The sequence below is a fragment of the Pogoniulus pusillus genome, chromosome 33 (assembly GCF_015220805.1).
Source record: "Pogoniulus pusillus isolate bPogPus1 chromosome 33, bPogPus1.pri, whole genome shotgun sequence".
Lineage (NCBI taxonomy): Eukaryota > Metazoa > Chordata > Aves > Piciformes > Lybiidae > Pogoniulus > Pogoniulus pusillus.
In genome coordinates this window covers 1276967-1562806 of record NC_087296.1, presented here as the reverse complement: position 1 = coordinate 1562806, position 285840 = coordinate 1276967, and the positions used below count along the sequence as shown (strand labels likewise).

The window sequence follows — 285840 nt, the reverse complement described above, 5'->3', positions numbered from 1 at the left end:
GCTATCTCAGAACTAAATGTATATTGCTGCAGTGGAGATTGGGGCAATTCCTCTTCCTCATTGCAATTGCTGCAGTAAATCTAAAAGAGATGAGAGGCAGTTAGCAGCACAGCAAAGACATAAAACTGCCCTGCTAAAAGAGAGGCTAAACTCCAGCACTGGTAATTTCCCTGGTGCAAAACTAGAAGACACCAGAGATGGAGCACAAATAATTGAAGGTGATTTATTTTGAGATCAGAGCTGGGCTTTTTGGTTGGTGGTTTTTTGCTTCCCTCATGAGCTGCAGCTGTGGTTGGGCTTCACTGGACACTGTCACAGTCTTCTGCTTTTAGGACCCTTTTTCTCCTGCTCATTTACACTAAAGCCTTGTTCACCCACCCTGGAAATATGGAGGAAATATTGAAGTGGGGTAAAGTGCACTTTTATCTGGTTTGAGGTCCCTGTGCAGAGCAGCAACAACATAAAGAGAATTTAGTGTAAATAAAACTCCTCTCTGCCAGGGAAGGAGGATTGGAAAGTCCCATTCCATTCCCAAAGGCGAATGCCTTGACCTCTGTGAAATTAGCTTCTCTTTCAGGGAACAAACTTATTTCATCTCTGATTTCATGCCATGTTCTACCCTTGTGTTGTGTTCATTTCAGTTCCTTGTGAATGATTTCTCTTCTACTTCAGACCATTGCACTTAGCAGGGAAATATTTATTAATGTTCATTTTTTATTTTAACTATTTTACAGCAAAGGTCAGAAATTGAGGTCACAGAGGGAAGGGCCAGACTTGCAGTAGGTGCATTCTGAAACACCCATTTTAACCTGCTCCAGAAGAATTTTGACTTTCTAAATCATAGATCACTGTGAAAATGCAGAAAAGCCTTCAGAGCAACAGATTCAACCCCAAGCAGTGCTACAGGCTGGGGCCAGAGTGGCTGAGAGCAGTCAGGCAGAGAGGGAGCTCGGGGTGCTGGGAGAGAGGAGCTGAAGCTGAGGCAGCAGTGCCCAGGTGGGCAGCAGAGCCAATGGCATCCTGGGCTGGCTCAGGAGCAGTGTGGCCAGCAGGACAAGGGAGGTTCTTCTGCCCCTGTGCTCAGCACTGCTCAGGCCACACCTTCAGTGCTGTGTCCAGTTCTGGGCTCCTCCATTGCAGAGAGATGTTGAGGTGCTGGAAGGTGTCCACAGGAGGGCGCCAAAGCTGTGAGGGGCCTGGAGCACAGCCCTGGGAGGAGAGGCTGAGGGAGCTGGGGGTGTGCAGCCTGCAGCAGAGGAGGCTCAGGGCAGAGCTCATTGCTGTCTGCAGCTCCCTGCAGGGAGGCTGTAGCCAGGTGGGGTTGGGCTCTGCTGCCAGGCACCCAGCAACAGAAGAAGGGGACACAGTCTCAAGTTGTGCCAGGGCAGGTCCAGGCTGGATGTTAGGAGGAAGCTGTTGGCAGAGAGAGTGATTGGCATTGGAATGGGCTGCCCAGGGAGGTGGTGGAGTGGCTGTGGCTGGAGGTGTTGAAGCCAAGCCTGGCTGGGGCACTTAGTGCCATGGTCTGGTTGATTGGCCAGGGCTGGGTGCTAGGTTGGGCTGGACGAGCTTGGAGCTCTCTTCCAACCTGGCTGATTCTATGGTTCTGTTCTATGATTTACATTTATGACTCTTCTCTTTAGCAGTGAACACATAACCCAGGTTTGGGGTTTTGACTTCTGGCATCCCTCTGCCTGAGTTTCTGGCTGAGTGGGCCTGGTGGTGTTGGCCTGAGGGACTTGGTGATCTTAGAGGTCTTTTCCAACCTTAATGCTTCTCTGATTCCGTTTATGGTTTAGTGGCCATGGTGGTGTTGGGCTCACAGTCAGACTCAATGACCACAGAATTAGAGCATGGGATGGGTTAAAAGTGATCTCCAAAGCTCATCCTGTCCAACCCCCCTGCAGGGAGCATGGACATCCTGCGTTAGAGCAGGCTGCCCAGAGCCCTGCTGTGTCTGACCCTGGAAGTCTTTCCAGCTGAGATGATTTGATGATCCTATTCTATGAAAGAGACTGCAAGTGCTTGTGTGGATGTGGGAGTGTCATCTGCCAGGTAAATACGTGGGTGCCAGAGCCAAGCAGGCAGTAGTCCATCCTCCTGGCCAGTCAGCATTTCAGAGATCAAAGCTATTGACAGAAAAAAGAGATCTATGTCCTGTTTAAGCTTAGTGGCTACAGGAGTAGAGCTCTGATAGCAAAATTATTGCTCCAAAGTGGCTCAGGCTTGATCCCTTTAAATCACTGCTGCTCTCCAGATCCCTGTCAGGACTTCATAACTGTGGCTCATGTAGGCACATCCAAATGCCAGAGCCATAAATCAGAGCACTATCACTCTGGTAATGGGTCATTGACTATGTGCCCAGCCAACAAACACCTGCCCTGATTTACAGTGAGGCCCACGGAAGATAAACTCTCATTACAAGAGGCAAAATATATTCCTTTGGCTTTGGCTCGAAGGATGAAAGTTTCCAAGTGCTGAGAGGGGAAGAAATAACCAGGACAAAGAAGCCCTGGGACAGGGTTTGCTTCAGGGAAGTCTGTCTCTGAATGCTTTTGAGGATTGTGAATTGGGGCTGGGGGGGGTCTTGGCTATGAAAAGAGCTCCTGTTTTAAAATGAACTTCGGGCAGGAAAATCACTGTGAAGAAAGAGCATTGCTGAAGTAATTGTGATGGGCTGTGCGGCCAGGAAGCTGCAGGGCAAATGTGAGCTGTAGCAGAGAGGTGTAACTGCAGAGCCTCCAGCTGCATGGACACATTGCTGTGCCCTTTAGATCTCTTGCTCTTGGCTGGATTCCTTCTAAGAAACTGAGAAACAGACAGAAGCTGGGGGGGTACTGGAACAGCTCCAACAGCATCACCTTCTTTTGGTAAGTAGAAGACAGCTGCACTTGAACAAATTCAGTGCTTCAAATCAGTTCTCTTTATTTTTGTATTTCCTAATCAGGTCCATTCCTTTTCTTTTTCTCATTGAAGTGGTTGGAAAGAAACAAACAGGGGGGGAAAAAAAGAAGAAAAAAATATTTTAGAAGAAGAAAAAAAGGAAGAAAAGAAGACAAAAATTCAAACCAAGATGAAACAAAATAAGAAAAAAGGAGGGAAAGAAGGAAAAATAATGTAAATAAAAAGAACAAGGAAAGAGGAAGGAAGGAAGGAAGGAAGGAAGGAAGGAAGGAAGGAAGGAAGGAAGGAAGGAAGGAAGGAAGGAAGGAAGGAAGGAAGGAAGGAAGGAAGGAAAAGAAAGAAAGAAAGAAAGAGAGAAAGAGAGTAGGAAAGAAAGAAGGAAAGAAGGAAAGAAGGAAAGAAGGAAAGAAGGAAAGAGGAAGAAAGAAAAGAAAATAAAGAAAATATTTTAAAATAAAAAGAATAAAGAATAAAAAAGGAAATATAGCAAGAGGAAAAGGAACCCAAAAAAAGACAAATTAAGAAAAAAGAAGGGAAAAAAAGGCAAGAAAGAAAAATTATTTATAAATAAAAAGAACAAAGGAAAAAAATACAGCAAGAAAAAAAGGACAAATGAATTAAAAATAAGAGATAAAAAAGGAAAAAAAGAAGACAATAAGAAAAGAATTAAAGGTAAAAAAGAAGAAGAAAAAGGGAAAGGGAGAAAGATAACATAAAAACAGAAAGGAAAACTGAAGTAATGTTTCAAACCAGCAGCTTCTGCTCGCCCCACACTGCCCCAAAAAGGAAAGGGTTGAAGCTGCTTCTCTGCAGCCAGGCTCGGATGAATGCACTGCACAGCAGAGCTGTTACGGAGGCCGCTAAAGGTGTCCCTGAAAGCTCAGCCTGACAGCACAAGGGACAAACAGAGCTGCTCAGACCCGAGGCCGGGTGGGAAGGGTTAGTGTTTCATGTGTTTACCTGTAAAGATGCGTTTGTCACGGTGGGGGGAAAGGCGCTAACTGCAGAGCCCCAGCGTGCCCGTGGGGCTTGGGGCTTTCACACAGCACAAGCAGGGCTGTGCCAATGCTAAGACTGATCTGTTGGCTTCCTTTTGCAGGGTGAAGCTGAGCTCTGCTTTCTTGCAGGCAGGATCAGGGCAGATGGGCTGGAGAGGGCTTCCTCCCTGGAAGCTTTGCCCCTACTCTAGGGTGGCAAAGCCATTGTAGCTCCCCCTTAACCACATCGCCAGGCAGCCGAAGCAAAACCACTTCTGCCCCAAGCAGACACTGCTTCAAAGCTGTAAAAAAATGTATTGATTGATTGATTTGTTAATGAGAGAAGAAAGTTGCTATGTGGAAGTGTTGTTGAACTTGCACTAGAAGTAAATTGGAATGAGTTCAGCCACAGCTGAACAGAATGAAACAATCCACTAGTTCATCTCCCAGCACATAACACTGTCATTCAGATATGGCTGTGGCCACCCTTGGCACACTTGGAAGAAATGTGAATAAGAGCAGAGGCTAAATTGAGTCTGCTCAATTCCTGCTGCTGGAATCATGCTGAACTGGGCAAGGATTGCATTGCACTGTAGAAGGGTGCTTTGTTGCTCCCCTGAGTAGCAGAACTGTGTGCCCCCAGGCTGGTGGCTGTTTCTGACTACAGCACACACACACCAGGTAGAGTTTGATTTACCAGGCTGCCCAGAGCGTGGTGCTGGGCGTCACTGCCAGCCCCTGCTGCTGACAAATTTGGCTGGATTGATGTCCAGGCACTTGTCACAATGCAGCCCCCATTAGCTGCTGCTGCTGCAGATTGAATCTGGTTTCCATGAGTGACTGAAATGTCAGGCTAACGGCTCCTAAAGTGTCACAGAACTGTGCTAAGTGGCAAACGAGAGAAACCCTAATAACACAAACAGGCATATTAGTAGCCTTCATTTTTCACATGCCAGATCTTCTGGCCTTGCTCTCTCATTGTTTCATTACACTGGCAGCCATGATAGGATTACTTTTGTTTAGGTGTTGCCCATTAAGGAGCAATTTTCTATGGTAGTTTCATGCCGGATCTTAAAAGCAAGAGCCAGGAATATCCCCGACAGCTCAGTGCCAGGCAGGGCATGCAGAGGCAGACCCAAGGAAAGGAGAGCATTTGTCCAGAGGATCAGAGTCACAGAATCACCAAGGTTGGAAAAGACCTCTAAGACCAAGCCCAACTGCCAGCCTGACACAACCAAGTCCTGAAGTGCCATGTCCTCTTTCTTAACTAAATCTAAGCTAGAAGAGGGCAGATTTAGACTGGATATTGGGAATAAACTCTGTACAGTGAGGATGGGAAGACACTGAAACATGTTACCCAGAGAAACTCTGAATGCCCCCTCCCTGGAAGTGTTCAAGGCCAGGCTGGATGAGTCTGTGAGCAAGCTGGGCTAGAGGGAGGTGTCCCTGCCCCTGGCAGGGGGGTTGGAACTGGGTGATCTTTAAGGTCCCTTCCAGCCTAAACCATTCTATGATTCTATGCCACAAAGCTCAAAGTCCTTTCCTAAAGATGAAGAAATCTGAAAATGGCTTTAAAAGCTTTGAGAGAGGAAAAGCAAAACAAATCCACCACACTCTGCTCTTTACTGTGTCTGCTGGGATTTATATTCCACTTATACTTAAAGAAGCAAGTAGGAAAATGAACCTCAACACCTATAAAAGTATCTCAGAAAAGATGAAGAATGAGGAAACAAAAAAATGTTGCAAGGGCAACAAACACTCTCTAAGAGTCAGGAATACAGCTGAGAGAAGAGGCTGTGCAGTTAGCAATGAACAGACTAAGAGGAGTGGCTGAAGCACCCGTGGAGGCTGGTCACTGCTTTCATCTGGGCAGGTATAAGGCAGTTGCATCTGTGTTAATTAGTTTTCACTCGTCAGAGCTGATTCTAAAGCAGGGAGCTCTTTGTTTGTAAAGAAACAGCACCTAGGAGTAAACCAGGAGGTCACCCAGAATACTCTGCTGAACTCAGAGCTGGAGCAAAGTCAGTTTTGCAGCAGCTGCCACATTAGGGCCATCAATAAAGAAAGTAGCTGCTCACATTTGAGATAAAGGGCAACTGATGCTTACAGTCAGCCCATCCAAGAACGGCTGTGAGAGCAGAGCAAGCATCCAGCTCAGAAAGCTAGCTCCAGAAGTCGTTGGAAATGGTTAGAGCTCAGCTTTGAAACCCTGGCCAGAGCCCCAAGCTGCAGGGGTTGAGGGAAGCAGTCTGAGTGCTGGTGTCAGTTCTCAAAAGCAGAACAACCCCCACCCCCCTTGTCTTTGTGTGTGCATAGTATCACCAAGCACAAACTGCCTCAACTTCTCTCCACAGCATTTGTCTGCCACTATCATAAATAGCTTCTTACTGGTTCCTTCAGCAAACCCCAGGCTGCTGATCACCACCTTGACACTGTCCCAAGCCTGCAGCTTTGTGATCTCTTTTGCTCTGAGGAAGCAAACACTAATCACTGAGTAAAGGAATTGCAGCAAGAGAGCATTTCATGTTTCCCCAGTAAATAACAACCTGCATAGACTGCATCTTACGATGAAGTGCTTCAACATGAGGGTGTTGAGACTGGCACAGGCTGCCCAGGGAGGCTGTGCCTGCCTCCTCCCTGGGAGTGTTAAAGGCCAGGTTGGATGAGGCCTTGAGCAGCTGAGTCTAGCTGAGACGTGTCCCTGCCCATGGTGAGGAGGGTGGAGCAGATGAGCTCTGGGTGTCCTTCCAGCCTGAACCACTCATAGAATCATAGTATCATAGAATCAATCAGGTTGGAAGAGACCTCCAAGATCATCCAGTCCAACCTAGCACCCAGCCCTAGACAATCAACTAGACCATGGCACTAAGTGCCTCAGCCAGGCTTGGCTTCAACACCTCCAGCCACAGAGACTCCACCACCTCCCTGGGCAGCCCATTCCAATGCCAATCACTCTCTCTGCCAACAACTTCCTCCTCACATCCAGCCTGAATCTGCCCTGCCACAACTTGAGACTGAGTCCCCTTCTTCTGTTGCTGCTTGCCTGGCAGCAGAGCCCAACCCCACCTGGCTACAGACTCCCTTCAGGGAGCTGCAGACAGCAATGAGCTCTGCCCTGAGCCTCCTCTGCTGCAGGCTGCACACCCCCAGCTCCCTCAGCCTCTCCTCTCAGGGCTGTGCTCCAGACCACTCCCCAGCTTTGGCGCCCTCCTGTGGACACCTTCCAGCACCTCAACATCTCTCTTGACTTGAGGGGCACTCAAGGTGTGGCCTGAGCAGTGTTGAGTACAGGGGAAGAAGAACCTCTTCTATGATACAAGAGACAAAAGAGACTCCCTTGCCTCTTTATTCTTTTTAAGTCCTGTTTTGCCTGATTTTCCCAAGCACGAGGAGGTAACAGCATCACTTTTTCACACAGCAGTGAGTAACAAATGGCTCCAGAAGCAGTGGTTGGATATCCTCCCATGGTGATGTACTCGGTTCAAACAACCTGCTCCTGACCAGACACTTTGTAAATGGAGGAGATTTTAAAGTGTAATCAGATGGAAATTTTGTTTTGGTGTTCTGAAAGACTCCAGAACTTTGTGTATCATTCTGAAATGCAGATGCTGCCAAAGCTAAGTGAGTAAGAGAGCTCTTCAGCTTCTCAAATGCAGTGGCACTTCTTAATCTTTATTAGAGTAGGAACACTCTGGTCATGAAAAGGCCATATTCAGTCACTCATCCTACAGTCAGTAATTAGGTGGTTTATTTAGTACATGCACTCTGAATAAATCACTGTGAATGTGCTTTGGAGCTCGTGGAAGGTGGAGGTTTGTTTGCAACCTACTTGAGGAGGAGAATGTCAGGACATGCATGCACTTCACTTCCACACTGACTGTAGGTACACACTTGATTTTGCTGCAGGTTTTCCACAGAATCATAGGCTCATAGAATTGTTTTGGTTGGAAAACACCTCCAAGATCAATATCAGGGTGGTGAGACTCTGGAGCAGGCTGCCCAGGGAGGCTGTGGCTGGGGGTGTTCAAAGCCAGGCTGGATGAGGCCTTGAGCAGCTGAGCCCAATCCTCAACCCAAAACCACCATGGCCATTAAACCCTGTCCCCAGGTGCCATGGACACACGTTTCTTAACACCCTTAGGGATGGAGATTCCACCACCTCTCTGGGCAGCCTCTGCCCATCCCTGACCACTGCTGCAGCAAAGATGTCTTTCCTAACATCCAACCCAAACCTCCTCTAGCACAATTTGTCCTATGACTTCATCCTAGGGAGTTGTGAAGATCCAGAAAGTCTCTCCTCATCCTCCTCTTCTCCAGACTAAACAACCCCATGTCCCTCAGCTGCTCCTCACCAGTCTGTTCTCCAGAGCCTTCACCAGCTCCGATGCCCTTCTCTGGACACCTCCAGCCCCTCAATGCCCTTCTTCTGGTGAGGAGCCCAAAACTGAACCCAGCACTCAAGACATGGCCTTGCCAGTGCTGAATACAGCAGCACAATCCCTGCCCTGCTCCTGGTGGCCACACCATTGCTGATCCAAGCCAGGATGCTGTTGGCTATCCTGTTGGCTCATGTTCAGACCAGCACTCCTAGGTCCTTTTCCAGCCATTCTGCCCCAGGCCTGGAGCATTCAAAGGGTTGTTGTGACTCAAGTGGAGGGCCTGGCACTCGGACTTGATAAAAACCCTCCTACAACTGACCTCAGGCCACTGGCCCAGGCTGTCAGACCTCTCTGCAGAGCCTCCCTACCCTCAAGCACAGCAACACTCCTAGACTGTGAGTCTGCAGAAGCCTTTTACATCCAAGTCTTTCAGCAGGTATTTGTATGGATCTAAAATAACTGCTAGGAAGCAGAGCTGGCAGCAGTGCTGAATCACTGCACTTAGGCATGAAGGTGCTCTGGTGCCTTCATGCCTAAGGAAGGGTTTCCAAATAGTCAGATATCCCCAGATGTGAACTGAGCTGCAAACAGAGCCATACTGCACGAGGCACTTGTAACAGCCAAAAAGCACACACCTGCAAATCTGACACCTTAACCTCAGCCTGTGCTTTAAGAGGTGTCACAACCAGCCCAGATTTCTCCTGTGAAGCTCCTTCCCAAAGCTCCTGCAAATGAAAGACAGCCTCCTCTTGCTGCTGCTCATTTGAAATTGGCATTTCATGTGGCAGATGGTGACCTTATCCCTGTGCTTTAGCAAAAATGATTTTTATTAAGCCTAAACAAGTGTGAACAGTGCTAATTTCCTGCAGCAGGCAGGCTCTGAACGAGAGCACACAAGGATTGGAAGAGTCCTGCCTCACCATATGGAAAAGCATGCATGATGCCAACAGAGAGGATTAGTAACAGGGCAGCCCCTCACAATCACATCCAGCTTCCCATTTCCACACTAGTCATGAAGAACATCTTTATTTGAAGGTTTCTAGGAGCTGCTGAGGGCTGTTTGCAGCTAATGCCTACCCTAAAACCTAAACATGTACTAACAGGAGGCATTGGAAGGGTTACAGGAATTGTGAATTGTAGCTTAAGGTCAGCAGATGAGGAGAGCAACTGCTGGGTTCTACCAAGACATCAAGCCTGAACTCTTTGCTAGTTAGAAACACTTCACTCTCAATAAAGTACAGAAATGGTCTTGAAAGTGTAGGTTTGAGATCTACACCACCCAGCCATGGGAAATTTGGTGTTGTGGGTAATGATCTTAGAGTCTCAGAATCATTTCAGTTGGAAAAGATCACTAAGATCACTGGGTCCAGCCATCAACCCAACACCACCATTCCCACTAAACTCTGTCCTCAAGTGCCACAGCCACACATTTAACACCTCCAGGGATGGAGGCTCCACCTCCCCAGGCAGCCTGCTCCAGTCACTGACCATTGATCATTGATGTTACCATAGAGTCATAGAATGGTTTAGTTTGGAAGGGACCTCAAGGATCAGCCAGTTCCAACCTCCTGCCATAGGCAGGGACACCTCCCACTAGAGCAGGTTGCTCAAGGCCTCATCCAACCTGGCCTTGAACACCTCCAGGGAGGTCGTGGAGCACAGAATCACCCAGTGTGATCTTTGATCACATTCTGTGCTTCTGTGCTCCACGACCTCCCTGGGCAACCTGTGCCAATGTCTCACCACCCTCACTGTAAAGAACTTCTAACATCCAGTTTGAATCCGCCTCTGCCAGTTTAATCCCATTTCTCCTCCTCCTGTCATTACCAGACCTTGTCAATAGTCCCTCCCCAGCCTTCCTGTAGCCCACCTCAGATACTGGAAGGCCACTCCAAGGTCTCCTGGAAGCCTTCTCTTCTCCAGGCTGCAGAACCCAAGCTCTTGTAGCCTGTCCTCATAGCAGAGCTGCTGCAGCCCTCTGAGCACCCTTGTGGCCTCCTCTGGACTTCGATGTCCTGCTTGTGTCGGGACCTCCAGAACTGCACCCAGGACTGGACACATTGCTGCCTCTAACTAATCAAGAGGAAAGTCTGAGAAAGACAAGACCAGGATTTGGTTGAGCATGTCCCTGAGATTGGACCTTTGGAGGTCCCTTCCAGCTCAGACCATTCTCTGATTCTGTTATCTCCAGTGGTGGGAGGAGAAGCAGCAGACAGAAGTTGTAACAAGTGAAATTGAGCAGACTCTCAGTTGAGCAGTTAAAAAAAGTATTTCCTGGGAGAGATTTGCAAGCCCTGGGACAGGTTTTCCAGAAATGTTCTGAAACACCTGGAGATATTAAAAACTTGACTGGGCAAGGCCCCGGTCCAGCTGCTTCAGTTTGTCCTTGCCTTGAGATGGAGATTAGACCAAAAGACCTCCAGAGATTCCTTCCAGTCTAAATTATCCTGTGAGCCTGTAAGGGCAGGCATTGTCTTTTAAACATCATTAGTCTAGAAGCTGCATGGCTTCCCAGGAAATCACAGATTTCACCCAAGGCTTTCTGACTCTGGCTAATTAGAAGACCAATTAACTGATCTGAAGGGAGAAAAGCAATCACTGATGCTGTGAAAGTCTTCCATCTTCTGAGAGGTTTCCTTGCTGGTACTGTCCAGGACTTGTTTCATATCCCAGAATATCTGCTAGAAATGCAAATTGGATCTCTAAACATTAGAAACCCTAGCAGCAATGAGCTGAATCTATTAAAGAAGGAGGCCTTCTCTTTACTTGGGTAAACATCTGAACTCCCAAAGCCTAAAACTGGCCTTGTAAAGCTTGAGCTCCAATCATGAGTCCATTTTCCCACCTACTGGCAGGGAGGATAGGAGCTCCTCAGAGAGGACAGATAACCTGTCCCTATATCTTCACAGGGCAGGAGCACAGCAGGAAGAGAAGTCACTTGCACTGGAAGCTCAATCCCCTTTGCCCATCCCCTTTACAATCACATTGCCAGTGGGCTGGTTTCTTTCAGCTATTCAGTAGGCTGTGAGAGGTAAAGACAACCTTACAGACATGCTGATGCTTATTGCTGCCGGAACTCCATGCTGGCTGTCACCTCTAGAATCACAGAATCAGAGAATCAAGCAGGTTGGAAGAGACCTCCAAGATCATCCAGTCCAAAGTAGCACCCAGCCCTATCCAGTCAACTAGACCATGGCACTAAGTGCCCCAGCCAGGCTTGGCTTCAACACCTCCAGCCACAGCCACTCCACCACCTCCCTGGGCAGCCCATTCCAATGCCAATCACTCTCTCTGACAACAACTTCCTCCTAACATCCAGCCTAGACCTCCCCTGGCACAACTTGAGACTGAGTTCCCTTCTTCTGTTGCTGGTTGCTTGGGAGAAGAGCCCAACCCCACCTGGCTACAGCCTCCCTTCAAGTGGCTGCAGACAGCAATGAGCTCTGCCCTGAGCCTCCTCTTCTGCAGGCTAAACAACCCCAGCTCCCTCAGCCTCTCCTCATGGGGTTTGTGTTCCAGGCCCCTCCCCAGCTTTGTTGCCTCTAGGTGAGACCAAGGCACCTACTGTTTGATGAGGAACTCAAGAGCACTCTCGAGGGCACTGAAGAAACTTGCAGGCTGGGTAGGAAGCTACAAGTCAGCACCTGACTTTAAAATGTCAGTGAAGATGAAATGAACATTCCTGCAGGAAAAACAAAGCAAGCAGCAGGAGGGGAAGACAGAGCAGAGCTGGGCAAAGTCACCCAGGGGACCGTTCCCCCTCTATCACAGTTGTTACTACCTCGATGTGCCAAGACAGGAACAGAAATGTGTCCTCTTCAGCAGTGAGAAATCTATTGCAGCCCTACATTAGCCTCATGGTTGTGCTGCCTAAACACCTGACTGCAGGTGCCTGGGAGGAAGCTGCTGTTTAGTGAGGCATTATGGTGCAATGTGCCTCACAGGGCACTCATCTCCCACTTCTTTTAGGGGAAAGCTTGTGTGTGAGTCTGTCAGAGCTGTGGTTTGCACTTTGAGCAGAGGAGTAGATGTTGTCTGAATATTACTGGATGTTAGGAAAATCCACCTTGTGCTTTAGGAAGAGGCACACAAAATACGTGTGGGTGAGGTGCCAGAGTGGCCACAGGAGCATTAACCGCCCCACGGGTGAGGCTTCCTGCAACGAGCAGCAGCTGGTCATTCCTCAGCAACTCCTAAAGCCATTCCTATTCCTGAGACTCCTTTTCCAGCCTTTAATCAGTCTCCAGTTTACCTCAAGCCTTTTCTGAGTTATTTTATCCCCAGACTTGATGCCTGTTGTGCTCTTCATCTCATGTATTAAAATCCTCCTTGCTTGAAGCTGCTCTAAGTCTATACCAAAAGGGCAGGGGAAAGAGCATTTCTGAGAGCGCAAGAGACAGGCTTTGGTTGCTTGCAGGAGTCACTACAAAGAGTATTAAAAGTCAGTAGTAAAAGTCAACCTTTCCCCTGTGAGTTTGTACCTCTGGCATCAGGACAGAAGATGTTTACCTTGTGGAAGAACTCTGTGTATTCATCAAGCAAGCTGAGACACTTCCTGATGCCCCAAAAGGTTGGGCCTGGGGGAGGTAACAGCCACTAAAACAAAGATGTTCCACTGAGGATATTTAGGCTGTGGTTTATTGATTTGTGTTTGTGGTTTTTTTTTCCCCAACTTCCATTCTCTCATCAAGGTGAAACACATTTTGATGGAAGTGGCAAATGTCATGCTCTAGGAGGATATCAGATCCCTGTTTAAAAGCATCAGAAGGCAAGATGCATGCAAGGAGGAGAGGTCAGTGTGAAGCAGGACCATAATATCACCTGTGCCTTCCAACCTCTTTGGCTGAGTTGTCTAAAGCAAGAAGCAAAAAAGAACAAGGAAGAGGGTAAAAAAGGCAAAACAAGGGGGGAAAGGCAGGGTTCTGTCTCTTACAAAGGGAATGAGGTCTGGCTGGCTGTTAGGAGGTGGCTCTGATCTGTGCAGCATCTTCAGGTAGGGAAGACATTACCAGAGAAATCCTCTTACTCCTCTTTCCTCCTCCTTTCCTTGTAGGGCCTCTGTTGCTTTCCAGAGCTGTCTGCACCACCTTGGTGTCATCTTCATGGCACATAGTACCTACACTGCACAAGCATTCCTTGTTCTGGCTCTCCCAGGTGGATCATTTTTCTCAGCTCCTACAACTCTCCCTTAAAACTGCCCTGAGTTCATCCCACCAATCTGAGCAGAATCTTCTCTGAAGGTGTCCTAGATCTCATCTGAGCACAAAAGATAACACAGGACAAATCTTTGTTCCCTCTCTGAGTGCACTAAGCAGCTGATGGCTGTGCTGCTACCTCTACCTAACCTTCTTACACCTCCTCATCTTGAAGCAGACATTTTTCCTCAGCATACAATCCATCCAGCCAACAGCCTCTGGGGAGCAGAAGAGCCCTGCAGACCTTTCTTTTGTGCCAGCCTCAGTACAGTTACAGAATGGTTGGACTGGATGACCTTAAAGGGCTTTTGCCACCCAAACAGTCCTGTGATCCTATGACCCTCCTGCATGCTAAGCAGAGCAGCACAATTATGCTCCTCTCCAATCAGAGCTCCCAAGAGCAATGCAGCACACAGCTCCATTTACACATGGCTTTGCTTTTCCACAGCTGACTCCAGCTAAGCCTGTCAGCACAGGCTCAGGCAGACAGAAATGTTCTCTCTGACCAGAGAAAGCAGAACAAAACTCCCTCAAGTCATCACTGCAGGGGTCTATGCAAGAAGTGTTTGCAGAGTGGAAACAGCAGAGTGCCTCACATATCTCCACATCCCTTTGCCATGGCAGGCAGCATCTTTTAATATTCCTTTTCTCTGCTCAGCCTTTGCTGTAGCACATTAATGAAATCCAACCAGACAGCATTTCATCTTGGACAAAGCATTAACTAACAGAGAAAAGGATAGAAAGACATGAATCCTGTGCATGGAGTGCAACAGATGTGGCCGTGCAAGCTGGGTTCTAGTGCAGGTACCATTGGATGTTCAGGTTTCTTTATCCCTAGCAATGCATATTCACTGTGCCTGCAGCTTCTGCCTATCCCTAGATCAAGTGATACTCCAGTGCTGCAAAGACTGGTGAAGCTGTCTGTGGTACCAGTGGCATACAGTGTTCTGTCAGCACAGCCCCAGGACACCATGTGTTTGGATACTGGCTTATTTCCCACAGCCAGCTACAGAATTTGTTATTCCTTCAAACCAGAAATGAGCACTGAAAACTGGACAGCCACAGCAGCCAGACAGCAGGTTTAGAGGGGTGATTCTGCTCTGGTGAGACCTCACCTGAGCACTGTGTCCAGCCATGGGGCTCCTAACACCAGAGAGACATGGACCTGATGGAGAGGGCCCAGAGGAGGGACAGAAAGCTGATCAGAGGGCTGGAGCACCTCTGCTCTAAAGGCAGGCTGAGAGCTGGGGCTGTTCAGCCTGCAGGAGAGGAGGCTCTGGAGAGACCTCAGAGCTACATTTCAGTATCTGAAGGGGACCTACAGGAAGGCTGTGGGGGAGACTGTTGGACTGTTTAGAAGGGTTGGGAGTGACAGGACAAGAGGCAATAGTTTGAACCTGGAGCAGGGCAGATTTAGGTTGGCATGAGGAGGAAGCTTTGCATGATGAGAGTGGTGAAACTGAAACAGGTTGCCCAGGGATGTGGCTGAGGCCCCTGCAGACATTCTGGATCAGACTTGACTTGGCCCTCAGCATCCTGCTCTAGCTGGAGATGCCTCTGTTGCCTGCAGGGAGGTTGGACAAGATGACCTTGGAGGGTCCCTTCCAGCCCAGTGCAATCTGAGAGTCTGTCCAGATGCAGCTGGTCACAAATTCCAACCACAGGCACTCCCCTTTTACTTTGCCAGAGACAAAACCTCCATCAGGCACTCACAAAACACAGCAAGCTCACAACCCAATATTAGTGGGATAGTGCTAAACCCCCTCTCTTCGTGGTGCTGTAATGCTCAGTTCAGTCCTGAGCATCCACCTTGCTGCCTTCCAGAGCTAGGCAAACACCTGAAATGCTGTGCTATTTTTCCCTTCAGTTAAATACCTGATGCTGATCAATCTCCACAACATTTAAGCATTGACAGATCTTGTAGCAAGTTATTTGCTGGTTTGATCTACAAATAACATCAGTTCAAAAATCAAAGCTATCGACTGAACAAGCACCCGAATAGGCTGAGTCAATTTCATGTTGGATCATGAATCAGCCACAGCCACTTCTGCAGCACAAGTCCACAGCATTCCCAGCTGACTTCCCAAGTGCCACTCAGGCTTGAAAAATAAAAAATTAACAAAGAGAAATGAATTTTTTGACTGTCCAAGCTGGCTGGAGCTGCACCTAGGAACAATAAAGAACTTCAGTCTCCATGTCTGTTACTACGGCAACAGTAAATGCCCTTCAAATACACAGAAGCAGAGGACTGAAAGGGACCTCTCAAACCTTTTCCATCCAACCCTTGCCACAGAAATGTTGTCTGGTTTTATCTGAGTCTACCTTAAACACAAGTTGGTGTTTTGCTCAACTGTTCCCAGGGAAAAGTGAATTAAGAAACCCTAAGACAGGCTCCTGAGGTTCCAGGCTCAGCTCCGAGTTAGGGAACAGCCTTCCAGAAACTTAATCTGGGGAAGCACTTAGGCATCACAGGCTTAGCTTCTTCCCTCAGGAACATTTTGCAAGGCTAAGGCTATCCCAGTTTCCTCTTCTAAGGCTGGGTTTGACTCACTGACCCTCCCACTTCCTTTTCTTTGCACTGCTTTCCCAGTTTCTGTCTGTTTGGAATTAGGGTGACTAACAGCCTGTCTCCTCTCAGCACCTCCCCTGTACTCTGCCATTCCCTTCCTACGTCCCCTTATTTCCTCTTGACAGGCATTTCATGTCCTGTTACATCTAGAGGCATGCCCCAAATGCACCTTTTCAATTTCATCCCATTTCTACTTCAAGTATTTCAGCACCAAACTGTTTCCATCACATAAGAACATGCTCTTGTTTTTTTCTTTCTTAACTACTTGCATTTAATTTCCTTGTAAGAAAAAACATAATGAGCCAGAAACAACAACAGCAATTCCTAACCAGCAGAGCAGGGTTTATGCTTAAATCCTCTCATGTAGCAGTTTGCATCCTCTAGAAGCAAGCATCATTTTCAGTGTCCTTCATAAGCATCAAATGCCATTTGGTTGTTCTAGCTATGACTTTAAAGGCAGTCTCCACAGAGGATTGATTTGCCTTGCACAGGAAGCTGAACTGGCTGACAGCAGATTTATTCCCAATTTAGGAATGTAAGTAAAGAAATTCCTGTTTCACAGATTCACAGATTGTATCAGGCTGGAAGGGACCCTCCAAGGTCACCTTGTCCAACGTCCCCTTGCAGTCAGCAGTGAGATCAGGTTGCCCAGGGCCACATCCAGTCTGATCAGGAATGTCTACAGGGACGGGGCCTCAGCCACATCCCTGGGCAACATGTTCCAGGGTCTCATCATTGAATCATAGAATCAGCCAGGTTGGAAGAGACCTCCAAGGTCATCCAGTTCAACCTATCCCCCAGCCCTGGCCAATCATCCTCATCGTGAAGAACTTCCTCCTGACACCCAACCCACATCTGCCCTGTTCCGGTTTCAAACCCCTGCCCCATCCCTGAGTGCTGTGTAGGCACAGCATGTTATAAACTCCTGTGGCTGTTCTCATGCAGCTCACCTCAAGGCAATCTCTCAGTCTCACATCTATCTATTATTTAACTACTTCTGAGCTCCTTTCCCAGAAGAGGCAACTCTGGGGGCTGGTTTGTTTGCTCTGCCAGAGCAAAGAGTTTTTCAGCTGACTGTCAGTACTGGTTTGTATTCATCTTTTACTCCACACCTGAAATTAAATACACACTTCTCAAGACCACCTTCAGAAGATCAAACACCCAGGCTATAGGATAACTTGGATCCTGTCTAGACGTACAATATAGAGCTCCAGAGAAGCTGTCATGTGCTGCACTCATCCCTATAATCTCAGCCCAAGCGTCTGTGTGAAACTGAGCTACTATTTTGACACTTTCCAGCACAACAAATCCCTTAAATCATACTCTGGGATCTTTTGTGTCACACTGAGCTATGGTTGGTTTTTTTTTAGACCTTAACATAAGAAAAAAATCAGTTATGACTTGATGGCTTTATGCTTTAATAAGTCATTTCCTTACCAAAGGTCCTTTACTTGTCACCACAACCTTGGGCTTAGAGGCTTTTTCCCCTCTGGTTTTTAGTAGCTCTTTCTTGCATGGTTAACTTCTATAACACCTCTTTGGAAATGAAGTCCATCCCAGCAGCTGGAAACCTGCAGGCAGGTAACTAGGACCCTCAGCCACTTGGCACAGCGGGCAGAGACACTGACTGAAAGCCATGGGGTTTGGAGACAGAAGAAGAAAAGAGGATGAAAGGAATACAACAAATACAAGGGGGAAAAGGGGGTTGTGTGTTCCCCATGGCAGGGGTGGAGGGAACAAAAAAATACAACAAACCCCACACAGCTGAATCAGCCCCAAAATGAGCAATGCTGTTAAGAGCCTAAACACCATACAGAAAGCAGAGCACTGACAGCACAGCAGCAGGCCAGCACAGGCAGCATCTATCCTGCCCGCCCAGAACGCCGCTGCTGCTTCCCAGATAAGAGCCATGGCAGTGCATGGCTGCACAGTCTGTCTGTTCCAGAATGCCAGGGTGGACAAGGGGATCCTTTTCACATCACCAGTGATGGGATGTTTAGTGGAAATCAGCTGAACAAGAGAGGAAGGCCAGGCTTGGGCATTAACTACATACACAGACACTCAGAAGCACATCAGCACCAGCAGCAATCACCTCCCCAGCTTGCAGATGCCAGCAGTGTGCTGCTCCAGCTTCACACACTGCTTACAATTGCTGTGCAGTTACACAGAGAGGAAATTAAAGATTATATCTGAGAAGCAGTTGAAAAGATGAACATAATGTGAATGAAATGGAGCATCCATTAAAGATGCTGGGCAGGTTCTCCTCTGATTTACAGCAGTGCTGCTGTCATGCCTGCAATGACATTAGCCTGCTGCAATGAGGAGAGGACATGACCCAGCAAACCAGCATTCATTTTGGAGCTGAGATATAGCTAAGGGTTAGATCTACATAGGGATTGCAGAGCCTGGCCTCAGGGTAAAGTCCACATCTGATATCCCCAGTGGAAAAAACAAAACCCACTGACAACAAACCAGGAAAAAACACCAGGCACAACTTTTCCTCAGTCATTAATATGTGTGATTAATTAAACCAGTAATTTAATTCTGTTAAAGAGAGATAAAAGTAAAACTCTTCACTATCTAATTCCAGTCAGCAACCTTTTTCAGCCAGCATGCTGTGTGTGTGCTGTGAAGAGCTCTTGAAGGTCACCACAGGGGCAGTTGCCCTCAGCCCTTTCATGGAATGGTTTAGGTTGGAAGGGACCTCCAGGATCATCCAGCTCCAACCCCCTGCCAGCTCAGGTTGCTCACAGCCTCATCCAGCCTGGTCTTAAATACCTCCAGGAAGGAAGCATCCACAAACCTCCCTGGGCAACCTGTGCCAGTGTCTCACCACTCTCACTGTAAAGAATTTCTTACTAATCCATAAGGAATATCAACAGCAACAATAAAAAGAACATGAGACAAACAACAGCGAGGTGTGACGAGGGAAAGGGCTGTGCCACAGGAGAGTTTGAAGGGGGACTGAAGGGAGACCAACACAGGAACTCTGCTGGAAATGAAGGGCAGGAGAGAACGAACTCAAAATGCTCCTCAGCTGGGTGGTGCAAGCCAGCATGAGGTGCTGACTAGAGAGTGAGGACTGCACATCTGTGCCTGTGATGGGAATGAGGAGGGCACCACTGTGTGTGTGATGGGTACAAGGATTGCACATCTGTGTAATGGGTACGAGGATTGCACACCTGTCTGTGTGATGGGAATGAGGATGGCACACCTGTGTGTGTGATGGGCACAAGGATGGCACATCTGTGTGTGTGATGGGCACAAGGATGGCACATCTGTGTGTGTGATGGTACACATGGATGTCTGTGCACAGTTGTGCACAGGCTGCTGAAAGCACACAACCAAACTGCCATCCAGAATCTGACAGGAGAGAACACCAACGTGCTGAGGAACCACAAATAAAGTGTTCTGCCCCTGTGGGGCTCTGAGCAGCCTGATCTAGCTGGGGATGTCTCTGCTAAGTGAATGGGAGTCAGATGAGATGACCTTTCAAGAGCCCTTCCAACCCAGTGCATTCTAACACTCTGTGTGTGCTCAGAGGTCCCTGTTTGCAGCTGCATTTCATACAGGAGCACAGCATGGTAGGGGATGGAAGGCACCTCCAGAGATCACTGAGTCCAACCCTCCTGCCAGAGCAGGTCACGCAGGAGTGGGTTTCGAAAGTCTCCAGAGGAGGCAACTCCACAACCTTCTCCTTTAAAAGATCCTAAAGGTCTTTTCCAAGCAAAACAATGCTGTCATGTTTCCTTCTTTGGAACACTCCTTCTCCCAAACCCTTTGCCAGTTGAAGATGCTTTACCTCTGTGAATTCCACACTTGCCTCATGCCACCAATTGCCCATGCAGTTCACCCCTGAATGTATCAAAGAAGCCTTCCTGCATTAACCCAAGTTAACAGTGACTATCAATTTAGGCTCTGTGCCTGACAGTTCAAATACATTTTTGGGCATAAAACAGGTTTGCAAGTCTTAAATGGTTTCACATTTCTCTAAACCACACTAAGAGCATAACATGAATATTTTAAGCAGCTTAGCTTTGATTTAAATATATTTGCTCAGGATATGCTGGCAGCATCCCAAAATGCAGTGTAATACCCTTAAAGCTGACAATCCCAAACCCAATTTAAGAGAGCAGATAATATGGACTAGCAGCATTAAAGCAAATAAAGTCAATTAACAGGGTGGACTTTTTCCTTAATTTGTTTTCTCTAGCTTGAAATTGCAAAGCATGGGTGAAGCTGTGGGATTAATGAAGAAAGAAATTAATGGAAATGGAACATAAAACAAAAAAACAAAAACTGGAAGAGAGGCGTCCAGGCTCTGTTATTCATTAGTCAGCTCTGAATGCAGTCATATTCATTTCTTTAAAGTAGCCACAGTGCAGAAGGGAAATTCCCCCATTAGAGTCTGGTAGACACTCAGCAGCATGTTGTGAGAGAAGCTGATGTGAAGGATTCACGAAAGAATGGGAAATATACATCTATTTATGGAAAATAAAGTGTTTCTTGCAGGAAAAGCTTGCCAAGTTATCTGAGGCTTCCCTCATACAGAAAGGCTAATTCAATTCATTGTCAAGTGAGCTATGCAGGTTGCAGATGTTGGCACACTGAGACGTTGGCACTTAGGTGTTCCAAGATAAAGATGAGTGGGAAACAGCCAAAACCAGTCCCAGACAACTAACACAGTCTGCAATCAAAAAACCCTTTGCTTATATTATTTAGTTACTGCTTGGAAATATTTCCTATTTCAGCTGAAGAGCAGAAAAGCTCAGCCCTTGCTGTGTGATGCACAATGGAAACAGGAGCACCTCTGATAGGAGGGAGCTGGGAGTGGTCAGCCTGGAGGAGAGAAGATTCCAGGAGGGTCTTAGAGCTGCCTGCTGGTACCTGGAGGGATCCTATAGGAAGGCTGCAGAGAGACTTTTCCTGAGGGTGTCTAGAGACAGTACAAGGGGGAATGGTTGGAAGCTGAGGCAGAGCAGGGTCAGACTGGAGCTGAGGATGAAGTTCTTCAGGATGAGAGTAGTGAGCTTCTAGAACAGGCTGCCCAGGGAGGCTGTGGATGCCTCCTGCCTGAGGGTGTTCAAGGTCATTCTGGATGAGGAGCTGAGCAGATGAGTCTAGTCAAGAGGTGCTCCTGCCCGCGGCAGGGATGTTGGAGCAGATGATCTCTGAGGTCCTTTCCCACTTAAGCCATTCTATGACTCTATGCTTTTAAACTCCTATAAAACAACTTCCCAGCACTTCCTGATATTATATTTAAATCCAAAAGTTTTCTTTTTGAAATATCTCTTTTATTTCTCCTGATATCTAAGAAGTCAACAGAAGTGACTCCAGCAGCAGAGCATGGTGGATTTCCCAGCAATGATATGCCAGAGTTCAGAAGAGGTTCACTCTAAAGAACACTTTAGCATATGCATTCCCATATGCTTTGTTTCTGGATCCATCTGGTTTGATTTGATATATACCCTTCAAAATACCACTTATTTTCTGAAACAGCTACATTAAGTGAAGCAGAGTCCAGAATCCTCGCCCTGAACAACACAGAGGGGCATTAGGAGAAGCAGTTTTATTAGTTGAGTATTCCCCCATGAAATGGGCATGGCAATTCCAGGCTCTTTTCTGAAGCTGGCAGTTCCACAGAGCTTCTAAGGAAGTGAAGATGGAAAGCAAAAACATTAATAATATTGCTGTGAATATTTAACTTGGATGCTGCTGAAGGCATCCAGCACAGCCCTGCAAGCCTCAGTAGACAAATCCAACTGTCTGATGGAATCATGGAATGCTTTGAGTTGGAAGGGACCTCAGAGCTCAGCCAGCTCCAACCCCCTGCCATAGGCAGGGACACCTCTCACTAGAACAGGTCACTCAAGGCCTCATCTAACCTAGCACTGAACACCTCCAGGGAGGGAGCATCCACAGCCTCCCTGATCATGTCTCAAATGATGTCCAATTTCAGCCCCAGATCACACATGCTTTGCTTGCTTGTTAGAACTCCCTACCCTAGGTCTGGAATGGCTGCCTCATGGTTTTAAATCTACTGAACATGGACTTAGGTAAACCAATTGGTCTGCAGGATTTACAGACCCCAGTGCTAACCAGGACCTTCAACCCTCCCAGGAGGTGCTCCTAAACACAGCTCTGTAACAACTCTTCCTGTTGTGCACTAAACAAAACTGTCACAGTCTACCTGGTTAGCCTCTTTTAGGATAGTCTTGTTCCCCAGCAACAATGTCCCCCCAGCAGCTCTGCAGCCACACATAAGATGTTCATTTACAATTCTACATAACCTGCACTTCCACTCAAATGCTCCCCAAGAGACGAAGCAAAATCTGCACACTTGGATGTGTTGAAAGGGAGCATTGCTGTTAGGTTTCTCTCATGTCCACACTGTCACCTCTGGCTCTCTAATAATGACAAGTCACTGCTCCTCTTCCAGCAGCACAGCAATGAAAGAGCATTTGTGCAGACACCAAAGAAGCATCAACAAAGGCTGGGCAGAGACTGGCTTGAGAGCAGCCCTGAGAAGAAGGACTTGGGGGTGCTGGTGGATGAGAAGCTCAGTCTGAGCTGTCAGTGTGCCCTGGCAGCCCAGAGAGCAACCAGAGCCTGGGCTGCAGCAGGAGCAGTGTGGGCAGCAGGGAGAGGGAAGTGATCCTGCCCCTCTGCTCCACACTGCTGAGGCCACACCTGGAGTACTGCATCCAGTGCTGGAGCCCCTGGGACAAGAGGGATATGGAGGTGCTGGAAGGTGTCCAGAGAAGGGCCACGAGGATGAGCAGAGGGCTGGAGCTGCTCTGCTGTGAGGAGAGACTGAGGGAGTTGGAGCTGCTCAGTCTGGAGTGGAGAAGGCTCCAAGGTGACCTTATTGTGGCCTCTCAGTATCTTAAGGGGACTACAAGAAAGCTGGGGAGGGACTTTTTAGGCTGTCAGGGAGTGATAGGACTGGGGGGAATGGAACTGTGATGGTTTAGGCATTACCTGCCCCCTCCCTCTTACGAAATCACCCAGACTAGACTCAGCCAGCTGGAAGTTAAGGACTGAAGCTTTATATTCACAGCTTAGCACAAGATACAAGCAGACAGTTACAGTATCTGGGGGCTCCCAACCACCCTTCCACTTTCTTTCCACCCCTCTACATTACCCCAGAGAATTCCTTACATTCAAGGTGAGTTTGGAGGATCAGCAAAGGGGTCAGAAAGCAGAAGGATTAGTTACACAGAAGCAGCCCAGGGAGAAAGCACAGGCTCTGACAGACACACACACATTGTCTTAGCTGTACTTATGTTCTTGTTTTTATACATCTCAGCAAACCTATGAGTGCAGCAGACATTATCATTGTTTCCTTTTCACAGCCTAGAATCTCATTTTTCTCAGTAAAATATTCTAATTAGCCTGAAACCAGCACAGGAACACAGCTGGAAATGGGGAGATTCAGACTGGATGTTAGGAAGAAGTTGTTCAGCATGAGGGTGGTGACAGCCTGGAATGGGTTGCCCAGGGAGGTGGTGGAAGTCTCATCCCTAGAGGTGTTTAAGGCCAGGCTGGATGAGGCTGTGGGGAGCCTGATCTAGTGTGAGGTGTCCCTGGGCATTGGAACTGGCTGCTCCTTGTGGTCCCTTCCAACCCTGACTGATTCTGTGATTCTATGAACAAGTTCTGTAAGCAGATTGCAAGAAGAAAGCAGCAAAGTTTGGTTTTAGCAGGAAACAGACACCTCACCCATACTGACAGACCACTCAAAATGCTGACTCAAAACCCCTCGCAGCACTGCAGCTAACAAAGGAAATATTATTGCTTTGCTATGCATCAAACCCACAACCAAACACCCACTGCAGATTTCAACCTTACCTCCATTGAAAGCCCAAAGTTTCTAAAATTCCAAAGCCAAATCCCAGGATCACAGATTGCTAGGGGTTGGAAGGGACCTCCAGACATCAAGTCCAATCTCCCTTCCAGAGCAGGACCAGGGAGGTGGTGGAGTCACCAACCCTGGATGTGTTTGAGGGTCATTTGGATGTGGTGCTTAGGGATATGGTTTAAGGTGAATCTTGTAGAGTAGGGTTATAGGTTGGACTCGGTGATTCTGAGGGGCTTTGCCAACCTGGATGTTCCTGTGATAAACCAGTGCAGGGCACACAGGAACACATCCAGGTGGATCTTGAAAGGCTCCAGAGAAGGAGACTCCACCACCTCTCTGGGAAGCCTGTTCCAGTGCTCTGTGACCCTTACAGTAAAGAAGTTCTTCTTCGTGTTGAGGTGGAGGAAGAACTTCTTTTCAAATGTAAGGTCAGGAAACAAAACCTTCACTTACTGAACAGACTTCATTTTATTCAAAACATGGGTTTGCACCCAAGGAAAATGCTGTGTTCAGGCTATTTCAGAACCTCTAAAGATCCCTTCCAACTCAGAGCATGTTATGATTTTATGTCCACAATCTTCCCATGAATGGAGTGGAAAATGCTCTGTAAAAAACCAACCCACACTGTTCAGAGGAGATTATGGTGGAGTCTTTGCTTATCTGCCCCAACAAATGCAACAGTTAATGACCATTAACATCCACAGGCCGCTGCAAAGGCAGAGTTAAAAGTGAAGCCTCCAACAGCTAGACACAAAAGGTCACAGGCAGGGAGCACTGAAGATGCTGTTGCTGGCTAAGGTTGATTTGATCTCTGAATGTGATTTTTTCATTGTTTAGGTAGGGTTGAAAAGATGTTAGGAAATTGATTTAATGCATTTTTGGGCACATTATTCTTTAGCCATATCACAGTCACCCAGTAAGTTTCTGCAGGCATATTGAATGTCATGAATGATAGAGTCTGCCAAGATCTGAAGAGATAAGTCTTAATAACAGTCATCTTTTATAGTCTTCCTGTCTCAAGGACACCCAAACAAACCCAAGCAGCAGCTCTGAAAGGAAGTCACATGTATCTGCCACACATCCCCAGTTTCTTCCCTCAGCTGCCTACAGATCAGGCACACCCGGGGCTCACCACCTCCCCTGAGCTGGCCCCAGGTAGGTTTCCTTCCAGGCTAAGAAATGATCAAACCTGTGCAGAAACTGATGAAGTACAAACTGCATTCCTGCTCCTTGTGTAAGCCTGCTGGGTACTCAGTGTCCAACAACAAGCAAAAGCATTTAACTGAGCAAATTCTCAGCTCACAAGAACAAAGCCACACTTTCTTTGGGCTGTTACTGGATCATTTTGCCAAGCATCATCTCTGTGTTTGGTTTTGACTGAAGAGAAGAGGGAAATGTTGCTACTCTTTGCACAGTCCTGTACAGCTGTTGCAGGTAAACAGTGCTGGTTGGGGAGGGTTTCAGTAGCATCACTCAATTCCTCTTGGAGCATTTTGTTCATAGACTCATAGAACAATTTTGGCTGAAAGAGAGCTTAGAGATCATTAACCCAACCTCTCTGCCCTGGGCAGGGACACCTCTCAACTAGCCCAGGTTACTCAAGGCCCCATCCAACCTGGCCTTGAACACCTGCAAGGAGATGGCATCCACAACCTCTCTAGACAATCCTTCCCAGTCTTGCCACTCTCACAGCAAAGAATTTCTTCCTAAGATCCAATCTAAACCTATTCTCCTTCAATTTAAATGCAGTTTCTCTTGTCCTATGGGTAGAAACTCTTGGGAAAAGTCCTTCTGCAGCCTTCCTGTAGGATCCCTCCAGGTATTAGAAGGCAGATCTAAGGTCCCCCTGCAGTCATCTCCTCTCCAGGCTGAACAATCCCCGTTCCCTTAGCCTGTCTTCACAGCAGAGGAGTTCCAACCTCTGGATCACCGTTACTGAAGCCTTGAATTCATCTGCAGGGTTATTCTCAAACTCCCTCATTCCTACCTATCACCTTACTCCTTTCAATTCAAACAAACACAGGCAGTGTAGTCAGGGACCTGTGGCAGCACAACTACGGAGCTCAGTGTCTAAAATAAAGCAACAGCTCAAGGTAGGAAGAGAAGCAGCAAGAAAATGATAGCCACAAAAATAATTATATATATACACACAGACTGCTCTGAAAATGGACTGACTCGAAGCACAGCAGTTAAAAATGAGCACAACACACTCCCTCAGCCCTACTTAGAGCTTCTCTGGAGAGGAAGGCTTCCACACTTGGCATGGACTCAGCTGTGACCAGTCACTTGCCTTGCATTTCCATTCTGCACAGCAAGCTTCTCAAACACCAGCTCCAGCAGGGGAATGTTGAAAGCTCATTGCTGTATGAACTAGAGAGAAGTTCTGCTCATGGCTTGGATGGGTACTGCCTCACTAGAGAAAACTCTGCCTGCAGGTCCAGGTCCAAAGGAGCTTGGGGCAAGAAGTTCAGTCCAGTTGGTGGCTGGTGACAAGTGGTGCTCCCCAAGGCTCAGTACTGGGGCCAGATCTCTGACACCTTTGCCAGTAATGGGATCAAGGCACCCTCAGAAAATTTACAGATGACACCAAGCTGGGAGAGAGCACTGATCACTTTGAGGGCAGGAAGGCTCTGCAGAGAGACCCACCCAGGCTGGACTGATGGACCAAAGCCAACTGTATGAGATTCAACACTGAGACTTGCACTTGGGTCACAACAACCTCAAGCAATACTCCTGGCTTGGGGAAGAGTGGCTGGAAAGCTGCCTGATGGAGAAGGAGCAGGAGACCTTGGTCAATTGCCAGCTGAGCGTGAGCCAGCAGTGTGCCCAGGTGGCCAAGAAGGCCAAGAGCAACCTGGCCTGTGTGAGGAGGAGTGTGGCCAGCAGTGAACAGTGACCTGCTGAGGCAGGATTGAAATACCTGCTGGTGTCTTTAAAAGGAAAGGTGAAAGTCAGAAGTCTGACCATCCTGGCTACAAGATTCATTTTCCCTTGTGAGTGTTTCATGTTTACTGGTGTAATGATTTGTATTATGGACTGTTCAGCAAGTCCTGCCCTAATTGTGCAGCTTTTAACTAACAGCAGGAACAGGAGTTGCCTGCTACTGCCCGTATATGTGTAGCTCCTGAGCTGACTGAAATTGCTGGTGTATATTTAGCTCCTGGATAAAGACAAAAGCCCAAAAGGATGGCAAGTTCAATTACAACATAATCCACAATAAATTCACCCAGATTATTTCCTCTTAAGTGTGCAATATGCACATGAAAGAGCATTTCAGTGAGAGTGGCTTAAATTCAGTATCAGTTACAACATGACAAAAGCCACTCGCAACTCAACAGCTATTTTTGTCTTCAGAGGAATGTGAACTACTCTGCTGGAGGTACAGAAGGAGCTGGATGTGAAGATGGAGAGAATGACTGGCATTGGAATGGGCTGCCCAGGGAGGTGGTGGAGTCACCATCCCTGGAGGTGTTCGAGACAAGCCTGGATGGAGCCCTTAGTGCTATGGTCTGGTTGATTGGACAGGACTGGGTGCTAGGTTGGACTGGATGAGCTTGGAGGTCTCTTCCAATCTGGTTGATTCTATGATTCTATGGAGTGTTCTTGCAGAGGTGAAGCAGTTCTGAATCTTTGGAAGCAAGGCTGCTAAATTTCACAGAACCCTGGGCAGAGTTAGGAGAACAGTTGGGCTGAGTGATCCTTAAGGGCTCTTCAGACCAAAGCAATTCTCTCAGAAAGCAGAGGTTCAGCTGATTACCCCCAAGGCAAAGATTAAAAGATCCATAAATGAATTAACCTTCTGATGTGCTGATAGCAAAACATCATTATCTAAGGACAACCACTGTTATCTCAGCACTGGAGTGGGGCTGTGCTTCAACCCACCCCACCATAGCCAACAGGGAACCTGATTTTCCACAGCCCAGGCAGAAATGGAGAGATTGCAATATCTATTACCTAAAAATGTGCATTTCATTTGAAAGGCACAGCAAGCAAAGCTACTGGGGGTGTTGCTGGGTGAGTTACTCTGCTTCAGTGGCACTTTGGAAAGGCTGCACCAGAAAAAGGTTCAAGGGATGAAGAGGCTGACCCATGGCTGACCCAGATCGCTTGCAAATGTTCCTCCAGTGATCCTAAACGCTGCCATGAGAGTGGTCTTTGGCTCTCCATGTCCCAGTTCAGTGTGACAGCATCATGACAGGATGTTACCATATTGTTTAATCCATCTGCCAACACACATTACAGCAGGACACTCCAAGAAGCTTCTTCAGGAAACACTGATTTGCCTTGCAGATGGAGGAGTGTGGAAATGGGCACCTTCAAGCTTGTCCTTTGCATTATTGACAGACCCTCTAGTAATTGTTCCTCTGAAGAGATTAAAGAGGATGAAGGTTAAAAGAAGTAGACAAGGCAAATATATTAAATAGGGGACAAAGACCTGGTATTGTTTGCAATGGCTACACAAATATTTGTCTTACACACACACACAGAGGGAAGAGATTTTCTCTTGTAGAAAATACAGTAATAGTAATAAAATATTATTTGCAAGGGCTGTAAAACATTTGCCTTTCCCTCCCCACATGGAAGGGATTTCCTCTTGTAGAAAGTACAATAATGCTAACAACAAAAGTCTAATATTTGAGTTTAAAAAATCTCCTTTTCTCTGGTTTCTTATCTCTGGCGACAGAAACCATTTTCACTCAGCAACCACAGCGAAATGGGAGGCATTGCTTGAACTCTGCATCACTTCAAAAGACAAGTAGCAGCCAGTAAGAAGCCAGTTCCACTTCTCAGCACCCAGCCTCTCGGACCACTGCATGGAAATCATTTTACAAGGCTATTGGTGTTCCAAAGACAGCCTGAAAGGATCCGGGGATATTCCAGAGAGCCCACACTGGATGAAAAGCTTTCTTAACCTACATTAAATCTTGATAATGCAATAATGAGTCTTTTAAAAGGATCATTCTAATTCCCCTATCTAGTGCAATAAAGACTGTATACAGCTAATCTGCTTTGCCCTTTCAATTAAACTCGCCCAGGACGTTCTCTGTAGTCAGCACCCTGAATGAGTCATTAAAATTCTCCTTCTGTCAGAGCTGTGTGCAGCCCACCGTTGTTTTCAGAAATTCCATTAAATCCAAACGGTCTTTATCGCCCCATGACCACTGTGACTTCAATCAGCCGATTTAATTACCTTAGCCAATTGTCAGCAGAAGCAGCAAAGGGAAAGAGGAAGGGCTGTGACGTTATCAGGCTGAAATCTTCCTCTGTGCCTTTTCATCTGGAGCAGTCAATAACAACGCTCCTCACCTCCTCCTTGCTGCCTTCCTGAGGCTCTTAACCTTCCTCTTCTCTCAAAGATTTCTGATGCTGTTTGTAAGACTGATTTTGAACTCCTCTCGGTGAGGATGTTAGCACAGATTTGAAAGCTTCATGTCCTTGGCAGCAAAGTTTTCATTGGCTCTAAACACAGGACTTACAAAGGCAGAGAGCTCCGAGGGCTGCCACATCATCCTTTGCAGACTGCCATCGCACTCCTGATCTGCAGGCAGGGTGCCTTCCCCACTGAAACCACTTGCTCCTTTCTCTCTTTAACCCAGGTAGAAAGATCAGCTCCTTCCACCAAAAGGGGGGCAGCACAACACCCAAAGGAAAGAAAGTGCACCTCCAGCACAGGCCCAGTCTAGGAAAACTCAACATGAACCAGCAGTGGGCCCAGGTGGCCAAGAAGGCCGACAGCATCCTGGCCTGGATCCAAAACTGGATCAAAACCAGTAAGTCCAGAAGGAGTGTGATTCCATGGCTCTGTGAGTAGAGAAGTGATAGTGCCCTTGTACTCAGCCCTGGTGAGGCCACAGCTTGAGCACTGGGTTCAGTTCTGAAATTCACAGGGTAGGAAAGACATCAAGGTGGAGGAGGATCGTGTCCAGAGAAGAGCAAGGAAGCTGGGGAGGGGTTTGGAGGGCATCACATGAGGAGTGGCTGAGGGAACTGGGGGTGTTTAATCTGGAGAAGGATGAGGGGAGATCTTATTGCTCTCTACAACTACCTGAAAGGAGCTGGGAGTGAGGCTGGTGCTGGTCTCTTCTCCCAAGTAACCAGTGACAGCACAAGAGGAAATGGGTTTAAGTTGTGCTAGGGAGGCTTATCTTGGACATTAGAAACACTTCTTTACTCAGAGAGTGGCAGCTGTTGGAACAGACTGCTCAGGGAAGTGTTCAAGAAGCTGTCTATAGTTCAATGGTCATGGTAGCTGGGTCACAGGTGGATTCAATCTCAAAGGTCTTTTCCAACCTTACTCATTCTATGTCAGATGAAACCTATGCAAAATCTTCAGAGGAAGACTCCGGTGCAGAACAATCCATCCCTTGGGATCCCCCCACAGAACTGAGAAATGAAGTGGGGTTTTTCTTCAGCCTCAAAGACTACATGACCAAATACAGCTTCAGTTTGACTATTCTTACAACTCTGACAATGCTATAAAGGAGAACAGGAAAGTGCTAAGCTTTGTAAGAGCTTGGTGTGGGGCTTTTTAGAGAAGAAGTGGGGTAAAAAAAGAAAACCAGTGTTTCTGGCCCAAGTCCAATCCCTGGAAAGGCATTTCCAGCTCTCTCAGCTTTGCTTTTGCTTTCAAGCTGGAGCAAGACACCCTCTTCCCTTGTAGTGCATTGTAACACGTTCAGTTGATCTGCTTGAAGCCAGCAGCGCTCAGGACATGAGCCTTTCCTTGTCTCTGCCTTTCCCATGGAACATGTGAAACACAACACCAGCTTTCCACAAAGCCTGGAAACAATTCTCAGGCCAATGGCCTCTTGAGGTGAAGGTCTTTAGTCTTTGACCACCCTTCCAGGAGTAAGAGAGAGGGTGACAGAACACTATGGCTGTTACCTCCCAGTCACTTGTCCCTCTTCACACCTTTGCTACAGAACAAATTGCGGCAGCAGAGGAAAGGGCTGAAGCAGGGGATTTAAATAAAGGAAGAAGCGTGCTTGGAAGTGCTTCATTGTTCCAAGAGCTGAGCTTCAAGCCTCAGGAAAGCAGAAATAAGCACTGAAAGGTTTTAACAGCCTGGGCTCTTACTGCCTCGGGCAATGAGTCCCAGCAGCTTGCCCCGAGTCACCAAGCCCTGAAGAGCTGCTAACCATTACCTGAGGTGAGCAAGGTACCGATGGTTAACAGCTCTTCAGGGCTTGATAACTTCTCAGAGCGCTGGGATGCTCCCAGCAGGTGAAGGCTACTTTAAGTTGATGGCTGTGGATTTGCTGAGCCCCCGGGGCGCTGCTGCCCTGGCTCTGCTCTTCCACTGGAGCAGTGAATGGGGAAAGCTACGAACCGGGATCCACTGGCGGTCACGGACTGTGGCTTTTGCACGGTGCCAAGCGATAAGGAAAAGGTTTCCATCACACTTAGCACGGCAGAGAGACAAATACTTGGCTGCTGCTTTTCTGCCTCGTCAAGCTGGGACCTGTCCTTTTATCAGTGGCAATGGTTTGGGAACGCTCCCGAGGGTCTGAAAGCCTGGAGCAGCCTGGGCACACTCCTCACGTTCAACGTTTCCTGGGCTTTCTGTGGAAAGCTGTTCCAAAAGGATAAGGGAAGAAGCCTGGCCCATGTACCATGGAGCAAGACGTCATTTGGTGAGGTGCCCAAATGCTGTGCTGCCCTATTCCAGCAGCAGGCAGGAGTCCAGATGCCCGGGTGAGTGGCTCTGGGGAGGGACTGATCCACCCCACCAGCTTCTCCCAGCAAAATCCCCTCCCGCATTTGGCAGCCGAACCCGGGCGGCTCAGAATTCCCGAGGTGGCCGCTAAAAGGTAGCTTGAAAGGCAGGGATAGAGGACAGGCTGGCTAGTCCCAACAAGGAGAGGAGCCGTGGGAAGGACAATGCGAATCCATGGCGGTTCATTTGCACAGGAGGAATGAGGGGGCTGGAGCTCTGGCAGGCTCCAAGCTCTCCCCTGTTGCCATAGCGCTGCTGGCTGAGGAAGAGGAGCGGGGGCTGGCAGGCTGCCTTCTGGAGGGGATCTCCTCAGCTTTCGCTTTTTCTGGGGAAGGACTCCACGGGAAGGCATCGGCATCCCATCCTCCGGCCGCAAGGACATCCCAAAGGGACAGACACCCGAGCAGGGCGGGCAGAAGGAACTCCCCTCACAGAAATAGCCAAAGCTTTTCCACAGCTCTTTCCCTGCTCCTTCCCTCTTCCCAGCCATGTCCTAAGCCGAGGAAGGAACGTCAGGCTCTGGGAGTTCTATCATAGGCAGAGACAGTCAGCCCGCGGCTGGACCAGGCTAAACCCAGAATTCCTAAGGCAGGGATGTGCAACAGGCCCGGCTGAGCAGGGCAAAACCTCTCTCTTACGTCTAACATTTTCCACGTTAAAACTCAGCTGCTCCCTACCTGTTCCTAAGACCAGGGATGGGCTGAGGACAACTCTACCGAAAGGCCAGAGAAAGCATTAGGTGACTCAGAAGCGAACTCACACTTGGGTGCCACAAACAATGGAGTGCAAACTCGTCCACAGGCTGTGGGGATAGGAGGGAGCTGGGAAGTTAGCCTAGGAAAATCCACACCTGTGCAACTGTGTCACCGGGCACTGGAGTCCCTCCGCACCACCCTTCGGTCCCGGGATTATCATTCTAATCAAAACGCGGCTCTCCGGGGCCAGCTCCGAGGAGACACTGATCTGGGGGTGGACAGCCCTTCTCTCGCTGGTGCTGTGGCCAGGACGCATGTTTGTTTACACGGCCACGCTGGAGGGGAAGTCAGACTCCTGGAGAGCGACCCCGGCGCGAAGCCTGCTCCGCGGCAGAACCGCAGCCGGGCAGCGCCGGCTCACAGGCGCTCCCGTCACTAATCTCACGGCCATGCTCAGGGATCGGAGCGAACGCACAGCAAAGCCGGCAGTGATCGAGGGCCCCGCTGAGCTCGGTCCAGAGGAACGCGCATTCCTGAAGACGGTTGCTAAGAGCAACGTGCCTGAAGCACCACCTTTAGACCAGATGGAAGCAGCAGAGAAGCACCACTAGGAATGCAGCACACGACATCGGGAACAGCCTGGTGACTTTTTAATCATTACCCACCTTCCCCTCCAGATAACAGCGTGTGCGGGAGCGGAATTTAAACAAAACCTGACACAAATCAAGGCACAACTCCCAGGCGAGGACGGACGGGAGCTTGCCGAGCCTCACAGAGATGGACACAGCGGCTGCCACAGCGGCTCCTACGGCTCATCTCGGACAGCCGGAGGTCCGCTCTTGCTCCCTCCAGCCCTGCTGTGGTAGACAAGGAGGAGAAGGATGCTCTCGGGAAGCATCTTTCGGACCGCGGCCCCCACCCCTTCCCTGCTCCTCGCCAAGGCTCAACCGCGGGACCCGGCCGGGCAGGAGGCTGCGGGGCACTCGCTGTAGCTCTCCTCAGAGGGCATTCTCAGAGGACATTCCCTGTACCACTCGGACTCACAGCGAACTTTGGCTCCGACCTGCCCTTTCTCACCCCCAAACTTCCAGAGGGGATGCGGCCGCGGGTTTGCTTAAACACCCGCCCAGGCGGGCAGAGCTGCTCGGGTTCGTCCCACGGTCCTGCTGGGATAGTCCTTCAACTGCAGCCCCGCTCTGCTCTCCTGGAAATCCCACCCCAGTATGATCCATGATATTTTAATCTTATTGAGATTCCATTCTGATCTATGATTTTTTGGGTGTTTGGAGGTTTTTTTTTTTGGGGGGGGGGGTGTTTTAGTTTTAGTTGGGGCTTTGTTGATATTTTTTCCGGGGGGGGGGGGAGGGGGAACTCCCACAACTTTCCTGGCGTGAAAGAGCTGTGGTTTTGAAATGGACCTCAAAGGTTGTTCCCTCACCACCGTTCAGGACACGAACCATGTCTCTAACCCTAAACGCCGCTGAGGTGACAAGCAAACAGGCAGAGACTTCAAGGGAAACACCAGCCTAAAGGTCTCAAACCACAGCATTGCGTCCACACAGGATGGGGTCGAGTGGACTAGAAACTTAGCAACTAGTTGACAGGTTGTTAACTGATGAAGCACCAGTTTAGGCACGCTCTGAAGTGCTATGGAAACACAAAAGGTACATTAGGAAGAAGCCAAGCGAGGTGCGCAGAGCCCTTAGGCAAAGGCGGCTGCCTGTCATTTTCCTCTCTATTGTTATTATAATTATCATCATCATCATCACCAACAACAACATCGTGCCGTTACTACGGCTACAATGAGCCGCAGCGACAAGGCGGGGGGGGGGGGGGGGGGGGGGTGAGAAAAAAAAGGGGGGAAAAAAGGCAACCTACCACACAAAGATTCATCCCTCCGGATGCAAAATAAAGAAGGACTTCGGTGCTCGACTCCGGTAGCAGGTCCCAGCTCTCCCCACCGCCCCCCAGCAACCCTCTCCTTAGTCAATCCCACATATCTCACATTCAGGCTTCAATGCAGAATGGGGGAAAAAAAATCAAAGCTCGGGAAGTCTTACCAAATCTTAATACATGTGTGGTTCCTTGAGAATATCCAATCCACAGGAAGCAAAGGAGGACTCTAACTGTGCATCCGAAGACTGAATTAGTTAGAATAGGGGCAATAATCTTCATGATGTTCCGATGCACACACGCTGCCTTGCTTCCCCCTTCTAAGCCGTCAGGTTTCCCGGTAGGGTGAGAACGAGGATATGCAAACTGGTGGCCCCTAGACACGATCACGGCATGGTCACAGAGAGAGGAGAGTCTACGCTGCCCAAACCCATTAGCAATCCCTGCATGTTCTTCATTCACTGCGCCAAGGAGCAACCTTCAACTGCAAGGAATGGTGGGACATCCATGTTAGTCGGGGGGGAGAATCCTTGAGAAATCCAAACACACACAATGTCCAGCCGAGTAAAACCTGGGAGGCAAGAAAGGAAGAAAAAAAAAATCAATATGTAATCCAGCAGGAGAAGCCGCGGAGGGACCGGCGCGGAGCGGGGGAGTCACGGAGCAGCCGCCGCTCCCCGGCGAAGCTTGTGCCGTGCTCCCATTCTGCTGCACTGCCGCACAGCTCCTGACGCCAAGATTAAGTGAGAGAAATTGAGATGGCTCTTCTCTTCTTAAGGCTGCCTGCCAGACACAGCCTTCCCAATCGCTGTTATGCAACCGAGCCGATCGCCTCGCCTTATCGGAGGAGAAAGTAGCCCGGCTTTATTTACAGGCTTCGCCGTGCTGTTAGGATTTGGGTTGCTCCGAACGATAGCTATAAGGGGCTGGAGCGGGGAGGGACGGCTGGCGGGTTGGTGGGGGGGTAGGTGGGGGGATGGTTCGGGGTGTTACAGGGGAAAAGGTTGTGTAAAAATCAATTCATGCATTTTAATAGCTGTCTGCGCGGAAATCACTCAGCTCTGGAGTTGTGAAAGAGAAGGCTGACAATAAAGTCCTGCGGGTCAGCAGAGGAACGTTTCGGCTAAGGAAAAATAAATAAAAACAACCCACGGGGTTTGCATTGACTCGCGGTGATGCTTGGAATAACGGACTGCACGGGCTTGTACCTGCCTGTCCTTAGGAACTCGCTCCAGAGCCAGTGATCCCGGTCACCAGCCTGCTTTTGCAAGACCCAGAGGAATGACAGCGCTAGCAGAGCCTTGTTGAATGCACGGACCTGTTCCACTCAACTTGCTTGGAATTGCCAGCGCTGCTCACCAGGCAGTGACTCGGGGATGTACTGGTTCTATGTTTTGCACTTTATTCTGCCACTCTCTGGTTTTGCACTCTGGTTTCCCTTCACTCTAGTATTATGGAAATATTGCTGTTCCTCCTTGGACTCCCTGTAGTTTGTCATTTTGGAGCCCTCGGTGAGAACAATAGCACTTCCCAGTTTGGTAATGGGATGCTGAGTTTGTATCTGCAAATGCAGCCACAGACTTCTGTCTTTTGGCCAGGTGTTCTGAAGAAGATAAACTCATTCTGTGGACTACTGTGGATTACCCTTGGAAATACAATTAGTTGTGTGCCTGCATCCATTAAAATACATTGAACAAGGACTGTCAGACTTTGAAATCTAAGAGAAGCTTTTACCAAACCTCCTTAAGCTTTATGACAAACATTAAAAGGTAATTCCTTGATTCCCTACCGGGAAAATGAATTTGCTTTATGCTGCGTTCTGCCTACAGACATCTGACTCCCTCCCTGCTTTTTCCTTACCAAAGAAAATATCACTGAGAGACTTCCCCCACAGATACATCCAGATGAACACAGAATAAACCTGCTTTTACAGAAATAAACCCCAGTGATGCCAGGATAATGAGGACACAGAGTGGAATCCATCAGTAGAGCACGGCAGAGGTGAGTTACCTTTTTTCCTTTAACTAACCCCTGTGTATGGTAGGCATCCAAATAATTAAGAGCAGCACTGAAATTATAACCTGTAATGTTGGTACTCTCTGTCCCTAACTTTTTATCACGATGGCTCACTGGTCTCCCTCTGCACTCATTTACTTAAAACACTGTGAAATGCTGATGAGAAGAAGTGTACATTCTGCTGGGGGATTATTAAACATAATCGATTTCCACACACACGCAGCCCACCCCCTCTTAAGATGGAGGCATAACCGCAGTGTCAAAAATAAGTCTCATGAATGGCTAGTTCTGCAGTCTAGCAGGGAATTCAGGCAGCCGGTTTGACTAGCGGAGCACTTTAAAAAGAACACCTAGCGCCAAAAGCAAGGATATCTAGCGACTCCTTCAGTTCGCACTTAGAACATCTCTCCCGACAATGCAAAGAGAAGCTTCTTCCTGTATCTCCCGTTTCTTTTATCCTCTCTACTCAGTTGTGTTCTGTCTTAGTCCCAGGAGAAATAAAAATGAGCCACACGAATACCGCAAACTTTCAGCTTTCTTTGCTTCCCTCCTCTTTTCCTTGGTATTGCTGAAACAAAGACCATTGAGATACTTGTTTGGGTGAATCTTCAGATGTAGCTTCCTCTCTAAATGGCTTGGTTTTGTTGTTGAGGGATTTTTTTGTTGTTGTTTTTATTGTCTCTGTGTGTGCTTTGGCTTTTGGGGTTTGTTTGGGTTTGGTTTTAGGAAGGTTTTGTGTTGGGAGTTTTGTTGTTGTTTGGTTGCCAGGTTTTGTTTCTTTGTGGTTTGGGGTTGTTTTGTGTTTTGTTTGTTTAACTTTTGTTAAGCAGCTTTGAAAATATGATATTGGTGGTCAACTTCATCACATTAGACAAAGACTGTGTCAAGAAGAGCACCTGAGTCTAATTTCCTAAGGTCTTTCTGAAACAAAAAAGCACAGCTACCTGTGATCTCAGCCCAGCACAGCTCCTAACCCACCAAATCATCAAACTTGTGATTATTTCCTCTCACTATTCCACATTTCGCAGTGCTAAATACTATTACATATTTAGCAATATTTAGCCAGGTGCCATTCCAGTCGTGCCAACACACCCCGGAGCCACCTTCGGCCTCGGTACGGAGGACAGAGCCCAGCCCCGGTACTTCAGCACCACGGAGAGCGCTCGGCCCCAGCTCGCCGCCCGCGGCCACCAGCAGCCACCTCCAGTGGCCTGAGGCCGGGTTTATCCCTCCCGGTCCCTGAACAGCACAAAAAGGGAACTGGAATCTTTTATCGGCTGCCTTAAGGACACATATTCCACCCTCGGTTGCGGTAGCTGGCCAGCTGCTCTAGGGCGTATATGGGTTCAGCAGGAGCAGAGCTCTCCTCCTCATCTGCTATCAGGCATCTCCCAGTGCTTTGTGGTAACATCCCTCCCCTTGCCACCTCCCTTCTTCCACACCTGAGCTCCCACCTTGAAGGGAAATCATAGTTAATCCAGAATTATTTTCTGGAAGATATCAGTTCCTCATCAGAACCAAATCTTGTGAGACATCAGAGGTTTAGGATTCACTGAAGATCACAGACCATACAATTAACTACAGCCTAAGATTGCACCACCCTAGACTCCTTTTCTGTTAACTGGACTTTATCTTCATTTCTCCTTCGGGGGGAGGAAGAATAACCTTTTAAAAAGATACTTTTCTGCCCTCCAGAATTATTTCAATACGAAGCAGGTGAATGTTCTTAGCACCTTTCATAGTTCCTTCCCTGGGAGATGTACAGTTCAATAGGTTGGAAATGTCTAATAAAATGTTAAACTGGAGAAGCTGATCTTGCGCTTTGGAGGCTTCTCACCACTGCTACACAGCTCTTTTCAGAGAAGAGGCATTCTGAAATGACCCTCCACACTTCAGTGATCAGCAGCTGGGCAATCTACAGCTCTTTGGACACAGGTTTTGATTCGGGTTGGTCATCTGTTGCAGACATGGTGGTAACACATCTTTAATGTGCAAGGACAACGTTCAAGTGAAGCTGATATGAAAAACAGTACTCCAGCTGCAGACAGGGAAAGAAGAATAGACAACCTGAGGCCTTTAAATCTTCCCTGGGTAATAAAAGCCTCCCACACCTTCAGGTATGTGTCAAGTAGAAATGGTGAGCTTATGTACATGATGTTTCATTTGGAAAGGGGAGAGATGTGATTCTAATTACCTTCTTGTATCAGGTGCTTTTTCCCCCCAGATCTTATTTTTATGTGCTATTACCATAATAAAAGTTAACCCAGCTAGCTGCCACCTACTGGGAGGTAGTTCTGCCACACTGCTTTAAAAAGGGAACGACTTTCATTTTCAGGTCAGAGCTGTGTCTCCAAGAACTGATGATAAGATTTTTATATCACTTTACCTCCTGTTTTGTCCCCTTTCTACCATAGTTGATACAAACATACTGTGTATAGCAGTCCCCAAAGCTTCGCTTCTCAGACATTTTGGGGTGAATCCTGGCAAAGGTTCAGCTTCACATGCCACCACAGTCCTGCCGCTGTTGCAGTCTGCTGTGAGGGGAGCCGTAGCTCGCTGCCACACCTGACCAGCATCTCCAGCTCTCCAGAAACAAGCACTGCAGCTTTGCTGACCGGGCAGGAACAAGTCCTGCCCTGTGAACTCTTCGCCAAAACATTCCGATCGCTGTCGGTATTATCATTTAAAAGCCCACTGCGGCCGCTCGCACATCACTCCCCCCAGCTCTGCAAACCATAGGTTCTCCCTCTGCCTGCTAAGAGTTCAGGCCAAATTTACAACCCAGTTTCTGCTGTGTCGATGATTAATGACATTTTAAGATGGTAATTAATTTTTAGCTAATGGAAAGACGTGTCTTTTAATTAACGAGCTGAGAATGCAATAGCCTTACTCGTTCAGACACTTCCGAGCACCACAGCAGTGCACCTTCTCATCAGGTTACAAGCAGCAAGAGCAAACATTTATGGCATTATCTACAGAGCAGCCTTTCGCCCCTTCAGTTTGCTTCGGGGCTAGGGAAGCTGTGAAGGACCTGAGGAGGGGAAAGAGGATGTTTAATGATTTCCATACTCTACCCCTAAAAAGTTTCTAAGCAAAGTGTGAGGAGAGGTTTTCGTTATCATGTTTTCATTGCTTCCCAGGGCACACAGGGCTCTTGCCTCCGCTCCGCAGTCAGTGATGTCTCTTCCTCAGCACAGTGTCAGTGCCACAGGGCTGGAGGCTCTCCCAAAGAATGCTCGGCTTGTTCAGAAATAAAGGGCAGGAGCGCTGCCAAGCCGAAGTGGGGGCTGGCTGCGGCTGCTGGGTGCAGAAGACCACAGGGGAGTAGAGACCGTTGTGCATCTACAACTCCAGCGAAGTTCGAGACCGTTGCTCCCCCAGGAGAGCGAGAGGCACATCCCCAAGGCTGCCGGCCTAGGGGCAGCGCTTCGGCTGCCTAGGGCAGTTCGGGACTACCTCTAACGCCGGGAGGCTGGCATCGAGGGTGAGAAATGTTCGCTATCCTGGCCTCTCGCCCCTGCTTCCCACCCCTTCACCTGCAGCATGGAGACAGCGATGGCTCTGATGGTGCGGAGCAAGGTGGGAAAGAAGGCGACGGGTTTGCCAGCCCTCGGGAAGAGCAGAGCCGGGCGGCAGGAACCCTGGGACTCCGGGAGAAGGCAAATCGCCGTCTGCTGCTCTCGCCGAGGCGCGGGCACCGTGCATCCCCCCCGCTCCATTTCCCCCTCCCCGCCGCTATCTCCCGCAGCCCCTCACTTGCATGCAAACCCCTCCGGCCGTGCCGCCAGCCGGAGACCCCGGGACATCCTCCTACCTTGAGCTGCGGGCGGGGAAGCTGGGAGGGCGAGGAAGGCGGAGGGAGAGGAAGGCGGAGGCTGGGGGGGTGGGTGGGAGGGGGGAAGGAGAGGAAGGGCGGTGGCAGGACGCCGGGGACTGCCCTGGCTGCGCTGCAGCCGCCGTCCGGACACCACTGACAGCGGCGGCGGCTGAGCGAGGGAGGGAGGGAAGCGGGGTGGGATGGAGGAAGGGACGGAAGGAGGGGATGGAGGGAGGGATGGAGGGAAGGAGGGAGGGAGATCCGCCTCCCGTCGGGAGCGTTGCACAGCGTCCTTTAAAGGAGCCGAAACCCTCTTTCCACGCCGCCCGACCTCCTACTCGGGGTCTCCGAGCCCGTTTTGTGATGACGGACGGGAATTTGGGAGTGAAGGGCTTCCTGGATTCTTCCTCAGAATGGAGTCCTGGCCCCGCTCCTTCCCGGAACTTGCAGACAAGGAGCTCCAGCACTTCCCCCCCCCCCCCCCCCCCCCAAGCTAGAATGGGGTCCGGGAGGGAGAAGAACCCTCGTGTGAGGGCGAGCGAGGAGGAAAAGCCCGCTCCGTAGGAGCCGCGACCGCCTCTGTGTCCCCCCTCTCCGCTCCTAAGCAGCAGCACTGCGTGAGGGGGGCTCTGATCGTACAGCCAAGGCCTCCCATACGAGCCGGGGTGTGAAATGCAGCCTTCGCCTCTCTCCCATGCACAGGCATCCGCCTCTTCTCCCCTGCTCTCCATTTCGTTCGGCTCGGACTTGCTTAGTACCCGGGCAAGATTTCGCACCACCTCACTGCCGCCACCGCCTCCCCGAGGTCTCCTCCCCGAGCAGACAGGCTCTGCCGCTTTGCCCGGAGGATCCTCGTCCCTTCCCTTTTCCCTCCCGGCAATCTCCCGTTCCCGCACCCGCGGGGCAGCGCTACCCGCACCCCGCAAGGCGTGATCAGAGGATGTCCAGCCTGGGGAGCCCTGGTTACGGGAAGCTGGGGGCGGGAGGGAGCGGGGGCTGGAAGAGCTAGAGCTGGGAAGGGGCCGCGGGGGGGGGGCTGTTGTTGGTGACTGAGGAGCTGCTGTAATGAAGCGAACAGCGGAGTTGTTGTGCGGAGGCAATAAATAGTCAATGATGCCATTGTGGGGCCGAGCGCAGGCGGCACAGACCACGGCGGGCATGTCGCGATTGGGCTCGGCCCGCTGTGACTTGCAGCTTAATCGGCCCCTCAGAGCTCAGCCCTGATTCCCCGCAGCCCTCTGCCATGGCCGGCAGCGCATTCATTAGGCGGGTAACTGGCCCGCAGCTGGCACGGAGACAGCTCCGGGAATAGCCTAACGCCGGTAACGCCAAGCGCTCGGTGCCCACTTGAGGAGGCGGCAGGGGCTGGGGGGAAGGCACTGCACCGGCAGTACGCGGGGGGGCTGCTGGAAGACCGAGCAGAGGGCTGAGTGCAGGGAGAGGCGAGCTGCAGGAGGGGAGGGAATCGAGGGACTCGACACTGGGGTGACCAAGGGATCGCCACCATCCCCAGGAGGAGAAAAGGATTAACGCGGCGGGGAGGGACTGAGTGGGATGGGCAAATATTAGTGCAAGTGCACAAGCAGAGGTGTGTAAACAGGGCTCAGATGGGCAAACAGTTCTCAAGTGTGCAAGCAACTCACAAGCACAGGTATGCAACAAAAGTTGACAGGCACAAACGTGCAAAGTTGCCAAGTGTGCAAGCAGCTCCTCTCCTCACTGACAGATTGCCCGGGGAGGCTGTGGGTACCCTGGAGCTGTTGAAGGCCAGACTGGCTGGAGCCTTACCCAACCTGGTCTGGTGGAAGGTGTCCCTGTCCGTGGCAGGGGAGTTGGAACTGAATGATCTTTGCGGGCACCTTCCGACCCATTTCAGGATTCTGGGACAGTGTTTGGCTGCAGTGACAGCTCAGAGTTTTCTGTTCAGAGCACACAGAACAAGGTAAACACAATCTGTGGCTCCAGGGTGTCTTTCTAAGAGGAAACGAAAGAGGGTGGGGGGAGAGGTGGGGAGGGAGAGGAGGGAGGGGGCGGATTTTGGTCTCCAGCCTGGTTCTGTTACTGCAGATGGATTGTGTAGTAGTCTCATGTAATCATTCTACCCCCACTTTCCTTTTCCCCTCTTGCCTGGGCTACATTCCTGTCCAGTACTAGAACCCTCAACGCTTCCTCACTGAACGACAGTTTATACAGAATCAAGCCCTTCCCCTTCCTCAGGCAGGAAAGAGGTTCCCAGTGTCACCAGTGCTGTTATCAACAAGTATCACTTGCGACATTTAGGGACTTTGCATATGTCTCATTATTACTTGAAGAAGAAAGTTGGAGCAGGAAAGTTGGAAGATGCAAAAGATCACAGTGCAAGTCAGTGACACAAGTGGGAGGATGCTGTGGGATCCGCGTTTTCCAGTCAGGCAGAGAGGGAGGATGGGAGAGAGGGAGGAAGGGAGGGAGGGGGGAGGAGAAGAGGAAGAAATGGAGGGAGGGAGGAAAGGAAGAAGGAAAGAAGGGAGAGAGGAAGGGAGGGAGGAAGGGAGAGAGGGAGGGAGGGAAGAAGGAAGGAAGGAAGGAAGGAAGGAAGGAAGGAAGGAAGGAAGGAAGGAAGGAAGGAAGGAAGGAAGGAAGGAAGGAAGGAAGGAAGGAAGGAAGGAAGGAAGGAAGGAAGGAAGGAGACAGAATGACAGGGCCTGTGCAGTGCTTGAATCGATGTGAGGGTTCGGTAAGTGAACTCCCCCTACAGCAAGCCCACACTCCTCTACTCTGAAATGTTGCAGGCTAGACAAAGTGTATTTGGTCCATTTCAGGGGAGGCAAGGAAATTGCTCCACTACTCAAACCTAAGCATTTGACAGCTACGGAAAGACACTTCTAGTAAGTGAAAATAATCCCTGGGGCACATTCCTCTACGATGTGCATTTTATGTAGATAGGAAGTCACTCCCTCGGCATTATATCAGAAACTGGAGTAAGGATCTACTTTATCAGTGATAACCATAACTGGAACAATGGAGACACAAAGAGTATGCAAAAATGAACACCTTCATTACATAATTCACACCCTTAGTGATCCTCTACTTTTCACATTTGAAGCTTTTACAGGCACTTTTGCTTCCTTAGTTTCTTTGCTATTTCATTCATTTGCTGGCAAGGAGCAGGAAGTTTCACTTCAGTCTCAGTTTTGAGCAGAACAAAAGCCTTAGTTTCTGGGAGAGCAGCTTAATCACTGGAGTCAGCACAGCCTGGATGTATCTTAAATACGTTGTCAAATTAGGATCTGGCTTGGAGAGACCATTTAAAGCTGTCCAAGGACCTTCCTTCTCTGGAGAGTCTGTTTAGTACCCATACGTGGGCTAAGAAATGATGATGACATTTCAGTGATGAAGACTACTTAATGTCCCGGGTTTGGACAGCCCTGAAAATTATCTTGATAGCTTAACTGCAATACATTGTTGAAATCCATGGTCCATGAAAATCCTCTAGAAGTGAAGGGGACAAGGGAGGGCTTATTTTTCATTATCTGAGATTGCTGAAAATGGAATTTTAAAGTCATTGTGAGAATAAAGGCTGTTGGATATCCCATTGTGAGAGAAAGGGCAGGACGAGCGAGCGATGATGGAACCCGGGCTCTGAAGAGCAGAACTTTAACCTGAAACTGAAACAGAAACTGAGAATCAGGAAGGATGAGAGAAGCCAGAAAGTGTTCCTGAGTTGACAGGCCCCTTGCTGGCAGGAAAGGAGGACCTGAAGGTAAGTGTCAGAAAGGAAATAAAATATTTTATACTTATTGAAGTCGCTGGAAAGCTGAGAGGAGACCTTGCACCGGGACAGCTGCCAGGAGGAGGGAAGTCTTTCTGGGGGTGAAAAGGAGCACACAGGCTATTCCTGGGTAATCCAGAAGAGTTTGGTTTTCCTGATCACTATGCATAATGCAAAGCAACTTCAGGAAAGTATTTCAAACCTCACTGCCTGCAGCCTTCTCATTCGTTAGAGTATTACTCCTGGTTTGGCCTCTTTCTATGTCCATGAATGATGAGCATGGAGGCCTTGAGAACACAGAGGATCAGGTTTAGTCATTCTTTATCAAAACCAGGGTCCAGACTAAAAAGCAGCTGAGAATCTTTCCACGCTCCTAAGTTTACTGGAAAAAAGAAGACCAAACTAAACAGAGCAGTGTGTATTTCAGTGAGTATTCTCCTCTCCTAAAAGGTTAAAAGGCACTAACTGGTACCTCTTGATACTAAAGAGAGGAGATGTATCTCTTTCTCAAACTTAGCATTCCCTTTAAGAAGCCCTTCAAGAAGAATATCTAAATCAAATGGAAATTCTGACCTCAACAGGATGAATTTACAATGAGCAGTGAGAAGGAGGAGACAAGCCCATCAGATCAAGACTTAATTTGAAGTCAAATGCTTTGCTGTTTTTGTTTCTTCTTTCAGACTTGACAAGAAGCCAGGAAGGAAGGACTGGAATTGATGACATTCTCATTTTTCATGTTTTATTAACCAGGCTTCTACAACTGGCAAACAACAACCACCACCCAAAAAGAAAGGGGAAAAAAAAAGGACAGGGGAAATTCTACAAACTACTGGGGAGGGAATTGAGACAAAGCACACAGAAAATCAAGCAAACAAGCTCTGGCTAACAATAACCTCTTATACATGTGACTGCACCACACAGGATCAAGCCCTAGATTTCCACTTTTAAGCAGATATGGGAGCATTTTCATGAGTTATAAGAACATTTTCATGTAACTCCCTGCATTTTACAGTAGATAGCACTGTGAGTCAGATGATTAAATGAAACTCACAACTTGGAGCAGTAAGTTGGGTTTTTCAATCCCAGGTCTCACAGACATAAAGAGTGCAGCTAGTAATTCCAGATAGTCTACTCCATAGCAGGTAAAAGGTGTCTTGCACCTCTCTGATCAATTGGTTGTAACACCCACAGGAGCAGAACAGAATTGGATTAAATCACTGAGGTGATGCCCGAATTCTGAGGCATCTCTTGGCCACAGAGATGAAGTGTTAAAGAATCACAGAACCACAGAATCACTGCGGTTGGAAAAGACTTCTAAGATCCTCAAGTCCAACCTTCTACTCAACAGCTCCATGGCTACTAGAGAGTGCCACAGCTACTGATTCTCTGAACACCTTCAGGGATGGTGACTCCCCCACCTCCCTGGCAGCCTGTCCCACTGCTCCAGTGTTATTTTCAGTTCACTGGGAAAAAAAAAGTTAACTTCAGTAGCAAAAGCTAAACCCAGTCCTTCATTCCCACTATTTTTGCTCGTTTGCAGATTATTTTTGGTTCTTCTGCCATACACTTGATTGTTCAGGTCCATTTCCCTTTCTGTAAGTGGCCTTTCATATCTTAGTCCCCGGCTTTTAAATGCTAAAGATGCAGATTGTGAATAAATATTCCTGAGGGAACAGAGATAAATGCACACTAAACTAATGCTGTGTCTCCTTCCAAATTTATCCCTAAATCTCAGGAGATAAACAGCTCATATATTAGCCCACGAAGAGTTTGATTAAATGAAGGTTTCCTCTTCTTCTGTGAGATAGTAATAAGGAAGTAATAAGAAATAAGTAATAAATTTTAGTAATGTACCTGGGGCTGGGTTGTCAGCAAAGACAGATGAATAAGAGTTACTTGTTTTCCATAACCAGGGCTGTGAAACTTTGCATTTTATCTGTGGGCATGAAAATAAATGTCAGTGAAGAGATTTCTCTGACAGCCCCACAGCAGGTAAGAGGTTAGAAGGAGATGTTTTTCAGCGCAGCAGTATTTCAAAGAGGTGCACATCCACCATCTTCCTGATTTGCATTGCTGTTGAGCTTCTCATATTCAATACACTCAAAGAATTTTCAGCCACTTTGAGACTGGGAGAAGATAAAAAAAAATGCCAAGAGTCTAACCCAAAGCAAAATTCCTTACACCACTGATCAGAGTCATCCCTTCTTTGAGCCAGTGGAACACAAGCAGCACTTTCTAGATAGCCAGTGGAAGCACATCTCATCGGTGAACCTAACCCCCCCTCAAACTGCATCAGCAACAGCATGACCTAGCAGGACTAGAGGGGTGGTTGTCCCCCCGCAGTCAGCACTGCTGCAGCCACACCTTAACGGGTTCAGTTTTAGGGTCCTTACTCCAAGAAGGACATTGAGGTGTTGGATTGTGCCCAGAGCAGGGCAATGAAGCTGGGGAAGGGTCTGGAGAACAGGGCTGGTGAGGAGCAGCTGAGGGAGCTGGGGGTGTTCAGCCTGGAGAAGAGGAGACCTAATTGCTATCTACAGCTCCCTGGAAGGAGGTTGTAGAGAAGAGGGCGCTGGTCACACCTGACAGGCCAAGAGAAAACAATCTCAAGTTGCACCATGGGAGGTTTAAGTTAAACATTAGGAAAAAATGTCTATACCAAAAGGGTTCTCAAAGACTGGAGCAGGCTGCCCAGGGAAGTGGCTGAAGTCACTGGAGGTGTTTAAAAGCCATCCAGATTCGGTGCTCAAGGATATGGTGTAGCAGTGGCCTTGGTAGAGTGAGCTAATGGTTGAACTTGGTGATCTGAAAGGTCTTTCCCAACCATAGTGATCCTGTGATTCTGTGAAGTTTTCAGTGTTGAGCATCCAAAGTTAGGTGGATGAGTCCCAGGAACACAGCCTAACCTCCCTGAAGGTTTGTTGTGCACCAAGTCCTTAGATATTTTGGCTGTCAGTGTCTAACCCCCTTATTAAAATGCAAGCAGACTGCTGTACTTCAAAGCTGCAGAACTTGCTCATAGTTGAGTAATCCTGACAGTGACAGTAAGAGCCTTCATCACCATCATGCTGCCCACCACAGCCATGCTCCAACATGCACAGTCAAAACAGCCTCACCCTTTCACAGTGGTTAAGCTCTTGTAAATCACTTTGAACTGAACTTCTGGAACAAGACCTCTCCAGATTTAGACATCAGCACCCAAAATAGTTGTCTAGACTCCTCTACTGCCAGTCAAAAAAGAGCAGGCTTTCTTACAGTGAGCTGCATCCAACCCATTTACTCAGCTGCTGTAGGATGAGGCAACTGAAAATAGGTCTTCAAGTAGAGACTGACTGCAACAGAGAGTTCTGCTTTTTTGAATGATGAAGCAAGTGGGAGGCTTTAATGTGAAACTGAGATTCAAACCATGGAATGAGAGTTGGTTTGGGTTGGTTTTCTGATCATGCATCCTGTGGTTCCATGGTTTTGTAGTGCCATAAACATAAGTGAACACAATGTGTGCAAGAGAGGGTCTCCTTACTTCCTTCACACACTGGGAAGGGCAGTGTGTAATATGGGAATTCCACCCCAGCTGGATCCTGGAGCAGGGTACAGAAAAGAATCACTTTTTATATGAATCACTCACAATCATTCTGTACTATAGGTCATCTTCTCCTATTCCTTGTTTTCCTGGTACTGCCTTCCAAAGAACACCCTGGAGGTGCCCAAGGCCAGGCTGGATGAGGCCTTGAGCATCCTGGGCTAGTGGGAGGTGTCCCTGCCCTCAGCAGGGGGTTTGGAACTGGCTGACCTCTAAGGTCCCTTGCAACCTAAACCCTTCTATGAATCTGTACATACATAAAGCTCTCCTGGTTGATACTCATCACAACTGCTTAAGGTTGCCGTGGCAGTTAAACTGGAAAGTCTACTCTACAGGACACATGACAGCAAAACTTTGTTGTCACCCAGCTTTGTGCCACTGCAGGATTGGTTCTTGTCTTATGTTTGCAACATGCAGGCACAGGAGAAGAGCACCACAGCACTTCAGCTCACTGACAGAGCCTTTAGCCCAGTAATGGAGATGTCTAATGAGAAACCATCAGAATCAGAACTAATCAGGTTGGAAAAGACCTTCAAGATCATCAAGTCCAACCTACCATCTAACACCTTCTGATTAACTAAACCCTGGCACTAAGTGCCTCATCCAGCCTCCTCTTAAACACCTCCAGGGATGGGGACTCCACCACCTCCCTGGGCAGCCCATTCCAATGCCAATCACTCTTGATGGCAAGAAGTTCTTCCTAACATCCAGCCTGAATCTGCCCTGGCACAACTTGAGACTGTGTCTTCTTGTTCTGTCACTGGGTGCCTGGCAGCAGAGCCCAACCCCACCTGGCTACAGCCTCCCTTCAGGGAGCTGCAGACAGCAGTGAGCTCTGCCCTGAGCCTCTCTTCTGCAGGCTGCACACCCCCAGCTCCCTCAGCCTCTCCTCCCAGGGCTGTGCTCCAGGCCCTTCCCCAGCCTTGCTGCCCTTCTCTGGACACCTTCCAGCACCTCAACATCTCTCTTGAATTAAGGAGCTCAGAACTGGACACAGCACTCAAGGCATGGCCTGAGCAGTGCTGAGCACAGGGGAAGAACCTCCCTGGTCCTGCTGCCCACACTGTTCCTGAACAAGCTGAAAACAGAAAGTGGGCATCACTCTGAATTCCACAGAAGTTCCAGGTTCTGCTTTCTTCAGAATTTATTTTGGCACTTTGCAAGGGTGCTTGGGTTGTCTTAATGATGTTTGATTGATTGATTGACTGCAGAAATTACAGCTACAATAGCTTTATGAATGTAAACAGCTAGATACACTTTAGCTGAAGTGTCTGTCAAAGCTCCCTGCACAAGATAAATAACCTTACACCCAGCAATGTTAAAGGACTAGAGTGCAAAGTGCTGTGCTGAAATCACTTCATTTTATTTCTTTTGCAGACACTTTTCCTTCCAACAAGCAGTAATCCCCAGGTGAATCATTCTGGTCCATCAGACCTAACAGGTCTTTCAGATAGCCTCTCCCTGGAGGTGTTCAAGCCAGGTTGGATGAGGCCTTGAGCAACCTGCTCTAGTGGGAGATGTCCCTGCTCAGGGCAGGGGAGTTGGAACTGAATGACTTTGAAGGTCCCCTCCAGCCCAAAGTGTTCTATGAATCTGTGATTTTCTCCCAGAGGAGAAATCACTGCCAGGGAATCTGATCTCTTGTTGCTTCACTACCCCTCCAACAGCAACGGACACCTGTGCCTTCAAGTTTGACTGCACCTAGAGAAGCCATCTACAGCTGATACAAAGAGAATCTGCTTGACTGGAGTGGCACCTTGCTGGAACTTTCTCTCTTCAAGTGTTTTAAAGCTGTAACAGTCCAGGGGCTCCTCAGTGTTTGTGGCACTGACAAAGCCTTTTGGGAAATGGGTTCTCAGGTTCAAAGACTAAGTGACAAGATCATGTGCAGGCTGAACAAACTTCTTCTCATTTCATGGCATTTTTGGTTTCTTTTGCTTTTAAATAAGCCTTAAAACTTTGGCTGTAGCAGGGTAAGTGCTCTGTGGCAGTGCCACTTGTACTCCAGAGTCACCCTTGCATTGAACTGCCCCAGTCTGCACCCTGCTGCAGTACCTCAGCACTGGATGATTTATTATTATTTTTAATAATGTTCCAAACTGTTTTGTTGGGAGGATTTCCCAAGCTGCCCAGGATCTATACTGGATAATCAGGTAAATGATCCATGAAACTGTGAGGAGGTGGGAGGAAAGTGGACAGAATACTGATGACTTCTGCTCTCAGAAACATTTCATGGGTGATGCAAAGAGCTGAACCTCAGAGTGTCTGTGCTCACAGCTCATTTGTTGATTTTTTCCCCTTGCATTTAGTTTCTTTTTTTAACTAAACCCAACTTCTCCAACAGCATCTGCAAGCATGTCATGAATCAGTCTTGACACACAGAGAGAAACCTTTCACTGCTGTGCCAAACAGGACTGGCTGGCTAAAGAACTGTTGCAATTTCTCCCTAATAACAGTTAGGACAAAGCTGAGAAATCCCTAATAAACATAGAGATATAGACATAGATATGATATTGATATAGAGATAGTGACATAGATATGATAGAGATATAGATACATAGATACAGAGATAGAGATAGAGAGATAGGGATAGTGACCTAGAAATGATAAAGATACAGATACATAGATATAGAGATAGAAATAGAGATAGGGATAGTGACATAGATATGATAGAGATATAGATACACAGATATAGAGATAGGGATAGTGACATAGAAATGATAGAGATACAGATACATATAGATAGAGATAGAAATAGAGATAGGGATAGTGACATAGATATGATAGAGATATATAGGAGATACAGATACATAGAGATAGGGATAGTGACATAGATATGATAGAGATATAGATACACAGATATAGAGATAGGGATAGTGACATAGAAATGATAGAGATATAGATACATACATATAGAGATAGAAATAGAGATAGGGATAGTGACATAGATATGACAGAGATATAGATACATAGATATATAGAGACATAGATATGATATAAATATAGATACATAGATATATAGATAGAGCTAGAGATATGATATATAGATATATACAGATATAGAGACAGAGATATAGAGATAGATATGATATTGATATAGAGACATAGATATATAGATAGAGCTAGAGATATGATAATGATATAGATGATATACAGATAGCTACGATATAGATAAGATATAGATATATAGATACAAACAATTGTTTTTCAGTAAGCTCCAGGTGGACTTCAGGACTAAAACTGGAAGCCAAATCACCACCAAGTTAAAATCACAGCTACTGAGCTTTTAAACATTGCCATAAGTTAATCTACAGATTGGAATATGCTGTTGAACCACGAGAGACACCAGTATAAAAACAAGTGCTGATCTCCATTCATATTCCATTCTCAAATCATTTCAGTGCACACAGATGAGGTGAGAATACAGAAAAGATCCACAAAGCTTTCAATAATGCCAAGGAGGCATGAAAAAAAAATTCTAAATACCCTTTGAATATGAGACAAGAAATAGAGAACTGAAACAAAGGCAGGATTTAAAGGCAGGGAAAAAACCCAAGCAAGCTGAAATTGCTGCTCGGTAGAAAGCTGTGGATTTGGTTTCTCAAAGTGCAATACAGCTGGAATCAAAAAGAAAACAAAAGAGGGAGACAGAAGAAACTGAAGAAGGAGAAGGATGATCAACAACCCAGAAGTAGTTGTGCAGATTGATGTTTCACTCAAAAATGCTCTTACAGAGGAAGAATCACAAACACTCTTGGTAACACCCCAGAAGTCAATGGCAGAGCCTTGAGCAAGGTTCCTGCCAGGCCAAGGACAGGAGCCCCCCGAAGTGCATTCTCACAGCTCTAGTCCCAGCAGCCAGGTCTGGCAACACGCAGCTCTGTCAGAGCCAAGCTGACCTTCAATACAGACACCTCACTCTGGACTGAATATCAGGTACTAGACTGAGGCAAAAACTTGGACTTAAAATGAACTAAGAAGAGTTCAGGCTTTGATTCCTGTTTTTCAGACCTCCCAGGAAAGATGAAATGCTGGTACAGGTAAGAAAAACAAGCAGTTAGGATTAGTGAACCCAGAATGAATCATTGGTGTGGGAAGAACACAAATGGAAAGAAAAGGTTTCTAAAAATAGGTATTTTGGTAGCATGAAGGCCAGAAGGGAAGAATTTTCCTCACGATACCAAACAATAGGGGAAATCAAAGTCAAATGGTGAAAGCCTCTCCAGTGTTTTGAGTGAAATGCCACTGCAGACAGTCAAAGTATGCTCTGCTCCTTGCTGTCTGCTCTACTTTGTTGAGACACAGCTGAGAACAAAATGAGAGAAGATAAGTAGTGGGCACTGACTCAATCCTTTAGTCCAGTCTGTATCCAGAACAAAAGTGAAACAGCAAAATAAATCCAAAGGAAATATGGAAGGGAAGTTGTCCTGGTTGACTGAAGAGCAAACACACAGGGCTTCAAGATGGGCAAGCTGGAGCTGTGCAGAGCTATCTTCCTACTCATCCACTGCTGCTGGGAAGGCAGAGCCAAGGGCCAGGCAGCATACACTGAAAGACAGACTGACTTCAAGTAATTCTGAAGCCAAGACCAGACACAATTCCTGTCTACTACCACGTTGTGACTGGCCTGAGGTGTGGTTTCCACCCACCAGTCCTCTGAGAGCAAATTACTTGATGGACCACATCCTTGACAAGCCTGGTAGCTCCTCAGCCTGTCCTTGAAACACTTATCCAAATTCTAGTGCTATTTATCCAGACAGTATTACCTAATATTGTTTATCTAAACTCTGCTGTCATTCATCCAAATTCTAATAGTCTTTATCCAGATATTATCTAATATTGTTTACCCAAACTCTATTATTATTTATGCACATATTATTATCTAATATTATCTAAACTCTGCTGTCATTTATCCAAATTCTAATACTCTTTATCCAGATATTATTTAACATTATTTACCCACACCCTAATATTACTTACCCAGATATTATTATCTAATATTATTTATCTAAATTCTACCATTATTCAGTTACTTCTCCTGGACTCCAGAAGATAATTTTTCCCCTTGAGAACAGCTGAACGTTGGAATCATCTCCCAAGGGAAGCAGTGGAGTCCCCTACACTGGGCAGTCTGAAGATTCAGCATGATGGTGCTGGGCCAGCTCACTTCAACATCACCTAGAATGATAATCCTTGGGGTCCCCTGGGATTCTATGATTCCATGATTTTTTTGCCTTCTGCACAGTCCACCTGCAGGTGAGACTGAGTCCTTGTGAAAACCAGGAGCGGCACCAAGCCTCCAGCACGGCCGCAGTAAAGCAGCTGATGAGACACCCCAAGCTGAACAACAACAGAAATAAATCTGAAGGAGCAGCAGCCTGTGCATGTGGTGCAATTATGAACTATTCTCTTCTCATAATGGGCTCCAGCTGTGATTCTACATAAACTGGGAAGACAGGCAGCTAGTATAAGAGCACTACACACCCAGGTCAGCATGGCTTTGGTATTCAGTGTTCAGTGCTAATAAGCATGCAGGAGCCACAGTGGGAAAGCTAAGTAACTGGACAGTACTGAGGATATTGTGTTGTGAATGGAGAGGCATAGTAATTATGTAAGTTCAATTGATAAAGAATTAAAATTAATAGAAAAGAACAAGTAGTAGGTCCCTTTGGGCTTCCCATGTGAGAGAAAAGCTTTTGAGAAGTACCCCGGGTTCATTAGACGAGAGAAAGCAAGAGTGTGAGAGCCATATAGCCAGTGACAAGATATTAATTCTGAGATGATAATTACATTCAGAGTCAGTAGATCAAAGAGGAGCTGTGTAAACAAATCTGGTATGGCTCCCCTCTTTATAATAGCTCTGTCAAGATTAGTTATTGGCAAAATTCAGAGGTTTGAAAGTTCAGCAGGGAGATGCAGTGGAAATTTTAAAGGCTTGCCTGAACTTTACTTGCAAGCTTCAATGCAAAACCAAGGTGAATATTCTGGGAAGTGATCAGCCTTTTTTTCCATAGCCTGAGAGCCCAGAGAAGAGCCAAAGCTGCAGGAGTATTTTGTATCCAGCAGACACCAAGTGGTCACTGTCTACAGAAGCCTCTTCTTGACTTAATCTCCACATGGCTCTCACCCAGCTTCCCCTGGCATCGTTCCCACCAACAAACCCCACTTCTTCTATTAATGTTGTCTACTTTCTTGCCTTTCAAAAGGTTAAGATTTGTTATGATTTAGGAAATGCTGTTGGATGCAAACTTGAGCCTCAGCTCTCTGATCCAGTAAGTATTTTGATAGTCAAGGAAATAAGTTGTTCTGTTTGTTTAACATTTCCATTTCCCTGGCACAATTTCAGGCCATTTCCTCCCATTCTATCTCTTGATACTAGGGAGAAGAGACCAATCCCCATCTCACTACTACCTCCTTTCAGGGACTAGTGGATAGCAATGAGGTTTCCTCTCAGCCTCTTCTTCTCCAGCCTAAACAATGCTGGTTCCCTCAGCTGCTCCTCACCAGATCCTTCACCAGAACATCCTTAGGTTTAAACCAATAAAGAGATTGAAAGGAAAAACAGCAGACAAAAAGCACATCTGAAGGTATGGCTGGCATTGTAGATGAGCAACAAACTGTTTGATGCTTGGGGGCAATTAAAACTAATCAAGTCTGCTTGCTGGCAAAGCCTGCACTGAAGAAGGAAATGAATGATAATAGGAGCTAGGTATAGCACTCCTGAAATGTAACTCTCTCCCAGGCACACACATATTTCACTTTCACACTGATGCACTGCACCAGTAGCTCCCAGCAGCAAATGACAGAGTGCATCTCATACAAACCAACTCAACTCTTCAGCTGTTCCTTCCCAAGGAGAGCCTGTGTAAATATTCCACCACTGTAAATCCAACAGCTAGCAAGGCAGCACCAGATGTAGATTTATCCTAGAAGATTTGATGTGTTTTGCAGCAGTGTGCCTCATAAAAACTGCAATAAATATGCTAATTTTTAATGTCTTTATCCTTCAGTTTCACGTTTTATCAACTTTTAAAACAAAGATTAGATGCATAGGAATATGCTCCTCTTGGACATCACTTTCCAAAGGGTTCTAATGAGACCATTAAGATTTTCATAAACAATTATTTTCCATGGAGGATTTGGAATGGCTGAGCCTCTGGTCACTAGATGCTCTTATCAAGGGACATTAGTAGAATCAGTTTGATATCAGGGTGTCACCTTCACTTTAGAATCTTTTGGCAGTGGTGGTTATGGATCTTCCATAGGTAGGGTTGTATGAAGGCATTTGGCATTCAGGTTTGACGCTAAGAAATCCTGATTCAGAGGCAGGGGGCTAAAGAGTGACAGAACATTTAACAGGGGTGGCAGGGTGATGAGCAGAGGTGTTCTGTTTATCTTTCCAATTATCAGCTATCTAAGGAGATGAAGAGAACTTTGTTCTTGCAGGTGAACCAGGAGGCAAAGTATTAGAGGGATGCAATTAATAGAGGTGGCAGAGAATGTCTGGCATTACCTTCACAAATGTTACCTGTGAAGGCCAAACTTTGCTGCTGGGATGCCCACATGTTTGCAGCAGAAAGAGATGAAGTTTGATTTGCATATCTATTATGTATCACATTCAATAAGAAGTCAGTCTCAGGCTGCCTGCTTGCATGTCTCAAGCCTTGGCAAAGGAGTGGAAACTGTTGAATTTGATCACCAGTAACAAAATCAAGGACCAAACCATACTGGTACAGACAGCAGCAACAGGGAGGCTGTAGCCAGGTGGGGTTGGGCTCTGCTGCCAGGCAACCAGCAACACAACAAGGGGACACAGTCTCAAGTTGTGCCAGGGCAGGTCTAGGCTGGATGTTAGGAGGAAGTTCTTCACAGAGAGAGTGACTGGCATTGGAATGGGCTGCCCAGGGAGTTGCCATCCCTGGAGGAGTTCAAGCAAAGCCTGGATGGGGCACTTAGTGCCATGGTCTGGTTGACTGGATAGGGCTGGGTTGGACTGGATGAGCTTGGAGGTCTTTTCCAGCCTGTTTGATTCTGTGAGGCTTCCAGGCTTGTTTCACTTGTGTCAGCAGAGAAACAACCTGTGTGTTGTTCTCACCAAGGCTAGTGACAGGCACTGTGCCCTCAGGAGAGTCACCACCAGTCTGTGTGTGTCTCCTTTGCCCTCCTCTCTGCCAGATCCAACAACAAAGAACATTAAGAACAATTTTCAACTGCAATCAAATCTCCATTTCCAATAATTTACCACTGACAAGTACCAGCCAAGGAACCAGCTCCAAGGGTTCCACCAGCCCCTGTGACGTGTTTAACCAGCACACACCTCTGCCAGTGATTAGTCATGCAGAGAGCCAGTGCAGGCCCTGGGGTGCTGGTGGAACACATGGACCAATTTGGCTCCTCTGGGCCATGCACATCTTTTCAAATGAACTTCCTCCTGCTTTGTCCATGGCCATGGTTTTCACGTGCTTGGAGCACCTGTTCTAGCAGCTGACAGAACTCAGGGGCTTCCCAGGAAGCCCTATGGCAGGAGCCACAACATGATACCAACCTAAAGCTCAGCTCAGCTCTTCATACACAGCTTTTGGAAGAGACTTGCCCCTTCCATGCCTCTTGCAGACTAAGCCTGGAATCACACAGCCATTCACTCAGCACAGGGACGTTATGAATAGCTCTACCAACAACACCAGAGACTCTGCAGAGCTAGCACAGGTTTTGACAGCTTCACCTTGATAGATTACTTCACTATGGATGGACTCAGTGCAGAGTCAAGGCTCTAGGTGTGAGATGCAGGTATTGCCCAGGGGAGCAGTTCCAGCAGGACAAGCATGGCAGTGCCCATGACTTGCAGCAAACTGTCTGTCTGCTGAAGTGTTAACAAGGAAAGGTCAGCTGCATGGAGCCAAGCCTGTGCTTTAAAGCACACCTGAGTCCAATTCAGCAGCCAGCCCCTCTGAACCTTTAGCCACAAAAAGACAGAAATGAAAGATAACTCTTTCTTAAGAAAGGGCCCATGGCTAGGGCCAGGAAACATGTGCAAGGCAGGGCTGGAGCGAGAGGTGGCCAGCCCAGGCCACGAGCGGCACACTAAGGTGTTTGGTGTGCACAGGGCTGCACAGCCACTGAACCTGGCTCACCACCAGACAGGGGAACGTTTCAGCAACTCACAGCGAGGACAACGATCAGAAGCCTTCCAGTGGCTGCACTAAAGCTGCACGAACCACAGCAGGGACAGTGTGCTTACGGAACACTACGGGTGCCTGCCCTTGGCTCAGCAGATGATGCAGCCTGCCGGAGAAAGCCCTGCGAGGCATGTGTTAACATCTCCTGAGATGAGGCAGCTCCTGCCCCTCTGCTAATCACTCAACTCCACTTGAAAAACAAAAAAGCAACAGCCACACTCAAACAGCAACGGTACATGCTGGGAAAGTGCTTTACTGGAGCTGTAAAATTACCTTGGAGAGAGCCCAGGCTAAATGCAGAGAATAACAGAGCTGAGGATTTTCAAAGCATACTTTTATTTGGGAAAGCAGCTCTAAAAATGGCATCTTGTGGAGGTTTTCTGTTCATTACCTCAACCACTCCAACTTAGCTCTGCTTGAGTGTCAAGTGAAAAAGATGTTTTCCTCACAGTTCCGAGCTCTGTAAACTCACCCTTCTGCCTGCTTTGACAGCAAGTCAACCTGCGCTGCTCGCTGCTAACATATCAGTGCCAGCTCCACTGACCCAGTGGGAAAGCTGAATTATATCTAAGTGTAAATAGGCAGAGAAATTTATGAAGCATCTCTTGGTTTTAACTCTGTCGCTGGCCTCTGTCCAAAATCAATCTGGAGCCTAGATAAGAGGAGAAGGGAAGTGACAGGGAAGAGGCTGTCATCACCAGGCAGCACAAGGAGAAGTCATGAGAAGTGCTCAGTGAGAGATGTCAAAGTGGAGGGGGGATGCAGAGAAACCAGGGATGAGGCAGGGCCATATCTGAGCATGACAATGTCAGGCTGAAGCTGGATGAAGAAAGGCTGAAGAAGGCACAACAAAATCGCAGGACAAACAGGGTAAGATGAGAGGCAAGAAGAGGGACTTTTGGCAAGGGCTTGTTGTGGTAGGATGAGAGGGAGTGGATTTAAGCTTGGGAAGAAAGGTTTAGTCTAGAGATTAGGAAGAAATTCTTGACAGTGATAGTGGTGAGACACTGGAACAAGTTTCCCAGGGAGGCTGTGGATGTCCCATCCCTAGAGGTGTTCTTAGGAAGTAAGGGGAAGGGCCCTTGGAAAGATTTCTCTTTGATCCAAGACTGTGCAGAAGACAGAAGTGCTCCTCTTGTACCCAGAAATGGCCTCGAGTTCGCATTCATCTGTGTTTACACAGTGGAATGAAGGGCACAGAGAGATTAGAGAGGGAGTGGTTTGAAGCTGAGAGAGAGCAGGCTTAGACAGGAGCTGAGGAAGAAGTTCTTCAGTACAAGGGTGGTGAGACTCTGAACAGGCTGGCCAGAGAGGCTGTGACTGCCTCCTGCCTGGAGGTGTTCAAGGCTGGGCTGAGTGAGGAGTTGAGCAGCTGAGGCTAGCTGAAAGGTGTCCCTGCCCATGGTGGGGAGGTTGGAGCAGATGACCTGTCAGTTCCCTTCCAGTGTGGGCCATTCTGGGACTCTGTGAGCACACTCCCCAAAGCAGCCCCACAAATCCGCAAGGAAACAAACAAACAAACCCATAGCAAATCGAACCAACCAACCAAAAACCACCAAAGCAACTGCACCCACTCCCAGCCAACTGATGCACACCAGACACAGCATCCTCAGTGCTGCTTTACAGGCCAGGCTGTCTTCATATTGATTGCTTAGATCTTCATTTACCTTTTGTAAGCACTGAACCAAACCATCGATCCGACAAGAAAACAGCTCTGCACTCCTGATTTGCATGGGGTTTACTTCATGTAATTAGCAGTCACAACTATTTTCAAGGCATGTGGCAAAGAAAAAAAACCCAAACACAAAGGGGGCAAATGAAAATAAAGTCTTGCTGTGGCTTTTCTTTTCTTTTTTTCTGGTTTAATTAAGTGCTGAGTCCCGACCAACTCAACAACCTCACTTGGCAGCACATAGAATGAGCAGCTAAAAGCTTTTAATTAGACTCTTGCTCAGTGGGGATGAAGATGTAAAAGAGTCAGGACAAAAGCTGAGTTGTCAGTTTTGTATTTTAGCCCAAGAAGGCTACAATTAGGTTAAATTAGTTAACAATTTGTTCATTTGGAGGCACACTGACTCCATACTCTTGTTGGCAGCACAGTACATACACACCCAGGTCAAAATCACAGACTCACAGAATCACAGAACTGTCAGGGCTGGAAGGGACCCCAAGAGTCATCCAGTTTGAACAGCTCACACTAGATCAGGCTGCCCAGAGCCACATCCAGCCTGGCCTTAAAAACATCCAGGGATGAGGCTTCCACCACCTCCCTGGGCAACCTGTTCCAGTGCCTGGGCAACCTATGCCAGTGTCTCTCCACCCTTGTGGTAAAGACCTTCCTAACATCCAATCTGAATCTGCCCATTTCTAGTTTTGCTCCATTCACCCAAGTCCTATCACTACCCAACAGCCTAAGAAGTCCCTCAGCAGCTTTCTTGTAGCCCTCTTCAGACACTGGAAGGCTACAATAAGGTCTCCTCCTCTCCAGATTGAACAACCCCAGCTCCCTCAGTCTGTCCTGTGTTGTAGTGACAGGGTGAGAGGAATGGATTGGAGTTTGAGAAGGGCAGACTGAGACTGGAGAGGAGGAAGAAATTCTTCACAGTGAGGGTGGGGAGACATTGGCACAGGTTGCCCAGGGAGGCTGTGGATGCCTCCTGCCTGGAGGTGTTCAAGGCCAGGTTGGAAGAGGCCTTGAGTGGAATTTGTCCTTCATGGCAGGGGAGCTGGAACTGGATGCTCTTTATGGTGCCTTCCAAGCCAAACCATTCCATGATTCTATTGCTGAATCAGACTTCAGAACTGCAGAAAATCACTGCTCAGGCATCTCTGTGTCCTCCCAGGGCTGCTGGCAGAGGCAAGTTCTCACTCCCAGCGCAATTGTTAAGTGCTTAGGAAGTGTAAGGAGGACAGCTTCAGCCTGTGATAAAACCAAACAAAAGGGGAACAAATACACACTGCCAAGATATTTTGGAGGGGAAAAAAAAAAAAGAGAGAGATACCAAACCATTGAGCTGGGCTGTTTACACTGTGATGGCTCAGAGGAAAATTAAGAAGCTTTTTCCTTCCATCTCATCCAGAGGAAACATTCCTGAGTAGTGCAGAAAGAATTGCAAGATCTGGCTTGTGATAGGGCTAAGTTTTAAACTTTCTTTTTATGTGATCTCTCAGTTTACTTTCAATTGTCTAAGCTTTGGGTTTTTTTCCTCCTTTTCTTTTTGTAAGCATGAGAAGTGCAAAAGCTATCAGCATTCTGGAAAATGCACTGCATTCTGAAAGCACACAAATGGATTTAAGTAATGAATCCTGATGGTTGTGAGTCATGCCCTGCCCCCCCAGGTATTCACACTGAGGTGACAGCTGGTAGAAAGGAATAGGTATTTGGGGTAAAAATGTGGCAAGAGGAATTCTCTCTCCCTCATTTGAGAAGTGCCCCCAGACTGCTGCAGAGGGGCAGCTTTGGTCAGCAAAGCACACTGCGACACGGAATCCAGCAGACCAGGAATTAACAGCTCTTATTAGCTCACTTGCCAGCAGAACTAATTAAGAGAATCGAGCTCAGGGCACACGTGCAGTCCAAAAGCCTCCCTTCTGCGGCCAGCACACTCCAGCACAAGGCCATGCAGTGCAGAGGGAAGTGCTGAGCCTGGTCCAGTGAGCACAGCAAGAGCCAGCAGAGCGTGTGGACAATGCACTAGCTCTCAGCAGCCTCCAAGAGCCAGCGAACAACCACAGCTATCAGATGGTGAGGTGCTTGCCTAGATACTCAGTGATGTTGCCTCCCAGCATTCTGGGTCTATCTCTAGCATCCTAACTGGTTTATTAAGCAACTTCTACCTCCCTTATCCTGCCCAGGCTGCAACAAGTGTGGTGTATTTGTTCCCACAACATCGATTCCGACTAAAAAGAGAACTCCTTTCTGCTACACTTGCATCATGTTTATGATCATTTTCTGCACATATTCAAGCAATTGAATTTCCCTTGCATAAGTGCCAGGAGGATCTAATCAATTCCCATTAAAGCCAGTGATAGACTTGCAGCTGCCAGTCCCACATCAATATGAACTGAAATACACACCCTCGAGTAGCTGCCTTAGAAGTGGCGGAGTTGTGTGCCAAGGAGGACTGCCGAGTTAACAGAGGAGATGGAATTCCTCTGCAGCATCTAAGAGACACATTTGAGGAGATTAAAATTCCACACAGGTAAGGGGAAAAAAAGAATCTTTTTTCCAGCTATGTCCATATTTGTGCTTTTCAGTGTGTCGAGGGCATGAAGCTGCTTATATCAAAGACAAATTGCCAGATTCTACATCTCATACATCACAGAGTGGTAGAGGTTGGAAAAGACTTGGATATAAGCTGCAGCACAGGAGGTTCCAGCTCCACACAAAGGGCAACTTCTTGACTGGAAGGGTCCCAGAGCACTGGCACAGGCTGCCCAGAGAGGCTGTGGAGTCTCCTTCTCTGGAGCCTTTCCAGGCCTGTCTGGATGTGTTCCTGTGTGATTGAGCTAGATTGTACGCTCCTGCTCTGGCAGGGGGGTTGGACTGGATGATCTCTTTGGGTCCCTTCCAACCCCTGACATCCTGTGAGCCTGTGACCTCTGGAGATTATCGAGGCCAAATCCCCTGTAAAGCAGGATGACCTAGGGCAGGTCACACAGGAATGCATACAGACAGCTCTTGAAAGTTCCCAGAGAAGGAGACTCCACAACTTCTCTGATTCTCACTTTTATCACCCTGGGAGTGAGTGAGTAAATTGGTGGCTATGTGGGGCTGAATTGTTGACTGTGGTTAGTGGGGCTGAGCTGCTGGCTGAGGTTAAACCATGGCAGGCAGTGATAAAAGGAGAATTATGGACAAAAGAGAAGAGAGAAGCTTTCTTCTGCACAAAATATGTACAGAGTAGCTATACTATCTGCGAAGACATCTGCCTTTGCCCAGAGCACACTCTCTGCCTTGCTCAGGATCACCTTTTGCCAAACTGCTCATCATCCAGAAGCTGACTGCATTTATCCTTGGGCTTGGCCCTAAGATTGTGGCTCTCTCTCGTGAAGATGTCATCTGCTCTTTACTGACACAGTCAGTGCTCTGGCAGCCTCAGAGGCAGTGAGTTCAGAAAGCAGAGTGTTCAGCCCTGCAGCATGAGGCTTGGACAGGCAGACACCCATCAGGCAGCACCCGAGCAGGCACTGCCTTGTCTCCAGAGGCTGCCTTGCCTGTGCCTCACAGAGAGCTGGGGGTTCCTCTGCTGGGACACTGCTTCCACACAGCTCAGCAGCAGTTCTTTCTTCCCAACAATCTCTAATGAGGCAGAAAAAGCACATCTCTGAGGATGATGTCCTTGATGTACAAGGCAAGACAGCAGCTCTCATGTGAGGACAGCTTTATCAGGAAGATCAAAGACAACCTGTCAGGCAGGTGAAAATATTTGAAGGCATATTTTTTCTTCTGACTATATATATATATATATCTACTGCTTCTTGAAGTGCCATCAGGATTGTATTGACATCTCCCAGGATGATCACTAAAAATAGTCAAATGTTAAGAGGCTTTAGGGTTGTCTTCAGGGCTGTAAGCCATCGTCTGCAAGGCATCCATTGGACTCTATCTTCAAGATCATCTATTGAGCTCTGTCTTTTCTAGTCCAGGCTGTTCTGTGACTCTGTCTACAGTGGTTTACCTGCTGGAGGAGTCTCACATGAAATCATTTGAATTGATTTGTTTTGTCTGATCACAGGATTGTTTTGGTTGGAGAACACCTCCAAAATCACAGAGTCCAACCATCATCCCAACACCACCATGGCCATCAAACCACATGCCAGAGTGCCATGCCCAGCTCACATGAACACCTCTTGAACACCTCCAGCCTCACCATGTCACTCCCCAGGATTGTATATTTCATTACATGACAAACATGGATTTGCCATTGGAGTGGGAGGTGGTGGAGTCACCATTCCTGGAGGTGTTCAAGAAAAGATTGGGTGAGGCACTTAGTGCCATGGTCTGGTTGACTGGACAGGGCTGGGTGCTAGGTTGGACTGGCTGAGCTTGGAGGTCTCTTCCAACCTGGTTTATTCTATGATTCTGTGATATCACAGAACCACAGAACGCGAGGTTGGAAGAGGTCCCAAGGATCATCTGCTCCAAGCATTCTAGGCAACAGCAGAGTTGAACTGAGCTGGCCCAGCACCCTGGCAAGCTGAGGCTTCTCAATGCCCAATGGAGGGGTCTTACTGTATAAAAGAAAAGAGGGGTTTTGTTGCAGCAGTTCCTGCTAGTTCAGATGATCTCACTTACATTCCTGTGAGGAGAGACTGAGGGAGTTGGGGCTGCTCAGTCTGGAGAAGAGAAGGCTCCCAGGTGACCTTATTGTTGCTTTTCAGTATCTTAAGGGAGCTACAAGAAAGCTGAGGACTTTTTAGGCTGTCAAAGAGTGATAAGACTGGAGGACATGGAACAAAGCTGGAAATGGGTAGATTCAGACTGGATGTTAGGAAGTTGTTCAGCATGAGGGTGGTGAGAGCCTGGAATGGGTTGCCCAGGGAGGTAGTCAAGGCTCGGTCTCTGGAGGTGTTTGGCTGGATGAGGCTCTGGCCAGCCTGATCTAGTGTGAAGTGCCCCTGCTCATGGCAGGGGAGTTGCAATAGATGATCCTTGTGGTCCCTTCCAACCCTGGCTGCTTCTATGATTCCTTTAGGTTTTGCTCCCTGTCTAACTCACCACGGCACACAGGCACAAAAGGAGCAAGCGAAGGTCTCACAAACGCCATTTGTTTGTCAGCACAGGGCTCTGAGCATTCACAATGCTGCCTAAGCTTGGTCTCATTCTGGAGGTGCCTCACTGTTTCTATAGTGTTCTATAAAATCTGTCTGCCAGCTTTCCGAGGTGTGAGGATGCCATTCCCTGTGTCACAGAGACATGTGCTTACACCAGCCTTTGTAAGTGACATTGCAGAGTGATTCTGCACTTTTACTCTGCTCTCCTCAGACCCCATCTGGAGTCCTCTGCGCAGTTCTGGAGCCTCCAACACAAGCAGGACATGGAACTGGTGGAGCCAGTCCAGAGGAGGCCACCAAAATTAGGCTGGAGCAGCTTGGCTATAAGGACAGGCTTAGAGAGTTGAGGCTCTGCAGCCTGGAGAAGAGAAGGCTTTGAGGAGACCTTGGAGTGGCCTCCTGGTATCTGAAGTGGGCTACAGGAGGGCTGGGGAGGGACTATTGCCAAGGTCTTGTAATGACAGGATGAGGAGGAATGGTTTTAAACTGGCAGAGGGGAGATTGAAAGTGGATGTTAGGAAGAAGTTGTTTGCAGTGAGGGTGGTGAGACACTGGCACAGGTTGCCCAGGGAGGTTGTGGAGCACAGAAGCATAGAATGTGACCAAAGATCACATTGAGTGACTCTGTGCTCCAAAACCTCCCTGGAGGTGTTCAAGGCCAGGTTAGATGAGGTCTTGAGCAACCTGTTATAGTGGGAGGTGTCACTGCCTACAGCAGAGGGTTGGAACTGGCTGAGCTTTGATGTCCTTTCCAACCTAAACCATTCGATGATGCCACAAAAGCCAGTTCAGCCAAGCTGGCCACAGCGAAGGCATGGCTCTGGTTAGAGGAACAGCAACCCTCACGCTGAGCACTCAGCACACACAAGCTTTACAACTGCAGACTGCTCTTCTCTCAGACCCTGTGAAATTAAAGCCCTTCTACATTTCGGTATTTTTTCCACAGATTCAGAGTGGTTTGGGTTGGAAGGGACCTTAAAGATCATCCATTTTCAACCCCCTGCCATGGGCAGGGACACCTTCCACCAGCACAGGCTGCTCAAGGCCTCATCCAACCTGACCTTGAGTATCTCCAGGGAAGGGACATCCACAACCTCCCTGGGCAACCTGTGCCAGTGTCTCCCCACCCTCACTGGAAAGAATTTCTTCCTAATGCCCAGCCTAAATCTCCCTCCTCAAGCTTTTCTTGTCTATCTGCCTGGTTACTGTACTTAGCTGACCCTTTGATTTGCAGGTGTTAGCCTTTTGAGTGCTCAAAGAGCAGCAAGTGAGCGAGCAAGAGGAACAGCAGAAGTGTCTTCTGCAGCCAGGCTGCCTGGAGCTGTTTAGAGGACTTCCCCTGCGGCTGGTCCAGATGAATGAGCATAATTAACGTGAATCTCCAGTGGCACTGCAGATGACAAATGGATGATTATGCAGTGAAAAACTCTGCCTCTATGTTACCAAGATCTGCTGTTGTGATTGTTAATTTTCTCTCTTTCTCTCTCCCTTGCTCTGGGGTGTTTTTAAAATAACAAAAAGATTCTTGCTCACAAAATAGCAGCAAGTCAGTGAGGGCTGTATTAGGCTTATCATTAAATTCAGAGCCTTCATGAGTAAGGAGTTCTAGCTAATGAAATAGAAAGTGAAAGATCAATACCACTCAAGTAAATACAATAAAGGATCCAATCTACCACTGCTGAGGCTTTGATGGCAGGAATTCAAACCTTCCCCCTGCCTGCAGCAGTGGGATGGTAGCGAGCAGCCTAGATAAATGTTCTGTGAAACAAGGGCATGGCAATCCGGGTGGCTCCACCAGCAGCACTCACATTTTTCTTGTCACATACCTAATTAAAGCAGCAGCTGAGTCCAACTCCACTAATCAGAACCTGTGAAAGCCACATTTTTATCACCATCATTAGGTCCTGCTACAAGGACACGGCTCTGGACCACGGTGTGTAAGTTAACCCTTCTGTGCGAGGCACTCCGGTAGCAGAAGTGGTCCCTAAGCGTCTCTGTCAGCTCAGGAAGGCTGGGAAATGGAGTTTAGGAGAGGTACCAGCAGCAAGGCAGCTTCAGGAATCCAGGAAGAGCTGACAAAGACCCATCCTAGCCAAACTGTCCAGATTTGCCTCACATCATGTAGAGTGCAGAGTCCTGATCAATGCCAACTCTCCTGCCAAAGGGAGTATTTCAAGGAAGTATTTGCCCACGAGGTGGAAAGCAACTGAGACTACTCTGCTCTTGCTCAGGAGGCTGTGCTTTGGAGCTGGGAAACCAGCAGGACAGCACAGGCCAGGGGCTTGGCTCAGCCCCTCCAGAAGTATTGAGGTCTGCGCTCTGCATGGCTCATGTGAGCTTTGAAGGAAAGGTTTCCCAGGACTTCTCCACTTCTAAAGGTCACACAGGCTCACAGGATACTAGGAGCTGGAAGGGACCCAAGGAGATCATCGAGTCCAAGCCCTCTGCCAGAGCAGGACAATCCTATTTAACAGATAAACACATCCAGACAGGCCTTGAAAGGCTCCAGAGAAGGAGACTCCACGACCTCTCTGGGCAGCCTGTGCCAGTGCTCTGGGACCCTTCCAGCAAAGAATTTCCCCTTTGTGCTGAGGTGGAACCTCTTTTGGTGCAATTTATACTCAATGCTTCTTGTCCCTTCACAGGGAGCAGTGAGCAGAGCCTGTCCTCCTCCTCCTGGCAGCCTTCAGATACTTAGAAACATTTATCAAATCCCCTCTAAGTCTTCCTTTCTCCAGACTAAAAACCCCAGGGCCCTCAGCCTCTCCTCATCAGCCATGCCCTCCAGTCCCCTCGTCATCCTCCTAGCCCTCTGCTGGACCCTCTCCAGCAGATCCCTGTCCCTCTGAAACTGGGAAGCCCAAAACTGAACACAGTATTCAAGATGAGGTCTCAGCAGGACAGAGTAGAGGGGGAGGAGAACCTCCCTTGATCTGCTGGATGCATTCCTCCTAATACACCCCAGGATCCCACTGGCCTTCTTGGCCACCAGGGCACACTGCTGTGCCATCCTCCAAAATCCCTGCCAAGACTCTGCATGCTGCAGGAGCCTTTTTCCTAAAGCAGAGCCACGATGTGCTTGGACCACACCAGTGGCTGTTTTGGAAACACAGATTTTGATTTACAGGCCTGATGGTCTGCCTATAAATAATTTGATTCCAGACATCAGTTCCCCTCACTGCACCTAATTTCTCCTCTGAATAATGTAACTTTCATGTCTATGAAATCAAGCACAATGAAAGACTGCAGCATCTACTGTCCTAAGAAATGACAGCAACCACCTTCCTGCTTGGAGCAGCCATATGGCTGCAGCCAGAGCCCTTGACTGAATCACACAACTGTCAGGGCTGGATGGCACTTGAAGGATTGTCCAGTTCCAAACTCCCCAGAGACACCTTCCACTAGATCAGGTTGTCCAGAGCCTTAAAAACATCCAGGAATGGAGCTTCCACCACCTTCCTGGGCAGCCTGTTCCAGTGTCTCACCACCCTTGTGGTGAGGAACTTCTTCCTAACATCCAATTAAATCTGCCCTCCTCTAGCTTGCATCCATTCCCCCCAGGACTATCACTACCTGACACCCTAACAAGTCCCTCCCCAGCTTTCTTGCAGCCCACTTCAGATAATGGAAGGCCACAATTAGGTCTCCTTGCAGCCTTCTCTTCTCCAAATTAAATAGCCCAAACTATATCAGCCTGTCCTCACGGGAGAGGAGCTGCAGCCCTCTGATCACCCTTGTGGCCCTTCTCTGGACACCTTCCAGCACCTCCAGATCTTTCCATATCTCCTAACACAGGACAGGCTGCAGCAGCTGGAACTGTTAGAGGGCTCTTTCTCTTTGGAGCTTTATGCTCTCCTCACCCTTCTTTAGCTCAACAGTCAAGGAACATTCAGCCAAAAAAATCTGTGAGGATCTCTCCCAAGCTAATTCCCTCTGACCACTGCAGCTCCAATTAGGATATCCTCACTATGCATTTTTGACACTGCAAGCCCCAGTCATGGCCTGAGGGCCAACCACCCACAGATTTCACAAGGACTTTAATCTGTACACATGAATGCCTTTATGCATTCAACTAACCTAGAGCTAAGTTTTTACTCTCCTATCATTAGCACAGTCACAATCTTCTCCCAGCTGCTGCTACACAGGCTGAAAAAATACTGTCCCCAGCCCTAGGGGCAGCCATGGTGTCTCTGACCTGCCAGTGAGTATTCTCCAGGCCTTTTTGTTCACAACACATCAGGACTGCTTTAAAAAATAAATACATATAACACAGGCTCACAGAATCCTAACATGGTTTAGGTTGGAAGGGAGCTCTAAGCTCAGCCAGTTCCAACCCCCTGCCGTAAGTAAGGACACCTCCCACTGGAACAGGTCACTCAAGGTCTCTTCCAACCTGGCCTTGAACACCTCCAGGGAGGTTGTGGAGCACAGAATCACTCAATGTGATCTTTGATCTTTGATCGCATTGAGTGATTCTGTGCTCCACAACCTCCCTGGGCAACCTGTGCCAGTGTTTCACCACCCTCACTGCAAATAACTTCTTCCTAACATCCACTTTCAACCTCCCCTCTGCCAGTTCAAACCCATTCCTCCTCCTCCTCTCATTACAAGACCTTGTCAATAGTCCCTCCCCAGCCCTCCTGGAGCCCCCTTCAGATCCTGCAAGGCCACTCCAAGGGCTCTTCCAAGCCTTCTCTTATCCAGGCTGCACAGCCCCAACTCTCTCAGCCTGGCCTCACAGCAGAGCTGCTGCAGCCCTCTCAGCATCTTGGTGGCCTCCTCTGCACTGGCTCCAACACTTCCATGTCCTGCTTGTGCTGGGGGCTGCAGAACTGTGCAGAGGACTCCAGATGGGGTCTGAGGAGAGCAGAGCCAAGGGGCAGAATCTCCTCCCTTGCCCTGTGCCCACACTGCTCTTGCTGCAGCCTAGCACAAGGTTGCTGTCTGGGCTGCACTCACACCGCAGGCTCCTGTGGAGCTTTTCATCACCCCAGATCCCCAGGGCCTTGTCCTCAGGGCTGCTCTCACACATCGAAGTTCTTCACCATGAGAGTGGTGAGAGGCTGGAATGGGTTGCCCAGGGAGGTGGTTGAGGCCCCATGGCTGGAGGTTTTTAAGGCCAGGCTGGATGAGGCTCTGGCCAGCCTGCTCTAGGGTAGGGTGTCTCTGCCCATGGCAGGGGGTTGGAACTGGCTGATCCTTGTGGTCCCTTCCAACCCTGCTTGATTCCATGATTCTATGATTCTGTACCTCTGAAAGCATTGCAGGAAGCCACAAGGTTCTGGTTATGGAATGAAGATGCTGCTTTTTTTTGCTTCACCGTTTGCCACCCCACACACAGGCTGTGGGAGTCACAGAACTGCTGTTTCAGTTGGAATAGACCTCTAAGGTTGAGCCCAACTGTCAGCTCCATCCAGCAAAGCCTAAGATCCAGGTCAGGCATAGCTAAATTCAGCCCCTCCATCAGCCAGCAGTTGTGTGCTCCAAAATACAAGCTCCAAGGCACAGCACCTCACATGTCAGCTGTCCTACATCCCTCCCAGCCATCAGCTTCATGATAAACCTTCATCTTCTTATCCTCAGACAGTGATATCTGTGTTCTCCTGCCTGCTCCTCATTGTCTGGTGCTCTTTTCTCTGGAAAATGATCCCCACTTTTATGCTACTTGCCTGTAATTCTGTGAGCAAGAGCCCCAGTAATAGCTAGTAAATCTCTTGTTCATTCATCCTGAATTACCCAGAGTGGATACCACCAGTAAAGGAAGCCAGGAATAATTTAGCACCTATTTATCATGGAAATCGGAGTCCTTTATAAGCAGACCTTCAGAGATCAGAAGGATAATGATCTCAAAATAGGGCTTCCAAACATACCATTACTATGCATCTGGCTTCAGACATATCCATCATTAAACCATATTACAATAGCCAGTGTAAAAGTTTCATAGCATTGATCCAAGAGGCTTATCAATCATCATGACCACAAAGGGCTACTCAAGGATAGCTGAAGCAGAACAACTGCTGCCACCAAGGTGATGAATTCAGCAGGGAGGGAGAGTTTGAAGGGACCTGCATGAAGTTTCAGGTGTCCCTGAGCAGAAGGAGGCCTGAAGAGTGTCCCTTCATTCTCTCTTCTAGTGGACAGGTAATGAGTTAATCAGGCACGGTCAGCAGCTCCACAGCTGGTAGCACAGTTCTCATCTGGCAGCAGTTCAGTAAGGCTGTGGGGTTTCTAAGCAAGAAATTCAGTCTTAATCCTTCACACTTTCTGAAGTCACAATCTTGGTGAGCAAAGAATTGACTCTGATCTCTGAGAGCATCTGAACAGCTCACAGATTGCACTGGTTGGAAGAGACCCTCAGAGGGCATCTTGGCCAACCACCCTGCAGTCAGCAGGGACACCTCCAATTAGAGCAGGCTGCCCGGGGCCACATCCAGTCTGATCTTGAGTGTCTTCAGGCATGGGACCTCAAACACAGCCCTGGGCAGCCTGTGCCAGTGTCTCCCCACCCTTGTTGTGCAGAACTTCTTTCTGAAGCCCAACCCAAATCTGCCCTGCTCTAGTTTCAAACCATTGCCCCTCATCCTGTCACCACAGGCCCTTCTGCACAGTCCTTCCCAACCTTCCTGTAGGTGACCTTCAGATACTGAAATGCAGCTCTAAGGTGTCCCTGGAGCCTTCTCTTCTGCAGGCCAGACAGCCTCAATCCTTCAGTCTTTCTTCCTCTGAGCTCTTTCCCAAACAGCCAGACTCAGCCACCCTGTGGGGTGTGTTACATCCTCTTGTCTTGGCAAGGAGTAGAGCAGAAGTCTGCTGTGACCAGCTGAGAGGGCAAGCTTCTCCTTCCCATCAAGCAGGTTCAGAATGCACATGCTCGCTGTAGGGATCTAGGACTTGGCACCGCAGAAGAAATGCTTGGCTAAGACCAGGCTGTAGGCAACTGAGTCATTTACCTGATTTCTGTGAGGTAAGCCAAAAGGAGTAGTTCATTAAACACTCAGCTTGGGCTTAATGGAGAAGGTCAGAGGGACCCCCCGGACATAACCTCTCACAGCAGGTGCTTAGCAAGCCTCTGAGCATGCAGCTCACAGCATGAGTGTCTCTGAGGAAAGAGAATCCCTCTGCAGAGACAGGACCTCTCCAGAAATGCCCACTGGGGAGGAGCTGTCAGCTCCTGTGGACGAGGAGCAGCCCAAATGCCAGGCACGCATGTCCTGCTGACAGACTGCCAAGGCACACCACACAACGCTCAACTCTGGGCAGCCACTTCAGGTGGCTACATTAGGAGGCCCAGCCTGGCTGTGCTTCACAGCATGGGCAGTAGGGATTGCTCCGAGCTCACCATCACAGAATCAGAGGATGGTTTTGGTTGGAAGGGACCTTAAATATCATCTACTTCCACCCCCCCTGCCATGGGTGGAGACAGCCTCTACTGGAGAGTGTCCAACAGAAGCTACAAGGATGCTGAAGGAGTGGAACATCTGTTTGATGAGGCCTGGGTCTGTTTGGCCTGGAGAAGAGAAGGCTGAGAGGAGAACTTCTGAAGTTTGCAAGCCAGACTCTTTCCAGTGATGTCCCACGATAGGGCAAGAGGCAATGGGTAGAAACTGGAACCTAGGAAGTTCCACCTCAACATGAGGAGAAATTTTGGCGTGAGGGTGCTGAAGCCCTGGAGCAGGATGTCCAGAGAGGTTGTGGAGTCTCCTTCTGTGAAGACATTCAAGAGCTGTCTGGATGCATTCCTGGGTGACCCTGCTTTGGCAGGGGAGTCAGACCTGAAGATCTCCAGAGGTCCCTTCCAACCTCTAACATTCCATGATGAAATTAACTCTAACAGTGCTAATGTGAGCAGAATGCAGGGCAAGGCTGTTATCTCTCTCCTAATCCTGAGTCACAGAAGTGCAACAGAGCTGATGTGTTGAGCCAGCTGACTGTCTGGTGGCACAGGTATGAAGCCACCCATTTGCATGCTGCAAGAGGCTGGATGGTAAGAACAATGCACTTGCTCATCTTTGTTGGTAAAATACCAGCAGAAACAGGGAGCTTGGGAAAAAATATACACAAGCAGAGCACTACAGTAGATTCAGTGCTTAACAGATGGCTACTTCTGCAGAGATGCTTTACCAGATGGTTGGCATGAAGGTCTGGGGGGAAAAACGTCTCCGAGAGTTTGGAAGTTAGAAAGTTCCCAAACCAGTCTGCTCTGCTGCTCCCACGAAGCTAATGTGTATCGCTTGGTGCTGCCAGGAAATCCTACTCCTGGAGACCAAATGTAGTCCCTTCTGAAACCTGCTGCAGCAGAATGAATAAATAATGAATCACACAGGGGTTTGGGATGAAAGGGGCTTAAATATCTTCTAGATCCTTCTGCCACGGGCAGGGACACCTCTCGCTGGCCCTCATCCAGCCGTGCCCTGAACACCTCCGGGCAGGGAGCATCCACAACCTCCCTGGGCAACCTGTGCCAGTGTCTCACCACCCTCACTGCAAAGAATTCCTTCCTAATCTCCAGTCTAAATCTATTCTTTCATCTTCAGTCCATTCCCCTTCCTCCTATCACTACAAGCCCTTGTAAAAAGTCCCTCCCTTGGACTCCTGGAGCCTACCAGCGTAGGCTGCTCTGAGGTCTCCCTGGAGCCCTCCCCTCTCCAGGACTGAAGAGCCTCAACTCTCTCAGCCTGTGCCCAGAGGGAAAGTGCTCCAAGCCTCTGATCATCTTTGTGGCCTCCTCTGGACCCGCTCCAACACTCTGATGCCCTTCTTGCCTTTGCTCTGGCAGTGAACTAAAGCAATCCTACATTTGATTGTATTGTTTCCTTCAGGTTATATTTTTTTTGCCTCGAAGGTGCATTAGGCACAGGGAAAGAATTAACTCTTCTGTTTGGTTTTTCTGGTCAGATCCATGGGGACTTGATTTTAGGTTTAACTGTTGTTGATACTGTTCTGCCTTTGCAAACAGAGGCATAGCTCTTCAGCTTTCCACCTGCCAGGAAGGGATTTTCCCTAATAAGCCTTCACATCCATTATCCAGCACTGGCTGTTCCCTAGAGGGATACTGACAAAGTTTGGTCTTCTTTATTTAATTTCATCTATTTATTTGTAAACCAGACTGGAATACATCCATACAGGTGCAGAACACATTTGTAACAGCTCTGTCCAATGAGAGAGGTCTCCAGCAAAATTTCCTTCTCCTGTATTTCTCTTTCTTAGAATGCTAGAATGGTTTAGGTTGGAAGGGAGCTCAAGGATCAGCCAGTTCCAACCCCCTGCCATGGGTGGGGACAGCTTCTACTAGAACAGGTCACTCAAGGCCTCATCCAACCTGGCCTTGAACACCTCCAGGGAGGTTGTGGAGCACAGAATCACTCAATGTGATCAAAGATCACTGGGCAACCCTGTGCCAGTGTCTCACCACCCTCACTGCAAAGAGCCCTTTCCTAACATCCAGTTTCAATCTCCCCTCTGCCACTTTAAACCCATTCCTCCTCCTCCTCTCATTACAAGACCTTGTCAATAGTCCCTCCCCAGCCCTGCTGGAGCCCCCTTCAGATCCTGCAAGGCCACTCCAAGGGCTCTTCCAAGCCTTCTCTTATCCAGGCTGCACAGCCCCAACTCTCTCAGCCTGGCCTCACAGCAGAGCTGCTGCAGCCCTCTCAGCATCTTGGTGGCCTCCTCTCCACTGGCTCCAACACTTCCATGTCCTGCTTGTGCTAGGGGCTCCAGAATTGCACCGAGGACTGCAGGTGGGTCTGAGGAGAGCAGAGCCAAGGGGCAGAATCCCCTCCCTTGCCCTGCTGCCCACACTGCTCTTGCTGCAGCCCAGCACAAGGTTGTGTCTGGGCTGCACTCACACTGCAGGCTCCTGTGGAGCTTTTCATCACCCCAGACCTCCAGGGTCTGTTCCTCAGGGCTGCTCTCAGCCATTCCCCACCCAGCCTGGATTTGTTTGTCTGTTTGTTTTTTCCCCCTCCCGACTGAATTGAAATTACAATCAGAAAGATTTCAGGTTGGAAACACTGCCACAGAACTTCAGCAGTCCTTTGTTTTTTCTTCTCTCACCACTCCAGCTTTGCCCAATTTATCTTTCTGCTAATGAAGATCTCTTCCAGTAAGCAAGGGAGTGTATTACAGGAGCCCAGGGCTGTGTGCATCTCACAGTTCAGCTTGCAACACACAAAGCATTTGTCAAAAGTTCCACTGATTGCATTTGCCTATTTAAAAAATGGTCACTTTCTAACACTTTTCTCCATGGCAAAAGGACATCTTTTTGGAAGAGCTTCTCCAGAACTAACAAACTCCATGGAAATTGTTCACCTAGTCACAATTTTGTTCAAAAAACAGACTTCATAGAGTCACCGAATCAGTCAGGGTTGGAAGGGACCACAAGGATCAGCCAGTTACAAACCCCCTGCCATGCCCAGGGACACCCTTCTCTAGATCAGGCTGGCCAGAGCCTCATCCAGCCTGGCCTTAAACACCTCCCTGGGCAACCCATTCCAGGCTCTCACCACTCTCATGCTGAAGAACCTCTTGCTAACATCCAGTCTCAATCTCCCCATTTCCAGCTTTGCTCCATTCCCCCCAGCCCTATCACTATCTGACAGCCTAAAAAGTGCCTCCTCAGCTTTCTTGTAGCCCCCTTAAGATACTGAGAGGCCACAAGAAGATCACCTTGGAGCCTGCTCCTCTGCAGACTGAACAGCCCCAACTCCCTCACAGCAGAGCAGCTCCAGCCCTCTGCTCATCCTCGTGGCCCTTCTCTGGACACCTTCCAGCACCTCCACAGCCCTCCTGTCCCAGGGGCTCCAGAACTGGATGCAGTGCTCCAGGTGTGGTCTCAGCAGTGCTGAGCAGAGGGGCAGGATCACTTCCCTCACCATGCTGCCCACACACTTCAGTTGCCTATGTCTGATATAAATGTTTCTGGCCAAAGGAATAGCTGCTGTTTGACACAGAGGTGATTGGTCAGCTGCCAAGGGGTTAAACTACAAACCTGGTGTTTGTAGAACTGGCTGCACTTTGGTTGGCTTCTGGAAATGGCTCTCTACAGTATCATGGCTCATGGAATGCACTGGGTTGGAAGGGACTTTTAAAAGTCATCTAGTCCAGCCCCCCTGAAGTAAGCAAGGACATCCCCAACTCGATCAGATTGCTGAAAGCCCCACCAAGCCTGGCAGGGAATGTGTCAGTGCTGCTGAAAAGCCACAATCAGTAAATGGATGGGGGAAAGGAGTTGCTCCTACAACACTTGTGTTTTGTCTCTGGCCTTCTGAAGGGAGGGTGGAATTGAGAAAAGCAAGGCATTTTGACAAGAACTCTGCTGTGAGGCCCAGAGGATGCTGTGCAACATCCCCCAGCAAACAGCTTTAATATTTTGAAGCACCACTCATCAACCACATTTCAATTGCTCTGCAAGTGTTCATTACAAGCAGGATGCCGATGTAACAGCCTGGGAAATGTTCTCTCTGAGATGGCTGTCACAGGTGAGATGTGCATCACAAATAACCTCAGCATCTTGCAAGCTCTGCCACTTAAAAGGTAAATGGGGAATAACTTAAAACTGCATTTAACAAATGACTCTCCTCATGCCTTTTCCAAGCAACTTTCTTACCCACCAGCCCAGTTCAGCATCTGTCAGGACACTGACAGCCTGCTTAGCTCCAAGCCCAGAGCCACCAGCCCTATTCCACGTCCCTCAGGATGCTCACAGCCTGCTCAGCTCCAAGCCCAGAGCCACCAGCCCTATTCCATGTCCCTCAGGATGCTCACAGCCTGCTCAGCTCCAAGTCCAGAGCCAACAGCCCTATTCCATGTCCCTCAGGATGCTCACAGCCTGCTCAGCTCCAAGCCCAGACCCACCAGCCCTATTCCATGTCCCTCAGGATGCTCACAGCCTGCTCAGCTCCAAGCCCAGAGCCAACAGCCCTATTCCATGCCCTCAGGATGCTCACAGCCTGCTCAGCTCCAAGCCCAGACCCACCAGCCCTATTCCATGTCCCTCAGGATGCTCACAGCCTGCTCAGCTCCAAGTCCAGAGCTAACAGCCCTATTCCATGTCCCTCAGGATGCTAACAGCCTGCTCAGCTCCAAGTCCAGAGCCAACAGCCCTATTCCATGTCCCTCAGGATGCTAACAGCCTGCTCAGCTCCAAGCCCAGACCCACCAGCCCTATTCCATGTCCCTCAGGATGCTCACAGCCTGCTCAGCTCCAAGCCCAGAGCCACCAGCCCCATTCCATGCCCTCAGGATGCTCACAGCCTGCTCAGCTCCAAGCCCAGAGCCACCAGCAAGTAAATCCGCTCTACTTTTCAAAGGTACATGCCAGCTTGATTTTAGCATCTCCACAAAAGGCAGTGCAAGGCAATTGATGAGCAAGAAGTTTCTAGTAGGTTATTACACAATTAAAGATACCTGTTAGAATTTATCAGGTCCTGATTCCTTTGGGGCTCTTAAACTTCCACACAGACCTAAGAACCCCTTTGGAAAATCTCTCCTTTTGTGTTTTCCTGGCAAACATGGCAGAAGCTTTATTATTCCCTCAGTAACCCAGGAAGATTGTTAGATACTCATCTCATCGTTTGGAGCATCCAGTCTGTAAACCACGCAGACTAAAGGAGAAGCTTCTCAAGAAAGGGACCATATATATATATATATATATATGTATATATTAATGTTACTTTAGGCAAAGAAACACATTTGTAGTGCAAACTGGTAGAGAAGCAGCAATCTGGAGCTGTGGCAGAACATCAAGAATGACACTCTCCTTAATGCATCTCATTACATCCAGATGCTGAGGAGCACAGTGCTTAATATCATGCACACATCTCAGGCAATGAAGACTGAAAGCCTCAGCCTGTAATCCTTGAGGCAAAACTTTCCTTCTCTGAAAGACTGCAGACTCAAACCATAGCTTTCACTGACATTTCCTTCTGTAGCTCTGCTGTGGTTTGCTCCTTATATTGTGTTAAAACAGATCTTTATGTCCTGCATGCAGTTTTCCTACTCCAGTTGTTGTGCTGGGACTGTCAGGTCCTACACATAGCTGGGATTAGAGAGGGGCACTCTTTGCCTGCAAAACTCATTAATTGTTCTTCCTTAAAATGAAAGAAGGGGGGGAAAAAAACTAACATATCTACCTGCTGGGTCACAGAATCATCACGGCTGGAAAAGGCCTCTAAAACCATCAGTGATCAGAGCCTGCAGCACCTCCACTACGGGCACAGGCTGGGAGAGTGGGGGCTGCTCAGCCTGGAGAAGAGAAGGCTCCAGGGAGGCCTGAGCATAGCCTTCCAGTACCTGGAGGGGCTTCAGGAGAGCTGGGGAGGGGATTTTTATAAGTGGTAGAATGAGGAGGGAATGGCTTATGAGGAGAGGCTGAGGTACCTGGGGCTACTTAGTCTGGAGAAGACTGGGAGGGGATCTAATCAATGTCTGTAACTCTCTGAGGGCTGGGGATCAGGAGGGGGGGACAGGTTCTGCTCACTGCTCCCTCCCTGGGGTAGGACAAGGAGCAATGGATGGAAGCTGCATTGTGGAGTCTCCTTCTCTGGAGCCTTTCAGGCCTCTCTGGATGTGTTCCTGTGTGACTTGAGCTGGATTGTGTGGTCCTGCTGTGGCAGGGGGGTTGGACTGGATGATCTCTTTGGGTCCCTTCCAACCCCTGACATCCTGTGAGCTGTGACCCTGTGATCCAAGCACTGTCTGCCATTCCTAGGGCACTCTAATAATAGACTTTCTTTGCAGCTGGTCCTAACAGCAACTCACCTTCACCAGCTTCTCTTAAAGTGCCAACCACAGCTCACACTAACAGACCTGATCAGATACAAATAAAACACCAATTATCTTTTCATAATAATATTCAAACTGTGAGCAGAAGAATCCTGGCACAGCCTATATGCCAGTCAGAAGGAGAAGAGCAGGAACTAAAGCCAAGGGAAGCTGCAGACTGAAGTTTGAAGCAATCAGAAATGGCTTAAGAGCCAAGTGGAGATAGTACTGCGTGGAGAAAATTGTGCAGACTCCTTCACACAAACCTTTGCAGTGGGGACAACACCTGGAGGAGCACAGCTGGTTTAAGGGTAACTAGCAAGGACTCTGGCAGAGAGCTGCTGTGCTTATCTAGCCTGTGGGAGTTCTTTGAAGATATTGCTGCTGTAAGAGATAAGGGAAATTCAGTGGATGGAACACACTCAGGGTTTCAAAAGTGTTTGACAGGGTTCCAAGCTAGAGATTAGTGACTGAGGTACAGAGAGGCAGAATGGGCTGCTGGGTGAAAACACCCTGCATCAGGTGCAAAGGACAAAGTGCTGCTACAGAAGGCAACTCCAGCCACATGAGGAAGGGGCTGAGGTCAGCTGGGTTAACAGGCATGTGCACAAGTCCAGCAATACATGGTTCATGCCCAATGCCCTGTGAACTGAACTGCCAGACGTGCACAGCACCTCTGCCTGTGTGCAGAGCGAGCACTGACAAAGCTATCTCGGAAGCACCACAGGATGGCAACTGAAGTGAAAGGGGAAACCTTCACAGGCAAGGGAGAAAACAAGTTGAGGCATTTCAGTGAGGCTGCTGAAACACATGGGTTTGAGGGGTGCAGCACTGATGGATATAGAACTGGCTTCATGGCCACACCCAAAGAGCAGCTGTCAGTGGCTCCATGGCCAAGTGCAGGCCAGTGACAAGTGGAGTCCCTCAGGGATCAGTCCTGGGACCAGTCTTGTTCAGCATCTCTGTGGGTGCCATGGACAGAGGCACTGAGTGCAGCCTCAGCAAGTTTGCTGCCCACACCAAGCTGTGTGCTGCAGCAGCCAGGCTGGAGGGCAGGATCCATCCAGAGGGACCTGCACAGGCTGCAGAGGTGGGCACAAGCCAAGCTCAGGAAGTTCAACAAGATCAAGTGCAAGGTCCTGCATCTGGGTTAGGGCAATGCCAAGCACCAATGCAGGCTGGGCAGTGAGTGGCTGGAGAGCAGCCCTGAGGAGAGGGACTTGGGGGTGCTGGTGGAGGAGAAGCTCAACAAGAGCCAGCAGCGTGCACTTGCAGCTCAGAAAGCCAAGCAGAGCCTGGGCTGCAGCAGCAGAAGTGTGGCCAGCACTGTCAAGAATATCTGGCATGAAAAAAAAAGAGCAACAAAATTATTATTACAACAGATTTTTTTGGTAACTGAAACAGTAAATAACTGCAGAGATCATCCTACTGCCATGGAAGGCAGCAGGCAATAGTGCTGAATGCTCCTGGCTCTTGTTTCCTTACTCTTTAGCCTCTTGGCAGGGTGAAGGCACCTCCAGAAAACACTGACATCTGCTTCTGTGTGTCTTCAGCAGTGCTAAGAACAGCTGCTTGGACTAAAATTGGGGTTGTTCAGATACTACACTTTTATCCTCTGTGTGCTTTAGCAGGTTATCTGTAAGAACCCTCTTCACAGCAAGGGTAGGGAGACTGTGGAATAGGCTACTTAGGAAGGCTGTGGATACCTCCTGCCTGGGGGTGTTCAAGGCCAGGTTGGATAAAGCCTTGTGCAGCTGAGTCTCATGGAGAGCTGTCCCTGCCCATACTGGGGAGGTTGGACCAGATGAGCTCTGAGGTCCCTTCCAACCTGAGCCATTCTCTGATTCTATTAGATTTTAGAGCAGACAAACACCACAAAAACTCTTCAGTTTCTCCTTTGCGGCCTCAGCATTCATTCTATAACTGTAAAATCCTACTTTGTGCCACACATCATCACCTACCTCCTGCCTATGCAACCAGCCCAACGCTCCAGGAAGATTGCATCGATGAAGTTATTAATGCTCCATAAGGCCAGGAATTAAAACTATGCAGAAACAGTGAAATAAAGCAGCTCTTTCCCCTATTAGCATCAGTAGCTGCAGATTGCATATGGTTAACTTAACAGGCCTTGAATTTATTCTGCTCAATCTTTGCCTCTCTAATGAATGCAAATGTTGTTTCCCAACCCAAAACACAGAAATATGACCTATGATGTACTACCCAATGCATTCAGCTCTGTTTGTACAGAGGTGTTTTATAACCCAATCCACACATATTAAATCAAAGCAAACCATTTCCAAAGGCACTCAGAGGAGCAATGACATAAACAACATTGTAGGGCTCCTTATTTCTTTCATCTCCATAATTTCTGTACCCACCCTGTGCAGGGGAATGAACCAGGTTTTGTTCATTTTTAAACTGTCTGAAAAGCTTCTGATTGGTTATGAAGGCTGAGGGGAAAGAAAAAATCAAATCACATCACCACCTTCCAGACATTTATTTTCACATTTGCTGCTAATAGAGATGCAATTAGGATTTAGCCCCTGGTATTCACAGTATCACAGAACAGCTCAGGTTGGAAGAGCCCTCTAAGATCATGGAGTCCAAACAGCAACCTAAGAACACCACAGCCATTAAACCATGTCCCCAAGTGCCACGTCCACGTGGTTTAATGGCCACACTGGTACTGGGTTAATGGTTGGACTCCATGATCTGAGAGGACTTTTCCAACCCAAACAGTTCTGTGATTCTGTGATTCTATTGCTCCCTTCCTGAGCACTCAGACCCTCAGATATGGTCCACTACAATATCAATCCAGAATCTCCTTCCCAAATGCTCTCACTTCTGCTCCTCAAGGCTGTCTACATGTAGATTTGAAAGAGAGTAAGATAGGAGCACATTAGCAACCACACAGTCAAGTACTGTGGCATATATATGTCACCTGCACTTTGGAAAGTACCTTCAGCTCCTCTTAGAGTCTTGTATCTAGCATCAGTTCAGGCTTTGTCCTATCCTTATCATGACAGCAACTGAAATTTATGTTGAAAATTAAGCAACAGGACCAGCATCAACCAATTGGCTTCGAGTATTACCATCTTCCAAACTCAGACTGGGGGGGGGGGGGGAGAGAACAAAGACATGGAGGAGAACACCATTAAAAGTAGCATCCTAGAACCACGAACTTGGTTTGGCTGCAAAAGCCCTCCAAGACCACTAAGTCCAACCACTGACTGACTAACACCACCATGGGCACTGAACCACGGCCCAAAGTGCCATGTCCACAGGTGTTTTCAACACCTCCAGGGATAGTGACTCCACCTCCTCCCTGGGTAACCTATTTCAATCCCAAGTGGTATGTGCACTGCACTATCTCTACAGACAACTACTTTAAGACAACTGAAAAAAAAAAATAATTTAAAAAAAATAATAATAATTTAAAAAAAATAATAATGAATCACTAAAGCAACAACAGAACAAAGCTGCAAGAAGGGCACAGACACTATGGCCCAGAGATGCTGCAGCTGAAAGATCCCAGGCAAGGCACTTCACATCTTCACCTCTAGTGCCTTTCTACTACATCTCTATCATACTCATTTTTTATCTTCTTGACAGGAGCAACCACATACCACAGCCTTGGGTAACGAGCAGAAAAGAGATGCTGCAATTTAATCCTATGCTCTCACTAATCCTTTTGCTAAGAAGCAAAGAAAAACACACTTCCCTGAATTCTGTCCAAACTGTCTGCTACCATGGAAATAGAAATATCATCTTGGGAAGAACATGCTATGTTAGATCTATGGAGATTTCAGCCAGAGGACAACCTGGAGCAGCAGGGATTTTGGAAGAACTTCATCTCACAGACTGAGAGCTGCTCAGTCTATACTGAGAGGTAATTAAAGCTCTCCATTCCTGCTCACTGAAAGCCCAGAAGGAGCCTGACAAGTTTGCCACTGTAGAAGCAGCACTTAGCACCTTTGCATGGCTGGGTCTCACAGCAGTAGCTAAGAACCAAGCTCCTGTTCACTTCTTGTAGAAGTGCCTTGCATGCTGGGGACACAGGAGTTGTTTGTATGGATGAGAACAAAACAAAAGCTCAATCCAGTTCCAAAAATAGCCTCTTCATGGTTGCAGTCAAGAATGGATTACCTCTGGAAAATCTGGAATGAATTGCTGAAGCAATTTAATGAGCCATGAACTTGTGGGAGTTAAGTATCTTGGCATTTTTAAAGAGGAAGCTTTGCCTGGTCACTCAGTGGGAAGAGTTTGTGGGGGTTTGCATTTGTATTTCAGACCAGACAAACTCAGTTTGTCCACAACATCTAGGATGACCTCCTTTCCCCTCCCTTCCATGTAAGAAAATATATTGATCTGTCCAGTGGCAAAACCAGAAGAGACATCTGCTTCACATCACCCAACCCATGCAGGACACAGAATGATTGTGTCTGCATACAAACGACTAGAAGCAGACACAAGAGTTAAAGGTTCAGAAGAGTAGAAAGTCTGAAGCAAGAGTAACACAGCACCTGCAGAAGGCTGGCAAAGTGGAAAATAAACTCCCACACACACGTTTGCCCTGTTGTTTTAAGAGACAGAACTGTCAGGGCAACACATATCACAGACTCCTAGAATGGCTTAGGTTGGAAGGGACCTCATTGATGACCTACTCCAAGCTCCCCACCATGGGCAGGGACACCTCTCGACTAGACTCAGCTGTCCAACTCCTCACTCAGCCCAGCCTTGAACACCTCCAGGCAGGAGGCAGCCACAGCCTTCCTGGGCAGCCTGTTCAGAGCTACACCACCCTTGTCCTGAAGAACTTTTTCCTCAGATTCAGTCTAATCCTCCTCTCCCTCAGCTTCAAACCATCCCCCCTCTAATCTCTCTGTGCCCTTCGTTCCACTGTGTAAACACAGATAAATGTGAACTTGAGGCTGTTTCTGGGTATTCAGAGGAAGCACTTCTGTCTTCTGCAGTCTTGCATCAAAAAGAAATCTCTCCAAGGGGCCTTCCCTCTACAATTATTCCTATTTTAATGAGGCTAAACTGAAAACATTTGCAGTCTAACTTCTAAAAGCTGCAGGGTTTGTAAAGCCTCCAATATTTTACATTACCTCTCCTGCCTGTTTAGCAGCAGATGTAAAAATGTCCTCAAGTGTGCCTCATGTGCTGGTTCACTGCTACCTTGGAACAGGCAGATGTCAGAGGGAAGCAGGAGGGCAGAACTCATCTTGCTGACAGCAATGTTAACATTGTTCCAACAATTCAACAGGAGCCTAACTCTGGTCCTGCTATAGTCAGGCAGATTTAGGCTCTGGACTTGAGCTGATGCAGAAATGGAGCTCAGGAGAGGCCATGCAAACAGCTCCTGGAGAACTAGGACATTTCAGGGTTTGAAGGCCCCACTAGCTGCTGCTAGCAGTTTATCACACATTGTCTTTAATAGATGAGGATCTCCACTTACTTGCTGCTTTCCTATCCAGTGAGCTTACTACATGTCAGCGTTTCACAGCAGAGCCAGAACCAGTGCAGTTCTGCCTTCCTCCTACAGGTCCTCGCTGTGACAGCCATTCTCAGTTCCCACACCTCCTCTCTCCTTCAGCCACCTCTGATGTGAAGCAGACAGGCTTCCTCAGCAGCGTCAGTTAAGCACTGTTCAGTTCCTGATGCTATCTCAACTATGGAGAGCAACAAGTGTCGGGAGCAACCACGAAGAAGCAGGCACTTGGGAGAGGAACTGTAAGTGCTCACAGCTTGCTGCTCTGCAGGATGTGCTCTCTCAGCAAGGTGCATTGGAACAATAGCACCAAGGTGTCACCCTGAAGCATGACAAAATCAGAATATGGAAATGTACATCCATCACAGCTTGAGTCACTGATAAGGCTGAAAATGACAGCATGGATATATTTGTCACTGTGAGTCAGAGTGTTAAACACCCAAATGGCACCTGAGTTTCCTTCTAACTTGGCTCAGTTGCCTCCTTGCTGCTATTCCTTGCACAAATTGCCATTGTTTTCAGCTTTCCAAGATCCTGCTGAAAGCCATGTGCTGGTGAACTGCCCATGAATCAAACCCTAGGATTCTTTATACCATTTCATAGATTGCATAATGAACAACATCAAAAGAGAGCTCCAGATGGAGAATTAGAGAGAGAATGGGAAACAAAGTGGGATGGAGGTGTGGGGGGTGAGGCAGTTAAAGATATTAATAGCTGCATGAATATAAAAAATAGATATCCCTGGATCTAATGTTCTTTGTGTTTTCAGATAGTGATGTATGTGACTGCAAACTGATACCAAAGCAGCAGAGGAAATCCATCTAACAGGAGATCTGCAAAACTGACCTAGTAAAATACTACCAGCTCCTTACAGGCAAAGCCTTATGCAGCACCATGACCTGGGAGTCCTGGTGAACAACAGGATGACAGTGAGCCAGCAATGTGTGGTGCATTAATTAATCAGCAACATTCTGACTTTGCTGTCTTCATTTTTTTATGGAGGGCCTGCAGTACTGTGTCCAGTTCCTGTATCTCCAGCATAAGAGGGACATGGAGCTGCTGGAGCAGGTCCAGAGGAGGCCATGAACTTGATCAGAGGGATGGAGAACCTCTCCTAAGGGGACAGGCTGGGAGAATTGAGGCTGTTCTTCCTAGAGAAGACTCCAGGGAGACCTTAGAGCAGCCTTCAATTACCTGAAGGGGCTACAGGAGACCTGGAGAGGGAACTTTTACAAGTGACAGGATGAGAGTGGAATGGCTTTGAGCTGAGAGAGAGAAGACTGAGACTGGAGATTTACAGTGAGGTTGACGAGACACTGGCACAGGTTGCCCAAGGAGGTTGCCTGGAGGTGTTCAAGGCCAGGTTGGATGAGGCCTTGAGCAACCTGGGCTGTTGGAAGGTGTCCCTGCCTATATCAGGGCAGCTGGAATTGGATGATCTTTATAGTCCCTTCCAACCCAAACTACCCTGTGAGTCTGACATGCTCAAAAACACAGAGCAGCCTTTTCTTCATCACTGTGTTGTCAACTGTCCCCTGCTACATGCATTTATAGACCTGTGCGGAGCTTCAGCCAGTGTTAAAAAGGCCAGAAAAGAAAGCCAGACTACCTGTGATCCTGAGTCACAGAGCACATCTCCAGCTCTCACCTCATTGCCCAGTGACCTTAGTCTTTTATCGTTTTTCACTTTGATCATTAGAGGCCTCCCAGCAGGCTCAGGTACAGGTTCAGCCAGAGAGGAGCCAGAATTAGCTGCACTATGTGAGATAAGAGATTCTCATTATGCTCCAGCAAGGTTTATTGGATAACAGTGAGTGATTCTACTTTACCTAACTTTAGATACCTGTGCTAAGTCACATCACGAGATCAGGAGTTGTTTTTGCTGGGGAGTTTCAGAGATTCTCAGCAGACTGACAAGCACCAGCCCTGACATTTCATCCTGGTCTATATCCCTGAGGACACAATCCATCAAAATAAATGCCATCATCTCTAGGCTGCTTACATTAAGACTGGAAGAGATCCAAGACTTTGTAACGTGTTAGGAAGAGCTGCATTTGGCCCAGAGGAACTGGAGCATGAGGGTGGGGAAGATTGATCCCCCATTAAATGGGGACAAAACCCCTCTATTGATGCTAGCTTTACCATCCCAGTTGATTAGAAACAGTTACTGTCAATTAAACAAGCTGGAAGAGCAAAAAGGCCTTCAAATTCACCCAAGTAACCATAATCTGCTCTTCTTGTGGTGCCACCATGGTGTTCAACTGTTGTTGGCTACATGGCTCCTGAGAAATTAAAACTGGGAGAAGTGCTACACCATCATGCACCCAAACCAAACTGCTATTACAAAGCTTTCCAGTTTCAAAGGGGACAGCAATCACAGACGATTATGCTCACAATTTGTTCTGATCACTCCTGCCTCCCTTATATAGCCATTATATATCCATTTTTCTCTACACTTCCCCTTTGTCAAGTGATTTGAAATATATCAGCTGCTCCAATCACATTGTAATCACTTCTCTTCACAATGCAGCCCAGCATGATGTAAAGCAGCCTAAACAACTCTGCTCTGTGTGGCCACACAAAGAAGTTCTATAGTGTTTTTCTACAGTGGGGCTGCAAGACTCTCAGTGTATCCGTCTCTCTCTTTTGTTCCTTCTGCCAGGGCCATCCATCAGAGGGAGATCCTCCATGACATCAGGAGGAGAGGACAAGACACTCTTCTCCTGCCCCAAGCAGCTGTCACTTCCACATGAAGTAGTCCTGGTTCCACTGGACTGAATTAATTAGTGATCAAAATCTAAACCAAAGAGGTTCTATAGAGCTGGAAAAAAAACCCACCTGAGCTGAATGACAAAGGAATGTAAAAGCTGAATACATTAAGAACTGGCATCCCAGACACATCTCATCAAAGCAAAGCTGCATTCCTGGGAAAACAGCTACACTCACAATCAAGACAGATGTACAAGTCACGGGAAATAAGGCTGCCACTGGGCTGAATTATTTAGTTGTTTGCTAGAGACTTGATCAAATTCAGCCTCCGTGTAAACAGCCAGCTCTAAATGGGACACAGTTGGAGGTGCTCTGCATCCTGATCGACTGCGACCCTCTGCGTGTGCTGGATCTCTGGCAACGGCAGTGCCAGAGCAGTCCTTGGAGTGCCTGCACATCGGGGGGTGTGCCTCAGGTTAAATGGGCAAGACAACTTCACAGCATCATTCAGCAATTAAACCCATACAATAATCGATGATGGATGGATGAAGGGGCCTGGAATTCCAATGTGACCAGCCCCTGACAAGTCTGCCAAAGGCAGAGAGCTGAGTGCCACTGCTTTTCCAACAATGTGCTTCTTTCCTGGGAAAAGTGAAGTCTTTTAGTCATCAGATCTCCAGATCTGACCAACTTCCATCCTGCAGTGTGAACTGTTTAAACATGCTTCTCATCTCCTGCCTGCATTTGGATCTGTTCTTCCACTAGGTCATCCTGGATTTGAGACAAGTTTGCCTGTTCATGTTCATGCAAGCAACAGAAGAGACTGGAAAAAAACTGCTTTGAGAAGGAAGGAAGGAAGAAAGGGATGCTTGGAAAATGTAAACGTATTAGAGCTTCCCAAATACACTTAATTTATGCTGATATGATATTTAAGCTGTATGTGAACTGAGCCTTTTCACAGTGAGCCAGCACACTGCCTCTGCTGCAAATGAATGAATGGCTTACTGCTGTCAGCAGCCAATCTTCTCATATTTGTTGCAGCTTTTCATCCCTTTGTATTGACAACTGCACTTTCTGTACCATATAGCACATCATTTTATTTGCTCATGATAAGAGCAATGCCTTTTTACTCCCTTTTTATTACAGCTTTAATTTTCAGCCCCTCGTTAGCCAGAAGAGCATAAACTGCAAGGAAATCATAGAACCATAGAATCAACCAGGTTGGAAGAGACCTCCAAGCTCATCCAGTCCAACCTAGCACCTAACCCTATCCAGTCAACTAGACCAGGGCACCAAGTGCCTTATCCATTCTTTCCTTGAACACCTCCAGGGACGGTGCCTCCACCACCTCCCTGGGCAGCCCATTCCAATGCCAATCACTCTCTCTGTGAAGAACTTCCTCCTAACATCCAGCCTAGACTTCCTCTGGCACAACTTGAGACTGTGTCCCCTTCTTCTGTTGCTGGTTGCCTGGGAGAAGAGGCCACCCCCACTTGGCTACGATGTCCCTTCAGGTAGCTGCAGACAGCAATGAGCTCTGCCCTGAGCCTCCTCTGCAGGCTGCACCCCCCCAGCTCCCTCAGCCTCCTCACAGGGCTGTGCTCCAGACCACTCCCCAGCTTTGGCGCCCTCCTGTGGACACCTTCCTGTACTTCAACATCTCTCTTGAATTGAGGAGCCCAGAACTGGACACAGCACTCAAGGGATGGCCTGAGCAGTGCTGAGCACAGGGCAAGAATAACCTCCCTTGTCCTACTGGCCACACTGTTCCTGATGCAGGCCAGGATGTCATTGGCTGTCTTGGCCACCTGGGCACACTGCTGGCTCATCTTCAGCCTACTATCTATCAGTACCCCCAGGTCCCTTCCCTCCTGGCTGCTTTCCAGCCACTCTGTCCCCAGCCTGTAGTGCTGCTTGGGATTGCTGTGGCCAAAGTGCAGAACCCTGCACTTGGCCTTGTTAAATGTCATTCCGTTGGCCTCTGCCCACCTATCCAGCTGGAGACACCCAGGACTAACAGAGATCTTGGTTGGTAACAGCAAAAGCTTTAGATTTTTCTGTTCCACTGAAAGGGAAATTTTCAGCAGAAGGTTTGCATAGAAGCACCTTTGAGGAATTAGATCTTACACTCTTGACAGCTATCCCTTAGCTCACTCACCCTGGCAGAAAGACCACTATCAGCAGTCAAAGAATCGAGTGGCTGACCTTCTAAACTCCCAGTGTGGAACTGCACAGGTCTTTTATACCATTGTGGGAAGTGCTTTTAAAGAAAATCCATGAACATGCACTGAAGTCTGAGGTTTTCCAGAGTCCACTAAACAAAACAGAATCCATTTCATCACCTCCCTAAATTAACTTCACACAAACAGCGTGGGAGACACTGCAGGTGACTAAGTCACTAATGTAGCAGAAAGACACACACAGTGCTGGTTGTCATTTTTGCTCCCACCAGTGATTACCTGAAGCTGTACACAGTGAAAGAAATGTAGCTGCTCCTTATTGGCTGGGACTCAGCATCTCCACAGTCCTAAGAGTCTGTACAAACATTCCAGGTAAAGGGAATGCAATGCTTCAAAGCTGAGAAACACTTCCAGAGTGCCTATTTTCACACCATGTGGCAGACAAGTTAGAACATGCTCACAGTTGTTCTGGCACTCTAGACTGCCTCTGGGAGAAGAACATCTCAGCCATGAAGCTACTTACAGAAATATCTCAGAATCACAGCACTGACCAGCTTGGAAAAGACCTCCAGGATTATCCAGTCCAACCTAGCACCTAACCCTTCTAATTAACTAACCCATGGCACTAAGTGTCTCATCCAGTCTCCTCTTCAACACCTCCAGGGGTGGGGACTCCACCACTTCCCTGGGCAGCCCATTCCAATGTCAATCTCTCTTTCCATGTAGAACCTCCTCCTAACATCCATCCTGAACCTGCCCTGGCACAGCTTGAGACTGTGTCCCCTTGTTCTGCTGCTGCGTGCCTGGCAGCAGAGCCCAACCCCACCTGGCTACAGCCTCCCTGTAGGGAGCTGCACACAGCAATGAGCTCTGCCCTGAGCCTCCTCGGCTGCAGGCTGCACACCCCCAGCTCCCTCAGGGCTGTGCTCCAGGCCCCTCACAGCTTTGGCGCCCTCCTGTGGACACCTTCCTGTACTTCAACATCTCTCCTGAATTGAGGAGCCCAGAACTGGACACAGCACTCAAGGGGTGGCCTGAGCAGTGCTGAGTACAGGGGCAGAAGAACCTCCCTTGCCCTGCTGCCCACACTGCTCCTGAGCCAGCCCAGGATGCCATTGGCTCTGCTGCCCCCCTGGGCACTGCTGTCTTATCTTCAGCTCCTCTCTCCCAGCACCCCCAGCTCCCTCTCTGCCTGGCTGCTCTCAGCCACTCTGGCCCCAGCCTGTAGCACTGCTTGGGGTTGTGGTGGCCATAGTGTAGAAGCCTGCACTTGGCCTTGTTCAATCTCATCCCATTGGCCTCTGCCATCCAGCCTGGCCTCCATGCTGCACACCCCCAGCTCCTTCAGCCACTAACCGTAGGACAGTGCTCGAGGCCCCTCCCCAACCTTGGTGCCCTTCTCTGGGCACCTTGAAGCACCTAAAACCATCAACCATCTCCTCAAGGGCAAAATACCCCTGAATGTGTTAATTATTACTCACAGAATGGCTTAAGTTGGAAGAGACCTCAGAGATAACAGGATCAGAGGATGTCAGGGGTTGGAAGGGACCCAAAGAGATCACCCAGTCCAACCCCCCTGCCACAGAAGGACCATATAATCTAGCTCAGGGCACACAGGAACACATCCAGACAGGCCTGAAAAGGCTTCAGAGAAGAAGACTCCACAACCTCTCTGGGCAGCCTGTGCCAGTGCCCTAGGACTCTTCCAGGAAAAATGTTCCTCCTTATGTTGATCTGGAACCTCCTGTGCTGCAGCTTCCATCCATTGCTGCTTGTCCTATCCCAGGGAGCAGTGAGCAGAGCCTGTCCCCCCCTCCTGACCCCCAGCCCTCAGATAGTTATAGACATTTATTACATCCCCCTCAGTCTTCTCTCCTCCAGACTAAGCAGCCCCAGGGCCCTCAGCTTCTCCTCATCAGGCAGTGCTCCAGTCCCCTCATCATCCTCGTAGACCTCTGCTGGCCTTTCTCCAGTAGATCCCTGTCCCTCTTCAATTGGGGAGCCCAAAACTGAAGGCAGAAGTCAAGATCATCTATTCCAACCTCCCCAACAGAGGCAGGGACATATCTCAATCAGACTGGGCTGCTCAAGGCCTCATCCAACCTGGACTAGAACACTCCCAGGGAAGAGGCACCCACACCTCACTGCAGTCTCAGCACCCCGAGCAGCACCATGCTTTCACTAAGCTGTGTTTTCCACCTGCAGCTGGCCCCCCAGAATCCCCTTACCCTTCTATTGCCCTGGGGCTGCTCGTCTTCCAACCCACTTGATTCATTTCCTTCCCTGTCTTCTTTCCTTGCCTGAACAGTCCATTTTAAGTCCTGCACAACCACAAAATGTTTTTTTCCCCTGCACCCCATGACATGTCCCACACCCCTGTGCAGTGACCTCCTTGGTCTGAAAGGTGCTCTGGAGTCAGCCTGGCCCATGGCTGAGGCTCTCCTGGCAGGAGTCTGGGCAGGGTGTCCTCCAGGCTCCTAATTCCAGCAGCCCTGCCAGCCTCACTCTCCCTGGGTTCCTGTGTGTGTGTGCAGACAAGTTTTTTAGCACAGAAGCTAACAAAAACATGTGAGCAATGTGACCAGAAGAGCACCATCAAACTAAGTGTGAACATGTTAAACAAGACCACTCTGTCAAAGGGCCTTTCTGCTCAGCTCACACAATTGTCTCCAATACCAGTAATTGCTTCCCTGAATAGTCTTCAGAAGGGTGAAGGGGCAGGATGATTGCAGCAAATGGATAATCAGGCTTATCATGTGCATTAAAGGACACCTGGACAATTCTTCCGAATCCTTTATGAGGCACAAAGACATAATCTCAGCAGGGACATCTCAGCAGCTTTTTCAATAGAAGCACTTAAAAGAATCTTTTGAGTAAATAGGTGAAGAGCTGTGGTGTCCATAACAAAGACTTACTATTCACAACTGCCTTTATGCCAACTGCCTTAAGTCAGAAGTGAGCACAGCAGCTTCCTCAGTTTTGAAGATGGGATGTTTACTGAAAGAGTGGGTGGGCACCGGCACAGGCTGCCCAGGGAGGTGGTACAGTCACCAGCCCTGGAGGTGTTCAAGAAATGTGTAGATGTGGCACTTCAGGACATGGCCCATGGAGGGGCTGGGGACAAGGTTTGGCTTGATCTTAGAGGCCTTTTCCTACCTTAATGATTCTGGCATTCTCTATTACTCATCTCACACTGGGACAGCTCTGCCCTTTAGTGTCCTCGGGCAGCATCCTTCTGAGTGTCTCCTGGCTTCACTCTGCTTTTTCCTGCCACTGACAATTCCCTTTCCAAAGAGGGCAGAGGTTGGTGTCTCTGTCTGATCAGCTATGTTGGAGCATTAGTTTTAATAGTTTTTGAAATTATTTGCCTGGAGTCATTCCCCAAGTTAGTGACTAAGCAGGACTTAGAAAGCCCTAGCTAGAAATTGCTTTCTCTGGTCTCTGGTGCCTCTGCTTTGCTTTGGAAGAACAAGCTCCTCCTGCCTTGCAGTATACAAGACATCAAACCCAAGCACCACCCCAGCTTGTGTCAGTAGAGCTTTCAGTAACAACATGTGGATTTTCCTCAGATGCTCCACAGGCCTCTGAATAGAGCCCAAAGTATGTTTTAAAGAAAACCTTGTACAAAATTCTGAGTTTCTTTTTCTCTACTTGTCTAGATTCACAATGTCAGCAGATTGGGTAAGCAGGGCACCACTCAGAGGAGAGGGAAGTGCTGTTCTTTTCTGCCTGGGATTCAGTGATATGGTGCACAGGAACGGTTCAAAGTCATGCAGGGGACATTCAGACCAGGCATTAGGAAGCATTTCTATACCACGAATCACAGAATCATAGAATCAGTCAGGGTTGGAAGGGACCACAAGGATCATCTAGTTCAAACCCCCTGTCATGGGCAGGGACACCCTACCCTAGAGCAGCCTGACCAGAGCCTCATCCAGCCTGGCCTTAAACACCTCCAGGGACAGGACCTCAACCACTTCCCTGGGCAACCCATTCCAGCCTCTCACCACTCCCACGCTCAACAACTTCCTCCTCACCTTCAGCCTGAACCTACCCACCTCCAGCTCTGCTCCATGAGGGTGAGCAAGCACTGCAACAGACTTCCTAGAGAGGTGGTCAATGTCCCAAGCCTGCCAGTGTCAAGAGGCATTTGGACAGTGGCCTTAACAACGTGTTTTAACTTGGTCAGGCAATTGCCTTGATGCCTGTCATGGGTCCCTTCCAACTGAAATATTCCCTTCCCTTCAGTGGCCATCTGATGTCCAGCTAAGGTCAATCCACCACGGTGACTTTTAAACAAAGCCTCAGAAGGCACAGGACCAGGACTACTGTAAAGAGATACAGCTCAAGGGAACGCCAGCAGCCCCTGCACGCTGGCTGCTGCCAGCACTGCAGTTGTGACCATGCACAATGTGATTACTTTGTAATCAGGAGCAATAGAGATGTGGGGTGTTTGCTGAGGAAGCTGCATTATCCTCACATAATAACATTGATTTAGAATTCCTCTCCTGGTGCTGGCAATGGTGGCATCTGCAGCGAGCAGCTCAGCTCTGGATGCTTGATACTCCCCTCACAGCAGAGATCAACAGCGACTCGAGGACGCCTGTCAGGTTCAGCTCACAACTTCACCAGAGGCTAAGTTTGTTGCATCTTCTGAAGCACAGAGATTTCATCACTGCTCTGTTGTCAAAGTTAAGGCAAGGGCACTCTGACTGCTTGTCCGTTTCTTTGCTGAATCTGGAGCACACTTCAACTGCAACATTCGTGCTCCACACACCAGCATTGGGGGTTAGGTATTAAAAAGAAACCAAAAAGCCAATTTGATAGGCTAAAAATGATAATCTATTTGCAGACATCAGTTGCCCAGCTGCCAGTGCTAGCAGTGACCACAAACTAGGGATCAGTCTTGCGAGCTCCCATTGCTCTCCACGCGTAACCCCCTCCTTTCCCCCTGAAGGAACACATAAAGGAGGAAATGCAGCAGGCAGTTCACTGATGGCACCTGGCAAAGTTCAAACCAGGTGTCAGATCCCACACTTCTGCACCTACTCAGTTACTTTTCTATTTAGTTTTTCTAAAATTCCTTCAGTCAAAAACCAAACAAACAATCAAACAAAAAAGCCCAACAAACTCTCCCAGGGGGACTTATCCTGAAGGAAGACTTCATGATGCTGACACCCTGTAAGCCCCTTCCTGCATGCTCCTTGAAAGACACTGACAGATCCCTTAGGATCCAGGGGACCATTTGAAAGGTGACCATAACAAAGAGAAAGATAGATCCTGGTGGGGTTCCAGCTGCAGGATGACGGAGAGACTAGAGATAACCTGGACAGTTGGACTGGTAAAACACTAATTGGGCTGAGACTAAATTCTTAGTCTGACATACGGCAAGTTCTCTTTCACCCATGAACAAGACCTTCCTCTCATGGGATCTATGGGCAACACGACCTGGCAAAGCCAAGTTATTCCTTGCAAATGTGCTTTGGAACACCCCCAACTGCACACAGAGTACGTGCATGAGCTGAATCCTTGCTAGTGCAGAGCTGAAAGCAGTCCAGCAGCCTGACAGTGCCACTGCATGCTTCACAAGGCAGCACATGGGAAGACAACTGAGAATATAGAAATCAGAAATAATAACCTGGACACTAAGTTACCCAGCTGGAAGCCTCTTAGAATCTAGATTTGTTTCTTAGAATGACAGAACTCTCTTGGTTGGAAGACACCTTGAAGATCAAGTCCAATCACTATCTAACCCTGCCAAAGCGGGTGCTACATCATGTCCCTCAGCATATCCCTGCCTCTTGGAAACACCTCCAGGGATAGGGGGGAGATGTAACCACCTCCCTGGGCAGCCTGTGCCAGTCTTTGAGAGCCCGTCCAGGGGCTCCTCTAACGTCCATCCTAAACCTCCACAGGTGGAACTTGCAGCCCTTTCCACTTGTCCTGGCACTTGTTGCTTAGGCAGAAGAAACCAAGCCTCACCCGGCTCCAACCTCTTTTCAGGGAGCAATGAGGTCTCCCCTCTGCCTCCTCTAATCTTAACTCCCCTAGGTCCCTCAGCTACTCCTTACTAGCCCTGTTCTTCAAGCCTTTGACCAGCTTTGTCACCCATCTCTGGACCCGCTGCAGTCCCTCGGTGTCCTTCTCGGAGCTAGGAGTCAGGCTCAGCACCTCCGCGGGCACGGCCAGTAAGGAGCCCGGCGAGGAGCAGGAGGTGCAACGGGAGCAGCACTGCCACGGGCACGGCATTTGGCAGCCCAGCGAGGCACGGGAGCGGCAACGGCACCAGCACTGCCACGGGCACGGCACTTGGCAGCCCAGCGAGGCACGGGAGCGGCAGCAGCAGCAGTGCCACGGGCACGGGCACGGCACTTGGCAGCCCAGCGAGGCACGGGAGCGGCAGCAGCAGCAGTGCCACGGGCACGGGCACGGCACTTGGCAGCCCAGCGAGGCACGGGAGCGGCAGCAGCAGCAGTGCCACGGGCACGGACACGGCACTTGGCAGCCCAGCACGGGAGCAGCAGCAGCAGCAGTGCCACGGGCAGGGCACTCGGCAGCCCAGCACGGGAGCAGCGGCAGTGCCACGGGCAGGGCACTCGGCAGCCCAGCACGGGAGCAGCAGCAGTGCCACGGGCACGGCACTCGGCAGCCCAGCGAGGCACGGGAGCAGTAAGGGCACCGCCCGCGCCGCCCCTCGCCTGCTCCCGTCACGGCAGTGCTGCGCCGGCGCTGCGCGGCAGCGGGAGCGGGCGGGAGGCAGGGCTTCGCCGGTACCGGGGCCGTTGGCGGCGGACGAGCGGCCTCAGTGGCGCTCCGGTTAACGGGGAGAGAGCTCTTTCCTCCCCTCGGGGAGCAGTGGGACTGCCGGGTTGCAGCCGGCTCCCGCCGCTGTGCGGGCGTGGGTCCGTGCGCCTTGGCACCGCAGTTGCACAGTGCCCGCCGTGTTGGTGTGGTTCCAGGTGATTTCTGCCCAAGTGCGTATCACGCCCTCTAAGCCATCCTCGGTGAGGTGCAACGCGTGTTACTTGCTGTTAGCTCAAAGTTTGGAGTTTTTCCTTCCCTGGCTTCACTATTTTCAGCCTCCCTTTATTTCCCTATTTACCCTCCACACACCTCCTGCTTTTCTGGAGAGCAGTAAGATGACCTCGGTGGGGTCGTTCTGAACCTCTGTTGATGGAACAACCTCCACCCACGTTTTGTGTTTGATGCCTACTGCTGAAGTGAGCACATGGTACCATAAATCACAGAGTGGTTTGGGTTGGAAGGGACCTTCCAACTTCCAACCACCAGTTGACTGTCCAGTTCCATTTCCTCTGCCATGGCAGACACACCTCCCACTAGACCAGGCTGCTCAAGGCAATATTAATTACCTCGACCTGTTTCTAGGCTTTAATTCTGGGCCACTCAATTTAAGAAAGATGCTGAGGTGCTGGAAGGTGTCCAGAGAAGGGCAGCAAGGCTGCTGAGCATCCTGGAGCACAGCCCTGTGAGGAGAGGCTGAGGGAGCTGGGGGTGTGCAGCCTGCAGAAGAGGAGGCTCAGGGCTCAGGGAGGCTGTAGCCAGGTGGGGTTGGGCTCTGCTGCCAGGCAAGCAGCGACACAGGGGACACAGCCTCAAGTAGTGCCAGGGGAGGTCTAGGCTGGATGTTAGGAAGAAGTTGTTGGCAGAGAGAGTGATTGGCATTGGAATGGGCTGCCCAGGGAAGTGGTAGAGTCCCCATCCCTGGAGGCTGCATGAGGCACTTAGTGCCATGGATTAGTTAATCAGAAGAGTTAGGTGCTAGGTTGGACTTGCTGATCTTAGAGGTCTTTTCCAACCTGGTTAATTCTGTGATTCTGTGATGTCCTCTCTATCCCCTTCACAGCTAGAGATTTTATATTTCCATATTTTGTAGCTTCATCATTACAACAATCTGTCTCCCAAAATATCAGTGGTTGTGATTATTTTTCCCAAAAGAGCATCTTAATGTGGGGCGAGAAAACAAGAGACCCAACAAGTCAGTGACATTTCCCTGCCCGTGCCTGGAACACCACACCTGGGGTTGCTTTTGTGCTGCATTGCAAAGCTGGTAGCTAAAATCTGAGTGCAGACATTGAATGGAGAAAATGCTAAGGATAATTGGGTTAAAGCAGGGTGTTCTGTAATGTGTATGAATGTTGGCAAATAAAGTCATTTGATTAACTCTGCTTGAAGTTATTTAAATTCTAGCTGGCCAACGGTCTTCAGGCATGCTAAGAATGATGCAGATCGTTAGGTCTGTAATGATATCATTAATTGCTTAAAAAATAAGTCTCTTATCTGTCTGCTGCCATCAGAGACTGTAGCTGTTCTTTAGAGTTCATTGAACAATTCAGCTTGTGGCACCTTTTGGAATGAGACAACTTTGAGACAAGTTTCAGTAAAAGGCTTGGAAGTTCAGATGGAGAACAGCAGATCTGAGCCCCTTTCACAGTGGAACCAGGCTGCAGTCCTGGGGAGCCTCACGCTTCCAAAAGAAGCATCTTGGGACTACCTATTTTTCTTTATTCCTAGAAAATCCTATCTGCATAGAAAAAAAAACAAGCTGACATCCTGTAGTTCTGCAGCCAGCCTAGCCCTGCAAAACACTCTGCATCATGTTTCTCATTGCAGGATCACCCTCATTTGCTCTGCTGTGGAATTTCAGTCCAAATCCCAAATTGTTCAGCTAATTTCCACAGGGAAATAGAAGAACACTTCCTTCCAGAACACTAATTTGGACAAATAGGAAAAAACAATAACAAAACCAAACAAAAAGCTCCAAACCCAAGAACAAAAAATCAAGCCAATAAACTCCCAAAACACAAGAAAAGGAGGCAGGAAGTTTGGCCCTGAGTGCCAAATGTGATCACTTGAACAATACTCTGTCAGCCTATGCTAAGGAAGCGGCTATCCACATCCCAGATTTAAATGCGGACAAGATTAGGTGAGAGGATATCCAACTGGTTCTGCTTTGCTGGAGACAGGCAGAATTATAAGCACTTATTTACCCTCTTTTTTCTCTTCTCAGCCCTGTGATTAGCAGGAGAAGCCATGTGAAGGGCAGAAGGGCAGGAGGGCAAGTTTAGGTTTTAGACTGACTGCTTGAAATCAGAAGGTTGAATCAATGAGGTTTATTGCAAGCACTGTGATTGAATGCAAATTGTATAGGTTTTAACACTGAGAAATAAAACATTGCACCAAAGCCAAGCTAATATTAATATTAATGACATGGGTAGAGTGTCCCTCTCCTGGTGTAGGGTGATGAACCAGATGACCTTTTGTAGACCCTTCCAGCCCTACTCTCTATAAATATTAAATTAAACTAGAAATACATCAGGGCACTGACTCTCAGTATTGAATTGGTGCTAAATCAAATCAACCACCAATAATAATCAATCCTTATTTAGTCTAAGGAATCATCTGTCTCTCCAGTTATAAATCTCAGCTAAAGAATTCTAATTCAAAGACAATAAAAGATGGGGTTTGAACAGGGAAGTAAACTAAAGATGGGACTGCAGCACTTGGTGTCTAGAACACTCACGGCTAACTACCAAGTTTTCTTTTTCCACACTGATCAGTTTTCACGGGTACCTCTTTGCTTCTCTTTTGAAAGCAGAAGCTTAGAGTCTTCTCATCAGGAGAAGTCCTAAGTGATAATGATTAGATTTAAGGCATCAGCCAGTATCATTATGAAGTGATACTTAGAGCGAATTGCATCTGGGTGATTTTTTTTTTGTTTCCCTATTTGCACGACAAAGCAAAGGCAAACAAAGCAATCTAGAGGCAAACCCTGGCATTATTATAGATAACAACTTAATTCCTATTGATTCCTGCCATGATTTCAAAACATCTTTTCGATTCTTGGACATCAGCAGAAGATTATGCTCTGCAAAATGGAGAATGGATCAATTTTAGCTCCATAAAAAGTTCTCTTGTAGTTCTGCACACTCTAATTTACAGAGAGAGAATCGTCTGTAGGTTCTGCTATAATTTATAACTCATGCTTTAGGATCTGCTTCCTGCAGCAAAGCCAAGGCTGCACTTTACTGATGTGCCACTTATCCCAGGCAAGCTTGTCCTTATTTTCCCTCCTTCTGTTCATAGAATCATAGATTCATAGCATGGCTTAGGTTGGAAGGGACTTCAGAGAACATCTACTCCAACCTCTCCACCATGGGCAGGGACACCTCTCAACTACATTCATCTGCTCAAGGCCTATCTTTGAACACTCCCAGGGAGCAGGCATCCACATCTTGGGCAGCCTATTCCAGAGACCAAACACCTTATCACAGAATCATACAATCAATCAGGTTGGAAGAGACCTCCAAGCTCATCCAGTCCAACCTAGCACCCAGCCCTAGACAATCAACCAGACCATGGCACTAAGTGCCTCATCCAGGCTTGACTTCAACACCTCCAGAAGCAGCGACTCCACCACCTCCCTGGGCAGCCCATTCCAATGCCAATCACTCTCCCTGACAACAACTTCCTCCTAACATCCAGCCTAGACCTCCCCTGGCACAGCTTGAGACTGTGTCCCCTTGTTCTGTTGCTGCTTGCCTGGCAGCAGAGCCCAACCCCAGCTGGCTACAACCTCCCTTCAGGTAGTTGTAGACAGCAATGTGGTCACTTTCATACTGAGGAACTTCTTCCTAACCTGAAGAACTTCTTCCCAATTGTTATTAGAATTCTTTTTGCCTGCACATCTTTTGCACTAAGTCTGTGCATCAGCTGCAGCAGATGAGTTATGGTGCCATCCCGTTTCTATTTTTAGCAACCCAAAAAGTCACAGACATTTCTCAACTGTTTCCATAACAGTAATTAAATTGCCACTTCAATTTTGCAGCCCTGCTCTGAAATCAATTTTAGGAGTGGTGTTAATGAGCAGCTTCTATGTCAGCTGATGAACAATCGTCTGAGGGACAGTCATGGCATCATTCATTCCTTGAAGTCTTCCTTTATTCAAAGCCACTTTTCCAGGTAGGGCTACAATCTCATGTTGACATCAAGATCTGCTTTGGAAATGCACCTTGCAGACACCCCAGAGAGAAAATAGCCCAGCCTAGGGAAATGTTGTTCAGAGAGCGGAGGAGTTAGGAAATGAACCTCCTTCCTCAGGTAACCTGAAGTGAAGGCTCCAGGTCAGAGTAGCACAGCAGAGCCATCCCTCCTTTTCCTAGAAGCAGGTCTGGTTGGCAGCTCTGAGATCCGAGGTGTAGGAGAACACATGCTGTGTTTGTTTGAAGGCCCTGGGAGCTTACAGCTGCACAAAAAAACAGCTTCAAGGATGTGTCAAGACCGCTTGTAAGCGTGGAGGCCAGCAGGAAAACATCAAGGCCCCCAAATAACAGCGCACAGGCATAATGTCAGCACTGGGGACACTGGCTGGTGTCATTGATCTGCAGTGCCAAACCCAAACTGGTGAACTGTGTTTCCAGGGGCAATGACAAGAAGCTCAGTTGTTTGTTTGAAAGTTTCAGAAGAGACTGTCAGCCCCGGAAAATAAAAGGGCAGAGAACACAAACTGCTTGAGAAGAGATGTATAAAAGCAAAGCAGAATTCAAGGAAGCAGTGAGCAATGGAAGGCAGCTCCCAAAGCCAGAATTCCAAACATATCAGCGTCCTGGTGGAGCCCAGGGAGAAGCTGTGAGGCACTGGCAATTGATTTTACACTGGTGCTTCAAATGACCACAATTTTTGAGAGCTGGAGGACTTTTGTTCTGAGTCACACAAAGCATCTGATACAAAAGAAGATGTATCCAGCCAATATCATTTATTTAGGAGGAGACATTGAGCAATAATAGCATTTTACTCTGAATTGCAGCAAGAGCTCTCTTCCCGGTACAGTTCTTACAGGAATAGCTGACTGCAATTGCAGAGAAACTTCTGACAGGCACTGAAATATGGGACAGAGAGCTGGGGGGGAGCAGGGCACTTCTGGGGGGAGGGGGGTGTAGCTAATGAATGCTCTTCAAAAGCCCCCACTTATTTCACAGACATATCAGCCTGTGGCTTTATTTCAGTCACCATCTGTTCTATTAGGATGAAGTATTTGGGTTTGCTCCAATGTCCATGATTGAAAGGTGAAGCAAGATGCAAAGGGGGTTAAACAGGAATATGCTCATTAGTACCTTTCCCAAGTGTCTTTTTCAATCATGGATTCACAGAATGGTTTGTGTTGGAAGTGACCTTGAAGATTGTCCAGTTCCAACCCCCCTGCCATGGACAGGGACAGCCCAGATTGCTCAACACCTCATCCAACCTGGCGTTGAGCACCTCCAGGGAGGGAGCATCCACAGCCTCCCTGGGCAACCTGTTCCAGCGTCTCCCTACCCTCACTGTATAGAATTTCTTTTACATCTCTTCCCTCCACAGCTGTCCACAGCACAGACATCCTTGTGTCATGGTGATCAGGGACTGTAAAGAAAATAGTAAATGCCAGGTGGCAATGGTTGCACAGGAAATGCCAAGATTGTTGCTGTCAGGATGCTAACATCTGTGTAAAAAAGACATTTCCCTTTTTCCCTCCTCCTCCTCCTGTTCTTAAGACTTTATTTTGATAGCTTTTTCCCTATGTTTGTTCAGGATGAAATGACAAACCTGGTATCACTTCAGCATCCAAGCAGAATGGATGAGGACAGACTGAACTGGTGCAGTCACACCCAGAATGAATCAGAAATCTCTTCTCACACCTACAAAGAACCAGTGGATCTTCTGTCTTAACGAGGCCTTGGGTTTCAGTAAAGGGAAGAAGAAAAGTCAAACAGGGAACCTCTGTGTCTCATTAGAAACAAAACAGTGATTCCAGCACAGCTCATCAGTGTTCAAAAGCAATCATTTTGGTATCCTGCCAGCTCTGCCTTTTTCTTTTCATGCTGAACTGACAACTTTTGCTCCATCCACAAAGAGCCTGACAGGTGGAGCAGCAGCTGAGCAGCTGCAGGCATTTGGCTGCCTGTAGCCTGCTGCTGGTGGCCGAGAACTTCTCTTCACTCTGGTGTGCATCTCTCTGGAGAACTTGGGAAATCACAGCACAGAGCCAAGTCTTTGCTACTGTGACTGCAGCAGGAAGTCTAAAGGGTTAGGAGGATTTCAGTATTCTCAAAACACAGATATGCATGTCTCCCTCTTCAATCAGCCCAACTCTGCAGGGAAGACACTATTCCCTCTGAATGGCTTGACAAGAAAGGAAGCACGCTGAAAATCCTACCTCGAGCATGGGTTTCACGTGAAAATGTGATTACTTCTTAGCCTTCCCAACCCAGCAGACAACAGCACTTTGCCACTTCAGAGCAGCTCTTTTCAGAAGTGGAGAACCATGTTTTGTTCTCTAGCATGGTAACCTCACTATTCTCCCACCATCTCCACTTACTAGAGAGATAAAACATGAATCTCTGAAAGCAAGGAAGCAAAACTCTAGGGCAGAGCAGGTGCATGTGACACAGCCTAAATATACTGCAAGGAGCTGGTGCAAGATACACGGAGAGCACAGAGCAGAGACTTCATCTTTCATCTCGGCCACCTTCCATGCCTTTTCTGCTGCTCTGTTCCTAAGCTCTTACTCAAATCCTCCAGGACAGTTACCCATTCAATCATCTGTGACATATACATCTGCTCATTCTGCTTGCAAATGTGCAATCCAGACAGAAATAACTGCCTGTCACAATATTTACTTCCAAAATGAAATGAAAAAAGTGAATGCAAGAGCTGTGTGAAAACAGCACAATACATGGCTTCCTGTACCCCTGACCAGGAGAGAAATCCTCTGCTCCAGTCAGGGCAACATGCAGAGGGCTGGCAGCTGGGAGGGCCTCAGCTTCACTGCCCATTTCTGGCCTTATTTATGCTTTGTTGAGGGACAGATAAGAGTTTCATGGTGGCAGTTTTTCTTACTTCACACCAGTGCCCTGCCTAACTTACCCAATTTTTCGTGGAAGAATAGAATTTGATCTCCAAATGTTTTCTAACCTATCTGGAGATCCACAGTAAACAGGTATTGAGCATCTAACCCCTTCCAGGAGCCAGTTTTTACTGGATCTAGAGCCAGAAGGATCCAACCCAGCTGACTTCTGCCCCCGTTCTGCTATCCAGTGTCAGCAGAAATGAGAAATTGAATTCAGCTATGCTTTATAACATTTTTTAGTAAATTAGGACCATCTCCTTCTGGGGAGATTTATTTTTATTATTATCACTCTGAGATCTGAAACGAATGATTCTGCTAAGCAGGGCAAACATTTTAACCTCAGGCCTCACCCAGCCTGGCCTTGAACACCTCCAGGGAGGGGGCAGCCACAACCTCCCTGGGCAACCTGTGCCAGTGTCTCACCACCCTCACTCTAAAGAATTTCTTCCTAATCTCCAGTCCCAATCTGCCCTCCTCAAGCTTCAATCCATTTCCTCTCATCCTGTCACTACAAGTGCTTGTAAAAAAATCCTTTCCCGACTTTTTCATGTACCCTTCAGGTACCGTAAAGCTCCTCTAAGGTCTCCCCAGAGCCTTACTTCTCTTCTCCATGCTGAGCAGCCCCAACTCTCTCAGCCTGTCCCCACAGGGGAGGTTCTCCAGCCCAAATCTGAACATTTCTGAATAGATTCTCATTTATTTCCTGGTGCTGGCTGTGAAACTACAAATTGTGCAATTGTTTTAATACCCAAATACACTTTTTCATCTAACCTCCTAAACCTTTTGTTGCTTCTCAGGCAACAAAAGTGTTTTCACGTGATTTTAACTGCTGTGGTTTCTACAGATTACCTACTTAGAAGCTTCATTGTGTTTTCCTCACTTCAAAGCCAGCCTGCAAAGATAATCCTTTGAAAACAAGGGATATTCCTTAGATTCACTCAGCACTTCAGAAAGTTTTCCTTAATGCTCTGGCATAGTTGAGAGTCTTTGATCAAAAGAAACCTCAACCCCTAAGCTTGTAAAATATTCAAGCAAATCTTTGTTTTTGCATTCAAGAAATATCCTGCCAGCAGTGTTCACATTTTAGACTTCTAAGCATCCTGTTGATCAGTAGCTGAAGGAGGCTGCCAGGCCAGCTGACTTCTAATCAGACACCAAGCACTGGCTGCTGCTAGCAGACCTGCACACAGCATTTCCAATGCACGGTGACATAACACAGTAACAATCCCTACTCAGTTCCTTATTCCTAAGCAATCCTAGCAGAAATGACATCTCAATTACCACATTTCATTACAACTTAGACAATTTTTCTCTTCCTCCCCAACTGACTTCAAAACATGGCTTAAAGCACTCCTCATAAAGAAGGAAAAACTGTTTTTTTCCTCACAGTAGGATGGCTCCAGGGACAGTTTGAGATCCAGTTAAAGAGGGAAGTGGTTACTAATAACAAATGCTTTAATGAAGTGAAGTCTGTTCCCTTTGTTTCCTGGCTTCCACTGCTGTGTTCTTCAATATTCTGAACTGTTATTAGCAGGAGCAGGCCTCTCTAATCCTTGCAGATAAAACAAGGTCAGACCATGGCCAGTTGTAACATCTGCATGAGTTAGCACTCAGGGCTCTGGGATGTGTGAATTGCTTAATGGGTTGTTAACTCCAATGTGCATTGATAATAACTGAAAGATCAACTTGTCAACATTACTTATTTGGCCACTGATCAAAGCACTATAAGAGGATGAGGGAGATAATGTGAAGGTCAGAATAATTTTCTGTAAGGATTTCCTTTTGGCACATGAATATTATTACTCCCTGATAGGTTACTAAGGTAAAAAAAAATCCACCCAAACCAAAGCAGTTAAGAAACCTGGGGTGAGTCAATAGCACAGGATCAGTCATGGAACATCATTCCAAGCAGGGAAGCAGTCTGAACCCCTGCTGCATTCCAAGCTCACCAGTGAGCCCAAGGAGTCAAAACTCACAAGATAAAATCTTGTTCAGGGCTCGGAGGAGGTTCTCATTTTGGTGTCTGATATGTGTGAAAACTACTTTACAATTCCTAGGCTTTCCTTGAGTTCAAGACCTGCTCTCCTGGTAACACTCACTAGAGAAGTCTCTGTGGCTTAGTTATGCAAGGAACTCTGCAAGCAGAGAGTGAAAGAGTGGCTGCCCAGGAGAGTTTCATCTGATCTAGTATCTAATATTATCGAGAAAGCAGGTTTAGAGCAAAGAAGAAAAGGAGTTGCATTCAGTGTCAGTCTCCCAATTGCTACAGCCCACAGGTGCCCTGCTCTAGAAGGGCAGAGAAATCTAGTTTGTTATCCAGATTTATCTTAGCCTAAATTATCTAGGTCCTGTCTAATTCATCTGAGCATGGAGGTCAGACTTCCCACATGCAAAACACTTCCTCCACAGACAGGTTACTCACCTTCCAGCACTCAGGATGCCTTTCTTTTAAGGCTGCTACCCAGCCCTAAGGCATCACATTTTCTCTAGTCAGGCTCTACCCTTTGAACTCCTTGGTAGTTATGAAAGGTTTGAAAAATGCCAGGCTGGGCAGGGGGAGGAAAGGTGCGAAAGGAAACTGGACTTGTAGATGACCAAGTTCTCCAACAGAATACCTTGATATCTAAATCGTACTTTGAGGACTGTGACTAATGTCTTCCCTCCAAAACAGTGCTTGATGTAGTACAAACCTCTTAGAATGGATGGCTGGGATTTAATTTGGTGTGGATTCAGAAGTAAGAGTGCCACCTAGCGAGGCACCGACACCGTGGAATCACGGAATCATTCGGGTTCGGAAAGACCCTCGAGATCGTTAGGTCCAACCCTTAACCCTACTCTAACCAGTTCACCACTAAACCGTGTGGCTAAGTGCCACATCTAAACGCACCCAGGGATGGTGACCCACCCACTCCTGCCCCGCAGATCCTGCAAGTGAAGGGAAATCCTCTCTTTTTGACCTGGGGAGAGGGTGTTCGGGAGGTGTCTGCTGGGTTTTCCTTATGCAGCAGCATATAGCACAGGCAGAAGTTCAGAGCTTGATGTGGAAACCACCAGAGGACAATTCTGTAGGCAACCACAAACCGAATTTTCCCTTCCTATCACTACCCACCTTGCTCAAACCAGCTCTAGTAAGCCAATACCACTCTCACTCTTCTCCTAGAAATGGTCACTTGCATCTTCCCTGTGCTTGTGTGCGTTCATGCCTTTGCCATCCCTTTGGATCCGTTCCCAGAGCTGCTTTTCATCTGACAGCCATTGTTTTCTGTCATTTTTATGCCTTGTACTCCTGTTCATGGCAGGGCTGTTTAGCTCTGTTCTATGGCCAGCAGGGTCATTTGCAAAAGAAGACAAGTATCATCACCTCTGTTTAACAGCCAGTGAGACTCCAGGCACAGCGCCTGAGTGACTTACCCAGTAGAAGTCATTGGCAGAGCAGGAAGTCACAGAGTCACAGAATGGCAGGGACCTCTGGAGACCATCGAGTCCAACACCCCCACCAGAGCAGGATCACCTAGGGCAGGTCACACAGGAACATGTCCAGGAGGGTTTGGAATGCCTCCAGAGATGGAGACTCTCATCACCTCTCTGGGCAGCTTTCAATTAAAGAAGTTCCTTCTCATGTTTGGATGGAACTTCTGATGTTCAAGCTTGTGCCCATTATCCCTTGTCCTGTCACTGGACAGTGTCCTGTGGTCCTGGGCAGCCTGATCTAGCTAGAGGAGTCCCTGCTGACTGCAGGGGGGTTGGACTTCTGAGGGCCCCTTCCAACTCAAAGCAATCTGTGAATCTGTTTTCTTCCCTCTTTGAACACATTGCCTTCCAGACTGAAAAAACAAACCCCACTCTGAATGTAAAGGTACAGCTGAACTGATGAATCTCTCTGGTTCCAGCTCTGTCACACTATTCAGTAGCTCTTCACTTGTCAGGTGAAGCCATTGGTAACTCACTGTCATTAGTTTCAGCTCAGTGCTTGTAGCCTGTAGAGACCAAGGTACTGCACTGAACATCCATTTAAAAAGCAATTCCCTAACTTGGCAAATGCCACTGGTTTGTCATCACTGATTTTTGTAATTATTTCACATAAATTCATAATATTTCGGAAGAAAATCTGTCTAGAAGTTCACTTGGGAAAGAGCTACCTCACCCTGAAGCTGTTTTTTTCTAGCCCAAGATGGCTCTTTTATGTCTAATGTGTATTAAATGGCAGTGAGCAAAAACTCAGAGGCTAAACAACAACTAAAAAAAAAAAAGAAGGGGGGGCTGGAGTAAAGGCTACAAATCTCAAAGCAGTTCTAGCAGAGAATGAAAAATGACAACCACCTCTTCCTGCCTTAACCCACGCAGACTCTGCTAGCTGAGTGGACTATCTGCGGGTAGAAGTCCAGAACCACGGCCAGAAATTCACTGGTTTACAGTGCAAGTGCACCTTAAGCATAGTGCAAGGTCAAAAGAAAGCCAGACAGAGGATGTGCTGCTGGGCTGGAGGGGAGAGAAAAGGAAGAGGCATTTCAGCAGCTCCATGCCATGAGGGATGATAAACTGCAGTGCTGCCAGAGCTGTTTCAGGTAACAGCTGTGGTGTGGAAAGCAGTCACTGCACACAGCGTGGCTTTCACCAGAGGGGAGGGAGAGGGAAGACATGTGCATGCTCTGATGAAGTTGTCTAGGAAGGACCAAGTTCTCCACGTGGCACAGGTTTCTGTGCTGAATGGACAGCAGCTTCCTAAGTCTTCTGCTAGCAGCAGAGAAGAGTTTGCTGACCAAGGCCATGTACATTTAGATTAGACACTGGGAAGAAATTCTTGACAGTGAGCATAGGGAGACACTGGAACAGGTTGCCCAGGGAGGTTGTGGATGCCCCTTCTCAAGGCCAGGATGAATAAGGCCTTGAGCATCTTAGGCTAGCGGAAGGTGTCCCTGCCCATGGAGCCTAGATGATGTTCAAGGTCCTTTCCAACCCAACCCATTCTACGAATCTATGATTCTATGCAATGAGCAAGATTGAAGTAGCATATGAACAAGTAACAAAGGTAGGCACAGCATTTGTCTCGGGTGTTGAACCAGTAAGTTCACCATTTGCAAAGGAGTAAGGTCAGTTCCTCCCCATTCATGACTTTGGCTGAAGCAAGTTCTTAGAAAAACTAAAGCGGTCATAAACCACATGGACATAAAATCCTCTGAGCTGAAATAAACTTCCCAATAAAGACCAGAGCTGCAATTTAAATTTTGAATGAGTGAAAGTTATATAAGATGAAGCTGCCCTGATTAAATCCAAAAGCAACTGGGGGAGTGGCTTTTGTACTGGTTCCACCAGCTCCTTGCTCTTGAACATTACAAATCCAAACTCTGAGAACTCTCCAGCGATCAACTCTTCAGAGACTTCAGTTTGCATCTGCAGTGTTTCTGTGGACTGAAATGCAGAGCTGGGAGCATCTCTGGCCTCCATACTTAGCTTGCCTCTGGGCTGTATGGCTGCTGCAGGCATGAGCCACACAGTTCCTGAAGCACAATTCCACCATTCAATCAGAGCTGCTCATTAAGGCAGCTCTGCAAATCCTGACACCGCACTGGGTGTCAGCTCAGCTTCAGCAGAGGGACACGGAGGACACAGCAACATCAGTGATTCCACTCAAGCTGTCACAGAAATTGTCCACAGTAGCCCTGAGGACCCTGTTCAAATTCCAGAAAAAGATGAGATGGAGGAGCTGAGCCTCCCACCAGGCAGATGACCACCACCTCCTTTGACGGAAAATTGATCACTCATCCTAAAGCATGCAGGAGTTTGTCTGGGACTAAATAAATCTTTAGCAAACACCGAGAACTTCATCAGCTACTGCCAGCACCTAATCTTCTGTAAGCAAGCTCATCAAGAAACAAGCAGGCACTGTCTGCTGTCACCTGTCAGCACACAGCACAGACATCAGGAATGCTGCAGGCCAGAGGCAGCACAGCTTTGCTGGCTCCGCTCCTCCAGGGCAGAAGCAGAGGTGACCATTCAGGGTTCTTCTGCCTGGCAGAGTATCACCGAATCTGGAGCAAGTTTACTGCTACTCCAGGGGGATGCAGGAGTACATGGATGTGCCTCAGAACAACTGGAGAAATCCAAACTAACTGGATGAACTCAGTGGTTCTGGATAAACAACAATTTCATTGTTATTTTTGTGGTTCACTCTTCACCAAAAAGAGTAAATACGGAAAATTATTTCAGCACCTGTTACCTTGTGGGGGGAGGGCTGTTGCTGAGTGTCCAGAGAAGAGGCTTGATTAAAATTGCATCACTTGTCCACTTACACTCATCTGTGACCAGACTCCTTTCCCCAAGCACAAAAATGTTACTGCCTTAGTTAATAGTCTTATGACCATTGGACATCTGGAGGAAACTCTGCACAATGAAAGTAGTGAAATACTGGTACAGGTTGCCCAGGGATGTGATTGAGGCCCCATCCCTGCAGGCACTCAAGATCAGACTTGCTGTGGCCCTAGACAGCTTGATCTAGTTGGAGGTGTTCCTGCTGACTGCAAGGGGGTGGGAAAAGATGAGGTTTGAGGGTCCTTTCCAACCTGATGCAATCTGTGACTCAGTTCAGTTTTACATTTGCAAGAAGCTTTAATCTCTAGATACTCATTTTAATGTCTTGTATCTTACATCATCAATTCTACTCCCCTGGAAATGCAAAATCTCCACATACAGAGCCATGTGCCACCAGTCTTGTCTCTCCTGTGCTTGAAGTTGAGAGATTACTAGGGAGAGAACACTAATTCAAATCACTACTACAGGTATTTTGTTATTTAAATTTCACTGACACTAACTCCCCCATCCCTTCAGACCTGGGAGAGCTGGGATCAAGAGAGCAAGGGCAGGACGATACACGGATAATAAAACAGTCTGAGCAGAAGAATCACAGCTTAAGCTGATTGCTGTGTTTGCCTTGTAAGTGAAAATAGTAATCAAGCTGAAAAAAAGCCAAACCAAACCAGGATAAAAATAGTCCTTTCTCTCTGCTCTTTTCTCTTCTTTCTCCAGGAGAAGCTTTTGCTCCCTCAGCTGGAGCACACGTGCTCAGATACCTGATTTTGGTTTCCATGCATTTGAAGAGAAAGAAAATTCTTCTGGGAGATGTGGGGGGGAGGCAAAAAACAACAGGCAGTCAAAAAAGAGACACTTTCCACCAGCCCAGGTTGCTCAAGGCCTCATTCAACCTTGCCTTAAACATCTTCAGGGAGAGGGAATCCACAACCTCCCTGGGCAAACTGTGTCACTGTCCCCCGACCCTCACTCTCAAGAATTTCTTCCCAGTCTCCAGTCTCAGTCTCCTCCCTTCCAGCTCAAAGCCTAAGTCTGATCCTGATCCTGTCACTCCCAGCCCTTGTCAAAAGTCCCTCCTCAGGTCTCCTGGAGCCCCCTTCAGATACTGGAAGGCTGCTCAAAAGTCTCCCTGGAGCCTTCCCTTCTCCAGACTGGACAGGCTCAACCCTCCCAGCCTGTCCCCATAGGGGAGGTTCTCCAGCCCTCTGATCATCTTCCCCTGGACCCACTCCAGCAGTTCCAGGCCATTCTTGTGCCGGGGGCACCAGAGCTAGACACGGTGCTCCAGGTGGGGTCTCCTGAGAGCAGCGTATATGAGCAGGATCACCTCCCTCACCCTGCTGGGACAAGCACTGTCATCATGAAGATGGTGATAATACTTCCAGCGCTTCTGACTGACAATCAGCAGTGTGCAGAGAGGAGTTTTTTTACTTAGATGTCAGCAAGCGTTTGAAAGGAGATTGCTACACTGAGCTCTTGTCGTGCTGGAAAGGCTCTGCTGACAGCTTGGTTACTGTGCAGGGAGAGGCAGGTGGCAGAAACAAAGCAACAGCAATGAACATCTGTATCAGTCACACCACAAAGGCTCCTGATGAAGATCTGGGATTCTAATGATGACAATGCTGCTACTGAAGATGAAAATGTATCCAGCCATTTAATCCCCCTGACTACTGCAACAGGTAGAGACTCTGTGTCACTGAGTATCTCTGATGAACGTTAGCAGTGAAAATGAATGTAAGCTGTAGGGGGAAAAAAACAGATTCATGGACAGGAAAAGAAAAAAGAGAGAATGGAAAGTAACAACTGCTGAGCATTTCATATATCCACCAAAGACTGCTGAATGGCAAGGCAAAGTGACAAGCTTTGATTTGTGGGGTGTAGATAAACAAACCAGTTAAAACCTCCTAAAAGAATACTCAGAGACACTCAGAGAATGCTAAGGGTGGCATTGCCACTCGCCGACATTGTTCCTCAGCAAAAACTGCATGAGAATGGAATTCTTCCCTGAATAAAGCAAGTGGGGAAAGATTAGGTGCATAGAATCTGAACACATAATAAAACCAAAACTGAGACAGCTGCAGAACTGAAACAGAATGGAAATTCTGTGCTGACCTCTGTTAGGACAGGCTGAGGGAGCTGAGGGTGTTCAGCTCAGAGAAGAGGGCTCCACAGGGACCTCAGGGCTGCCTTCCACTACCTGAAGGGATCCTGCAGAGAGACTTTCCATGAAGGTGTCCAGAGACAGGACAAGGGGGAATGGTTTGAAGCTGAGGGAGAGCAGGGCTAGACTAGAGCTGAGGAAGAAGTTCTTCAGCCTGAGAGTGGTGAGACTGCAATAGGGAGGCTGTGGATGCCTCCTCCCTGGAGGTGTTCAAGGCCAGGCTGGGTGTCAAGAAGGGGCTAGTCTCTTTTTAGTGGTGAGCTGTGACAGGACAAAGGGCAATGGAAACAAAGTGGAACTCAGGATGTTCCACCTCAGCATGAGAGGGGCCTGGAGCCCTGGAGCAGGCTGCCCAAAGAGGTTATGGAGTCTCCTCAGGCAACTTTGAAGACCCATCTGGCTATGTTCCTGTGTGACCTGGCCTGCGTGACCCTGCTTTGACAGGGAGATTGGACTTGATCACCAAAGGTTCCTTCCAACCCCAACCATTCTGTGAGTCTAATGGTCAAACCCAACACCTTGACTGCACACAGATGCAAACCAGAGAAGAAGACTGTGAGACGTGTCTTCTGTGTTAAACAACAGTTGCTGTTTGGATGTCCTCATAACACCCCTACAATCACAGCCAACTGCCTTGCAGACATTTCAGGGTAATCTTCTCTTCAGATGATCTAAAATCACCATATACTGACTTCAGCCAAGTCATTAGGTAACAACACTGCATTTTATCTGTTTGCACAGAGCTAAACTTAATGAAGAGTTTTTAATGTTGCCATGGTGATATTAGACAACACACTCAAAAAACTCTTTTCACATTTTTGTTTGCTTGCTTGCTTTTGGCAGCAGAAAGCATTCCAAGACAAAAGGCAACAATCTCTGCATCGGCTGAGGAGCAACCCCTCTCCATTACACCTGCTCTTCCTATTGAAGAAGCAAACAGTGTAATTTACTTCAAAGTTAAACATTTTTAGACTCAGTCAAACAGAAGCTAAAGTGAAATACAAAAATCACAGGGAATAAAGGTCCTAATATTGAATGGTAACTAACTGGTGTGTAAGTTCTAGCACAAGATGTAGCTCTGTAGCCCAGACAATATACAGCTGCCGTGGCTCATAACACACCAGGGTTGACATGAAGTTAGTTACAGAAGCATCAGGATGCGTCAGGCTTTGTCTGGACTGGCCTTAGCCTGTCTGGAGATCTGTCTTAACATGGAAGAACTGCAAGATGTCCTTTTTTTTTTTTTAAGGGCTGCACAAGACCTCCAATACTTTTCCAAAGATAGGCTGGAGATTAGGAAGAAGTTCTTTACAGTGAGAGTGAGGAGAGACTGGCACAGGTCACCCAGTGTGCTAGTCTGAGCCTAGCTGGGACATTTTAGTGGGAAGAATTAGATTCTAGGCTGTGAAAAGGAAACAATGGTGCTGCCTGCTGCACTCATAGGCTTGCTGGGATGGATAAAAACAACACAAACATAGATAATAGAGTTGCTCTCTGGCTTGGCTGCCTCCCTTCTCTCCCTAAATCGCTGTGTGACTAATCCCTCTGCTTCCTACCCACCCTGGCTAATTCTCTAAACTCACCTTGAATGTAAGGCAAAGTGTGGGATAAGGTAGAGTGGAAGGGAGGTGGAAGGGTGGCTGGGAGCCTCTCCTGGGGACTCAGGTTTCCTGGAGGGCTGTTGTGTTTCTGTGTTACTTTTTAACTTGTATATTTCTGTCTGTAGCTGCAAATATTGTTAACTCTCTGCTTGTATCTCATGCTAAGCTGTGAATATAAAGCTTCATTCTACTTTCCAGTTTGGCTGAGTGTAGTCTGGGGGATTTTCACAAGAGTGGGGGTCAGGTAACACCCAAACCATTACATCTTTATTTTATGGCTGCTCCCTCCCTGGAGGTGTTCCAGGCCAGGCTGGATGAGGCCTTGAGCAACCTGTTTTAGTGGGAGGTATCCTTGCCCCTGGCATGGGGTGTGTGTGGAGTGTGTGGAACTAGTGAATCCTTAAGGTCCCTTCCAACCCACTCTCTGATTCTGGCATTCCTGACAATAACCTCTTTCTGATGATCTTCAGTCTTCTGGACCATGCTTGTAAGCACAATGATGTTTTTTTCATCATCTTCTTTTACCTCTTTTCACAGAATCAAGCAGGTTGGAAAAGACCTCTGAGATCATGGAGTCCAGCCTACCACCTAACCCTTCTAATTAGCTAACCCATGGCACTAAGTGCTCCATCCAGTCTTCTTTTGAACACCTCCAGGGATGGGGACTCTGCCACCTCCCCAGGCAGCCCATTCCAACGGGCAATCACTCTTGCTGTGAAGACTTTAATGCTAATGTCCAGCCTAAACCTGCCCTGGCACAGTCTGAGACTACTTTGTTCTCATGAAGTGAGCAACAACCACTGATGTGAGTGTTCTAATCAAACAAATAAACTCACCAGCTTTTAGGAACACCAGCTACAACAAATTTCTTCTGATCTCTGAGAAGTTCCAGTTCCTCTTGCTTACTGTCTCCAAGCAATTGAAAACTGCATTCTTTCCACATCTCTTGATCACAACATCCCAAGTTGGTGTTTGCACCAAATCTGCATTCATATTAAGTTTCCTCTTTTGTGTTAATAGCCTGGTAGCTGCTCCAGCTAATCTCCAGCTGAGAAGATGATCACCTTTTTCCTTGAGAGGTAAGCTGTGGTATTCATAAATCCAACCATCTCTTGGGATGAACGTCTGACAGACTGAAACCTTCCCTTTCATACCAGCCACGCAAGCGCTGGTCCCCTCTGGTATCTTCTGCCTTTTCAGTGCTACTAGAACTGACTCTAAGGAGGTTAGGAGGGCTTTCCTCTCCTGCCTCCCTTCAAGATAATTGAAGCTCCCTGAAGTGCACAGCTCCCACCTGAATGCCGTGACACTAATTTCGGTGTGCATCATCCCTTACCAGTTACCTCATAGGGATCTGGTGGGGTCTCTGCCTTAGCGTCTCTGTCTCTCTGAAACACCGCCAGGGACGGGGGGATCCAACCACCCCTCTGGCCAGCCTGCCCCAGTGTCCAACAACCCTGCCAGTGAAGAAGTTCTTTCTGATCTCCAACAGAAACACTCCCCGGTGTGACTCGTGGGCGCTGCCACTGCTCCAGTCACTTGCGGCTGAGGGAGACGAGGCCAAGCCCCGCCTGGGCCCAACCTCCTTCCTGGGAGTCGCGGAGAGCAGTGAGGTTTGCTTCCCTCGGCCTACGAAGTCCAGCTCCCTCAGCCGCTCCTCCCAGCCCTGTTCTCCGAGCCCTTCACCGGGTTTATTGCCCTTCTCTGGCCCTGCTGCAGCCTCTCGGTGTGTTCTCCAGGCGGGCGCGGGGCTGTTAGAGGCGCCGCTCGGAGCGGGCAGGGCTGGGACGCAGCGGCCCCGGCACAGGCCCAGGCCCGGGCACAGGCCCAGGGGCACCACGAGCGCTGCCGGCACGAGCGCTGCCGCCCCGCCCCGCCCCCCGGCCGCTCGCTTTACGGCAGTGTCGCGCGGCGCCGGCGCTGTGCGGCAGCGGGACCGGCAGGCAGGTGCGCGGCCGCGCTCGGGGGCGGGGGTCGGGCCGCGGCGGGCGGGGGCCGGGGCCGGGGCTTGCCGGGCTGCCGGGGGGCTGGCGGCGGCTGGCGGCCTCGGCGGCGCTCCGGTAGGTGGGGTAGTGCGCTTCTTTCTCGCGGCTGTGTCAGAGCTGCGGTCCGGTCCTCTCGGTGAGGAGTGGGACTGCTGAGCCCGAACTGCCTCCCGCCGGTGTGCGGGGCTGGGGGAGGGGGCGCGGATGGAGCGGCGCCGGGCTGCCGGCGGGGCTCGGCTGTTCCGAGGCAGCGAGGCCGCTGGCCGGTGCCAGGTCGCCCTTTGCCTTCCACGGGCTCACCGCAGGGCCCGAGTCCGGCGGGGGGACAGGGTACCCTGGGCCGGCACCGGGGCCCGAACTGGGCCCGAGCCCCAGCGCGCAGCTCGGTGGGTGGTACAGATCGTTAATAAAGACCTGGTCTCGTTCTTCTGTTTCTCATGTTGGCCTCAAGTGTGTCTATTGGAAAGGGACTCGGAGCACTGGCAGCTGTTGAAGGGGCCTGACCGCTTGTGGTGCTTGCTGTGGGTGAACGAAAAGGGCTGGAAATGGATGGAAACCAGCGTGAGGCCATGCAGGACTTCGGTCCGCCGCTTTGTAGCAAGCGTAGGAAACGGTTCTCAAAAGATAAAGCTGCTCTTGGTTGTAGGCTGAGCTCATGAGCCAAACAGTTTGTCTGCTGAAAGCAGCCGGGAGCTTCACTGGCTTCTGAGCTTTGGCTATGCCAACATTAAGCTTCTATCTGTTGGTATTTCAGTTAATTAAAGATAGTTTATTTTAAAGTGACTTTCTTAAGTCAGTGGAACTACCTCACAAGGGGAGTGGGGGAGCCTCTGGTACTGCACACCTAGGGTTCAGCTGAACAGGTGCTGGGCCAGCTTGTCTAGAGCATGCCTTTGCCAGGAGGGGTTGGAGCAGGTGATTCTTGAGGTCCCACCCTGGGATCGTGTCAGAGACTCTGGACGATTACTTGTCGTTGTGAGCTGGCTGAGGGTTAAACGTTTGACTCTGTCTGTGCAGAAGGTTGCTTTTCAAGCAGCTGACACACAGCAGAGAAATAAAGGTTGTTTTCTGCCCTTCCCATGAAAGCTTTTCTTAGGTGGTTTCTGCTACAGGAAGCCTGCTGTGCGTGCTGGTAACTGCACCTTTTCATCCACAGATAGGTACTGAGTTGCTTCTCCCTGGGGTAGTCTCATGTTTATTCCATTGAAGTTTTATTGTGGGTCTTTAGCAAGAGTTACAAACAATGATTTTGCCTCTTGAAGCCAAGCTGGAAAGGAGCTGGCAGTGCCATCTCCGTGGGCAGTAGTTAGGAGGTTTTGTCCTCCTCTGTGTTTGCTGTTGACTACAGCAGTGTGTAGTGGAGACTTTCTTACTGCCATCTGTAGAGGTCTGTGGCCTTACCACAGCAGTTACCCAGCTGCTTACCATGTTTGTGTGGTTCCAGGTGATTTCTGCCCAGGTGCATGTTGTGTCCTCTCGGCCATCTATGGTGAGGTGCAACATGTGTTACTTACTTGCTGTTAGCTTAAAGTTTGGAGGTTTGCCTTCCCTGATTTCACTGTTTTTCATTCTCCCTTTGTTTCCCTATTTACCCTTCATTCATCTCCTGCCTTTTCTTTAATGACAAACTGTTCTGGAAGGGAGTAAGATGAACCAGCTGAGGTTGTGTTGAACCTCTGTTGATGGAACTTTGAGAGGGAAAGGCATTGAGAGGCCCCTGATAAACTATAGCAAACTGAAAAGTTCAGTTCTGTAGATTTCACTGGGATACCATTGGGCTGTTGATGCTAAAGGGATAACTCTCTCTGACGAGAGGATGTTGCACCAGGGGAAGTTTAGCTTGGATATTACAAGAAAATTCTTCCCTGAATGGGATTCTCAAAGCCTGGCACAGGCTGCCCAGGGAGGTGGTTGAATCCCCGTTCCTGGAGGTGTTTCCAACAGGCAGAGATGTGGTGTTGAGGCCATGGTTTCGCACCAGCCCTGGCAGAGGCAGAGAATGGTTGGACCTGGTGGTCTTAGAGAGGTTTTACAGTTAGAGCAATTCTGATTCTGATTGCCACTTTGCCTCATCATTGATAAATTTCTTTAGGGAGAAGAACCTGTGAGTGAGCTCTGCATGTCACTGTGCCTTGCCTCTGCTGTGTGCCGGTCACCTCCCTTCTGCACGTTCTTCATTGTCAGCATGTTGAGAGAGATTTCTTTCAGCTTGTTTAGCTGAAGTGCCAGCCGAGTTCTGCCTACTCAAAAAGGTCTTTCAAGTTTGTGTTTCCAGCATTAACAAAGCCCTGTTCTTTGGTGTGTTCTCCTCTAGGTGTTGGACTGAGGTTTGGTTTCTCCTCCTATGGATGACTGAATGAGCAGCAAATGGCCTTGCCTCGCCTTACCGGTGCTCTGCGCTCCTTTGCAAATGTCACTAAGCATGAGGATTACAGTGAAGAATTGGCTGACTTAAAGGTTAAGAGCTTTTGGCTTTCCCAAAGCATCCTTGTCAAGCACTGGGGGGAGTCTAGTAGGGATTCCTTGCTCTCTGGCTTTGTTTTTTTGTAAGAGTAGGCAAGGAAGGCTGGGCAGGGACCTCTCAGACTCAGCTGCTCAAGGCCTCATCCAGCCTGGCCTTGAACCACCTCCAGGAGGGAGGCATTCACAGGCTCCCTGGGCAGCCTATTCCAGAGTCTCATCACTCTCGGATTGAAGAACTTCTTCCTCAGCTCCAGTCTGAGCCTGCTCTCCCTTAGCTTCCAACCATTCCCCCTTGGCCTGTCTCTGGATACCCTCAGGAAAAGTCCCTGTGCAGCCTTCCTGTAGCTCCCTTTAGGTACTGGAAGCAGCTCTGTGGTCCCCATGGAGTCTTTTTTCTCCAGTCTGAAAGGCCCCAGCTCCCTCAGCCTGTCCTCGTAGCAGAGGTGCTCCAGCCCCTGGATCATCTTTGTGGCCTCCTCTGGACTCACCCCGACAGAGAAGGGGCAATGAGCTCAATTTACTCTTGAGGAGACTCCAGCTGGACTCCACAAGAATGTATTTCCCCATGAGAACAGTTGGACATTGGAATCACATCCCAAGGGAAGCTGCTTGCAATTGCTACTTCATACTGGCTGAATGCAACTGGAAAGAGGGGGCTTATCTGATGCTCAGTTTTCAGAAAGCTTCCCTGTTATAGTAATTGGAAATTAAAACCCAAACAAATGTTTTGTGCTTTCAGACTAAAAGATCAAAACTCCATGAACAGCTGCTGAAGTCTGAGCTTACGTGGAGGAAGATAACAAAGTTTGTTGATGACCACCTGGACAAGAAAGAACACCAAGCTGTAAATGGAGATCTAAAAACTATATTACAAGCTGCAAAACAAATAGGTAGGTTTGCATTCTCTGGGAGTCTGACAAACCAGCACCACTGCCACTACCACCACTCACAGCATCCTGGCTGGGTTTGTTCAGTTTGTGCTTGATGACTCCTGCAGTTCCACTTTGGTTCATGGTGTGGTGGCTTTGTTTATGCTGGCTTGAAGTACCTTTTGTGAATGTTTGCATAAGACACATAGTTCTTTTTTCCCCTCTAATAATATATATTTTATTATCATGACTTGATATGTTGTTCTGGTAGCTGTAAATCTAAATTCATGCATTTATTTCCTTTCATTTCTTTGGGCACTTTTCGTAGCTAACATGAATCCTGCAGAAATTCTACTGGGAGTTGGTACAAGGATGTAGTAAATCCCAGCTGAGTTCTGTATGTTTAGTCTGTTATGCATATTCAGATGAGGCAGTGAATAAGCACTGAGACAAAGTGGAAATTTGTTACCTCTTAAAAAGCTCATAAATATCCTGTTGTGATTTGAAGACCTCAGGCAAGTTTTTCCTCTAACTCAGGAGAACGAGCAAGCATTGGTAATCCTTAATGTGAATTTCTAGTGAAAAGGATAATGAAGCAGGTGCTTTATTGCCAGGTACCTCTTGTAATCCAGTACCTTGCAACACTTACTGATTGTCGTTATGGTCTTCTTCTCATATCTCTGTTGAGGAGGCTCACAGCAAGAAACTGAATCTGGTTCCATTCTAGGCAAGGGAGGAGAAGGAGTTGGGAGTGTATGAAGTTACATTTGGCTTTGGTTTTGTTAACAGTTGGAGCTGAAAATGGACAAGAAGCAATTGAAAGTGGAGCTGTTTTTCTCTTTAAGACATTTCACAACAGAGAATGTGTTGGCCATGAGGAGACCAAGGCAATCAAGCAGATGTTTGGGCCCTTTCCATCATCGTCTGCTACCGCAGCTTGTAGTGCCACATGTCGGATTGCTTCTCACTTCACTGAGGAACAGCTTACAGCCCTCATACAGATGGCTGAAGAGCAAAATGGTGATGACAGAGTCTTCTTTGGTAAAAATATAGTGTTTTCATTTGACATGCATGATTTGGATCACTCTGAGGAGCTGCCTGTGAATGGTGAGGCTGACGCACAGAGGATTATAAGCTTAGATTATAACAAGTTTCTGAATAACCAGCTGAACCACTTACAGAGTTATGGTGATGAGAAGTCTGACCCCAAGTCCTTGGGGAAAGTGGATGATTCTTTTTTGTGGCATGAAGTTGGGAAGTATCTGAATGAATCTCAAGGGAGTACTCCTGGAGGGCCAACAACAGAAGACCTCTGCTGTACTTTGTACGAGATGCTGGCTTCTAGCAAAAGTGGTGATGAACTTCAAAATGAGGTACAGTAGAGTGTTAACCACACTGCATCTACCTGCGTGGTGCAGAAGCACAGCACTGTTTTGAGTTGCATCAGGCCAAAACACTTTACCCAGTTGTTCATGATTTTCTTTTCTTGTTCTTTCTCTTGAGAAAAATTCCATGGCAATGTCTCTGTTTACCAGGCATAACACTTCTGTGAATAGTTTCCTCTCCCCCATAAGAGGCAGGGGATTATTTTTTGGTTATTTGCTCAGCTTCTCCATGTTTTCTTTTTAAGCAGTATCCATTTTTAGCTGCCTTAGACAAGTGTGAGGACTTGCAAAGCCAAATCAAAGTTAAATTCTTTGGACAGGTTCCATCTCCAGTTGCAGAGCCTTCCTGTTACTGGGAGGAAAGTTGGAGGACTGGGCAGGTGGTGCTGCTGTAAAACTTTGTCAGATGGCTTCTGGTAGTTTTTTGTGGAGGAAGAGGTTGGGTTTAGTGCAAGAAAGACAGAGAAGACTGGAGGGAGAGAGAATAGCTGCTGGGAGGCTGGAGTTGTAGGCTAACAGAATGTTATGGAGCATGATTAAAGGCTGATAGAGCTTTCAGGGTGTGTGCAGGAGAGGTGAATTCTAGTCAGGAGAACTGATTTGGAAGGGATGGACTGGATGATCTCAGAGGTCTCTTCCAACTTGCTTGATTCTGTGATTTGCTGTGCACTTCTCTGTTCTATTTCCCTGACATTTCCTCACTTGCTGTGCCTGCCTTCCCTGAAAACATCCAATTCTTGAATTCACAAACTGCACTCTTCAGAAAGACTTCAGCTGTTGAAAATTTGCCAGGAGTACAACTGCTGGCAGGAGCAGACCATCCTGTGGCAGACAGGATCATGAAAATCTGTTGGATTTTTGCCATTACAGTTGCAGGTTTCATTCCTCTTAACAGAAACATTAAAGAGATGGGGAAGAGGACCTGAATATTTCACTTCAGGTTTTGGATAACTACATATTGAGGTCTGCATAATGGTAGAGTTGCTGAAGCTATATTCTTGTTTCATACAACTGTTCTTGGAGGCCTCTTCTGTATAGAAATATTTCTTTATAAACTTCTTTTGTCATCTTTTGGATTTGTAAGGACTCTTAGTAATAAGAAAAGTACTTTTTTCCTCCCCATTCTCCTTATTTTGACCCCCATGTTGCCTTTCCTTGCAGCAGCCTTATTAATTCCTTTCTTATTGCACAACTTGGGAGCTGAGGAGAGGGCAAAATGAATTGAACCTGATGACTTCCTGTTAAAGGTTAGCTGGCATTTGTGTTGTGCTCTCTAAGATGCCTCCTGACTTGAATATTTCTTTTGGGCTTTGGATTTTACCAGCACTTAGGGAGTTTCTTTTACTTCTTATTCTTTTTCAATTACAGCAGTCTGACTGGTGGCATCATTAAGAGCAGATGGTGCTTTTAAACCTGAAGAAAACCCATTCCTAGAACTAGGTCATAGAGCTGCCATATGAGATGGCATAACAAGTGTGTGATTGATTTTGCATACTGAAAACCTTGCATTAGCTGAGGTGCTGAAATCTGTCTGCTCTAGGAAATTCTTTTTTGTCTTCATAAAGCCAGAGGAAGAGAGCTATTGTTGTGAAAGGATAATTCTTTGTCAGTAAAAATCCGGAGTTGTAAAAACAGGTTTTCATGTTTTAAAAGGCTGTGTCTAGTCTCCTCTTGAGGAAGATGCTGCTACCTGCACATGCTGGTGGTGAGGGTATTTGCAAGTGGGCTTCTCTGGAACAGTTTAATTTGATCCTTAAGCAAAGTTTGTAAAGATTAAAATAGATGAAAACTGTAATTGGGTGAGGGAGAATGGATTGAAGCTAAAGGAGGGGAGATTTAGACTGGAAATTAGGATGAAATTCTTTTGAGTGAGGGTGGGGAAACATTGGAACAGGTTGCCCAAGGAGGCTGTGGATGTCCCCTCCCTGGAGGTGTTCAAGGCCAGGTTAGATGAGGTCTGGAGCAGCCTGGGCTGGTGGGAGCTGTCCCTGCCTATGGCAGTGGGGTTGGAGCTGGAGGATCTTTAAGGTCCCTTCCAACCCAAACCATTCCAGGATTCCAGACCCTGCTAAGCATGTGAGCATGTCTGGAGCCTTTCAGGAGTGCCATCCTGTCATCTTTGCAGTGCCTCCACAGGCCCACACATGTATGCTACTTAGGTTTTTATCTACTTAATGAACTCTGCAAGGAATTGAAATGAGCTTCTTCCTTCAGCACTCTCAACTTGTGTTTCAGTGGTTGGTGAGGTAAAAAAAAAACTTTGTTCTTTGCTTTCCCTGTTTAAGAGCATTGCAGGCTTCCTGGGGGACAGTTTGTTTATCTGGCACATCACTGGTGACTCTTAATTAGAGGAAAATTGATTCTTCTGCTTGGAGTGAGATGGGAGTTATGACTTAGTTTTGAAGTGTTCTGGACGTATGCTTTTCTTTGGGGACGTGGAGTCTAGGAAAGCTACATGACAGCTCCAGGAGCCTGCTCCTCGCTGCGTCGGGCTGGCTGCAGAGCACGAGGTGGCAGCGGTGTGGTAACGAGGGCAGTAGTTAAGGGCAGGAAGGAGAAGCTGCTGGCAAACAGTGACTTTTGCCCAAAAGCCATTGTGCTTTTCTATTGTTTTCTGTCACAACATAGTGCAGGTTGTTGAATGTAGGCTTAATGTGATGGGGACAAAAAAGAGGTCAGGAGTTGGGCAGCACCTACTGCTGTGTGAAGTGGATGGATCCATGACCTGTAGGGTCAGAAGGCTTACAGCTTCATTAGTGAAATTCAGTTCTTGGCCAGTTATTTCAGAGTGGAAGCTGACATAGATGGTTTGGATAGATGATTTGTCTGGTCAATTAGGATGTTGTTGTTTAATTAAATAGGTTGGGTTTTTTCAGTGTGGTGTTTGTGCATCTCTGATTGATTGATTGACAAAGCAGCAGGCTTTTAGACAGGCTTCTCCCCAGGCTCTGCTATCTGGAGCTCTGGTGGCTCCCAGGCTTCAGCCTGTAACTTCAGCTGCCTTTGTCACTGGTGCCAATACAGTGATTATTTTTATTTCCACTTGAGTTCACCTACATTATTTCTGTTGCCCTATCCTAATCCCACCACAGCTCTCTGCCAACATGCTTTGTTGGTTGAACCTGTAAATGCTCTTGGGATGGAGAACAAGGGGAGCTTCACTCACTTGTCAGTTCAACAAACTGGCAGGAGGCCCTTCTGAGTCTGCTGCCAGCTCTTCTGCAGGAGGAGTACAGAAAAGCAAAGGAAAAGAAAATCTATGCAGCCTGTAACAGAATCTGGAAAGGACCTCTTCTGCCAGGGGTGCAACAGCTCATGCTGAGGAAGATACAAGCATGTGGGAAAATCTGTCCCAGGTTCTCCCTTGAAGACCTCTCTGGAGCCTCGTTGCCAGCGTGGCTGAACTGAAGCCTTATTGCCTGCTTGCTTGGCTGTCTTTGGGGCTGAGTTTATGGTCACTTTCCCTGTGCTGCACCTGTCCTCAATCCAAGCATCAGAGGGCAGTGCTTGTAACTTCTCTTCCAGGCGATGCTACACCTTTCCAGCTCTGCCTTTTACTTTCCCTTCAGGCAGCTCCTCACCAACTTTGCATTCTTCTCTTAATGCTCATCCTCAGGAACTGAACAGCTCCTCGTGTGGAAAATCAGTGTTTTGAATGAAGTGCAGATGTGAGATGACTTCTGTTTATTTCCTAGATAAATGAAGTGTTAGCCCAAGCCACACATCATTGGTAGGTCCTTGCTGCCTGTAAGCCATTTTCTGGTTACCTTCATGTCTTTCTGATCACTATTTTTGCTTCCTAAACATCTCCTTTTAGCTCTTCCCCAATCATTTTCCTCTTTTTCTTAATCAGTGTCATTCCACTGGTACCTGTGTGCTCCCTGACCTACAGTTTCATGGGTCAGCTTTGAAAGGTTTATGAGAAATTACCTTACAGTCAAGCTGTGAGTTTTGTGTGTAGCTTCAGTGTGATAATTTTTATATCCAGATTGTTTTCTCTTTAATCACCTTGTCCCTGTATCTCAAAAGATTAGGTTTGGTTTTTCTTTAACCATAGGTAAATTTTCATTGTAACATTGAAGTGAACTAAAGGTCTGTGTTTAAAACTACAGTGTCCAGTCTAACCTCCGAGCACAGCTTAAACCCATTTCCTCTCCTGTAGCTGGTTTCCTGGGAGAAGAGACCAACACCAGCCTCACTCTGACCTCCTCTCAGGTAGCTGCAGAGACCAGTAAGATCTCCCTTCAGCCTTCTCCTCTCTAGACTAAACAGCTGCAGCTCCCTCAGTCCCTTCCTCATACAGCACCCTCCAAACCCCTCACCAGCCTCATTGCTCTGCCCTGGACATGCTCCAGGACCTCAGTGTCTTTCCTACATTGCTTTTGTGTAGCAGAGACCAAAGCTGAATGCAGCATTCCAGGAATATCCTGACAAGCACTCAGTAGAATGACTTCATGCTGGTGATGCCCTTGTGGCTGCAGCTCAACACCCTGCTGGCTTGCTTTGCTACAGCAGCAGTGTGCTCAGATGGAGCTTGTTGTCCACCAGCATCCCCATATCCCTTTCCACAGGGCTGCTGCCCAGTCAGGTAAATCCCAGCCTGTGCTGTGCTCCTTGATTATGCTTACCCAGGTGCAAGACCTTACACTTGTCCTTGTTTAACCTTTTGTGTAACTTAATGAGTTAGGGAATGCAGGAAATAAATAGTCCTTGTGTTGCAAGCAATCTTCCTTAGGTTTTAAAGTGACTTTGATTTCAGATGTGTTAGATTTGTCTGCTTAGGTATCTGTAAATAATGGGCATTTGTTTCTCAGATAGATAAATCATTTGTTTATTTTCCTGCATTAAAGAGGAATCTGTAATGGTCATTATTCTTTCAAGAGAAAACCCAAGCAGCCTTCATTTGCAGGGCTACATTTCCAATACCCTTTAAAAGCCTAACATTATTGATGTCAGCATTTAAATTCCTTCCTGTGTGCAAGCTCAGATGAATGTAACATTGTGGAGTGACATTGAAATACAGTTCAACAAGAGCATATTTTAGAGTTCATAATGCAAACCAGCTACAAAAGGATTTTTCAACTCCCACAGACTGCACACTCCAAGGAAATAAATGGAGGAGCATTGCACAAGATCACATTATTGCAGAATAAGGCTAAGCAAGCATGTGTAGATTGAGTTTCCTGCTGGTGACTTTGTGTGCTCTTTGTAAACAGCAAACTGTAGGCACTCTTCTTTCTGCTTGCTCCTTGCTTAGTGCTTTCACAAGCAGTCAGAACTGTAGTGCTGCATTGTGCAACTAAAACATCTCTATCCTAACTGGGCAAAAATGTGATGTCCTAAGAACCACTTAGCTGGCATTTCTGACCCTTTAATGCCAGTCTCTACTGAGTGATTCCCTGAGCACTCAGAAGGTGTAAATTATCTCCAGAGCTAGGAACTCTTGGCAGGTCACATTAGAAAACTGACTGCTGCATTGTTTCATTTTTGCAGCCTTGCATGGTGCTCAGGTGCTGGTTCTGAGATCATTCCTCTGGCACACTGTGCAGGATCCAGCAGAGATGCTTTAGAGAAACAGGCTTCATTAGCTGTGCACAGTGCAATTGGCTCTGGCTCAATATTTAACTAACACTTTTGCTTGGCTCAGAGGGCAAGTGGAGCTTGTTTGCATATGCCACAGCCATTCCCCTAGTTACCAGCTGACCTTCTCCTTCAGAAAAGTGCAGTGTGCAGGTGTGAAATTTGCTGTGTACTTGGCTTTCCATAGGCAAAATATGCTGTAAAGCATCAGCTTCTTGCTGCTCTGTAGGATGCTGAGTGCTGGGTTTCTCAGATGCTGTGCTTCCCCCAGATATCAGCCACGAGCGTTCTGCTCTTGGAAACTCTTTGTCACCAGCTCGGCACATCAGTCTGATTGCCTGTGCTGCTTTCCTCCCAGAAGCTTCAGTGTTCCCTGTCAAGGAAAAGGACAGGAGGTAATGAGTATGAACTTGAGCACAGCAAGTTCCATCTGAACACAGGAAGGAGCTTCTTTACTTTGAGAGTGGCGGAGCACTGGAACCAGCTGCCCTGAGGGGTGGTGGAGTCTCCATCTCTGGAGCCATTCAAAACCTGCTTGGGCATCTTCCTGTTTGTCCTGTAGGTGAACCTGCCCTGGCTGTGGGGTCGGGCTTGATCTCCAGAGATCCCTTCCAAGCCCGACCATTCTGTGGTGCTGTGGAAAGCTTGAGTTCTGTCTAAGCTGCTGCCCTTCAGGCTTAGGACTCTCAGCTGATGCTTTCGCAGTGCATCTAAAGCAGAACTAAAGGTGCTCTGATGGAATGGGTTTCCAAGACATCATCGTCTGTATGTGCCTGTCCTGTTATAGAGACCCTCAAGGCTCCTTGTAAGCACTGCCAGATACTTTGCATCCCAAGCACACTGCACAGTAGATCTTGAGTGCAGAATGTGTTTATGTAGAATGCCTGCTTCCAGGGAAAGCAGTTTCAGAAGGTGACTTTGTCATTCCTAGATATGGGAGGTGCTAAAAAATAACTGGAGAAGGGTTCCCAGGAGGTCCATGGTATAGGATGGATGATGTGAAATAAAGCATGGGAAACTGAGGAGAAGAAATATGGAGGAAGAATTGCCAGTCTGGATGGATGCAAGGATGGAGTAGTAAGTAGCAGTATAAACATATTCCGTGTGGGAGTAACACAGCAGCAGGCTGTGGCTTGCAGCAAAAGGCACTCGGAGAGAGGGAGGGGACAGCAGTGACTGGCAGCATCAAACAAAGGTCTGGGAGGTACTGGCTGTGCTTAGGGAAAATCCCACCAGCATTTCCAGCTGACTGTCAGGTTCCAGGTCCTATTAGATCTCCCTGCAGCCTTCTCCAGGCTGAACAACCTCCGCACCCTCGGGGGCTGTTCCAGCCCTCTAATCATCTTTGAGACCCTCCTCTGGACCCACTCTGCCAGGTCCATGTCCCGAGGGCTCCGGAGCTGGCTGCAGTGCTCCGGGGGAGGTCTCGGCAGAGCCGAGCCTGATCTTAGCTTTCAGCCGGGTGTGTGTGTGCACGTCCTGGCATCGGTTGTGCTGTCAAAGCAGCTTGTCTCAGAAACCATGTTGAGTTTCAAGAGGCCAAGTGGCTTTTCTCTTTGTTCAATAAAAGGACTTTCTAGCCCTAACAAATTAACATATCACAAAACTTATTCCCCATTACTTAGTTCCTAGAAGCAGTTCCCATTTTGGGAAGCAGAGGCATATGTGACTCACCCCTGTGGTGTTTTATCTTCTCATCCAAGCTTCTCCCTTGGCATGGGGCTGCCTTTTCAAGCTCATCTTCTCTTTGTATGATGTTTTTTTGCAATACAAGGCTCACATCTCATTATTCCTGGCCATGGAGCTCATCTGCTTCCCTCTCCTATGGAGGAAATCATTCTCTTATTTGTCAGACAGTTTTCTTTGGTGTTTTCCCTTGTGGCCTTTTTTAAACTCAGAAGTACACAGCTTTGTTGGTGTCCAGGGACTGTTGGAACCCCACGGGTGATAAAGCTTTGTCTTTTTGTGACAGCAGAGCCATGCTGCCTGCCTTCAGAGGAAGCCAAACCAAACAGCATTTGAGTGCTGCTTTTTGAGAGCACAACTTAGGTAACGATGAGAGAGCTGCAGTGAGAGTCAAGAGCTGCTGGGCTTGTTCCTGGTGCTAAGAGCTGGTTGCTCTCCTTCCTGTCAGTAACTTTTCCTCTTCCCTGTCAACTCCTTTACTTAGTTTTGCCATAGCTTTGAGGTGGTATAAGGCTTTATCTATCCATGGTAGCTTCTGAATGAGCTTCGATATATTATTGAACTTGAGATCTTCTAGAGCAAGCCACTCGGTGGCTGCTACAACTTTGCTGCTGGGAAGTTCTTTTCACATCCACCTAAGGAGCTACAAATTGGACAAAAAAAGCAGGCAGATGGCACCTTAAAGATGAAGAGTCAGCTCTGTCTGTTTGTTCACTGGGCTGGCAATAATTCCTGCTCTCTCTGACTTCTGAGAAAGCATTGGTTCTCCTGATTTAGCTGCTTAGCTTGTGGAGGAATGAATTTGCCACACAGTTGAGGTAAATGACTGTGGAGACAGACACATGAAATTTAGTGTTCAGACGAGTTGAATTTCAGATGAGACTCTCTAGGAGAAGCAGAGTTCCACTTATTAGATAGAACTCACAGACATTTTTGAAGGTTTCCTGAAAACTTGCTGTGATTCTGCCTGTTAGCAAGAGAGGATCAGGATAAATGCCAGCAGTGATACCTTTTGGGCTGAATTACTTGAAGTTCTTTAGTGTCTTCAAACTGATTGTCAGCCTAAGTGCTGTTGCCAGGGATAGAAACCTTGCACTCCTGCTCAGAGATTTCTGTTGAGTGATAACTTAGCACTTTGTTTTCTTTGTAGCTCTTTGAATTGCTGGGTCCTGAAGGTTTTGAACTCATAGAGAAACTTCTGCAGAACAGAGCTCTGATTCTGGAAAGATCTTTGACTTGTCCAAACGATAACAGGTTTCATGCTCTTCAAGGTAAGGAAGTACAGAATTGTTATCCCAAATCAAATGAAAAGCAGTGTTCTAACTGTTCCCACAGCAGTACTGGCACTGCCTGGTCAGAAACCCAGCCAGAAAGGTATGGGGTGAATGGAGAGAGACTGATATGGGCTTAAACAAAGATCTCCTGGTAAAGGGAAAGGAGTCCTTGTGGTTTTGTAGAGCAGGGTTTCTTTTCCCACTTGTTTAGGCATTAAAATGCCTGCAGTGAAAGCAAACTCACACTGTCATCTGGTAAACGTGGACTAATTGTTAGGGGGTTGCAAATCCAACCTGTTCAAACTGTCCTCACACCAGTGTCTTTTTGTAAGAGGAGACAGCAGTGGTGGTTTCTCTGTTGAGGTGATAAACAGAGCCCTTCCTTTTGCTGTTAGCCTACCCTCTTGCTTTGAGATGGAGAAGTTTTGTTGGCTTTATGATGTTGGCTTTAAACATCCAACCTTTGAAACAGGAGCTTTTAGATTTCTCGAGGCCAGCTGCTGCACAGTCCTCTGTGTAAAGCTAACCTGTCCTTAGACACATCCTCCCTCCCTTCCTTCCCTCCCCAATTACAAAACCAACCAACAATTCCACCTCAAAACCCAAACCTTTAGAAACAAATCAGGGAGAGCAGAGCTGGAATGCAGTAGTTCTGAAGATGCCTGCCTGTTGTCCTGCTGCAGAACAGTGCAAGAGGTTCCTAGGAGAAAATGCCAAGCCCAATTATGGTTGTCAGGTGACAATTCAGTCTGAACAAGAAAAGCTGCTGCTGAAGCAATACCGCCGGGAGGAGAAGAGAAATGCCAGGAAAGAGAAGCAAGCTGGAGAGGATGGAGAAGCTTCTGGAGAAGGATCAGTGAGCTTTGATCCCAAAGAGCTGCGGATGCAAAGGTAAGAAATGCCCCGAGTTGAGAAATGCTCCTGTTGTAATCCCTACTTCAGTGGTTTGTTTGCTTTAGCTTGCCTTGGTGCTGAGGTGATGCTGACTTCAAGTCCCCCTCTGTCACAAGAGTAGCATTTCTTGGCTTTGATATGAAAACCTAATTTTCAGGGGAAGCAGGCAATGACTTGCTTAATGAGAATCTTGTCGATCTCACCTCTGCAGGCTGGAGAGGCAGATGAGAGGGACAGGAGATCTTTCTTAGTTCCCATACACACACCACTTGCTTAAGATAGATTCAGTACAGACTTCATCAATCAGAGCTATCTTTTTTCCCTCTCAGGATTAATGGGTACTGGTTCCTATGCTGTCAGCTAAAAGTGGTGGGAGGAGTAGGGAAGGGAGAGGATAAGAAGCAAGTAAGCTCTTGTGTTTCCTGCTGAGGAAAACAGTGGGACTGACCTGCCTGTGGATGCTGATCTTGCTGTACTGTTTTCACAGAGGCTACACTGCAGCTAGGGAAGCCTTGCACTTAATGGGCTGCACTCTTGGTTGTTCTGCAGCAGTGGGTTGTGAGGACTTGGTTTAAGCGATGCCAGAGACTAGTGCTGTAAAATTCCTCTTTATTTTGTGCAATGTATTTTTCCTTTAAACTTCCACAACTCTTGCTCTGACTTCAGTAAACCACACTCAGCTTTTTGTGCTGGCTGCCTAAAATGGGCAGAATCATTGCAGCTGTCTGGTTCTTTTTGGCTCACAGGGAGCTGGCACTTCTGAATGCTCGAAGCATGCCTGTCCTGGCTAGACAGAGAGAGGTGGACTTGGAAAAAATCCATTATCCACATGTTTATGATTCCAGAGCTGAAGCCATGAAAACATCAGCATTCATTGGGGGTGCAAAGGTAGGTGGAACAGTACACCTCACCCAGGGAGCAACATGCAGCAGGGTTCCCTTGGAGGTGCTCCTCCTTATCCACATCCAGTGTTTGAAGCAGGACTTCTTTGCAGAGGGCTTTAAACACTTTCATTTATTCTGCTGTGGTTTTGACTCTAGAAGAAAGAATCTTCCTCGGCTAATCTGTTTGCTATTTCTAGGGTGGCTTAATGAAAACACTGTGGGTTTTTTTTCTCTTTCTATCTCTTGGAGCCACTGAATTTATTTGGACAAAATGAATGCTTTATGAAACTCTGAGCTTAATGGCTTTTGAAAATTGTTAAATGGAGTTGTCTTGTCGAGACTATTTTCTGAGTAGTAGTGGTTGTTTTCCACTTTAGGGGTTCACTGCTATCTGTAAAATGAATCTGTGAGAATTTGGGGTTTGTTTTGTTTGCAGGAAGGGTGCGAAACCACTGTTCAGAGTGGATGCTGCATCAGGGGTGTTTGTTTCCATACTCTGAATGAATTTTCCCTTAATCCTGTTCTAGGTGTTCTTACCAGAGGCAGTTCAGAGAGAAAACAACAAAATGTATGAAGAGGTCAAGATCCCTCACAGTGAACCAATGCCTATTGGTATTGAAGAGAAAATTGTTTACATTAAAGACTTAGATGAGGTGAGTAAAGGATTTCCAAGACATCAGATGAGTTTTTCAGTTGCATTCCAAGATTTGCCTGAAAAAGATTGCCCATAAATAGTTTGCTGTGTAAATGCTGAGCTTCCTCACTGCTGCTCTGGAGACTTTTTGTTGGGGGATGTAGCTCAGTGATCAAACCCTTTCACAATCACTCAGACTGTCCAGGCCTGCAACCCTGCTAAAGCACCCACAGCAGCGTGTCCAGGTGGGTCTGGAATCTCTCCAGAGGAGGAGACTCCACAACCTCTCTAAGCAGCCTGCTCCTGGGCTTCAGCACCCAGTAACAGATCCTCAAGGGCACTTGCATTGCTGGTGGGGCCTGGGGAAAGGAGTTGAAGAGGAAGCAAGCCCTCACAGGCCAAGCTGAAAAAGGGCTTGTGGTGGGGAAAAGTGGAGCTGCTGCAGTGTCTGGGCAGCTCTGGGGCTGAGGATGGGGACACTCTTGGCTGATACACCATAACTCAGTGTGCATCTACATCATGGCTAGCCAAGAAAGATGCAGAACTGTTTGCAGCGGGTCCGGAGGAGGCCACAACAGTGATAAGAGGACTAGAAGCTACCTGCTGTGAGGCCAGGCTGGAAGAGTTGGCATTGTTCAGCCTGGAGAACAGAAGGCCCCATGGAAATCTTCTAGTGGCCTTTCAGAACTTAGAGAGGCTGAGAATAAAGCTGGGGGCAGACTGCTGAGCAGGGTCTGTTGTGACAGGGCAAGAGATGATGGTTCAAACTCAGAAGGATTTTTTTTCTCCCTGAGGGTGGTGAGACCCTGGCCCAGGTTGCCAGAGATGCCTCATCCCTGGAACTATTCCATGTTAGGTTGTTTGCAGGTTTGAGCAGCCTGCTCTAACTGAAGGTGTCCCTGCTGACTGCAGCAGGGTTGGACCTCAACCCAAACCATCCTGTGACTCTGTGGAACCAAGCTAGGTTCAGTGCTATGGGTCATGGAATCATTCCAGTTGGAAAGATATCTTTAAATCAGGTTGAAGAAAGCTGAATTATCTTTCCCTTGGAATGTTTGGAAGTGTCAGCTGAGATTCCTTAGAACCTGGATTGTTTGAATAATAAGAATGTGAAGAATGGACTAAGCACAGGCTCAGATGTATTGGCTTTAGCTGCTTGACATTCTGTGTGAGCATTAGTGAAATATATCTGGTGTATGTCCAGTGCAGGTGGGGTTGTGCCAGCCTCTTTGCCAAATAAATGGACCTTCAAAGCCATAAACTCAGGTCAGGGAAAGTTCCTCTTCAAGTCTGTGGGAAGAGGTTTTATCTAACAAATTGATGCTGGTGAAAAATTGCTCCAGCTTTTTACCTCAAGTGGCTGTTCTGAGTAAGATTTATTTCTTTGCTTCTTGTTATTTTTATTTCCTCTTGCTAACACTACTTAATGATCCCAATGAGAAGGGCTTTTTGCCTCCCTCTGCACTGCATGAAGGAATGATTGCAAAATCAATAGTCTTTTTTTTTTCCTCTCCTGTAATGTTTGCTTGTTTCTTAGAACCACACAGGCTAAGGCTCCTGTACAGCAGCGTGGATGTGTTTGCCCAAGTGACACTTGCCACATCCAGAAGGTTGCACCATTTATCCCTCAGTTGAGCTCGGTGTGGATTGGGGTTGTGTATTTGCCCAATGGCAGTTCAAAGTTGGAGGGAATTGAACAGCTGGTAAAATATATTTTTAATTGTACTGAAATGTTGTCATGCAGCCAATGAAGTGTGCTAGGAAATTGCTCTGAGGAAGCTCTGCAAGGTCTGTAATGGTTAGTCCTAAGTTCAGGCAAGGAAAATAGGCCTGTGCAGGTCAAGGTAGCAATGCAAAACTTGCCATGAGCCGGCAATGGGTGCTTGTAGCTGCATCCACAGCAGTGAGAGCAGCAGGATGGGGATCTGCCCTTCTGCTCTGCTGAGACCCCATATGGAGCACTGAGTCAAGTTCTAGTGCCCCAGCACAAAAAAGACATGGAACTGTTGGAGGGGTGACAGAGGAGGCCGCAAAGTTGATCAGAGAACCTCCTCTCTGGCTGAGGGAGCTGGAGCTGTTCAGCCTGGAGAAAGCTCCAGGGAGATGTTAGAGCAACCTTCCAGTACCTGAAGAAGGCTACAGGAGAGCTGAGGAAGGACTTTTGGCAAGGGCTGGGGGTGATAGGATGAGGGGGAATGGATTGAAGCTTGAGGAGGGCAGGTTTGGTCTGGAGATTGAGAAGAAATTCTTGGCAGTGAGAGTGGTGAGACCCTGGTGCAGGTTGCCCAGGGAGGCTGTGGATGTCCCTCCCTGGAGATGCTGGAGGCCAAGCTGGATGAGTCCTTGAGCAACCTGGGCTGGCTGGTGGGAGATATCCCTGCCTGTGGCAGGGAGGTTGGAGCTGGCTGATCTTTAAGGTCACTTCCAACACAAACCATTCTGTGAATCCAAGCTAAAGTGTTCTCTGAAGGCAGCCAATGGTGGCCATGTCTGTGCTGGTGGCTGCAGAGAGCTTCGTGTGTTTTATTCTCTTCTTTCAGGGGCAAGGCTGTGCATGATGTACATAGCAGAAGCTGCTGAGAAATCTGAGTAGCTGCTGTCACAAAGTTGCATGTTCTTAGAGTTTATTTGGGATTTTGGTTGCTCCTTCTCATGCAGACAGTAAATAGGATTAGGGAAATGCACTTTGGGGCATTAACATGAGCTAAAATTGACTGCATCTGATTGGACTGAAACCTAAGCCTGATCCATTTTCCACACGGCTGCCAAGCATCTCTGTATTGTGCAGTGCTGCCTCTGGAATGGTTGAAAATCTGATGGGAATGCTTACAAAAGCAAACCAGCAAAGGGCACCAGCTGCTGAAGAGCACCTGCTGAGCCACTGTGGGGATAGCCACAGCTGCCTGGAGCTAGAAGTAATCTAACAAAGTACCTGCCTTTACCTGGTCGGGCTTTAATTTGTGTCAGGATGCAACCAGGGAAACTGATTCTGAATACGTAAAGAAGAGAGTAAAAAAAACCCTGAGTTGTTTGGTTTTTCCTTTGTACTGCTGAGCAGTGGGAGTCTGGGAAGGGTTCTCATTCTCCTGGCTAATCTGGGGGTTGTTTTCACAAACCAGCCAAAAGTCTCAGCTACTGTGCATGATCTTTTACTGGAGGCTGCAGGCAGCGTGGAGGAGGTGATGCTGCCAAAGAGCAGGCTTCCAGTCTTAGGAGAGTTTGAGAGAGGGATCTCAGGGGGGCTGTGAGAGTCTGGTTTGGTTTCCATTGCCGTGGGCAGTAAAGTACACACAGCAATGTGCTTTACAAGCAGGAGCCACAAAGCAACTGTAAATAGTTTTTAACCTCCTGCACTTTTTGTCTTTCGGTGCCTGAGTCTTTCTTGTTTCCCAGTGTTGCTGACCTTACCACACAGGTTCATCATCACCTCACTCTTCTTGTCCTAGCAGAGTAGGTATCATAGAATGACTCAGGTGGGAAGGGACCTCAGAGCTCATCTACTCCAACCTCCCTGCCAAGGGCAGGGACACCTCTCAGCTAGACTTAGCTGCTCAAGGCCTCATCCAGCCTGGCCTTCAGCACCCCCAGGGAGGAGGCATCTGCAGCCTGTTCCAGAGTCTCAGCACCCTCAAACCTGTTCAGTGGCTTTTATTTGTGCTTTAATTTTGGTGAAAGTAAAGCAAAGACCAATAAAAACCCCAGGAAGTATTTCAGGTAGAGATGCTGTGGCCCAGTGCAGCTGCAGGCAGCTCAGAGAAATCCAAGCTTTCTGGTTCACAGTTTTTCTCCTCTTGTACTTCATCACTGTAGTATTTGAAATCCAATTAGATCTGCCTGGTGGCTTTGCAGCTGTTGTGTTTGTTGACCTCATTAAATGATCATAGAAAGTGAAATATTGGAATTGAGGAAGCAGCTTCTTAAATGTTAATTTTTCACTCTTTGGGGAGGTAGATTTATGTCATTGACTGAACAGAGAGAGACTCTTTGGGTAGGAAGCACATGCAGAGATGGGTAAAGTTTTTAATGAGAAGAACTAAAAGTAGTTTGAGTCATTCTGATAATTAAGGCTGGAGCCTGAATAATGTGCTTCTGCTGCCTCCTGTTCAGGGCACAGCCATTTCTCAGGGGGATTTCGTGGTGTGAGTGTGGAAGGAGGCTGCAGTGTTCTGCTGTCCTTGGACAGACACCTAAAGGCAAGCTTTCCTGCGTAGGAGTGAGCAGCCTCGGTGCGAAGGGACACGCAGGGTAGTGCTGGAAATCACAGGAAAATCACACTGGAGGCCAGAAGTGGTTTTCATGTTTAAGAAATGGAAGCTCCAAGAGGGAATTACCAAAGCTGAGGGATGTCTCTGCTAGTTCTGGTGTGCTGCAACAGGGGAGGTGTTAGCTCTCACAGAAGTATTTCAGACAAATTAATTAGTACCACTGTCAGTGCTCTCTGTAAGACAGGGATCACAAAATGCCCAAGGTTGGAAGGCACCTCAGAGCTCATCTGCTCCAACCTCCCCACCATGGGCAGGGACAGCTCTCCATGAGACTCAACAGCTCAAGGCCTCATCCAGCCTGGCCTTGAACACCCTCAGGCAGGAGGCAGCCACAGCCTCCATGAGCAGCCTGTGCCAGAGTCTCAACACCCTCAGGCTGAAGAACTTCTTCCTCAGCTCCAGTCTAACCCTGCTCTGCCTCAGCTTCAAACCATTCCCCCTTGGCCTGTCTCTAGACACCCTCATGAGAAGTCTCTCTGCAGCCTCCTTGCAGGATTCCTTCAGGTACTGTCAGACAGCTCTGAGGTCCTCTTGGAGCCTTCTGCTCTCCAGGCTGCACCCCCCCCCCAGCTCCCACAGCCTGTCCTCACAGCAGAGCTGCTGCAGCTCCTGGATCATCTTTGTGGCCTTCTCTGGACTCTCTCCAACAGCCCTGTGTCCTGCTTCTGGGGACACCAGCAGTGGGGGCAGGATGAGAGGGGGGGGTGTGGAAAGAGCAGAGCTGGGTCTATGCTGCCTTTCCTGACTTGCCTCCAAGCTCCCTTTCTAGCACGTAACTGGTGAGGCACTGCTCTGTGCGTGGGGCACCCTTTGTACTTGCTTGTAGGAACGGGAAGCTGACTCTGGCCCAGAGCCAATCCTCAGCCCAGCTTGGGAGGCTGCTGTGATTCTCATAGCTTACTGTATGCTCCTTGTTCTTACAGAAATTGTCCCCCCAAGTCCAATGAAATCTCCCTGACAGGATTTGATGCTAAATGGAGCAGATCCAAACATCCTGCAGTTCTCCCTTTGCTTGCTGTAAGCCTTTGCTTAAAACATAGAGATGCGCTTGGAAAGACAGCCTTTGAGTCTGTGGGGTAGGCAGGAAATCATCTTCTGCAGTCCTACTCCTAAGATAACAGAAAAATTACTTAATGGTAGGTTGGCAGTCACAGACTCACAGAATGGCAGCTTTCACAGTGCCTCTTGCCCACGTAAACCTGGCACTGTCTGAGGCAGGAAAGTGTTTGTTGGGAATAGCACCCAGATTCTGTCCTGCTTAAACCCCCTCTGCTTCCTGTAGGGTCCTAGGGACAAATCAGCTGCTGAAGAGGAAGCTGAAGGGCATTGCACCTGAAAAATGAACTGATCTGGTGTCATGAGAGGGGGCATTCAAACTAGATGTTAGGAAAGGGCTCTATCCAGTGAGAGTGCTGAGGCACTGGAACAGGTTGCCCAGGAAGGATGTGTATGTGCCCTCCCTGAAGGTGTCTAAGGCCAGGTTGGTTGAGGCCTTGAGCAAGCTGTTCTTAGTGGGAGGTGTCCCTGCCGAGCAACTTGTTCTAGTGAGAGGTGTTCCTGCCTATGGCAGGAAGTTTGAACTGGATGATCCTTGAGGTCTCTTCCAACCTAAAACATTCTATGTGGAGTACATCAAGGGTGCCCACCAGGAGGATGGAGACTCCCCGTTTAACAAGGAGTCCCATGGCAAAGGGGTGATAGGGACAAGTTACTACTGGGAAGATTCCATTGGACTCCAGAAGGAAATGTTTCCCCATGAGAACAGTTGGACTTGGGAATCATCTCCCAAGGGGAGCAGTGGAATCCCCTGCACTGGGCAGTTTGAAGCCTTAGCTTGCCAGGCTGCTGGGTCAGCTCACTGCAATTGCACCATCCCCTAGAAAAGTTGGAGCAGGTGGTCCTTGGAGACCCTTCCAGCCTGGCACTCTGGGATTCGGTGGTTCATGTCTTGACTGACATTAGCATAGCAGAGGGGGGGAAAAAAAGTCTTTTCAGCTTTCAAAGAAGGTAGTTTGTGCAAATGGCAGATTAAAAAAAGCAAATTTTCTGGTCCATTTGTCAAACTGCTTTTGTTTAGGAACTGCTTCTTTAAAGAATATCCCTTTTGTGGGCAGCATTTTGTTAGTTCAGTTCTGCAATCAGCAGCCGTGTTGGGGAGCGTCGCTCCATAAAACCTTTATTGTAAGCCTTGTAAAGAGTATTTATCAGTGTGAACTTTGTCTGTCTCTAATAGCTTCTAAAAACCAATTAGTTGGAATGGGAGGGAAGGGGAAAAATAGAGCAATTTTCAAAGACCTGTCAAGAAATCTCAAAAATATGACAACCCAGGCAAATTGGGAGCCTAAAGTGACTAAGGAGGCCATAAAAAAGGCTGATTGAACCCAAGTGGGTTCAGCCTCTTCAGCCTGGAGAAGTGAAGGCTTCCAGGAGACCTTACAGTGGCCTTTCAGTATCTGAAGGGGGCCTACAGGAAGGTTGGGGAGGGACTATTAACATGGTTTTGTAATGACAGGACAGGGGGTAATGGGTTTAAACTGACAGAGGGGAGATTGAAACTGGATGTTAGGAAAGGGCTCTTTGCAATGAGGGTGGTGAGACTCTGGCACAGGTTGCCCAGGGAGGTTGTGGAGCACAGAATCAGAGATCACATTGGGCGATTCTGTGCTCCACAACCTCCCTGGAGGTGTTCAAGGCCAGGTTGCATGAGGCCTTGAGCAACCTGTTCTAGTGGGAGGTGTCCCTGCCTATGGCAGGGAGTTGGAACTGTCCCTTCCAACCTAAACCATTCTATAATAGCCCCTGGTGTAACCAGCAGGTCTTCAGGAAACCCTTTAGCTCTCAGTCTGAAGATGGAATGATCATTGAAGGTGATACACCAAGTAAACATGATGGAAACAAAATCTGTAATACAAACAAATCAGCTTTGTCCTTGCAATCTTGGAAGCAGAATAAACTGGGAAGGAACAGTAAGAGTGGCAGCTCCTGGTGAATCCTCCAATTCAGCCCCTTGAGGAATTGAAGAGAGTTCATGAAAAGTATGGGAAGTATTTGGGGCTGTTGTCAACACTGAATGACAGGATGCTAGGGGTTGGAAGGGACCTGCCAAGATCATCCAGTCCCACTCCTCACTGCCAGAGCAGGATCACCTAGGGCAGGTTTGAATGTCTCTAGAGAAGATTTCACAACCTCCCTGGGCAGCCTGTTCCAGTGTCTCACCACCCTCACTGTCGAGGTTTCCTTCTAATCTCCAGTCTCAACCTGCCCTCTGCATGCTTTCTGTTTTACCAGATTGGCCAGCTTGTTTTCAAAGGCATGAAAAGGCTGAACAGAATCCAGTCCATAGTCTTTGAGACTGCCTACAACACCAATGAGAACATGCTCATCTGTGCCCCCACTGGTGCTGGCAAGACCAACATCGCCATGCTGACAGTGCTGCACGAGATCCGCCAGCACGTCCAGCACGGTGTGATCAAAAAGGATGAGTTCAAGGTAGGCTTTTAATGACCCAACTTACAGCTTTTTTAGCTTGAAAGGTAAAAGCCATTAGGTGTTCCACACGGAATGTGCAATCAGGAACTTCTCAAGGCTCAGTGGAAGGGAAAGGCTAGTTTTGATTTACTTCATTGCTGTTAAAGCAATTCTTATTTGTGTTCTGAAAAATCTGATTCTGTGAGTGCAGAGCTATGAAACCAGGTTTAGCTTCCATGCAGAACCAATTTTCAACATGATGAGGCTGTGCAGAAAAAAAAGCCAAGTCCCCTGTCCTTTAACCAGCTGCACACTCAGCCACCAAAGGTAACGACTTTTCATACATCACTATTAAGATTTTTCACTGGAAGAGCCTGGCATCATATTTCACAATAGATTGTGATTTGTAATGGTTGCCATGGAACAAACGAGGTGCTGGAGTCTGCTCGTTTGTCAAGCAGGTGTCCTTTTGGTGCAGATTGTCTACGTTGCCCCCATGAAGGCTTTGGCAGCCGAAATGACAAATTACTTCAGCAAGCGCCTGGAGCCGCTCGGCATTACAGTGAAGGAGCTGACTGGTGACATGCAGCTGTCCAAAGGGGAGATTCTGAGGACCCAGGTATGTCTGACATCTTCACAGCCTGCTCTGGGGGTGGCTGCAGACCTCTTCAGAGGTACCACTGGTTTGTCGTTCAGACTCCTTGGGAAGGGATTGGTGAAGCAGCTGAATCGTAGAATGATGCACGCAGAGTGCATCGGGTTGGAGGGGACCAACCAGTACTGCACCAGTACTGCGTCCCAAACCATTCTATGGTGCTGTACAAGCCACACTTCTTTTGGACCTGTGTCTCATGCTTTGCCTTGAAGGCTGCCAGCCTGCCAGGAGCCTTGCTTGCTGCAGACAGATCTTGGTGTTCAGGGCAGATGATCACTGCTTTCTGTGTCGCTAAAATTGTCATAGTTGAAAACAAACATGGAGAAATTCTGAAAGCAGGCTGATTTCCCCAGCCTATAAACCTTTGTAGGTCTCTCTGCCTTCCTTCTCATCATCTTGGAGATGAAGGGATTCAGAGAGCCGTAGGAAACGTACTGTCTTTTAAATAAATATGATGGGGAAATGAGTCCCATATATTGCTGGAATAGTCCTGATTCTGCCACTTCAGACCTGTGGCAGCACCACTGTCAACCCACCACAGGCAGTTTTAGTTTAGGGTAAACAAAGTTACTGCTTTCATTGAAATTTTGGGTATTTTATACCTCAGGGAAAGTTTCTGTGAGTTTCTTGCAGCTGTTAGTAGCTGCTTATTTCTCCTTTCAACTGTAGCTAGCTATTTATGCTGGAAATAAAAGCAGTTTAGAACAAAGGGGCAACTCTTATTGAAGAGCATGAGTAATGCAGGAGGGGTTTTGAAAAGGCCAGGCCTGGGGATTGGAAAGAATTTGTGTAAGCTGCATCTGTAGTGGCAGCTACATTTGTCTGGTTGCTGAACAGAATGCTTGGCTGGAGGAGAGGAAATAGCCTGAAGGACCGAATGTGTTTTGGCATCTCGAAGATTAGCTGATTAATTGTACTTGTGATGGCAAAGCAGCGGTGAGGAGCGGAGCACAGACCAAACGCATCAGGGCTGCGGGGGGCAAGTAGCTGTGAGAATGGCAAATGGCATCAGGGCCTCTGAGCAATATGGATGAGCTCTCTGATAGATTCTGTCAGCTGATAGACTCTGATATTAAGTCACGAAGGCTTTATTCCCCGTTGGAATCTGACACTAATAAAATGGAATAATGCTGTTTTCTTAAGTTCTTATCTGCAATATAAAACTAATCAAGTCTGGAGCTACTGGAAGCAAAAGAAGAGCTATAAACTTTGAGGTGCCTCCTGTTTCATCTCCAACTTTCTTTTTCTGGTTCTCACTTCCTGCACTCTGATAAGGTATAGAGCTGCTTCTAGGGGGAGGCAAACAGTGAGCCTGATTCCTGCTGCTTTTCTTTTGCCATGGAAATACATGAATGTTGTTAATTCTTAGTGTGTTGTGTCCTGCTCTCTCTGTGCCTCTCATTTCACACGCCTGCAGTTTGTCAGGAGGACACCAGAAGAGAGGGATGTGCTTCCAAGAAAACTTCCAGAACCTTTCTCAGTAGTACAACTTTGCTGAAAGAAAATTCCTTTCCGAGTCAGGCACTGTTTTAAGATGAGTCTTTCTGCCTTTAAATGAGGCATGAAAACCTCTTTGTTGCTGGCACAGCTGTATTGCTTTCTCAGGCTGATGTTCTCAATCTGTGCCTTCAGTGTCGTGCTTCTTGATTTTGACATCAGCCTTCCAGTCCCAGGAGTGGAGCTCTTGGAAGCCCTTCTGATTTACTGCTCTCACGTTAATATATCTGCTTGTGACAGCTGAGATTCCACTGGGGGGAGAAGTACTTTTACACCCTCAGACAGCAATTGGAATTAAAGGAGAGTAGTTCTTCAGAAGGAGTTGGAGGTGTGCTACCTGAATTGATTTCTGGATTTATGGCAGAATCCATCGTGATTTTCATAGACTCAACCAGGTTGGAAGAGACCTCCAAGATCAGCCAGTCCAACCTATCCCCCAGCCCTAGCCAGTGAACCAGACCATGGCACCAAGTGCCTCAGTGAGTCTCTAAGACCTGCAGGGACAGTGCCTCCACCACCTCCCCAGGCAGCCCATGCCAATGCCAGTCACTCTCTGTGAAGAACCTCCTCCTAACATCCAGCCCATACTTTCCCCCAGAACTTAGAATGGCTTCTCAAAGACATGGATTTACCTTTTGCTTGGCATCCTTTCTCTTTCAGACAGACACAGCAGCATCTTCTGCTGCACGTTCGTTATTGCCTAAGCTCTAGAGACGTAGCACAGCCTTTGAGTAACCTCCTTAGTGATTCACAGAGTAGCTCAGTGTGGAAGGAACCTCAGAGCTTACCTACTCTATCCTCCTCACCTCTCAGCTAGACTTAGCTGCTGAAGATCTCACCCAGCGTGGCCTTGAGCACTCCCAGGCAGGACGCCGCCCTCCGGAGCAGAGCAGGGCGCCAGGGGCTCCTGCCGCAGAATCTATGCAGGCTGGGGGGCAGAACGCTAAGGCAGGCAGCCCAAGGCGGGCAGCCCGCCAGTGTTTGCACCCTTCCCAGACCAAGGGCAGAGTTGGCCCTGCCTGGGCGCGGAGAGCGCAGCCGCTCCCGGCGCGGGCACTCCCGCAGGCCCCCGCTGTGCCCTCACGCCGCGGGGCGGGGCGCAGGCCTGTTCGCGCCTTTCCCGCCGCGTTCAAACCCCGGAGGGAGAGGGCGTTAGGGGGATACAGGGCTCCGGGACATCTGGGACAGCCCTTGTGTGCAATTACAGGGCAAATAACTGTAGTGGCTGCAGCACGGGTCCGGATGGCAGCTGGCTGGCTGCAGAGGGGTGCCGCTGCTCTCTGGCCGCATGGCGAGGACCGAGAGTGTCACCTGCCGGTGAACCGAGGAGGGCTCTCCATGCTGCAGGGGCAAGTCTCAGCCGCTCGGGGTAAGCTGCTTGCCGGCCTTCAGGAGACCCAGTTCAGTGGCTTTGCAGTTAGCATCTGAAATCCGTGTTTCTGCTGCCTCTCGTGGAGGAACCATCTGCAGGTGTGCCTTTGCAGATACTTCTTGAGCGAGTGTTTGCTGGGGATGATTTGAAGCCATTCTTTAATGTGTCTGGAAGAGATTCATGGACAATCTTCTGCCTGTTTACTGCTTAAAGTTAAATTACACTGAAGATGTCTGGGGTTGATGAGATGACTTCTTTTTTTCCCTGAGCATCTTTTCGCAGGGGTGAAAGTCGTTGCTTACTGATGGTTTCCTTCACTTGGTTACAGCAGAGTGTTGCAGAAGTGGTTATGAAAAGCAAACCCAAGAAGGAAGCCTGCAGGAGGTGGCTGTTGTTGTTTGAGCATGAAGGGACAGGGGAGCCAGTGCCCAGGGGCTGATGTGAAGGGCAGTGAGGAAGGCTTCTCCAGCTCTGTGGAAAGGAAGCCTTGGGGAAACCACTGGTAAATGGGGCAGGGGACCTGACAACTGGGGAGGTGTAGAAGGCTGAGGTCTTAACACCTGCTTTTGCTCCAGCTTTTAGGCTGAATCTGGTTTCCAGCAATCCCAGCTGTCTCCTGAGGCAAATGGGAAAGCCCAAAGCAGGGAAATGCAGCACTTGGTGGGAGGAAGTCAGGTTAGGGACTGTGCAGAGCAGCTGAGCCTAGCACAAGTCAGTGCAGTCTGGCATTCACCCCAGCCCTCAGTTGTGAGGCTTTCTCAGTCACCGTGGGAAGGCCAAGGTGGTGATCCTCTGTCATGGGACAGGGTGCACCCTCAGCAAGGCTGCAGGGGGTACAGAGTGGGGCACAGGAGTGTCGGCAGCAGCTGGCAGGTGACCTGCTCTGCTCAGCCCCAGTGAGACACATCTGCAGTGCTGGGTCCAGTTCTGGGCTCCCTGTCAGGACAGCAATGGGCACATACCAGAGCCAGCCAGGCAAAGAGCTGGGAAGGTGATGGAGGAGCAGGACCATCTGACACATGAGGAGAGGCACAGCGAGCTGGGGCCAGTCAGCGCTGATATGAGAAGGCTCAGCCAGGTGTGATCAATGTGTCTGAACACATCCTGTGTGTGTGTGGAAGGGAGACTGAGCCAGGGGGTGGGCACCAACTGCACTACAGGAGATTCTCTCTAAACAGATGTTGTTGTCTTTTTTTCCTGTGAGAGTGGTCAGACACTGGAATTTTGTCCAGAAAAGCTGTGGAATCTTCACCTTAGAGATACTGAGAACCCAGCTGCACACCATCTTGGGCAGCCTCCTCTGGCTTGCCCAGTGGAATGAACTGGGAGGTCTCTAAAGGTGCCTTTTGACTTCCTTCATTCTGTGAGTCTGTGAAAATCCAGATCAGTCTGGCTTTGATCTGATATTTACTGCAGGTATCAATAAAAGATGAGCAAGGAACATTGTAGCCACCACTTTGTCTGGTGCAATGCTCCCATGTAATGATTAAAAGATGACATTTGGTCAGCTACATTTCAGATTTCCTTTTCCAGTGGTGCATGGTAATAAGCAGTGTGCTCTCCACATTTTCATCTTCAAACTTAAGGCCAAAAATGCATCAAATATTAAACTCTGAAGTACAATGAATCTTAAGACCCTTCAAACTACCAGAAGAAATAACCATAAAAAATTCCTCGATCAACGATCCTAAATTAATAACAAAGAACCTGAAATTGGAGCATTGGGTGCTATGAGCTAACTGCATCTGAGTAATTAAGGAGTTTATTAAACCCACCAAATATTATTGTAGAGGTTTATCTGAATGAGCTGGGATAGTTCAGCCTTGAGAAGAGGAGGCTCAGGGGAGACCTTACTGCTCTCTACAGCTACCTGAAAGGAGGTTGTAGCCAAGTGGAGTTGATCTCTTCTGCCAGCCAACCAGGAGCAGAACAAAAGGACACAGCCTCAAGCTGTGCCAGGGCAGTTTCAGGCTGGATGTTAGGAAGAAGCTTTTCACAGCAAGAGAGGTTAGCATAGGAATGGGCTGCCCAGGGAGGTGATGGAGTCCCCATGCCTGAAGGTGTTGAAGAGGAGGCTGGGTGAGCACTTAGTGCCATGGGTTAATTAATCAGAAGGGTTAGGTGACAGGTTGCACTCAGTGATCCTAGAGGTCTTTTCCAACCTGGTTAATTCTGTGATTAAGTAACTAAGGAATTTATTAAACCCACCACATAAAACATTGTTGTAGGGATTTGTCTCTGAGACTCTTTTTGGGAGGGGAGTACCGAGGATGGAATCCTTAGTAAAACTTGTAGGAATATAATTTTCCAGAGTATCTATTATCAGTATTTTTATCTCTGAAGAATTTGGGGGGGGAAATTATGTACTTTTGTTGGTTTTAATGCTCTTTCAGAGCTGAATAGGTTCTGTGCAAAAAGGAACCCACATGTCTGCAAAATTACTGAGCAACTGTTTGGTGCTTCTAAATCCCTTTCTGTTTTTTTCTTCCCTTTAAGCACAGTAAATTTTACAGGATAAAAAAGAAGCCTTTCATAGTTAATGCAAATGATGCATTAAGTTAGACTCTTCTCCCAGAGTACAATTTAAAGGTACTCAGAAGTCCAATTATCTTTGATTTAGATGTAAAAATTGCAGAATAACAGCTGTGCCTGCTGAGTGACTATTCCACAGCAAAGAGATAGCTTGTTCCAGTCAAGCCGAGGACAGGTTTGCCTCTGGTCTGCTTTTCCATATTTAACTGCTTCTGGTCAGTTGAAAATGCAAGCAAATTATAAACAACCCAAGAGCAATTTAGCATTTCTATCCTCCAAGCTGTTATTTTGCATGGTACAGAATATTTTTAGGTTATTCAGCATTTTATTGGGGCTGTTTGTGGAACAAGGGAAGTGTTCTGCTTCCATTTCACACTTAATATGGCAAATCAGCTTGCTATAGCTGCCTGCATGTCACAGTGCAGCTTCTGGTATGGAGCATTACAGAAACCTCTTCAACATTCTGGTGAGACACTGGAAGGAAGGTTGTGGGTGCCCCCTCCCTGGAGGTGTACAAGGCTAGGTTGGATGTGGTCTTCATCAGTCTGGGCTAGTGGGAGGTGTCCTTGCCCATGGCAGGGGGGTTGGAACTGGATGAGCTTCGAGGTCTCTTCCAACCCATTCAGTGAATCTTTTTAGTTTGAAGAAGAGGAGGCTGAGGGGAGACCTCATTGCTGTCTACAACCACCTGAAGGGATGTTGTGGAGAGGCTGCAGCTGGTCACAGGATCACAGGATGATAGGGGTTGGAAGGGACCAAGTTGATCATCAAGTTCAACCCTGGTCTCTTCTCACAGGTAATTGGAGACAGAACAAGGGAGAATGGCCTCAAGCTGAGCCTGGGGAGGTTTAGATTGGCCATTAGGAGAAAGTTCTGCATGGAGTGGTCAGGGACTGGAATGAGCTGCCCCGGGAGGTGGTGGAGTCACCCAGCCTTGGATGTGTTTCAGGGTGGTTGGGATGTGGTGCTTGGGGCTATGGTTTAAGGTGAATCTCATAGAATAGGGTTGTAGGTTGGACTTGGTGCTCCTGAACACCAGGACTTTGCCACCCTGCATGGTTCTGTGATTCTTTGATACTAAATAAGCATTTTGCATGTAAGAACTGGCTTGAAATCTACTCTAATTTACAACAGAATGCTATATATCAGTCTGAAGTGTTCTGCTAATAAAAGACTTCTATAATTACACTACTGAAGTGTATGGGAGTGTAGATTATAGCACACAGTGTTGGCAAAGTATATTACAGCACGTAGTATTAGCTGACTTCTTTTAGTAGCATGTGAAATGATTGCTGCAGAGCATAATTGGAAAATGTTATTTAGGATGCATGCTCTATGCATTTGTTTGGAACTGAAATGGGAAGGGTGTTTGTCAAGTGAAGCTTTGAGGACATTTGCCTTGATGTGAACTGTTGGAAAAGGCCTCTAAGATGATTGAGCTGCAACCCAGCACCACCATGGCCATTAAACCGCGTCCCACAGTGCTATGTCCACATGCTTCTTGAATGCAAATGAAGAGCATGGTGAAGCTAAGTTCAGTTCCATGTAATAAGCTTGTCTTAAAGCATGTGGATTCATCTGACTTGTTCTTCTGCAAAGAGATGTGGTAAATCTGTTCCACTGTTGATAAATATTGCTCTCATTTGACTTTACACCACCCTGATCATGGAGTTTCTAAGCTTCCTGGTGAATCTCCAGCTTCACTCTTAGAAAGTTATTTTTTTTAACCAAAAATCTACTTTTAGTATAAATTCTACCTAGTTTTTTAACTCCTTTCCTCCTCTGCATGTCTATCTTTACCCAGCCACTGCTGTTTGCTTTTTGAAGGCTCTCAGTTATCTCTGCTCACTCACATTTGTTTAGCCTAAGCATCAATTCATTTAAACTTCTCATAAAGGTCACACTTCATTTATGTTTGGTCATTCTCACTTTTCACTTCTGGACTCTCACTTGGTTTACACTCCTTGAATTAAGTTGCCCACAACATAATGGATTGCCCCAAGGTCATACTGCTGCTGGGCAGAGTGGGAGGTTTACTTAGCATGGCCAAATAACAGCATTTCTGTGCCAGGCTTTCATTCCATAGCACTGCTGCTTCATGTGCAGCCTGCTCTGGCTCTTTGTCCAGCGTCTGTCTCTCCAGTTGCTTTACATCCTCTGCTTGTTGAGATAATTGTTCTTAAGACTCAGATTTCTCAGCTCAGGCTTAGGCCATGCAGAAGTTAGGCAGTTAGCCTGAGCTGGTTGTACAGGCTTGAAAGGGGAGCACAACAGAGAAGAGACTTCTGAAGGTGGTTAGTGCTAAGGTGGCATGAACCTGGGCAGCTGGCTTAGGTGGGGAGGTTTGAAGTGAGCTGGTTAAGAGAGGCAAGGTGGATCTCACTCTTGGTGAGGTCTCTCTCTCCCCTTGCTCTGGTTGATCTCAGCAGATGACTAAGTGGTTATAGTTATGCCAGCAGAGGTTAGTTTGACCTTTTTACCATAACAGTCAGTGAGATTTGCATGCCCGTTGCAATCAGCCTGCAAAGTATGCCAGCATAAGTCCTTGGAAAAGCCAGCAGCTGAGGTAGTCTTTTTGTCTCTTGGAGATGTTCAACTCCTGTAGAAGGTAGGAGGAGTGACTGGGAAACCTTTTTCCTTGCTGCTTTGAGGGGGAAAGAGCAAACAAAGCAAGCCACAAAGAAGCCACTAACCAGGCAAGGATTTTTAGCCAGTGGGCAAACTCTCAGTTGTAGCCCAAATACTGCTCTGTGGTGGTGCTGAAAACCCACAAATGTGCTCTGTGCTGCTGCTTTGTCGTTGTTCTGCTGTGCGAATAACCGGGGCTGAGGGAGAGGGAAATGCAAACTGGCCTTGGGAAGCCCTGAGCAGAGCAGGCTGAATGCAGCCACTCAAGAGACCAGCGCTTGCTGCAAGTTGTCAGATCTGATTAAGGGAGCTGTTGGCATCAATCAGAGCTGACAGCAGCGCATCAGAGGTTAGGATAACTAATTAGAGAGCTGATTAAGAGTAGAGAGGAAGAGCGGCTAAGGTTTTGGATCCGGCTCCTTTGAAAGGCCTGGATCATTATCTAAACTCGAAGGCTGAGTGGCTCATTATGCGTTGGACAATAGGAGAGCCCAATCTGCCAGAGCCTGCAAGCTGTTCTTCCTCGCTGCAGTAAGGTTTGTGCTGCCTCCCAGCAGACTTCCTTTCTCGGAAAACATAGCAGAGAGCAGGTGCTCTGCCCTGAGCTCCTCACTGCAGCTACTCTGGTCCTCGGGAGCTTCTCCTCGCATTAAATGTGACTGCTCCACACAGGAAGCTTTCTGTTCTTTCACTAGGAAGTAAAACACTCGAATGCTTTCTCAGCAGCAAGGCAAAGGACTTGCCCCATCCAGCAGCCTGCCCTGGATTCCAGTTTCCTTTGCCCTTGTCAGAGTGGGGTACTGACACTTAAACGCAGCGTTGGACCTTAGAGGTGAAGTTTGTAGTCTCTGGGGCTTCCAGGTCTGTGCTGAAAGCATAAAACTCTCAATCTTAATGTCTGAACTTGAAACCTTGTGGAGGTATTCAAGGCCAGGTTGCATGAGGCCTTTGAGCAACCTGGGCTAGCAGAAGGTGTTCCCCTGCCTGTGGCAGGGGGGTTGCAACTGGTTGATCCTTAAGGCCCCTTCCAACCCAGACTGTTCTGCAAGTCTATGAACGCTGCTGAGATGCTTGTATGTGTCTGTCTGTCCATGTGGTCTTGTGTTGCAGGTGCATTACACCACCAGTGCATGTCAAGGCTTGCTCTACCACCAGCTGCTTGCCCCAAGAGGGTGCATTGCTTGCCTGCTTCCCTTGGTGTTGGAAGGAGCCTGCTTTACTGGAGGCACAGTTCTGTGGACCGGTGTGGCATTTGTCTCTGGTATCTGAAAACCAGACTGTCTGCATTCACTGCTAGTCACTACCTTCCTGCCTCAAATCCTCCTTTTGCATGGTTGCCCTCTGGTTTACTTTCTCCCTGCTTCCTGCACTGCCTGCTTGAGCTCCAGCTCACAGGAGAGTTTGTGATATGCTCAAATAAATCAGACAGAGGCAGGGTGCAATAAAAAGGGGAATAAACCCAGCATTATGCAAGTGGCTTGTTTTGATGAAGTGTTACCTCAGAGAGTGCCCAAGTGGTTAAGTGTCCCTCATGGGGTGTGTGACCAGGTAGCTAATATTGAAATTTGTGGGAAGCTCCAAAGCATCCCTGATTAGAAGGGGAATATTTCCAAACTGTACCATAGCAGCAGCAGCTTTCCCTGTAGGACTGCAGGATGTGCTGCTTGCCAGTGAGAGGCTGTCCTGGGTGGATGTCTGTAGCTGTGTGCAGCTTTCTGTCTCTGTTCCTGCACAAGCAAAGCTCTTAGAGTGAATTTGTGAGGACACTCAGCCATGAGGTGCCTGTGGAGTTGGTCCAGCTGTGGGGAGGTAGTTTGGGGTACTTGCCATACCAAACAAGCTTTGTTACTGTGATCAGTTCACAGCTGCAGCATTTTCCTGGTGCAGAGGTCTCTGGATTTGGTTATTATAATCTTGAGCTTATTCTGTCGCTTCTTTCTAGAGATATTTAAGAGCAACAAAGTTGGTGAGAAGGAGGCTTGTGAGGAGCAGCTGAGGGACCTGGGGTTCTTTAGTCTGGAGAAGAGCAGGCTGAGGCTTCTTGGAAGGAGCTTGGAGTGAGGTGTTGGGCTCTTCTCCCTGCTATCAGGTGATAGGAGAGAAAATAGCCTGAAATGGTGCCAGGGGAGGGTTAGGTTGGAGATGAGGGAAAATGTCCTTGCTGCAAGAGTGGTCAGGGATTGGCACAGGCTGCCCAGGGAGGTGGTAGAGTCAGCCCTGGAGGTCTTGAGGAAACCTGTGGCTATGGCACTTAGGGACGTGGATTAATGGCCATGGTGGTGCTCAGTTGGGGGTTGGACAGGATGATCTTAGAGGGCTTTTCCAGCTGAAACACTTTGGTGATATTAGTGCCCTGCACAGGCAGGAGTAGGGATTCAGCCTCAGAAGTGAAGTCTTTGGCAGTGTGTGTGCCTACCAGCCTGTGGATTTGCACACTTCTGACCTAACAAGCTGAAGATGAGTGAACTTTTTGGGAGGTGCAGCAGCTGCTCTGTTCTCCATCTGGAGGAGGCTTCCTCTCAGTGCTTTGTTCCCTGCAGCCCTTGTTTTGCTCCTTGAGAATTTTGTCCCTCTTTTGCCATCTTTGTCACTTCTCTGCCAGTTCAGCTTGCCCTCTGGAGCTGTGTTAGTGGCTAATTCTGGTGCCTGAAAGGCTGGCATTTTCTGATTTGCACTTCTGATCTGCCTCTAGCAGTGTGGCAGTTCCAGAGGAGCCTTTGCTGGTATTCATTTTGTTGGGATTCTTTTCCTGCACAGCCCCTGGCAGCAGGATCTGCTTTCTGAATGGGGCTGATTACAGCAGACGAGTTTTCAATCTTTGGTTCCCACTGTTTGTTGGAAATGCTTCATTTTTCTTCTCAGGAACCCCCATCAAATCTCTGCTGTAAGAAATCTAACACTGCCTTCCCTTTGTAATCATTTCATCAATTCACTCAGAAATCTTTTATTTAAGTAATAGCTGAATTCTTCTTTCCCCATGTGCCTCAGGAAGACAAACTCACAAAACTCTGTTGGAGGAGCAATTGCCAAAGGCATGTTTGGCCTTGTTTGACTTCACCACAATATGCAAACTGAAAGGAACCAACTGTCAGTCCCAACAGTTCGGTTGCTGTTGGGTCTAGTAAAGCAAAAAGCTCCAGTGAGGAGGTGTCTAAGATTTGCCATGTGTGCCTACTTGGCTGATGATGCCTCACCTTCCAGAAAGGCTTCAGCAGATGTGTAAGAGACCATTGTGAGCATCCACCTCTAAGATAATGGAGCAGGAAGAGTTTAATTTGCTAACCTGATGATTCACTACCAACTGCTCTGCTTTTCTGTAATCAGAATATGACCAAAACTGGAAGACCATTCCCTTTCTCCTGTCATCCTAGCTCATCTTCCAGTGCTGGTGCTCCCTGCACAATGACATGGAGCTGGTGGAGCAGGTCCAGAGGACCTTTAAAGCTCATCCAGTCCCAACTCCCCTGCCATAGGCAAGGACACCTCCCCCCAGCCCAGGTCACTCAAGGCCTCATCCAGCCTGGCCTTGAACAGCTCCAGGCAGGGAGCATCCACAACTTCTCTGGGCAGCCTGTGCCAGCATCTCCCCACCCTCACTAGAAAGAATTTCTTCCTCATTTCCAGTCTCTATCTGCCCTCCTCAAGCTTCAATCCATTCCTCTTGTCTTATCCCCACAAGCCCTCATGAAGAGTCCCTGCCCAGCTCTCCTGTAGCCGCCTGCAGGTTGTGGAAGGCTGCTCTGGAGCAGTGCCTCATCCAAAGCTCATTGTGAGCTGCATCATAATGCTGCTTTGTTTGTTATTTTAGCTGCAACCAAAACATGACCCTGTAGTATTGCTACCATTTGCTGTTGGTCAGCATTCTCTTTTCACTGATACTTTTAATGAGCACTGGATGCATTTGAATTAATGTCTTGGTTTGAGGCTGCAGAGATGCTTTGTTGGAGAGTTTTTTGGAAGGAAGTTGTTTTTTTCCCCCTCAACTGTAATTTCTGTCTGCAAAAACAAACCAGAGAACCCAATCATGTTTTCTGGCAAGGACATTCTCTGGGGGGGGTCTCTGATCTGCCTGAGACGCTATATCAAGCCTAGCTCTTAATTCAGGTCATTACTTGGAGTAACACTGCTGCTTTAAAGGAAGATGAAAGTGAAAGGCCATTAGGATTAATATTTAGTCGTCATTCAGAAAGAGAAAATTTAATGATACCATCTGAAATTGATCTCCTGATAACATGACTGGGATGTGTGTGGGGGGGGGGGAACCCAGCCTAAGCCTTGCAGTCTGCACATTGCCAGCTTAGATGGAGCAAAGGAGCTAAGTAGCTTGCACTTGTAGCATTTCACACCTTAAAGCCTTAACGTGCACTGCTAAAGAGATTTCCTCACTGTTTGCTAATTAATGTTCTGTGGAAGTACAGCTGCTAATATTTTTTTCCTCTTCTTTTTGGTGCTTGACAGGGCTCATTTTTGAGGTGCTAACAGTTGCATCTGTAGTAGTGTTACAATTCACTTCATAAATTATGGGCAGGCTTTTTTTTGCACCTACTGTTTTGCTACAAGCATTTGAAAATAAATCTGTATTTGCTAACAGAATGCACCCAGGGATAGTTTAGCAAAGCAGAGAGGCACTTCCCCCTTCCCAGCACCATAGCAGCAGTACAGGCAGGCTTTCATGTGTTGAAGGTTTAAACCTTTTAAACATCTTGGGCAGGGCAAGGGAGGGGATTCTGCCCCTTGGCTCTGCTCTCCTCACACCCCACCTGCAGTCCTGGGGGCAGTTCTGGAGCCCCCAACACAAGCAGGACATGAAAGTGTTGGAGCCAGTGCAGAGGAGGCCACCAAGCTGCTGAGAGGGCTGCAGCAGCTCTGCTATGAGGACAGGCTGAGAGAGTTGAGGCTCTGCAGCCTGGAGAAGAGAAGGCTTGAAGGAGACCTTGGAGTGGCTTTCCAGTACCTGAAGGGGGCTCCAGGAGGGCTGGGGAGGAACTACTGACAAGGTCTGGTAATGACAGGAGAAGGAGGAATGGGTTTGAAGTGGCAGAGGGGAGATTGAAACTGGATGTTAGGAAGAAGTTCTTTGTAGTGAGGGTGGTGAGAGTTGTGGCTGCTCCCTCCCTGGAGGTGTTCAGGACCAGGCTGGATGAGATCTTGAGCAACCTGTTCTAGTGGGAGGTGTCCCTGCCTATGGCAGGGGGTTGGAACTGGCTGAGCTTTGAAATCTCTTCCAACCCAAACCATTCTATGGTTTCAGGACTGGAACATCTCTTTCTGTGATCTCACCGAGGCTCTCCAGGAGTCATTAAAATCCTAGAATAGCTCAGGTTGGAAGGGACCTTCTGCTCCAACCTCCCCACCATGGGCAGAGGCACCTCAGCTAGACTCAGCTGCTCAAGGCCTCATCCAGCTCTTGACATGCTGATTGAGATCCAGCAGTTGAATCTTCTGCTGGGCAGAAATGCTCTGTCTCAAGCTTGGACTAGCAGTTCTCCTAAAGGCATTACAAGTCTCTGCTGCCTGCCTCTCTCCTCTTGGATAAGGAGGTGATTTTCCCTAGCTGCTTGACTGTTTTAATGGGACAAATGAACACAAATGATGCAGAGTGGCCTGGAGTTAGTAGCTGATCTTTCAAATGGTTTTCTGTGCTGGCTTCTGCTGCTGACCACCCAGCACGTGGAGGGGCAGCAAAATGCTTCTTATATAAAACAGGTAAGGCTTAAGAAGGCTTTGACTTGGCTGGATATTAAAATACTGGGGGTGTTTGCATTTGGATCTGGCCCTTTCTTTCTAAATGCTTAATATCTCTGTTGTTTTCTGCTCTGCTAGATGCTTGTGACTACTCCAGAGAAATGGGATGTAGTGACAAGAAAAAGTGTTGGTGATGTAGCCCTCTCTCAGCTGGTGAAACTCCTGATTCTGGATGAAGTTCATCTGCTGCATGAAGACAGAGGACCTGTACTTGAGAGTATAGTAGCAAGGACTTTACGTCAGGTAAGAGCCACAAAGTCCAGGCTGGAAGGGTTTGAGTGTAACAGGGGAGATGCTTGGGCAGTGAAAGGTGATCCAGGAGCTAGAGCAGCTCTGCTGTGAGGACAGGCTGAGGGTGCTCTGCCTGCAGAAGAGAAGACTCCAGGAGGACCTCAGAGCTGCCTGCCAATAGCTGAAGGGATCCTGCAGGAAGGCTGCAGAGAGATTTTTCATGAGTGTGTCCAGAGACAGGACAGGGAAGAATGGCTTGAAGCTGAGGGAGGAGGTAGTGGGGTTGGACTGGATGATCTCCAGAGGTCACTTCCAACCCCTACCACTGATTCTGTGACTGTCCTGGGGCACTCCAGCTCCATCCTGACCTGTATTTCAAGGTATTAGAGTTACTGTTGTAGTTTCCTGAGTCCCAGCCCTTGCTGTGAGCCTTGACCCTCTTCATTTCAACTTGTGGCATTTTTTAGGATGGGCTTTATTTAAACCTGGAAGGAGCCCTGGAACTGCTGACAGTTTGACTCCCAGCAGCACATTTGTGCATGTTTGCACTTTTCAAATTTCAGAGAATGGGTTTGCAAGAGATTTAAATTGACTTTGTTAAACGTTCTGGGGGGCAATGGCTTTGAGCTCTGTTACATGTTGTAGGTATAACATCAAACAACCTCTTTGAATCCCATTTCTGGCTTTGATGTTTCAAGTTTTGGTCTGGAGCATAATGCAGATGTAAAACTGAAATGCTTAAACTTTTTAATCAAACTTTTCACACTGCTGTAATGTCTACTAAGCTTATTAGCTTGAAAGAGGGAAGAGATGACTATTTTTAAAGGACACTGAATTACTTTGTCACAATTATTCAGTGATTTTGATGACTTCTTTGCTGCTTGCAGGTATTTTTTTCACAGAAGCACGCTGACTATTGAGGGATATCTGAGTTTTGTTACCTTCTCCCACCCAGGAGGTTCTATCTGAACAAAATGAAAAGCTCTTTGCCTTCAGAGTGCTGGAGCCCTGGAGCAGGCTGCCTGGGGATGTTGTGGAGTCTCCTCTAGAGAGGTTCCAACCCCCTCTGGGCATAATCATAGAATCAAGCAGGTTGGAAGAGAGTTCCAAGCTCATCCAGTCCAACCTAGCACCCAGCCCTAGACAATCAACCAGACCATGGCACTAAGTGCCCCAGCCAGTCTTTTCTTGAACACCTCCCAGGACAGCAACTCCACCTCCCTGGGCAGCCCATTCCAATGCCAATCACTCTCTCTGACAACAACTTCCTTCTAACATCCAGCCTGAACCTGCCCTGGCACAGCTTGAGGCTGTGTCCCCTTGTTCTGTTGCTGGGTGCCTGGCAGCAGAGCCCAACCCCACCTGGCTACAGCCTCCCTTTAGGCAGTTGTAGAGAGCAATGAGGCTGCTCTGAGCCTCCTCTTCTGCAGGCTGCACACCCCCAGCTCCCTCAGATCCTGTGCAGCTTGCTCTGGGTGACCCTGCTCTAGCAGAGAGGTTGGACTGGATGATCTCCAGAGGTCCTTTCCAACCCTCATCATGCTGGGACTAAGTCCTCAGAGAAACCTTGGTATGGCTGCTGCAGACCTCACTTGGTGCTGCCAGAATGTTTGCTGAGAACAGTGTTTGGGTTTGCAGCTGTGGCCTGGTTTAGGAGGAGCTAAGTGGAAAGGAATTCAGCTTGACTGAGCCCATCAAGCTGGATGTCTCTGTGTGGCAGGGGTGTTAATTCTGCCAGTCACCTGCTATTCTTGTTACTGGTTATGGTTTATTTACTGCCTATCAGGGACAGCATGAGGAGAGAGGCCTAGAAAGCAATTAGAGGCATCTCTTTTTAATTGCTGTTTTTCAATTATGCATTCTCTTTAAAATCTGTCACTTCATCAGCTTGTGATGAATCTGATCCTTGTTTGCTTGCTACTCTGGGCTGTTATTTTTAAGCAATATGTTGTGCAGCCATATGTCTGATGCCTTGGGGCTCAGGTTCAACTCCCTGCTATCAGGTAATAGGACAAGAGGAAATGGCCTGAAATTGTGCCAAGAGACCTCTGGAAATGATTATCGAGTCCAAGCCCTGCCAGAGCAGGAGCACCCAGGGCAGGTCACACAGGAACACATCCAGAGGAGGAGACTCCCCAGCCTCCCTGGGCAGCCTGCTCCAGGGCTCCAGCACCCTCATGGTGACACAGTTTCTCCTTATGTTCCCATGGCACCTCCTCTGCTCCAGCTGGCACCCAGTGCCCCTTGTCCTACTGGCATCCCTGAGCAGAGCCTGGCTGGCTACATCCTCCCCACACTGCCCTGCACATCTTTAGCAGAGCACTGAGGACAGCCCTCAGGCTCCTCTGCTCCAAGCTCCCAGCCCCAGCTCCCTCAGCCTGGCCTCACAGGAGATGTTCACTGCCTGCAGCAACTCTCTGGCTCTCTGCTGGATGCTTTCAAGCAGCTCCCTGAGGTCCTTCTTGAAGTGAGGAGCCCAGAACTGGACACAGCATTCCAGATGTGGCCTCAGCAGGGCAGAGTGGAAGGGGAGGAGAACGTCTGAAGGGGCAGGGCTGCAGGTGTGGTATTTAGCAGAGGGAAAAGCATATGGCTTCTGAGAGTGCATTCTGCGTGGAGCCTCGGGGGCTGTTCAGTGCCTCCAGGTTTCTAAACAGGCTGTAAATGCAGGGCTGGGATCAGAGCTTTCCAAGGTTGGTTGGGAGCCAGGAAAACTCATGTATAAAATTACTTAACTAGATGGTTGCCTGGTAACAAATGCTTCTGTGCAGGGTTTGAGTTGCAGATAAGGTCCTGTGCAGCATCTTCACTGCACTGCTGGTGACTGCATCTTGCCAGGGTGCTTTGGGTGCTTTGGGCTTTTCCTGAGGGGGTTCCAGTTTTTTGTTCCCAAGACTGGGAAATTCCCACTTGAGTGCCAGTTTTGTGATTCTTTCCTCAGACAGTCAGCAGGACTCACAGGCTCATTCATGGAATGGTTTAGGTTGGAAGGGACCTTTAAAGGTCATCTAATTCCAACCCTCTGCCATGGCAGACACCTCCCACCAGCCCAGGTTGATCAAGACCTCATCCACCTACAGAAAGGGCGACAGCCACAACCTCCCTGGGCAACCTGTGCCAGAGTCTCCCCACCCTCACTGGAAAGAATTTCTTCCTAATCTTCAGTCTCAATCTCCCCTCCTCAATCTTAAATCCATTCCTTCTTGTCCCATGTCTACAGCCCTTGTGAAAATCCCTCCCCAGCTTCCCTGGAGCCCCTTCAGGTACTGGAAGGTTGCTCTAATGTCTCCCTGGAGCCTTATCCTCTCCAGGATGAACAGCCCCAACTCTCCCTGCCTGTCCCATCTAAGAACTGTGCAGTACTGCATTGCTAGCCCTGCTGAGCAGGAAAATCATGAACCCAGATTAAGAATTCATTCTCTTCCACATCTAGACTGGAAAATACAAAGCCTTGTGTCTGGTTTTCTGTGTATCTTTGTGCCCAGGGATGGAGATGGGACCCTATCCCTGCAGACATTCCAGGTCAGACTTGATGAGGCCCTGAGTAACCTGACCTAGTTGGTGTCCCTGCTCACTGCAGGTGAGAGTTGAACAAGATGAGCTCTGAGGGTCCCTTTCAACCTGATGTAGTCTGTGAATGTGTGGCTGTGGCACTTTGGGACAAGGCTTAATGGTCATGGTGGTGTTAGGTCGAAGGTTGGACTCGATCTTAAAGCTCTCTTCTAACCAAAACACATCTGTGGCTCTGATCTCTTGCCTGCAGCATATGCACATGAAGGGCATACAGGCTGTAGAGGCTGTCTTGAAGTGACCCTGGGTTATCTGAGTGTGAGATTGCTTCCTAACCAGGGGACAGTTCTTCAAAGATCAGGATATGTGAACTCTGCTTCACTTAATGTAGTGCTGGAGCTGAACAATCAGGGATCTGCTTTCCAGCCTGATTTGTAATTCATTCTCTGAACCTGATATTTTAATGCATGGAAATGGGAAGGCTGCCAACATCACAAAGCTCAGGGAGAACTTCAGCAGGCAGAAGAGGAGTGGCTGTGTGCATGCTCTGTGTGCTCTCCAATGGCAGCTGCAGTGTCAGGAGGTGATGTGCCAGACTTAAAACAGGGTAGAAAGAAAATGCTCCTGCTGTGATCAGCTTATGAGCCAGGAAGGCACTTTCCATACCTGGTCAGAGCGTCACAGGAGGATAGAATGACTCAGGTTGGAAGGGACCTCAGAGCTCATCTACTCCAACCTCCCCACCATGGGCAGAGAGGCCTCTCCATGAGCTGCTCAAGGCCTCATCCAGCCTGACCTTGAACAACCCTATGGAGGAGGCAGCCACAGCCTGCCTGGGCAGCCTGTGCCAGAGTCTCACCACCCTCAGACTGAAGAACTTCTTCCTCAGCTCCAGTCTAATCCTGCTCTGCCTCAGCTTCAAACCCTTTTCCCTCTCCAGACACCCTCATAAAAAGTCCTTCGGCAGCCTTCCTGCAGGATCCCTTCAGGCACTGACAGGCAGCTCTGAGGTCCCTCTGGAGTCCTCTCTTCTCCAGGCCCTCACACCACCAGCTCCCTCAGCCTGTCCTCACTGCAGAGCTGCTCCAGCCCTGTGGCCTGCTCTGGACTCACTCCAGCAGCTTTGTGCCGTTCTTATGCTGGGCACAGCAGAACTGGATGCAGTATTCAGGGTGAGGTCTCTCTAGAGCAAAGGGGAAGATCCTTTCCCCGTGCCTGATCCTTTGCCATTACCTGTGTCAACACAGATGATGCTGGAGCGTGGAAATCCTGCTGGATGGCTCTCTCCTCTTTATTTTCCTGCATCCATGGAATTTCATGGTGTGTTAATTGTCTTCTGCAAACGTGGCTGGTGAACATGCTGTCAATTCTCCACATGCCATCGTGAGCGAGCCTGAATTAGATAGACTAATTAGATATGTCAATTAAACATAATTATGGCAATTTTAGTTCTGCAGTGTAACAGCAAATCAATAAAATGTAGCAAAGCCTTCAAAGAATGTGCTGTGCAAATACTGTGACAGCTCACTTTCCCCAAGAAAGCCTTTTATCTTCCACATGCTGCTTATATTTTTACTGAGATAATTAAACCCATCTGATGATGGAAGTGTTGGAGATGGTTTGGCAGTAGTGAAGGAAACTCTTTTAGCTGCCTGCCACCAGTGGAGAATGGAAGCAGAAACCTTTGTTGTCCAAAATGTCTGAATGAGTTGGGGCTCTTCAGCCTGCAGAAGAGAAGGCTCCAGGGAGACCTTAGAGCAGAATTCCACTACCTGAAGTGGGCTACAGGCTAGCTGGGAAGGGACTTTTGGCAAGAGCTGGGAGTGACAGGATGAGAGGCAATGGTTTTGAGATGGAAGAGGGCAGACTGAGACTGGAGATGAGGAACAAGTTCTTTCCAGGGAGGGTGAGGAGACACTGGCACAGGTTGCCTGTAAGGATGCATAAAGCTGCTTATGGAAATAGACTCTTCTCCAGGCTGAACAGCCCAGCTCTCAGCCTGCCCCTACAGGAGAGGTTGTCCAGCCCTCTGATCATCTTCATGGCCTCCTGTGGACCCACTCCAGTGGCCCCAGAACTGGCCACAGTTGATGCTTTTTAATCCTCATCTTTGAAACCTCTCAAATTCGTGTTTTGGTTACTTCCATGCCACTTCCCTTCCCTTTAACTCGAGCAGCTCAGCGATCCAGGATCTGATTTCTAAGTAGACTGTGTTGTATCAGCCAGGACTTGGCCAGGTAGGAGCTACCAGCCCTGCTCGTGGTGACACGTTCCTGCAGAACTTGGTAACCTTGGAAATGGCTTCAGTTTCAGCAGCTGAAAAGCCTTTTGATGAAGTTTTCTTCTAAGTAATTACGCCAGGCAGAAAGTTGTGAGGCAGCCTACACAGCTCTTCAGATTGCAGAAGGAAATGGGACACTTCTGAGGTGCTTTTCTCATTCAGGTCTTCATTCTGTTGGAAAATTACCTGCAAATACATAGAATATGGAGCAGAATATTTCTTTGGTGAACTTAATTAGCTTGAAAACCTCTTCCAACCTAAATGATTGTGTGATTTCTGTCCCTTGTCAAATAGGGAGGTATGTGTGACCTGCCCCGAGTGGTCCTGCTTTGCAGGGGAGTTGGACTCAGTCTCTGAAGGTCCCTTCCATGCTCCTAGCACTTTGTTATTCTGTGATGCAAATGAGGGGCATTTAATGAAATAGAAAGAAGGCAAAGAGATCTTAGAGGGAAGTGGAAGAGGCTGGATAAAAGACCTGTGAGAAGGTCTAGGCAAAAGCCAAGCCTGGGGAATGACACAAAGTGCATTCTTCTCTCTTTTCACAATGCTGGTGTGATTCAGGCTGAGGAAGAAATGACACCAAGTCATCTCTCCCACTTCTGTCTGCAAATTGGACTGTCCCCTCTCACAAAGCCAGCCCTCCTGCCATTGTTCTCCGTGGCAGTTAATGCCTGCCCACCTCTGGGAGGGCAACAGCAGGATGAAATGGAGAGATGAATAAAGCAGATTGGCTGGAATTGCAGAGCGTTCTGGTCTCTGCAGTGCAGGATAATCACTGGCATCTATTGTTCCCCTTTTGTAGGAGCTATTAACTGCTGCTGGCACAGGAGTGATTTTCAGGGGTGTTTTGAAGCTCTGGGCTCCATTTGTTGGCTTTTGACACTTGGATCATCCATCTATTTGTTGCCTTGCCACACTTGGGTCGTTTACCAGTTTTCTGCTTGCGTTTTTTCCTCCACAGGTTGAATCCACACAAAGCATGATTAGGATTTTGGGCCTCTCAGCTACCTTACCCAATTACCTTGATGTTGCCATGTTTCTCCACGTCAACCCCTACATTGGGCTCTTCTACTTCGATGGCCGCTTCCGACCCGTCCCGCTGGGGCAGACCTTCATAGGAGTTAAGACAACCAATAAGGTAAAACCCAGGATTGCTGTGTGCTTTGGCCATCCTCTAGCTGTGCATGTGTAGGGACTGCTGCTTTGTTATGGTGCAAAACACCTCTTCTTCTGGGCAAGGATGCAGCTGGCCAAAAGCTGCTGTAAGGCTCACGAGAGCCTCAGCTGCCAGTACCTGTAACTGGGCTTTGGAGTTTCCTGCAGTGCTTTCTCCCTTGACCTTGCCTCCACTCTGCTTGATGAAATCCTTGCCCTCAGCAGCAGTCACTTACTGCAGGAGATGATATTCTGCCTTTCTCACTCTGTTTGGCTAGAGACAGTGGTGCCTGTTGTTTACCTGTAAGGGTGCATGAAGCACCTTATCAGAAAATCCTCACAGAGTCGTAGACTCACAGAATAGTTTGGCTTGGAAGGAACTGGATGAGCTTTGGAGGTCCCTTCCAGCCCAAACCATTCTGTGATGTCAGATTTATTGGCTTGTTGCTTATGCTCTGACAGCTACTGCACTGAGGTAATGAGCATCAGTTTCCTGCTGCCCTGAGAAGAGGAAAATTAATTATTTTTCCCTAATTTGTGAGCTTAATCTTAGAACAATTTGGGTTAGAAGGGACCTTAAAGCTCGTCCAGTTCCAACCCTCCTGCCATGGGCAGGGACATCTCCCAGCAGCCTAGGTTGCTCGAGGCCTCATCCACGCTGGCCTTGAGCACCTCCAGGCATGGGGCATCCACAGCCTCCCTTGGAAGCCTGTGCCAGCGTCTGCCCCCCTCACTAGAAAGAAAACTAAATTCCACGAATCACTGAAGTGGTTCAACAAATCACTAATCAGTTCTGAGTTTTGGAGAAGCTTCTTGGATGAAGGATGTCAGAAAGCTGTGTCAGAGCATCCACCCGGAGTAACTGAGAGAGTTCTCTCTCCTTGCAGCTGATCAGTGTGGAGCGCTGGCTGCACTCGCTGATGTTCTGCAAGAGCTGCTTTGGGTTCTGGGGATTCTTCCATTGCTTTCCTCCTCTCATTTAGAACAGCAGCATATTGATAATGGCAATCATTTGGCAGCTTTAGTGTTAGCATTATCTTGAATAACATTCAGGGAGGTTGGAACTGGACCATCTTTAAGGTCCTTTCCAGCCTATGCCATTCTCTGATACTGATTTCTTTGTTCTGTTCATGAATGTAAGAACATCCAAAGGACATTGTTAGGAATGGGAATCAATATGTAGTAAATTTCAGTACATCACCACATTTTGCCTTCTTGGCTCACTGTAGCTTGCTTGATCTGTAGTAGAAAATCCCTGAGGACTGGAGATGCCTTTAAGTGGAAGTCTGTTTGGTTTTCAGGTGCAGCAGCTGAACCACATGGATGAAGTTTGCTATGAAAATGTGCTGAAGCAAATCATGGCTGGACACCAGGTATTTATTTTCTGCTTGGGTTTGCATTCAGGACACACACCAAGAAATTAGTTTTGATCATCATAATGATGTCCTAAGGATTGCTTTCTTATAATGAGTTATATTTTCTTTGGAGATGTGGCACTCCAGAGGTCATCTCCGACCTTGAAGACACTTTGTGGAAACAGCAGGCAGGAAAACCTGAACAGGCTAAAGAATGTTAGCTTCTAGCTGAGGTGAAAACTCCTGCTACTGTATCCATCTCCTAAAGTAATTAGTGTGTGTTTATGTCACTTCTTTTTAATGACAAGGCAAAGCAGGTCACTGCTTAGGGACATTGCATTTACTGATTCGAACAAGAGGAAAGGCAGAAAGGCAGCCCTCAGTTATTGTTCTTGGCCTTTCCCATGCCTTTCAAGTTCTAGTGTCCTCTGTCAGAGGTGAGGGACAAGGATTAACACAACAGTGGTGCACAGAAGCTCAGCATCTGTCACTTGATGTCCCCTAGGGTTTGTGCTCTGTTTTCTTTGGAAATGAAGTCATCCTTCACTTTGTTTTACAGTGAAGGTTTCTGCAGTGAGTCTTCAGGTCTGCTATCCTCCCCCTACTATGATAGTGTCCTTGAGTCATTTGAAGAGTTTATTACTCTGATATCATGGTGCTCACAAGTCACAGACTGTCAGGGGCTGGAAGGCATCTCCAAAGGTCATCCAGTTCAACTGCCCTGCCAGAGCAGATCCACCTAGGGGCAGGTCACACAGGAACACATCCAGGCAGATTTTGGAAGTGTCCAGAGAAGGAGACTCCCCAACCTCTCTGGGCAGCCTGCTCTAGGGCTCTGCCATGCTCACCATGACTTTCCCTCCTGTTCCCATGGCACCTCCAGCTTTCTCCCATTGCCCCTTGGCCATCTCTGGGCAGAGCCTGGCTGCGTCCTCCAAGTGCTGCCTTGCACATCCTTATCAGCATGAGTGAGGGCTGCTCTCAGGCTCAGATTCTTCAACCTGAATCTTTGGCATATCTCAATAAATTCAACTCAGCACTGTTCATCTGCTGTTCTGTTAAGTCAGTTTCAAAGACTTTGCCATGCCAGAACCAAGTCATTCACTCTGTGGAAGTCATGCTGGTGTGTCCCTGTCGCGCGGCAGGGTCTAGCATGAAGCTCGACTGAAGTTACCTCTTTCTGGCTCTTAATGATGTCTGCTGTGTCTCCATTTTCAAGACCAAGGCTGGTAGGAGGCAGTTGCATTCTACAGGCATTTGTTTTGACAGATGGAGAGAAGCTTTTTATGTTGATTTTTCAACAGTCATCCCCTGCAAGACTTCAAGCCCTCCCTGGCTACTGGGAAATTAAGAGTTGGTGATTCAGCCTTTAATTTCAATCCATCTGCTCAAACTAATGAGGTATCTCATTTGTAGGCTTCTCTTGGAGTTACCAAATGCAATTGAAACTACAACATTTGTCTTCTGGCACAGTTCTCCTCTTGTTTAACTTGAGGACAGGTGCAGTGGTAGCTGCCTTGCCCTGCTGAGTTTCCTGGGATTTTCTTACTGCAACTTCGTAGCATGACTGAAGAAGTAAGGCCAGAACATGTGCTCCAGGTTTCCAGGTGGTTTTTAGGTCAGGGTGCTCTTTTTGCAGGGTTCCTAACAGTGTGGATCTTCATTAGGAGGTTTTCTATCAGGTCCTGGAACCGGTTGCCCAGGGTGGTTGTGCATGTCCCCTCCCTAGAGGCATTCAGGGCCAGGTTGGATGAAGCCTTGAGCAACCTGGGCTGGTGGGAGGTGTCCCTGCCCGTGGCAGCAGATTGGAATTAGATGATCTTCAAGGTCCTTCCAACCCAGACTATTCTAGAGATCTCTCAGTGCACCTTCACTTGGCCATTTTTGCTGCCCATCACATTTTCCAGCCTTTTGCATTCTCCTCTCCTGAGACCTCTTTTCCTTTTTAAGACAATGGGTGTCTGTTTGTTGCCACTGCTCTTCAGAGTTTCCTGTCACATTGTCTGCTTTACCTTCTCCTCCACCAGCCCTGGTACTCAGGGAATATCCTTGTAAGTTCATTTTCTCACTGAGCTGGATATTTTCAGTTTCTAGCTGCTCAGTGGCAGTTGTGACATCTCTCTGTGGGTCTCGTTGCCCTTGGTCTGTGCAGGCACTGGGGCTCTAAGTGTCAGTATTTAAATGCTGAGGTGACATTGTGGCTTTACAGAAAGTAGTTTCAATATCACAGGATCACAGAATGATAGAATGACTCAGGTTGGAAGAGACCTCGGAGCTTATCTGCTCCAACCTCCCCACCATGGGCAGGGACAGCTCTCCATGAGACTCAGCAGCTCAAGGCCTCATCCAGCCTGGCCTCAAACACCCTCATGGAGCAGGCATCCACAGCCTCTCTGGGCAGCCTGTGCCAGAGTCTCACCACCTTCAGACTCTTTAGAGTTCGACTTTATCCTCTTCCTCAGCTCCAGTCTAACCCTGCTCTGCCTCAGCTTCAAACCATTCCCCCTTGTCCTGTCTCTGGACACTCATGAAAAGCCTCTCTGCAGCCTTGCAGCATCCTCTCCGGTAGTGGAAGGCAACTCTGAGGTCCACCTGGAGCCTTCTCTTCTCCAGGCTGCACACCCCCAGCTCCCCCAGCCTGTCTTCATGGCAGAGCTGCTCCAGGCCTCTTGGATCATCTTCATGGCCTCCTCTGGACTCACTCCACCTTGGGCTAATGTCAAAGTATCACCTTGCACAGAGTTTTTTTCCTATTTGCTTCTCTCAAATCTGGGGGTTTTGATGTCACAAATCAGACAGGAACAGATTCCAGCCCTGGGTTTCTCTCATCAGAACTGGCTCTGTGCTGTATATTGCACATAAAACATTCACTTTGTCTGTGATTGTTCTCTGTTTGCAATAATTGCCTTGAACTTTGCAGTACTAAGAAGTGTCATCTTGATTTCCTTGCTGTCTTACACCAAGGAAGAAACACTGAGCAGTTCTGTTAACTCCATTGTATTAAATTGTCAGGAGAGAGTTTGACAGATATTAATTTCATCTGTAAAAATGATGGATTAAATTTCTTTATTATCACTTTTCCAGCTGTTATTTAGTTGCAGGAGCTGTGTGCAGATAAAAGTTTAATAAGCTTAGTTACTGCAAGTGTTGACAATGCTTTTGTGGCTGAGCCAGAAGATAAGATTTAATAAAACTCTGTTTTCTTCATGGCTCTCTCAGCAACTTAGTACCTTGAGAATTAAACCTGCCCTGGTGTTTTTCCTGCCTGAAATGGTGTTCACAGCACACTTTGGCCAAAGCCAAGGCAAATCCTGGGCCACATGAAGTGCTCTGGGGGACATCATACAGTCTACTTCTCCAGCAGTATGTGGTTAACAGATTCAGAACTGTTGCTGCACTGCAGTTAAGTGGTGTTGAAACACTTTGCCCTTTCTACACCTGTCAGGGGGCTTGTTGCTATGATTCATCTGGAATGTGCCTTGCAGGGGATCTTGGTATCAGTTCAGACTGCTCCAGGTACAGATCTAAAAGAATAATGCATTCATTAAGCTTAGGAAAGACCTCTAAGATAATCAATTCCAACCTTCTGCCCATCCCTCCGTGATCACTTGACCGGGCCCCGGAGTGCCACATCTGCTCCTTTTGAACACCTCCAGGAATGGTGACTCCACCTCCCTGGGCAGCCTGTTCCAGTGCCTCAGTAGTAAATATCAGCCTCTCATTGCTGTCTCTTGCATCACGATGTGATGCCAGGTGACAGTGGGGCTGGCTTGCTGACCCCCAGCTGTATTTCCAACACCTGCTGCACTCAACTCTTAGTTGCTATTTTTGGGGCGATGTCCAAGGGTTTCTAAGGTGCCTTACTGAGTGGTAGCACATGGATTAACACCCAGAATCACTGAATGGGCTGGGCTGGAAGGGGCCTTGAAGATCATCCAGTCCCAACCCCCTGCCATGGGCAGGGACACCTCTCGCTAGCCCAGGCTGCTCAAGACCTCATCCAGCCTGGCCTCTAGCACCTCCAGGGTGTGGGCATATCCCTTAGCTTAAAACTCCCCTCCCCATGTGTGTTTTGCATTGGCTGGTGCTTGCTTTCCCTCTCCTCTCTGTTGCCCAGTGCTTTGTGACTGCAGCAGCCCCCTGAGGTTCTCTGCAGGCCGTTTTGCAACAGTCAAGTTGTACCATCAGGAAACTCAGCACCTCACTATTTGTTTTCCAGATCACTTAGGATGTGTCAAGTGACACAACTGTTGCCATCAGTGGTTATCTCCTTACTCTGTGAAAACTGTTATTTGTTGCCAGCAGCTGCTCCCTCTTTTGAAGGCTAAGGAATTACAAAAGAGAACCTTCTCAAAAGCTCCTTGAAAGTCTGAAGGCTGATGTGGGCAGGAGCAGGAGCACCCTTCAGCCTCCCTAGAGCCACAGGAGTTTCCATCAGTGGCAGCTACTAACTGCTTTTTTTCATGCCTACAGGGAATGTTTTGTAATTAAAGTGCTTTCATGCAGACTTGTGTGATTTCTCAGCAGCCCTCTCCCTTTCTGTCTCTCTGAAGGTGATGGTGTTTGTTCATGCTAGAAATGCCACGGTGAAAACAGCTATGAGCCTGCGGGAAAAGGCAAAAAACAATGGGCACATCTGTCACTTTCTGTCTCCCCAAGGATCAGAGTATGGACAGGCTGAAAAACAGGTAAGTGAATCCTTTCCATTGGCAGGCTTTACAATCCTTCAGTAGATGAGTCCAAGATGTGAGTAGATGTCTTGCTAGGAGCTACTGGCAGAAGCCTGCTGCTGCCAGGCCTTCTTTTTCACAGACTGAGTTGATTTGGTTGGGACCCTCAAAGCTCATCTTGTACCAGTGCGTAGGGGGTGGCTACCAAGAGGATGGAGACTCCCTTGTTACAAGGAGTCCCACGGAAAAGGCAAGGAGTGATGAGGACAAGTGACTCCTGGAAAGGTTCCCATTGGAGTGCAGAAGGAAATGTTTCCCTATTAAAGCAATCAAATGTTGGAATCATCTCCCAAAGGAAGTGATGGATTCCCCTCCATTGAGCACTTTGAAGACTCAGCTCAAAAGGGTGCTGGGCCAGCTCATTCCAACCTCACTGTCACCTAGAACACTTGGACTAGCTGCTCCTTGCCATCTCTTCCAGCCTGGCATTCTGGGATTCTGCTGTTCAGTGACTACTCCTCTAGACAGACTTTCAGTCTGACCTGACACAGCAGTTCTCATGCCTTACACTGTGAACCAGACACATCTTGTGCAGTAATTGAACAGTGACCTGAACCAGCACATGACCTGTAGGAGCTTTGCAAGGTTCTTTTGAAAATCATTCTCCAAACACAGCCTAAATTCTTCACTCCCAGCTACTCAGAGCTCAAGCTGTGGGTGAGCCCCAAGGCACTGTGGAACTGATCTGTCCCTGCATTCACTGTTCCTTCAGAGTGCTTCTGCTTTTCAGCCTGCACCTTTAATCATGAAATAGCCAAGGGTCAGGCTGGATCTCTGGAGAGCATCCTTAGGTGTTCTGTAGGTTAAAGTTTATAGATACACTTCCTTCCTTTGACCTTTGTTGCCTAATTTTAATCTCCTTATTAAGCACAACTCCTCTCCCATAGTGCTAAATTCCCAGTGCCATTGCACATAAATGACACTTCTGACAGAAGTCTCACTGCATTAGATGGATGCTGTGTGATGCAGAGTGATTAATTTAAGCTTCATAATGCAATATCGTATTTGTCTGACAAGAGCTGTCTCATATGAGGGGATGTTTACTGGCACAGTTCCCACAGTTATCAGACTGGAGGCCATTTGAGTCTTGCCATCTCTCCTGACAGGGAATTCAACAGTGCCTGGCAGAGAATAATCTTGATAATATAAACCAGTCACTGTTTTGTATTCTGTGTACAGTGTTTGCTGTGAGGGATGAAGGAGTTGTTTAGGAACATCAGAAATCCATTCTGTGGCTTAGAGAATCAGCAGAGTGTGGCTTAAGTTGGAAGGGACCTCAGAGATCATCTTCTCCCAACTCCCCTGCCATGGGCAGGGACACCTTCCACTGGACCATGGTGCTCAAGGCCTCATCCAACCTGGCCTTAAGCACCTGCTGGCAGGAGGCATCCATGAGCTCTCTGGGCAACCTTTTCTGCTGTCTCACCACCCTCATAGTGCAGAACTTCTTCCTCAGCTACAGCCTACTCCTGTTCTGTCTCAGCCTCAAACCATTCCTCCTTGTCCTGTCTCTAGACACCTTCAGGAAAAGTCTTTCTGCAGCCTTCATGCAGGATCCCTTCAGGTACTGGAAGCTCTGAGGTCCCCCTGGAGTCTTCTCTACTCCAGGTTACACACCCCCAGCTCCTGCAATTTGTCCTCACAGCAGAGCTGCTCCAGAAGCTAAGCAATGCCCAAATAAACAGGAAACAGTAATAGATAAATGAAGAATAAAATAAAACAGCATAAAGTAATCCAGAAATACAATAGAAATAAATGAAAGAATAAAAATACAGGAATAAGTAAAAGCCATTTGTGGCATAGAGCCATAGAATAGTTTAGGCTGGAAGGGGCCTTAAAGATCACCCAGTTCCAACCCCCTTGCCATGGGCAGGGACAGCTACCACTAGCCCAGGTTGCTCAAGGCCTCATCCAGCCTGGCCCTGAACACCTGCAGGGAGGTTGTGAGTCACAGAATGTGATTCTGCAGCCACATTCCAGTCTAGACACAGCAAGTGTAAGTAAAAGCTACTTGAGCACACAGGAGGAAATGAAAGCCAAGAGCAGTTACAAGTGTTGTGTTCTTGGCTGGCCTGCAAAACGTGAAAGCAGTTTTCTTGATCCTCTTCATTACCTGTCAGTTCTAGTAGTAGTAGTATTTTTTTTTAATGAATAGAAATTAATGTTTAGGGAACATTCATCAAATATTTGATGTGCAATCATTTGTTTGACGTTTAATTACTCCAGAGCAAATGCTCATTTGGGTTTTGTTTTGCTAATAACGCAGCCAGTGTTTGAGATGCCATTACAAACCCCATCACACTACAATGAGGCCATATATTCCAATGCATTAGGCTATATTAGATGTCAAACACAGAGTGAAGTTCCTCTGCTGCTTTGTAATTGCTGTATTACTGTTGTTGGTTTTTTTAGCTTCTGGAAAAGCTTTGCTAATTCTCTCTGGCAGAAGGGATTTGAAGCTCTCTAAACTTCTCCCCTGGGATATTTGCTTCAGGAGGTCCTGCTTTAAACTTCATGAGGCAATAGAATGGTTTAGGTTGGAAGGGACCTCGAAGATCATCTAGTTCCAAGTGCCTGCCATAGGCAGGATGATGTGGTCCAACCAGCTTAGAGTCATAGAATCAACCAGGTTGGAAGAGACCTCCAAGATCAAGCTGATAGAGGAGAGGAAGCCCTGTTCAGAAGCTGTGGAACTCAGTAGGAGGAGCTGTTTAAATGGGCATTTTGGTTTATTGACAGAGAAATATGTTGTGAAGCACAGAAACATGTTGTTTTCAGGGCTTTTAGCAGCATTCCCACCTATCAGAGTTAACTTCAGCCCAAACCGCAATCAGAAGCTGACAGAAGTAGTACACTTCTTGCTTTTGCTTTCCCTGACCTTTAAAAGGAAAAGGCATTTGAAGCTTGATGCATATTTCTGCTCCTACAATAGTTTCTTTTTAAAGCAGCACTCTGGAAATTGTCTGTGCACAGCTTTGGGAGCGTGGCTCTGTGGTGTGTGTAGTGTATGCTGCTGCACACAGCCTGCAGGCTGCTGGCAGGCTCTACCTTGCTATTATGAGCCAGAACATAAGAACTAGATGGTGTAGCTTGCATGCTGTTATCAAGTGTCCTTCTGAAAAGCACTCTCTGATCCAAGGACTTAGATTGGATGTGAGGAACAAGCTCTTTAGCACGAGGGTGGTGGAGCACAGGAACACACTGCCCGGGGGGGTGGTTGAGGCCCATCCTTGGAGCTGTTCCAGGTCAGGCTGGACAAGGCTCTGAGCAGCCTGCTCTAGTGGAAGAGGAGTGCTGGCTGCAGAGGGGTTGGACTGGGTGACCTTTGGAGGCCCCTTCCAGCCCAAAGCATCCTATGATTCTGTGGTCTGAGATTCGTTGGCTTGTCTCTCAGGCTCTGATAGAGCACTGAAGTGCTAGGAAACAGTCTGCTCTTAGCCTGGGAAAAAGGAAATTGACTTCCCCCCCCCGATTTATGGACTTGATCTTAGAGCCATAGAATGATTTGAATCATAGAACGTTTCTCTAAAATCATAGAATGGGTTGGGTTGGAAAAGACCTTGAAGTTCATTGATTGCCAACCCCCTGCCGTGGGCAGGGACTTCTCCCACCAGCCCAATTTTCTCAAGGCCTCATCCACCCTGGCCTTCAGCACCTCCAAAGAGCAGGCAGCGACAACCTGCCCTGGGCAACCTGTGCCTATGTCTCCCCACCCTCACTGGAAAGGATTTCTTGCCCATTTCCAGTCAATCTCTCCCCTCTGCCAGCTTCAGTCCATTCCCCTTGTCCCAGTCACGTTAAGGACTGAGGCTGTGAGGCAGTTTCCCGTACTGCAGTGGTGCTTTCTGTCACATCAGGTGTTTGTGAACATTTATTTTTCAATCATGCCAGGTCAAAACCTTGAATTTTACAAAACCCACAGTCTAAATATTTCCTGCCCATTTATTGGTTTACAATGTCAGCTCACACAAACCCTTAGGGAGCACAGGAAGCATGTTCAGAAGGAGAGACATCAAAAAGCACATCCATTTATTCAGCAAGGGAACTGAACTGCAGCTGTTGTCCTGGATTTTACTGCAGGAAAGGCACCTACAAAGGGGGTGCTGTGATGGCCTGCAGTGGCCAACCCCTTCAAGCCCCTCCCCATGATCTCCTTCATTTACAGCCCCAAAAGTACTACTTTGATTGTCAGGTTTTCTGTTTCCAAGCAGAGGTACAGAGGATGCTTTCAAGAACTGTCTTTACCTTAAGGTCTGAAGCGACTGAACGTAAATCTTGCACTGCCTTTGCAGCAGGCTGCAGGAGACTTCATTTAAGGCAAGAAACTTAATCATATTATAAAGATGACAAGAGTTCCAAGTGCTCTTACTAAGCACATTTAGTGTTTAATAGGAAACTTTGTCAGCAGTGAAAAGGGGATGCTATAAGCAATGTATTATCCTACAGTTTATCAGAGCATTTCCATGGAGGATTAGTAAGGGAAGGCATTAAATCTTACATTTACAGTGATGAAATCCATTACCAATTTTCCACTACCAATTTTAACCTGAATAACTCTGAAATTGATGAAAAGTTGTGTACAAAGGCAGAAAATGCCTCTTTGTAGCTCCTTGAACACAACTGTCAGCACTCCTGTCAGCTGTATTTGTAACCTCGGAGATCATTCTAGAAAGAAAGTCACAAAAAGGTTTGCTAACTCATTTCGCTTCTAGGAGTCCTCTTCCTGCTGCAGCACAGCTGCTGAAGTGGGACAGACATCCACGAGGCAGGTCTCCAGTGATAAACAGAACAAAACTATGCTCTTGTTGAATGTCTGTATTGGTGATCTGGAGCAGGGGATTGAGTCCAGCATCAGTAAGTTTGCAGATGACACCAAGCTAGGAGCAGCTGTGGAGCTGTTGGAGGGTAGGAGTGCCCTGCAGAGGGACCTGGCCAGGCTGGATGGGTGGGCAGAGGCCAAGGGGATGAGACTGAACAAGGCCAAGTGCAGGGTTATGCACTTTGGCCACAACAGCCCCAAGCAGCACTACAGGCTGGGGCCAGAGTGGATGAGAGCAGCCAGGCACAGAGGGAGCTGGGGTTGATGGTAGAGAGTAGCTGAAGCTGAGGCAGCAGTGTGCCCAGGTGGGCAGCAGAGCCAATGACATCCTGGGCTGGCTCAGGAGCAGTGTGGGCAGCAGGACACGGGAGGTTCTTCTGCCCCTGTGCTCAGCACTGCTGAGGCCACACCTTGAGTGCTGTGTCCAGTTCTGGGCTCCTCAATTCAAGAGAGATGTTGAATGTGTCCAGAGAAGGGCATCTTTGATCACATTCTGTGATCCACAACCTCCCTGCAGGTGTTCAAGGCCAGGCTGGATGAGTCCTTGAGCAACCTGGGGTTGTGGGAGGTGTCCCTGCCCCTGGCAGGGGGGTTGGAACTGGGTGATCTTCAAAGTCCCTTCCAACCTAAACCATTGTATGCCACAAAGCTCACAGTCCTTCCCTAAAGGTGAATAAATGTGGGAATGGCTTTAAAAGCTCTGACAGAGGAAAGGCAAAATGAAGCTACCACTCTCTGCTCTTTATTCTCTCTGCTGGGATTTATATTCCACTTACAATTAAAGAAGCAAGTGTGAAAATGAACCTCAACACCTATGAAGGTATCTCAGAAAAGATGAAAAATGAGGGAGGGGGAAAAGTTGCCTATGTCAGGGGGGTTGGAACTGGTTGATCTTTAAGATCCCTCCAGCCCAAACCATTCCATGATTAAACTGAGTGCAACTGAATAAATTCCCCCACCACATGGAATTTCTGTTCACTTTAGGGATAGCTTTCCTTTTGCTGACCCCAGGTTATAGCAAACATTCTCCTTCCCCCCAAGGTGCATTTGTATGTTTGCATCAGGTTTGGTTTGGGCTTTGTTTTTCATTTGGAAAATATAATTTTCCTAGCAGATGGAGCAGAACATTAAAGATTCTAAGAGAAACAGGGTGATATTTCTAGGAGGTTTGGACACCCAGTGTGTGGGGATGAACTGGGATGCACTTCAGGCAGTGGTTTTATTCAGCTGCAGACTTCTGTTGGGTAAAGTCTTGCCTAACATGAGAGGAAAATCAGTGAAAACAGCACCAGCCAAGCAGGCCAGATCCTGTTTGGACATAGTTGCAGATGAGGTGCATGTGGCCTGAAAACTTCTCCGAAATAAGAATTACCCAAGGCTTCCAGATTTGCAAGGGCTCAAAATGTCTGTTTCTTGGTTCAGCTCCTGTTTAAAACAGAGCTGTTGAAGAAAAGGCTGGGTGAGGCATTCAGTGCTATGGTCTGGTTGGCTGGATAGGGCTGGGTGCTAGGTTGGACTGGATGAGCTTGAAGGTCTCTTCCCACCTGGCTGATTCTATGATGTAAGGAAGTTCTAATTAGATGAGTAAAACTTTTCAGCATCATCCATCCTCTCTTTGTGGAAGAAGGTTTTGTTCTTTTGGTAAGCAGTAGTAGTGAGGAGCAGCAGAGGTGCTCCAGCCCCCTGGTCGTTTTTGTGGCCCTCCTCTGGACCCTGTCCATCAGGTCTGTGTCCTTCCCCTGTGGAGGGCTCCAGCGCTGGACGCAGCACAGCAGGTGAGGTCTCAGCAGAGCCTCTCTCCTTCTGCTGGCCACGCTGCTTTGGCTGCAGCCCAGGCTGCCCTTGGCCAAGCAGTAGGAAACTGAGTTTGTGTCTCACTCTTGTATAGAAATTTCAGACATCGAAGGAGGTCAGGTCTGGGGAGCAAATCTCTGAGTGTCACTTTGCTGTGACTGCAGGACAGCAGTGATGCTCCAGGCTGCCTCTGGCATACTCCCTCGGACCCTTGATGTGAGGGTTCACAATGTCGAGGAACAAAGCGAGTGGAGCTCGCCTCGGAGCGTTTGGCTGGTGTGCAGATGGGTGCTGGTGAGGAGCAGCGAGCGGATGCCCAGAGCCTGAAGCAGGCGCAGCGAGCGGAGCTGCCTTCCGAGCGCTCCTGTCCCCTTTCCACTGCGGGCCTTGGGCGCCACCCTGTGGCCTTGCTCTGTGATGCAGGCGCGTGGGGTGGATTTTAGGGAGGGCCCTTCCTTGCTCATTGTTTCCAATCAGAGCCTTTTGAAGGTAGAGAATGAAAAGTAGAGACATAAATGCACTCTGCTGCCAGACACCTAGCCCAGAGTGCAGCTCTCTTCTCCACCTGGGAGGTGACTTCTTTACACTCATACAACATTCCTGAGATTATATTTTCTTATTCTCTTGTTTTTCCTTTCCTCTTCTTGCACACATTAATGATAGTATGGACTGCAAGATGGGTAAATTACATCTGTAGCAAGGAGGCTCCACAACCTCTCTGAGCAGCCTGCTCCAGGGCTCTGTTTCTATCTGTCTTGGTAGTGAATGCAGTGGTAGTTCAAGAACTGTCTCACAAGGTGTTAGCTTTCACACTTAAAGCAGGGGGAAAAACTTCAGGTTTTCTATGTGTTTTACTTCAACTTCAGGGGGGTTTGTCACAGAATCACAGAATGTCAGGAGCTGGAAGGGACCTCAAAAGATCAGCCAGCCCAACCCCCCTGCCAGAGCAGAATCACCTGTACCAAAGGTCATTTCAAACACTATAAAGGTAGTCAGGCTTAAGACATCAATACTTCAAGGCAGGTGATGGCATGGTTTGATATTTGTCTTCCTCTATGATCATCAAGTCCAGCCTTCTACCCAACACCTCCTTGACTACTAGACCATCTCCTGGTGTTATAGAATCATAGGATCATTAAGGATGGAAAAGACCTGTAAGATGACATCAAGTCCAACCTACTATCCCACACCTCCCATGACCACCAGACCATCTCCTGACTTACAGAATCTATGATATATCTAAATGATAACTGTAATTATTAAGGTTGGAGAAGACCTCTAAGATCACCAAGTCCAACTTCTCCCCAGCACCTCCCAGACCAGCAGACCACCTCCTGACTTACAGAATCTATAATGAGGCTATAATCACTAAGGTTGGAAGAGCCCTCTAAGATCACCTAGCCCAACCACTCCACCAAAGGCATCCTTACAGATATGAGTTCAACTCTGAGGTAGAGAATTCTGCAAATCCTGTTGAGATTAAGCTGCTCTCGAGGGCAGAGTTGTGAGATGAAAATGCTTCTGAGGAGAGGAAATGCAGGAGGAAGGCTGCAAGCCTTTGAGCAGATATGATTATTAATTCTGCAGAGGACAGGCTGTTAATATAATTAAAAGATTAAAGCAAATGAAGCTCACAGTATGGCATCCAGCACTTTTGAGCAGTCATTAGCACTAATGCAGACATGGTAAGTACACAGAGTGTGAGAAATGGGAGTGAAGCAGGGGTGGAGAGGGCTGTGGAAGCAGCACAGAGCTCTGCTCTCACCTGCTTTGCGCTGCAGGAAGTGAGGAAGTAACAAGCTCCTGGCTTCTTCCCAGCCAGGTGGTCTCTTCTCTAGGGGGTGTTAGATGTGTGGGATCTTCTCTTACACTCCCTCTGAGAGCTGTCTGCACTGTGGGTTAGACACTTCAAGTTAGCTTGCCAAAGAAGCCACTTAGCCTGCTTTAAAGCAAGGGCACATGAATCACAGGGTGGCCTTTCAGTGTCTTAAGGGAGCCTACAAGAAATCTGGGGAGGGTCTTTTTAGGCTGTCGGGGGGTGATAGGCCTGGGGGGGAATGGAACAAAGCTGGGAATGGGGAGAGTCAGACTGGATGTTGGCAAGAAGTTCTTCAGCATGAGGGTGGTGAGAGCCTGGAGTGGGTTGCCCAGGGAGTGGTGGAAGCCTCATCCTTGGAGGTGTTTAAGGCCAGGCTGGATGAGGCTCTGGCCAACCTTATCTAGTGTGAGGTGTCCCTGCCACAGCAGAGGGCTTGGGACTGGATGATCCTTGTGGTCCCATCCAACCCTAACTCGTTCTATGATTCTACAACACCTGCACAGCAGCAAGCTCCTCAGTTATGACACATTCCCAAGCTGATTTACAAGCCCCAGACAAAGCAGGAGGCCACAAAGGTGCTGAGAGGGCTGAAGCAGCTCTGCTATGAGGACAGACTGAGAGAGTTGAGGCTCTGCGGCCTGGAGAAGAGAAGGCTTCCAGGAGACCTTGGAGTGGCCTTCCAGTATCTGAAGGGGGCTACAGGAAGGCTGAGAGGGACTAATGGCAAGGTCTGGTAATGACAGGAGGAGGAGGAATGGGTTTGAAGTGGCAGAGGGGAGATTGAAACTGGATCTCAGGAGAGGGTTCTTTTCAGGGAGGGTGGTGAGACACTGGCACAGGGAGGTTGTGGATGACAGAAGCACAGAATGTGATCAAAGATCAGATTCACAACCTCCCTGGAGGTGTTTAAGGCCAGGTTGGATGAGTCCTTGAGTGACCTGTTTTAGCGGGAGGTGTCCCTGCCTATGGCAGGGGGTTGGAACTGGCTGAGCTTTGAGCTCCCTTCCCACCTAAACCATTCTATGATTCCATGAACTAACATCAGTGCAATACTCTTTTTCCCCTCAAATCTCTGTGAGGATATTCCAGAGTTTGTTACAAGTTAGTTGCCCAGGAAAAGGACTCCTCCTTTGCTCCAAAGCCGTGCCCAGGGGAGGGCTGATGCCTCTGTGCTAGGTGCATGCCTAAGGATCTGTAGATGTAGAAGAACCTTTCAAAGCTGAGCTTAATTACACAAAATTGTCTTCATCTCTGTGATTTTTAAACTTTATAAAGCAATTATCTTGCAGGCTTCATGAAGTCTGAAACATCATGTTAGTGTGTGGAATAAAATATTGAGACTATAAAGGCTGGATTTGAGGGATGATAAAGCTTAAAACTAGATAGATAATGCTTAAAACTAGAAGGAATTTTACAACTTAGCATGGATTTGTTGGAAAATACCCTACATGAGACACTGGAGCAGGGAGGCTGTGGGTGCCCCCTCCCTGGAGGTGTTCAAGGCCAGCTTGGATGAGGCCTTGAGTGACCTGGGCTGGTGGGAGGTGTCCCTGCCCATGGCAGGGGTTTGGAACTGAGTGATCCTTTAAGGTCCCATCCACCCCAAACCATTCTAGGATTCTATTTGGACAGGATCCTGTTGTAAAACTGAGCTCTGGAGCTCTCTTGCGTTGTCTGCTTGCTTTTGGCACCTCTCTAAATTCCCAAGTCTGCTGGCCCAAATCTAACCATGAAGCTTCTTGTTTCATCAGCTATTAGGAGCTACATTTAGGTGCCTTTTTAGGTGTGTAAAGGACATAATCTGATCTTTAAACTGATTTTGAGCAGCCTTTAATAATCCCCAGGCTTCAGCCTTGTGCACCAAGGTAGCAGAACTTCAGGGAGCAGCCAGCTAGGGACTTGGCAGGGGTGCTGGGAATCATCAGCTGGCAGGGTTGGTAATCACTGTAAGGCTTAAAGAGGGCATTTCTGCAATCTGTGGTGGTGTCCTCAGGGTACAGTGGTAAAAATTCATTGAACAGTAAGGGAAGAAGATAACTCAGGAAGAGATAAGTTTATAGAGATCTGGGAGGTGGAGCACCTCTGCTGTGAGGACAGGCTGAGGGAGCTGGGGGTGTTCAGCCGGGAGAAGAGAAGGCTCCAGGGAGACCTTTAGAGCAGCCTGCCTGTGCCTGAAGGGGACTACAAGAAGGCTGCAGAGAGACTGTTTGCACAGCCCTGCAGAGTCAGGACCAGGGCACTGGTTTGAAATGAGAGCAGAGCAGATTGAGAGTGGATGTGAGGAGCAAGTTCTGCACCAGGAGGCTGCTGGAGCACTGCAACAGGTTGCCCAAGGAGTAACTGAGACCCCATCCTTGGAGATATTTGAGGTCAGATTTGGTAAGGTTCTGAGCAGTCTGATCTCCTGGGGGATGCCCCTGCTGACTGCAGGGAGGTTGGACTGGATGCCCTTTGGAGGTCCCTTCCAACCCAAACCATTCTATGACTTGAGTTGGACACAAGGAATAGAGACTCCAAGGGAAATGAGCTTTTCCTGCCCTCACCACTTAGAGCTCTGCTGGTTTCTGAAGAGATTTTTTTCTGTTAGTACTTTACAAGTTGAAGTATGTAATTATCTCTTGCCTTGTGAGATTTACATTTGGCAACAAGAGATTGCAGAGTCCAGCCTTTTACACAGCACCTCCAGACCATGTCACCTTCACTGGAGGTAGCTCTGCCCTGCAGAGAGGGGGGTGTGTGGGGGCAGAGCCAGGCTTAGTGCAGCAGTCTGCTAAGGACAGGCAGACTTCCATTCTAGACAAGCACTTGGAAATGACAGGTGGACAGGAGACAACCCTCAGCCAGTGGAAATCTGCATACAGACAGAGGAGGAGGTTCAGAAGAAAACCACCTAAAATACTAGGAAAGAGAGAATTCATCCTGAATTGTGTCCTCCTGATGATTGCACTCCCAGAATTGTTCTCTTCACACCACTGGAGGAAGATGTCTAAGCAAAGCAGGCACTCTGCTCTCCCTACTCAGCACTGCTCAGGCCACACCTTGAGTGCTGTGTCCAGTTCTGGGCTCCTCGATTCAAGAGAGATGTTGCAGTACAGGAAGGTGTCCACAGGAGGGCGCCAAAGCTGTGAGGGGCCTGGAGCACAGCCCTGAGAGGAGAGGCTGAGGGAGCTGGGGGTGTGCAGCCTGCAGCAGAGGAGGCTCAGGGCAGAGCTCATTGCTGTCTGCAGGGAGGCTGTAGCCAGGTGGGGTTGGGCTCTGCTGCCAGGCAAGCAGCAACAGAACAAGGGGACCCAGCCTCAAGTTGTGCCAGGGCAGGTCTAGGCTGGATGTTGTTAGGAAGTTGTTGTCAGAGAGAGTGATTGGCATTGGAATGGGCTGCCCAGGGAGGTGGTGGAGTCTCTGTGCCTGGAAGTGTTGAAGCCAATCCTGGCTGGGGCACTTAGTGCCGTGGTCTGGTTGATTGTCTAGGGCTGGGTGCTAGGTTGGGCTGGCTGAGCTTGGAGCTCTCTTCCAACATGCTTGATTCTATGTTTCTCTCCTTCCTTTCTCCTTCAGAGGGATTTTTAGAGCACTTTACAGAACTTACTGAGGTGATTTCAGTAAATTGATCAGATCAATAACTCATAGGTTTAAACAATTCTAACTTTAATACAGTGAACTTAAATCTCCAGAGGGAGACAATTAGATTATTGACTCTTCCAGGAGAAATTCAAACTGATTCACATTTGTTTGCTAGAATTACCTTCTTCAAATACAGTCTTGCCAGGTACCCACTAATTATAACTCAGCAAAAGAAAAAGTGTTAGACAGGGATATTACTGCAGGATAACTCTGTGAAGTTAAGAGCTACTTGCATTAACAGAGTGAAGATGCAAAGCATGAGCATGCATACTCATTACACAGGAGAGCTTACTGGCCAGCCTGCATCCTGCCAGAAGTGATCTGCCAGGACATGTAAGCCATCTGGGTTGAGGAGAGATCGATTGTCTTTGGATTCTTCCTAGGAACCGCCAGCAGGGAGATCAGTCAGTGAAGGTAGTGCTGCTGTTCCCAGGGAGGTGACGTGAGGGCGCAGGAGCACTGCCTGGGCCCGCTGTGTTGAGCTGTTGGGGGTCTCTGAGATGCAACTGATTGGCAGCTCTACAGGAGAGCTTCCAAACAAGTTTTGTAGGGGACCTGGTGCATTGCTGCATGCACACTGCTGCGTGTGCACTCTCCTGCTGCACTGCTGTGTGTGCACTGCCCTGCTGCTCTGCTGCGTGTGCAGTGACCTGGTGCATTGCTGCGTGCACACTGCTGTGTGTGCACTGCCCTGCTGCACTGTTGCATCTGCAGTGACCTGGTGCATTGCTGCACGCACACTGCTGCATGTGCCCTGCCCTGCTGCACGGCTGCGTGTGCCCTGCACTGCTGTGTGTGTACTGCCCTGCTGCACTGTTGCATCTGCAGTGACCTGGTGCATTGCTGCGTGCACACTGCTGTGTGTGCACTGCCCTGCTGCACTGTTGCATCTGCAGTGACCTGGTGCATTGCTGCGTGCACACTGCTGTGTGTGTACTGCCCTGCTGCACTGTTGCATCTGCAGTGACCTGGTGCATTGCTGCATGCACACTGCTGTGTGTGCACTGCCCTGCTGCACTGTTGCATCTGCAGTGACCTGGTGCATTGCTGCATGCACACTGCTGTGTGTGCACTGCCCTGCTGCACTGTTGCATCTGCAGTGACCTGGTGCATTGCTGCACGCACACTGCTGCGTGTGCCCTGCCCTGCTGCACGGCTGCGTGTGCCCTGCCCTGCTGTGTGTGCTGTGACCTGGTGCACCGCTATATGAGCAGCGAATACTAAGAGTTATCCATTTATAGGTGTATAGAATCATAGTATCCCACAAAAGTTTGGGTTGGAAGAGACCTCAAAGATCATCTAGTCCCAGCCCCTCTGCCATGGGCAGGAACACCTCTCACCAGCACAGGTTGCTCAAGGCCTCATCCATGCTGGCCTGGAACACCTCCAGGCAGGGAGCATCCACAGCCTCCCTGGGCAAGCTGTGCCAGTGTCTCCCCACCCTCCCCCTAAAGACTTCTGTTTCTTAAGCAGTGTGAAAGGTAATGCAAGCTAAGGAGCAGTTCTTTAAGAGCTATTCATCACAGCAATGCAGGCAGCTTTTAAATCCTACAGGGGACATTTCCTTCAGAGCTAATTCTTTGCTTCTGCAATAAAATAATAATTTAATCTTCCTACTCCCACGTACCTTGCTACTTCATCCCTGTCCTAGAAACAGCTGCTGATAGCTTAGTTGTTATGCAGAGAGTGCAAGCTGAATGATACAAATAAAAGTTCTAATTGATAAGAGCAGAGTCCTCAGTCAAAACCAGCACAGCTCAAACCTGTTCCTTTTTTCTCCCTTTAAGCTCCAATCTGTAATTCTTCACACTCTGTTTCTTTCACAATCTGCTGGTCAGTGAAACTGCTCATCTTTAAACTGAAGCAGGGCAGATTGAGGTAGGGCATCAGGAGGAAGTTCTGCACAATGAGAGTGGTGCAGTACTAGAACAGGTTGCCCAGGGATGTGGTTCTGGCCCCATGCCTAGTGACATCCAAAATCAGACTTGATGTGGCAGCCTGATCTAGTTGGAGGTGTCCCTGCTGCCTGCAGGGGGTTGGACAGGATGACCTTTGAGAGTCCCTTCCAGCCCAACTCAATCTGTGAATCTTCCTGGTTTGGGCTTCTCTCTAGGTCTCCTCTGTTTGTCCTTCCTGTGGTGAGGGCTCCAGAGCAGGTCTGTTATCAGTAAGTGTGGCAACCAGCGAGGCAAACGTTGATGTTTCGCTTACCAAGAAGCAATTTATTGGCAGCTGTCCCTCACGGTCAGGCTTTATTGTTGGGTTGGTTACTTGATAAGAAAGCCATAACCCTATTTAAAGTCTCTTTTTTTGCTTGCCACAGTATTGGTAGTTCAGCCAAGAGCAGCAGCTTGTGCTCTGTGACTGGAGACAGCTTTGTGAGAACAGCTGCAAGAGAAGGGCAAAGGAAGCTGTTAGAGTTGTGAAGTCTTTAGCTGAAATACCTTAATGCTTAATTAAATCTTTTCTGCTATGTAGGCCCTCACTTCTCATTAAAATTAAGCTTGACATTTTTCTGTGTCTAATTGTAACCTTTTTAATGTGTCTTCATCAAGGACTGCATGAGAGTCAAGACATTTGGAGGAGGAACATAGGTGGCAGCAAGTGAAAGCAGGGATTTAATACACACCAGTTTGGGTGCACACACAACTACAAGCAGAGGTCATCAATCTGCAGCTCCCCCTGAGCAATAGGGGAGGGAAAATCAATTCTGCTCAGGAGCCCAGGGCTGGACCTCAGAGTAACAACTTCTCTGCACACCTGAGGCAGAAACCTTTTGTATGTAGTCAAAGCCAAACCTTTCAGTCTGCAATAGAACAAAGAGAAGTTTTTACAGTTTCCCTTCCCTTATTCCTGAATTGTTGGGTTTGTGCCTCTGCATCCACTCCAGTCTAGACTTAGGGGGGCAGCTGTGCCATCCATTGCCACAACAGCAGAGGGTTGTTTGCAGATGCTTTGCCCTTAAAGGATGTGCTGTGAGCAGTCTTCCAGCACTGAGATGCGAGGGGACCTCAGAGCTGCCTTCCCGTGCCTGAAGGGATCCTAGAGGAAGGCTGCAGAGGATGTGTCCAGGATGGGACAAGGGGAAATGGTTTGAAGCTGAGAGAGGGCAAAAAGAAAATCTACTGAAAAAGAAGTGCTGCTTCTGGTGGTTCTGGCAGGTTTATTGGAGAGAAAAGCTAATTTCCCTTGTCAGATGCTCAGACCAAAAGCTAATTCCATTGTCAGGTGCTCAGACCACCTTCTGCGTGGGATCCAGATCAACCCAAATGTCTGTTACAGTTCTGCTCAGATGTGTGGCTGAGGGGAGTTCTCCACATGCCTCTCTTCCCTGGGATCTGCTGATAAACTCTAACTGCATTTGTGTCATCTATAAACAATTTGCCAGCTCATAAAGCTCCATGAGCTGCACTGCCACTTCCTCCCTTTCTCCTTCGGTCCTTTTTAAGCACTGCAGCAGTTAATTAAACTTGCCTAAATATCATCTGCAGTTAAAAGCTGAGTTTGATTTCCTTTAAACGAACAGTAAATAGTGACTGCCAAAGCAGGAGAGATCAGGTCTTGAGGAGCTGGGTAATTGTGAGGTAGAGAAATGTGGCTTTCCTGCCATGTTTTTCTTTCCATGTCCAGCTTTATATTTGCATTCCCATCTCCCTATTTATTCCTGTGTTTGCAGAGATTTATTGTTCATGTTTGGCAGCATGCCAGTGCTGTGAACCACAGTTTGCTTTGCTTTGCTCACTCTGTGCCCCTTAAATCAGCTTTCAGCACCAGTGTGGCAGGTAGTAGTAAATGTTGATGATAATAATAACAACGTTATATTTAATTATCTAGATTTATATTAATTCCCTTTATATTAATTAATTCTCTGTAGTGTGCAGAGATGAAAATGAAAGTACAGTGATACTCAGGGAAAAAAAAGTGTTTCTCTCTCTTGTAGTCTGTGGAGAAGTAAAGAATCTCTGCTAACAAAGCCAAAGGGCTGCGAGGACAGGCTGAGGGAGCCTGCAGATGAGAAGCACCCACGGGGACCTCACAGCTCTCGTAGCAAAGAAATTTTTCCCCATCTCCAACCTAACCCTCCCCTGGCGTAGTTTCAGGCTATTTCCTCTCATTCCATCACCTGATGCTAGGGAGAAGAGACCAATTCCCACCTGGCTCCAGCCTCCTTTCAGAGAGTTGTAGAGGGCAATGAGGTCTCCCTTCAGTCTCCTTTACTCCCTCAGCTGCTCCTCTCCAGCTCTGTTCTCCGGAGCCTTTGCCAGCTTCCTTGCCCTTCTGGCCACACTCCAGCCCCTCAGTGTCTCTCCTGTAACAAGAAGGAGCTGAGGTTTTGTGTGCTGCATTTAGAAGTGGAGCTGCATCGTTGTGCTTGTCCATTCCAGGTACAGAGATCCAGAAACAAGCAGCTGCGTGAGCTGTTCCCGGACGGATTCAGCATCCATCACGCAGGGATGCTGCGGCAGGACAGGAGTCTGGTGGAGACCCTGTTTTCTAATGGCCACATCAAAGTCCTGGTTTGCACAGCCACACTGGCCTGGGGGGTCAACCTTCCTGCTCACGCTGTCGTGATTAAGGTAAGAGCTTCCAGAACTCTGCGCTTGGCTTCCTCTCTTAAAAGGAAACCTGTGAAGAAGCCTCGCTAGCAAGGGCCTCGCTGTGGGGTTTGGGCCTGGAGGGGAAGTGCCTGAGTGACTTGAAATGTTATTTATATCTCATTAAACTGCTTCTCTCCTGTGGGAGCCTAGTTTGTATAGTAAAGATTTAAATATATCAAAGATTATGAAGGGATTAGTTAAAGTACACTTCTGAAATCATGCCGTATTTGCCTAATTTCAGTGTTGGGCTCATCAGGATTTATATTCCTGTGTGTTTATGGTAATTTTTATTAACTTTTCCCCAACCAGGGAACACAAATATATGCTGCAAAAAGAGGCTCCTTTGTTGACCTTGGAATTTTAGATGTCATGCAGATATTTGGTCGAGCTGGACGGCCTCAGTTTGACAAGTTTGGAGAAGGCATCATCATTACGACTCATGATAAACTCAGCCATTACCTGACTCTCCTCACGCAGCAGAACCCCATTGAAAGCCAGTTCCTGGAGAGCCTTGCTGACAACCTCAATGCAGAGGTAAGCTTGCAGTCAGTTAGAGAAGCTGGCAAGCTTTCATAGAATCAGCCAGGTTGGAAGAGACCTCCAAGCTCATCCAGTCCAACCTAGCACCCAGCCCTATCCAGTCAACCAGACCATGGCACTGAGTGCCTCATCCACTCTTTTCTTGAGCACCTCCAGGGACGGTGCCTCCACCACCTCCCTGGGCAGCCCATTCCAATGTCAGCCACTCTCTCTGTGAGGAACTTCCTCCTAACATCCAGCCTATGCTTCCCCCAGCACAACTTGAGACTGTGTCCCCTTGTTCTATTGCTGGTTGCCTGGCAGAAGAGGCCACCCCCCACCTGGCTACAATGTCCCTTCAGGTAGTTATAGACAGCAACTTTGAAGCATTGGGATGCCTTGCAACCAAAATACAGTGTGGTTACACTTGAAATGTCTACCCCAGGAACTGTACTGGCAGTCTGTGGGTAGATTCAGACTGATATTAGGGAGAAGTGGGGGAGAAGGTAGAGGGGTTGAGAAACTGCACAAAAGTGGAGCAGAAGTCCATGGGAAGGTAGCAGATGCAAAGGCAGTGCCTTTAGCTAAAGACTCTCAGATGCAGTAGTTTAAAACCTTCGGAGGAATCTGCATGGTGCCTGCTTCTCAGTGCTTCACCTCCTTCTGTTCCTCAGCACTTGTGTCTAACCTGGGAGGGTCCCAGGGCATCTGCAGAGTGGGAGAAGCTGAAATGCACCCAGCTCCACAGAGCTGGCACCAGAATTAAGGCACTCTAATCCACTAAGAATTCTCTCCTTGCAGATTTGGGTTTGAGGTTTGGACTGGGTTTTGTTGGTTCTTTTTTTCCTTCTATAAATGAGCAGAAGAGGGGTGAATGGTCAGTGGTGATCACCAGAGGCATGGAGCTGCCCTTTCCTGCTGAAGTTGTGCCTCTGGGCGTAATGGAATGTCAAAAAGGAATGAAGTCAGCTGCAGGTTATGGTGCCATAGTTGGGAGAAGTGAGCCCAGCATCAGTTGCCCAGGTGGCAAACAGGCAATACCTGTGGCTTTATTTTCTGGAAGTACAGGAAGCCAGCCAAGAACCAGGGGATGTGGGTTATCAGCCACATGAACTTCAGCTTCTCTGGCAGCTCTCAGCAATAGCTCGCACAGTGCAGGTCACCATTCCTTCCTAATTGCTTCCACCTGAGAGCCCTCCCTGACATCCACAGCTGGACCCCAGCTTGTTGCTGGGACAACTTTCCCCCCAAGAGCTTAGAAACTGGGAGGGTTTGTGGTGCTGGCCATGAGCTGCACCTTCCCCAGGGGGTTCTGCTCCCTTTGCCTTTACTTAGGAGTTTGTTATGAAGCCAGGAGGGTAAAAGGTGCTGACTGGTTCAGCCTGGACAAAGCTTATTTTGCCTTCCAAGAGTAGGCATCTGTTGTGGTTCCTGGAAGAGAACTCCTTCAAAGCCTTTCCAAAGCACTGTGGCTGAGCAGTTCATCTGGCTGAGGAGCAAAGTGCAGGCTGGGGGGAACTGAAGTGTTCTCCCTGGCTGAATAGAGCCCCTTGGGACCTGGCCTGACCTGCATGAGGCTACCAACCTCATCCCTTCTCCCGTCGCTTTCTTCTGCTGCATCCAGATGGTGGACAAGTCCTTTGGAGTTAACAGATGCTGACCCTCCTCTGGACCCTCTCCAGCAGGTCCATGTCCTTGCTGTGTTGGGAGCCCCACAGCTGGACACATCCCTGCAGGTGAGGCCTCCCCAGAGCAGACTGATACCAAGGGTTGCCCTGACCTAGCTGCGGGACCTTGCTCTTTGCTGTGCTGAACCTCGTGAGGTTCTCCTCAGCTCACCTCTGCATCCTGCCCAGGACCTTCTGGATGGCATCAGCTGTCTACAACTACCTGAAGGGACATTGTGGAGAGGCTGCTGCTGGGCTCTTCTCACAGGCAGTTGGAGACAGAACAAGGGGAAATGGCCTCAAGCTGACCATCCAGCCAAGCACCTAGCACAGAGCTGAGGAAGCACTGAGAAATGCAGAACTTCTCTTTTTGTGCACTATCTCCTTGTCTCTATTGACTTTTCTGACTATTACCTATCTTAGGGCTTAAGAGAGGTCCTCTCCTGGCTTTGCTAAGTCACTCACTCCAGAATTACTATTAACCAGCTACTTTCTGCCACTGATGCTGTTCCAGCACAGGTTGTACTTTCAGGCAGCCCAGCAGAAGGTTCTCGCGGCACTAGATGGCAGCAACGGTTTGGAAGTTGCCTGGCTGGGATTTTGCTTTATTCCTTGCGAAGGTTCATCACAGCTGAGCAGGAAGGAAAGCAGAGGCTTAGGCTGCAGGCACTGAGCTGAAACTGGAGCTCAGAACCACCTTTTGGGTTTTCTCCCCTCTTAGTTTTCCTTGGAACTTAGGACAATTAATTTGTGAGATAATCAGGTGTCTGAGGGCAACAAAATTTGGGGCTTTGTATTTTACTTCTAATTATTGAATTTCACCATCCTCAGCAATAAAAAAATTCTATTTTCAGGACTGGGAATATAAAAGTTGAGTTTGGGTTTTGTACTTTTAACTATCAGACTTCACTGTCTTCAGTAATGAGAATTTTAGGGTTTTATGCTTGTGGAAAACAATATTTGTTTGGGTTTTTTTTTCCTGTTAATGTTTGCACTTCACTGTCCTCACCATTTCATATCTTTCATGCTTGTGAATATTGGTTTTGCTCTTCTAATTATCAAAATTCATTGCCCTCAGCAATGAAAATTTTACATTTTCATGCTTGTGAAAGTAAATATTGGTTTGGTTGTGGTTTTTTTTCTTTTCTTTATTACATTTCACTCTCCTCAGCAATGAAAATTTTACATTTTCATGCTTGTGAAAGTAAATATTTGAGGCTTTTTTTTTTCCTTAGCAGAATTCCTTGGCCTCAGCAAGGAAAATTTTATATTTTCAAGATTGTGAAGATAATTGTTGGTTGGGTTTTCTTTTCTTGTAGTTATCAGACTTCACCATCCTGGGTAACAAACATTTCCTACTTTCATGGTTATGAAAGTAAATACTGCTTTAGGCTTTTCCCTTTCAGTTATCCCAGGTAATAGCAGTTTCCTCTTTGCATGCCTGTGAAAATGAACCTTCCTCTTCTTTTGTGTTTTTCCTTGCAATTATCAGACTTCAGTGTCCTCAGTAATGAAAATGTTGTGTTCCCTGTTCCTGCTGGACCACCTTGTTAGGACATTTCAAGTTTTCAAGTTGTGCACTCAGAGATGCTGGAAGGTGTGGCGAGGCAGCGAGTGCTGAGGTAGCAAATGGAGCAGTCAGAACCCCTGGGCTGCATTCCACATTTTCCCTGCAGCAGCAGCCTGTGAAGAGCTGAATGCTTCTCTAGCTGCTTCAGTGCATAAGTGTAGATATTCTTTTTAGAAATAACATAGAGATTTTCCCTTGAAATAACCTAAAATCATAGAATCACTTCAAAGCAAAATCTCTGCCTCATTTCAGAGGAAAATCTCTGCACTTCTGCTATTTCAAAGAAAAAAAACCTCTGAATTATTTCAAAGGAAAAAAAGAGCTCTACTTTTATGCTATTTCAAAGGAAAAAAATCTCCATTTGTGCTGTTTCAAAGCAAAATCTCTATTATTTCAAAGAAAAGTCTCAACATTTGTGCTATTTCAAAGCAACAATCTCCATTATTCTTCTTCTTCCCCAGCTGAATTCTTCTTTTTGCTCTAGCTGAATTCTTTTCCCCCAGCTGAATTCTGCTTTTTCCCCTGGCTGAATTTTTTTTTCCCCAGGTGAAATCTTTTTCCCCTAGCTGGATTCTTCTTTTTCCCCTAGCTGGATTCTTCTTTTCCCCTAGCTGGATTCTTCTTTTTCCCCCAGCTGAATTCTTTTTCCCTAGCTGAATTCTTCTTTTTCCTCAGGTGAATTCTTCTTTTGTTTTCATATCTGCTTCTCTTTACATTACCTTGAGCACATTTGCAAAAGAATTCCCTTGTGTCATCTGTGTTTTTTTAATAGCAGAACTGCTCTGTACCATCTTCTAGTGGCAAAAGCCATAAGTGGTGTAGGTGTCTCCAATCTTATGTCGCAGAACACAACCGCGCTGGTAGCTGTCTGTGAGTTGAAGCTGTGTGAGTGCTTCAAGTGAGTATATTCAGAGCTGGAAACATCTTGACACTTTCTTTGACCTAGTCTCAGTGCTCCAAATTCCAGATGTTTCCAACGAAATACTTGTGTTCAGCTGTACCTCAGACACTGAGTTTTGTCTCTCTTCCTCTTTGCAGATTGCTCTTGGCACAGTAACTAACGTGGAAGAAGCAGTAAAGTGGATAAGTTACACTTATCTCTACGTACGGATGAGAGCAAATCCATTAGTGTATGGCATCAGTCACAAAGCTTATCAGGTATAAAATGCATTTTAAAAAAAGGATCTGTAACCTGCTCGGGGTCTCTAATCCTTCCCTGATGTGAGGATAAATATTTGCTAGTTCTACTTAACCTGACATCAGCAATTCTTTTAAAGTGCTTGGAAAAAGGAAGGTATTTTTTTTCTGTGGCAGAGTATTTTTAACACTGAATTAAGAGGCCCCTTCTGTTCACAGAAAAACACATTTTAGCTGCCCAAGTTACCCTCCAGGCCCCTTCTGTTCACAGAAAAACACATTTTAACAGCCCAAGTTAGCCTCTAAAGACCAACGTTCGTTGCCAGGTGCTGCAGTCAGCGCTTCAGGTTTGTAGGCAGAGTGTCAAAGAGGAAAGAAAGCATCCTTGAGCTGCTTGCTTCCCCTCTGCCCCTAACAGGCTTTGCTTTGGCATGTTTCAGCATCAATTATTAATTGACATTTTGTCTGGTTTGGTTGGGGTTTTTTTTATTGTGATTTATTAATGATAAGAGCTTTTGGACTCATTTGGTTTGGGGTTTTCTGTACTTGGAAGTGTTCCTTGCCTCAGCCATGTTAAATCAGAGCACAGTTTCAGAAGTTTGTCATTGTCTGTGGTTGTAAGGAAGGTTTAATGATACAGAGAGATTATATATGTGTGTGTGTGTGTTTATATATGTAAAAATATATAACATTACATATAATAGGTATATATTATATATACATAACATAGAGATAAGATATATACATATATAATGTGTATATATTCTTATATTACATTGCATTATATTACATTATGATATGTTATATATTAATTAATTATATTGCTATCTTGATATAATAAAATGTTCACTCTATTTTATGCCTAATAATATCTACATTATAGATATAATAAAACATTCACTCTCTTTTATGCATAATGATATCTACATTATAGATATAATAATATATTCATTCTATTTTATGCCTAATAATATCTATATTATAGATATAATAAAATATTCACTCTATTTTATGCATAATGATATCTATATTATAGATACATTAATATATTCACTCTATTTTATGCCTAATAATATCTATATTATAGCTATAATAAAATATTCACTCTCTTTTATGCATAATGATATCTATATTATAGATATAATAATATATTCATTCTATTTTATGCCAATAATATCTATATTATAGCTATAATAAAATATTCACTCTCTTTTATGCATAATGATATCTATATTATAGATATAATAATATAGTCATTCTATTTTATGCCAATAATATCTATATTATAGCTATAATAAAATATTCACTCTCTTTTATGCATAATGATATCTATATTATAGATATAATAATATATTCATTCTATTTTATGCCCAATAATATCTATATTATAGATATAATAAAATATTCACTCTGTTTTATGCATAATTATATCTATATTATAGATATATTAATATATTCACTCTATTTTATGCCCAAAAATATCTATGTTACAGATATAATAAAATGTTCACTCTATTTTATGCATAATAATATCTATGGCTAACAGATCTCTATTACCTAAATGTTGTTACTTGTCTCTCTCTGCAGGTGTTTCTAAGCACTTGCTGTCACCAGCAGTTTGGACACAAATAAATGAGCCTAATGCAAGTGAAACTCCCCCCAGTGTGTGCTAACTGCAGCTTATTTCACACGTCCTGGAGCTATTTGGTCACTTTATCATTGGTCATAAGATTGTTTGGGTCGCTGGAAGAGGTAGACCTGAAAGTAGGAGGTGTTTTTTGTGTAGCTTTTGTGTCTGCTAGAGGAAGCTGCAGTGGAAGGAAGTAGGCTTTTGATGAAGGAGGCTTCTGCAGGCAGCTTTAGACCTCTGATCGTCTCAGATCTGTTCTAGAGGAAGCTTTCCAGGACATTTCCATGTGTTAGTGCAGCACTAACACAAATCACAAAGCAACAGAGGATTGAAAAGCCCAAAGTGCTTTGCTGCTGAGAGGGATGTTGTTGTCTCATCCTACAGATTCCTTTTTTCCTTTCTTTTTCATCAGATATTTTCAGTGTTGTTAACCATGTATGGGTTACAAGAAATGCAGCACTAAAGGTGGGGAAAAAAGTGACAAAACACTATCAGATTTTTTTCTATTTAATAAATCATGAACAAGAGTTGCTCCCCCTCCCCTTGGTTTTTTTATGGGGAGTGGGGGGAGATTTCTTCATCTGCAGAGAAGCAGAGGCTGCCAACACTTGTCTTTTCGTGCCACTGACCTTCTTTTTACTTCTGGTGTGGTGTGTGGATCATAGGCAAGCCTATTTTTGTGTTAAGGCAGTAACAAATGGTATCAATTTGAAGTGCAGGAGCCAAGGCAATGCCAGCCTCTTGTTTTCTAGATCAGCCAGTCTCACATTTCCAAGTCCTTTGTGTTACAGGCAGTGTAAGGATGGGATCGTGCGAGATGAGGGCACAATCACAGATTGTCTCACTTAGGCCATACTGTCCCTTCTGTTCTGGCTGTAGGTATCCAGTTTTCCTAATTGGTATCTCCCTGTTCCTTGGCAGGGTTGCAGTGTGCCAGTTTCTCTCTGTGTTTTGGCTGGCAGTCAGTGTTACCCATTCAGAATCCATCTCTCTGCAGAACTCTCACTGGTTGCTCTTCCCAGCTGCTCAGCACAGCTGAGAAGGTGCAAACTTATTCTGCTTTCCCTCTCCACGAGCACCCACCACATTCCAAAGTTATTTTAGGGTGCCAAAGGTCGAGCCTGTCGACACAGAAGAAGTCCTGTACAGCCCATTTGTGGTCATTAATGTCAATTTAACTGTTATTTAGTGAGACCTCAGCAAAGTCTTGACTTAATAACTTTACCTTGGTTGCATTTGATTTCCAGCTTGGTGTGGTTGCATTTCCTCAATAAAACAATTTAGTTAAGGCTTTTGTTTTTCTTTCTTTCCTACAAATGAATGTGTGCTTTGTGTGTGTCTAGATGGATCCAAGTCTAGAAAAGCACAGGGAGCAGCTGGTAATTGAAGTTGGCAGAAAGCTGGACAAAGCCCGCATGATTCGCTTTGAGGAGCGAACTGGCTTCTTCTCCTCTACAGACCTAGGCAGAACTGCCAGCCACTACTACATCAAATACAACACTATCGAGGTAAAAGAGCATCTCCTGCTTCTGGCATTGATTCTTTTTTCCTGCTCTTTGAGCCCAGCCCTAAAATAGCTCTAAGATATTACAGAATATGTAGCTGATTTGCTCAGTATCTCTTCAAATAGTAGTTGCCAGAATGGGAGGAGAGGAAATGGGGAAAAGAAATGATGCATAAAGCAATACTGAAAGCTCAGGCTTGGGGCGGGTGAGGCTGGAGATTTCTGTGCTTCTTTTAGGTGTGTTGTAAGGAGCATTTTGCTGTCAGCAGTGTGTGCAGCCACTGGTACATGTTAACTCCTTCAGCCACGCAGTCTGATAAGAGTTAAGTTCTCCAGTGCGAAAATCCTAACAGCTTGCCCACCTTAAACAGCTTTTGGCACTCTGGTCAGTGCTGTGGGGAGTGTTGGAAGCTTGATTTGATGCACACATTAATTAATCTTCAAACCTTCCTTCTGTAGGAAATACTGAATGGAAAGTGAGGACTCAACATTAAGAATTTTTGGCTGCTTACTATCGCTGTGTCTAATGAGTGACATTTATTCACTCAGATGTGTCCCAGGCTGGTTTTGAAAGGGCTGTGGACTGCATGGCTCTTGAGTTTGAGATGCTCAGGTTTGAGATGCTCAGGTTTGAGATGGAGATGCTCAGGTTTCCAAGAACTGATTTTCTGCAAGGCCTGAGAAGTCATTCTGGAAGTCATTGCTGTTTAAATTGCATCTCTCTGGTCTCGCAGCAGTTTAATTCCATTTGAACCTTATATGCCTTTTAAGATCCTGGTTGATGTTTCTTCCTTCTGTGCTGTTGCTATGTTTATGTTCTGTGTCAACTCGTTTTGTTTTTACCAGACCTTCAATGAATTGTTTGATGCCCATAAAACAGAAGGAGATATTTTTGCTATAGTATCAAAAGCCGAAGAGTTTGAGCAGATAAAGGTAAAGTTTTATCCTTCTGCACAAAGAATGTCTCAGAACTGAACACTTCTTTAGCACTCCATAAACAGTGATCACAGCCTCAGATTCTGCTAAACACAGAGCACTATTATGCAATGTTTCCTCAACAGCCTTAATTGCCCAGAGCTGTGATGTGCACTCCCTCACATTTATGTGCAGCTCAGCCTAAACCACAGCGCACGTTTCAGAACCACTTACGGATCTCTACGAGTTCCTTTTAAATGCTTTTAAGAACTTTCCAGCTCCTCAATTAGTCCCAGGTGAGGATGAGTGTCCCTTCGATTGGTGCAGCCAGGCATGCACCAGTTTCTTCCTGTTTGCAGATGAAACCATTATCAGCTGCCTCCCTGCGCAGTTTGCTTTATCCGCGCCGTGGCAGGACTCACTGCAGTGACTTCTGTGACACGCTCGATGCCAGGAGCAGAGTGGCACCAGCAGGAGGATAAATTCTCATCAGTTATTTTCAGCTTTGAAATCTGGAAGGATTAGCAGAAGGAGAAATTATTTCCAACTTTGAGATCTATCAAGATTAACAGAATGATAGAATCATAGAAGCAGAGAATTGTTTCAGTTCCAAAAGACCTCTAAGATCGCTGAGTCCAACTCTGAAATCAAATTCAGTTCTGATTTGATACCTTCTGATCAATTATTTTCAGCTTTGATATCTGGAAAGATGAGCAGGAGGAGAAATTGTCTTCAGCTTTGAACTATGGAAGGGTAAATTATTTTCAGCTTTGAAATGTAGAAGGATTAACAGAATGGTGGAATCATAGAACCAGAGAATTGGTTCTGTTCCAAAAGACCTCTAAGATCACTGAGTCCAACTGTGAAATTAATTTCAATTCTGATTTGATAAATTCTGATCAATTATTTTCAGCTTGGAAATCTGGAAGGATTAGCAGAAGGATAAATTATTTCCAACTTTGAGATTTAGGAAGATTAACAGAATTATAGAATCATAGAACCAGAGAATTGTTCTGTCTGCAAAAGACCTTTAAGACCATCAAATCCAGCCATCAAATTAAGTTAAATTCTGAGTTGATAAATTCTGATCAAATATTTTCAACTTGAAATATGGAAGGGTAAATTATTTTCAGCTTTGAAATGTGGAAGGATTAACAGAATGGTGGAATTGTAGAACCAGAGAATTGTTTCAGCTGGAAAAGACCTCTAAGATCACCAGGTCTAACTATTCAATTCAATTCTGATTTGATACATTCTGATCAACTGTTTTCAGCTTTGATATCTGGAAAGATGAGCAGGAGGAGAAATTATGTTCAGCTTTGAACTATGGAAGGGTAAATTATTTTCAGCTTTGAAATGTAGAAGGATTAACAGAATGGTGGAATCATAGAACCAGAGAATTGGTTCCGTTCCAAAAGACCCCTAAGACCACCGAGCCCAACCATTAAATTCAACTCAGTTCTGATCTGATAAATTCTAATCAATGATTTTCAGCTTGGAAATCTGGAAGGATTAGCAGAAGGAGAAGTTATTTCCACCTCTGAGGTCTAGGAAGATTAACAGAATGGCAGAATCATAGAACCAAACAATTGCTTCAGTTCCAAAAGACCTCTAAGATCACCGAGTCCAAATGTGCAATTAAATTCAATCCTGATTTGACAAATAATGCTCAGCTTTGAAATCTAGAAAGATTAGCAGAGTTATCAGTGCTGAGAAATTATTTTGAAGTTGGATATTCAGAAAGCTACAACAGATTTTCTCATGCAGGCTCAGAGATTCCTTTACTCTCATACTCGCTTCGATTCCAGCCTCCCGTGTGGGCAGGGCACACGACAGTGCCTGCACTGCAAGCCAGCAGGAGCTTGTTTGCCCAGGCTGCCACCTCACAGAGGTGTGAGCCAGGCTCCACGGGCTTTAGCAGCCTGGGTTTATTGCCACTTTAGCACAGTTACACAACTTCCAGAGCAGAGTTGGCTCTCGTTGCCCTGCCTCTGCCAGCTGGCAGTGTCGATCTCTGACCAGCTATGCACTGCCAGATTGGCTCACGCTGCCTGGGCATTTCCAGCTCTGGCTAATGCAGAAATCCTGGCTTGCTGGAATCTCTTGTTACAGGAGATAATAGGCAGTGAGGTTTCACACTGCTACAGGCAACATCTTCCAAGCTAGACTCTGCTATTGCTTTGCTAGGGCTAAATTTAGTGCAATGAAAGGCTTAAAAGGAAAGCACACAGAAAGTGCAATGGGATGTTTGTGCTTCTGCATGTGAAGTTAGTGCCGCTGCTGCTCCTCGACTGAAGCATAGCTCTAGCTTGCTTCCTCATATCCATCTGCCAGAGCATCAGTGCAGACTCATTTCTGCCTGTTTGTGATCCATTTGCTGCACAGCTCTGTCTATTCAAGATCAGTAACTGGTTTTCATGAGAACAATTCAGGATTTGCCTCTCTGTGATGCCAATTGCAAAGAGGAATTTCAGAAACCATAAATAGCAATCTACATCTTTTTAAATAGGAACCTAAACACAGTGAGTAGGAACCTCCAGGTTGTGAATATGAATCTGGAAATAGTGAATAGAAACCTCCAGGTTGTGAATATGAACCTGGAAATATTCAGTATGAACCTCCAGGTTGTGATTATGAACCTGGAAGTAGTAAATATGAATCTACAGGTTGTATGAACCTAAAAATATTCAATATGAACCTCCAGGTTGTGAATGTGAACCTAAAAATATTCAGTATGAACCACCAGTTTGTAAATATGAACCTCCAGGTTGTGAATGTGAACCTAAAAATATTCAGTATGAACCTCCAGTTTGTAAATATGAACCTCCAGGTTGTGAGTGTGAACCTAAAAATATGCAATATGGACCTCCAGGTTGTGAATATGAACATAAAATAATAAATATGAACCTAAAAATAGTAAATATGAACCTCCAGTTTGTAAATATGAATCTCCAGGTTGTATGAAGCTAAAAATGAACCTCCAGGTTGTGAATGTGACCCTAAAACTGGTAAATATGAATCTAGAGACTGCCAGTACGGAGTTACAAATCATAACTATGAATCCTGTCTCTATAATCTGTGTTTTGAGATAGCTGAGCCACAGCTGGACTCAATCTTCAAGGTCTTTTCCAGCCTTAATGATTCTTTGATTCTATTCTATGAGATCCAGATCTGCATTTGACCTCTTCTGTGCTATGCAAAGGGCAGAAAACGATATCGAAAACACTGCTGCAAGCTGACCAAAATGTTCCTCTGGAACTAGAGTTGTAGCCTTCATCATCCTCCTCCCTGCAGGAGCAGTAGCTGGAAAGTTGGGGCTTTTCCCCCAGCTGCCTTGGGGTCTCTTGTGTGTCAGGTAGTCAGCTCCAAAGGAAAATTCCTTTCGGCTGGCTCCCTGCAGGGACCAAACATTTACCCTCTTTAAATAAACTCTACACTTAGAGCCTCTCAGTCAGTGCAAGAGTATGCAGATGTATGCCGGTTTGCCACGTGAGGGTCAGCAGTTAGGATGTGAAATGCTGTTGCATTATTCAAAGCAGAGAGAGGAATATTTCTTTACTCACATTAAGACTTAATCTTATTAACAGTGAAAATTTTAATGCCAGGAATCAGAGTGCTTCCGAGTTTGGAGTTGGAGATGTTATTATGGCAGATGCAAAGTAGGTGACTCTAATGAGCACATTTAATGTTAATTCAAGATTGCCCTAATCCAGATGGACAGAGGTTTTACTCTGGTCAAATAAGAAATGAAATCTCATCAGATGAAGGATGGCAGGGTCAGAAGATTCAATTTTAGTGGCATATCAAATTTCTGTGTGTCAATGGCAACCTTAATAGATGGTGATGAATAACAAAATGTAATTGTGTGACTGTTGAGATAGTTTCAATTATGATCTATTAGCTGCACCGGGGAGGATGTGGCTTTGAGGCTTCTTTCCTTCTACTGCTTTGTTTTTCTCTTCCCCTTAAACAAGAGACTCCATTTTAGAGTAATGTAACAGTGTTAGAAGGCAAATTTGATCTCAGTCTCCAAGTTTTCATCAAATTGCCGCAGCCTCTTCATCATGCCTAATTGTGTTGTAGGTGAGAGAAGAAGAAACAGAGGAACTGGATACCTTGCTGAATGATTTCTGTGAACTTCCTGCTCCAGGAGGTGTGGAAAACAATTATGGGAAAATTAATATCCTCCTCCAGACTTACATTAGCAGAGGGGAGCTGGACAGCTTCTCCCTCATCTCAGACTCTGCTTATGTTGCACAGGTAAAGCTGGGAGAGTTTACATATTTCTTACTGCTTTCTTCTCTCTTCATGCCCCAGGCCTTGATCTGCAGGGCTTTTTGCACGTTCTAACCCACATGCAGTTAAAACCAGAGAGCCTGCTGTGTGGGTGCAGGTGTGTGGCACAGTGCTCTAGTAGAAAAGATTCCTGCAGTGGGTCAAAATCACCCCTAAATAAATCACTTCTACATCATTGTTAAACCACCTAACTTGCAAGTTCCAAACTACTGCATTTTTGTGTTCATTGTGACTCTCCTTTTGGTTTGTGTTACCCCTTTATGCTTTGATTAGTCTTCATTGTCTACAGTTAGATAGCAACACGATTACATTGGCCAATTCCAGCTGTGATTGCACAGGAGTTACTCAGAACTTCTAAATCTGGAATGCTTCTGCAGTCTGGGCTTGGCTGCTTCTGTACTTTATTCTGCAAAACACAATTCTTTGGTTTATTCACTTAACTAATCCTGATTTATTCACTCAACTAATCCTGATTTATTCACTTAACTAATTCCTGGTTTGTTCACTCAACTAATCCTGATTTATTCACTTACCTAATTCCTGGTTTGTTCACTTAACTAATCCTGATTTATTCACTTAACTAATTCCTGATTTATTCACTTACCTAATTCCTGGTTTGTTCACTTAACTAATCCTGATTTATTCACTTAACTAATTCCTGATTTATTCACTTAACTAATCCTGATTTATTCACTTAACTAATTCCTGGTTTGTTCCCTTAACTAATCCTGATTTATTCACTTAACTAATTCCTGATTTATTCACTTAACTAGTTCCTGGTTTGTTCACTTAACTAATCCTGATTTATTCACTTAATTAATCCTAATTTATTCACTTAACTAATTCCTGGTTTATTCACTTAACTAATTCCTGATTTATTCACTTAACTAATTCCTGATTTATTCACTTAACTAATTCCTGATTTATTCACTTAACTAATCCTGGTTTATTCATTTAACTAATTCCTGGTGTATTCACCTGACTAATTCCTGTTTCATTCCCATAACTAATCCCTGGTTTATTCACCTAACTAGCTGCTCTCTCATTCACACAACACAGTTTTGCTTTACTCCCACAAGACACTGTTTTGTTCTGTTCACTCAACTAATCTGAGGTGAATTGACAGCCCCTGGTTGCCGCCAACCTCCTTTCCCTCAGCTTCAAACCATTCTCCCTTGTCCTGTTGCTGGGTTTAGCCTGTCCTGTGTCTCCCTTTTTGCTGTTTTTGTGTGTTTGGTTGGTTTTGGTTGGTTGTTTTCTTTCTGGTTTTACTTTTTGCTTTCTAAAAACCAATGGGCAGCATCGAACCATTTTTGTCTCTCCCCTAAACTGGCTGCCAAACTGCATTCAGCTGCTGCTGCAGCTGAGAGTTAAACATTCAAAAGCAGAGGGATTCTTCAGCAGGATTTTCCTACTCACATCATCTTCTTGAGAAGTGTTTGCATTTCCTGGCGTGCCTGGGTAGAAAGGAGGGGATTCTGCAATCATTATGCACATCATAGGAGCTGTGGTACTTGCACAGCAAGATCATTTTCAGAGTGATTCTTTTAATCTCTGCTTTCAAGAGAATTGCTTTTATTTGCCTGTCTCAATTATAACATTTTCAGTGAGGCAGCATGGTTGTCTTCTCAGATCTTCCCAAATGGTACATGTGGAACTGGGCTTACAGATTGGGATTTTCTTCTTTTTAATTGGAAAGTGGCTATTAAGACAACAATTCATCTCTTCCAAGTCAAAGCAGTGTGCTCCTCCAGGGACATATGCTTCCTATCACAACTAAATCATTTTCTATTTTTTGCTCCTGTTGGCATGGCAGAGGCAAGGAGAGGATGGTTGCATTCTGTTCAACGAATCAAGAACAGAATTGCAGGCACAGTTAAAACACAAATGCCACCAAAAACACATCAAAGAGCCATGAGTTCAGAGTAGAGCTGCAGAGCTTTGCAAAAGAAATCTTGTAACTTGGGGTTTCTGCATAGCATTGACCTCCTTCAGGCTTATGTTCATGATTGAAATGGCCTCAAGTTGTCCCAGGGGAGTGGTTCAGGTTGGACGTGAGGAACAGTTTCTTCTCTAGAGAGTTGTCCAGGCTCGGCCCAGACTGCCCAGGGCAGGGGCAGAGTCCTCATCCCTGGAGGGCTTTCACAACTGTGGAGATGTGGTGCTGAGGGCCATGGCTTAGTGGTGACCTGGCAGTGCTGGGGTAGTGGTTGGACTTGATGATCTGAAAGGGCTCTTCCAACCAGAATCATTCTGTGATGAATTTTCCAAGTCCAAAGCAGATTTATGCAGTTTGCTGGGACAGTGGACTCAGAAGGTGGTAACATGTTCTAAAAAGTCACTCCTCTGATGCTTGTGTCCTGGCACTCTCTGAGAGCCTAAAAAGTCCCTCCCCAGCTTTTTTGTAGCCCCCTTCAGATCCTGGAAGGCCACCAAAAGGTCACCTGGGAGCCTTCTCTTCTCCAGCCTGCACAGCCCCAACTCTTTCAGTCTGTGCTCACAGCAGAGCTGCTGCAGCCCTCTGAGCATCCTGGGGGGGAATACTTGAGGGGCTGGTGACATTGATGCCTGTTTGTGCTCCCCCTGCAGAGGGAACAGCTGGGGGGCTGGTGACATTGGTGCCTGTTTGTGCTCCCTCCGCAGAGGGAACAGCTGGGGGGCTGGTGACATTGGTGCCTGTTTGTGCCCCCCCTGCAGAGGGGACAGCTGGGGGGCTGGTGACACTGGTGCCTGTTTGTGCTCCCCCTGCAGAGGGGACAGCTGGGGGGCTGGTGACACTGGTGCCTGTTTGTGCTCCCCCTGCAGAGGGGACAGCTGGGGGGCTGGTGACACTGGTGCCTGTTTGTGCCCCCCCTGCAGAGGAGACAGCTGGGGGGCTGGTGACACTGGTGCCTGTTTGTGTCCCCCGCAGAACGCAGCGCGCATCGTGCGGGCGCTGTTCGAGATCGCGCTGCGCAAGCGCTGGCCTGCCATGACCTATCGGCTGCTCACCCTCAGCAAGGTCATCGACAAGAGGCTGTGGGGCTGGGCCAGCCCTCTCAGGCAGTTCTCAGTCTTGCCCCCATCGGTCCTCTCGAAGCTGGAAGAGAAGAATCTGACCGTGGACAAGATGAAGGACATGCGGAAAGATGAGATAGGTGAGAAATCAGCAGCGCTGGTCTGCTCCAGCCAGCTGGAACCAATGGACAGCTTAGGACTGAGTCTGAGCTGTTCATGCAGAGACCCACGCTGCTGTGGGGTGCTCTGTCCACGAAGGAAGGCTCAGCCTCCACTCCTTTAAGCATAAGGCCACCCCATGTTCTGCCAAGCGCAGAACGGCTGTGGCACGGAGGTGTCCATTGGGATGCATCTGTATACAGAGACATGGACTTGTTGGGGTGTTGCTCTCTGCAGCTACCTGCAGGCAGCCTGGAGCCAGGTGGGGTTGGTCTCTTCTGCCCGTGGTGGAATGAGAGGACGCAGCCTCAAGCTGTGCCAGGTTTGGACTGGTCACAGAAAGAGTGGTTGGCATTGGAATGGGCTGCCCTCGGGGTCACTATCCCTGGAGGTGTTTAGGAGGAGGCAGAATGAGCCACTCAGTGCCATGGGTTTGATTAGAAGGTGTTAGGTTGGACTTGACGACTTTGAAGGTCTTTTCCAACCTGATTCATTCTGGTTCTGAAAAGACCTCTGAGCTCATCCAGTCCAACCATCAACCCAACACCACCATGGCCACTAAACCATGTCCCCAAGTACCATGGCCACACCTTTCTTGAACACCTCCAGGTGTGGGGACTTCACCACCTCCCTGGGCAGCCTGTTCCAATCTCTGACAACTCTAGCAGCAAAGAAATGCTTCCTCATCTCCAACTAAAACCTCCCCTGGTGCAGTTTCAGGCCAAATCCTGTCATCCTATCACCTGGTACCAGGGAGAAGAGACTAAAAACCCTGTCTCACTGCAGCTTCCTTTCAGGGAGCTGTAGAGAGCAATGAGATCTTCCCCACAGCCTTGCCTTGTCCAGACTAAACACCCCCAGCTCGCTGAGGTGCTCCTCCCCAGCCCTGTTCCCCAGACCCTTCACCAGCTTGGTTGCCTTTCTCTTGACCTGCTCCAGCCCCTCAATGTCCTTCTTGTAGTGATAAGCCCAAAACTGAACCCAGTACTCCAGATGTGACCTTGCCAGTGCCAGGTCCAGGGAGACAACCACGTCCCTGGTCCTGCTGGCTGTGTGCAGACACATCTCTGCTGACCTGTGGGTCCATCCTTGCTCACATTGCATCATACACCCCTATAAAAGGCCTCTGGGTTGATTTTTTTCACCAGGTGCCAAAATACAGCCTTTTCTTGCTGTTGTTTTTTTTATTGAAATACTATTAAGTGAAAACCAATGGGAGCAGTTTGTGATGTCCTGCCAGGCTGGCAGTAAATGGGCTGCTTCTCAAGCACTGCATTAATTTCCACTGAGCATGGAAAAATTCATTGTCACTGGTGTCACTGCAGCAGAACCTTAATGGAATTGTGTAAAGGATGTGACACTTGGATAATGAGAAAATCCACAAGCCCACTGATAAACAGTTTCCAGTATGCCTGTGTAAACTTGTGCAGAAGCTGTCCAGCTGCTGCTTTGAAGCTGAGAGAAAAAAACTGATTGTAATTTAGTTCTTTTTTCCATTCTTGGGGTGGGTTTCTTTTTTTCCTCTTTAGACTCTCTTTGCTCATGTCCTGCCAAGTTGTTGGGAAACAAACTGCCATCCTTTTTGTTAATCATAGAATCAACCAGGTTGGAAGAGACCTCCAAGATCATCCAACCTATTTTTATTAAGCTTCTTTCTGCCCTTTGCCTGCCCTTAGAGATCATCCAGTTCCAAACCCCCTACCATGAGCAGGGACACCTCCTACCAGCCCAGTCCTCATCCAAGCTGACCTTGAACACCTCCGTGGAGGGAGCATCCATAACCTCCTTGGGCAACCTGTGCCAGTGTCTCCCCACCCTCACTGTAAAGAATTTGATTCCTAATATTCAGGGAATATAGGGGTTAAAAATAGCAATTGGAAGTTGTTTTGCTCCTAACTGCCATGCAATAGCAAGAGAAGGTTTGTATCACCTCTTCCCTTAGCACATCAAGCAAACCATAGGATTTCTTCTCTTTTTTCTTTGAGCTTTTTCATCTTTTGGTTGTGTTTTTTAATGGGAAGGTGTGCACGGGGACCACATAATGACAGCAGAGAACATCAGCAGCATTTAACAGCAGGCCCTTAGGACCATTCACATTAAACTGTCCAATATGCTCCACCTAATTAGCTAAGCATTTTCCATGAAGATGTGATAAATCAGGCTCCTTTCCCTGCAGCAACCACAAGCAGCAATATTTCTCAGTAAAAAATAACCATAGTCACTGCTCCATACTGTGGTTTAGATTTAAAATGATTTAAAATGCAGAACCCAGGCAGCAGAGATTTCAGCTGGAAAATCCAAGTAGGACCTTTTTTTTTCCCTGACTGTAATCACTTTATTGCCTTAGTTACCACGGCTCTGATAGCAAATGTAACAGCACTGCCATACTCAGTTCTCCTTTTGTCTTGACTGTACCCTGATGTGGTCTGAAAGATCAGAGCTGCTGTGAGATGTTCAGTAGGTGCCTGCATTTTTAAGCTCTTAACCTGACAGCTGAGTTCATTTCTAAGCTCGTTTTTAAGTTCATAGCAGGGTTATTCAGTGTTATGGAAAGGGTTCTGTCTGCTTTGGATCACTGCATGGGAATTGAGGAGGGAAGGATTGGAGGAGAAATTGGAAGCAGGAATTGGAGGAGAAATTGGAGAGGAAGGAATTGGAGAAGGAGGAATTTTAGGAGAAGTTAGGGAAGGAGGAATTGGAGAAGGAATTGAAAAAGGAATCAAAGAAGGAATTGGAGGAGGAATTGGAGAAGGAGCAATTTTAGGAGCAACTGGGGAAGGAGAAATTGGAGAAGAAGGAATTTTAGGAGGAATTGGAGAAGGAGAAATTGGAGGAGGAGTTGGAGAAGGAGGAATTGGAGAAGGAGCAGTTTTAGGAGGAGTTGGAGGAGGAGGAATTGGAGAAGAAGGAATTTTAGGAGGAAGTGGAGAAGGAATGATAGAAGAAGGAGTTGTAGGTGTTCAGATGCATGCCCTTCATGAAGAAAAAGGTCAATATTCATGTGAGAAGGGCTGGATGGCTTGGTAAGAGCCTGGGCAAAGAAGTCAGGAAGGGAAAGGGAACCAGTTCCACATAGTATGTATTCAGTGTGAATTCTTAATGGTTGTTTAAAACCCTTAGTTCTAGCCAACGGGAGGGGGGAGAGGGGGGGTTCTACTGATTTTTCTAGGCTCTAAATTGCTGATTCCAGTTAAACATTACAAAACACTGAGACCTGCCAGGTCAGCAGAGTTAGGCATTTACACACCTGAGAGCAAACCAAGCAAGCAGTAAGACTGCACTCCAGAGTCAGCCTTGTGTTACTTTTTCTCCTGCAAATGCAAATTTGTTAGCAGCTGATGTTTTCTTGGCAGGTCATATGCTGCACCATGTGAAGATTGGGTTAAAGGTGAAGCAGTGTGTCCATCAAATCCCCTCCATCCTCATGGAAGCAACCATTCAGCCAATCACCCGCACGGTGCTCCGAGTTCGGCTGAGCATCGCTCCTGACTTCACCTGGAATGATCAGGTACAGGAAGTAAGGCAGGTGGAGGAAGGTCAGGAAGCATTCATTGACCTGCAGTGAAGGGGATGACCACAGGGAGTCTGCAGCTGTTTGGATAAGGGGAAGGGGGAAAAAAGTTATTTATTTTAGCTAAAAAGCAGATTTGCCAATGGGACCAGAAGGACCTCCCCTGGCTTTTGTAGGAAGCAGAACTCCAAGGTCTTGCTTTGGTTCCCATGAGCTGTGCCAGGGCTACACTCATCAGAACATCTCGAGGCAAGTGCTTGCCTTGAGTGGTAGTTGTAGTCACACACAGCTTGGAGGTGTGTGCCCAAAAAGGAGAAGCAAGAAGAGGGAGGCCCAGATGGCCTCTCTGAGCTGGGCATGATGTCTGAGGCAGGAATTGAAGCCTCCAGAGGCAGCCGATGGATGCCAGCTCCCCTCGCTCCTTCTCCGTGGCGCTGCAGCTGTGCAGTCCCAGCCTCTGCGCCTCGTTTCGGCCAGGGCTTGTCTGAACAAACTGTGGTGCGTTTGGGGTTAAACTCCTCTCTGCTTTGGGATTGAACTCGTCTCTGCTTTGTGGTGCAAATGTATATGAAAGGAGTGTAGGAGCTGCACATTTCCATGCCCTGCGAGCTGGAATCTGTTCCTCAGAAAGAGCTGGGAGACAAATCCAAAGGAAATGCAGGTCTCCACGTGGGGGCATTGTGCTGTTGCTGCTCCTCCTGAAGCCTCCTGCGGCACCGAGGCAGAGATTGCTGCGGGCAGGCTTGGGTTTCTGTTTTCACTCTGAGATTTGCACTCTAGGGAAGTTATCCTGAGAAGTGGATGTGGAGAATCTGTTCTTTGCTTCAGAAATTAATTTTTAAATCCCTTAGATGACAAATTTACCTTCACCACAACTCAATTGCAGCCTCATTCCAGGTGACTGGAGAATTTAGAGTCCCTGCCCAAAGGCTTTTTGCTTTGCTTTGGGAAGTTTTACCAAGTTAGACATGTGAATGGGAGATTAACAATCAAGATACAGAAAGTGAATGTTTTGTTTCCTACCTGCATTTATTACAGAGTGATTTGAATTGATTCTCAACACGAATTAATTCTTCCTGCCTTTTGCTACAAGCAGAGGTTGCTTTCTAGGAATGAAGCAAGCTTTTCTCATTCAACCTTTCATCCACTTTACCTGGATGACCAAAACCCAAATCCACCTCTGCTCCTCACATTAAACTGTGATCATCTTCATTATTCCTATTAAACATTTAACACAAAGTCACTTCTCAGCCCCTTGGTAGATTTGTCTGCAGAATTTAGCTGCTGCTTTGTTTTCACAACCTGCAACTGGGGCTGCACAGAGCTATACATATATATATATAAAAGTTGGTATATATATATATATATATATATAAGTAGATATATATATATATATATAAGTTGAATTCTAAAGTTGCAGCAAAACTTGGGCAAAAATCTGATTTATTTTTTACCTGCCCCCTTGGTACATTTCTCCTCAGAATTGCTTTGGAAACATCTTCCTTCTATTAATTCAGCTTCTGGAGCTCTTTTAGTGTGAATTTGTATAGAGATACTTGGCAAAAGTGGCAAAACTCTCTCATTTTTTACCTTTTTGGTTTGTTTTAATTTTATTGTTCAGGCAGTAGATTAAATTTCTATCAGAGTAAATTAACAAAAAACCTGAAAACATTTTTATTCTCTCTTCAATGATTAATTGCTTTCAGTCTAACCACTGGCACCCAGAAGTGCTTCCCCATCATCATCACACATAGTGTTTTAGCAAGCTGTTTAAAAGAGGGCTCTGAAGATTTGCAGGTGTAGCTGTAATTGGTACAAAAAGTAGAAAGCAAACAATTCCCTTCAGAGAATGGCAGCAGCAAAATGAGCCTGCATCATTCAGAGAGCTGGAGGTTATTCTGGCCCCCTACTCAGCACTGCTCAGGCCACACCTTGAGTGCTGTGTCCAGTTCTGGGCTCCTCCATTGCAGAGAGATGTTGAGGTGCTGGAAGGTGTCCACAGGAGGGCGCCAAAGCTGTGAGGGGCCTGGAGCACAGCCCTGAGAGGAGAGGCTGAGGGAGCTGGGGGGGTGCAGCCTGCAGCAGAGGAGGCTCAGGGCAGAGCTCATTGCTGTCTGCAACTACCTGAAGGGAGACAGGTGAGGCTGGTCTCTTCTGCCAGGCAACCAACAACAGAAGAAGGGGACACAGTCTCAAGTTGTGGCAGGGGAGGTCTAGGCTGGATGTTAGGAGGAAGTTGTTGGCAGAGAGAGTGATTGGCATTGGAATGGGCTGCCCAGGGAGGTGGTGGAGTCTGTGTGGCTGGAGGTGTTGCAGCCAAGCCTGGCTGGGGCACTTAGTGCCATGGTCTGGTTGATTGTCTAGGACTGGGTGCTAGGTTGGGCTGGATGAGCTTGGAGCTCTCTTCCAACCTGATTGATTCTATGATACTATGATCTAGAGAACCTTATTGCATCTTTAACAAAGCTGTTCTCTGCTCTTCAAGGTACATGGCACAGTTGGAGAGCCCTGGTGGATCTGGGTAGAAGACCCTACTAATGATCACATTTATCACTCAGAGTACTTCATCATTCAGAAAAAACAGGTAATGTGGTTGATTCAGAGGCTCCCAGCAAGACAGAAACAAAGCTGGTGATTGCAGGTTTGTAAGGTGAAACAGTGCTTTGAGCTAAGCAGATTTTCAGGTCCACAAGACAGCTTTCAGTTTCATGGTACATGGTAAGCTTGGACTCCCACAAAGATCACAGGCTCACAGGATGTCAGGGGTTGGACGGGACTCAAAGAGATCATCCAGTCCAACCCCCCTGCCAGAGCAGGAGCGTACAGTCTTGCTCAGGCCACACAGGAACACATCCAGATAGGGCTGGAAAGGCTCCAGAGAAGGAGACTCCACAGCCTCTCTGGGCAGCCTGTGCCAGGGCTCTGGGACCTTTCCAGTCAACAAGTTCCCCCTTGTGCTGAGCTGGAACCTGCTGTGCTGCAGCTTCCATCCATTGCTCCTTGTCCTAGCCCAGGGAGCAGTGAGCAGAGCCTGTCCCTCCCCTCCTGACCCCCAGCCCTCAGATAGTTATAGTCATTGATTAAATCCCCTCTCAGGCTTCTCCTCTCCAGACTAAGCAGCCCCAGGGCCCTCAGCCTCTCCTCACCAGGCAGTGCTACAGTCCCGTTATCCTTGTAGCCCTCCACTGGACCATCTCCAGCAGATTTCTCTCCCTCTTAAAAGACGTTCTCTAATCTCAGGTGTTCCTTTTCCTCCTCCTTTGCTGGGACAGCTATTGCCAAGTGGGGAAAAAAAAGTAAAGCCAGACTGTAATGGTTTTGTTTGCTAAGGAAGAAGATGAAGAGTCAGCCTTAGTTTTACTTTCTTAAGTCCATGCAAACAAAATCCATTCCCAGTAGTGACGAAAGCTCTTATAAAGGCATGAAAGTTTTGCACACATCATTGATCTCTTCCAACCTTCTTGGTTCTATGATTGCTTTGGCTTGGTGATGCTTGTGGAGGCAAACTGCTTTGCCAAGCTCCTGGCTTGTCTGTGCTGTAATTGTACTCTCCACATTTGCACTAGGTGATTACCAAAGAAGCTCAGCAGCTGGTGTTCACAATCCCCATTTTTGAGCCTCTTCCCTCTCAGTATTACATCCGAGCTGTGTCTGATAGATGGCTGGGAGCAGAGGCTGTATGCATCATAAACTTTCAGCACTTGATTCTTCCAGAGAGACATCCACCCCACACAGGTAACTCCCAGTGAGACCCTTTTGCTTTCATTCGTCTCGTTCGTGTTGATTTGCCGGGTGGTAGTGCAAAGAGATCTCTTAGCTTCTGCTTCCTCACCCAAAGCATGGATCTGTTTGTGTTACTGAGACCATTCCTTCACTAACTGTGAAGCTCTTTAAAAAAGAGCCTGCTAGAAAGCTGAGAAGGGACTCTTTACAATGACTTGGACTTGTAGTGATAGGATGGCTGAACCATTTTACCCTCTTCACTGAAATGAATCCATCCTAGCAAGCACCATTCCAGTCCCAGACATCACATTTCAACCCAGCAGCGCTCATCAAGACATGGCCTTCCCCCTCCCTCCTCCCCTTTTAACACTTGGCACAGGAGCATATGTTTGTGTTTTGCTGCCTTTTTTCCCCCCTTCTTTCTGGATCCATAAATTGCTTTACACATTCATTGTGCCTGATGTCATTGTAAAACCTTTCCTCTGTGATTCCATTTGGCTCACCCAGCAGCCTGTGGAGGGGGTGCTCTCAGAAAACCTCCCTCCTCTCACGGTGATGTCCTCTGGCATGCATAAATTCACATGTGTTTGTGAAGTGTTTAGCTATTGTTACCCTGTACCTAGGCTGTCTGGCAGAGCATGTGTAACCTTTTTATCTAATTGACTGATCACTGACTACTATTCAGAAGAAACAGAAAGATATTTACACATCACCAGTTATGGAGCCTCTAGGATTTATGGTAATTGATTTCAATTCCCATCTGGTTTCCACTCAGCAATGAAGTACATAGAGGCCCTGCTAGGCAAAAAATTAAATAAATAAATAAAAGAACCCTCCTTCTTTCTCCTCAACAGAGCCCAAAGAATCACAGTTTCAGTGGGAAATGATGAAACAGCCATAAGGTATCAGTGAAAAGCACGTGGAGAATATTAGGCATCGTTGCCTCAGTAGATTTTATGATTCCCATATCATACCTCAACATGAAGCACCCTGAATAGGCAATGAGACCTCCAGGCACACACACACACACCCCCCCTCAAAAAAAGAACCCAAAAGAATCACCAAACTTCAAAGCAAGCATCTGCATAGCAGAATCACTGCAGTCTCCTTAATTTGGTAGGATTCCAAATCCAATCTGGTTCTATATATCATCTTCCAAGTTCCACAGTCTCCGTTTGTTTGGATAGCAGATGCCCTCGAGATCCACTGAGGATCACATATTGAAAGGCTGTTTGTTTGTTTATTAAGATGATGTCTTTAATTACGTGTCCAAAGGATTAGATGCAGAATTTAGTTGGACTCATCTGATTTGTATTACTCCATCAACTCAGAAACTCCAAAGAATCCTTCCTTCTTGAGCAGCTTTTATGCTCGAATCTGAGAAGCAGAGACTCTGCTGTCCTCCGGCTCCTCGTTCTGTTTTACTAAGAAGCTGGATGTACCTCTACTCTAATAGAGTGAGCTTAGACCTTGCTGCAGCTGGGTGGAAAGGAAACAGCTCTAAGAGCTGAATTTCTGCCAGTGGCTGGTTGATGTTTGTCGGAACACTGACAGCAGTGCTTGCAGAGATACTTCTGAGCTATGAGATTATGTTGTTATTCCTTATCAGTGACCCAAATGAGGACTTGGTGTCATAGCAGAAACTAAGGAAAATAATTTCCAATGTAGAATCACAGAATCATAGAATGGTCTGGGTTGGAAGTCACCTCTGCAGGTCATCTAGTCCACCCCCCTCTGCAGTAAGCAGGGGCTTCCACAGCTAGATGCAAGTTGCTTTCCACTGAAAACAGAATCTCATCTCCATAGTACCTATCTAATACCCTTATCTTCATAGTAAATGTTGTGTCCTGGCAGTTCTTGTTGTGCACTAATGATTGCTTTGTGTTCTTAGAGCTTCTGGATCTCCAGCCTTTGCCTATCACAGCCCTGGGACACCGCGAGTACGAAGCCCTCTACAAATTCACCCACTTCAACCCTATCCAGACCCAGATATTTCACACACTGTATCACACAGACTGTAACGTCCTCCTTGGAGCACCTACAGGCTCTGGGAAAACAGTTGCAGCTGAACTTGCCATCTTTAGGGTGTTCAACAAGTATCCCACCTCCAAGGTGAGTAAAGCAGTTAGTACTGGAAGCAGCTTGTGTTAGGCAGGTTTCCCGCACGGCAAACCGCTGCGGGGAGCTCAGCTTTGCTTTCTGCAGTTGATAGCTGGCTGGACACAAACGGGTCCTGTATCCTCTACTTTAGGCTTCCTCTGCTAATCTGTGTACAACGAGAGTTAAATCTCAAAGGATGGCAGAGAAGCCTGCTGGATTTCCTCTTCTGTGCTTAGCTGAACGTCCTGCTTTAATCTCCTCCTGTAGCCCTTAGCTGCCCTCCATGGGAGTGCAGCCAGCCCAGGCTCTCTCATTTAAACAAGTACATTGCAATTAGTTACTACAAGCCAATTGTCTCTTCCTCCTTGCCCCTGTGTTTAGTTTTGTTAAACTGCCTCAAAGCTGAACAGTTCTGCTTCTGGAGCTTCGTTTTCCAAGTTAAATATATATTTATATCTTGACTTGGCCATCTTGTCTTGGTTAACATTTTACCTTGAAAGCCTTTGGAAGAGAAATTTGCATCTGTGCAGTTTAGCCAGAGAAGAACCACTGGAATCAGCAGAAACCATGGACAGAAATCCCTCTTTCCTCTTTGAAATGTCAGTATCTTCATCTGATTGCTTAGTTTGAGCCAGGTGAAGAAGATACTCAAAGGTTTGCAGCTTATCTGTTGGGCTTCCACAGGAGCCAATTCTCAAAGGCTGCTTCAAGTCTTTTGGGCTTGAACAGAGCTGCACACCTGCCTCTGCATTTTAAAGGACCTCTGAGAAGTCTTCAGGTAGCAGCTGCTTCATCTGCAGAAGCTTCAGAGTATTTAACTACAGATACCTCTATCAGTAAATATGATACTGAAAAGTGATATTCTGCTTGAAAGAAACAGTGTACACAAAATAAAGAGTATCAAGAAATAAAGCTCTGAATAGTGGTATCTCAATAAATGGATAAATAACTGGTAGGTGGAAAATAAAGACTATACATAAAAACCCCTGGTGTATAAAAGACTATATCAAAAGAAATATATAGAAAATAAAGACTACAGAAAATAAATATACATAAAATAAAACCTATAGAAAATAAACATGTAGATAATAAAGCCTATGGAAAATAAATATAGAGAAAATAAAGACTGCATTAAAAATATATAGAAAATAAAGCCTATAGAAAACAAAGACTATGTAAAGTAAATATATAGAAAAGAAAGACTACACAAATATACAGAGAGAAAATAAAGACTGTATAAAATAAATATATAGAAAATAAAGACTGTATAAAATAAATATATAGAAAATAAAGACTACATAAAATAAATATCTAGAAAATAAAGAGTACATAAACATGTAGAAAATAAAGACTATATAAAATAAAGGCTATGTAAAGTAGATATATAGAAAATAAAGACTATATAAATATATATAGAGAAAATAAATATAATATAAAATAAATATATAGAAAATAAAGACTACATAAAAATATACAGAGAAAGAAAAGACTATGTAAAATAAATATATAGAAGATAAAGACAATATAAAATAGTTATATAGAAAATGAAGACTACATAAAAATATAAAGAGAAAATAAAGACTGTGTAAAATAAATATATAGAAGATAAAGACAATATAAAATAGTTATATAGAAAATGAAGACTACATAAAAATATAAAGAGAAAATAAAGACTGTGTAAAATAAATATATAGAAGATAAAGACAATATAAAATAGATATAGAGAAGATAAAGACTACATAAAAATATAAAGAGAAAATAAAGGCTATGTAAAATAAATATATAGAAGATAAAGGCTATACAAAATAGTTATATAGAAAATAACTACATAAATAGAGAGAAAATAAAGACTGCATAAAATAAATATATAGAAAATAAAGACTACATAAAAATATAGAGAGAAATAAAGACTAAAATAAATATGTAGAAGATAAAGACTACATTAAATAGATACAGAGAAAATAAAGACTATTTAGAATAAATACATAGAAAATAAAGGTTGTATTTAAAATAAATACATAGAAATTCAAGGTTGTATATAAAATAAATATGTAGAAAATAAAGACTATATAAAAATAAATATGTAGAAAAAAAAGATTGTATGAAAATAAATATAGAGAAAATAAAGACTGAAAATAAATATTTATAAAATAAAGACTATCTAAAATAAATGTGTAGAAAATAAAAGCTGTATAAAAATAACTATAGAGAAAATAAAGACTATCTAAAATAAATGTGTAGAAAATAAAAGCTGTATAAAAATAACTATAGAGAAAATAAGGACTATCTGAAATAAATGTGTAGAAAATACAGGCTGTGTAAAAATAACTCTATAGAAAATAGAGACTGTACATAAAATAACTACATAGAAAATAAAGACTGTATAAAAATAACTATCAAAAATAGAGAGTATGATTAAAACAAGCATTAGATATAAAAGAAGTGCTGTCTGTGAAAGAAATACTACACCTAAAATAGGCATTCTACAGCACAGACCTATTCTAAATAACTACTGCAGGCAGATAAATGTGATATCTGTAAATCAATATAGTTTGCCCACATCATTTCTGTTCCCTCCCCCTTGCAGAGCAGGTTTCTTTGCGAGAAGCATTGTGATGTTTTGCTGAAAATACTCAGCTTTTTAATGGCATTGTTGGTGTTTTGCTGTTCTGCAGATTTTCTAGGCCTGGAGGGGAAAAAGTACATTCTTTATATCAATATAGAATACATTTTAATACTCAAATGGTGTGATAAAAAATTTCCTTTTCAATAAATTATTATTGATTGATTTGCTTCTTTTAGTGGTTGAGGGGCCAGAGAAGCATCAGTGAACCTTAACTCTGTTTTAAATAGAATCTTCTTGTAGGTCAGTTAAAGAGCTCAGACAAGGAATCTTTGTTGAAATGTAGCTAAAAGGCACAAAATTATTTGGCACTTGTGAGGTTTGAGAATTAATGAAGGTTCAGCTTCTGCCTCTCTGACTTTTCTTTTCCAGGCTGTGTACATTGCGCCCTTAAAAGCCCTCGTCCGGGAGAGAATCGAGGACTGGAAGGTTCGGATTGAAGAGAAGCTTGGTAAAAAGTAAGTTTTGCTGAGGAATGGGACTTGGTGTGCCTGTGGCGTGCACTAGGAAGGCAGAGACAGGATTACTTACTTCAGACAGGTCTGAAAATCCTCTTGGAAGTCTTTGCCCAGAACCAAAACGGCTTTGTTTAGTTCTCTTTTGTTTCCAAGAGTAAAGTATTTAGGAGTTAGTATTTGAAAATGGCAACATTCTGAAGCTGTGTCAACCTGAGATCTCTCTTGATTGCAGGGTGGTAGAGCTGACAGGAGATGTGACTCCAGATATGAGAGCTATTGCCCAAGCTGACCTGATTGTTACTACCCCAGAGAAGTGGGATGGTGTCAGCAGAAGCTGGCAGAACAGAAGCTATGTGCAGAAGGTTTCCATTCTTATCATCGATGAGATCCATCTGCTAGGTGAGTGTGTTCTATTGGCTCTGATCAGAATTATTGCTCAACTGGAGGAAGTGTGCTGGTACTTAGGACATGAATGTGCTTTTTGACATCTGAACCTTTTCTTTTTCCCTTCTGCTCTTGCACTGGATTTGTCACTGCCTAGGGGACGAGAGAGGCCCCGTGTTGGAAGTCATCGTGTCTCGAACAAACTTCATTTCGTCGCACACGGAGAAGCCCGTGAGAGTCGTTGGTTTGTCCACGGCTTTAGCCAACGCCAGGGACCTTGCTGACTGGCTGAACATTAATCAGGTAGGCCAAACGTGCTGCACAAGCCCAGAAGAGCAGTCTGTGAGCCACTTCAAGGTTAAACCCAGAGCAAATGTTTCCTCCTAGATGGGTCTGTTCAACTTCCGCCCCTCGGTCCGCCCGGTGCCTCTGGAGGTGCACATCCAGGGCTTCCCTGGCCAGCACTACTGCCCACGCATGGCCAGCATGAACAAACCTGCGTTTCAGGGTAAGCAGCCAGCTCCTAGGCCTTTCTCTTCTGTCTGCAATTGCCCAAAAAAAAAGCCTTTGAGCACTGTACGGTGCTCATCTGCAGCACATTTACACCACGTGTCGCTGTATGTACTCCGGGGGTGCAGAGGAGGAATCTGCTCCACTGCTGGCCCAAAGCTATGTCTGAAACACGAAGTGTGCTGCCAGTGGAACATGGAACAGAGGAATGCCATGGATTTAGAGCAGAAGAGTAAAATTAGTGCTAATGAAGGGAAAATAAAACGTGTTTTCTGTTAGCATTTGACACCATAAAGAAATGTTTGTGCAAAAATGCTGGAGATGTAGAAAGCAATAAACTGAGCTCGCTCCTCTTATTGATCTGCTGAGGGATTCTCATATGGACCACTGGGTGCAAGCATGAAAACCAATTGTGAACAGAAGTTGCAGGGCAGGCTAACCTCCTATAATTCTACTTGGAAAGCAATAACCATAAAATTCCAAATTGCTAGTGCATCCAGATATGCTTCTGCTTTCAATTTTTTTAGTCTTAACCAACCTGGCCAGCAGGACGGGTCCAGGAAAGCCTCTGCTCTCGTGTTTGAACGTGTTCTGCTTTGGTTACATAAGGGATATTTATGATCTCCATGAAAAACAAGCTCCCAGATAAATTCTGTCGCGTGGACCGCGGTCGATTGCGAGGTGCCATTTGTGAGGTGACTTTTGAGCGGCTTTAATTAGCCTTATGACAGAAGCCAAAGTATTGATTGTGGGCTAGAGACCAGTCTTGACAGCTCAGATTATTTACACCTCCGCCAGAGCCTTGTGCAAAAACACTAATGAACAATAAATCTGTCTCGGGCTGGTTTGCCACACCTGTTCCTGGAGAAACAAAAGTCCATTAGGTGCTGGGCTTCAGGCTTTTAAAAGCCATGGAGACGTTGGCATATGTAGCTGGGAGGTCTGAACACACAGGGATTATCCTCCTTCAGTAATGCCACAACTGCGAGGTGTGTGGATATGCAGGGGCACAGGCTGGGGAGGGTTCACAAGCTGGGGAGCAGTGTGTGAGGGTGGAGAGCATGCAAGAGTCTTCAGAAATGAAGAGGGCAGAAATGTAATGGGTGGAAGAGGAACTCAGTGAGAAAAGAGACAACTGGCTCAGAAGAGGTTGAGAGCATTTGAAGTTCTGCAGGCACCCGTTGGTGTTCCAAGTGCTTGTTGATGTTGGGGAGTATGTACACAGCTGATTTGCTGAGGGCTTTCCCCACGCCTTGTCTGACGTGACACAGCCAAGGTTCTGGTGGCACTTTCATGGCAATGCTCACTCCTGAGCCCTGAGCACTTCTCCAGCCTGAAACATTTTGGACATGGGCTGAGCAGGAAGGTGCTTGTTTTCAGAGTCCTAAGGCATAGTTGGTTTGTATGTGTCAGACCAATTAATAAACAACAGAAAGAAAGTTCTTTTGTACCCTAATGCTCACTTTCACAACAGCTGTTGAAAAGTCACTTCCTACTTTTTTGTGCCCCTTTAGATTTGGGTAGATGGAATTGATGCTTTGCAGGCAGAATCTGAGCTCTGAGCTAGGCAGAAAGCAAGTTCTGGACCTTGATGGATCTCAGCTTGAGACAATATATCCCAGTAGGGTAGAAAAATTACCACTTACTAGGCTGAGGTAGAGGAATTGACAAGCTTTGAAGTCTAGAAAGTTTGGCCAGGTTTGTGGTGTTTTGGTGGAGGTTTATTTCCATAACTACCTGTATCTATGTGCTGACAAAGATCAGGACAGATTAGTTCCAACCCAGCTAAGCACAGTGAGATGCTCTTTGCTTCAGAGGAGCTGTCTGGCTGCCCTCACTTGTCTGTTGGGATCCACTTTACATCATTTAACCTTCTTCTACTGTCTTCCTTTTGAAAACTTAACCAGAGGTGGTTTGGGCCTCATATTCCCCTCAGTGAGACACTGGCACAGGTTGCCCAGGGAGGTTGTGCATGTCCCCTCCCTGGAGGTGTTCGAGGCCAGGCTGGATGGGACCTTGAGCAACCTGCTCCAGTGGGAGGTGTCCCTGCTGGAACTAGGTGGCCTGTGAGATCCCTTCCAGCCCAACCCGTTCTGGGATGCTGTGCATATAGACATGCATACAGCTGCAGGAAGGTCTGTGGGCTCTCCAGGAGCTGCCATGGGAAGCTCTACTTTTCATCCTTAAAGGGCCTCGTTCCCAAGTTCCCTTTTCCTCCACAGCAATCCGGAGCCATTCCCCAGCCAAGCCTGTCCTCATCTTCGTCTCGTCCCGGCGCCAGACGCGGCTGACTGCCTTAGACCTGATCGCTTTCCTGGCCACCGAGGATGATCCCAAGCAGTGGCTGAAGATGGATGAGAGAGAGGTAGGAGCATTTTACCTGCCTTGTTTCTGCTTTGCTTCTGCTTTGTTGGTGTTCACTGGTAACCTCTGAGGGCTTTGAGAGAGCAGGCGACGAGGACAAGCAGGCTTGGCATTTATTAGCTTAATAACATTTGCATAGGCTTTGTGTTTGAGCTGCCAAGCTGAACGTTTGGACCTACCAAGTTACTCCACTCTGATTATGTAAATGGAGAAGACTGAGATTAAGGCCCAAGTTGTTTGTCTCTTACCACCCTTATGCAGAGCACAGTTGTGTTTAAAGCACTCACAGCTTCAAGTGGGCATTTCTTCGGGTAATTGCGGGAGCAGTTTGTAGTTTTGTGTTTTAAATGAGCTTCAGTAGCCTGAGTTTCATTCAGCATTGAAACATAGGACAAAGCTGTAGTAGTGCTGCATACAGAGTGTCTGCACTGCCGAGCTAAGAGGGGCATGCAGCTGCTGCAGTGGGTCCAGAGCAGGCCACCAGGAGGATCAGAGAGCTGGAGAACCTCTCCTATGGAGACAGGCTGGGAGAGTTGAGGCTGTTCAGCCTGGAGAAGAGAAAGCTCCAGGGAGACCTTAGAGCAGCCTTCCAGTGCCTGAGAGCTGGGAAGGGACTTTTGACAAGGACTGGTTGGGATAGGATGAAGGAGAATGGATTGAAGCTTGAGGAGGGCAGATTGAGACTGGGGATTAGGAAGAAATTCTTAACAGTGAGGGTAGTGAGACACTGGCACAGGCTGCCCAGGGGGTTGTGGATGCTCTCTCCCTGCAGGTGTTCAAGGCAAGGCTGGATGAGGCCTTGAGCAACCTGTGCTGGTGTGAGGTGTCCCTGCCCAGGGCAGGGGGTTGGAACTGAATGATCTTCAAGGTCCCTTCCAACTCAAACCATTCTGATTCTCTGCACTCCTTACCCACAGTGATTTCTTAAAGGAGTAGAAGTACTATCTCCAGCCTTGCACTGAGTGAAATGGACACAACTCTTTCCAGTGCTGAAAGTACTCTTTCCAATGCTGAAAATAGAACTAGTGAAGGCTTACTTCACTAGTAAGTGTTCAGTAGGTATTCCCTACTGAATTCCCTTTGAGTATTCCCTGTCTTAAAATGCCAAAATATTTCCAATGTTTCTTAATTCCATATGGGATGAGAATGGACCACTTGGGAGAAATGTATTATTGTTGTTGTCTTTAAACAGTGTTTTTGGTTGCCTTTATGCAGTGGTTTTTGTTGCCTTTAAAGGCTATTTAGTGTTGCCTGAGAGTTGTCCCTGTTGTTTCCCTGCCAGGCAGCCTTCCTTCAGAGGAGCACACAGGAAAATGACTTTATTCTCAAGACATATTGTAGTTGTTAATTGTGAGGTTTGTTGAGATCTGAGAGGTTCTGCATAAGTGTGCACAAGACTTGCAAACTCCACAGTAGCCTTTTTCCCCTTCCTTCAGCCCTCTGTGCCTGATACTCATTTTGGCTGACATCAGCTTCCTTTGAGAATCCACTGGATAGTTTTGTTCCATGGTGTCAGTGGGTTTGGTGCCTGATGGGCAAATGCTAGCCCATGTTTGGGTATGGTTCCCAGCCAGCACACTTCCTGAGGCTCCTTTGAACTGCTCTCAGCAAGGCCATCCAGAAAATCATCTGGAAGACTGAGAGGGAGGCAGGCACAGGTTCTTGCAGCCGCTGAAAGGGATTTTTCTCTGCCACCCAGCATGGCAACTGTGCTGTGATGGAAACAGAAAGATTCAAGCTTTGTCGGGGAGTGACTGGAGTGTGGGAGACACCAGTCCTGGATCTTGTGGGAGAGACCAGTCCTGGATCTTTGTTGCCTGCTAATCGGCTGTGCCATCATCTTAGCTTCTCTCTTCTCCTCTGTCGACCTCCTTCCTGCAGCACTAGTGCCAAACAGGCTCTCATTCACAGCATGTGAAGGATTCTGTTCACAAAGTTCCAGGCTCTTTCTCTTCACTGTAGTCTTAGATTCATTCACAGAATGGCTTAAGTTGGAAGGGACCTTGAAGATCATCCAGTTCCAACCCCCCTGCCCTGGGCAGGGATACCTCACAGACTAGCCCAGGCTGCTCAATGCCTCATCCAGCCTGGCCTGTCAGATAACAGGCAAATGAAAGGAGAGAACTTGATGCTCAGCCTGAGTTCTCTGCAGCCATGAGATGATTTTTAAATATACACTTCCTAGCTTAAATTCTCCTCTGGAGCCATCAGCCAGGCCTGTCACATTCCTGCTCCCGTTGCTTGGCTTGTTGAAAGGGACAACAGCTGAGATTACAGAGAGTGCCACCAGTTTGTGCTGGAAAGCTTGGGTAAGATCAGTTCTGCATTAGGAGCTAAAGAGGAACCAGTCCTTCTCTTTCAGAAGTTGCATCCCCGTCTGTGGTGGCAGCAGATGCTGCAGTGCTGTTACAACATCACTTATTAGAATCGAGTTTTCAGTTTGTTTAGTTTTCCTCTCATGTTTTTCTTTCTTTCTTTTCTTTTTGCCCTGAAAGCAAAAGCACAGAGTGGTGTTTCTTGCTTACTGTTTGAAGCTGGGAGTGCAGCTCTCAGCAGCAGACAGGCAGGGGCTTTGCTTACTTGGGTCATTGAGAGTTTTGGAACAAAATACATTCTCTGGCCAGATGCTTGCTTTATTTTGTTCCTATACTTGCAGTGCAGGGCCAGAGCAGAGCTGTACCCACCTACCCAGTCTGAGCTTGAACCACAGGGATTTTCCCATGCTGCTTTCTGCATCACTTTCCCATCTGCATCTTGTTAAGGTTATTCTCTGTGAAACCTCTAGAAACAACTAAAACCCTTTAGCACAAACATACCTACTGACACGTGCCACAGCACCCATCCCAGGCAACAGCACCCATCCCAGGCAACAGCTACCTTCTGCTGCATCCACATCCAGTTCTGCTGTCCCCAGCAGAAGGAGGACACAATGCTGCTGGGGACAGTCAGTGCAGAGGAGGTCACAAAGGTGATCCAAGGGTTGGAGAAACTCTGCTGTGAGGACAGGCTGAGGAAGCTGGGGATGGAGAAGAGGGGACAAGGGGAGCTCAGAGCTGCCTGTCAGTACCTGAAGGGATCCTACAGGAAGGCTGCAGAGAGACTCTTCCTGAGGGTGTCTAGAGGCAGGTCAAGGGGGAATGGTTGGAAACTGGGGCAGAGCAGGGTTAGACTGGAGCTGAGGAAGAAGTTTTTCAGTCTGAGGGTGATGAGACTCTGGCACAGGCTGCCCAGGAAGGCTGTGGTTGGGGTGTCCCAGGCCAGGTTGGATGAGGGCTTGAGCAGCTGAGTCTAGCTGAGGTGTCCCTGGGCATGGTGGGGAGTTTGGAGCAGATCCCTTCCAGCCTGAGCCCCTCTAGGATTGTATGATCCTCCACCAGAATCAGGCTCTTCTTGATTCTGGGATTGTAGAGGTGTGAAGCTATAAAGGTGGATCTGTGTCTGTGTTTGTACACCCGGTGGAAGTATGTGCAGGCATACTCAGGAGTATGAGATACATTTTGCTGTGTAGATGTGATCTGCATTGCTAAAAAACAAAGCAAACAGAAACAAAACAAAGGAAAAACTAAAGAGGAAGCAAAGAAATCAAATCCAACAACAACCACCAAAATGTACAAAGTATTTACAATGGAGAGTAAGGAAATCCCAAGAATTACTGGAAAGACAAAGACTTACTTCTCCATCCCTAACCTTTAAATCAAATAACCTATTATCCCCATGTTATTGTTCTGAGGTAATGCTGTGCTATAAAACAGGCCCAGCAGAATCTGGTCTGTGTTACCAATATTGCTGTCTCTTAGAGAAAATTAGATTTTTAAATGGTTCATTTGAGCTGCTTTAGGCATTTGGTTCATGTGGGCAAGTTCTGGAGGATGAGGATAAGTTCCACTCTTCATCAGAAATCATCTTCTAAGATGATTTGGTTTAAAGCTCAGGAAGGTACCCAAGAACAAAAATCATTTTACAAGATGATTTTTTCCCCTTACCTTTAAAAGCTCAGGAAGGTACCAAAGAACACAAATAATTCTGTAAGGTGATTTTTCTTTTCTGCTTTTGAACTTCACAAAGATGCTCAAGAACAAAAGTAATTCTATAAAGGGATTTTTTTCCCCTGCCTTTAAAAGATCAGGAAAGTGCCCAAGAATGAGAATAACTCTATAAGAGTATTTTGTTTTACCTTTAAACTTCACAAAGATGCTCAAGAACAAAAATAATTCTATAAAGGGATTTTTTTTTCTGCCTTTAAAAGATCAGGAAAGTACCCAAGAATGAGAATAGTTCTATGAGATTGTATTGTTTTACCTTTAAAGGTGATCAAGAACAAAAATAATTCTATGAAGTGATTTTTTCCTGCCTTTAAAAGATCAAGAAGGTACCCAAGAATAAGAATCATTCTCTAAGTTGTTTTTTTCTGCCTCTAAACATCAAAAAGGTACCCAAGAACAAAAATTATTCTGTAAGATTGGGGTTTTTTTCTGCCTTGAAAAGATCAAGAAGATACCCAAGACTAAGAATAATTCTATGAGATTATTTTCCCCTACCTTTAAACTTCACAAAGGTGTTCAAGAAGAAAATAATTCTATAAGGTGTTTTTTTTTCTGCCTTTAAAAGATCAGGAAGTTAGCCAAGAATAAGAATAATTCTCTAAGTTGTTTCTTTTTTCCACCTTTAAACATCAAAAATGTACCCAAGAACAAAACTAATTCCATGAGATTGTTTTTTTCTGCCTTTAAAAGATCAAGAAGGTAGCCAAGAATAATTCTATAAGTTGCTTTTTTGTTTCTGCCTTTCAACATCAAAAAGATACCCAAGAACAAAAATAATTCCGTAAGATTCTGGGTTTTTTCTGCCTTTAAAAGGTCAGGAAGGTGCCCAAAAGAAGAATAATTCTATAAGATGATTTTTTTTCTGCCTTTAAAAGGTCAGGAAGGTGCCTAAGAATAAGAATAATGTTATAAGAGTATTTTTTCCCTGCCTCTAAAGGATCAGGAAGGTACCTAGGAATAAGAATAACTTTATAAGGTTGTTGTTTCCCTGCCTCTAAAATCTCAGGAAGGTACCCAAGAACAAGAATAACTTTGTAAGGTTGTTGTTTCCCTGCCTCTAAAAGATCAGGAAGGTACCCAGAGAGAAAAATCATTTCATAAGAGTATTGTTTCCCTGCCTCTAAAGTTCAGAAAGGTACCCAGGGAGAAAAATCATTGTATAAGATGATTGTTTCCCTGCCTTTAAAGACCAAGAAGGTACCCAAGAACACAAATAATTGTATAAGAGTACTTTTTCCTACTTTTAAAGATCAGGAAGATACTCAAGGACAAAAATAATTCTATAGGATGCCTTTTTTTTTTTTCTCTCTCTCTCTCTACCTTTAAGCATCAGGAACAGAAATGAGGTGGCCAAGAATGATTTCTATTTACTTCCCTCCTGCTAGGAGTTCAACTTCCTCCTACAAGATGTTGTTTTTACGGCCCGAGAGCGTGCAATAAAAAGAAATTAACATTTAGTTCTAACAAGGAGCTGCTTTTATTTCACTTAACATCTGCAGCAGATGTGAAAGATGTAATTATTTCTGTCCAAGCCTTCATAACTTTCCCGATCCTTTTGTTTGGCAACATCTTTCTTCTATTGGGCACTGGAGACAATTGATAAGCATTATTCAGTGGCATATGGTCTGAGTCTGACGTGCTTTGAAAAGAGTACAGAGTCCTAATAATGAGGATTCTGTGAAAATGGGAAAAGCAGCCCAACAGATATGCTTTGAGAAAGTATGGGGGCTCCAGCATCTTGAAACAATATATCACACTCAAAGGGACAGAACTGGGCTGCGCAATCTGTTAGCTCATTCTTGTCCAATCTGGTCTCCTCCTTTCTTTTGGAGCCAGCATTGTCATCAACTTGCTGAATTATACTCTGGCTGGAATGTATTTCAGGCACAGGATAATGTATCTACTTAAATGGAATCCTATCTTTCTACAAAAGCTTTTTAACTAGAATAAATCTGAAATATAACAAAACAAAACAACAACCTCCCCCTCCACCCCCCAAAAAAAAAACCCAACCCAACTTCTATTAGCCTAAAGTAAATGGTTCAACAGTTTGCATGTGTGCAGGCACAAAGAGGAGGAGAAGGGCTGCCTGCTACTTGGAGGAAAAGCTGCCCTGCTCAGAGAGTAGGGTAGAAAATGCAGAAATGAACTTTCTTACTTTCTTTTTTGGTTTGCTTTGGCTTTAAATAGAATAATATTAAATAGTAGCTATAAATTATTATTATTATTATTATTATTAATATTATTATTTCATTCTAACTTATTGGTAATGTTCAATGTGAAGATGAGAAATATAATTACATAAATATATGTACTATAATAAATATTTTGCAGTGCCACTGGAAGTCCCAAATCCCTTTGCAAAGTTGTTTTGGGGTATTTTTGTTTGAGTGTTTTGGGGTTGGTTTGGGGTGTTTTGGTTTTTTTTTTTTTTGTTTAAAGCTTTTTTGTTTGGGTTTTATTTGTTTGAGTTTGTTTGGGTTTGTTTGTTCGTTTGTTTGGGGCATTTTTGTTGGGGGCTTTTTTGTTTGGGTTTTGTTTCTTTGAGATATTTTTGTTTGGGGCTTTTCTGTTTGAGGTATTTTTGTTTGGGTTTTTTGGGGGGGGCTTTTTTGTTTGGATTTTGTTTCTTTGAGGTATTTATGTTTGGGGCTTTTTGTTTGGGTTTTTTTTTGGGGGGGTTCTTGTTTGGGGCTTTTTTTGTCTGGATTTTGTTTGAGGTATTTTTGTTTGGGGCTTTTTTGTTTGGGTTTTTTTTTGTTTGGGTTTTGTTTCTTTGTTTTTATTGTTTGGGGCTTTTTTGTTTGGGTTTTGTTTCTTTGAGGTATTTTTCTTTGGGGCTTTTTTGTTTGAGATATTTTTGTTTGTTTGTTTTTTTCCTTTGGGGCTTTTTTGTTTGGATTTTGTTTCTTTGAGGTATTTTTGTTTGGGGCTTTTTCGTTTGGGTTTTTTGTTTGTTTGTTTTAAATGAAGATTTATTCCCAATCAACCTAACGTTAGGAAGGGTTTTTGTTTGTCCATCCAAAAAGCAAAACCCTGGGAGTGGATAGCAAAACCTTTTCTGCCTAAACCCAATCCTGCCTGGCTGAGAGTGCAGGAAAAAATCCTTCCTGCATGAAGTTCCCTGGATCAGTGCTGTATGGGAGGGGTGTGTTGGTGACTGTGGATTTCTTGATGGGTTTTTTTCTGTTCTGAATAGATTTTCTTTACCCATTTATGGCCTTCAGATTAAATGGAATTTTTTTTACCTTTCTATGATTTTAAAAGAGTTTTTTTTCTTTACATTTTTATGATCTTAAGATTTTTACCTTCATGATCTTAAGATCGACTTTAGATCATTCTCTCTGTCCTTAAGGTGGAACTTAATTTCTCTTTACCCTCTTATGATCTCAAAATGTTTTTTCTTTATCTTCTTATGATCTCAAAATGTTTTTTCTTTACCTTCTTATGATCTCAAAATGTATTTTCTTTACCTTCTTATGATCTCAAAATGTATTTTCTTTACCCTCTTATGATCTCAAAATGTATTTTCTTTACCCTCTTATGATCTTAAAATGTATTTCCTTTACTCTCTTAGGATCCTAAGATGGAATAATTTTTCTTTATCCTCTTAGGAACTTAAGATAAAAGAGTTTTTTTTTTCTTTCTGTTATAAAATGTTTTCTTTGCCCTCTTATGATCTTAAAATACTTTTTCTTCACCCTCCTGTGATTTTAACATGTCCTTTTTTTACCTGCTATGATTTTAGCATATCTTTTCTTTACCCTCCTATGATTTTTAACATATCTTTTCTTTCCTATGATTTTCACATCTTTTCTTTCCCCTCCTATTATAACATATTTTTTCTTTACTCTCCTCTGATTTTAATATATCTTTTCTTTACTCTCCTATGATTTTAACATATCTTTTCTTTACTCTCCTATTATATTTTTTCTTTACCCTCCTATGATTTTCACATCTTTTCTTTCCCCTCCTATTATAACATATTTTTTCTTTACTCTCCTCTGATTTTAACATATCTTTTCTTTACTCTCCTATTATATTTTTTCTTTACCCTCCTATGATTTTCACATCTTTTCTTTACTCTCCTATGATTTTAAAATACCTTTCCCTCCTATGATCTTAAAATATCTTTTCTTTACCCTCTTAGGCCTTTTCATTCCAGCTTTTTTATAAAGATAAAGAGTGATGAAGTTCTACCAAGGCAGGAACATTACATTTGTGCTCTCCTCGCGATGCTGTGCCTGTTTCTGGTTAATAGACCTGTTAATTGTGGGATTACTCCTTCACAGAAAGTCCTCCTCATCTTCTCCCACCGCCCTGACATAGCACACTTGGGTTTGTTGGGGTTTTTTTTTGGTAATAAATTGTCATGAGAATTTTAAGCCTTGGATTGTGCCTGTGGGTAAAATAATTGTGTTTATTACGTTGATCTCTGTGAAAGCAAGGGGTCAGCTAAAAATGCCGAGGGTTCCCTGCTGCTAGAATGACAGGCTGGGAGCTCACTGCCAGCTCTCCTGCTAAGGCTTCTTTGCTTTGCCCGTGGTAAATTACACTGCCTCGCAGGTACGGCTCACAGCGCCACAGGCCACTGCTGTAATGCAAGTCAGAGGGGGGAAAGAGCAAAAAATAACCACCACTGATTGTAAAAGCAAGAAGAACATCTTGGAATAGGTTCCCAGCGGTGCGGATTTAGGAGGCTTTGGTTTGGTTGTGTTTTTTTCACGCTGGCAACTAACTGGTAAAGATCTGAGCTCAGGCTCTGCTCTGAACTTACAGAGCGGCGTAGAAGTGTGTGCTGAGGGAGCAGCCTGCTTGCTAGGGCCTGATCCAGATCAGCTCATCTGATCCCCCCACCCTTCCAGAAGAAAAAAGGAGTTGGGAGTCATTATCTTCCCCACAGCAAAGTCTGCTCAGTAGTGGAATAAATGGCATTGCAAGTGGCTTGCTCCTTTGCATGAAAGCTGTCCCTGTCAGCAGGTTGGTGGGGAGGAGAAAAATTCATTCAGTAGTAAATATCTTTTGTCAACTTTTGGGTGCAAAGCTGAGTAAAAAGGTAAATACAGCATGTCTGTCCTTCCTTCCTTCCTTTCTCTCTTTCTCTCTCTCTTTCTCTTTCTCTCTTTCTCTCTTTCTCTCTCTCTCCTAACTTCCTTCCTTCCTTCCTTCCTTCCTTCCTTCCTTCCTTCCTTCCTTCCTTCCTTCCTTCCTTCCTTCCTTCCTTCCTTCCTTCCTTCCTTCCTTCCTTCCTTCCTTCCTTCCTTCCTTCCTTCCTTCCTTTCATTTTGCTGTTACTTTACCACTGCACTTTCCTATTCCCTCACCTTAACTCCCTTTCAAAGCTGGAAATTTAACTCTTATTTCTCACAGTGTCTCTCTAAGCACTTTTTGTTCATTTTTCTGGTATTTTAGCACTGCCTCTTCCAGTTTTCCCACCTTAACTCCCTTTCAGATGTACAGTTTTAGCTCTCATTTCTCAGTGTCTCTCTAAGCACTTTTCATTTCTTTTTCTGGTGTCTTGCCAGTGCCATTTCCTCTTTTCCCATCCTAACTCCCTGTCAGGCATACAAAGGAAACTCTTATTCCTCCAGGTGCCTCTCTGAGCACTGCACAGAGCTAGTCCCACTTCCGAAATCCATGGGACAAAAAGCACTCACAGGTTCAGCAGGATAGTTGCTGCTGTGTGCCCATGGCCAGCACTGCACGGGAGAGGGTGCAGAGGCTCTGAGGTTTTTGCAGACTGGGGTTGGGGTTTTTGCCTTAGACAAAAAAGCAAGTGAAGATGGGTGATAATTCACAGTGTCTGCACTGCAGGCACATGTCTGCATGGGGGCTAGGGAAATCAAAGGTTTGCTGATTGCATCTAGATAGATAAACGTTATCCTCTAACATATCCTCCTTTCATTCGGTTCTTTACTCCCTTGTTTCCCTTTCCTAAAGAGGCTTCTCCCCTCTTCAGTTCATTGCTTTGTTTCTTTCTGCTTCCCTTCCTTTCAGTGTTATGTAGTCTCTCTTGCTCCCTCCTCCCCTGCATACAACAAACCTTCCTTGTCCTCTTCTAGAGGACATGCAGGAACATCCAGGGGACTGTGTTGTGAGGGGAGATGAAGTTTAGGAGCTTCACTGGCAGATTAGACTGGACTTGAACAGTGTGGGTCTTTAACTTGGTCTCTCTTGCTTCCCTCAGTCCTGGTTCTGTTAGTCAGCACTGCTTCAGGAATTGACCTTTTCTGCTGCGTTATCCCTGCAGCATTCCTGTTGTATCTTCGGTTGGGTTTTCTCACATCCTAGGGACTGTTATATTCTTCAGCTTTTTTTCCCCTGTTAAGGCTTTTTTTCTGTATATAACAGCAATGTTTTATGTGACTTGGGTTTAGGTATGTGAATCATTTCATTAGCATTAAGGTCTGAGAGCTGTAGAAGCCAGGAAACCTTTAGAGATTAGGATTCTGAACACTGGGAGTGCAACACATCAGAGTGAGGATATCTCTGCAGGCATGGAGGTTTCATATCTCAGTCCTTTGAGACGTTCAGGCCAAGAAGAGGCTGAATACTCAGTCCCCATTCTTCAGTCACCATGAGCAATTTGTTCTCTGCCAGCACTGCTCTCCAAGCTTGGCTGCAGCTCCTGAGTGAACGGTGAACGATGCTGCCCATATGTATGCAATATCATCATGCCACTGCTGGTGGCACCAGGAAACCACTAATAAGAGATGAGGGTTGGAAGTTCCTGGCTATAATTATATTAAAATCACATAAAATAATAAATGGCTTTGGAAATCAAGCAACAGAACGAGGTAAAATGGCCAAAGAAGGCAGAAGTTACAAAGCTCTTGGTCATTATTAGTGAGGGGATTTTCAGAGAGGTTGTCTGCAGAAATAAATGAGCTTATTATGGAATCTGCCACTTGAAAACATAGGCAGAGATTCAATTAGAGTCATTGAAATGCTTCCAAGTAGTCAGAGACTTGGGAAAAATAAAAATAATAATAATAGTAATGAAAAAGCAGATTTTTGTCTGGACTTTTAAATGAAGACACTTAGTGAAGGTTGGGGTTTGCTACAGGGTTTGAGTCTGTACACTGCAGACTTACACTCCAAAGTAAGTTAAAACCCCTCAGATTAGTTTGCATTTAAGCATGAGAATAAGCAAACGTTCAGCTGGATTTAGCTGCAGAGGTCTCCAGCTGAAGCTCCCTCCTTGCCTTTTCACAGGCATGAGCCCAGTGTCTTTCCCTGGCTGTTGTTCTGTTACTGGTTGCGAGGATTTGCTGTGTTTTTGTACCACTTCTAACCCCTTTGATACTGGGGATTGCATTAAACAAACACTGAGCAGAATGCACAGCAGTTGCCAGACCTGTCAAGATATTTTCAGCTTTTTCATTTCCTTATCTTACACTCCTTGGTGTGTCAATAAACTCCTGTGCATTTTGGCTTCCTCTGCCATTAATCTACTATTTGATTTTTTTTTTGTTGGTGGTTGGTTGCTTTTGGTTTTTTTTAGACTAAAACCAGACTGCTCAGAGCCTGAAAACTCTGGTTTGGTGTTTGTATAAACAGTGTTGAGCAAATTATCTCTGCTCTAAGAAAGAAAAAGAAGGGGAAGGACGACCAAAAAACAAGCCTGTAGCTAAAAAATTTAAGAGATAAAAAGGACCTTTTGGCTAAAAAGGGGAGAAGCTAAAAACAGCTCTTGAGCTAAGAAGGTAAAAAGCTAAAAACAACTCTTAAGCTAAGAAGGTAAAAAGCTAAAAACAACTCTTGAGCTAAGAAAGTAAAAAGTTAAAAACAACTCTTGAGCTAAAGAGCTGAAAAGCTAAAAACTCTTGAGCTGAAAAGGTAAAAAGCTAAAAACAACTCTTTAGCTAAAAAGGTAAAAAGCTAAAAACAACTCTTTAGCTAAAAAGGTGAAAAGCTAAAAACAACTCTTGAGCTAAGAAGGTAAAAAGCTAAACCCAACCCTTAAAGCTCAGGGTTCCTGAAGAGCCTGGTTTAAAACGTGCAACTCTCCTTCCTCTTCCAGATGAATGATATTATAGTGACTGTCAGAGACTCCAACCTGAAGCTGACCCTGGCTTTTGGAATAGGCATGCACCATGCAGGCCTGCACGAGAGGGACAGGAAAACCGTGGAAGAGCTCTTTGTGAACTGCAAGATCCAGGTACCTTTGCTCCTTGGATCCTGCAGCAAGGAGTTGCACATGGAAGTTGAGAAGCTGTTGTGTCTCACTCCTCCTTACTCTTTCTTTCTCTTTCAGGTTCTGATTGCCACAAGCACATTAGCTTGGGGGGTGAATTTTCCAGCTCATTTGGTGATTGTTAAGGGGACGGAATACTACGACGGCAAAACAAGGCGCTACGTGGATTATCCCATCACAGGTACTCACAGGCACTGCAGATGCTGCTCTGCTCAAACCTCTGCCAAGCCTATGCAAATGATCTCAGTTTCTTAGGAAGTGATCACTAAAAATACCTAATGGGAGGCTTAGAGAGTGCTGAGGGGAAAGGGTTTCCTCGCTCAATGCAAGCTGGAGGAGAGCTCTGAAGGGTTTAGGTAATAGCAAAAACGTTTCTGTTCTGCAAAGCTTTTTTCCTGCTCCCTTCCCTTTGTGGCTATCATCCAGAAGGGACAATATGAAGTTGTATTTAGCTGCCTACTTATAGTGTAGAAAAGGAAGGTTTTGTGCATGCAAATCTTTCCCTCTTTCTTTGCTTGGTGGTTTAGTTTTGGAGCCTTTCTAAAAGAGAAACCTGTTTTTAACAGTCACCTCAGCCATGGTGTGAACTGCCACAGCTGAGTCATGCCTGTGTGAGAGCATAAATAACTGTAACCAAAACACCTTAGCTGCTCTGCTGTCTTCAGGGGTCTAAGTGACACTTCAAGCAAGTGACACTTGAGGAATCAGCAGCTAAATTCAATATTTGGATGTCTGGTTTGATGCAGATGTTGATCGCTTCTCCAGCTCCAGGAAACTCCACTTTTGATAAACTGCTCTGCACTATTTTCACCAAGCTTAAGACAGTGAAGGCTGGAAGAGCTTCTCTGAGAGTTCAGGCAGGGAGAATATTTGTCTGGGTGGTACTGAGCTTGAAGAATGAGGGCAAATTAAATTTATTCCAGGTTTCCTGTTCTGTTTTCCCTTTCTCTTTGCCAGGGGAAGTTTATTGTAAGTGCTCCTATACTGCGCTAGAGATGGGTACGCCTAGGGAGGATCTAAGTGCTGCTGGAGGTGTAAACAAAGAGCTGAACTCTTTTACAACACTCACTGTCTGTCCAGCAAGAGAAACCTCCTGATTAGAGGCAGCTAAAGCCGAAAATGCCACAGGGCTTACCCCTCCAAATAACCTATTGCAGAGCTTCGTTTCGTGGTTAGTGCTCTGCAGGACACTTGAGATCAGTTCCCAGCCCAAAGATTCTGGAGTGACCTGGGAAGCTCAGCCCCACAGGCTTGCGTTTGCTGGCAGCCTTGGGCTGGCGTAAGCGGAGTACAAAGAGTCAGCAGAGAAGTAGGATCTCGCTGGCCCCGACTGGAGGAGCAGCTGACTTCAGCACTGCCTGGGGCAAGGTGATGAGGAAAGAAAAGGGCTCAAGTTCTAAACCTGTGGGGCTGTCAGAGATCAGTGGCAGAGTCAGTTATGTCTCCCAGAGGAATCAGAAACTCAGAGCCATCCAAGAGTGCCCTGCTCTGGGGCAGACTTTCTGTCCTGGTGTAGAAGTCTGTTGCAGAAGCACCCCCAGAGGCTCGAGGGAATGCTTTTGCTTTCACTCTGTGAATTCAGGTGGCTTGGGCGCTGGGGAGGTTGTTCAACTCTTGAGTTTTCCATCAGCCTCCGGAGGGGGAGGGCCAGCTGGAGCACCACCATCTGTGCTGGGAGCCTGTAGGTTTTGTTGCCTGTGCTGCAGCAGAAGATGCAGCTGCCTGGCTTTGTGGAGGAACATGTGGTATGGGGGGCTTAGAGCATTTTTATTTTTAACCTTCTAGAGAATATTTCTGCATCTGGAAGTTCTCTGGATAGGTAGCACAGTTCTGCAGCAGCAATAAAATGAAAATGTAATGAATTTCTTTCTGAAAGGGTTCCAAAATCTCCCAATGTTTGATGTCCTTCAGCGCTGCCCTCGAGTTATTCTTGCTCTGATCTGCCATGGGTTCTTCCTGCTGCAGTTACCTTTCTGTGTCAGGAATGCATTTGGCTCCAAGGAAGCAGCTGAGGGCAGAATGAATCATTCTGAAGTGTTTGGTAATTTCAGAATGAGTCAAAACTCTTCTTGGAGTGAAGCAGGAGGGTTTGAGGAGGGCCTTTTCCCAGTGGCCAGACATTCAGTCAGCCAGCTGGGGCTCACTGAACATTTCAGGAGTTCAGGCCAGTGGTTAAAAGCAGCCAAGCAACCTAAAGTCAGCAAAGAAAAGACTGGGTTTGGGTAACGACAGAGAGGATGTTGGCAGAAATCATTTCCTGAGGCTTTTGGGGCAATCCATTTCCTCTATGGTATTGTGCACAATTGAATTCACCACATTAGAACAGCAAGGAGTTGTTCTGTCCCCCTCCTGTGCACACACCTACTGCAGACAGCATCTTCAGGCTGGCTTCAGTCCCCATTTGCCTGCTTCCCCTGAGTTAACAAAAGGAACCAACTGCCAGAAGCCAGGGCTGCCTGTGTCGCTCCTGGGTTGGGAGATGAAAATGTCTAACTAAGAGCTGCTAATTGTCCCTGGGCTCTTTCTCCTGTTATGGGCTCCTGCCACATCCATTCCTGCCCTGAGGAAGCCTGGACCAAAAGCTTGTTGATTCTGAAGCCAAGCAAACTGCTTTCCAAATGCCAAATAGAGTCACAGCATTATAGAATGGGTTGGGTCAGAAGGGACCTTCAGAGCTCATCCAGTCCAGGCCCTTGCACTCAGCAGGAACATTCTCCACCAGAGCAGGTTGCTTAGAGCCTTGTTGAGCCTGATCATGAATATCTCCAGGGATGGAGCCTCAACTACCTCCCTGGGCAGCCTGTTGCAGTGTTCCAGCAGTCTCCTGGTGCAGAACTTGTTCCTCACACCCAATCTAAATCTCCTCTAATCTCAAACCATTGCCCTTGCCCTGTCACTGCAGTCCCTCCATTCATAGCTATATGGATTCATAGAGTGGCTTGGCTTGGGAGGGACCTTAAAGACCATCTAGTTCCACCCTCCCTGCAAGCCAGATGTAGTGCAGTTATGAGAGAGCTGATAGAGGTTACACAAACCAGCAAAAGTCTTAAAGGTATAAAACCTCCTTAAGAATTTCTTTTCCATTGCTCCTTCAGAGTTAAAGAGCAGTTGAAGGCAAAAAAAAAAAAGACTTGAGCTCTGTTGATGGAGACACAAAACTACTAATGCAGATCCACTGCTCAGGCTGTGAGAGGACACAAAGGAGCAGGTGCTAAGCCTGCTTGTCTTGGGGGCTGGGTAGCAAGCTGAGCATGTTTTGAATAAATTAACATTGTCAGTGTTGATAGAAATCATTAACTACTACTGCAAGTAAGGAAGTGCAGGAGAGGTAAGCTCTTGACTGTACCTGCTCTTGCATTTGTGCGTTGAGATCCAAAACAGGGACGCAAAACCATCTCTACTCCAGTGCTGGGAGCTAACAGAACTTGTCCCTAAGTGTGAGTGGTAAAGATCATAGCTGACAGGAATCAGGATTTGCCTTTTACCATTTTATCTCTGAAATAGATTAGGATTTGCCTTTATCGCTGAAATATCCCAGGCCAGTGAGCAGAAATGCTCATTGAAGGAACTTTTGCTGTTGTGAAGTCAAATACTTGAAAACTGGGAAGCAATCGTTGCCATTATAGACTTCAGGAGTTCCCTTTCTCATCAGCTTTGATTGCATGTGATCAGCCAAGGGGTGGATGTGGGAAGGAATGAGAGCAGAGGAAAGTCAGCTGAGGTGGAAGCTCAGATTCTGTTGGGGTGGGTGGGCTGTGAGTATGCAGTCTGTGCTGGAAAGGAGTTCCTCGTGAATGTATCTGAGATGTGTTAAAGCCAACAGGGCATAGGAGGGCAAAGAAATCCCCACATCCTGAAGTGCACTTCATGCAGACCCACATGCATCAGTCTGTACCTCCAGGTAAAGAGTTGTCTGTGTGTTGTGGTCTCTTGGGCAGATGTGCTGCAGATGATGGGCCGTGCTGGCAGGCCACAGTTTGATGACCAAGGCAAAGCTGTCATCCTAGTTCATGATATTAAGAAAGACTTCTACAAAAAATTCCTCTATGAACCTTTCCCAGTGGAATCAAGGTAAAGTCAAAGAGCAGTGTGATTAAAATCCTAGGATCATGGAATGTTTAAGTTGGAAGAGACCTTCTAGAACATCCAGTTCCAGCCAGCTGCCATGGACAGGGACACCTCCCACCAGCACAGGTTGCTCAAGGCCTCATCCAGCCTGGGCTTGAACACTTCCAGGGAGGGAGCATCCACAGCCTCCCTGGGCAACCTGTGCCAGTGTCTCACCACCCTCACTGGAAAGAATTTCTTCCTAATCCCCAGTCTCAGTCTGCCCTCCTCAAGCTTCAATCCATTCCCCTTCCCCCTATCCCAACCAGCCCTTGTGTAATATCCCTCCCTGAGCATTGCTGCTATATCCAGATGCTGATGCTGTGCCCAGACTGTGTGGCCCTAGCACGGACTGGGAAACCTCTCTCTCCATTTCTAATGGAGGAATCCTATCTTCAGCATTGCAGCAGTCACCACCCCTTGCTCCTGCTTGGCATGCTGGATGTGTTCTGTGTCTCTAGAGGCCCCTTCCAAGCAGTTGGATGGGTCCATGTTTCTGCTGGCCCGTTTTCTGTGTATGTATTTGTTTTGTTGTTTGATGTGTTCTGTTTTCTCTACAAACAAAGGCTATTTGGTAAGTTTTCAGATGCAGATGCACTTATTTGTAGCAATCCCATCAAATTTTGTGTAGGTTGTGAACCAATTAACCCAGAGTTGTCTTTTGTCTCGGTCTCTTTTATGATCAACTATTTAAAATGAGAGGACCCAGAGTTTCAAAGAGAAACTGTTTGGGAGGGGGTTCGTTTTAGAAGTGCTTTCCCATCTGTCCTGCCAAAGAGCAGGTTTTCAGCTTTGTGGAAGACTTCCAAGTTGTGCAATTAAACTTCATCTTTGATTAAAGCCTGGTTTTGTCTGTGTATGAGTTGTAAGAGCTGAGTACACAGTTCCTGCAGCATGGGCCTGAGGTATGGTGCATCAGAAGCAAGAGAGCAGGCACTTCATCCTAAAGGAGCTGCTGAATCATCTGTCCAGATTCTGGTGGACAGCCTGAGTGCAACACCTGCAGCTCTTGCCTTCAGAACCCTGCAGTCATTGGTGCAGAGCAGTAAAAGAGCTTCCCAGGCAGCATTACTCTTCACTTTTAGCAGTAGGGAAGGAACAGTAGGAAAAGAAAAAGGATGATAATAGAAAGAACAATTAGGCTGATCCTTAAAGATATTTGCCATTCCCTGATTGAACTCTAGCCAGGCATGATCTCATTAGATATCCTAATGGAAGTCTTTGTTCCATTTAATGACACTATGCAGTATTTTACTTGGGAGGAATCATTTTAAGCTGCTTTCATTCTTCTGTGTGTCTGAGCCGAGATCTTTTGGGGTAAAATAACCCTTTGGTGTTTTTACATTGGATGGAGGTGAGGCAAAATCTGGGGGGGAAGCAGTTTTGCTGTTATTTTAATGGCCCTGAGGTATTTGTCAAGTATTAGCTAAGCTGTTGCCACTGTTTGATTTCCTGTTTGTCTCTGTGGCGCTCCAGCAGCAGGATCATATGGTCAACATACAGCAGCCAGAGGTTAGCGCTGAGCAGCTCCCTCTGAACGCATTCCATGGATGACTTCAGCTGCTGCATTCTTGCTCCAATCAAAAAGTCATTTGAGCTTCATTCCTCTAGCATGTAAAGAAGATGACTGACCTCACAATTACATCCCCCTTCTTCCCCTCTCCCCTTTTAACCAAAGACGACTATTTTCAGATTAAAAGTCGTAAACCTTTTAGTGCTCAACTCTCCAAAATATATTACCTGCCTTTGTGGCTGTAAAGTCAGCTTAAATCCTTTTGTTTCCTGTTCTCCAGCTTGCTGGAAGTGCTGGCTGACCACCTGAATGCTGAAATAGCTGCTGGGACTATCACTTCTAAGCAGGATGCAATGGATTATATCACCTGGACCTATTTCTTCCGTCGCCTTATAATGAACCCGACGTGAGTATAAAACACAAAGGGGACTGGAGAGCAGAGCTGCTCCAAAGGTGATCCCACTGCTGTTGGAGCCTGGGATATTTAGCAGGCTCCAACACAGGAGCATTGCTGGCCCACACATGGACCAGCACTCGTGTGCACATTTCTTCAGTAGGGTTTTTCCTCTAAACAGAAATCCCTTTCTTGGCAGATAACTTTACCATTTAGTTACAGCCATAAACTGGCCTTAAGAGAGGGCTACACCAGCACCCCCGAAACAGAGCTCCAGATTAGCACATTCCTGTAGCTATTGGAGTTCTAAGATGTTCCTTTTTGCTTTTCTTTTTTAGCTACCACACTGATATGTTCTGCTCAGTGTTCTGTAGAAAATCTATGAAAGTTTGGCTTTTTCCAATAAAGCAGAGAATAGCTCTCAGCTGTTCCTCTGTGATGAAGTTTGCTTTCATTAGGCTGCCCTGGTGAAACCATGTGTGCCATATTTGCAGTGATTGTTATCGTCCTGCCTAGCTCCAGCTGGGATGCAGATCATCCTGAGCACTTCCAGCACTGCAGCCTGCCTTTGCCCCAGCCTTATTTTGGCTAAATCATGGAGTCATTAAGGTTGGAAAAGACCTTTAAGGTCATCGAGTCCCAGTGTAAACCAGCTGCCATGGCTGCTGAACTATATAGCTTCTTGAACACCTCCAGGGATGGGGATTCCACCACCTCCCTGGGCAGCCTGTTCCAATCCCTGACTACTCTTGCAACAAAGACATTTTTCCTCATCTCCAGCCTAACCTTCCCCTGGCACAATTTCAGGCCACTGCCTCTCGTCCCATCACCCCATAGAGAAGAGACCAACCCCAAACTCACTCCAACCTCCTTTCAGGTAGCTGTAAGATGCCTTAACAACAGCAGTGAGTTGGTCACTGGTCCGTGGCTCTCTGGCCACAAAGGTCCATGAGTTGTGCCATAAACTCAGTACCATTTCCACTGCACCGTTAGCAGATGGCAGCTGCTGAAGGCTGCAAGCTGAGGACAGTAACCACAGTTGTTGGGTGCAGTGCAGCCATTGGCATAAATCACTACCTCTGCTTCCCCCATGCTTGTTCAGAAGCTGATTCTGCTTTCAGGACTGTGAAGCCTCAAAGAGCACATTTGCTGCCAGCAGGTGGATGCTGTCAGTTCGTCCCTTTCTGCACACTGTTTCTGGCTAGCAAGTTTGGCTTGGGGCTTTCTTTGCCTTTTGGTATTTTTGGCTGACTCTGCCCCCATTTTCCTTACCTGTGTCACTGTCACCACCATCTAATCTGAGCATAAAACCCAGGGTGCTGTTACAAATGACTCCACAGCACTGACACTTAGAGCAGGACCATTTCCAGGCTGGTGAAAGATTTCCCAGCAAGATCTGAGGTCAGGTTTACCTAAGCTGAACAGGAAATGATTGCCACCATTCACGTTAAATCCTAGAGGTTTGCTGTAGCTCCATCTCCATTTCTGTCCCCACACAGCTCTCGTCTGCCCCAGCTGATCAAATTCCACACTTCCTCAGATTAGAGACAGCCCTTGCTTAGATGGGAGAAATAAGTTCCCCTTTCACAGTTTGTTGTTCTTGCTAAGCCCTGCAAGGTTTGGGGGGTTTGAAATCCATCCATTATTGAGAGGACACTAAAAGTTGCTCCAGGGCTCAGGTCAGGCTTTTCCTGGATGATTTAAATTTTACATACTTTGTAAATTTTCATGACACCTAAAGGTTTGTTGCTGCCTTTTCCCAGTGGACTACTAATGGAAGTTAGCCTGTCTAGCCCATGTGCTAGATGCTGTTAGGATAAAACTGCCTTTGACTTTCACACCTCTCAGGGGACGAGTAATTGTTGTGTTCAAACAGGCTGTAATTGTGATCCCGCTGGCTTGCTCGGTACGCTTCTGGCTATTAGAATCATTAAACAACTCAGCACCTGTTAACAGCATTGTAAATATTCAACCCTGCTTGTGTGCAGGTTGAGTCCAATATAGGAGAAGGCTTACAGAGCCCAGCCTCATAAATTAGAGCTTCTGACAAGTCAATTATTGTGAAACTGGGCTGCACTGTGAAATAAATGAAATGGTGTGCTGATAAAAGGGGAGGCTGTCTGTTTATGGCAGAGGGGAAATAATGACTGGATGATTCAATGCAGCGAGCATGAAACTGCATTGTTTTTATTCTTTATCTGTAATTAAATAGTTAGGTAATGTGTGAGTTCCTCTGTGAAGCTCTGCCACGCAGTTTTTGTCCTCGGAGCATGCCACTGTGCAAAATTCACCTCCCATTTGTGCCTGTGCATTCAGAACCCTGCCTAATGTCCTGGTAGCTCTTCTCACTAATGATTTTAGCAGAGGCTTTCTAGATGAATAGCTTTGCAGCTTTATTGGGGTGGGGGGGAGAGAGAAAAGATACACTGAGTGACCGAGAGGCTCCTGTGGGTGTGCTCAAAGTGGTGTTTCTGCCGTTACAGATAGCAGTTAAAGCACACTGCTGCCACTTCACTCCAGATTGCAAACCCTTGTGAAGGGCTTCTTGATTTCTTCGTGTTGCTTTATTTGCAGCCTGATATTTACACCCCTGGCCAAAAAAAAAAGAGCCAAAGGAATGAGCAGGTTGGAAATTCCCATGGCTGGTGAATGTGTGTCGGTGTGGGCGAGCACACCCCTGCCGAAGGCACGGAGGAGTGGGTTTAGTGATCCATTGCTAGGAGAGCTTTAGTGAGGGGTGTTGGGCACTTGATGTCACTCTTACAAAGTTTTCTGGGGTGAGGGAATAATGCAGCATAAATGATGATTAAATTACCTGAGGCAGATGCTGCCATCAGTTCCATTTGGTCTCTCATCAGTTGTAGTTGATATTTTTGTTCTATTTTATCAATTATAGTTGGTATTTTTGTTCTGTTCTATCAAGTCTCTTTTCCAGTCATCAATTCTATTTTCAATCCTGTTTTCAATCTTCATTTCTATTTTCAATCAGCATTCATTCTTCAGTCTTCAATCCTATCTTCAGTCATATCTTCAATCTTCAATCCTATTTTCAGTCTTCAGTTCTATTTTCAATCATTCATATTTTCAATCTTCAATCCTATTTTCAATCATCATTCATATTTTCCATATTCTATTTTCAATCTTCAATCCTATTTTCAATCTTCAATCTTACTTTCAATCTTCAATTCTAGTTTCATTTATATTTCAATCTTCAATCCTATTTTCAGTCATCTGTTTTCAGTCTTCAATTCTAATTTCAATCATCATTCATATTTTCAATCTTCAGTCTTGTTTTCAATCTTCAATCCTATTTTCAGTCTTCTATTTTCAATCTTCAGTTCTGTTTTCAATTTTCACCTTTTCAATCTTCAATTCTATTTTCATTCATATCTCACTCTTCAGTCATATTTTCAATCATCATTCAATTTCAATCTTTAATCCTATTTTCAGTCTTCTATTTCCAGTCTTCAATTCAGTTTTCCATCATCATTCCTATCTTCAATCCTATTTTCAGTCTTCAGTTCTATTTTCAATCATTCCTATTTTCAATCTTCAATCCTATTTCCAGTCTTCAATTCTATTTTCAATCGTTGATATTTCCAATCTTCAATCCTATTTTCAATCTTCAATTCTGTTTTCAATCATCAATTCTGTTTTCAGTCTTCACATTTTCAATCTTCAATCATGTTTTCAATCATCACTCCTATTCTCAATCATCAATGATGCTTTCAGGTTTCCGTGTCTCGGCAGGAGGAGCCGAGCATGCCTGGTAGCACATGGCTAAAGAGCTGCTTTTTCACTGTTGCCACCCAGCGTTTGGCACTGAGGTGATAACAATCAGCAAATTAAACATTTTTAAAGACATTAAAGTTGCCATCATTTTTCCAAGGCCGCTCTAATGCCTTTCATGCCTACAGCTTCAGTGTGAAATGCTACAAATTAGATCAGATCTGTTTGGATGACTCTTCAGTGGCAGCCTCCAAAGAGAATGTCAGTGTTGCCCATACCTCCCCCTTTGTTTTAGCTGGCTTCATCACCAGTGTTGTGCTGCTGCAGGCTGAAAGGCTGGGGTGAGCCTCTGAGTGCCATGACAACAAAGTGCCTCAATTGTCAGCATTTCAGTAGAGTTCTGTTTAATTTGGGGACAAATCCTATTGACTCATTAAGTGCTTTTGAGGAATAAACCAGAAAAATCTTCTCACCTCCTTCCCACAAGTTGGTGCCGTTGATTTGCTGAGCTGTTTGCAGAAGGTAAGCAGAAGTTAGCAGGTGATTGCTGCTGAAGCCAGGGGAGTTTGCTGGGGGGATGGCAGGCGGCTGAAAAGGTGCGGGTGGAAACACTGAGCTCAGAACACTTGACAGGGAGATGATGAAATTTAAGTTGCATTGGAAAGGAGTTAGAGTGTTCCTGCTGCAAACAGGTTTTCTTTCCTGATGCAAAACATTTTAGCCAAAGCAGAGAGATTTCTTTTGGGGTTTTGGCAATAGCTGTGCTTGAAACATGAGAGATCAGCATCAACCATATTAAATGTCACAGAGCTGAATACTCCACTGAGTCTGCTGGAGCTGCTTCCCTCAGCAGAAAAGGTCTTTTAAATCTGTTTCTCAGGTGAGCAGAGTTTTAGGCCAAGAGAGGGGTTTCTGCCTCTCTACCCTGCTCTGCTGAGACTCCACCTCCCTTACTGCATCCAGTCCCCAGCATAAGGACACAGAGCTGCTGGAGTGAGGAGAAGGCCACAAAGGTGATCTAAGGGCTGGAGCAGCTCTGCTGTGAGGACAGGCTGAGGGAGCTGGGAGTGTGCAGCCTGGAGAGGAGAAAACTCCAGGGGGACCTCAGAGCTGCCTGCCAGTACCTAAAGGGATCCTACAGGACTTGTCATGAGGATGCCTGGAGACAAGGCAAGGGGGGGAATGGTTTGAAGCTGAGGCTGAGCAGGGTTAGACTGGAGCTGAGGAAGAAGTTCTTCAGTCTGAGGGTGGTGAGACTCTGCAACAGGCTGCCCAGAGTAGTTACGGATGCTCCCACCCTGGGGGTGTTCAGGACCAGGTTAGAGGAGGCTTTGAGTAACCGAGTCTTGTTGAGAGGTGTCTCTGCCCATGGCAAGGAGGTTGGAGTAGATGAGCTCTGAGGTCCCTTCCAGCCTGAGCCATTCTGTCATTTACCCTTTGAGAAGTGAACATTCAAGCATCAGACTTAACCTTGTAATTTGGGATTAATAAGAAGGAGGGGGAAAGCTGGGAGCTGCTGTCCTGCTCTTCAGCACGCAGGCTTTTTGCAGTTGTGCTGCTGCCACTCAGAGAGACAAACGTTCAAAACCCTCTGTAAGAAAAGAACAACACAAATCAGATCCTGTTAATAAAACAGTAATGGAAGGATGCTTGTAGCATACAAAATGCAACTCAGTCTCTTGAAATTTGCTGACAGACACATGACAGTAAATCAAATAGAGCTTAAAGCAGAGCAGGGGATTCGTCTGCCCAAATATAGCATCGACAGCCAAACTGACTGTCAAAAGGCCTCTTTTGTTTCAGCCAGTGATTACATTTCCCCTCACCCCAAATCCTTCAGGTGAACAGCACTCTGCAAGCACACCTTTGGCAGTGAAGGGAGTTCAAAAGCCTAACTCAGGTGTAGCTGTAACTAGGAGAGAATTAATGTCAGCAGAGTCTTGCAGCCTGGTGTTCTCCTGCACAAACCAGCCCTGAAAGAACCTGCTCTCCATTACAGCAGCTGGTATTGTTTGCAGGGGGGATGCTGAGCTGGAACAGTAGGACACGTTGGTAACACAGCTAGCAGGAACAAAGGAGCATCTTCCATCAGCACAGCAACCTCAGGAGTTTGTTTCTGCAGGAACACCTTGCAGACTTAGATGAGCAGGGACAAGCTTTGCTTGCTGTGCTTTTGGAGATGCCAATAAATCCTTAACCATTTTGGTTAATCCTGGTTTGTTTCACTGCTCTGCTTCCATGCAGAACTGCTGAAGTCTCTGGGCACCCTCAGCTTTTTCTTTCACTGCTCATTTTCCCTCTTAACCAAACCTACCCAGTCCAGTTCTGCTTCTAGCAACCTTTCTATTAATAGATAATTTGCCATCTCGCCATGTGTACAGGCTTGCAGTGTGTTGGCTGTTCCCACAAATCATTAATTTCTTGTTAAGCTATATAAGGGAATAGTTATGTTTAATTGTTGAATGAGGCTGTTTGCTGTTCCAAGTATGTGTGTGCACTGTAGCAGCCTTTTCCTGCAAGATCTTATTGTATAACATCTTCAGAGTGTCAAAAGTAATGCATCTGCTTTCAATTTATCTAGTTACTACAACTTGGATGATGTGAGCCACGACACGATGAATAAGTACCTCTCAAGCCTCGTGGAGAAGTCCCTCTATGATTTGGAATGCTCCTACTGTATTGAAATTGGGGAGGTAAGACTAATCTGTGCCTTACTAGATCTACTAAGGTACAGGCTCCTGAAAGTTGGGAGCAGCAAGGCTCATGGTCCAGGTCTGAGACGTTACAGGAGCTATTTGTAGGACCTCTGCTGAAACCCTGAGCTTAATTGGAGTTGCAGCTAAACGATGCTGCTAAATAGTTTTTGCTGCTCTCTTTTGAAGTAGTCTTAAAGTACATTACAGTTTTGTCAGATGATTTCCACCAAACCTTGCAGGAGCTGTGTACATTTGATTGATTTCCTTCCTCTTCTGCCAGGACAATCGCAGCATTGAGCCCCTGACCTACGGCCGCATTGCTTCCTATTACTACCTGAAGCATCCAAGCATTGGGATGTTCAAAGAGCAGTTGAAACCTGAAAGCAGCATTGAAGAATTGCTCTTAATTCTGACAGTAAGTGCTGGTATTTTCTTAGCTTCAACATTGAACCATACAACTGTTTCAGCTGGAAAAGCCCCCTAAGATCTTTGAGCCCAAACGTCAACTCAGTGCCACCATAGCCATTAAACCATACCCCAGAGTGCCACATCTACACGTTTCTGATCACCTCCATATTTAGCTTGTGACTGCTAAAGAGACAAGTGTGTGAGAAACCACCCTGAAATGAAGAAAAGCTTCTCTTCCCTGACCTGTACTTTCATTTTCTGTTGGCTTGGGTACTGTACCTGAATCATTTTTGATGTTTCAGGTATTTAATCGAATGGGTACAACAATTTGTCTCTCTTTTTGGCTCCCTTTATGATTCTCAGGGTCTGTATAAATCTGATACTCATTTTTTTTCCTAAGTCAGTTAGGTATAAGTAGTTAGATACCAGAATAATAACTGCATATCAACATCCTGAATCTGTACCAGAGCCAGCACTTTGCACTGGGACCATCTGGAAGATGCAGGAGCTCCTACGAGAAGTGAGGAGGCATGGGGATAACTAAACCACCTTCTGTTCATAACCTAAACCACCTTCTGTTCCTTCTCCAAGCCACCTCACAGTTCCTGAGGTCCCCACCTGCAGTTACACCAGCTCAGAGAGTTGGTCTGGTGACTGTTGAGTAGAAAAAGGCAAGGCAAGGCAAAAGATTTTAGGGCAGCACTCTGGGCTCACAGTGCACAGCAGAGCACCATTTTCATCATCAGGCTTTACTCTCTTCTCCTTTTTAAGTACCTAAGTAACTACAGCTACAAAATCTTCTTCCATATGGTCTAATTCCACTTGTACCCCTAGACTTGAAAGCAAGAAGGGCCTGAATATTATCCAGGAAAACTCATTTCTTATGATTGTCATTTCTATTCTATCACACACATTCTACAAGTGGCCCAAATTCCTTCAGATTCTGTTTTTCAAGTGTTAATTCCAATATCTGGAGTCCCATCTTACAGGCTTTATTGTGTGGCTTTGAAATCCATTAGAGTTCTGACATGCTGCCAGAATTTCTCTGAGGAGCAAAATAAAACCAAAATGATTCTTTTCAACAGTTTGTGTCTAAATAAAACCTGATCAGCATTTTATGGCACTACCAAAGCCACTTTGCTAGCACAGAGACTTCCTCTCTGATCAATTTAAAGGGCCTGCTGCGGACATTTCAGACTGTTAGAGCTCAGCAATAAAGACCACAGTAACCTGGGGTAATGGAAAGTGTTAGGTAACCTGAAGAGGGGAATTGCTGCCACTGACCCTGCAGGATCTCTTGTTCTGTTGTCAGGAAATGCTCCAAATAGTAATTCAGGACAGTTCCTACATGTGCTGTGTGTGCAGTGGCTGACACTTAAAAAGGAAACCCCAAGCACTGACCAGAGCTTAAATCATATTGTGGTGAGCAACGAAGGTGGGAGCTTTGCTCCAGCTCTCTCTCTTTAAAATCTCTTCTCTTTAGAGAAAGTTTTCCTCACCTTGAAACCTCAGATTTGGTTTTTTTTCCAGAGCAATTGGCCAGGAAAAGTTTGAGAACAGCATTAGCTCAGGGGGGATGTCTTGTAAGAATAAGCTGGTGAGCAGCTTCTGCAAGATTCATAGGATCACAGAAGGGGTTGGGTTGAAAGGGAACTTAAAGATCATCCAATTCCAACCCACTCTGCCGTGGACAGGGACACCTCCCACCAGCCTGTGATCTTTGATCACATTTGGTGCTTCTGTGCTCCACAGCCCCCTGGGCAACCTGTGCCAGTGTCTCACCACTCTCACTGCAAAGGACTTCTTCCTAACATCTAGTTTAAATCTCCCCTTTTCAAGTTCAAACCCATTACCCCTTGTCCTGTCATTACCTGACCAGTCTTTCCCCAGCCTTCCTCTAGCCCCCTTCAGGTCCTGGAAGGCCACTCCAAGGGCTCCTCCAAGCCTTCTCTTCTCCAGGCTGCAGAGCCTCAACTCTCTCAGCCTGTCCTTGTAGCAGAGCTGCTGCAGCCCTCTGAGCATCTTGGTGCCCTCCTCTGGACTGGCTCCAACACTTCCATGTCCTGCTTGTGTTGGGGGCTCCAGAACTGCACACAGTACTCTATGTGGGGTCTGAGGAGAGCAGGGCCAAGGGTCAGAATCCCCTCCCTTGCCCTGTCTATTTAGACATCTCACATCCACGAGGCACAAAGGTAAGTGCCAACTATTGGTGGTATAGGCAAAACTTACTGCTGGGCAGAACTGTGAGGTTCTAAATTCATTCATCTTCATTTAATTCTCTCTGATTATTTTAGTTTCTTTTTTCTTCTCTGGAAATAGTCATGGAACTTGTCCATTTACAGCCTTAAGAGGAATAAGACTCAGAATACATCAAATGTGCCACTGTGAAAGATGGAAAGGATGTCTGAGTGCTGGGTGCCAGTGTAGCTGGCAGGTTTTTCCTTCCTATTTGTGCAGATGTTGGGTTTCATAATTACTGGTGGAACTGCTGTTCTGCCTTGTTTAAGGTGTGAATTGAAAGTGGGATAGTTTTTTTTTTTCCCCCAGTCTGATGTAGTGTTGAAAAGAATTGCCATATCCACAGAGTTCTTGCCAAGGAGGTGGCTTTTCTCCCTTCCCCCTAAACACTGTGCATTAATGAGTTTTCTAATTATGGCAGTTGCTTCACACCTCTATTGTTAACCAATGACATTGCATCTGCCTTGCTCCACTGGTGCCCTCCTCCTCCTTAGTGAAGCATTTAGCAGTTTTGGCCGTGGGGAATTGCATGGCATGGGGTAAGTAGTCTAATTAGGTATAAGTGAAAATCCTCAGGGAAAAGGATATTTAAAAAGTAATTTGAAGAATCTCTTAATGATGCTGGAAGTGAAAGCTGTAGCTGCAGTTGCTACAGGACCTGTTATCCCTGCAAACCATCATTATAATTGGGACTGTTCTGCTGAGCACTCAGTGTTGAGCACTCAGGCATAACATTTGGAGTTTTCAGCTGTGTTATTAAAGTGTCCAAAACGTTTCTCCACTGCAGCTTTGTGGATGTGATCCGTGGGTCTTGGTGTTGCTGTTGTTGGCTTTGTCAGCGTGCAAACCTTTAGACACTTGCAGAGGCAGAGGAAAAGCAGGCAGATATGAGTGATGCTCACAGATAGTGCTGCTGTGGGGTTGAAATGGGAGAGATCCAAGCTTTGACCAAATTGTCAGTGTGTAACTGGAAAAGGAGCAAAAGTTTGAAGCAAAGCTAGGGGGAAAAGCAAAAATGCCTTCAAGAATTCAGAAATAAGTGCTTGCAGCATGGAGGTTTAGTCTACAAAAGCAGGCCAGGTTGAGGTGGGATGTGAGGAGCAAGTTCTGCACCAGGAGGCTGCTGGAACACTGCAACAGGTTGCCTAGGGAGGTGGTTTGGGCTCCATCCCTGGAGATATTCAAGGTGAGGCTGGACAAGGCTCTGAGCAACCTGATTTAGTGGGGGATGTCCCTGCTGGCTGCAGAGGGCTTGGACTGGATGAGCTTTGGAGGTCACTTCCAAACCAAACCATTCTGTGATTCCATGATTCTATGCTTAAGGGCTCATCCAGCCCAACCTAGCACCCAGCCCTGGCTAATCAACCAGACCATGGCACCAAGTGCCCCAGCCAGGCTTTGCTTCAACATCTCTAGGGACGGTGACTCCACCACCTCCCTGGGCAGCCCATTCCAATGCCAATCACTCTCTCCGCCAACAACTTCCTCCCAACATCCAGCCTATTCCTCCCCTGGCACAACTTGAGGCTGTGTCCCCTGGTTCTGTTGCTGACTGCTTGGCAGCAGAGCCCAACCCCACCTGGCTACAGCCTCCCTGCAGGGAGCTGCAGACAGCAATGAGCTCTGCCCTGAGCCTCCTCTGCTGCAGGCTGCACACCCCCAGCTCCCTCAGCCTCTCCTCACAGGGCTGTGCTCCAGGACCCTCCCCAGCCTTGCTACCCTTCTCCGAACACCTTCCAGCACCTCAACATCTCTTTTGAGTTGAGGAGCCCAGAACTGGACACAGGAGTCAAGGTGTGTCCTGAGCAGTGCTGAGCACAGGGACAGAAGAACCTCCCTTGTCCTGCTGCCCACACTGCTCCTGAGCCAGCCCAGGATGCCATTGGCTCTGCTGCCCACCTGGGCACTGCTGCCTCATCTTCAGCTGCTCTCTCCCACCACCTCCAGCTCCCTCTCTGCCTGGCTGCTCTCAGCCACTCTGTCCCCAGCAGATTCAATCACTTTTGTAGGTGTCTTATGCTGAGGGCTCTGTGGCTTTTCTGAGAGGCCTTTCCAGAGAGCTGTGTTTAAAGCTTTGCTACTCATGCTTCAGGCTGGGTGCTCCAGGTGCTCTTCAGGACTGCTGAGTTATGGTGCTCCTTGCAGTAAGCATTATTGATGAGAAGGTGTTCATGAGTTATTAGTGCCAGGCTGGATTTCCCTGAGGTACCTGAAGGCTTTTTCCTTGCATTCCAAAAGCGAGGTGCAGAGATTAGATCAGAAGGCTGGGTTAAACAAAAAACAACCAGATAGGGATACTTGGGAGTAATTTTTGCCTTGAGCAACCTGATCTAGTGGAAGGTGTTGCTGTCCCGGGTATTCCAGTCAGAGGGAGTGGAACTGGATGATCTCTGTCCAACCCAAACCATCCCATGAATCTGAAATCAGAGCAGTTACAGTGACCCTGCTGATGGATTTGCACAGAGCCCAGCTCAGAGTGACACCAGCTCAGCCTCACTGCCACAGGCATTTTCCTCTGTCAGCAGCGAAGGCACTGCTCAGAACTACCAAGAAGGAGAATGGCATTTTGTAGCCTGTTTGTTCTCTGGTTGAAACAGACGTTTCAGGCTAAGGATTGGTTTGGCTGTGATGATTACATCATACAGGACTGATGTCCAGCAGATATTGTTCCTTTAGCATAGTAGGACATAAGAGGATTACTGCCCAGTCCTTGATGAAGTATCTGAGACTTGTATTTTCCTATTTACATTTAGATTCTTTCTTTGTCTCCTTCTTTTCCTTCCTTTTTCCTGCTGGAACCTGGCTAGCTTGAGAAGGTTGAATTCTGGTTTAGCTGTGGCTATTCTGTGTTATCTCAGCTGAGCTTTTCAGGCCAGCTCCTGTTATTTGCCTGGTATTTACAAGGTGCTCTATTTCACACTTGGGTAGCTGGTGCTGCCTGTAGTGGTAGAAGACACTGCAGATGGATGGGCTCTTGCTACCAAAGGCCAGACCTTTCCTCAGTTCATCTAGAAGTGTGTGAGTTTGGGCTAGCACAGAGAGCTTGCTTATAGAGAGCAAACAGCTGCAGGTTAGCTTCGCTTCCACGTGAGTGCCAGCCAAGCATCCAGCAGGGCACTGCAAGTGTCTGTGGAAACCATCAGACTGGGCACTTTCCTAAGTGATTTTATCTGGGGTGCTGCTTGAATGCAGCTCTCCTGAAATTACAGAGGTCGTTGTCCTGTTGCCCATGACAGAGTCAAATCAGGCACCACCAAATTGCTTGGGCCATCCTCCTGCCAGCTTCCCACTGCCTTTCCCTTCTGTCTTGCAGTGGCAGGCTTGCAAGGCAGCAGAAGCTATTCAGACTGCGAGCTTCCAGAAAGAGGAGCTCAGGTTCTGTTCCTCTCACCTGGGAGGGGGAGAAAATGGCTAAAATCCCTCTCTCATCGGGTCTCTGAAGTCACTCTTGTCCAGCTGAAGGCATGCTGCTGTATCTGCACTGGTTTCTTTAGCATCTGTAAGCATCTCTACTTACAAAATGTTTTGAAGTGCAACTGATAGAATATGAAGAACTTTAATCTTAAACCTAGTGAATCCCAGGATTCTGTAGGTTAATGAGATGAATTCCAACTGCCTCATCCTTTGCTGAAGGCAGCCAGCAAACGCGAGCCGCACAAGGTGCAGCTAACAGCTTCTTTTCTGCCTTTGTGTATGATTGTCTTAGTATTTGCTACATGCAGTCATGTAAGATGCTAATTTTCACTGCTGCTTCAGCTACAAGAATGCATGTTTGCTTTCTCTCGACTCACACAGAACAGATGGATGCTTGACTGCCTGCTAATCCACAGCTGGAATGGTTTCAACGGTCTCCACGTTGCTGGGTTAGAGTGGCTTTTCTAGTGGACTGAGAGGGCAGCAAGAGAGGGATATCATTATTCATCAGTATCCCAGTGGGATCACTGCCAGCAGAGATTAATTTTTTCTGTTATGCTTGTAAAACAAGCTCAGGTGGAGTCTCTAATCCTCGGGGCACGGGTGGCAGATCAAGAAAGATGCTACAAAGCTAGTTAATTTTCAGATTCTGGGGGAAACAGAAGCTCTGTTAGATGTATAAATACATGATTGCAAATTTAAGTAGCTCAAATCCAAATGGGATCTTCCTAGACATCTGGTCCTGAAAAGCTCTGCTTTCTTTGTCTCTTAAAAGAAGTTCTTAAAACTTTGCACCAGAGGCAAAATATCTGCAGCTCTCTTAACCACCAGCTCCCTTCCCATTTATTTCTGCGGCAGCACAGCTCTTTGCCAGGTGCTTTAGGTGGTTGCCTCTCTTTACAGGTAGGAAAGACCTGGGCTCACCGTGGAGGAGCACTGACTTTACAGCATCCTCAGGCAACCAGCAATAGAACCAGGGGACACAGTCTCAAGCTGTGCCAGGGAAAGTATAGGCTGGATGTTAGGAGGAAGTTGTTGGCAGAGAGAGTGATTGGCATTGGAATGGGCTGCCCAGGGAGGTGGTGGAGTCACTGTCCCTGGAGGTGTTCAAGAAAAGCCTGGCTGGGGCACTCAGTGCCATGGTCTGGTTGACTGGCCAGGGCTGGGTGCTAGGTTGGACTGGATGATCTTGGAGGTCTCTTCCAACCTGCCTGATTCTATGATTCTGTGATTCACACACTCGAGTGCAGTGAACAGCACTAAGAAGAATGATCCCTTGCCTTTCCAAGGGGTTAGGTCTGCCCTAGTGTGGCACATCCCCTGGTATGTTCTGGGGAAAGTTCTGTTAAGGCCAAGTGTGGCACAAGGATATTTTTGCTGCGTTGCTGCCTGTGTCAGCCCTCTGGTCATGCAGGGCAGAAATGCTGATAGAACTTCCTCAAATCCAACACACCAAAACACTGCCACTGTTTATTTGTTGGAAAGGCTTCCTGTGGTTCTCCTTTTACTGCCTTTTTTTGTTTCCTCAGTGCTTACCTGGCAGTTCTCAATGTCTTCCAGCCCTGCATCCCCTTGGAGCTCCTGAGTTCCTCAGAGCAGGGTGTCAGCTCTTCAAGCCGTGTTGATCCAGACAGACTGAAGTGAGTGGAGAAGTGCCAGTTTTTATCAGCAGAGAGCTGCCCTCACTGGAGTTTGCTTGCAGCAGCTGCCACTTCCTCTTGCAGCTGTGGGCTTTGTTCTATTATTGCATGAAACTATTTTCAGTTAGAAGTGAGAGCAGTAGCATTGGCTTGCTGAGAAGACATTGTGTATGTAGGCACCTTCCAAGTTTCCCATCTCTTCCTGCCAGTTCATTTTGCTGTTCTGTTAGTCTGGGCTTGAGCCTGCCTTGCCCAGAGGCTGCCAGGCCTTTCAACAGGTGATGAGAGGTACTCAGCTCTGTGTTCTCTGGTCACAGAGCACTCTAGATCCAGAACTTCATCTGGTGCAAAACCGCAGTGGTTTGGATTGGTGGCTCCCCACTAGGGGACCCGCCGCAGGTCAGCAAATCTGAGATGTGGCTCTCAGCACAGAGCTGTTGCAGCTTGCATTAACATCTACACTGAGCGTGGGCTCCATCTCACGTGGAGAACTGATAGCTCTGACTCCTGTCTCCGTGCAGAGCAGCAGTAACTTAATGCAGAGATCTGTTAACTTCTTCTCTTGGTCTGGGCTCTGCACTGGAAGATCCCCACGGAGGATGAAAGCCAAGGATGGGAAATGAGTGATCACTTTCCCAGGGAAAGCTGCCTGCCAAGATCTGCTGTTCCAGCTTTTATTGCTATCATCACCTCAGGCAGCAGCTGAGCCAGCTGATTCAGATGTGGACAAACAGCCCAGTGGGACTGAAGGAGATTCCTCATGACAAGCAGACTTCTGCATGGCCACTCAGAGACGTTTCCCCAGCTTGGTGTTAGCACACAACTGAGTCCCTGCACTGGAAAGCTTTGTATGGCTGCAGCACAATCATTTTCAGTGCAGCCCCACCCAGCTGGCTTTAAATCTCTCCTATGATATTCAAAGATTCATAGAATGGTTTGGGTTGGTAAGGACCTTGAAGATCCTGTGTGATCTGGTACAGGTGATCCTGCTCTGGCAGGGGGCTTGGACTGGATGAGCTTTTGAGGTTCCCTTCTAGCCCCTGATGTTCTGTGATTCTATGATCATCCAGTTCCAGCCTCCCTGCCATGGGCAGGGGACACCTCCCACCAGCCCAAGTTGCTCAAGGCATCTTCCAAATTGGCCTTGAACACATCCAGGCAGGGACATCCACAGCATTCCTGGGCAACCTGTGCCAGTGTTTCCTCATCCTTGCTGTCAAGAATTTCTTCCTCATTTCCAGTCTCCTTCTCCCCTCTCACAGCTCAAAGCCATTGTCCCTTGTCCTGTCACTCCCAGCCCGTGTCAAAAGTCCTTCCCCATCTCTCCTGTAGCTCCTTTCAGGTATCAGAATGCTTCTCTGAGGTCTTCCTGGAGCCTTCTCTTCTCCAAGCTGGACACCCCCAACCCTTGCAGCCTGATTCAACTTGAGATCAAAGGGGAAGAGAGCTGTGGGTGCCTGCCCCATGGCAGTGTTAAGGTTTTAGAGGGGAGTGATGGTAATGCATTCAGAACCTGTGGGCTCAAAGTGTTGTCGTGGAAGTAATAGGAGAAGTCAGGCCTCTTGCAGAGGTGAAAATCTCCTCTCTGCCATTTCCAGTGATAATAATTCTCCCACATCACTCTAATTCACTTCATAAATGGAATTTATCCCATTCCATTTGTATTTATTTGCTGTGGTCAGAGTAACTTCCTCTAGGTGAATAATGCATATGTGATACCAGTTGCAGATGCTTGCTCTTATTTTTGTCCTACTTCAGTCTTCTTTTGCATTTATTTTCCCTTAAATGGTGCAAGCATTGCAGGCTTACTTAGAATCAGTGATTTAACTTAACCTGAGAGTGAACCAAAGCCACCTCTGTGAAAGTTGTACAGGCTTAATACTGGTGGAAGTCCCTACCCATCTTGGGAGGGAATGAGTGTATTGTGAGGATGGTTTTTATGAGGACTGGCCAACACTGGAGCACTGAGTTCTGATAGTGCTCAGAAACTTGGTGAGATATGGGCTGTGCTAATTGGGACTTCAAATCATGAATCCATTGCTTGTTTTAATACGTTTGAGTCAAATATGCAGTTTGCAAAGGAAGTGTGCCAGAAGTCTGTCTTTTACCAGTGGTTGTGTTATCTGTTGCTGCCTCTTCCTGTCGTCTGAAAGCCCTGCTTGGGACACTGCAGGAAAATAGAGGGGAAATTGTCTTTCAAGTTAGTATCAAAGTCTTCAGGGCTCTCTTTCCATGTCAAATTCTTGCTCTTCTCTATCCTCCTCCTTCTTGCATGTGCCTGCATGCAGGCACTTTCTTACAGCAGCTCCACGCTGAAGCAGAGGTCTGCAGTTTAACTTCAGAAGCACTTTAGAAGTTGCCAGAGCTGCCAGGTCACTCTCTGCCACTGTTAGCTAATATTGCTGACCTCCTCTTGCTCTGTGCACAGTGGCAAAGGTCTTTCAGACTCCTGACCTCTGGGCATCAGGAATGTCATCAGTAGTTTGTAGTTTGGATGTTTTAAGTGAGAGGTGAACTTGTGAAACCTAAACCCTCCAGGGTGTTTTTAAGTGATCACTCAACTGTTTCATTGCCCTGCCTTGTGCTTTTAGTGATGGCTGCAGTGGGACAGTTGGTGCTGGTTATCATATGCAGCTAGTTAAAAGCAACACTCAAACCCTTGTCTGCTTCAAGGGAGAACTCTGAGCATACAATGAGCTCTAAGTCCTCTGCTCACTGCTGAGAACCTGGAAGGATCTGTAAGAACTTTGTACCCTGCATTCTCTCCTAACTGTGTTCATAGATCCCATTGCTGAAGTGCAGTTAGAAGTCAGTGTCATTTGTTTAACATAATAGATTTACATCACTGCATGTTGCTGGCTTCACAACTTCATCTCTCAGCTTCTCATGCTCAACTGGAAGTGCCCAGTGCCTGCTCTGGTAAGTCTTAAAACTAGAGACAGAGGCTGGCTTAGCCCAGCCTCACTATTTGGTTCCTGCCCAGTTAGTTGGGTTCACTTTGCTGTTTTAGTTGCTTGCTTTTTTGCTTTGCTTTTCTCTGATTTTCCTTTTTTCTCTTTCTTTTTTTCCCATTTTTTATTCTTCCCCCCCCACATATATCTTTTTCCTACACAAATGCTGTAATTAGATAATGAATACAAATATTAGCATTTGCTTCAGAAAGACACTGAGCAGCCCTCACCCCTTGGATGCTGTTCCCCACCCTGCATGTGTCTATCTTCCTCCTGTCGTTTTACCAAGAGCAGAGAGTGGAAAGCTCTCCCATGCAGCAGCAGGGAAGTGGCAGGATCCTGTCCCAAAACCCACGCTGAAGTGGACAGTCAGAGCAGGCAGAGTTCTGGTGCAAGGCACCAGTGCCACAGAGGGAGACTCTTTTCCACTGCCCAGAGATTGTGTTCCTGACTCCTCCATGCTTCCTGCCTTTCCTCCCTGCCTGCCACCAGTGCTGACAGGAAGGGATGGGAAGGCCCCGTGGGAAAGGAGCTGCTCTGCAGGGTTGGCTCTGATACAGAGCCACAGAATCATTGAGGTTGGAAAAGACCTCTGAGGTCACAGAGTCCACCAAGCTGGGTGACATTTGGTTGCACTGCCACAAAGGCGTGAGGCTGACAGGGAGAGGTGTTCCAAGGTAGATGAAGGCAAAGTGGCTCAGTCAGGAGTGGGTCCTGTGCTGAACTCCAGTGACATGCAGTAAATCTAATCCTGGCAATTTTGGCTTTCCTCTTTTGCATCACATTAGCCAGTCAGGAGGATCTCTGCCCAACTTCAGCCTGCTCTGTTGCTTAGCAGAGCCTGCCAGGGTGCCCTGACAATCTGGAACATCACCTCTGCAAAGTCTGTTCTCCAAGGGTATTTTAACACGTGTGGAGCAGAGTGAGCAAGCTCTTTGTGCCAGTGCCTGCTGGGGCTCCCAAGCTAAATATCCCCATTTTACACAGCAGCCTCCTAAGCTGGGGTTTGCTCCTTTTTGTCTATAACATGGATCTTGAAACCGTGGATTGTGTTTATTCTTAAAACTTGCAGCTAGTAATATATGTTCAGAACTGTCTTTAACTGGGATTTTGTCCTAGACTTTTTATATCTAAGAGTAAAAGAAGCACCTAAACATTTTAAACTTTGGAAGATTGAATTATGCCCCATAAAAGTGAGACCAAAGCATCTCCATTTATAGGCTGCCAATAACCTCCTTAAAATAGGAGTTTATAATGGAATCACTAACACAGATATCATTTTCACAGCAGTAATTCCACCAAGTGCTTCACCAGTTCCACTTTTCAATTTACTTTTTCAGATGGGCTGCAAAACAACTTCAAAGCCTGTGGTCAGTTTGGGGGGGTTTGGTTTTTTCTTCTTTTTTTTATTTTCAAGCACTTTTTTTCTCACATTTATCTGCTCTCTGAGGATGGCTGCCAGCTTCCATCTGTTCCAGCTGCCTGCCAGGGTGCAGCTGGGGAAGTCTGATGTACATCAAACCCAAACTTGAAAATGTGATGGTGAAATGTAGACTAAATATGCTGGTTTATGTAAATCATTTTCATGGTATATATATACTTGTGTCCTTGTTGTGTCACATAATAGGGGTTTGCCTTCTTGGGAAGAGCATGGGCAAAGAAAAGAGGAACTTAAGCAGTTTAGTCATGTTCCTTCTAACACAGAGAGAGACTTCTGTCAGCACATGAACAGAGATAGGTAGCAGCCTTCCAGTACCTGAAAGGGACCTACAAGAAAGCTGGGAAGGGACTTTTTACAAGGGGCTGTAGTGATAGACAGGGAGGATGGATTGAAGCTTGAGGAAGGCAGATTGAGACTGGAGAAGAGGAAGAAATTCTTAACAGTGAGAGTGGGGAGACACTGGCACAGGTTGCCCAGGGAGGTTGTGTATTCCCCCTCCCTGGAGGTGTTCAAGGCCAGGCTGGATGAGGCCTTGGGCAACCTGGGCTGGTGGGAGGTGTCCCTGCCCATGGCAGGGGGTTGAAACTGGATGATCCTTTAGGGTTCTTTCCAACCCAAACCATTCTATGAATCTATAGATAGGGAGAGGGCGAGAGAGGGAGATGGATGGGTAGATAGTGGAATGGTTGGTTGGTTGGTAGGTGGATAGATACACAGTAGAGAGACAGACAGCAAGCAGTAGTTTGCAGTGTTAGTAAGTACAGCAGTTCAAGTATCCTCAAAGGACAACTCAGGACTTGTGACTCCATTCCAAGTCGTTATTATGCCAGCCCCTAGCTGCTCTCAAACTCCCTCCCAGTGCTGGTCACTTCTCTGTGCTGGCCATGCTGCTTTTCTCTGTCCTGCCCTTAGGGTACCAGGGATCACCCAAGCCAGGACAGTTACAGGCTGCTTTAGAGATTGCAGTGCAGCTGCTTCCTGCACACTGCAGCAGTCTGGGCAGGACAGGTCAGGATGCTGCACTGAAACCCTCTGCCTGGCTTCCTGCAGTGGAACAAAGACAACAGCCAAACGCATCATCTCTTGTGGAGCTTGTGTTTGCCTGCCCAGTTACTTAAAGATCAGATTTTGCTGTTTTGACTTGGAAATCAGTTTCACATCGGCATGCCTTGGAAGTGCTGACAGCGGAGCTGCCTTTCGCTGCAGAGCACGTTACTGGCGTTAGGGGCAGAGGGGCTGGCAGCTCCCCCCCAGCATTTGGTCATGGCAGCTTCTGTTTGCATTTCCTTCCGTGGTGTGCACAGACTGTGTGGTTTCTGCAGTCCTTCAGCATGTGCACAGAACACCAGGACTCCAGGTAATTGAAACCAAGGCTCGGGCAAAGAGGATGTTTTTGTTAGCTAAAAATGATCTTCACCTCGTCTCCCTTTTTATGGCTCTGGCAGTTGCTTTTACTGCTCTTTTATGGCAAGGTTTTTTTATACTCTGCCTTAACAACTGTTAATTTTGGTTTCAGCTTTTTCTGATACTTGCTTCTTTCTGTGTCAGAGGCTTAGAGCACAGCACACTGCAGGTTTATTGACACTCTGATGTGCTTGGGTCTGCAAAGACAAGGAGCAGTCATCCTAAGGTAGTTTCAGTAACAGCAGTGCTAAAGACTCAGCTCTGGAATGTGAGAAACTATTTTTGGTGTGTGTTAGGCCCTCATTGTTACAAATTAATCCACTGTGCTCTTTAAAGTCTAGAACTCATTAACTTGGTGAGTTTTGCTGTTCCCATGACTGAACTGAACTTAAAATACTCGAGCTGGCTTCAGCTGCTCTCCTTGATCCCATTTCTGTGCTCCAGCAGTATCCTCTTCTCTTTGGTACACAGGTGGCAAGGTGTGGTTGAGAATTTAAATGCTTCAGCAGGTTTACCTGTGGTCTAGGGGTAAGCCATGGCAGAAGCTTTCTGTATCTCACCCTACAGCAGCCAAACCTTTTGTGTGTAGAGAGAAAAGCTATTTTTTCTAAAGCCCATGGCCACTGCACAGCATAGTCCTCGTTGTGATGGGTGCCTCAGTTAAATGTCGGTTCTGTCAGGCTCCTCAAATGGCTGGAAGTACCAGAGGGCTGCCAAATGCATCGTTTAAAATGGGATGAGTTGTTTACTCTTGGAATAATTAGAACGATTCAAACAATGGCTGGTGATCAGCTGCACGTTCAGAACACCCTGCTGCAGGCAGGACTCTTGAGGTGATTCTGTGGCTGGTGTGATTCAGGAGACAGAATTCAATTATCAGAGCAGCCCTTTGGCCTTGTAAAACATAACTGCCGAGTTTGTGCAGGTCTGTGTGTGACACTTCTCACTGCCAAGGCAAGTTACTGTCTCCTTTATGACCCTGCAGCACATGTGGGGTGAAATGGAGGTTTGAGAAGGCTCTGACACCCTGGAAATGATGCTGCAGTCTCTGTGCCCAAAATGCGACACTGCTGGAAAAGTCCATCAGAGAGCTGCAGAAAAAAGAGGGAGGAGATGACTGGGAGTGCATCAGATCCCTGGTGAGCTCCTGCTGTGCTCCAAGGTGCACTTAGCCCTGCGGGTGCTTGTGAACACATCCCCACACAGCCTGCTCCGGTCCTGATTAACAGAGCAGGGGAAGCGAGAAAGGCACAGCAGTGCTTGGGGGAGTAACTCTAAAGTCTGTGTGAGCTTTCTTGACTTCAGGATGGGGATTAATGATTGGTAGACGATTTGATCTGTCTCTTCAGCCATGGAAGGAAGGATGGGATGCAGATGCAAGGCCCTAAAGAAATATCTGCTGTGTCTTGTGAGGAATAGTTGAGGCTGTAGCCTTGGCAGGACAGATTGAGATTCACAATGGAGCAGAAAAGTAAAATGAAGAAATCTTGAGTGAACAGCAGGGCCCATCCGAGGTGCTCACAAAGGATGTTTCTTTATTCTGTCTTTTCTTCTGCAACCTGAAAACAGTAGCAGGGGGTTACAGGCAGAGTTCATCACCAAGTTGTCAATCACTGTCATTGAGCATTTTGCAATGGGAGATGTCTTTATTCAAGGACAGCTGGGCAAATCAGAGAAACAGATTTGCAGTTAGTAGTCTGTCCAGCCTACACTAAGCAAACAAGGACAGGGCAGACGTACTGGCCTCTCACATCAAAATATAATGGACTCTGCTGACCCCAGTGCCCTCCATTCAGCTTCATTCTCAGCTGTATAAAAGCTTCACTACCCATTCTCAATTTCCTTTAATTACCTACACGATGCAGATAAGAAAATGAACCTCACTTACTTACAGTCAATGATCACAAACAGGAAATTAAGTAGGCAAGTTGTTTAAAATAAGCAGAGTGGTTTGGAGGTAAATAAAACGTGCTGGGGAAGAATTAGGGAAAACACATTTTCAGGAGCAGCAATTGGTCTGGAGTGACTTGGCTTGATCCTTCTTCTTTCAGCTACTTTAAACTGCCAAGCAGAGCTAAGTCAAAAATCTCCTCGGTAAATATTCTTTAAAACATCTTTGAAGGAGAAGCCAGTTAAAGAAAAAGAGTGAGGCAAACATGCAGCCTTCTATAGGGCTTCAAAAGATTGTGACCTTGGGTTCAGAGAATAAATGGCCACGGTTTTCACAAGAGATCTAGGAGAGACATCCAGGATTAAGCAGCGGTTGTCTGTAGTCAGGCTCCACTTCTAAGCTGCAGTCAAGATGTGAAATAAATTAATGGCATCCTGGTTTTCCTTCCAGAATCTTCAGTTCTCCAACTGTTACCTTTTTGGTTTCCATATATATATGAAAACTGCTTTGGTTTCTTCTGTTTTGAAGAGAAGAGCAAAGTTTTGTGCTGCCAGTTTGGCAGGGGATGAAAAGCAGCTCGGTGGCTGGGCTAGGGAATTGCCAGAACAGCTTTTGTGTGTTAGGAGATGGAGGAGTGGATGCAGCACTTTGCCAGTGCCATTGAGTGTTGTAAAACTGCCACTTTGCTCTCCATCCCCCCTGCACTGGGTGCTGAGGTGGCTGTTTCATTAGCATGGACTTGCAACAAGCCTGACTGGAGGTTAAGACTAAAATACTGGAGCTGTAGTTTAAGGAGAACCTAAAGCCCTAACCGCTTTGATCTACTAAGGTCATGGTTGAGAAGAGATTGCCCTTCAGGCTACCCAAATGGCTTTTTAGTTCAGACACTTCTCATAAGGTACAGATGGAAATGGTGTCACATGTTATAAAACTCTTCTCTTCCTTGGAAGCTTTAGAATCATAGAACTCTTGTGGTTGGAGAAGCCCTCTAAGGAGGCTCATTCTCGTTGCACACCAGAGTGCAACATACATGCGCAAGAGGAATTTGTGGAGGAAAAACAATACCAACTGAGCCACAGCATTGACTCTTCAGCCCAAGTTAGAGTCCTGAGGATGCTTCTGATCTTTTTCCTTGCTTTCAGAGACGGTGATCTCCCTGGCAGAAGAGTGAGCATCTCTGCTCTGGCTGCTAGAACAGTTCTTGCTTTGGCTACTGGAACAGGATTTCTTCTTCTCAGCCCCGAGGATGTGGCTGTGTTTAGATTGCCTGTTGGTGTGCAGCTCCTTCCTGCAACAGGGAGGAAGTTCTTAGTTTCATTTGCTGTTCGTGGGATTAGTCCCACTGGGGAGCACAGAGGACACTTCTCAGCACCTACTTACAGCTTTGCTCCTCGCTTTGATCGCTGATTGTCCTCTGCTTACACACCGAAAGTGTGCGGCAGAAGAGCCTCACCTGAGCTGCCTCAAACCCTCTGTGTTTTGAGTGCAAAAAGTGGGAACCTTGATGATGGAAAATGTGAATTCTTGACTGTTCTGTAGCTGACCTGGCAATGGTTTTGTGAGCCAGCCAGGGCAGGGTGTCTGTGGAAGGTAATCTCCAGTACTGAGTTCATCCAATGAATGTGTTTGCTTCGCTGCTTTTGGTTTCTTTTGCTCTAATGCTCAGATCAGCTGTGTGGGGGAAAAAAACCTTCAACATTAAGAGCTATGATTGTGTGAATGTTTGTGAATATTTTGCTAGCTCTTGTTTTTCTCACAAGTTAGGACATAGAATCACAGAATCAAGCAGGTTGGAAGAGACCTCCAGGCTCATCCAGCCCAACCTAGCAGCCAGCCCTAGACAATCAACCAGACCATGGCACTAAGTGCCTCATCCAGGCTTGGCTTCAACACCTCTAGGGATGGTGACTCCATCACCTCCCTGGACACTTCCTAACTGTGTCTGTGCTGCTGTTTTAACAGTGGACTCTGCCTTGTGTTACCCCCCTGTGTCGCAGTAAGAAGGAGTAGTTGGCCTGCAGCTCACTCCAGCAGCTCATCTCTCCCTTTTCTTTTGCACAGAACACTGAGGAGTATGCAGATCTGCCTGTCAGGCACAACGAGGACCAGATGAACAGCGACCTGGCAAAGCTGCTTCCAGTCGAAGTCAATCCCCATTCCTTTGACAGCTCCCACACGAAAACACATCTCCTGCTGCAAGCCCACTTCAGCCGCGCCATGCTGCCCTGTCCGGACTATGCAACTGACACAAAGACAGTGCTGGACCAAGCAATCAGGATATGCCAGGTACAGTGCTGCATTCCCACGGCTTACTGCTGTGCTAGTGAGGTTGGGAACAGAGGAAAACATAAAAGTTTCTTGCTGGGACCACACAGTATGGCAGGGTTGTGTTAGGGACCTCTGGGGTAGCTCTCTGGTAGGGAGGTGCTACCTCTGTGCTTAGGGAGAGGGAATCTCTGTGTTTAGGGAGAGGGTACCTCTGTACTAGGGAGAGGGAACCTCTGTGTTTAGGTGATACCTCTTTGTTTAAGGAGTTTTGGACCCCTCACTACAAGAAAGACATTGAGGGGCTGGAGCATATCCAGAGAAGGACAGCAAAGCTGGTCTGGAGAACAGGACTGGTGAGGAGCAGCTGAGGGATCTGGGGGTGTTTAGTGTGGAGGAGGCTGAGAGGAGACCTCTTTGCTCTCTACAGCTGCCTGACAGGAGGTTGCAGTGAGGCAGGATTTAGTCTCTTCTCTCCAGTATCAGGTGACAGGAGGAGAGGAAATGGCCTGAAATTGTGCCAGGGGAGGGTTAGGTTGGAGATGAGGGATAATTTCTTTGCTGCAGAGTGATCAGGAGTTGGAACAGGCTGCTCAGAGAGGTGGTGGAGTCAGGAAAGGTATGGCCATGAGCTGGAGGTAAACAAACACATGGTAGATGACTGTGGTACAGTGGTTGGAGGCACTGTGTTGCCTCTTCCATACACAACAGCCTCCTGTCTCTTGGGATGTTGCAACTAAGTCATTCCTGCATGGGTGTGTTGCGTGCAGGTTGCTGCCTCTCAAGAGACTGTCTGCCATGGGTAGTTCTATTTTAATAGCACCCAAAAGCACTGTAGTGACTGCAGGCCATGAGTGAAAAAAAGTAGCATTGAGGAGGTAATTATAGATATGGGGGGGAAAGCAAAGTAAAGACTTTCCCAGTGATTCTTTTGCTCAGTGTTTATCCTGCTTTGCTAAGAAATGTATTTTTTTTATCCTGTTACTACATAAGAAGTGTTTCAGGAGCAATAATCACTCAGGAGATAATAAAACCCCTCAAATATTCAGTAGTTGCTTTAAGCTGAAGTAGAGTTGAGAAGAATCCCGTTCCGTGCTGCACCTTGGTAAGCCTTCAGTTAACCACTCCACAACTTTAGATGTAGGCAGCTTCAAATAAATGGAAGTTCCTCTTTAAACTAAAGAGAAAAGGAAGCCCATGCAAGCATTTTTGTATTTTGAAGCTGGTGCCTGGTTTACATCTCTGGGGAGAATATTTGTTCCATCTTATTAGTCACACTCTCCAGAGGGAGGTTAAAGTTCCCAGAATCTAAGCAATGGGCAGGGTTACACTTTCAATCCTGGTTGTTACCTTTTTCCTTAGCCCTGACCTGCTGGTGAACTCTGGGTCAACAGAGGTGGAAAAAAACAAGAAGATGTTAGTTGTGAGAAAAGGAACTGAAGCATGGCAGGATGCAGCCTGAGTGCCTTCAGCAGCGGCGTGCTCCTGGGGAGGAACAGGCACCACCAAAGGGCGACTTCAGCAGGGAGACAGGAGCTGGGCTTTGGGATGTGTTGAACTTTTGTTTATTGACTTACAAAGTACTTTGCTGTTGAGGGTGTAGAGCTAACCTCCAAACTGTGACCTGAACACAAACTGTTAGTTTTGCTGGCGGGTGTGCAGCTGACAGAGGTCCCCTGTCAGCACTGCCTGTCTGCTGCCAGAGCCAGCAGAAAGCTGGGGCAAGTGCTTGCAGCTCAGTGTGTGCAGCAGCCTGCAGCCCAGCTGCCCTGCTCAGCACATCTGCCACCTCCAGCTTCTGCCCAGCACAGACTTCTCCACTCACCTGTTCTTTCCTGGATTCGCAGGATGGGTTGGGTGGGAAGGGACCTTGAAGCTCTTCCAGCTCCCAACTCCCCACCATGGGCAGGGACACCACCCACTGGCCCAAGTTGCCCAAGCCCTCATCCAACCTGGCCCTGAACACATGTTCAGGATAGAGGCATCCACAGCCTCCCTGGGCAGCCTGTTCCAGTGCCTCTGTCACCTTTGTCCCAAGGACAGCAGAGTGCAGGTTCTCTCCAGGCCCAGCTCTCTGCATGAGAAGGTCCCTCCCAACCCATTCTCAGATCGCTTTTGCTGAGCACAGAGAGGGAGGTGGCAGTGAGATGGTGCTGAGCACTCCAGGAGCTGCTCAGAAATCAAACACTTCTCCACTCCTTGCAGAAGACTGTGAAAGAATCACAGTTCTGCTGAAAGGCTTTCTCTGCTGTTTTCAGAGGCTGTAGTTATTAAGGCCCCACCTTTTTCCTACCTCTCACTGCAGACTATGTGCAGCAGACTCAAACTAATCTCTCTTCCACCTCTCTTATCAAGCCTTACATTTGGTGAGTGTGTATTCAGCACTCACTTCTTCCTCTGCAGCCCTGAGACTCTGGCCTATATTTGCATTAATTGAAATGGATAATTGAGGCAGTAATGCTGCCAGTCTCAGATCCAGCAGGGCAGCCTCTGCTCAGAAATGATGTGGCAGTGGCTGGCTTTGCACTGGGATTGGCCACAAGCCTCCACTTGTGCTGTAATCGTTGATAAAATATTTTAATGTTGGCAGGAGTAGAACTGCTGTGGAACTCAGCCTTAACCCCTGAGAAGTGTTTACCCATGAAGGTGTTAAATGCATCTCAGTAGGGTGGCTGTGCACAGAGAGAGGGTGGACATGGAGGCAGATTTCAAAGCACACAGGGAATGTGCACACCCCCAAGGCAAGGACCTCATGCTGCTATCATACAATCAAGCAGGTTGGAAGAGAGCCCCAAGCTCAGCCAGCCCAACCTAGCACCCAGCCCTGGCCAAGCAACCAGACAATGGCACTAAGTGCCCCAGCCAGGCTTGGCTGCAACACCTCCAGGCATGGCCACTCCACCACCTCCCTGGGCAGCCCATTCCAATGCCAATCACTCTCTCTGACAACAACTTCCTCCCAACATCCATCCTAGACCTCCCCTGGCATCACTTCAGACTGTGTCCCCTTCTTCTGTTGGTTACCTGGGAGAGGAACCCAACCCCACCTGGCTACAGCCTCCCTGCAGGCAGCTGCAGACAGCAATGAGCTCTGCCCTGAGCCTCCTCTGCTGCAGGCTGCACCCCCCCAGCTCCCTCAGCCTCTCCTCACAGGGCTCTGCTCCAGGCCCCTCCCCAGCCTTGCTGCCCCTCTCTGGACATGTCCCAGGAGCTCAGAACTGTCACTGACAGCTCTGCCTTTCCCATCATGTTCCTCCTCCACATAATCTGATTTTTGGGTTGGAAGAGACCCCCAAAACTGATCTTGTGCATCCCCCTTGCAGTCAGCAAGGACACCTCCAACTAGAGCAGGCTGCCCAGGGCCACATAGAATCATAGAATGGTTTAGGTTGAAAGGGACCTCAAAGCTCAGCCAGTACCAACCCCCTGCCACAGGCAGGGGCACCTCCCGCTAGAACAGATCGCTCAAGTCCTTATCCAACCTGGTGCTGAACACCTTCAGGGAGGTTGTGGACCACAGAACCACTGGGCATCCTCGTGACCTGCTCTGGACTCATCCAGTATTATCTTGGATGTCTCCAGGGCCTCAGCCACGTCCCTGGGCAGCTATTTCCAGTGTTTTCACCACTCACTTCCTTCTACTGTCCAACCTAAATCTCCTCTGCTCCAGCTTCAAACCATTGCCCCTTGTTCTGTCACTGCAGGCGCTTCTGAACAGCCTCTCCTCGGCCTTGCTGTAGGTCTGCTTCAGATACTGAAATGCTGCTCTAAGGTCTTCCCAGAGCCTTCTCTTCTCCAGGCTGAACAGCCCCAGCTCTTTCAGCCTGTCTTTGTCGGAGAGGTGCTGCAGCAGCTGTCCAGCGCTGGGCAGCAAAGCTCACTCCAGTTCCAGCCAGCAGTGGCTGGCTTTGTTGTGAAGGTGCCTGGGTGTGCTGGGATCGCTTCCTGCCTGCTCGTGTTTCCTGGAGATGTGTGTGGCAGAAGGGAGGGTCACCTCTCTGGCAGTGGTGCTGGGGGCTTTGGCTTGCTGCAGATACCTGGTGAGCATCTTGGTGCCAGGTTAGTGATGATTTGGTGCCGCTTAGATGTAATCCCTCCCCCACCCATGACAAACCTTTTCCCAGTTGGGGCTGGAGGAAATGAGTAATGCTTAACCCATTTGTGTGATCAATTCACTTAAGCAGCTACTGTGAAATGTTAATCACAACTTTAATTTGTACTGCATTAGCATTTTGATTAACTTGTAGGCTTGCTAGCACACTTGAAGCACTTTTACTCATAGTTACAGCTCGGAAATGACTTTTTGATTAATTAAGTTTGTTAGACAGCAGCTGAGCTTCCTGAATGCTAACCTTATGGGGCTAAAAGTTCAGGAGAAAGTTACTGGGAAGAACTGTTGCCACTGGAAAGGATTCTTGTGAATGCACTCCAACAATTCTAATTATTGACAAAACATTGCATTGCTGCTTTGAAGCTGGCTGGGAAGAGGGCAGCGTCACCGTGAGCGAGAGGCTGTGGCTGCTCCTCGTATCCTGGGGAGGTTTCTAGGAGATCTGGCAGCATTGCCAGCCTTGTTCAGGGGAGGAAACTGAGATTCCTTGCCAAGAGAATTGCATTCAAAACATGTGATTGTGTTTGCAGTCCCCTGGCATAGGAGGGAATGACAATTTATTAACTATCAGTCTGAAAATAATTTGGCTATTGGAGCTCAACAAGTTGTGGTCACCTTGGGCTGTGCCCTGCCAATCTGCATTGCTGGTAGCACATTCTGTAGCTGCCTTTACCTCTGTCATGCTCTACACTTTCTTGTTTCATTCAGTACCAGTCTGTATATATCTATAAAATATGTCTATCTATAAAAAGCTGTCATTAGAGACCATTCCATTTGCTTTAGTAGTTTTCATGGAAGCATAGAATGGTCTGTGTTGGAAGGGACCTCCAAAGCTCATCCAGTCCAACCCCCTGCACTCAGCAGGGACATCCTCCACTAGAGCAGCGTGCTCAGAGCCTTCTTCCAGCCTCACCTTCAATATCTCCAGGGATGGGGCCTCAATCACTTTCTTGGGCAACCTGTTGCAGTGGTCCAGCACCCTCATGGTGCAGCATTTGTTCCTCACATCCAATCTGTTCTGCTCTAGTTTGAAGCCTTTGCCCCTTGTCCTGTCCCTGCAGGCCTTTGCAAACAGTCCCTCTGTAGCTTTCTTGTATCCCCTTTCAGGTCCCAGCAGGCTGCTTTAAGGTCTCCCTGGAGCCTTTTCTTCTCCAGGCTGAACAACTCCCAGCTCCCTCAGCCTGTCCTCATAGCAGAGCTGCTTCAACCCTCTTCATCATTTTTGTGGCCCTCCTCTGGACCCTCCCCATCAGGTCTGTGTCCTTGCTGCATTGAGGGCTCCAGAGCTGGGCACAGCACTGCAGGTGAGGTCACTCCAGAGACTGAAGTCTAATGCTAGACAGCAGGACTTGGCATGCAGCAAAGCCAAGAGTGAGGATGTTTGGAGTCCTTTCCATTGGAACACAGTGCACCATAAACTCAGGTGCAAAACCCAACCAACTTTGTAAAGTAACAGCCTCTGAAGTGTCTTACACAGCTGAATTCTTTGAAACACTTACTGCCTTCCTCCAAGCATCCCTGCAGAGTAAGGCTTGCATTAGTTCAGCTGGGAATGTGCTGGATTTGCATTACCTGAACTTTCAAGTCTAAGGTGAATGTCATCCTGCTTGGAGGGCTGTATACATCAATGTACCAACCCTCTCTTTCCCAAGTGGAGGTGCTCCAGAACGTGTCAAAGGTGGTAAGGCACTGGCACCAAAGAAAAATAAAGTGAAGCTTTGCAGAGTGGATAAACTTGAGCCAGGTAACTCAGCCTCAAGTTTCAGCCTCCAGCCACTGAGTCATTACCAGCAGTGCCCTCACCCAGTCACCTTTTAGCTGGGTAGTCACAGATGGGGTTCTCAGCTTAGGTTGCCTTGGGCTCCTTAGCCTCTCTACCCACAGCATTGTTCCTTTAGCTTCATCACCACTTGCTTTGACTGTCATGTAGCCACAAAATGCTGACATTAATGTTTGCAGCATTTACAATGGCATTTACATTCACAGTCTTTCAGTCCAAATGCTTGGTGCATCCAGAGTTGTGTGCCAGGTGATTTGAAGCAGCAGAAGAAATTATTGCAAGCAGTGTGCAGTCTGTGCTAATCAGATGCAAGCTCTTTCATTTGAACACTGCAATAACTCAGCATAAGGGCAAAAAGCTGCTTAAGTCATTTGAACAGGAGCTCAGCTAGGTGCACAGACTGCTCCCCTGCCACCTACCCAGTCCTACAAGAGTGAGCCACAGTGTCTGGCTTGCAAAGGAAAGATGTGGAAGTAATACCAAGAAAAATAATGCTCAACTTTGCCAACAGCTGCTAAAATGCAAGCCCCTGCAGTTGCTAGACAGATCTGGTGGGGATGGGTGGGCATGTGAGGAAGGCAGATGTGCTTGTTCTGCAGCAGTTACTTCGTGTCTGTTGTTTTCTCTGTGATGAGACTTAGCCTGTGCTGAGAGGAAAGGCAGCTAACCAATTTGTGCCATCTTTTGGTTTGGAGTAATACTCTAATCTGTTCCTGTCTTGTTGGCTTTACAGTGTTTAGAAACTGCTTCCTTCTTTGCAAGATGCAAGTTGAAAAGCCACCAATCTCTAGAAAGTGATGCTGGTTTTGCACTTAAAAACAACAGCAAACCAAGCAAGTGGCTGGAGGAGAAACTGTTAGGCAGCAGCTGAGGTAAATATTAAATGCTTGCACACTTTTCCTTCACCACTTCTGTACTTTAATAGCTGCTCCTTTTCATAGAGCTGATTTGGAGGTAATGGAGTGACTCAGTTTGTTACCTTGAGTATTCAGAGGCATGTGAGTGCCCATCTGAGTGAGTCTCAAGCCTCTGTGTGTTTTACACTTAGGGGGAAGCAAAACGTGTGCAGGTTTCCAAGGCAGCAGCTGAAACCAGCCAACTTCACCATTGTTCTGGCTTCTTCACAATGTCACTGCCTTGGATTTCGCATCCAGATAGAGATGCTGTGAATAAATTCTATGGGTGAAGAAGCAGAAAATAAGGAGGAAAAGAGGATTTGCCATGTGGATTCATTATAACAATGTGGAACACAGAGCCTCACACACAGAGGCTTTCCTTGCTCCCCACGGGGTATCTGTCTGGAGGCCTCTATCAATTTCCAGGAGATTTTCTGTGTGAAAGGATCCTCCAGTTAATTTCAGTGCATAGCTTGGGTTAGATTTATCTTTCTCTTACGTCCTCTCTCTTCCTTTCCCCTTTTCAAACCTCTGTTAAAAGAGGGATGGGGGTAGGGGAGTAGATTTGAAGACAGCAAAAGGAAGAAAACAATGAGAGCAGTGTTGTGCTTGTGTCCTCAGAAGCGTCCTGTGACAGTACCACTGCTTCATGCTGGCTGGAAGTAGAGCTTACTGGTGCTGCTTGTGGGACAGACAGGAGAGCTGCCAGCCACTGTCCCTCACCTAGCACTGAGGAAAATGCTGCTTCAGACTGTGTCAGAACAGCAGGAAGGAAAGGACAAGAGCCAGGTAGTGGAGGAAAGGAGAGGGACTCCACATTGTCTCAGCCAAACACCCAGAGACATGGGCTGCAGCATGTGGGTAGGCTTCATCGTGCTTGAAAGTGTGAGAGCAGGCAAAGAGTGACTCAGCTGGCAAGTCTGAAACCTGGGCTTCACTCTGGTGCTTGCTGAGAACAGCTCTATCTGACTGACAGCCAAGTGAACCAGCACAGAAATCCTGCGCCCACGAAGCTGCTCCTTTCAGATGAGATTTTTGGTGGTGGTGGTTTTTTGCCCTGATTTTGTTTTCTGTTAGGCAAAAAAAAGTAAGGCCACGAAGCTGCTCCTTTCAGGTGTGATTTTTTTTTTTTACTTGGTTCTGTTTTCTGTTAGGCAAAAAAATAAGGCCACAAACCTGCCCCTTTCAGGTGTGATTTTTTGTTTGCTTGGGCTTTTACCTGATTTTGTTTTCTGTTAGGCAGGAAAAGTAAGGCCACGAAGCTGCTCCTTTCAGGTGTGTGTTCTAACCTAATTTTATTGTCTGTCAGGTAAAATATAAGGCCACGAAGCTGCTCCTTTGAGGTGTGAAGTCTCACCTGATGTTCTTTTCTGCCAGGCAAACAAATAGTCGTACCTGGAAATCAGCTCGGTGAGCCGCAGTGAAAAGGCAGGGAGAGAACCCCACGGCTGTTGCGCTGCCAGGTGCTTATTCTTAGGGTCGTTGGGAATGTTCCTGGAGCACGGCAGGGTAGCAGGGCTCTTCCCCCCCAAGCAGCCAAGTTAAATGTTAAATCTTGCTCTTTATTAGCTGGGAGGCACTTTATCCACAACTGCTGAGAAATGAGCCAACGTTTGTGCAATGCAGGCTGAGGCGTTCAATATTTTTCTAAGCGCCTCTGATCTTCTCGCCCCCGAGCTGGAATCAAACCTGTTGGAATTGCTTTGTAAACTGCTAAAATCAACTGAGTGGCTGGGCCAGGCCGGGGGCTGCCTTCTGTCTTTCAGCTCAGTATTTCTCCAGAATCAGGGTGATTTAATTGAAATAGCTCTGCGTGTGTAAACAACTCCTTTGTTTAAAGAAGATTTCACTGTTTAGTTTGCCTTAAGTAAATGCTGCCTTTTGTTTGGCCGTAAAACATTGGATTCCATGTAAAGACTTTCCATAGACAGCCTCTCCTCATTGCACCACTGCCTGGAAAATAAGTTGAAGCCACGCAGAGATCTGCTGGCTGAGGAAGTGTCAAACAGTATCGTTTGTCTTTAAAAGAAAAACTCCCCTGGAAGCATCTTCGGCCCAGTCCTAAAATCCTAACGCCCAGAGGATGGTATTTAAAGCACTGGAGCTGGTGAGCAGAGCAGCCTCTTCTCTTACTTGCTTTAGAAAACATTTTCTAGTGCTTTGGATCAAATTCTTTACTTCCCACCTGGCAAACCACTTTTAAATACATGACTTTTTACTGAGCTAGAGGGCCCACAATTTATTGTGATGCCAAGCAAGCAAGCAAGACAACTAATGTTGGAACATCATCTTCTGCAACAGCTGATGTGCTTCTGTAAATGATAATAAGGACTTTAATGTGGTCCAGACAGGATAAAAGTTGTGCTATATACTCAAAAGAAATAAACATGTAAGAAAGAAAATGGTGCAGCCAAAAGCTCATTTAGTGCCTTCTCCTAAAGTCTGGCTAACCAAACAGAGTCTAAGTCCAGTCAGGACAAAAAAAAGAGGCAGAAGATTTGTTTTCCTGTCAGTTTGGCCTCTTGCAGTGCTCCATCCCCACTGAGTTTCGCAGGTTGAGGTCTTTATGGTAGTAATACTCAGAGTGTATCTTGTACTTGTGTTGGCAAAAACACACTAAGTGAAAACGCAGCAGAACCTCCCAGAGCATGGAACGCGGAGTGGTGCTTTGATGTGTAGCTGGACAGGGGATTTTTGGTGCTTTGGGGGGGGTTCAGTACTTTGGGAAAGCTTTTCAGCTTCAGGATAGAGATGCCTAAGAAGAGACAGCCGAGCACCCCTCAGTCCCAAAACAGCCAACTGTTGAAAATGGCCAGGGGGAAATCCACCTCATTTCTGCCTGCCCTGGCTCACCCTAGCTAAACTCTTAGCTGGTTTGTGTTTCTTCTTCAAGATTTGCTAAACCTCAGAAATTCTCATTAAGTTTGAGGAGTTTTATCCAGTCCACTTCAAGAGTTAAAATAACAACAACTGCTACTGGTAAGTGCCATCAGGATTCATTTTGTGCACAAATGTAAGAACCTGGTGCTTGTCCTTAAACAGCTGAGAGTAATGGTGCAGGCCTGGCCGAGCTCTCATTTCAGAGTGCAACCCAGCGCTGCAGTTAGTGGTGTCCTCCTTGACAGTGAGCACTGAGGTTTGTTCCTTTCGTTCCGAGTTGGATTAAGTAGAAGAGACATCTTTCCTTACAAAACAGTCCCACCTTCTGCTCTCACCCCCAAAAACGTGGGCCATGTTTCCTTTTCAAGGGTGAGAGTCGATGATGATGCAGGGTTTAATCCCTGGGTGTTTCAAGGTTCATTCCAAAGGTGCCTACTGACATCAATAGAGACTGAAGTAAATTCCCGAGTCAAAAGCCCAGAAGCTGCTGTATCCAAAGCATGAAGTAAGGAAATGCTGTCACTGGTGTGTGTGAGGTTGGAGCAGGTGATGATGCTCAGGGTCCCTTGCAGCCTGGCACTCAATGATTCCGTTTGCCCCAGCGGCACAGCTGAGCTTGCCTGCTCTGTGTGTGTTCCTTTTGCCCAGGCAATGTTGGACGTCGCAGCACACCACGGCTGGCTGGTGACCGCTCTCAACATCACCAACCTGGTGCAGATGGTGGTCCAGGGCAGGTGGATCCATGACTCTTCCCTGCTTACTTTGCCCAACGTAGAGCTGCACCACCTCTACCTTTTCCGGTAGGTAACTCTCCTAAGCCTTTGCAGCCATTCCCCTTCTGACTGCTGATCGTCTCTGAGTGTCCTTGTTGTGCCCGAAGGTGTTTACTGATGCAGCGGGAGCAGAACTCTTCATGCAGTCACAAAATGGTCTGGGTTGGAAGGCGCCTCCGAAGGTCATCCAGTCCAACCCCTGCTGCAGTCAGCAGGGACATCCTCAACTAGATTAGGTTGCCCAGAGCCCTGTCAAGCCTTGAATAAAATTCTTCCTCAGTGATGACAGGATCACAGGATGTTAGGGTTTGGAAGGCACCACTGGAGGTCTTCCAGTCCAACCCCTCTGCCAGAGCAGGACCATTGAATCCAGTGCAGGTTGCACAGGAACACATCCAGACAGGGATGGAAAGGCAACCTCTCTGGGCAGCCTGTGTCACCCTTACAGTTAAGAACTGATGCTCTCCCACATGCAGTTTCTGGGTTTGTTTTCAATATTCATTGATTAATTAACCCCCACAGGTAATTTTGAGGATCAGGATGCCAGACAAATTAACAAGAGGAAGGGTTCCAACTCTAACTCTGTATATGAATTATCTCTTTGTTTTAATCCATTTTTAAAACACATTAGTATCTATCTTAGCATCATAGGTAACGCACAGCTCTCCAGATGCCTGAATGATGCAGTGCTTAATGCTACCCAGACCTAATAACAGAAACCACCATTGAGTTTTAGCAGCAAAACAACTGAAAACAAATGTTTGCTTTCCCTCCCTGCGCATATGTTTTGCTGTCTGTGTCAGGAAGTGGAGCCAAGGCAAAAGGAAGAGTGCGCATGGAGGTTACCAAGGACCTATCGAGTGTCTTCCCGAACTAATGGCTGCCTGTGAAGGAAAGGAGAATGTTTTTGCTTCCATTGTGGGCAGCGAGTTGCAAGCAGCACAGGTTTCACAGGTAATGCTTCCTACCCCTGCTCGTTAGCAGTGGGATTGGGAATGAAGAGCGGTTGGGGAAAGAAATCCTTTCCTCATTTCCCCTCAGCAAATACCATCTGATGTCCTGTATAAAGTGCACCACGTTCAATGCTCTAATTTGCAGGTGCTGCTGGCTTCACAAAGGTTCTTCTCTGCCTGCTTTCTGAATATTATCTTCACTTATTCCCTACTAAGCAGTAACAGAGGCTGATTTCTGGCTGATTTTAGCACATCTCTTTGCCCTAAAGACGCTTCTCTGGGTCATTCAATCTGCCGAGTGTTAGGCACCTCTCCCTGGCAGGAGGAATACATGCATTGCAAATGTCAGCACGGCTGCCTGCTGAAGTGCTCTCTCAAACACCATTGTTTCCTGAGACACCTCGGGTAAAAGATCCAGCACTCACTGTCTATTGGAAACCAAAAAACCAGAAGGCAGGTTGGAAATTCACACTTGGCAGAATAAAAAAGCTGCTCCAAATGGTTGGTGCTGCTGGAGCCTTGTTCCCAGTTTGATTTTCCAGCCATTCCCAGCAAAGCACAGCTCTCAGCTCCACAGCATCCACCACTTGCTAAGCTGATTGCTTTCAAATCAGCGTACAAAAGATGAGAAGCTCCAAAACCCACATTTCAGATGGGGTTGGGGGTTGGTTTTTTGGTTTGACTGTTTAAAAGCAGAGCAACATGTCCTGCCTTTGACTGTTCAGCTCCAGCTAAAGCTATTTACTGGGCTGCAAACAGTCAGAAAAGAGCTGAAATGCCTATAACAGACATCTGCATTTGTAACTAAATTAACATCAAAATTCTGAATTAAGGGAATGCAGAGAGCTCCAGAGAAGGCTTCCCTGAACAACAGACTTCTAACATAATACACATTGATTCCAGTCCAACTTGGAGCTGCCAGGGAAGGAAAAAAATCAGAACATAGTCGTAATTAGTTCAGGGAGAACTCAGAAGTAAACTTAGTTAATTTATTTGCATAAATTGCCATTCTGTTATCTTTAAAAGCAAATGCAAATTGGCTCTGTCTGATATGATGATGGTTATTTGGCTCAAAAGTGCTTCAATTTGCGTAGCAATCTGGTGGCGTCTCCGCAGCGAGGCGATTCCAGGTAACATACAAATCCTGAATTATTCCAGAAATTAGTATGTTTAAAGCATCAATTTAAGTGCTAATTGCAGTAGTAATGAGAAAAAGCAGTACTACTGTGAGATTTGCATCTCCTGCCCCATCAGTATGCCTGGAACGGCTGCTGACTGGCAGAGGATTTGGCTGCTAATTAAATAATTGTATGCATGGCAGTGTTCTCGTCTGATTCAATAGATGAAGATTAATCCTCAGATAAATATGTTTGGCTGGTATTGAAATGTCTTAGCAGCTTCTTCCAAAATAGCTTGTGTGTATGTGGTGTCTCCGTTCACACTGTGAGTGACTCTCTGCCTCCCCAGATCTGTTTGTAAATACAGATGCGGAGGAGAGAGGGAAACAGAATCTTAGCATCAGCCAAGCACAAAGTTTCGTTTCCCTGGGTTGGGAAAGGCAAAGCCACAGCAGTGTTACTGCTGCAGATGTGAAATCTCAGTGCCAGTAGTTTGTATTCTTTATGGCTTCTGGTTTGGGGTTGTTTTTTTCCCCAGGAGAAAAAAAAAAACAACCTATTATAATCCCTTGCAGGAGTGAAAATTCAGATTGAAATGGCCCTTTGAGTGTCTTCATGCAGAAAGTCTTTCAGTGCAGGCTTAGGGGCTAAGCAGGAAATTATCCTCACCTTTAGGATGTGTTTTCTTTCCAGAAAAAATCTTAAGTTTGCAGGCTTAGCATCGTGGCACCAAACCTGAACACAGTCAGATTAAGTGGTAAGGGCACCACTGAATTGCCAAAACTGCTCTTTTCTTACCAAGCCTTTTGCTCCTCCCTTACAGTGTATTGAACATATATCTGAAACCTGCTACTAGCATCAAACTGCTACAACAAAATGCTGGAGCTGGACAGCATCATAGAATCAACCAGGCTGGAAGAGGCCTCCAAGGTCACCCAGCCAAACCTAGCACTCAGCCCTGGCTAATCAACCAGACCATGGCACTAAGTGCCCCAGCCACGCTTGACTTCAACACCTCCAGCCACGGCCACTCCACCACCTCCCTGGGCAGCCCATTCCAATGCCAATCACTCTCTCTGCCAACAACTTCCTCCTAACATCCAGCCTAGACCTCCCCTGGCACAACTTGAGACTGTTTAAAAGATCATTTGGTTGTGGTGCTTAGGGGTATGGTTTAAGGTGAATGCTGTAGAGTAGGGTTCTAGGTTGGACTTGGTGATCCTGAGGGGCTTTGCTAACCTGGGTGCTCCTGTGATTGTGTCATCAGTCTGAAGCAGCCTGGGAAAGGAAGGAATCGTCACATTTGGAAAGAAGGGAATATCTTTTAAGCAGATTGGTAATTAATTGTTAAATAGCAGCTCTTGAAGCTGCTCATGGATTTGGAATATTAGGCTAAGTCCTGGAGAGACAGCTTATTGGCAGAAATGCTAATGATGTTATCAGAGGGTTCAGGAAGAATTTCTCCTGTGATTGTGGCTTTGGTAGGTAAATACATGTGTGTCTGGTGTGTCTGTGCAGGCAGGCTTTGGGCAGGCTGGCATGTTTTAGAGGGGGTGATTGACTTGTGTCGTCCTCCTATACAGCAAAAACACACCCAGGAAAACAGTCAAGAAATAGCTAAGTGCTGTGGGGAGCCTGAGTTTAATTTGCCCCAAGTTAGTTACAGTCCTAACCCTCGCTGAAAGGCAGACTTTGAGAGCTGACAGCCTCGATTGGAGGACCACTTAGGCTGTGCCTCTGATCTCTGCGTTTCTCTCAGCGGTCTCTGCGGTTCCTGCAGTAACTTTCTGCCAGCCGAGGTGCTCCTGCCCAGCCTGCCTCAGCTGCTGTCACCTGCTGGGGTGATTTTAGGAGTGTCCTCTGTGTAGCAAAATCCTGGCAACAGCCAATTAATTAGTGTCTGTGGTGGGTTTTCTCCTCCTTCAGGGTGCTGCCTTTTCTCCTCCCCTTTTCCAGTTTGGAATGTGGGCAAAGAGGCATCTTTTATGGCTCTAGCCGGTTGCTTTCTCTTAGTTTCCCTGTCCTTTCTCAGCTAAGGCACTAGGAAGAGCAGCAGTGCAACTCCTCAGCATCCCCTGCTTTTACCCTGCAGCTCTTGAGGGCTCACAGCTGGCCCTCTGCCGCTTCCCCACTGAGCAGACACAGCTGTTCATGCAGCACACACAAGAGGGAAAGGGGAGATTAGTTTCTAGCCTAAATGGGTTTTCTCATTTGCTGCAGCCAGGCTCTGGTGGTGCAGCCATTTTAATCTGGCCTAAGTCAGCACTGCCGCCAGAATGGGCAGCCCTGCCCTCTGTGTGCCACTTTCACCTCTCCTGACCTGGCTCCCTGCACAGCTGCACAACTCCTGGCGCTGGTGCTGGCAAGGAGGTGGGAACCAGCATCTGCAGAGGAGGGAAGGAGGGACCATACCAGCCCTTTCACTGGCAGTCAAAATGACCTGTAGCCAAGTGGCTTGTGCCAGCCTGGCAGGAGGCTGGGCCACATCTCTCAGTGGCATGGAGAGTTTGTGCCCATGCAGAGCACTGACAGCATTGCAGAACTTGCTTCCACAAGCAGCCTTTAAGCTGCCTCAGTTCATGCCATCACCAGAATGGCTCACAAGCTGGTCCAGCCAGCTGCACCATCACAGCACAGGGCACGTCGGGATGGGGCAGGGGACAGCCAGCTGGTGGGAGAGTGCTGGAGAGAGGGACAGCAGCAGCTTCTCCTGTGGCAGTGGGCTCAGGTCTGCTCGCCCTGGCCACTGTGTCCCTGACTGTGTGTCCCCAGCAGCACAAGTGACGGTGCTGATGTCACCAGAGCACAGACTGAGTGGTTGTTAGGGCTCTGGGTCTTGCAGCACAGAGAAGGCCATGGGCAGCACACCAAGCACCACCAACGTGCAAGGAGGTTGCCAGAAACACAAGCTGCTTGGCCCACAAAAACGAAAACCTGGGTTAGCCTTTTTCCAGACAAAGCTGCTGCTTTTCCTCCCTGACAGACCAAAATGAGAGCTCCTGGGGCTGCATTTTCAGGGTGCCTTGTGAAGGTGGAGGAGAGCCTCCTGTTCAGCTACACCAACTGTGAATTGTAGCAGAGCTGCTCCAGCCCTTGGATCACTTTGGCGCCCTCCTTTGGACTTGCTCCAACAGCTCCATGTCCTTCTCGTGAGGTCCTTCTCATGATGAGCATGGGCAGCAGGACAAGGGAGGTTCTTCTGCCCCTGTGCTCAGCGCTGCTCAGGCCACACCTTGAGTGCTGTGTCCAGTTCTGGGCTCCTCCATTCAAGAGAGATGTTGAAGTACAGGAAGGTGTCCACAGGAGGGCGCCAAAGCTGTGAGGGGCCTGGAGCACAGCCCTGAGAGGAGAGGCTGAGGGAGCTGGGGGGGTGCAGCCTGCAGCAGAGGAGGCTCAGGGCAGAGCTCATTGCTGTCCCCTGCAGGGAGGCTGTAGCCAGCTGAGGTTGGTCTCTTCTGCCAGGCACCCAGCAGCAGAACAAGGGGACACAGCCTCAAGTGGTGTCAGGGGAGGTCTAGGCTGGATGTTAGGAGGAAGCTGTTGTCAGAGAGAGTGATTGGCATTGGAATGGGCTGTCCAGGGAGGTGGTGGAGTGGCTGTGCCTGGAGGTGTTGAAGCCAAGCCTGGCTGGGGCACTTAGTGCCATGATCTAGTTGACTGGATAGGGCTGGGTGCTACTTTGTACTGGATGATCTTGGAGCTCTCTTCCAACCTGCTTGATTCTGTGATTCCACGACACCAGAACTGGATGCAGTGTTTGAGGTGGGCTCTCAGCAGAGCAGAGCAAAGGGCAGAATCCCCTCTCTTGCCCTCTGGCTGCACTGCTCTTGCTGCAGCCCTATGCATCTAACACAAACAGTTCTCCATCCAAGGATAATTGAAAGTTGAGGGCTTCTGAGCTGTAGCAGTTCATGAGAAACCACAGAGCCTTCAGATTTCTCGGGAGGGCTGTGAGAAAGGAGAGTTTGTGAAGATCAGTGCAGGAAAACCTTAGAGAGAAAAGAAACCCAGGGATAACTCTGGGTGTGCAGCCGAACTTTTGGTTAATTATCTGAACTGATCCTCTGAACTCTCTGAGGTTTGCCCATTGTTAATTAGCACTGCAATGACTCCTTCTTTATGGATTATGCTAAGGAAGTTTAATTTAAAACTTAATTATGCCAGTTTTTAAGTGGCTTATAGGGAAAAAATACTTTAATCGGGAGTGGGAAGGAATTGTTCCTGCGTTCGCGGCGCCGCAAGCTTGGCAGGGCACACGCAGCGTGCTCGAGGAGGTTCCTGTTTGTTTTAGTTGCTTAGAAGGAAGTGGAGTAGGAGGTTAATGAAAAGTATTTTATGCTTGTGCTTGAGAGTCCTACAATTACACATATGATATTCTGGGAGATAACAAAAACCTGAGTCATGTAGAGTAAATGCATTGAGCGCAGGCTGAGCTGCTGCTGCGGTGGTGCCAGCGTTGGCAGGGATTGCCTGGGGTAATCCACTGGGATTGAGGTTTCTTTTCCCACAGGCTTGGAATTTCTTGTGTCGTTTGCCAATCCTGAACATCAGCCTGAGCATCAAGGGCTGCTGGGATGACCAGGCTGAGGCACAGAGCGAGGTGCCTGTCCCTTCTTCAGCCGCAGATGACAGAAGGTGGCTCCAACTCCACGCTGACCGAGAGTACGTGCTCCAGATTAACCTGCAGAGAAGCCAGATGGGCTACCAGGTACATGACCTTCTCAGGGCCTTCTGATGATCCCTCTGCAGTATCACTAATGCTTTATACAGCAAAACAGGGGTTATGTTGTGGGCAGTTTCATTACTATGGGCAGCGACTGGCTTGAGAGCAGCCCTGAGGAGGGGGACCTGGGGGGGAATGAAACAAAGCTGGAAATGGGTAGATTCAGACTGGATGTTAAGAAGTTCTTCAGCATGAGGGTGATGAGAGCGTGGAACAGGTTGCCCAGGGAGGTGGTGGAAGCCTCATCCCTGAAAGTATTTAAGGCCAGGCTGGATGAGGCCCTGGGCAGCCTGCTCTAGTGTGAGGTGTCCCTGCCCATGGCAGGGAGGTTGGGACTGGCTGATCCTTGTGGTCCCTTCCAACCCTGACTGATCCTATGATTACGTAAATTAGCAACACTCTCAAAGCCAATTCTGTGCTGGTAATGAACTCCCAAACCCCACTCTATGAATGAGTATTTTCATCACTTCTGTTTATGGTGCCAGTTACCAACAGAGGCTTCCCCTAGCCAGAAGCCATGGAACAGAAGGGAGCAGGAGCATTTCACGCAGCGATCGCTCTTTTATACACCTCTCCTGGAATTTGATCCCTCTTTTGTAAGGAACAGCTGGATCAAACTGTTTCTGAAGCTCCATTGCTGTGGTGGTGCTCTTTTTTTCCTTCTGTATAAATCTTAGGTAAAAGCTTTCCACCTCCAGCACGTGGAGTGAATGATGATGGAGTGTGCAGCGTTGCATCTTCAGCTGTCAGCAGCAAAGTCACTGCCTTAAAGAATCACTGAAATAATCTTGCCTTGTGCTGCATCAGCCTCAAGCAAAGACTTCAAGTGCTGCTTCTGTCTTTATATTAATCTTGAACAACACTGTTCAGCCTCGTTTAAAGGCACTAGGTTTACAATTAACCCTTCTGCAGAGAACAGAGCTTGGAATCTATTAAATCACAGAAAGGGAACAGGATTTCCATTCAGGGATTGAGAGCTCACAAAAGAATCACAGAGTGGCTTGAGTTGGAAGGGACCTTAAGGACCATCCAGTTCCAATCCACTGCTATGGGCAGGGAAACCTCTCACCAGCCCAGGTTGCCCAAGGCCTCATCCAACCTGGCCTTGAACACCCCCAGGGAGGCTGTGGATCCCTCCTAACGTCCAGCCTATACCTCCACTGGCACCACTTGAGGCTGTGTCCCCTTGTCCTGCTGGCTACACTGCTCCTGAGCCAGCCCAGGATGCCATTGCTTGTCTGGCCAAGTTCCAGTCCCATGTGGCCATTCACAAGCAGGTGACTCTGAGGCAGTTTTCCTTTCGAGGCAGGATGGCATTTTGGGAAGTTGGTTTCTGATTTTGCTGAGCTGTTTCTTCTCCCCAACAGGGAAAGCAAGACAGCAAAGCAGTGGCTCCTCGATTCCCCAAGGTGAAGGATGAAGGATGGTTCCTGATACTGGGAGAAGTGGATAAGAGAGAGCTGATTGCCCTGAAGAGAAGTGGCTACGTCAGAAATCGCAGCACTGCCTCCCTCGCTTTTTACACCCCAGAAACCCCTGGAAAGTAAGAGATTTGCAAATCATTCCTTTATCCAAGGAGCCAAGGCCTCCTGTCCAAACTGATGATTTGCTTGTTCTGTTGCAGGTGTATCTACACCTTGTATCTCATGAGTGACAGCTACCTTGGCCTGGACCAGCAGTATGATATTTACCTGAACATTATACCGGCCAGGACGCCGGCACAAGCCCCAGCAGAGGTGTCAGATGCTCTGAGTCACCTGGCTCTGCAGTGAGGCCACCTGCAAAGTCCACCCAAAAGAACTGCTCTTGCAGCTGAGACACCTGCACACCCAAAAAGAGATGCCTTAGTGGAACCAACTTCAAACCTCAAAACAAGTGGGAAGTTGCAAGTGACTGCTGTACTGTCTCTGGTCAGGCAGAGTTAGCCACAGTGGCCTTAGTCCTTTCTGAGGATTTGTCCTTCCTTGTCTCATCTTTCTCCTGTCAGGGGTCAGTCATGTTGTTAGCTGTGTTTTGAGACATCAAAATAAAACCATTAAAGAGACTGGAATTCATGCAAATTGGGGGCTGTAGTCTTCCTTTGGCACCGTGCTCTGCAGCCTGTGCCTTAGCAGAGTTTCAGTAACCAACTTCTTTTAATTTGTAGGGAAAACAGCAAGATTCCCTCCAAGAAGTGCTGAGTATCTTCCCCCAAGCCTAGACTATGCCCTTCCACCATCTGAGACCCTCCAGAAACCAGTTTTTAGACAACATCTGACTGAGAATCCAGCCAGGCCACCAAGTGTCTGCAGGAAAACTCATCCCCGGGGTCAACTTCAGCTAATGCCCTCTTGGCCACGAAGTGCTGCTGGAGCTGTGGCAGGCAAAGGTTGCTCGGCACATGAGAGCTTCAGAGCAGATTCCTTTCAGTGTAGGTATAGAATAGCAAACTCAAATATTCCACACACAGAGCAACAGTTGTCAGGCCCCACACATGCACTAGACTGGGTCATGGCACAGAAGGATAAAACTCCACACTCTGCAGGTCGTAAATCAGTCAGGGTGACTGCCGGGGGGACCCCCCTAGGACTGGGTTACCCTCCAGGGGATTCCCCTCTGCATCCAGCACTGTGAGAACCAAGCTGCTGCTCTGCCTCAGCTGGAGCCTCTTGTGTTGGGTTTCCAAGTGCTGAACGTGGAGATCTCCCCACGTTAAAAAACAGGCAGTTGTGGTGCCCTGCTCCTGCACAGAGCCCTGGGCAGGTCAGAGCATTCCCAAACCATTCAGCTTCTTCCCAAAGTGACTTGGGGTTTTAACACAAAGGAAATCATCTCTTCCCTTGACAACAGCTTTGCCTCAGCACACCTCTGGGGCAAAAGCATTTGGCTTTGTGGGTCTCTGTTAAACCAAAAGTGAACCTGGGATCTATGCTAATTAAAAACGTCTTGCACCTGTGGTGAAAAACCTGATGGGATCTGTATGTAAAAACATCTATTGGAGCTACACTGAGAAACCTTTGGCTCTGGAAGGAGGGGCAGTAGGGGGGGCCCTATTAAAGACCCAGAGTTAGGTAGTTATTGTCTCTGTGGTCAAAGAATTCTTAGATCTGTGTTCAAAGAATTATTAGATCTGTGTTCAAAGAATTGTTAGGTCTAGATTTAGGTCATTATTAGGTCAAGATATAAATCACTATTAGGTCTAGATTTAGATCACTATTAGGTCTAGATTTAAATCACTATTAGGTCTAGATATAAATCACTATTAGGTCAAGATATAAATCACTATTAGGTCTAGATATAAATCACTATTAGGTCTAGATTTAAATCATTATTAGGTCTAGATTGAAGTAGTTGACCTAGATTTAAATAATGATTAGATCTAGATTTAAATAATAATTATATCTAGATTTAAATATATTTTATTAAGATTTAGGTAATTATTTGATTTAGATTTAAATAATTATTGTATCTAGATTTAAATAATGATTAGATCTAGATTTAAATAATTAGACTTAAATAATTATTATCTCTAGATTTAAATAATGATTTCATCCAGACTTAAATAATGATTTGGTTTAGATTTAAATAATTATTAGATCTAGATTTAAATAATGATTAGATCTAGATTTAAATAATTAGACTTAAATAATTATTATCTCTAGATTTAAATAATGATTTCATCCAGACTTAAATAATGATTTGATTTAGATTTAAATAATTATGTAATCTAGACATAAATAATGATTAGATTTAGATGCAAGTAATTATTAGATCTAGATAATGATTTTCTTTAGATTTAAATAATTATTACATCTAGATTTAAATAATCATTTGACCTAGATTGAAATAATTATCTAGACTTTAATTGTTGGATCTAGATATAAACAATGATTAGATCTGTAGTTACGTAATTATTAGCTATAGATTTGAGTAATTCTTTAGACTTAAAGAATTATTAGATCTAGATTTAAATAATGATTAGATGGAGATTTTTGTAACTATTTGGTCTCTGGTTTAAAACCTGATCTCTATTTTTTAAAGCATTGGATCTATATATTTTAAAAATGACTGAATCTATGTTTAAAAAATTATTGGACCCATGTTGAAAAAAATATTCGACATATTTTTAATCAATATGGGAGCTGTATTTTATTTGGCCTATATTTAAAAAAAATTTGATCCTTTTAAAAATTATTTGATCTTTTCTTAATATTTACTTTTTTTTTAGTCTTTGACCTATAATTTTTAACACATCAGATTTTATTTCCTATTTGATCTAAACTTTTTACCATATTCCATTTTTTAATGTTCGATCTTTTTTGGTTTTAGATTTGATCTATAATTTGGAACATTTTTTTTACTATTTGATCTATAATTTTTTTACTGTATGATTTAATTTTTCATATTTGATTTTTTAAATATTTGATCTATAATTTTTAACATTTTTTTTTTACACTTTATATTTGTTTAAATATTTGATCTATGGTTTTAATTTGATTTTTTTTCACTCTTTATTTTTATAATTTTTATAATTATACAGAATTTTATAATTCTCTATTTTTTTTTTACTATTTGATCTATAATTTTTTTAAATATTTGACTATTTGATTTTTTTTACTCTTTGGTCTATAATTTTTAACTTTTTTTTTAACTATTTGATCTATACTTTTTAAAATATTTGACTTTATTTGATTTTTTTTTTACTCTTTGGTCTATAATTTTTAACTTTTTCTTTTAACTCTCTGATCTATTCTTTTTTAATAGTTCATCTTTTTTAATATTGATTTTTTATATTTGATCTATAACTTTTAACATCTTTGATTTTTTTAATATTTGATTTATAACTTTTTTAAAATATTTGTTCTATAATATTTTAAATATTCGAGTTTTTAAATCTTTATATATTTGATCTATATTTTTTAATATTTGATCTTTTTTAATATTTGATCTATTATTTAAAATATTTTATCTATCATATTTGGTCTATTTTTTAATCTTTCTGTTTTTAAATATTTGATTTTTTAGTCTTTAATCTATATATTTTAATATTTGATTTTTTAAATATTTAATCTATATTTTTAATATTTGATTTTTTAATCTTTACTCTATTTTTTAATATTTGAAATTTTTAATATTTGATCTATTCTTTAATCTTTGATCTATTGTTTAATATTTGACCTATAATTTAAAATATTTTATCTCTTTTTATATTTGATCTATTTTTTATCTGTTATCTCTAACTTTTAATATTTGATCTATATTTTAATATTTGATCTATAATATTTGGTCTATTTTTTATATTTGATCTATATTTTAATATTTGATCTATATTTTAATATTTGATCTATAATATTTGGTCTATGTTTTATATTTGATCTATTATTTAATATTTGATCTCTCTTTTTAATTTTTTCTCTCTATTTTTTGTATTTGATCTATTTTTATCTGTTATCTCTAATTGTTAATATTTGATCTATATTTTAATATTTGATCTATAATTTTGGGTCTATTTTTTTATATTTGACCTATTGTTTAATACTTGATCTATCTTTTTAATGTTTATCTCTATTTTTTATATTTGATCTGTTTTTAATCTGTTATCTATAATTTTTAATATGTGATCTACATTTTTAATCTGTTGCCTTTATTTTTTACTATTTGATCTATTGTTTTGATATTAGATCTGTAATATTTGGTCTATTTCTTATACTTGATCTGTTCTTTAATATTTGATCTGTGATTTTTTAACATTTGGTCTCTCTTTTTAAGTATTTCACCTCTATTTTTTAACACCTGAGGTGTTGGTTTTTTGAATGATTGGATCTATATTTACAACTTGATTGGATCTGCATTGTTAAAAATTATTGGATCTGTATTACCAAAAAAAAAAAATCAAAATCAAACACCCACACATTAAAAAAAACCCAAACCAAGCAGACAAACAACAACAAATGAATTGCAGAATGCTACCCAACCAACGAACAAAATCAACCCCAACCCCACCCCACCCAGTGGCTTTGGGGGAGGGGTTGTTGGGGGTTTTTCTGCGTTCAAATGAGGGGAAAACCCTCTAAGAAGATCAGGTCTGGGGTAGAAGCTACCAGAGGCAATTTCCAAGCTAACTGCTGGTTAGGAGGTGTCATGGAGAGTCAGGAGTTGCCATGGAATCCATTTGCTTCTAAACCAGCTCCTCCTGCTGGAATACTTTCTCATTATTATTTCCTTCAGCAGCACAAAAGGAGCTGGCTGCAGAAGAAATGTTGTTGTGTTATTTTAGGGTAAAGTTTCGTACTCTGTCTGCAATCAGAGGCGAAATTAAAACCTGCATTGCCAGGCTGCGCTCCTGCTCCGCTCTGCGGCTGCATCACTGCGGGCGGGAGGGGGCAAATCGCTCTGGGCTTTTTATAGGCTCGGCAAAGCAGAGGCAGCAAATTACGGCTCAAGCCTGCCTTTCGGCTGCCTGCCCTCCCGTGCGAGGCAAATGCTGTACCTGCTGGCCACTGCTCGTCTTTGCACCAAGTTGTGCTCCCATTACGCCTAACTTTGAGCGCTTCCCCCCCGGCGGCTGCAGGCAGCAGCAGCCTGGCTGGGGCTGCCCTGGCACAGCCTGTGCCTGCTGGACGCTGGGCTCGTCAGGCCGAGGTGAGCTCACTGGTTGTGATGTCAGCCTCAGCAGATGAGTTTTTAGAGGCAAAAAGCAGAGAAGGCAAATGATGTGATCATGCCCTTCAGAGCCCTGACAGGCCCGGTAGTGGGCTCCCATTCTTCTGCATACAATGTTCTGCAGCAAGGCTGGAGGACAATACTGGAAAGCACCCAGCAGCATTAGAAAGCTGTGTCAGTGATTTGCAGCTTGGCATGTTAATACTTATTATTAATATTATTGTTTATTATAAACATCGAGCAGCCTTGCATCTGGAAGCTCTAAACAGAAATAGGATCCCATTGTGATCGGCACTCTATGGAGATAGACACAGCCCTTGCCTCCAAGAGCTTGCATTGTATGGTCCTAGCCCTGGTAACTGCTCTGAGTAGATGGATTCTTGTGTCCCTGGGGAGCCCCCCAGCCCCTCAAGGCCATCAGAGCTTCCTGTGTAACCCTCTTGCGTGGAGAAGTGGCAAGCTCCCGGTGCAGGGAGCCTGAGCCTTTGCAATCCTTTCCTCTCCTGCCCTTTGGCGGCTGAGGCATGACCAAGCATAGCTGTGACCACATCTCACCAAGCTTCTGACCCTCGTTTATGTCCCTCCAGCTCTGCTGCTGGCAAACCAGAGGGAGCTCTGCACCGTGTACCACCTTTGCCTCCCCAGCCCTGTGCTCTGTGGGGTCCCAGAACAGCACACAGACTCCTGCACCCACGGAGAGGTCTGAGGTACCTCTCAGGAGGCTCCCCAGAGCACAACAGCCTGTGGGACAGGCACTGCCCTTGGAAAAGCGAGAGAGCAGAGGCAAGCAGGCTAGCAACAGAGCATCCTTCTTCCCAGAGGGAGGGCACTGGAGCCCTACAGGGAAGAGAAGCAGCCCAGCCCCAGTAAACAACGAGGGTTGGGCTGTGAGGGCAGGACAGGCCGGCACAAGCCAAGTGAGAGCCAGGCCATGAGGGAAGGGGCCAGGACCCACCCCACACTGCCTGAGCGAGCAGAGCAGGGCTGGCACAGGCCTGGCAGCCAGGCTCAGACCACAGCTTGGGTTGTCAGGCAAGTTCCTGGTGGCAAGGCAGGCCCGAGGTGAAGCCAGGAAGCCAGTCTGTGGGTCAGGGTCCAGATGAGCAGGGTCCCTACCCAGGTAAAGACAGAGCTGTGGTGCTGCTGGAGCAGGAAGCTCTCCAGCCCAGCTGAGCGGGTGCGGGGTGCAGAGGGGCGGCTGCGGCTGCAGGTGAGGCTGCTCGAGCCAGTTGGGGCTCACTGTGCACCCTGGCATGTGCTGCTCACTCCTCTCTTCTCCCCCCAGCATGGCTGTTCTGACCAGTGGCTGTACTGAGCTATGCCCCAGGAGCATTTCGTGCTGAAGCCAAAAATCAAACCAGACTCTGGAACGTCCTAAGGCTTTGGCAGGGTGCAAACAGGTAGCATTAACATCACCAAGCCACTACAGGAGCAGAGCAGTGGCAATCTCTTGTCCATTTACCAGCTAAATCCGCTGGGAATTGCAGCAAGCAATCCTTGGAGCTTCCTCCCTTCAGCTGCAAGCAGTGGACACTCCTCAGGAGAGGCACTGCAGGGGAAATGTCCTTTTAATAAGCTCTGGCTTCAGCTAGTTCCAGCCAGCTGTGGCATTTTGTAAGTGGAGTCCCACCCCCAGTGAAGAACAGTCAGGATCCAGGGGCTAGGGAAACCATTTCAATAGTGAGGCAAAACCTACAGACAATAAATATGAATCAGGGGCATATGCCAAGCCTGGGGAAACACCCCCACGCCTCAGCAGCCACTGATTGCCTTGGGAAGCACTCCCACGCCCCTGAGCAGTGCCTGAAACAGGTTAAAGCTGGATTCAGCCTTGCAGGCCTGCTGCTGTCCCCCTGTGTCCCTCTTCCAGTGCAGGCAGTGGTCCCTCAGCGGAGACATCGCCTCCTCAGCACCCCGCACCTGAAGAAACCAGTGACAAACTCAGCTCACAGAGCAGCTGCAAACAGAATCACAGCATGGTTTGGGTGGAAGGGATCTTAAAGATCATTTGGTTCCAACCCCCTGCCATGGGCAGGGACACCTCCCGCTGGAGCAGCTTGCTCAAGGCCTCATCCAACCTGGATTTGAACATGTCCAGGGAGGGACCATCCACAGCCTCCCTGGGGCACCTGTTCTGGTGTCTCACCACCCTCACTGTTGTGGTAGCTGGAGGGATCCTGGGTGCCCCCCTTAAACCAAACCACAACTGTAAAGAACTTCTTCCTGCATCCATTCACCACTTGTGGAAGGCAGAGGAGAGAGCATCCATGGGCTTGCAGAGCACCCAGGTCGTTCAGAAGCTGGTGAGTGACAGAGGGATTGCTCCCAGGTCAGCACATAGACATAATTAGTATTAGAGATTATTATTATTATTGATAGTTCTGTTATCAAAGATAATTAAAGGTAATTCAAAAATATAATTAGACCTGTAACCACAAACAGGTACAAGACTGAAACAAGTCTAAAACAACCTCATGAAGACTAAACTAACTTCATGAAATTCAACAAGGCCAAGTGTAAGGTCCTGCCCCTGAGTGGGCAGCAGGGCAAGGGAGGGGATTCTGCCCCTTGGCTCTGCTCTCCTCAGACCCCACCTGCAGTCCTGGGTGCAGTTCTGGAGCCCCCAACACAAGTAGGATGCCAGAGGAGGCCACCAAGATGCTGAGAGGGCTGCAGCAGCTCTGCTGTGAGCACAGGCTGAGAGAGTTGGAGCTTCACAGCCTGGAGAAGAGAAGGCTTGGAGGAGCCCTTGGAGTGGCCTTCCAGTATCTGAAGGTGGCTCCAGGAGGGCCGTGGAGGGACTACTGACATGGTCTTGTCATGACAGGAGGAAAGGGTTTGAAGTGGCAGAGGGGAGATTGAAAGTGGATGTTAGGAAGAAGTTGTTTGCAGTGAGGGTGGTGAGACACTGGCACAGGTTGCCCAGGGAGGTTGTGGAGCACAGAATCACAGAATATGATCACATTCTGTGCTTCTGTGCTCCACAACCTCCCTGGAGATGTTCAAGGCCAGGTTGGATGAGGCCTTGAGCAACCTGTTCTAGTGGGAGGTGTCCCTGCCTATGGCAAGTGGTTGGAGCTGGCTGAGCTTTGAGCTCCCTTCCAACCTAAACCATTCTGTGATTCTTTAAGTAAAGCTCCAAGTAAAATCCCACTTTGCCTTGCAACAGAGCTACAGTGCCTCTGGCACACACCAGGCACCAGCTCTGGAGCTGCCAGGTAGCCTCACACCCTGTGTCCCTCCTGAGGTGCTGCTCTCTGAGGTGATGGGGGGCTGGAGGCAGTCTCAGAGCAGCACAGGAGGGTGGTTCCTCTTGCTCCTGACCTCAGCTGAAGCAGCATGTGTAGTTTTGAGGCAGAGTGTGCCCTGGAGGTGGTCAGGCTGCTTTCCTCTGCCGAAACAAAGCAGTGCCGCAAGTCTGTGACCTCTTCGTTACCAGGCTGATGGTAAGAGCAGGCTGAGGAACAGATCCCACTATCTGGGGTATTATTCTTTGGGGTGCTGAAATTTAAACAGGCTTCTGCTGACAGATTTTCCCCCAACTAATGAAGTAACTTCTTTGCTAATGAAAGCCAGGCCGTCAGAAAGGAGATTACAGCGATAGCAAGGGCTGGAGGAAGCCTGACACAGCTCCAGCTCCACCAGCACACATGAGCCAGCACAGATCTCAGGTGGTACCCAAGGGCTGTAGGAGAGCTCCCTCCCAAGGAGGTTCTTCCTGCCATGAAACATAGAATCATAAAATCACAGAGCTTAGATCACAGAGTTGTAGAACCACGGATTCATGTTGGTTGGAAAAGCCCTTTAAGAGCCTCAAGTTCAGCCGTTCTCTACTTCTGCCAAGCCTGGTGCCAAACCATGTCCCTCAGCACCACATCTCTATCTCTTAAGCACCTCTCGGGTTGGGGACTCAAACACTTTACTGGGGAGCCTGGTCCAGTGTTTGAGAACTTTTGAGGCAGCCTATTTGGCCTCCCTGTCACCAGCCTGTACCAGGGCACAGCCCCTGCTGGGACACTCTTGGTTTGGGACAGGGAGAGTGAAATCCAACCAGGGAAACTCAAGCAAATGAAGTGACATAAGAGTCCTCCCCATCATCCCTTTAGCAACTGATCAGCACTGAGATCTCCTCTCAGGCTGCTCTTCTCCAGGCTGAGGAGGTCTCTCAGCCTCTCCCCATAGGAGAGATGCTCTCCTCAGCGTCTTCGTGGCCTCCACTGGACTCTCTCCAATAGTTCCCTGCCTCTCTTGAACTGGGGAGCCCAGAACTGGAAACAGTACTACAGATGTGGCCTCCCCAGGGCAGACCAGGTGGGTAGGAGAACCTCCCCCACCTGCAGACCACAGTGTCCTTCATGCACTCCAGGAAACCACTGGATTTCTTGGCCAGGAGGGCACATTGCTGGGTGAGTGAGGGGGGCAGGTCCAACTCCAGGACTGCCATTTAGGGGTGAGAAGGACAGCTCCAACCCTGGGCAGAGGTTTCATTCGTCCCCACCCCCGGGGGCTTCACTGCAGGTGAGGGGGCACTAACTGGGACATGGAGGCGGCACTGAGATGTGTCCACCTGTCTTGGTGTGTGTACGGCAGGACAGTGCTGAGGGGACAGAACGGGGCTGGGCAGAGTGTCCCTGGGAAGCCTCCCTCTGAGTTACCTGAGGCAGAGGCTCGGTTTGGGAGGCAGGTAAGCACACGGCCAGTGCCAGAGGAGCAGCCCCTGCAATAGGAGACAGCAGGGACAAGGGGTACGGGGCTCGGAGACATGTCCCCAGCAACAGGCACCCATGTGGCTGGCCGGGGGGGGGGGGGGGGGAGGGACCTGGGGCAGCAGCATTCCGGAGCAGGAGAGGAAAAATGGAACAAATGACGAAGCAGAAATAAATGCAGGGACTGAGCAAGATGTCTGCGGAGAGACAGGGAGGGCAGGAAACACTTTCTGAAGTTTGTAAGATCTTCGAAGTCAGTTTCCAGTCCCACATCCCTCCCAGACATCCCCTCTGAGGGCATCTCAGGTCGCTTCAGTGCACCAGGATCCTTTGGAAATACAGAAAGGGACAAAAATGCGCCTAGGGTGTGTGTGTGTGTAATTGTTACTGATTGTAAAGTAGCTTTTTGGGGGGGGAGGGGGATGTGTGGTGATTGTAAGCTTTTTTTCTCATATTTAGCTTATGTTTTTGTGCCCTGCTCCACGTAACAGCAAGATGGCTTGACCTGGGAGCATTAGCAAGAGTGTCTCCACTAAGATAAGGGCTAAAAGTTGCTGACCTCTGACTCCACTGGGAAAATGAACATAAATCATCTCACTCCATTTATGCCCAAAACAATAAAACTGAAATGAGTGCGTGGTCAAGAGAAGCATATGTGTGTGTGTGTCTGTGTGTCTGTCTGCGTGTCCCTCCTCCACAGCATCTCTTAAAAAAAAAAAATCCACAGATACAGTGCCAAAAATTCTTTAAAAGAGTTACTGCAAATCCCCAGCAGCCGTGGTGGTGGTGGTGGTGGAGTGCTCTGATTCTGCGATGTTTCTGTGATTAAGAGGTGCATTCCGAATGGCTCAGATCCGAGCGCTGCTATCCCAGGCTCTCTTAACTGTTCCCTGCGTCTAGTTAGAGAATCTGCTCTCTCCTCGTCCTGCTCCTAATGACATTAGCAAAAGAGCAGGAATGAAGTACCTAGAGCATGGCTTGAATCTTGGAGGTTAAGATCTAGATCAGTTAAAACATATTAATTGCTTCTGAATGGTCTCAAAGAGCATTTGCCATCTATATTTATGTCAATAAAGCCTTGATGAGGGCACGAATGGAAATTCACATCACACTCCAATTCACCAGAGGGTACCCGAGTGTCTGTGTCTGGAGTTACTGGTCTCTTCAAAAAGCGGTCTGGGTGTGCAGGAGCCAAGCCGTGCCCTTCTCCCCGAGCCTGTGTACCTCTCCCCAAAGCTTTGCCCCTCTCCTTAAAGCTGTACCGAGGCTGTGTCCCTCTTCCTGGAGCTGTGCCACTCTCCCGAAGGGGAAGGCATCCCGTGGGAAGCAGTGCGGCGCCGGTGCGTTCCCTTTAGCCTGCGGGTCCTTGCGAGGTCGGGTCCTGGCGTCCTGCCGGCACAGAGCCGGGGCAGGGGCGGGTGGGTCTGGCATGTCTGTCTGTCTGTCCTCTCCTAACACCAGGCCGATGTGGGGGGTTTTACGCAATCGTGGATGTGTTAAATTGCTAATGGTTACCTTCTTACAACGCTGCCAGGAAAGCAGTGTGTAAGCTGCTTATGCTTGAGAAGATCTTTCTCTCTGCACAAGAAATGGTTTTCTCTCTGCAGGAGAAAAGGCCACTCGATTTTTGGGGAAGGGGATACTAAACGCATCCAAATCCACAAAAAAAAAAAAAATCTCAGAGTGAGCCAGAATGTGCCGGAGGA

The 285840-nt window shown here is 46.9% G+C and overlaps 2 protein-coding genes and 1 long non-coding RNA gene across 16 annotated transcripts in view; 2 read left to right on the top strand and 1 right to left on the bottom strand.

The window, feature by feature from the left end:
* The window catches only part of GRIK2 (glutamate ionotropic receptor kainate type subunit 2), a 240358-nt gene extending 200192 nt beyond the window's left edge, over positions 1 to 40166 (bottom strand). For 3 of the 6 annotated variants that reach the window (XM_064170069.1, XM_064170072.1, XM_064170074.1), the window contains exons 1-2: positions 40021 to 40162; positions 34358 to 34761 (exon numbers count right to left, since the gene is read on the bottom strand). In XM_064170069.1, the coding sequence (XP_064026139.1) occupies positions 34358 to 34472 (115 nt within the window). In that variant the 5' untranslated portion in view covers positions 34473 to 34761; positions 40021 to 40162. Of the gene's footprint in view, positions 1 to 34357; positions 34762 to 40020 lie in introns of all 6 variants that reach the window. The other 3 variants (XM_064170071.1, XM_064170075.1, XM_064170076.1) reach the window with 3 other exon arrangements.
* LOC135189548 (uncharacterized) lies at positions 35215 to 40021 on the top strand. The gene is made up of 3 exons (XR_010308133.1): positions 35215 to 36191; positions 38172 to 38323; positions 39347 to 40021. It is a non-coding gene; the product is annotated as an uncharacterized LOC135189548 (long non-coding RNA).
* Positions 40167 to 113334: 73168 nt separating the features above from the next.
* ASCC3 (activating signal cointegrator 1 complex subunit 3) lies at positions 113335 to 274846 on the top strand. 9 transcript variants are annotated; one of them, XM_064170382.1, is made up of 42 exons: positions 113335 to 113372; positions 115725 to 115867; positions 116613 to 116763; positions 117532 to 118115; positions 126544 to 126664; positions 127351 to 127558; positions 128308 to 128449; positions 128973 to 129098; positions 136633 to 136833; positions 137291 to 137431; positions 151320 to 151484; positions 158225 to 158401; positions 159720 to 159791; positions 164327 to 164461; positions 180942 to 181133; positions 181464 to 181688; positions 185949 to 186068; positions 189021 to 189185; positions 190028 to 190114; positions 194180 to 194356; positions 197304 to 197529; positions 200902 to 201056; positions 203545 to 203643; positions 204626 to 204794; positions 206674 to 206894; positions 209878 to 209963; positions 210196 to 210362; positions 210505 to 210650; positions 210735 to 210855; positions 213080 to 213222; positions 225288 to 225425; positions 225522 to 225642; positions 229400 to 229532; positions 231362 to 231487; positions 237786 to 237897; positions 238181 to 238315; positions 255349 to 255573; positions 265868 to 266019; positions 266796 to 266946; positions 272574 to 272771; positions 274154 to 274329; positions 274411 to 274846. In XM_064170382.1, the coding sequence occupies exons 2-42, from the start codon at positions 115778 to 115780 to the stop codon at positions 274556 to 274558; spliced, it is 6627 nt and encodes a 2208-aa protein (XP_064026452.1). In that variant the 5' UTR covers positions 113335 to 113372; positions 115725 to 115777; the 3' UTR covers positions 274559 to 274846. The 9 variants fall into 9 exon arrangements, with proteins under 9 accessions (XP_064026452.1, XP_064026453.1, XP_064026454.1 ...); XM_064170383.1 differs by lacking the exons at positions 266796 to 266946; positions 272574 to 272771; positions 274154 to 274329; positions 274411 to 274846 and adding an exon at positions 262177 to 262315 and having other exon boundaries at positions 265868 to 265944; XM_064170384.1 differs by lacking the exons at positions 189021 to 189185; positions 190028 to 190114; positions 194180 to 194356; ... (20 more) ...; positions 274154 to 274329; positions 274411 to 274846 and adding an exon at positions 187635 to 188891.
* Positions 274847 to 285840: the final 10994 nt, after the last annotated feature.

What these genes read in the sequence shown, in the direction of transcription:
- ASCC3 (XM_064170382.1), top strand. Translation starts at nt 115,778, where the DNA reads ATGGCCTTGCCTCGCCTTACCGGTGCTCTGCGCTCCTTTGCAAATGTC. An exon ending in ATGGACAGGCTGAAAAACAG is followed by an intron (nt 164,462 to 180,941) that starts GTAAGTGAATCC and finishes TGTCCATTCCAG; the next exon opens with GTACAGAGATCCAGAAACAA. An exon ending in AAGCAATCAGGATATGCCAG is followed by an intron (nt 255,574 to 265,867) that starts GTACAGTGCTGC and finishes CCTTTTGCCCAG; the next exon opens with GCAATGTTGGACGTCGCAGC.